The following is a 233,478-nucleotide window of genomic DNA, read 5'->3' on the forward strand; positions in this document are numbered from 1 at the left end:
ACGGAGATTACAGATCAGAGGTATTTGATGCCTAAATTGGCTCAAAGTCTTAAAGCTTATGATAAAGCCTCAAGAATGAATATGGGCTGCTTTAGAAATGAAGTTCTACTCTAATCAGGGGAGATTGAAAAGCAGAATTAGGTTAAAAGTATTTGTTGAGGGCTTGGGATATAGCTCAGTTGGTAGAGTACTTGCCTAGCACATGTGAAGCATTGGGTTCAATCTTCAGCACCACATAAAAATGAAATAAAGGAATTGTGTCCATCTACTATTAAAAAAATTTTAAAAAATTAGTGTTTGTTGAGGTTATAAATTAGTGATCAGTAATTATTTTTCAAAAAATGTTTTGGGATGATTCAATCTTTAGCATTTACATTTATCTGTTTCAATAAAACAATGTTTTTATTTTAAAAAATAAAAAAGGAAAGGATGTTTGGAAACATATGGCCTAGAAAACTTAAAGGTCATCTAGGCCAACCACCTCTCCCAGTGCTTGCCTTAGAGAAACCTTGAGGTTTAGATCATGAGGCATAAATAATTTCCTGTTGCCCCCTTTAATAACTATATGTAATAATAATACAGGCAGAATACCTAGGAGGAAATAATTGTTTTGTGGGTACTAAAGCTTCAAACCTTAAAGTCTTGCTAGAAAATCAACCCCTCTAGCCCTCAAGAGAAAAAAACAAACAAAAAACCATGCCAAAGCAAAATCCATGATCCTGAAAACCCAAACAACTCACTATACTTAAGTGTGGTATTTAAAATAGCAAAAGGGAGTAAAGCCCATCTCTGTGATGTCGAGTTCTATTTTGGTATATAATAATTTTAAGTCCCTCAAAGTTAAATATTAAACAGACCCTTAGCTAGATGTGTTGCCAGGCATCTGTATGGAATATTACCGTGTAATCAGGGTGCATTGTACTTCTCTATACAAAGAGAACCAAAGCTACTGCTTCTAAAGCTTAGGAAACTTTCATTAGACTGACAGAAGACAGTACAGAGGAAATGGCTTGGGGGTGGAGGAGAGAGGATGAAAGGAACAGTATTCATGCTATCCAAATTAGAGTCAGGATGTTTATGCTCAAATCTTGTCTTGGCTTTGTGTTGCGGGTACTGAATATTGGGGACATGGGAAAGTGTATCTCTGAAGTTCCTAAATTAGGCATTAAATATACTAAATTCCTCCTCCAAGTGCTTCATATTTTCAATAGTCTGTGTATATTTCTGCATATATATTGTGATTAAAGTCCACAGCTGGCTAATGCTAATTATCTCTCTTGCTTTTTTGTTGCTAGTATCTTCCCTATAGCTATTATTTTTTCATTCTGTTGTTTACAAGTTACATGCTTCTACAGGATTGTAACTTAAATGGAGAGTGTTTTTATTTATTTTTCTAACTACTTTTTTTTTTTTTTCCATTTTTGAGACAGATTCTTCCTATGTTGCCCAGGCTAGCCTGGAACTCCTAGGCTCAAGCAATTCTATTAGCCTCCTGAGAAACCATTCTCAGGAGAGAATGTGCCTCTGTACTTGGCTTATTTATCTTTCATTTTTTTTCAGACAAGGTATTTATTGTGCATTTATTTCATGCTGGGCATTGTGCTGGAAATATAGCATGTAATTATTAGCAAGATAGAACAGGATTGTGTCCTTAAAGAGTTTACAATCTTCCTTAGCATTGTATTCACACATAGTTGGCCTTGTTGATTAAATGATGTGAACATTAGGTTAATGCAAATTACTAAGTTAATGCCACTCAAAATGGCATTAAAATATTTTAGATGTCAGTGTCTCTAATACATATTTGGCTAGTATTAACATTAACTAATATTCATAAAGTGGGGTCTTAGAAACAAGACTATATTTACAAAAGATTATTAGATTATTATTTAGAAAATTAACATCAAGAGTAGATTTAATAAAGTTTTTTTTTAGCAATTAAAAAAGTCCCATGCATAATTTGCAAATAGAATTGGCAGATAAAACTAATTATTTGTATCTCATTATTGCCTTCTTACATTATTTCATCACACAGAAGAGGAAGTAGCAATAGCTTTCAGAGATGAAAATAATTACTCTTCTGGGTCTGAATAGTGAAAAATCTTGATGCCTTCTGTTGAATAGTCTTTCTTTACAGATGTCACAAGAAAAACAGGACTTTAACAGAAGTTTTAATGGTTTTAGAAATGGAAACTTAAGAAACTAGTTCAGTGTAGAGCTTGTGCTTAGCATGCTATGTATGCCTCCCTCCAGTCCCCATAAACAAAACAAAACAAAACAAAACAAAACAAAACAAAACAAAACAAAACAAAACAAAAGCTTTGTAAAGCGCTTTGTATGCTGCAGGTGGAATTTACCTGGAGCTCTGTTAAAATCTGTGGCTTGTTTTCACATCCATGAATTCTTTCCTTCTGTGTTGGGATTATAACCACCATAATTTGTGATTGTAGAAGGTTGGAGAGTTAAATCTATCTAAATATGACCCAGTTTTCCTAAGGGGTTCAAGAATATGGGTGAACTACAGTAGAAAGTGTTAAATTTTGAGTTAGAATAAAACCTGTTCTGACTCGCTTAGTTTCAAATTGTCTCCTGTGTTTTCCAGTGTGCTTCAACAATAGCTGGAATCATGGGCTTTCTTAATTTAGAACCAATTCAGTTTACCAGGAATCAGTTTATTTTCCACACTTAGATAACTGAGTCACACTGTATATAACAGGCCAAACATATCCTCTGACATCAATGTTAGGTAGCCAAAGAGTTAATACTAGTAATTCATGTATAATATCCTTTATTTTTTATTTTTTTGGCAAAGACTCAATAGACTTTATGAAATCAAATAGTGGTTCTTGCCATATTAGTGTTTGATCATGAACAGGTTAAGTTATTTGCAGGCTGAACCTTAAACTCCTTATTGTTTTTGATGCTTGTCTGCAGCTGAGTAAATAGCTCTTTAGGATATGTGACAATTGAATTGGTTTGGGTTTTGAAACAGCTTTTCTTTTCTTTTTTAAATTTTATTTTATTTAAAGACAGGATCTCCCTGAGTTGCTTAGAACTTCACAATATTGCTGAGGCTGACTTTGAACTTGTGATCCTCCTGTCTCAGCCAACCAAGCAGCTAGGACTACAGGCATGTGCCACAGCTTTGCTTTTGGTTCCTGGTCCATGTAAAATTGTAAATTTTGAAATTCTAAACTTCGAAAGTCAATTTTCATTATTGCTCTGCAGATTTGTACATTTCAGTACCAAGGTTTATTTATAGATATCACTATATAGGAGGAGAAACTGGGTTACATCTTACCAAGTATATAGGGGTTGGATTTTTCAGTGATTTATTGTTTTTCAAGCAGATTGTCATAATGGGTTAACATTTTCCTTCAGAATTCCACTAATAAAGCACATATTCTCATTGCTAGTATTTCATTGCTTTATTATTAAATGACACCGTTTTCAAGTTTTTGGTTTTATAAGCCCATGGAACATTTTAAATTCTGAAAATGCCCTTTGAGCTTTTGGCTCAGACCAGGAATCTAGGAACCTTAATGCTTTTTGAGTTCGCTACTGCTGCAGTACCCAAGGTAACTTCTTGCCATTTGGTTTTGTAGGGCTTCCCGAGGCCGAGATCTGAAAGAACGGAAAGAACTCATCAGTTTGTATGAAGACAGGCAGCATTTTCCCAGACTCTCCCAGCTCCGGCTTTTCTTGCATACCAGAAGAGCCGCTTTTTTCCTCCAGTGATTGAAACCATCTGGACTGCAGGGGGGTCACGTGTGTATGAGAAAATGACATAAAGTTTTAGACCCGCTTGTGCTTTGCTCCAGACCCAGACAATTCTTGGTCGGATGGTGCGGAGGTGAGGGCTGTTCAGTTTGAGGGCCAACTTCCCATCCTGGCCTCCCCCGCCCCCTCCCCACCCCTATCTCCCACCTTCCCTCGCGCAGTGTCTGCGCGGCTTCCTCGATCCCCCCAGTGCCTAGGAGCACACCCCTCCGCCAGGCTCCAGCAGCCCACCCTCTCTGTCTTGGGTGGAGGCACACATCTCCACGCCCCCTCCCCTCTCCGGCTGCAGCCGGGCCGCAGCCCAGGGCGCGGATGCTTGCCCGCCGCCCGCCCTCTCTGCGGGAGCGGCTCCTCCTCCCAGCCGCTCGCGGTTCTCCAGGAGCCCAGCGCTGTGCTGAGCGCGCGGCCTGGCTGGGGAGTGCAGAGGTGAGTGCCTCTGGCCCTCCACCCAGAGGTCGCCTTCTGGCCCTGGTGCCTTTGCTTGGGGGTGGGTAGCCCTCCGAGGGGGCGCAGGCTCTGGTTCGGCCGCGCCCTGCCCCACCCCTGCACTCCTAGCCCTTTTCCCGCTATTCCTGATTCCTTGTCCTGGTAGGTTCCAACTCCGTGAGTATTTGCATGGGGGCAGTGGAAGGCGCAGAGTGGAGCAGCCGTGGGTGGCTCCCAGGGGGTGGTGGGGACTGCCCTCCGGGTGGTCGTGGCCAGCCATCTTCCGCCAGGCTGGGGCCGCGCGGTGGGGGGTGGGGAACCTCGCGGCGAGGATCTGGGACAGTGGGAAGCTGCTGGGAGCCAAACACAGGATGAGCGGCGGGCAGTCTGGGAGTGGGCTCAGCCTTCAATCGTATACCCTCTACGCACCCAAGCTGCTCTTACCTGAAGTCGTTTTGTGCTCGTGTGCAGATTGTTAGAGAGAACACACACAGACTCTGCACTGAACTCAAACAAAGGAACATTAACTTTTCACTCTATCCCTTCAACCATTTAAACTGTTTATTTGAGGATGAGTACTTTTCATTTTTGCCCTTGTTCTAATGTGCACAAAGTATTAAAGTTGTTTTTTAAAACAGTGACCCAGGACTGAAGGAACACATTTTAGCCAGTGTTTAATGCTGCCTTGTCCAATAATACAGTAACTGAATAGAGTTCAAGAGACTGGATGTTTTCAAGTGTTTCGGAAGAGGAATTATTACATTTTCCTGAGATTTTTGTATGAATGTAGTTTATAATTACTTAAGTATGAATAAAATAACTTCTTCAATGAGTAAGCCTGTGATGCCTACTCAGCCTGACTCTTGAACACCCCCCCCCCATTCAGGTATTTCTGCTGTTGGACAGCAGGGTCTTAGTAATGAAGAGATCATCATCCCATCTCCAAGACAGTTTTGAGCTACCTGTTATGTGCACACACTTCAACAGACCATTTTAGGATAGGGCCACAATGATAAAATCCAACAAACTGCATTATTGCTTTGTTTTGTATTTTATAAGTGATAGTTTTCAAAGGGTAATCCCTTCATCAATCTTCCTGCCCTAAAATAGTGGTTTATAAAGGATCAGAAATAGTCTAGTTCTAGAAAGCTGATCAAAGACAGAGACTGAATTACCATAGTCTGTCTCCCATGCTGAATTAAGGAAAAACCAAGCAAGACTTCAAGAGCCTATTGGACACGTGAAGTGAAGCAAAGGCTTCCTGGATTCTGCTGGGCTGGCAGAGACTTACCAGGTGACTCACACAAGTTTAGCTTTCCTTTTTATTTACCCGGTAAATATTATCTTTGGAAAAACTCCCCCAAGATATTGAAAGAAATTCAGATGTGTATGGGAAGTGTTGTCCCCTAATTGGACCAGAAGGGTACCCATTTTTGGTAGACAACTCCAAGGCAGTTTTTATCTTCAAAATATTTTTCCCCCAACACTTAGATTGTGATGGACTTAAAAATTAGTAAAATCCTTGCTTTTGAGTTTGTGGACCTGTTAGGGAAAGAAGACTGACATATAAGAGAATTTCTGGTTGAATGGCTTAGAATATTAGAATGATAGAAATTTAAGGAGAAAATGATGATGAGGCAGGGTGGTTTCAAAGAAGAAAGGAGCTTTCAACTGGGCTTGGAAGTGTGGTGGTGAAACTAGTGAAGAGTTGCTGGGGAGAGTTTCAAAGAGCAGAGAGTTGGTTGTTTGGATGAGAACTAGGGATAAATAACAGGGTATTGATTCTGTGCAATATGCCATTCTCTTTCATCCTTTACTGCAGTGAAGCAGGTATTGTTCCTCATGTTTTAAAGATGAGGGAGTTTTTGTTTTTAAAGAAAGAATATCAGAAAGATAAGTAGCCTTCTTAAGATGACCTGTAGTAAGTGGCAGAGCTGGAATTCTTGTGCCTGGTTGCCTGACGCTTTGCTTCTACAGCTGCCTTTCTAGTGAGCAGTGGGAGGTCCAGCTGAAGCCTACTGTGGTCAGCTTGAATTCTGGCTCAGGGGTTGGAACTCTATCCCATGGACATTGGTTAGCTTTTAAAGATTTTTGAGAAAATGAGTGATGAGCAAAGCAGTGTTTTTAAAAGATTAATGTGACATCTGTGTACAGGAATGTGATATGCACTTCACAATCACATGCAAGTCCTAGTTCTTAATTGGGAAGTTATAAAAGGGAGTATAGCCAAGATGTTTGAGTGTTTTAGTTTCTGCCTCATTTACAGTACCCTGCAGTAAGTAGTGTGGTTCACTGGGTAAGAACTAGTTGCAGTGACCACAGCGCTGTATCTTAGCCGGCAAACATTGAAAAGGAATGTGTATGTGGAACAACATGACTGGTGGCTTGTCCTTTATGCTCTCCACATGTTTCACAATGCTTTGGTAAAAGTTATTTATTTATTTATTATTATTTTTTTTAACAACTACCCTGTGAGGTAGATCAATGCTATAATTTGTTTAAGAGCCTTTTTTTGCCTAAATATTTTATTTGAGATGCATTCCCACCAACACACATATAACATTCTCTTGTTTCTTAAAAATGCTGAATTTTAAAACTTGGCAAAATAAAAATGATTTGAGATTACCTTTTCTTTCTTACTGAGGCCAATTAAGAGAAAATGTGCATTTATTTTACTTTTTTTTAAGAGAGAGAAGACAGAGAAAGAGACAGAGAGAGAGAGAGAGAGAGAGAGAGAGAGAGATTCTTAATGTTTATTTTTCAGTTTTTTGGTGGATACAACATCTTTATTTTATTTTATGTGGTGCTGAGGATCGAACCCAGCGTCCCACACATGCCAGGCGACCGCATTACCGCTTGAGCCATATCCCCAGCCCACTTTTTTTTTTTTTTTTTTTTTAATGGGGGAACAGTAGAAGGCGTTTGGAGAATTACTGTGTGGGAATTTAGAAGGAATATGAATGCCAGGATTTAGAGATGTGCAAAGCTCTCTCTGCCTCTCCACATTTCTTACCAGTGACTTTTGTCCTTTATGTATATGGCTGGGGAGCTTACAGAACTGTTGAATACCCAAATTTATAGCTCAGACCTTTGATTCTCTGCAGATAATGGGCACAGGAAGGGCAGCTATGGGTGGAACCATTTTATTAGAATTGTCTGCCACTTTGAATACAATCTGGATTTCTTGCTGTTCCTTGTGCAACCTCTAGTCCTTTTCCTCTTGTTTGTGCTCTGAAGAGGAATGTCAGGTAACAGGAGCTTGCACAGAAAAGTGTAGCTGACAGGCAGAAAACTAAAATTTGTCAACCAGAAAAGTTTATTTTAACTAATGTCAAAGTTCTTTCTTTTTTTTTTTTTTCAAAAATGCAAAACCAAGGTGTGATTTTAGTTCTCCTTCAGGAGAACTGTTTTTACTATCAGGAATCCCTACCCCTGGAGGACTGCCTATTGAATGGGGTTTTGAAATGATCACCAGCAACTCTTAAGGACATGATTCAGTTTCAGTCCTGGACCTGTGAACAACCTGACCTCTCTTAGTGTAGGGATTTTTAAGTTTAAAAACCATTTATTTAGAGGGTTCTGGAATTTAATGTCTGAGGGATCTCCTACCTGAGTATTTCTTTTATACTTCTAGACCATGATAATCCCTTAGGACTGGACATTGGAATTCATGCCAGAATTAGCCCCTGGGTTTCTTCTGCCATTTTGTATCACATATCCCCTAAAAATCATTTTGTTTTATCTGTAGCCTCTGTTTGCTGATTGTAGATCAGAAAGGAAAATTTTCTAGGGTTTCCTCCAGAGAGTGGCAGCACTTGGTTGATGAGCTTTTGGTCAAAGTTCATGTGAGAATGCTCTCAAGCTTCGTTTTGAGATTGGAGGGGTGGGGGGTGTATCACAGAAAGAATCTTTGTCAATGCTGTTTTTTAAATGTCATAAATATTTGGTTGCATTTAAAAAAATATTTTTAGTTCTGATGAACATAATACCTTTATTTATTTTTATGTAGTGCTGAGGGTTGAACCCAGTGCCTCATACGTGCTACACAAGCATTCTACCACTGAGCCACAACTGCAGCCCTATTTGGTTGCATTTTTGATGCATTGCTTACACAGTTAATGTTTTTATGTGGTAAGCCTTTGTCATTTTTATAATTTATTACAGAAGTCATTTAGGTTTTTTAAAACAATTAAAATCTTAGAAAATAGGACTGGAATATCCCTTTGTTACTTAGATATAATCTCCTAGTGTAGAACTTTTTACTATTTTAACCTATTTCATATCGGTATATCCTTAAATCTTTCTCAAGAGATTTGAGCTCCTTCAAGCAATTTCACAACCTCCCTAGGCAATGCTAGCTAAGGTTTCTACATATATGATCACAATTCATCTCCTTGTAGGTGGCCTGTTTTCTTTTATTGTTTCTTACCTTTACTGCTTAAAAAAAATTGTAGTTGTAGATGGACAGAATGCCTTTATTTCATTTGTTTTTTATTTTTATGTGGTGCTGAGGATAGAATCCAGTGCCTCATGGATGGTAGGCCACTAAGCCACAGCCCCAGCCCACCTTTACTGCTTTCTTATTCCTCTTCTTGTGCATAGATGTTCACAGTGAACATGTCTTTCCTGGACCCCAGTGGCAGCTAGGAAATGTACAGATTGTCTCATCTGTACCCATCCCTTCTGGGCTAAACAAGCTGAGCCTTCTCTGTTTTTCTTTGTAAGCTTTGCTTTTTAGACCTATGATTACATCGTATACTTGTTGCTTTGTGTTTTGTTTTATACAGGAAGTCAATATCAGATATGTTGGCAATAAGAGCTTTCAGTTTGGAAGGAGCCTTTTGGAATAAAATGTTCTCCTCCCACCACCAGCATAAGTAATCGTGGGACATATATAAACTCTGGAGATGATTTTTTAAAAAAATTATCATCAAAAGAATTCTACCCAAGTCCTTTAAGGGCTAAACAAGTATCCAGCCTTTGCAAGATTGCACTGAAAGTAACAGACTATCCCAATTAAGGCCTTTCTAGAAGTGTGAGAATCATTTGTTTAAACTGGAATTTAGGATCCCCACTCAAATATGATAGAAACAATCTGCTTAACCCTTTGTTAATGGCATAAGAGGTAAACCTGCTTTTCTGGGCCTCTTGTGATAAAGGGCCATAGTGATTAGAATATGCTGGAGGTATGTATATCCCTGTTTGTTAGTGTTCTGGAAATTACTTTGAGTGGGCAAGGGTCAATTTTGGTGACTTTTTGTCTTTTTTGTCGGGCAGGGGGTTCGATACTGGTGCTTTACCACCAGCTTTTTTGGGGGGTTACTGAGGATTGAACTCAGAGGCACTCGACCACTGACCCACATCCCCAGCCCTATTTTGTATTTTATTTGGAGACAGGGTTTCACTGAGTTGCTTAGTGCCTTGCTTTTGCTGAGGCTGGCTTTGAACTTGTGCTCCTCCTGTGTCAGCCTCTGGAGCCACTGGGATTATAGGCATGTGCCACTGCATCTGACCCCAGCCCCTTTTTTTTAAAAATTTTTAATTTTTTAAAATTTTGAGACAAGGTCTCCCTGAGTTGCTTAGGGCCTCACTAATTTGCTGAGGCTGGTCTTGAACTTGTGATCCTCCTGTCTCAGCTTCCCAAGTTGCTGGAATTACAGGCATGTGCCATCGTGCCTGGCTAGCTTTTTGACTTTTTCTGATGTGAAATTAGGGTCTTGGATATTAATTCAGCTAGGGCAAGTTTGAGTGTAGATATTTGTGAATTTCCCCCCTTCTCCCTATTTTTCCTTTGGGGAGAGGCTAATTAGAGCTGCACAGAGACAGTTTCTAATGAGGGTTGGTGTCCTGAGAGGTTTTGTCAGAGAAGACTGACCTGCTGGGAAGCACTACACTGTTTCTTCCTTGTGCCTCTATGGAGAAAGCACTGAGCTAATGCTTATGAGCATCTGTTTATCCTCTTATTACTTTTCCTCAGTGAACATAATATTAGGGGTTTGATAAATCAGTGAGTAGGTGAGTTAAGAAATGAGGTGGGAAATTACTTTTTAATATGGGGGTTGGGTAACTCCCAATTCATATGCTGCTATTGGCAAGGGGCTGTTTTACATCACTTTGGTGTCTGCCCTGGTGCTGTGATAAAGGGGTTCAACTTAAATAGATGTATTTTCTAGTGAGTAAACAGGGCCTAGTCAGTTATTTTTCTATTAGTCACATTAGAGTATATATAATGTTTCTGGGAACTCTAGTTAGCATGATATCCCCTTGCATTAGGGGGTGCTCCTCAGTGGTTGGTAGGAAAGAGTGCCTGGAAAAGCTTTTCCTGAGTCTGTTCTTTTCTGTTGAGTCTGGAATGGATTCTCAGTGCTTAAATCCAAAGGCTTCTGTATACCGGGAGTCTAAGGGGAATGGAAGTTCTTTCAAAAATTGTGTACTTGGATGGCAAACACTATACATCCTAGGTATAGGTATAGGAGGCTCAGAAGGAGAATAGCAAGTTTGAGGACAGCCTCAGCAATTTAGCAAGACCCTATTTCAAAAGAAAAACAAAAAGGATTGGGGATGTAGCTCAGTGACCCCCTGGCTCCAGTCCCTCCAAAAAAGGAGGGGAAATGGGGGAGCTAGAGGTGTAGCTCAGTGGTAAAATACTTGCCTAGCATGTGTGAGGTGCTGGGTTTAATCCCTAATATGCAAAACAAATCAACAAAAAATTGTATACTTATATGGGAGGAAAATCAAAGTTTTTTGCTTCTTAGTGGACACCAGAGGGTTAGGGTTAGCATGGAAAAAGCATGGAAAAGCAGGACTTAAGATCAAAACATTCATTTAAATCCTCAGTGTGAAGATCAGTTGTAAGTGTTCTGTTTTGCAGTTTCCCCCCTATATCTGTGTGGTTTTTAAAAGATATTTTATTAGTTGTTGATGGACATTTATTTATTTATTTATTTATTTATTTTTATGTGGTGCTGAGAATCAAACCCAGTGCATCACACATGCTAGGCAAGTGCTCTACCACTGAGCCACAACTCCAGACCTACATTGGTGTTTTGAGTAGTATTTTAGGACCACAGTGTTTGTATAGAAATTGCTACAAGAGTCATGGGAGATGGGCAGAGGCCACCTTATATCTTGTTTCAGGTGAACCATTTTTAAAACTTGCATAATTGGCTCAGGATCAATTAGTTAAAAAGAGAATTAGTTGATAAAAATAACATCTTTGTCTATTCCAGGTTTAGATTTGTGCAAGAAATTCAGTTTGGGAGCAGTATTACATTCTCTGCTCTGTTTACATTTAAATCGCCTATGTAGTTCCCATTAAATTGTCACTGTTACCAGTTCCTGGAGGGTTAGGGGTGGATCTCAGGGTATGAAGCTCTGACTCGGTGAAAGTCTCATCAAGAACTGGTCCTGCGGGGGGTGGGGGGGGTGGGGTGGTGGGGGGTGGGGTGCTGGGTTTGTGGCTCAGTGGTAGACCTAACACATGTGAGGCACTGGGTTCGATCCTCAGCACCACATAAAAATAAATAAATAAAATAAAGGGATTGTGTTTATATATAACTGAAAATAATAATAATAAAAAAGAACTGCATATACTGATTCTTCCTTGTGCCTCTATGGAGAAAGCACTGAGCTAGAAAGAACTTTGAAGGAAACATTGGATTTTGTTGGGCATGTAAGAATCAGGAATATATATTTTTAAAAGACTTTTCAACCTTTCTGTTTATGGAAGGGGAAACTGAGCTCAGAGAGGCAAAAGACTTCTCTAAAGGCACACAATTAGTTTGTGCCATAGCCATACCTGGAATCCGGGTGTTTCAGTTCCCTTTTCTGTCCTAGTGGGTCAGCATTATTTTCTGTGGTTTATCACCAGGACTGGAGGTGTGGGAGGGTAAGACAGGGAAGAAAAATGGAAGGGTAGTCAGTTCTGTGGAAATTGATAAAAAATTTAAAAAGTGAAAACCTTTTTCCTCCTTACTAACTTAGACCTTTGTTCTCTGGGAAATTCTTATCACTTAAGGTTGCTTTATAAATACTCTTGGTAGCTAGCTTAAGGTACCATGACTCCTGTACATTGGTGGGGAAGAGCCCTGCTGGATGATTCTCTGGATGTGTATTTGGGTTATTCCCATTTTCTTTTCCTCTTTTCCTCCTAAGTTTTGGTGTTGTGGGTTTTTTTTGGAATAATTAATTAATTAATTAATTAATTTTTAATTATCGGCAGACACAACATCTTTGTTTGTATGTGGTGCTGAGGATTGAACCCGGGCCGCACGCATGCCAGGCAAGCACGCTACCGCTTGAGCCACATCCCCAGCCCTTTGGGGAATATTTTTGGCTTTCGCCTTAAGATTCTTGTAGGTCCATGAGGACCTGGGCTGGGAGCACGTGTGATGTGTTTCCAGGATGGGAAGTTTTTACACCTAGACAAATTGTCAGGAAACAAAGAGACAGAAGAGTTTATATAGAGAGCATGAGGATTGAGAAGTCAGTGGAAAAGTGGCATGGCACATGGTGTAACTGATTTGGTTACTGTGACTGTCTCTGCTAAGATGGAACTGATATTAGATGGTAGGATGGTGCTGAGATACAATGCCATCATTTCATGAAGAGGAAGATGATTTTTTTTCTTAAAAAGTTGTGTATTATCTTGATTTATTTGAAATTTACATGACATTATCCATTAATGAATGAATGCAAATACCCGAGTATGTGTCTTATTTAACTCTATGCCAGGCATAGTGGTAGATATACAAGTATCTACCACTGAATCTACCTGAATCTCAGAACATGGATTTGTTTCTAAGGAACCATATAAAGTATTATTACCAAGCTCTAAAATGGTGAGTTACAAAGAGGGGAGTAGGGACCCAGACAAGGGTTAGGACTTGAGGCTGATGGCCAGTCTTGGGCACAGTGGAGGTGTTTGAATGTATTAGAGTGCCCAAGGCTCAGTCTTCAGCCCCCTTTTCGTAGGTCGTCGCATGGCTTTAAAATGTTAAATTCATGGTCTACTTACTCTCCGTGGTAAAGGTTTTACATGCACTAATTTAACCTTCCAGACAGCATCATAATGTAGGCACTTTTGTCATTCTCACTTAAAGGTGTAGAAACTGGGCACAGAGAAGTAGTGAATTTTCTTCTTCTTCTTTTTTGGTACTGGGGATTGAACCCAGAGGTGCTCAATCACTGAACCGTATCCCCAGCCCACTTTTTTTTTTTTTTTTTTAAATTTTGATATAGAGTCTCACTAAGTTGCTTAGGGTCTTGCTAAGTTGCTGAGGCTGAGATCCTCCTGCCTCAGCTTCCCAAGTCTCTGGGATTACAGGTGTGTGCCACTGCGCCTACTGAGAGATCACCTATTCATGCTCTGGAGAGGCAGGATGTGAGGCTATGCTGTGGTATCCTGGATGTAGAGACCTGACTGATTCTGTATAGCCTTCTCACTAGTCCTAGCTCTTCCACTCCTCCTGTCCCTTTACATTCTGGAGCATTATTTAAGCCTCATTTGGGATTATCACACTTCAAATCCAGATTTCTATTAAGTCCTTTGTAAACTAAGCCCTAGCCCTCCACATATTTTCCACCTTCCTTCTGTTCTCCTGTCTCAGGTCCTTTGTCCCTCTCCTGGAATGCTCTTTTTTTTTTTTTTCCTGAATGCTGCTAGTTTGTACACCCAGTTCATTCACATGTGGGCTCAAATGCACAACCTCAGGGAGGCTTGCTCTGACCATCCTTTGTAAAATTGCCCTGAGTCATTCTTTGATCCTGCTTTGTTTTTGTTTTGAAAATTATATTACGTATTTGTGTTTTTTCCTGTTTGCTTTCTCAAATAAATTCCATGAGGTGGGTACTTGGTTCATTTGTTCACTGACATCTTTACTTTGTACAATAGTACATGGAAGATTTTCTCTAAACAGTTGTTAAATAAATAAAGGGCACATTTACACTTTAACATGAATTCACTTGGATAACAAAGTAGTGAAGAAAGGAATATGCAGTTGATAGATACAAGTATGAGTCTTAATTGGCTTTGTATTTATTTCCAAGGCTTTGCCATGATATCTAGCCAAGAAAACGCTCAGAAAATCTTGGTTGAATGAAGACACTGTGTCTCAGTACCATATATTGAGTCCTTAGGACAGAGAATAGTGTGGGCTGGAGTGCTCAGAGAAAATCCTTGGAAGACTTGTACACTTTGAAGGGAACATTGGATTTTGTTGGGCATGTAAGAATCAGGAATATATATTTTAAAAAGACTTTTCAACCTTTCTATTTATGGAAGGGGAAACTGAGCTCAGAGAGGCAAATGATTTGTCCAAAGGCACACAGCTAGTTTGCATCATAGCCATATCTGGAATCCAGGTGTTTCAGTTCCCTTTTCTCCATGCAGTGCTGCCTTCAGAGTTGAAGGGGACACTTTGTGGGTGGGGTGGGGTCTACTGGGAGCAGCATGAGCAAAGGCCCAGAGGCAGAAAAGATATTATTGGCTTTTGTGGGATGGAAATTTTAGGTCATCCTAATTGAATCCTCAGGTTTATGAAAGATCCCTGGGAGACAGAGTAGGCTGTATGAGGTGAATTTAATCCTAGAGGATCACAAATGTCATCTTGAAGACTTTAAATTTGGAAAGAGAGGAATAATGAAAACGCTTTAAACGTTTTATTTCCAATGAAGGTGACATACAATTAGTGGTGCACAAAGTGGATTGGAACTGGGGAAGAAGCTGCAGACTAACAGCAGTTAGGAGACCCTTGTAATAATCCAAATATTACTACTGAAATGTAGTAACATTTCAGTTTGTTTTGTTTTTGTTTGAAAATCTGTGGTGGTTTTGGAGAAGACGGCATATAATTCTCAGGTAAGATGTACCAATTCAACTTCTAAAGAGTTTGAAGATAAGAAGCAGGAAGTCCAGTATTTTGCCTTAATTCTGTGTATGCCTATAAATGATATTTTAGTATCCAAATGACACTAAAATGATCCCAAATGATACTAAAATGATCTATGTTAGGACAGGGAATAGAAGGTATCATTATACTAGTGTGGAAATAGTGATGGACGGGGAGAGAAGCAGTGGAAGGTGAATGTGAGCAGCTTCCAAAGGGGCCTGAACCTCTCTTGTTGGAGGAGCTGTATTGTGGCTGGGGAGTCAGGCATTAGTGGACCCTAGCCTCAACTGGTTTTTAGTATAACCTGCCTCCTGGGCCCACAAATGCTTTGGACAGATGTGCTAAAGTCTAGGCTGCAGAAGTTTTAACCAGAGCTGATGAGAATAGATTAATATTGTCCTTACCAGACCAGTGAATGGCACAGGGTATGACCCTGTGAAAGCTGTTTTCCCCATCCTCAGAAATCCTTTTCCATCTCTTAAGGGAAAACTTTGAAAGTCAACATGAAAGTGAGAACCCAGACCTTTAAATAACATAATGGATCTGAAAGTTTGGGTTGCAGAAAATATCCTGGAATAATCAACAAATATTTATTGAACAACACCTACTAACCACCAGATACTGTGCTGAGTACTGGACCATCACTCTTGATATATTCCATGAAATGTTACTAATAGAACACTAACATTTAATTCTATTTTATGGTAATATTTTTAGTCCCAAAGGATATATAGCTTGGTCCATAGGTTCATAGTTACTTCAGACTGCTTGTTTATGTTTGCATTCTCTTATTGAATGTTTACTGGCTAATAGGTAGTATGCTGGATGCTGAGGTATTTTTTAAGATGAATGAGAATTGATGAAGGTGCTTAACTGATTGACTAGAATTTACCTAGTAGATCTGTCAGATTTCCAGTTTTCTAGGATTTCTGGCGAAGAGGAGAGTACAGTCAGTAGTAATGGAATCCCTTACCTTTTTCTGTGTACACTGGACCTTCCTCTTCCCTGCTTATTCCTGCTCCTGAATCTGCATCTTTAAATTTAAGAGCTGTAATGGCTGAGGATATAGCTGAGGTCCTGAGTGTGATCCCCAGCACCTCCCTCTGCCCTGCCCCAAATGTAAGAGACATGAAAATTAGCTCCTTTGCATTATGTTTGGGAAGCTCCATTAGGGTAGTACTTTCCTTATGAAACTTTTTTTGGGTATCAGGAATTGAACTCAGGGGCATTCAACTACAGATCCACAAACCCAGCCCTATTTTATATTTTATTTAGAGACAGGGTCTCACTGAGTTACATAGTGCCTCGCTTTTGCTGAGGCTAGCTTTGAACTGTGATTATCCTGCCTCAGCCTTCTGAGCTGCTGGGATTACAAGCATGCACCACCGTGCCTAGAATTCTGATGAAATCTTGAAGTTAGAAATCTTTCCAGAAGAATCACTGCTGCCTGTGTAATTTGAAGAAAAGCCTTCTCTGTGTGACCTTTCCTTATGAAAGTTGCTTTTGCCTGGAGCATGGATGCAGGCATTGCATTGCTTAGTATTTCTTGGGCTCTTCTTCACTTCTGTCGGCTTGATTGGCTCCCTTTGGAGGTGCTGGTAGAAGAATGTATCTCGTTTTCTTAGATTGAATGATACAAACAAGAGGGAGGCAGTTATGCCAAATGTTCCCATCATTTGGAGGGACAGTTGCTGAGAACAAAGTGAGGAAAAATGAATATAGAAGAGGAGTGTTTCTTTGAACTTCTGGATTTCCAACTGGAGTGAGATTGTTTCCCCTCCCTTGCATGGCGTCTGGAGCCAGCTCATACAGTGTGTCTGAGGTTGCTTCTTCTACTTTGGGTCTGTGTGCTCCTTTCAGAGACAACCACAAAACAGAAAATTATCTTTACCTTCAACTTCAACTTTAAATTGGTTCTTTAAAAATTACATGTGGGAGCTGGGGATGTGGCTCAAGCAATAATGCGCTCGGCTGGCATGTGCGGGGCGCTGGGTTTGATCCTCAGCACCACATAAAAATAAAATAAAGATGTTGGGTCCACTGAAAACTGAAAAATAAATATTAAAAAAATTATATGTGCATTGTAATGCATCCTAAAAATAAGTAAAAAGTTTCACTTTCCGAATGTCTAGTTATCATTATTAATGACTTGGTGCACTCTTTTGTAGGTCTTTCTCTAGGCATACAAATGTACATATTTGTATTCAAAGTAAGATTAATACTACATAGATATTCAATCTTATTTTTAATTACCTCTGTTCTCTAATTCAATACATTTTAATTTTAATTAATATTCAGACTATATTTAGGTTTACTCATCTCTTATTCTGTTTGGGTTGCTATAACAAAATAACTTAAACTGGGTAGTAATTTATAAACAACAGAAATTTATTTTGCAAACTTCTGGAGGCTGGGAAGTTCAAGATCAAGGTGCCAGCAGATTTAGTGTCTTGCAAGGGCCTCTTTGTAGATGGTATCTCTCTATGTCTTCACATGTCAGAAGGAACAAACAGGTTCCCTCCTGCCTCTTATAAGGGTACTCCTCTCATCACCATGTTTTTGTTGGGGGAGGGGTATGGGGATTAAACTACTCAGGGACACTCGACCACTGAACCACATCCCCAGCACTATTTTGTATTTTTATTTAGAGACAGGGTCTGAGATCCTGTCTTGGCAATCAGTTGTTTTAGCACCTCACTTTTGCTGATGCTGGCTTTGAATTCGCAATCCTCCTGTCTCAGCCTCTTGAGCTGCTGGGATTATAGACATGTGCCACCTCTCCCAGCAAGTTCCCACTCCTTAATACCTCCACCTTTGAGGATAGGTTTGAACACTTGAATTTGGAGGGACATGTCACTGAGACAATAGGACCATTGACCCTTATTGTTTTTTCTGTACCAGTATTACACCTGTGATCATGTACTATATCTGGTTATGTCCACAGGCTTCTTTTTTTTTTTTTTTGATTTTTTTTAAAGAGAGAGTGAGAGAGGCAAAGAAAGAGAAGAGAGAGAGAGAGAGAGAGAGAGAGAGAGAGAGAGAGAGAGAGAGAATTTTTTAAAATATTTATTTTTTTTTTAGTTTTCGGTGGACACAACATCTTTGTTTGTATGTGGTGCTGAGGATTGAACCCGGCCGCACGTGTGCCAGGTGAGCGCGCTACCACTTGAGAGAGAGAGAGAACACGTCAGGGAGTGGACTTTTATCGGGGAACAAAAAATTCTGTGGAAAATCCCATCTAATGAAGATTGAGGGGGGCAGTGTCCCAAGGTCAGGTGCGATGATTGGGTCTTTGGGGTAGTGGCCAGACTCGCCTCCACACAGACAAGCCCTCGGACCTGAGAAGGGTAGGGAAAGCTCTGCACAGAAGGATGTGTCTAAGCGCCTCTTGCCCAGCCAGGGAGGTAACTCAAATCAAGGATGGCTTCCCACATGCGCCACTATGCCTGGCAAGTGTTTAGGGTTTTATAAATGTAATCTCATTAACCCTTGTAACAACTTGGAGAAGCATGTTTTCATCTTTTTTTTAAAAAATTTTTTATTAATTTATTTTTTATTTGGACACAATATATTTATTTATTTTTATGTGGTTATGTGGTGCTGAGGATCAAACCCAGGGGCCTCACATGTGCTAGGTGAGCGCTCTACCACTGAGCCACAACCCCTGCCCATGTTTTCATCTTTACTTTTATCTACTCTTTTCCTATGGGATCTCAGCCATACCCAGGGCTTTGGCTATTTCCTTTATAGCAGAGATATTACCACTTATATCTCAGTGGTCACCTTAAGAATAAATATGGACTCTTGAGACATCTGGAAAAATCCTTTTATTAACCACTTATTATATGTTAACCTAGAAAGTTTCTTAACCTCCCTGTGACTCAGTTTCCTCATCTGTAAAATGAGATAACAATAGTACCTGCCTCATAAAGTTGTGAAGCTAAATGAATTGATCTATATAAAGTGCTTAAAGGATGACCTTCATATAGCTAGTGTGATTAGACAACTGGATGACCCACAAGTACCTTAGACTTCCCACGGTTTTATCTCTCTAAAGTGGCTTTTCTTTCTCCTGTTTTCACTGACTCCTTTAATGATATCAGAGTCATCACTGATTTTTCTTGGTGTCTTGGCAATCAGTATTCAGTCTTACCACTTCTACTTCCCAAACAAGTCATGAATTCAATTTCTTCTTATTGTCTTGCTGCCTCCAGTCCAACTAAAGCCTTGGCCATTTTTTGCTGGAAGGCAGCTTTAATGTCCCAGAATGCCTGCCTCTGGATGTTCTGTTTCCCAGGCCGTTCTAAGAGTGAGCTTTCTAAGATACATCTTGATAGTAATACTGTCACAAGTGGTTATTTTTTTATTTTTTAAATGTTTATTTTTTTAGTTTTAGGTAGACACAATAACTTTATTTTGCATCTTTGTGGTGCTGAGGATAGAACCCAGTACTTCATGCATGAGTGGTTATTATTGACTCAGTCTGAGGTGCAGTTAGATTCAGTCAAACCTATTTTTTTTTAGCAAAAAGTGTGCAAGAGCATAAGTGTGTAGCCTAATGGATTTCAATATTTTTGTACTTTCCTGTAACTTTCACTCAGATCAAAATATAGAACATTTCTAGCACCCCAGAAGGTTGTATTGTGCCTACTCCCAGATAGTAGAATGGTACAATGCCGATTCTTACTCATCACAACTCTTCTGTTAACCATCTGTTTTACCTTTTCTTGATCTTCATATATATGAATCACAAAATCTCTGTATTGATTCTTCTTTTACGGTATAACTCTATCCTTTGATGTGACATTCAGAGGTTTTTTGCCTGGCTTTTACATCATGTCCTTCATGCCTGCCCTGCCTTTTCCACCAGGCCAAAATTCCAAAATTGTGTGTACTTTATCAATGTAACTGGCTCTTTTTCCCTCCATTTTTTCCATTTCATATTCTCTTGTCTGCCCTTTTTTTTTTTTTAGTAGTAGTTGGACACAATACATTCATTTTATTTATTTATTTTTATGTGGGGCTGAGGATCAAACCCAGGGCCTTGCATATACTATGTGAGCGCTCTACCGCTGAGTCACAAACCCATCCCTTGCCTGCCTATCTTTCTTCCTTTATTCCTTCCTTCTTTCTTTCTTTTTTGGTATTGGGGATTGAACCCTTGGGGTGCTTTACTATTGAGTTACATTCCTAGCTCTTTAAAAAAATTTTTTTTTTTTTTTTTTTTTAATTTTGAGTCAGTGTCTCACTAAGTTGCTGAGGCTGGCCTGGAACTTGTGATCCTCCTTCCCTCAGCCTCCTGAGTCACTGGGATTACAGGCGTGTGGCACCATGCCTGACTTCTCTTGCCCTTTCTGACTTCATTCCTTGGTAAATTCTTCCTTAAAACTCATCTCCAGGCAAAAGTAAGCCATCCTCTGCATTCTGGAGGCAAGATCATTATAGTTAGTTGCTTGTTTACATATCTTTTCTCCTTTACTCATTGCTTTCATGAGCCCATGAATGATGGAGTATATCCCCCTAATTGGTTAGCTGAATTTTATACAAGTAGTTCATGTGCTTTCTGGAAAAATTAGAAAATTAAGACCCCCCCCCAACAAAAATCACCACAATCCCAGTATGTAGAGATAATCATGGTTTACATATATGTCAAAATATATACCAACACTGTAAAACAAATATACATTCACAAAATGCTAAATATTTATCTCCTTCAATCTCTTGTTATTTTATACATAGGGTTCCCCCTGCTCCTTATTTAAACTGCTTATAGAAACTGTAATGGTAGGGGATAGCTCACTGTATGAGCTCTTGTCTAGAAACACTGTGATGAACGTCCTTATTCCTTTATTTTAATGTAATTCTTCAATTATTTTGGGGAGATAAATTTCTAAAAGTAAAATGGGATAGATGAAAGAGAAAGACATCTTTAGAGTTCTTGATGTGCTTATGCTAACTGCCCTTCAGAAAATCTTTTACCTGTGTGTACTTCCACCAGGGTGAGCATGCTCCTGACTTAATATCATCTATTCAACCATCATGATGTGTCTCAGCAGAGACTTTTATTTAAATTGCATACTTGAATTAGGATTCATATAATACCCACACTCTGCATTTGGTTGATATGTCTCTTCTATAAATGTTAATTACAATGTTTAAATAACTTGTTAATTTATTTTTATGTGCTGACAGCTTCTACCTTCTCTGTTGCTTCTTTTTTTTTTGTATTTTAAAATCTATTTTTGATGACTACTCTTTCCTGCTTAACATTTTGTTTATATTTTTAATGAGAATTTATTGATTTTGATTATTTGGACTTATTTTTAAAACAAACATTTAAGTCTCCTTTAAAGTTGTTATTTCACATATATTTTGGAGAGAGGTATGTGATGGGAAAGTCAAATTTCTAAAGATCAAAGCTCTAAGAGACAGTTCTTTTTCATTTGCCTGAGGAGTCTGTACACTTTGTTAAATAATTTGAAGTAAAAATACTTTCTCTGAGACTTTTATGTGCATATCTGGGCTTTAATAGTATCCTCTGCCAAACTGGAAGAAGTTGGATTTAGGACCTCTTTACGTGCAGGCTTTTTTCTTGTACTTAGTATATATGAGAATGTCATAGCGGTAGTCCCTGTTGTTGATTTTGTTCAGGATTCTTTAAATCTTTTATATTTAGACCAAACTCTTCCATCCTTCTAGAGTTTGCTTCTATTAAACTTTTAATTATAGATTTGAGACCATTTGTTCAAAGACTTCTATTATTTGCAGGGTGGTTCTCTGAACTGCATTCCTTTTCATGGCTGTCATCTTATGCAGTCTTTTAATCTATTTCTTTCATTAAAAATATATTTTTTACCAGACGTGGTGGCGCATGCCTATAATTCCAGCTACTTGGGGGGTTAAGGCAGGAGGATGGCAAGTTTGAGGCCAGACTGGGCAATTTTGCAAGACCCTATCTCAAAATAAAAAAAGGGATGGGATGTAGCCCAGTGGTGGAACTTCCTGCCTAGCATGCATGAGGTCCTGGGTTCAATCCCCAGTATTGCAAAACAAGGTAATAATAATCTTTATTCTGTGACTTTTTCTGTTTTTTTTTTTTTTTTTTTTTAGTATTGCTTCTACCTTTATTACAGTCATCTACTCATTGAGTATTTTTATGGACCTAATGTTTCTACTATTTCTTTTTATTAGGCTAGACTGTTTCATTTTCTTGAGAATCAGTATCAGCCATCCCGTAACAAATATTTAATGAGTGTTTATTGTGAGGAAGGCAGTCCATTACAGGGATTAGCTTTATTCTTCTACCATAAACTTTTTTCTTTAGCTGCTATATCTTTTTGCATTTATTTATTCATTCTTTTGAGTTTACTGATTGATCCTCCTTTCATAGTTTTAGTCTATTTTGTTCATACTGTATTTACTGAGATTTGGGTTGAGGTTCACTATAAAGAATTAAGTTACTGAGGCATTTCTTATTTTGTGATGGGGAGTTTCATTAATGATTACTCAATTATAAATCCTGCCTCCCTCCATTTGGGGAAATAATTTTGTATAAGGGAGATGAAACCTTGAATTCCCATTTTATTCTTATTAAGATTAGCCTGAGGAAAGGGCCTGTCCTGGTGGAGGAATGCTTTCTTCTAGAACATGGTTTGTACATGAGAGACTCCCTATCTGGGCTTTTTTCCAGACAGCTGGCTGAATGGTTCTGTAGAACCCAGGTAGAGCAGCACCTGAGTGATTTTGTGAAGTTTCAGAGTGCTTAGCAGGAGTGAAGCTTAAGCTAGAGACTATGAAGGACCCAAGAAGAGCTCAAACGTGTATGGTCAACTCTTGATTATGTAAAAAAGAGTCAGACACTTGGGAGAAGTGAGGTATCAGTGTGTCCACTAGAACTGTGGACTAATAGGTGTCCTGCACAGCAAGTTCATTGAGGCTGATTCTGTGGGATGGAAAGACCTGAAAGTCATAGACCCTGTCCTCAGAGAGGCATAAAATACCAACCGGAAAAAGATGAAGGTGAGTACCAAAAAAAAAAAAAAAAAAAAAAAAGTGGATTCACAAGGCACATCAGAAATCTTATGATGTGTGTGTGATAAAAACAGAATGATGAGGGTTTAGAGGTGGAAGAACTGACTGTGAGCCAAAGGAGGTTAGGTGGAGGACAAGGAGCACAACATATGGAGGGTTAGCTGGATTTGATTTGGTGAAGAGGAAGGGAAAGGTGACATTTAACTGGGAAGTATATCCTGAGGCCCAAGGCAGGAAATATTTCCTAAAACTAGGTTCATTTGTTCCTGTCTGTAGGCCCTGCCCCCCCTTCCAACAGTGACGACTGAGCCTTCTCAGGGAGCAGTGCTTTGCCCAGCATCTGGGTGCTGCTTTGGTTCAGATTGTACTTCCTTCTGCTATGACTTCTGGGCCAGCACTTTGTAGAGAGATCTCCCTCTCAGCCTCACCAACCTTACCAGCTTCTTCTCAAGCCCTGGATTCCCTCATACTATGTTCAGCCTGGGTCCTTGCCACTTGCCATCTTAGCTTAGAATCTGTCCATCTTCCTCTTCTCCAGATCTAGGCTTCCCAGTTGCAATTCCATGAAGTTTACAGCAAATCTCAGCAGTGTCCTTTGGGCCTTATTATTCTGTGTCCTCTGACACTTACTCGTTTGTGTTTCTCTGTGGACTACAGTCTCCTGGGCTGGTGTCTAGAAGCCATCCTGTACAGTGGGGAATGATGTATGGAGAATGATGTACCGTGTGGAAGGGACAGTAGGAGCCAACACTAGATATATAGGTGTAGACTGTGATTTTAGAGGGACTGGATTTAGTTCTTACGGGAAACCACAGAGTTTTTTTGTTGTTTTTGGATGCTTTATCACTTACTTAATCAGACCTTTATTGAAGCCCACTTAAGTTGTTTGCAATCTCTTTCTGTTAAAATGTAACAGTAATTATCTGTGAATAAACAATGGTATTAATTTTTAATTTTGATAATGCTGCCATTTTGATTAGAGAGGCAGAAATGCTAGTGGTCTTTAAACTGGAGAAAATTTCTAGATCCTTGACTTCCTGTGTTCTCTTTCTAAGAGTTGATCTGTCTGAGGATACAGTTGTAACCCAGCTAGTTCCTTCTCCCAATCACTTTTATTTATTTATTTATTTATTTATTTATTTTTTAGTTCTCGGCGTACACAACATCTTTGTATGTATGTGGTGCTGAGGATCGAACCCAGGCCGCACGCATGCCAGGCCTCAAACTTGCTATTCTCTTGCCTAAAAGCGTCCTGAAATTTTTTATTTTTTTAGAGAGAGAGTGAGAGAGGGGGGAGAGAGAGAGAGAGAGAGAGAGAGAGAGAGAGAGAGAGAGAGAGAGAGAGAGAATTTTTTTTTTAATATTTATTTTTTAGTTTTCGGCGGACACAACATCTTTGTTTGTATGTGGTGCTGAGGATCGAACCTGGGCCGCACGCATGCCAGGCGAGCGCGCTACCGCTTGAGCCACATCCCCAGCCCACGTCCTGAAATTTTTTTGGGAGGGTGTTGTTGCGGATCTAATCCAGGGCTTTGAGCATGCTGTGCAAGTTTTCTATCACTAAGCTATGTCCCCAGTCCTCCCAATCGCTCTTCTCCCACTTTACAAAAAGAAGGCTCAGCCTTACTCATCTTGAATCTTGCTGATTGTTTTCCTAGAGCATGAAAACCTCCAAGTTAGCAAGCAAAGGCACAATTAGGAATATTATTAGTAGCTGGGTGTGGTGGCATATGCTTGCAATCCCAGCAACTTGGGAGGCTGAGGCAGGAGGTTCGCAAGTTCAAAGCCATCTTTAGTAATTTAGCAAGCCCTGTCTTAAAATTAAAAAAAAAAAAAAAAAGGCTAGGCAATATAACTCAGTGGATAGATGCCCCTGGGTTCAATCCCTAATACCAAAAAAAAGAAAAATTATATATGATATACATTTATGCTATATGTATATACTAATAATTACATATATTATTAAGAAAGTGAATGACTGGGTAAAATCCTTTTCTAAGTCAGATGGTTTGCAATCCTTGATTTCAACAAAATTTCTGGAGTTGTCTGTTGGTAGATAATTAAAAAATAGTTTTTGATGATAGGGTCACTGTGATTTTGACATGTAATTCTGAATAAGTATGAAGATATTGACTGATATTACTATAACAAAATTTCTTTCATTACTATCTAGTTATTTATGTGAACAAATTTTTTTTGGTGCTTACAGCTATAAAAATGAAAAATTAATACATTCCTAATAGCATGTACATTTTTTGTTTAATAGTACCACTTATAATGTAAGAATATTTTAATTAATTGCATATTAATAATGAAGATGAAAAACAAATCCAGAAAAAAATATTTTTTAACATTTATAGTTATTGTTGTGGGAGGACTTAAACATTTAGGTGTGTGTGTGTGTGTGTGTGTGTGTGTGTGTGTATATATATTTATAATAGATATATGGCAGGGAAGTTTCATAGGCTAATCAATAATAGGTTTTGAAGCATAAAAGGATAAAATTCTGAAGAGGAAGTAAAAAGGAATTAAGAATTCAAGGAGGAAAAAGGAATGGTATAAAATTTATGTTTTATATTTTTATTCTATTATTTTGTGGTATTAGGGTTTGAACCCAGGGGTACTATACCACTGAACTGTATATCCCCAGCCCTATTTATTTATTTATTTATTTAAATGAAGGCTTTAAAAAATACTTTTATTTACTTATTTTTTTAAAATATATATTTTTTAGTTGTTGATAGATATTTCATTTATTTATTTATTTATTTTATGTGGTACTGAGTATGGAACCCAGTGCCTCACACATGCTAGGCATGTGCTCTCCCAGTGTACTACAACCCCAGCCCATCCTTTTTATTTTTTATTTTGAGACAGGGTACTTGTTAAATTGCTGAGGCTGGACTTGAACTTGTGATCCTACTGCCTCAAGTCTCCAGGATTTCAGGTCACTCAAATTTATGTTTTATAAATGGATGGAGATAGATTTTAAAACACTATGGATCTTTTAAGACAGTAATATAGGGACTGGGGTTGTGGCTCAGTAGCACTTGCCTAGCCTGGGTGAGAAACTGGGTTCAATCTTAAGCACCACATAAAAATAAATAAATAAAAATAAAGGTATTGTGTCCACCTACAACTAAAAAAAATTTTAAAAGATAGTAATGTAGTAGTTTTATTTTAAAATATCATCATTTATAAAATGGCAATCTTTTTTTTTTGGAGGGGGGCTGCTGGGGTTTGAATCCAGGGTCTTGTGCATGTTAAGCATGTGTTGTAGTAGTCAGCTACACCACCAGCCCCAAATGCCAATACTTGTAATATGCCAGGAAGTACATCTCTACTACTGTTTATAATGCAAAGATTTAAATGTTTTATATATATACATAAAACATTTTATATATATGTATATATATGGAACATAATGATGTTCATGGTGTTCTATAAAATTCTTTTAGGCAAATATGGTAAACATTTTCAATGGAGTATGATAAAGGTGCTTGACTAAAGCAAAGCAAAAAAAGTTAAAGAGATGAAGGAAGTCCCAAGATCAGACAAAGCCACAAGAAGAGGTGCTGTAAGAACTGAACTTGATCGACTGTTGAAGTTGAATAAGCAAAATTGAGGTGGGAAGAGGGAACAGTACCTGCCAAAGGCCTAGAGGTGTAAAGAAGAATACGAAAACTTTGGGGATATGGCAGGTGTGGCATGAGCAGAATGGTGATTTCTGGCCAGTCAGCTAGTATCTTTATGTGGCCCAGAAAGGGGAGGTAACTGTCTGGAGGTTTGTGGAGGCAGTGATCCATGAAGGATACTTCTTTCCCAGGGGTTGTTATTCTATATTAATAATCATCTGGACATTCTTACAAATGTAGAAACTCTTTTATATTCAACAAGGGGAGGTAAATGGGGTCCAGAGAGAGTATTTCTTTGCAAGTTTTGTACCTTATTAGTTATGTGTAGGCTGAGATTAGTGCTACAGGGCAGGGGTTCTTTCCACTGACTGTGTGGTTGATTGGGGCCCTCAGCTTGTCATCTGAAAGGGTGAGTACAATTTTGGAACCAAAATTTGGAATCCTTGGGCCAGTAAAGAATATGTCTCAATTTGTGAGTTCATTTACATGAGAAGCTTTTACAAAGAACTAAAAACTAAATCAAACTTAACATATGTCTTTTCTAATCACTTTTTAATTTGAAGGAATTCCACTTTACAAATTCTCTGTGGTCCCAGGAGAGGTAGCACGTACAGCCACTCTTCTGGGCTGTTTGGTATGCTGAATTCCTTTGCTTTCATGATGGAGGATGGTGCTGTGAAGTCAGACTGTGTGCAGAACACACAATCTGACTTCACAGCACCATCCTCCATTATGTTTTTTCCCATTTGGAGCATTTGTTCAGCATAGTGATAGAGACTTGATGCTGTGTTTGCATAGAGCAGATTGAACAAACTCCAGAAGGAAACCTTCAAAGGGTTGATTCGATACCACACAGAAACACGAGGCGGTCAGATGAGCTCTTTTCCACATTTTTATATTTTCCGGGATGACACTGAAAGCCTTGCCCTTAGAGAACCCTGAGCCACCTAATAATTCATTCTTCCAGGCTCTAGAGAGGAAGAAATGAGAAATTTGTACCCTTGAATGGATGCCCTTAGTTTTTCTTATAAGAGCCAAGAAAGGAATTGAGAGCAGCATGGTAACGTGACTGGGAGGCAAAGTAAGTAAGAAATTGCCCACACCACTTTGGTCTTTTGTGGGAGGGAAAATTCTGTCAAGAAATACTGAGTCAACATAGGGGACCTACTGTGTGCCATTCACAATTGGATACTTTACTTTCATGAGTCTCATTAATTGTCTAAGGAGGAAATCATACCCCAGAGAGATTAAAATGACTTGCCCAAGATCCAGAATTCAAAAACCCTGGTTCATTTTATTCCAAAGCTCTTCTCACTGCTTTGTGGTGCCTTTTCTTACTGAGATCATGGAGAAGGAAGGATATTCTGGGTTGAATTAGGGAATTTGTGGTATCCAGCTCACTCTTTTGAAGAACAGCACTCTTTCTCTTGTACCATTGGGGAGAGGAATAATGCTGTTCAAGGGTATGTGTCAAGGGGGAAGACATCAGGAATTCTTCAGACTATTTTTGTTTCTTGGGGAGGGAATTTTGTGCCATGGCATCTAGGCCTTGGTGGTAGTTTGGAAGAAATGGGTCCTGAATTCACCTACCACCAGTTATGCAAGTGAGGAAAAAGGCCGGAATGTGGAGCACAATAGGGATGTTGGATTTTACGAAACACTGTTTTTGTTTGTTTCTTAAATTGGGACCAGTATAAAATTTCCAACTCTTAAATTTTTCCCAAGAACTAAAAACAAACAATAACCCTAGAATCATCTTCATATCATATGAGAGGACATTTGCAAATCAAAAATAATAAATTAAAAACAAAACAAAATAAGATTATAAGACAGCCAAGAAAGGGACTTATACTCATCTATGACAATATTAGGTAAGATTTAAAATATTTTGAATTAAGTAAAATTCCAGCATAGATTTTTTGATTTGTCAGTTGAGTTTTTATTTGGTTTTGCACTTCAAGGGAAGCTTGACTGCCAGGAACGTTTTATGCTTTTTTTTTTTTTTTTATCAGTTTTTGTTAGGAGTCTATTTTGACAGATATGTTAATAAGTGCAGTCTTAACATTCTGTGGCATATTCTGGTAAATGTGGAAAAGGAGAGTAAGAACAGTTCTTAGGCTTTCAGACCTGTGGCCAGGCCAGGAAGAAAGCAAGAGTGAGCGGTGCAGGTTCCAGAAAGAGGCTGCAAGGACCTTTCTTGATTCATATGTGGGGTGGGGATTGGGGCTACTTAGGACCTTTGCTGCTTAATATGGAACAGGTAGGAATTTGAGGGGTATCCTGTGGATGGCAAGAATTTTCATCATGCCCTAGACCACATTTAGAACCATTGCTCTTGTCAAGGAATTATCCTGTTTGGTACTGCAAGGTAATCTACAGAAGGCACAGACAAAGGCCCATTGTTTTCTCCAGGCAGCTGTTTATTGCATTGGACTAAGAAAGGGTGTGGGGAGCCTGCAGGACTCTAGCCTAGGTGCTCAGATGTGGGAATGATCCTGCTGATCTGCCTGCTTATTTTCTTCTGAGTCTATTTTGTGTGGACATTTGGCCAACTGCATTTTCTTCCAGACAGCAAAATCTTAGCTCCACCTTCTATTTGGTCTCAGTGCCCTGGAGTTTGAGTGAAGGTTATGAGTGCTTGGGAATAGAAAAAGAGCCTAAAAACCTCTGGGGAATTCCCTAACTCTCCTAGCATACCTCTTTTGTCCAAGAGAACATCCACCTTCTGTATTTCCAAGGATTCTGTTGGGGGAAGTGTGTGTTTTGGCCTCTTTGGAGAAGGGCACATCAGCTTCCCTGGCCTGTTTACCTTTATTTGGTCCTTTTGCCCTTGATTACAAATGAGGCCTTGGGTGGGGGATTTCCCTGCTGTCATGGAGGGTCGGTTCTTCCTTTTGTCTGTTTTCTCAATTTTTCCAGCTGGGGAAGAGTCTTAAAAAAAAAAAAAAAAAAAAAAAAGGAACTCCTTGCCTCATAGACTTTGCCCAGTGAATGGATGAGTTCATAATCAGGAAGCAATTTATCTGCCTCTTAAGATTTCTTTCTACTGGGTTCTGGGACTGTTAGACCCTTTCTTATTTGCCTATCACTGCTGTAGTTGTCAGCACTCTCCCCTAAAGGAAGGAATAATCTTCTCAGTCTAGGGTCTGGACCATTTGTTGGTGCTTGTGGAGCTGGTGTTGATGTTGTTCTGTCTCCATTGGTGAAATATAGATATACCTTTAAGGTTAAGAACTCCAAGTTCTTTCTTCCTCATTCCCCCTGTCTGTACATAAAGCACATGAGAGGACAGGTAGAAGTGATTACCAGTGGCTTAATTTGCCAATGGGGTCACCTCAAATTGTTCCCAATGTCAGTCTGCTCACAGAGAGCATGGACACAGCCACTTCCTCTCTGAGGCCAACTTCATTAGGTGTGCCACCGGTAAGCCTGCCTCACAGGGTGAGGGGAAACTCTTGGTTCCTGTTGGCATTGGTAGAAGTCCCCCTCAGATCTCTTTGTTCTTTGGTGTATCCCTCTTTTCTTTTTTTTTTTTATTGGTATATATTAGTTATAAATAATGGTGGAATTTATTGAGGCATATTCATACATGCTGATCACATAATTTGGTCAGTTTCACTCCTAATACCTCCTCCCTCCCCCTAATGGTCTCCCTTCTACTTTGATTATGTCCATTTTTACCTTGAAAGTTCCTTTTCATGATCTTTTTTTTTTTTTTTTAAACTCAGAGGTGCTCAACCACTGAGTCACATCCCCAACCCTTTTTCTATTTTATTTTGAGACAGGGTTTCATTAAGTTGTTTGGTTTATGCTGAGGAGTGGGATAATTGGGTCAAATGATGGTTCCATTCCAAGTTTTCTGAGGAATCTCCAACTGCTTTACAGAGTGGTTGCATCAATTTGCAGTCCTACCAGAATGTATGAGTGTGTCTTTTTCTCCAAATTCTTACCAACATTTATTGTTGTTTGTATTCTTGATAATTGCCATTCTGACTGGAATAATATGAAATCTTAGTGTTGTTTTAATTTGCATTTCTCTAATTGCTAGTGATGTTGAAATTTTTTTCATATATTTGAGGACCTTTCATATTTCTTCCTCTATGAAGTGTTTGTTCACTTCCTTTGCCCATTTATTTTATTGGATTATTTGTTTTTTCAGTGATAAGTTTTTTGAGTTATTATATATCCTGGAGATTAATGCTCTACCTGAGGGGCAAGTGGCAAAGATTTTCTGACATTCTGTAGGCTCTCTTTTCATGTTCTTGATTGTTTCCTTTGCTATGACGAAGCTTTTTAGTTTGATAAAATCCCATTGATTGATTCTTGATTTTACTTATTGTGTTTTAGGTCAGACTCCTATTTTTAAATCTCATCCAGCATTTTTTAAAAACCCTGACTTCTTTGTCTAGCTTGTCCTCAGTTTAAGATTGCAATTTTCCTTTTTTGTCGCCCATCTACTAGCCTGTGCAGTGGTCTTCTCTTCCCTGTGTACTGTGCCTGCCCCTCTCCCACAGTCCTCCCCTCTGGTGAAGGTCACAGAGGAAATATTTAGTTAGTCTCTGCCAAACATTCTAACTGTGTTGTTTTGCTTAAAAAAGACATCTAGATAAACTGTTTTGCTTCTTGCTCTTGCTGCTCTAGGGCAGATGTTTCTCTGTAACTGAGGTGTTGTGGTCAGTTGGGAAGAGTGCTAGACTGGAGTTTGAAAAATTGGATTCTAATCCCTGCTGTGTTACTAATTTGTGGTGTGATCTTATGCAAGGCACATTTCTATGTTTAAATTTCCTTTTGTCAGAAGGGACCTTATTTCATTCAGAATGCATTCTGCTGTCATATATACCTAATCAAAATAAATAAATTAATTAATAAAAAAGGGACCTTATTTCGTGATAAAAAAGACAAGACTCCAAACTGGGTGCAAACTTTTATCTCAGCTGCATAGAAGACTGGACAGAAGGATCTCAAGTTTGAGGCCCGCCTGGGCAACTTAGTGAGACCTTGTCTCAAAATAAAAAGGGCTGAGAATGTAGATCAATGCTAGAGCACTTGCATAGTATGCACAAGTCCCTGGGTTCAAATCCCTGGTAAAACACACACACACACACACACACACACACACACACACACACACACACCCTTATGGGTGTGGGATGGAACAGAAAAAAGCAAGCCTGGGGAATAAGGGAAGCATTGTAGGCTGAAGACAAAAACTTACCATGAGTGTGGCTCAGAACCAGAAGAGAACTCAAATGACCCATGAAGATGAATTAATATATGTAGTTACTTTGAAAAATAGAAAATGTTTCTTCTCAGCAAAGGAAACAATCAATAATGTGAAGAAGGAGTCTATAGAATGGGAGAAAATCTGTATCACATGCACCTCAGAGGATTAATCTCCAAGATATATAAAGAACTCAAAAGACTTCAACTAAAAAAACAAATAACGCAGTTAATAAATGGGGTAAGGAACTGAACAGACACTACACAGAAGAAGAAATATGATTGGTCAACAAATATATGAAAGAATGTTTAACATCTTTAGCAATTAGAGAAATGCAAATCAAAACTACTGTAAGATTTCATCTCAGTCAGAATGGCAGTTATCAATAATACAAACAACAATAAATGTTGGTGAAGATGTTGGGGGAAAAGGTACACTCATACATTCTGGTGGGATTGCAAATTGGTGCAACCATTTTGGAAAGAGGTTGGAGATTCCTCAGAGAACTTGGATTGGAGCCACCATTTGACCCAGTTATCCCACTCCTTGGTTTATACCCAAAGGACTTAAAATCAGCATACTACAGTGAAGTAGCCACATCAATGTTTACAGCAGCTCAACTCACAATAGCTGAACTATGGAAATGACCTAGGTGCCCTTCAACAGATGGATTAAAAAATATGGTTTTATATAATGTGTGTGTGTATGTATATATGATGAAATATTACTTAGCCTTAAAGAAGAATGAAATTTTGGCATTTGCCAGTAAATGGTCAGAGCTGGAGAATATCATGCTAAGTGAAATAAGCCTTTCCCAAAAAACAAAAGACCAAATGTTTTCTCTGATATGCAGATACTAATTTGCAATAATAGAATGTGGCTAGGGAAGAATAGAGTTACTTTAGGTTAGATAGAGGGGAATGAAGGGAGGGCTAGGGTCTGGGAGTAGGAAGCATAGTAGAATGAATCAGGCATTATTACTATATGTACATATATGACTGCATGACAAACATAACTATACAACATGTCCATCAGAAAAAATGAGAAATTATACTCTATTTATGTATATGAAAGTGCATAAGTGTATTCTACTGTCATGTATAACTTATTAGAATAAATTTTAAAAAATTTACATAAAGAAAAATATAAAATGTGATAGAATGACGGAAATTCTTTGAAGAGGCTCACTTTAGATAACTGCTTTGCCCACCCCTGGATTTTCTCTGGGTCCAGCGTACTTGCTGTCACTTGGGATGTGGGAGGCTTGTCCTTCGTGGGTTCAATTCTAGAATTCTTCTTCCCACCTCCCACCGCCCACCTCCCACCTCCTTCACAAACCCAGGAATATTTGAAACCAAGCCCAGATCTTCACCTGGCTTTGATTTCCCCATCATGTGGAGATTGGGCCTTGGAAGTTGTAGCTTCCAGATACCTTAAATGTTTGCTAACATGTCCAGCTTCTACATTTCTTTTTTTTTTTTTTTTTTTTTTTTTTTTTTAAAGAGAGAATTTTAACATTTATTTATTTTTTCTAGGTTCTCGGCAAACACAACATCTTTGTTGGTATGTGGTACGACTGAGGATCGAACTCGGGCCGCACGCATGCTAGGCGAGCACGCTACCGCTTGAGCCACATCCCCAGCCCCGCTTCTACATTTCTTGATCATTCCTTCTGTGTGTGGCTTTGTTCCAATTCTTATGCCCTGGAGAAGGTATGATTTGGTTCCAGCAAGGAAAGAGAGACTATTTGGAGGATCCTATCTTCAAGAACTAGGAAATAAAAGTAGATCAAAAAACAAAACAAAAACCCTGAGAGATGCTTTTTAAAAACACCTAGGGGTCTTTGAAATAGAAACAAAATGGTTTAACTTCTGCCTATATAAACCATAACTTTTTTTTCCCCAACATATGCTACTCAGATAGGCAGAGCTACACTTTTTCATTATTCCTGTTCCCTTCTGAAATTAGTCTGGGGTTTAATCAGATCTTACCAAGTGTATACTTTCTTTCCACTTAAAGATTTGCTTTGGCTTCCTCCATTGCAAATGAGTTGGACAAGGAAGTCTCTTAAGTGTTTTTGCTACCCTGTGGTTCTTTTTAGGATAAAAATCAGCAGAAACTTTCCTAAATGGGTACACAGAGATACCTGTCTCTGAGAGGTTAATGTTGAGGATGTGTGCTTACTACTGCTGTGTCAGGCTGCTGAAACTTGCTAGAGAAAATTAGGGAACTTGGTAGAGTAGTTCTGGGGAGAGTTATTTAGTTGACTCTCCTTCCAAGTAGGCCTTCTCTGCTATCTGCTGTTTTACAGTCACTTAAAAAAAAAATCTAAGTCCCAGTGACATTCACCATAGGGCTCATCCTATATTTTTTGGTCCTCACTCTATCCTGACTCTGCATCACCAATGAGGGAGCTTTCTGCTTTATTGAGACTGTTAGGACTACCTGACATAGAATCTTGGAATACTTTGTTTTCTTCATAAAGATTGGCACTGCCATCCGACTAGCCCCAAGAGAACAGACAGTGAGTGTTGCCTGTAGGCTCTGTAGATGTGTTTTTTGTGAATGCCAACAACATCTGGTTGAAATGATGCTTTGATTTTGGGCTTGATTGATAAGAGTGTGAGCCTGTGTCTGGCATTTGGTGCTCATCCCCATCCCATTTGGTCTTAAACCAAGTTGTTTTAAGCTGATGACTCAAGTGATAACTGACTCTAATGCTGAATATGTCCTCCCTTCCACTTCTGTTCTGGGTCCTCATGTACCTGCTGGCCTCTGCATCTCTCACCAGGCATGGGTAATTCAGATGGTTGTTTTTTAGATACTATTCACATTCTCTTTAATTTTTTTTTAATATTTATTTTTTAGTTCTCGGCAGACACAACATCTTTGTTGGTATGTGGTGCTGAGGATCGAACCCGGGCCGCACGCATGCCAGGCGAGTGCGCTACCGCTTGAGCCACATCCCCAGCCCACATCCTCTTTAATTTTTTATCCTTCTTTTTCTTTACTACCTGTTTTGCTTAGTTATATCTAATAAACAATCTTCTTAACTCATTCCTCTTTGATTATGAGATAAAACCTCATAAGAATCAGTGCCCTCAGTGTTGCCCTTAGAATATCTTATCAAATCCCACCAAATATCCATCTTTTAATTAACCTGTCTTCCTTCCAGGGCTGCAATTTGAGGTATATAAGCATTATTTAATTTTATTTCTCTTTTATTTTATTGCTTACATTTGCAGAGATGTTATTTTGTATCTTTATTATATATAAACCACATTTCAGCCATGTTCTTAAGGGACGGGCTTATCTGGGCATTCACATATCATGTCTAATGTTTTTTTTTTTGAAAAAAAGTCTTCATTTTATAAAAGTGATTGATGGATCGAGGAATGTTCCATTACAGCAGTCTGCTTACCTTCTGGCCTATACTGGTGATGTTGCCATGGAAGGGCTAACTCTGTTCCTCTTATATAGAGGAAGAAAAGGCTGCCCCCAGAGCCAGTTCAGGAAAGCTTGGTCTTTTTGTCTGCACCTGCCACTAAGGTAGAGGTTCCAGTGTGTCATGCTTGACTTCCTAGAGCTCTTTTTCTTTTTTTTCTTTTATTCTCAACTATGTGTCATTTCAGTTAGTACTCTAGCTTAAAGATTGACAAGATTTCCTCTGCTCTGAAAACATAAGCTAATTAAGCTAATTATGGAAAGATCAATTCTTTAAACATGTTGTTTAGTGGAGTTAATAGAATTATCCCCTCTTATTTTTGACTAGGAAATATTAGATTCTTATTTTGCTGCAGCAGGTCTTAAGTGGAAATCTTCTGGTCTGGAGCTGTGTATAAATAGTGTGTGTCATATTGTTCCAGAGAAGTATAGCCATAGCTGATTTTATCTTTGTTCTTTCTGTGTTGCCCAGGGATGTTCCTTTTGAGATTATCTTTGGTCTTGTCCTTAAGATACATATGCTGCTAGTTTATGCAAATTAAAGATGACCCAGTGCCCCATATGCAATCTGAAGCATCTCCTTGCGGAATGAACAATTCAGGAAAATGGAATGGCTTTTTGAATGCAATTCCAAATTGTCCTAGGTTCCAGGTGACTGAACATTTACTGTGAGGGTGGGAAAGTTTATTCAGATGTTCATGCCTGGGGGTTAGTGTGTGTCATATTGTTCCAGAGAAGTATAGCCAGCCGATTTTATCTTTGTTCTTTCTGTGATGCCCAGGGATGTTCCTTTTGAGTTTATCTTTGGTCTTGTCTCTGGAAAAAGCAGCGCACATTTTGGGTTGGGTTTGGGAATAGAATCTGAGGCCACAGGGCAGGATGATACTCATGATTCTTATAAGTAGCAAACTTTCACTTTCAATGCATTGGCACTACAGGCCTGTAAAGAACTGAAGAAACCAGCTGCAGACCCCAATTGTGCAATTCGAGGTGAGAATAGGCAAAATCCCAGGGCCTGGGAGACAGACATGTGGCTACCAGAGACATGACATCAGCTGGTTTACTGGTGCAGTGGAGGAAGGGGAGATTTCAGGTGCTTAGCCTCCTTCCTGCATATGAGGGTGTCTGTCACCACTTCCAATCTTATCTGCAGCCAAGGCTTCTGCCTGGGAAAAGCCTTGTCTAACTTTCTGCCTCCTGCTGTTCCCACTGGGACCTGAACTTGGAAGGGGTCTTGCAACCTTGGCTGTGGGAACAAAGCTTTGAGGAATAGACAGACATGTTTGTGTCTGTGCACTCCCCCCCCCCTTTTGTACTGGGAATTGAACCCAGGGCCTTCACATGCTAGGCAAGCACTCTACCATTAAGCTACATCCCCAGCCCTTGTTAAAAATTTTATTTTGAGACAAAGTTTCGGTTCGTTGCTGGGTTGACCTTGAACTTGTGATTCTCCTGCCTCAGCCCCCTTGAATAGCATGTGTGTACATTTTGTGTTGGTGCTAACAAGCTGATTAAGGTTTGCAAACTCAATGTTGGATGAAGTGAGAAAGAGAAAGCGTTGTCTGGGTTTTATGGACTCTGTGGTGGGAGTTACTTTTTTTCTTGGAAAGAAAACAGTCTATGATTTAAATAATTTTTAAATTAAACTTATTTTAATATTATTTTCTTTTAATGCCTTAATGAAGACTCTCTGTATATAAGAGAAAAGCATTTCTAGTGACTTCCTTTCTGTGTTCTGCTCTGTCCCCTCTACCTGTCCTAGAACAGAGCCTCACAAGGCCATACTTTGGGTGACAAATTCTGGAGAAAGTGTGTCTGCAAGGAAGATCTCTGTGTTAGCCTTGCCTGCTTACAGGCTTTTGGGAACTGTGGTGGGGCTTGTTGGGAAGCCACAGCTGACAGAGGGCTGGAAAACACTTTATGACTTTGAAGCATGACAGAGAGACTAGAGCAGGGAGACCTGGAGCCAGCAAAGTCCATCTGTTCTCCAGCTTTGCTTTCCTGTCAGATGTTGGGCTTCCTCTCTGGTTCCACTCTCTTCCCTGATGATATGTTAAAAAATTAAGCTTGTTGCATGGAAAGCAGGTTATACTAGGAGGATCGGTCACCCCAATCCCCAAGTTGCTTAGGCTTCTCCATGACTGATAGCTTAGCATTTCTCTAAGATCCTTGCTTACATTCAGGTGTGGGCACTGCTCACTTGAAGCTGTGGAGTACCACCTCAGGCTTATTCTCCTGGTGACTTCCTACCACAGTATTTTCTTTTTTGGGGTTTTCACAGTTTCCCAGCTGCCAGAGTCCTTGTTCTGAAAGCCCAGTGCCTCCCCTTCTGGGCCCAGGAAACTGTGGGTAAGCACTTGGTTTCCTTCTTAGCCGGGCACTTCTGGGAAGCTGTCTGCATTCCTTTCTGCCCGACTGGCTGCCTCAGGGGCTGTGTAAGGTGCAGTTTCTTCATGCCTCTGTGATGCAGAATGCTAGAGCAGTTCAACGGAGACTGGCTTCTGAAGGTGACCAGGAGTTTGAAGGTGAAACTGCTTTTTTTTATAGTTCTGGAACTAGGAGCTAGCTTTTCATGGGGTGTGGTATGGTATTGTTTCTTTTAAAAACTTTTGCCATTTTTGCAATCTCTGTCTTCTTGCCACTGTAGGAGAAAGGAGGGTGAGGAGAAAAATTGGTGCCCAGTTCCCTGTGATCTTCCTTTGGCATTGGAGATGAGTATAGCAAATGCCTTTTATCAATGAAGAGCTCATGTGCAAGGCTCTGTCTCCTGGCTGCTGTATATCTGGGGTCTCCCTAGCCTGACTTCTTGGAGCTGTGAATAGTTTTCTGTAAGTTCAAACCTTCCTTTGAAGGCAGGTGCCATCTTTACCTGCCTTAAAATCTTTCAGACGGCAGCAGCATCAGCTCCCTTAAAATAAAAAGGGGCCCAAGAGAGCATTAAAACATGAATATGTTGGATAGAATATGAGCCTGAGGTTGGGTGCCCAACCCAAGGGTGTGTGAGGGTGGTTAGAAGTAGAGGTCAGGGCTGAGCCCTTCTATTGAACAGGAAAGAGTAGTAAATCTGGAGAGAGGATGGAGAAGGCTGGGTGTGGAGAGCAGGAAAGCTGGGGATTTTTACAGAGTTGTGTTCCAGAGTGGCTGGAAGCCAGAAATACCCAGGAGGTGGGTTTGGGCATTCTTGGTTGTGCCTGCAATGCTGAATACCTGGGGCACGATGGCCCAAAATGCCCTCCTGGGGAATAGGCCTGGCCCCACACCTGCCCTTCCCATCTATACCTACAGTATACCTGGCTTCTTGCCTATCAGGCAGGTCCTGGTTTAGGGCATTATGGGGTAGAGGCACTGGGTCTGAGTGGACTGGCCAGCCAGAGTCCCACCTCCAAATTTGTTGGCTGCCTCAATGTTGAGAAGTTTCTTTGCACCTGCTAGTCCTTGCTGGCTTGACCTGTGGAGGTGTCTGTTCCCTGGCAGGATATATAGCTCTTCTCACATGTGCCCTGCCTCTTTAGGGCTCAGGAACAGATGGGGCTTAATTTGAAGCAAACTACTTCAAGGGCGTAGATCTTAAAATTACTACTAGTCTTGGCTCTTCTTTCTCTCAGTCTTTCTCTTCCCATCACCATCAGGCATTGTAAGCAGCCATTGCCATCACACAGGCTGATTAGAACATTAAGGATGGAGCTAAAGTGCTGAGATGTAGCTCAGTTGTAGAGCACTTACCTAGCATGCATGAACAAGGCCTTGTGTTTGTTCTCTTGCATTGAAAAAAAAAAAGTGGCACTAAAGTCTGCTCGCTGCTGCAAGCGATCCCAAACTCATCTGCAGAGGTTGATATGAGCCTGCGAAGGGGTCCATTTCCACTCTAACTAGAGTGGGTGAAATCAGTGAGGAAAGGATGAGAAAGTACTTTGGGGTTGGGAGGGTATTGATTCCACCCCTTCCCTCTTCCCTCTTGCACTCCCAGAATTGTCAAAGGCTGGAGAGAAAATGAAGATCTTGCTTTCTCTAGCCATCAGGCAGTCAACAAGCACTTGAAACTGAAATTTTCAGCTTAACCAGCATTGTGATACAAATATGTTTTCTGATCTGAGGAAATTTATACTCTATTGGGAATATAAATTAGACAATTAGAGAATATCAAAGATCTTATGTTGGTTTCTAACCACAATTATAGTTCAGAAATGAGAAAACTATGTATTAAAATCCCAGGAATACTTCCTTGGAATAGGCAGGCTTTTTTTTCTGGTCTCTGTGAGTTTAATCAACTTTATAGGCAAAGGAGGGGTGGAATATGTTCAGCAAGTAAATAGAATTTGGCACTCCAGGTCACTTGTGATACACGGTCTTGAAGTTGTTGGTCTGGCAGAGCAAAGCCAGAAGTTTGAATTCTATAAGTTCTGCCTTGGTGCTTAGGAGATGAGAAGTGATGCAGTGGAAGTGGAATTTTGTGGAAATCTCTCTTGTAGAAGCAGGGTGATTTCAGAGAGGATTAAAACTGGTAGTAGGAGAACCTGCTTAAGGGGATGGGAGGTTGGCAATAGGAATACAGAGGAAGGATGTGAATCCTGGAGAATATTTCAAAGTGGAATAGGAGGACCTAAACACAGGATATTAATTTCTGACCTGTGAGAGTTCCAATAGTGATATGTGTTTGAGAAGTGGTTTACACTTTTCAAAGCTTTCATTCAGTATCTCACAGTTATCTGGACTCTTAGAGCTTATGCAATCTAGCTTCATTCTATAGGTGGAGAGATTGGAGCCAAGAAAGGGTAAGGGACTATTCTTAACTTTAGTAGTAGAGCAAAAACTCCACTGTAGACCTTCCCTCTACTAGGGAAGTTTTAAGACACGAATAGCCTGGAGGAAAGAGTGTGGGGTCAGAAGAAAATCCATCCAATTGACACTGACTCCTTGTCTCTCCAAGCCAAACAAAACTTACTCAGAAGTGTTCAGAGCCCATCAGTGATTCTGCTCCTAAGAACTCTTTTGAGAACCCAGATCAGGAAGATGGAATCCTTGGGTTCTTTTTGTTCGGAGATTTTTTTTTTTTCCTAATATGTATTTTTTTTAGTTGTAAGTGGACACAATACCTTGTTTTGTTTTTTTTTTTTAATTTTGTTTTTGAGGGAGGGAGGGAGGTAGGGAGGGAGGGAGGGAGAGAGAGAGAGAGAGAGAGAGAGAGAGAGAGAGAGAGAAGAGAATTTTTTAATATTTAGTTTTTAGTTTTCCTGTGGATACAACATCTTTATTTGTATGTGGTGCTGAGGATTGAACCCAGCACCGCACGCATGCCAGGCGAGCGCACTATCACTTGAGCCACATCCCCAGCCCTACCTTTGTTTTTAAAAATTATTTATTTATTTTAATTTATTATATATGATGGCAGAATATATTTCATTTCATATTACACATATAGAGCACAGTTTTTCAAATCACTGTACACAAAGTATTTTCACACCATTTGTGACAATACCTTTATTTTATTTTTATGTGGTGCTGAAGATTGAACCCAGTGCCTTACAGGTGCCAGGCGAGCACTCTACCACTGAGCCACAGCCCACAATTCTCGTTCTGAGATCTTAAGTGCACAAAATTTATGTATACGAAAAATATTGAGTTGAGTTTCCTGAGAAACAGTGGCTGGACCCATTGGTGCCATTCTAAGGAAATTTCAAGAGTAATTTGATTCCATATGGTTTTCACTATGTGCTGACCATAGAAACTAATTGCAGAGGTTGACACAGCTTACTGCTGTAGGTATGGCCAGTGATAATCAGCAGCCAAGGATCCAATATCTGCAGTTAAGGCTTGGCTTTTCTATCTGCTTCCTCTTCCCACCTCCCCTTAAAATATAAATGTGCATTCTCTCTTTCTCTTTCTCCTTCCCTCCCTCCCTCAGTCCCTCCCCCCACTTCACTTCCTCCCTCCCTCTTCTCCCTTCCCCTGTCTCCTTCCTTCATTTTTTTCTCCCACAATGTTTTTCCATCCTGATGTCCTCCACTCTTGTCTGTCTAAATAACTTCCTGTGATGCAGCAACTTCCCCTCTTGGTTAAATGCAGACACGACTATTGCAGAGTACTTTGGTATATTGTTTTGTCTGTGACTGGCACACAGTGGTCCAAGCAGAATCTCGGAGTTGTTTTGGAATCTTCCTCACCTCTATAGCCAGTTACCCTCCAAGTTCTTGTTGTCTATTAAAAGACCTCTTGAGCCTCCACCTTTATTTCTGTGCCATGGTGCCATACAGCAAGAGAGGAAGAAGGGTTGTGGGTGAAGAAGGAAAAATAGATACCTTCGGTGTTCTTGAAAGCATTTTGAGGAGGGTGCCTCTCTGTGTTCTGACCCTCAGCTACCTCACAGAGGCAGCCGCACTGGATCCCTTGAAGACAAACCAGAGAAGTGCCATGTCCTGGGGAATACGTCTGTGCTTTGCCTGGGATCTGGGCTCCTAGATGTCTAATGTACAGCTATAACTGCTGAATTGTGTTGTTGAAGGTATGTGGCTGTTTCTGTATACTTCTAGGTGAGGAGGTAAAAGCCATTGGGCTCAAGTGAGGTTCTGTGTGCTTCTCCTAGTTGTCAGTGTCTGGCCTTTTCCTTGCTTTAGTTTCTGGCCCAGCTATGATGGTAGGAGCAGTTCCCTTCTTAAAGCTTCTCAAGGGGATACATTCATAGTGCCCTTAGTTTAGTCTGAATGACCTTGTCCTTGATATCTATCCCAAGTACATAGCCATTGGGGACCCGTTTCTCACTTTCCCTCCTTCTCTCCTCCAGATAACATTGCTGTAACCCATCAAGTCTCCCCTTCTTCACTCTTAGTCTGGTGCATTTGAGACTTAAAGGGGGAAATGGATTACATGGGTGGTAGAGGAAATTTGTTGGCTTTTGAGTTGTTATCTTAAAGATCTATTCTCTCCTGCCTCTCAGAGCAGCAGGTGAGGTCAGGAGTAGTTGAGCTATCTCTCTTCTCAGCCATCCTGGGTAAAACAGAAATAGGTTTGAAAAATAGGTGGTTCACTATTTGGAAACATGATGAGATAGTCTTGTTTATTAAAATGACAACAAAACAGAACCCCCTTTGAACCTCCAAATCCCAACCACAAGTCTCCATCTTTGCTTCTGACAGTACTTACATTTCTCCCTTGGTCTCTGACCCTCTGTATTGCCAGTGGCTGTACTTCTGCTGTGTTTGGAGAACCCCAGAAATCTGAAAGGGAACAGATGATTTCATTCAAGCAGTAGTAACCTGGTAATTGATTCTTGTTAGTATACAGAGTTAAGCCTTACTTTGCTGAATTTTCCCTGAGAATGTTTGCCCTTCTCAGCTCCTGTGGCCTGTTCCTTAGAAGAGGTGTGTCATGCATTACTGATGGGGGGATGTTATCTTCATTGTTGATGAGTGGCTAGTCTTTCAACACTTTGGGTTGATTTCCTCCTCTGCTCTGGTTGAGGCAAGCCAGTGTCACTCTGTCTGCCTGTGGAGTCCCACAGCCTTGGGTGAGGGAAGTCTTTTGCCACTTTGCTGTGCTGGGGACAATAGTCCTTGACCCTGTGTTCTTTTCTAGGAACCCCATATGTTGAGGGAATAAAGGATTTTCTGAATTATTTCTTTTCTTCAAAACACTAAGTGGTTCTGAACTATGTTCTTTGATATCCCTGGGAGTAATGAATGCTCAGGAATCCTCCCAAATTTGCTATTCTCAGACTTCCAAACAAGCTTCCTTCTGTTTCTATCCTTCAGGATCTTAAATTACCCTCTCTTCTTCCTCTACACTCCTCTGGCTTTCCTCTCATCATCTTACCCATTTTCCCTTCCTTGCATCTTGGAGTCTCAGGTTTTTCCTCTATTGTTTAAGTTTCTCTGTGTTGATCTCTTAAGTGAACAAGCATTTATAAGCACCTCTTTTTACACAAAAGGCAAACTAGATCTATACCCAGTTCCTGCATTGTTAAAAAAGGAGCTAATCATTGCATAGATTAGAAACTTTTATGCTTCTAATCTTGGGGGAAAGTGGGATTTTTTTTTTTTAATGGCATCTTCCATAGGATTTTAAAATTCATTTAGTGTAACACTCAGGATGGGGAAATAACTCAGCAGTAGAATGCTTGCCTATCATGTGAGAGGCCTTGGGTTCGATTCTAGCACCACAAAAAAAGAAAGAAAAATTACATATATAATATTTATCTGTAAACCTGAGCCATCTTTCATGTCAAAGATAGAGCTGGCTTTTGAGGGACTACTGCTTTTTTCTCTTCCTAAATCAGTAGAAGAGCATCGGAGTTTCCTGTTATAGGCTGGTTTGTTCATATCCTAGCAGTGCCTGAAGAAGCTGGAGGGCTGCATTCCTACCATCTAATGTTTCAGACACAGCATTCAAATTCACATCCCTGCTCCTAAATGGATGTTGGGTGACAGCTTAGTATAGAAGGCTATCTAAAGATCCCTACAAACTCATTCAACTTTGACAGTTAAAAATAAAACTTGGTAATTCTGATCATAGTAAACTGTAGTTGGGGGAAATGGTGGGTACAAATTGTTTGGATTCCTGAGCTGCTTAGTGTTTGTGCTAAAACTTTAAAGGTCAGAGTCCCAGTTGGGAGGTTTTGATGTTAGCAGGAGGGATAGAGCTCAGCTGTCCCTTTTTTTTGTGAGCATTTTTTTTTTTTTCACATTGGAGATTGAACTCATGGCCTCACATATGCTAGGCAAATTGCTGTACCACTGAGCTACATCCCCAAGACTCTTTTTCCCATTTTTATTTTTTGAGATAGGATCTCACTTGGCTGGCCTTGAACCTGCAATTTACCTGCTGGGATTAACAGGTATGTGCCGTTGTGCCTGGCCTCTGTGGGTGTCCTTCATATTGCTTAGTCGCAAGTTTCCCCAGAGATGACTACGTAGGGACAAAAGTTGTGGTTTTTTATCTTTCTGTTCTGTAGGAAGACTTAACGGCCTTAAGAACTAGACATGCTATGTTATTGCTCAGTTTAAGGGACTCCACGCTCTTGGATTTCCACTTTTTTTCTTTTAGTCTACTTGCCTGAAATGTTATTCAAGACTCCATTTACCCCTGGATCTGTAAGTTTAGTGTGAGTCTCCTAGAAACATTTTGTTCTACCTAGAACAAGGACCTCATTTTATCTGGGCTCTGTATTTCAGCCATTTAAATTCAATATCACATTGACTCCCTAGTTGACTCATATTGAACATTTCCTCAGGTCTTTTTCACTTATACCATCTTTGTTCTGTTGTCATACAGTTTTTCCTCTAATCTTAAGCAAATAATTATTATTTGCCCATTAAAAAATTCACCTTGAGGGCCTGGGGATGTGGCTTAAGCAGTAGCGTGCTCACCTGTCATGTGTGAGGCGCTGGGTTTGATCCTCAGCACCACATAAAAATGAAATAAAGATGTTGTGTCCACCGAAAACTAAAAAATAAATATTAAAAAATTTCTCTTTGTCTCTCTCTTAAAAAAAAAAATTCACCTTGGGGGTCAGGGATGTGGCTCTGTGGTAGAGTGCTTGCCTAGCATGAATGTGGCTCTGGGTTTGATCCCTGGCACCACCAAAATAAAATAAAAGAAAAATTATATCATGTGGGCTAGGATTGCAACTCACTGGTAGAACAGTGCTTAGCATGCTGAGAACCCTGGGTTTGATCTGTAGCACCACAGTAAATACATAAATGATTTCTAAATTAATTAATTTGTTATAATTTGTTACACATGACAGCAGAATGCATTTCAGTTCATAGTACACAAATGGAGCACAACTTTTTATTTCTCTGGTTGTATACAAAGTAGAGTCACAGCATTCATGTCTTCATACATATACCTGGGGTAATGATGTCCATCTTATTCCACCATCTTTCCTACCTCCACGTCCCCTCCCTTTTCCTCCCTCCCCTTTGCTGTACCCAAAGTTCCTTCATTCCTCCCATGCTCCCCCCACCCTCATTATGGATCAGCATCCACTTATCAGAGAAAACATCTGGCATTTGTTTTTTGGGGATTGGCTTACTTTACTTAGCATGATATTCTCCAATTCCATCCAGTTACCTGCAAATGCTGTGATTTTATTTTCTTTTAAGGCTGAGTATTCTAATGTGTATATATATCACAGTTTCTTTATCCATTCATCTATTGAAGGATCTCTAGGTTGGTTCCACAATTTAGTATTGTGAATTGTGCTGCTATAAACATTGATGTGGCTTCGTCACTATAGTATGCTGTTTTTAAGTCCTTTGGGTATAAACTGAGGAGTGGGATAGCTGGGTCAAGGTGGTTCCATTCCAAGTTTTCTAAGGAATCTCCATATTACTTTCCAGATTGGCTCTCCAATTTGCAGTCCCACTGGCAGTGTAAGAGTGTGCCTTTTTTCCCACATCCTCGCTAACACGTGCTGTTGCTTATACTCCTAATAACTGCCATTCTGACTTGAGTGAGATGATATCTTAGAGAAGTTTTGATTTGCATTTCTCTAATTGCTAGAGATGTTGAACATTTTTCATATATTTGTTGATGGATTGTATATCTTCTTCGAGAAATGCTTATTCAATTCCTTAGCCCATTTATTGATTGGGTTATTTGTTTTCTTAGTATTAAGTTTTTTTTTTTGATTTCTTTATACTTCCTGGAGATTAGTGTTCTATCTGAAGTGCGTGTAGTAAAAATTTGCTCCCATTCTGTAGGCTCTCTATTCACCTCACTGATTGTTTCTTTTGCTGAGAAGAAGCTTTTCAGTTTGGAACTATCCTATTTATTGATTCTTGATTTTATTTCTTGTGCTTTAGGAGTCTTGTTAAGGAATTAGGGGCCTAATCTGACATGATGAAGATTTGGGCCTACTTTTTCTTCTATTAGACACAGGGTCTCTAGTCTAATTCCTAGGTCCTTGATCCACTTTGAGTTGAATTTTGTACATTGTGAGAGATAGGGGTTTAATTTCATTTTGTTACATATGGATTTCCAGTTTTCCCAGCACCAAAAACATATATTGTAGAAAAGAGGCTATCTTTTTTTGGCACCTTTGTTAGTATAAAATAACTGTGTGCCATTTTTGTTACTATTGCTCTGTAGTAAAGTTTAAGGTCTGGTATTGGAATGCTTTTCAGTGCAGTTGCTAAGGATTGCTTTGGCTATTCTGTGTCTCTTATTTTTCCGGATGAATTTCATGATTGCTTTTTCTATTTCTATGAGGAATGTCATTTGGATTTTGATTGGAATTACATTAAATCTGTATAGTGCTTTTGGGGAGTATGGTCATTTTGACAATATTAATTCTGCCTATCTAAGAACAAGGGAGATCTTTCCATCTTCTAAGGTCTTCTTTAATTTCTTTCTTTAGTGTTCTGTAGTTTTTATTATAGAGGTCTTTCACCTCTTTCGTTGATTCCCAAGTATTTTTTTTTTTTTTTTGAGGCTGTTGTAAATGAGATAGTTTTCTTAGTTTCTCTTTCAAAGGATTCATCTTGTTGTATTTAATTTATGTTTCCAGTTTGTGGAAGCCTTTTGCTTGATTATCCCTACTATATTAATTGTCCATCCTAATTAATTTGTCATATGCAGATTTGATAAAGCATGTCTTATCTAAATTATCAATGAAAAGTACTATCATAATAAGATCTACTGCCACCAAAAGAAAAAAAAAGTATGTATTATATAATTTCCAGTGATCAGTGCTTCTCCAAGTCCTTTTCACTTTTTGTAGACACTATTCTGCAACTGAATGACAATTTTAAATCTTCTCCCAAACCCCAATTGGAATGTTTTCCTCAGTTTGAGACCAAGGAGGCAGGTCTCTGGAAAGAGGATCCACTTTTTAAACTAGAACTTGGAGTTAAGACAAGTTTCTTGCTCTGTAGAATACTTCAGGCTGTCAGGAAGGCCTTGGTGTATTAAGTCACGAGGCAGCAAGGTGCAGTTGACACTGGAGTGGCAAACTGCTGGTTTCAGGAGCACTGAGGTGGGGATAAGAATCCAGTGCAGCCAGGAAATTCAGGGAAATTGCACAGAGGAGATGACACTTTACAACATTGCCCAGGTCTTATGCCTAATGGTACTTCTTTCTGGGCTCAAGGCATTTCTTGATTAGATCATGGGAAAGCAGTCTGAGTCCTCTTTTCCTCCTACCTCTTCCCTTGCCTTCACTTTATATCCTGCTTCTCCCTGAAGCTCAGTCACAACAGGTTAGGATTTTGGTTGAGCTCACAGTTCTAGACTAGGTCAGCTTGTAAAGCCCATTTTAAAAGAACAAAATGGTGCTGTCAGTGGGGGGTCTGGGATATTGCCTTTGTGGTCTAGTCTTGTTGGGCTTCAAAGACTGTTTATGTGTACAGTGTTAGAATGCTGGAATTGGCTGGGCATATGGTACATGCTTGTAAACCTTGCAACTTGGAAGGTTGAGTCAGGATGATCGCAAGTTTGAGGCTAGCCTCAGCAACTCAGTGAGGCTGAGACCAACTTAGTGAGATCCTGTATCAAAATAAAAAGGTTAAGGGTGTAGTGTAGTGGTAGGGTGTCCCTGGGTTCAATCCCCCAAATTGCTGTGACTTATTAAGGGACATTGGTAAGGAGCTTACGAACATCATCTGTAAGCCTTGTGATAGATAATCCAAGAGACTGGATCAAGCCTCGGAGCACCTGTGTCCTGGGGATCTGAACCATGAGCTTCATATTGAGGGTTGTGAACTTAGTAGAGTTGAACTGGGGCTGGCAGACTGGCAGACTGGCAGACTTGAGGAGAGTAGGCTCAGCCTTCCTAATTGCTTCACCATTGGCCATGGGGCAATCTAGGTTGAATTCTATACTTCTGTAGTTCTGGGCCTGAGCGTGGGGTGAAGTGGGGATAGGTGCCTGGCAGGAGGTTTAGGGCATGACTAAGGACCTGCGAAAATTTCCTATTATAAAATGCCAGGCATAATGGATATTTTTCTGTTTTCCTAGGAAGGCTATACAGCAAGTTCTATGTAGCATTGGTCAGCACACTGGTGTTCTACCAGATACAACTCCTTCTGGGCAAAGGAGACTGGAATTGCTACTTGGAGGGAGTCATTTATTTTGTTGATCTCAACGCTCTAGTAGAGATTGCTTGATTTGCAGTAGACAGATTGTCTTTTAAGAGAACTTATAGATACTGCCAATTCTCCTGCTCTGTACAGGTGACTTTGAGACTGATAACTGGAGAGAATCCCATAGAGCCTCAGTCCTCTTCCACACACATCCCAGGCCATTTCCTTGTTTCCCCATTCTGTGTTTGGTGCCTTTAATTTCTTTGCAGTCTTATGTAGGCAGGCAGCCTGACTCTCCTACCTTTTCCTTCAGGAAAGATTGCCTTTTATTGGTGATGGTCTTCTCTCTTATCCCAGGCAGATGACTCCAGAGCCCCACACCAGGGTCTTTGCTAAAAGGGTTAGATATAGACTCTATACTCCCTGAAAGTGAGAAGTCTTTCTGCTGCTTGAACTTATTCAGAAGGCAGTAGGACTGGTGACTGCAATAGAACATTGAAGCTAGAAGAACCCTTGAAAGAGAGTACAATCATCTGATTTGTGAAGGGAAAAGCAGAGGCCCTCAGGGAGATAGGAAATTGTTCAGAATCTCACTACATCAGAAGGCTGTAAGCTAGAACTGGGCTCTAGTCTGCTGACTAGATTTAAAATCTTGTTCTCCTTAGCACATTGCCACTCACAGGTAGAAAAATGGAAAATGTGAAGTCCTTAAGGGCTTTTCTGTAAGTGGTTACCAGAGTCTAAGGTAGAATTGGATTGGTGGTGGTGGTGGGGACACATGTCTGGTTCCCTGTGAAATTGGGTAGAACAATCTGGTCCTCAATGGAGATGCTGCTGGACCCCAATCTGGTAGGCCTTGGGTTCTGGGATCTCCAGAGCATCTGAAATTAGATAATTTAAGTTGGGTGTGTTGGCACATATCTGTAATCCCAGTGACTTCAGAGGCTGAGGCAAGAGGATCATAAGTTCAAGGCAACTTAGTGAGACCCTGTCTAAAAATAAAAAATAAAAAGAACTGGGGATGTGGCTCGGTGGTAAAACATCCGTGGGTTCAATTTCTCATAACAAACAAAACCAAAAGTTAGACCATTCAGATCTTTTAGGCTCCAACTAGCAATATTAAAACCACAGTTCTTTTTATCCTAAAGTAAGGAGTGACTTTAAAAGATTTACTCTGTTCCTGTGTTTTTAGGTTCAAAATTTTAGTTGTTTTTAAAGAGACAAGAAAATACTATAAATTCAAGTGATCTAACCTGGACTCTGATTATCATATAGAATAGATGTATTTTGTGTATGATAACATATATGTGTATATGTACATATTCTCTTTTTACAATGTAAGCCCATCCACTAAAATTCCCTTGTCCTATGGAGAGAACAGCTGTTTCTGTCTGGGAAGTCTTTTCAACGATTCATTCATTTCATGCGTGTTGACTGCCATAGTAAGTGAAATACTAACATCCACACACACATCTGGAGAGGCTCTGGTGTGTGTGGGACAGGTGTGCAAGTAGCAGTGATAAAGTGCTACACACACTATAATAGAGGCATCTGGGCTAGCAGAAGAGGCAAACAGATTCCTCCACGAGACCAAGAAATAGTTTACAGAGAAGGTGCTAACTGTGTTTCTCCTGGAAGTGAGTTCAATTTTGTTAGTGGGGGGAGGAGAGGCACCAGCTGAAGGTAACAGTATGAACAGTGGAGGGAGGGAGATACAGGCAGTTTTTGGAGCACCAGGCAATGTGCTGTGGTGTGCCATGGTTGTACCTATAATGGGGGATGGCAGCAGTTGAGGTGTGGGTAGGAAATGAAACCAAACAGGATTTTAGATTTTGGAGGTGATGTATGTAGTTCAAGAGAGGCTGTACTTAATCACACTATAGTTGCTGATGTTTAGACCTTTGTTACTTTCCCCCCATACAGTAATTTTCAGCATTTTGTTTTTTTAGTAATGGACCCCCCCTTTTTTTTAAAAGGGAGAGAGAGAGAGAGAGAGGGGGAGAGAGAGAGAAAAAGAGAGAGAGAGAGAGAGAGAGAGAGAGAGAGAGAGAGAGAGAGAGAGAGGAGAGAATTTTAATATTTATTTATTTTTTTTAGTTTTTGGTGGATACAACATCTTTGTATGTGGTGCTGAGGATCGAACCCGGTCCGCATGCATGCCAGGCGAGCGCGCTACCGCTTGAGCCACATCCCCAGCCCAGTAATGGAACCCTTTTTTTCAAACTCATTTTATATCCATCTCTAATTATAAAACATGAGTTATTTTTAGTAAAAATGTGATTTTTGCCAGCCTAGAACAATTTTTTTCTATGTACAGTAGAGGTAAGTGTCAGTGTTTTGTCTCCAAGTGGAACTGACCCCAGAGAACCCTGCTATCGTGGGAGCTGGGTCATTCCTGCAGCCCGCTTGGTTTGGCAATAACACAGTGGTGGTAGAAGGACTGTGAGTGGGCACTCTAGTAGTGGGAGAGGCTGTAAAACTCTGGATTGTGTCCCCAGGAGAGTGACCTTACAGGGAAAGTTCTGGGAAACAAACCACAGGGAGACTTTACAGGAATTTCTGGTTGAGCCCACAGGCAAGGCACATGAGGAAAAGAGATGTAATTATAGTTTGTAAGTCTATGAAAAGCTACAATGAGTGTCATAAAATAGCTGTTCTGAGTTTCTCCTTCTGGTAGAACAGGAAGAAATGATATTTTTGCATTCATTCAGCAGAATTTATTGAGTGTTTACTGTGAGCTGGACCCTATACTAATGGTAGAGACTGTGGTGATTAGCAAAATAATCCAGGTTCCTGCACCCAAGGAACTCATGGGGGAAGACTGACATTAAGCAAATAATTACACAAATGCGTGATTACAAATCCTGGTGAATCTCTAGCAGTCAGAGAAATGCAAATCAAAACCACCCTAAGATACCATCTCACTCCAGTAAGATTGGCAGCCATTATGAAGTCAAACAACAACAAGTGCTGGCGAGGATGTGGGGAAAAGGGTACTCTTGTACATTGCTGGTGGGACTTCCAATTGGTGTGGCCAATATGGAAAGCAGTATGGAGATTCCTGGGAAAGCTGGGAATGGAACCATCATTTGACCCAGCTATTGCCCTTCTCGGACTATTCCCTGAAGACCTTAAAAGAGCATACTACAGGGATACTGCCACATCGATATTCATAGCAGCACAATTCACAATAGCTAGACTGTGGAACCAACCCCCATGCCCCTCAATAGATGAATGGATAAAAAAAAGTGTGGCATTTATACACAATGGAGTACTACGCAGCACTAAAAAATGACAAAATCATGGAATTTGCAGGGAAATGGATGGCATTAGAGCAGATTATGCTAAGTGAAGCTAGCCAATCCCTAAAAAACAAATGCCAAATGTCTTCTTTGATATAATGAGAGCTACCAAAAACAGAGCAGGGAGGAAGAGCAGGAGGAAAAGATTAACATTAAATAGAGTCATGAGGTAGGAGGGAAAGAGAGAGAAAAGGGAAATTGCATGGAAATGAAGGGAGACCCTCATTGTTATACAAAATTACATATAAGAGGTTGTGAGGGGAATGGGAAAAAATAAGGAGAGAAATGAATTACAGTAGATGGGGTAGAGAGAGAAGATGGGAGGGGATGGGAGGGGGGATAGTAGAGGATAGGAAAGGTAGCAGAATACAACAGTTACTATTATGGCATTATGTAAAAATGTGGATGTGTAACCGATGTGATTCTGCAATCTTTGTAATGTTTTGAATAACCAATAAAATAAAATAAAAAAAAAATCTGAAATTAGGTCACAGAGCAAAAAAAAAAAAGAAGCCACCCAGAGAAATGGGAAGATTTGCTTGTTAACAAAGAAATTATAGCTGCCGAGTGCAAATGCCATTCAGAGCCCAGGGAACAGGCCGCTTGCCATTTGCTCTGAGTTCTCCATAATCTGTCTCAGTTTTGGTTTTATGAGTTTCTGTTTTTGGGGGATTCTAAAATAAACCGGTTTGGGATGCTTAAAAAAATCATGGTGAGTACTTTGAAGGATAAATACAAGGAACCTCATTTAGACTGGAGGATCATGGAAGTCAAGATGAGAGAGTCAAGTTGAGACAAAGAGAGTAAGAGTTATTCAGGCAAAAATTGTGGGACTGTTGAGTGTCTCAGGCAATGCAAAACCTGGAAAAAAAAATCTGTTTCCTTTAGAGAACTAAAAGACATTCTGTGTGGCTAGTGCATTGAGGGGGAAGGGCAGGAAGTTATCTGAGAGGTGGCAAAAGGAGAATCATGCTAGGCCTTGTAGGTCTTGGTAAGAACTTAGATTTATCCTTAGTGGGAAACCACTGAAGGGTGTTAAGCAGGAAGTAACATGATTTGTGTAAAAAGGTGATTCAGATAACTCTGTGGAGAAAGGATTTGTGAGAATGTGATATTGTGAAATATATATTTGATCTTCCTCCTGTTTCCTGGCATATACCTCCTAAAATCCTTGGACTCTAAAGTGGTAACTGTCTTTTTTTTGTATGCTATTGAGTTGACTGATAGCTGGGGGTTTCTGGATAGCCTCAGGATGGGTGCTGGTTGTCAGAGGAACCGACCATGTGATTAGAGGGCTGGTACTTTTTAGTCTCCCTCTCCAACCTCTGGGGAGGGAGAGGGGGTGAGGTTAATAAATTGGTCACCAGAAGTCAATGATATAATTAATTGTGCCTGTGTAATGAAGCTACCCAAAAGGACTAGATTGGAGAGCTTTGAAAGAGCCACACACCGGGAAGTTTCCGAAGGTTGGCAGCCTACAGAGTGTGGAAGCTCTGTGTCTCCCCATACATTGCCCTATTGATCTCTTCATCTGGTGTTCATATGTATCCTTTTAAATATCTTTTATAAGAAACCAGTAAACATATGTTTCCTGGATTTCTGTGAGCCACTTTAGCAAATTAATTAAATCCAAGGAGGGGATTGTCAAAACTTCAGATTTATAGGTGGTTGGTCAGAAGTACAAATAAAACAAGCTGGGTCTTTCATTTGGGTATATGAAATGGGGGAGGCAGTCTTGGAGACTGAGCCCTCAACCTGTGGGTTCCGATGCTGTCGGTTGATAGTGCCAGAATTGAACTAGAGGACATCTAGTGGGTATCCACTGCAAAACTGATAACTTGCTTGATGTATGGGGAGAAAACTCCTACATAGCTGTCATAAACTCTTTTGTGTTAATTGTGGAGTGAGAGTATGGGAGAAACTGAGTTTATTTTTTTCTATATTCTCAGAGAGGGTAGGAGTGGAAGCTGGGACCATTAGAAGGTTTTTTGTAGTAATAAGGAGAGAGACAGGTAGCAATATTCGTGGAGAAAAATGGACAGATAATAGATATATTTTGGAAGTAGAATTATTTGGAACTGGTAGAAAGGTTGGGTGTGGGGAGAAAGAGTTAGGGAGATTGGAGGACGTCTCCCATTTTCTGGCTCCAGTGTGTATACGGATCTCTTAACAAATGTCACTTTCCAGGACAAGGCCCTTAGGAACCTCTATAAATCCAGCATGCCACTAGGGGGGAGTATGGCCTGCGTTGTGTCTGGTTTTGAGGACTTTTTGAGTTTGGATTACTTTTATCATTTTTAGTACTCAGGATTTACTCCTGACCCCTACTTAATGCCTGACACATGGTAGGAGCTCAATAAATGATAGTTAGTCTAACTTTATAATGTGAATTTTAATCTTATTGTAGAAATGGGTAGGATCACCTTTTGGTTTTCAGTACGGAGACTGGGCTAGTGCAATGTGTGTTTTCTGGATCAGAAGAAGAGCAGAGGGATGCTTGTTGGGCATGGGAAGAGGGAACAATTTGAAGATTTAATGATGTTACACTTGTCCTTACATTTTGTCTTCCTTTGTAGATTTGGGACCTAAGGGCCCATGAGGGGTTTCTGAGCTGGACTTGGGTATTGGTTATTTTATTTTTTATTTTTGCAGTCCTGGGGATTGAACCCAAGGGTTTCTACCTCTGAGCTGTAGCCTCAGCCCTTTTTTTTTTTAAATTATTTTTTAGTTATAGGTGGACACACAATTTTTATTTCATTTTTTTATGTGGTGCTGAGGATCAAACTCAGTGCCTCATGTGAGCTAGGTGAGCATGCCAGCACTGAGCCACAACCCCAGCCCAGCCTCAGCTCTTTTTATTTTTCACTTTGAGACATGGTCTCGCCAAGTGCTGAGGCTGATCTTGAACCTGTAGTCCTCCTGTCCCAGTCTGCTGAGTTGTTACTGGGATCATAGGCATGAGCCAGTGTACCAGGCTAAGATGGTATTTATAGTGAGTTAATTGGGTACACCTCCTTTGAAACTCTGAATGTCTCACTAAAGCAATAGTACCCCCCATTTTGGATCTGTGCCAGCCTGTCATTTCCTGTTGGATTTTATGGCAATTCTCCTTCCTTAATTTCTTTACATTTTAAACTCAAGTCAATCCAGATATTGATTTGAGGATTTTGCAGTATACTGGAGATTAATCAAAATCACAAGGAGGGCTGAATATAGCTCAGGAGACGAGCACTTACCTAGCATATGTGAGGTCCTGGGTTCAATTCCCCAGAAGGATTCTGCAAGGGATTTTGATATTAACATTCCATCGTTAACATTGTTTTGGAAAGCGTAGCAAGCATAGGAAAATGTCCTCGTTGAGCCTCAGTGTCCTCGTCTAAGGGAATACTACCAGTGGTTTTTGCTTGTTTTTGATGAGGAGCTGCTGAGATCAGTGACTTAAGGAGGGTACTTTGAGGTACAGCATGTTTCTTGATGCCCATCCCTGCCCTGTTAGTTGCTTAGTTGATAGGACATATAGGTGGAAACCGGGAGGTCAGGTGTCTTGCCCAGTAGCAGGTGGCTGATTAGTGGTGGAGTCAGGCACTGCCAGTGTCTTCTGACCCCTGCTCTGCTTAACAAATGCTAGATAGCTGAAAGCTTTGGGCACTTTTTTTTGAAAGTATTTTTTTAATTGTAGTTGGACACAATACCTTTATTTATTTATTTATTTATTTTTATGTGGTGCTGCGGATTCAACCCAGTGCCTTGCATGTGCTAGGCGAGCTCTCTACCATTGAGCCACAATCCCAGCCCATGGGTACTGTTTTTAGATCTATTATTTCCTGGTTCTGTGACATGGGGCATGTAATTTTATTTTTGTTTTAGATATATTAAAAATTTGTTGAATCAGTATAATAGTATTAGTCCTAACTTTCAGGCCTATCATGTTGAGTAAATACAAATGAACTGAGATTTATGAGAGTATTTTGGAAAAGTGTAAAGTAATGTGTAGCCATAGGACAGGATATTTTCCCTCCAGTCTGTACATCAGAATGTTCTACATCTCATGGATCCTATCATAACTTCTTTAGGCTAAAAGGTTGGTAGTTAAGCCTACCTCACTAGGACTTGGAAAGATTCTCCTCCCTCTTCTGGGAACACATAACTGGTTATCAGAAAACTAACTAGTTTTCAAGATCTGGTGGCAGTGTACTTTGATGGAAAGTATACTGGACTAGGGCTGGGGCACTTGACTGTCTCTACTATTAGTTCTTTGCCTAACTAGCTGTGGACTGTGGATTGAACATCTGATTTCTCTGAACCTCAGTTTTCCCATCTATAAAATGGTCATACACTTATCTGTCCAGTGCATTTCAAAAGATTTTGAGGATCAAACAAAATAATAAATGTAAAAGGGTTTTACACCAGGAGTGTACACATGTGCCACTAAACTTAGAGGTTTTGCTGTGTCCCAGGCATTGAGCTAGCTTTTGGATAGCCGCCCACAGGTAGCCTAGACTTCAGCTGCAGGTACTGTGCAGGGCAGAGAGAGAAGGCTGTGTTTGTATCATGTTTGTTGTCCTGGTTATGACTCTGGACATGCCCAGGACTCCTTATCCTGACCTAGTGTGTTTCCTCTCCATTGCAGGAAGATGAGAGACTGCTTAGGCACCTGCACTAGTACCATGGGTCCCTGTACTGGTTAAAGCCATCTCCACGACCTGGACGGGCAGCAAGGTAAGCAGAGAGGCCAGTCCAGGCGAGCTCCTGAGAAGTGAGTGCATTTCCGCCCCAGACCGGGGAAAATCCCAAGTACACAAACAAGTCAAGGCAGTGCATCAGGGTCCCTCCTCCCCAAGCTCCACAACCCACAGGAAGGGCTTGCTTCCCCTCCAAGCGCTCCAGCTAACTCCCTCCCCGCTGGTGAGGATTCTTCCAAGTTACAAAAACTGTGACACTGGAGGAGAGGAAAACATGTCCACTGGCTGTGTTCTCCCTTCTCTCTGAGCTATTCAAACAAGTTCCCAGGAACAGTGAAGAGCCCCGCTTAACCGGAAGGGAGGTAGGAGGAGTGGAATGCGTGCAAAAGCTGAGCTGATCAGAAGGCAGCTCTGCTTCATGAAAGTCTCCCAGAACTGAGTGTGTGTGTGTGTGTGTGTGTGTGTGTGTGTGTGTGTGTGTGTGTGTGTGTGTGAGGGAGAGAGAGAGAGAGAGACAGAGAGAGAGACAGAAGAGAGAATGCGTGTGTGCGCGTGCTCGCTGGCGGCAGAGTGAGAGCGTGCCGTGCCGTGCGCGCCGCCGGACCAGAGGACAGGGTCTCCATGACAACCCGCCTGGCCGGCTAGCGCTCTGCTCACTTGGCTGGAAGGAGCGCCACTAAAGGTCAGAGGAAGAAGCTGTGGAAAGCTCACAGCAGGTATTGGAGTTTAAGGCAGTGGATTTGGGGCCCTGAGCTCCCTAACCCACAAGGGTGTGAGCCGGACTCTGCTGAGAATGGAGTGGGCAGGAAAGTACCAGGACTTTCAGGTAAGGGCAGCTCGGGCTCCGATTGCTCTCCTCTTTTCCTGGCTCTGGTCTTTGGCTGTTTTCTGGGAGGCAGGCGAGTGTCTGTACTCTCTGCTCAGGGTTTGGGGCTCTGGAATGATGTCATGCTCCAACAGTTGGATTCTATTAGCTTGAGCAGGAGGGAAACAGCCAATTTTCTTGACTTTGCAAATCTAGCTGATCTCATTTTTGCTGAATCTGAGGTGTTTAGGCTTCACTCTTTTATTTAGCACAAAGTTACAGGATATTTTTACAGGAAGATTCTTTTATATAGAAAAAATTAATTCTCACTACTCCAGCACTGTCTGCAGTTTTTACATGGAGATTCCAGTGTCTTTTGAGTGGCTTTGGTTCATTCTAGTGGACATAGTCTGTTTTGTCCCTTGGTACTAACTATGTCTGACCTGTAGCAACAACAGAAAAGACTGATTTAAACTCAGTGAGGAGGCTGCAGTGAGTTCCAGATCCCTCTGGAACAGTCATTGGGATGGAGATATTGTCATTCCTTATATCTGACCTTGCGCCTGCTCTCTCTCTACTTTGATTGTTAATAGATTGAGTCACAGGCTTTCCTGAGTTGTGAGGAGAGGGCTACCCTGGGGTTGGGGGACTTCCAAAGAGGTGTTTTATCCAGATGTTGCAGCATGAGCTCTCAGATTCCTTTAACTAATATTGTAATCAAATCTCAGGGCACACAGTGTCCGAGTTGTGTACTCCTTCTATTTTGATTGCCCTGCAAATTGGTAAAACTGTTCTGACCTGGAGGAGTGGTGTGTGGTGAGCTCAGAAAGATGATGAGGTAGTTAGGTGGTCAGTAATATTGTTAGGAGCATGAATACTGCGGTTACTCCGTGCTGGAGAGACCCATCAAGAGATGTCCTTCCAACCACAGCCATGTTCTATCTTAAACTTACTCCTTGGCCTCAGGAAACTTCATGGATACTTTTGGTTTCTCAGTGGGACAAGGGAACAGCTGCTGTCCTGGCTCTCCAGTTTTTCTTCTTGAACTTTCTGAACAGAATGTCTTTTGTATTCTGGAGAACAATGAGGGGGCCTTCTGATTAACTTCGGGTCAGCTTGCCAATGCAAGCACTGGCCATGCCTCTGATTCTCACTCCCCGAATGTGTACATGTATGCATCAGTGTTTTGGCCTGAGGGTCCACAAGGGTGAACTCAATGGCCCTGGACTTCAGATGGGCCACTTCTTTAGAAATTCCTTCTCTTACTGTACTTCTCTGCTTGATTGAAACTGTTTTGCTGGAGGATGTGGCTTAGCGCTATTAGATGAGATGCAAAATGGGTGATGTGGGGAGGAGGTCTCTGATTCCAGTGGTTTCTTCAGGCACAATGTAAGTCTAGAATCTCAGGTCTTCTCGACTCATGGAGGTATAGTTAGGGCTGCTCCAGTTTTACCATCCTTGCATTTGTGAAGAGGACTAGCAGCGGGTTTCAAGGAGCTGGTGCTCTTTCTTTTGATGTAACAGAGAGGAAAAGTGAATTTGGAGTTAGAGGAGCTGATTCCATGGCCAGGTTCTGTTGCTTGCTAGTTTGGTCACTGTGGGCAAGCATCTTAACTAATGCAAGCTTCACATTATTAACTGTGAGACAGAAATAATGATAATAACCACAGAACTTTTGGGAGGAGCAAATGGGATAGTTACCTTGAAAGTAACTTGTTTTAAACAAGTAAAGTCCTACATTGTGAATTAAAGCTTGAGGAATGGTCCCCATCTTCTGGAAATTCATTTTCCCTCTCTGTTCTGGTTCTACCATTTATAAAGTATCTTCTACTCTTCTGCATTTGTAAATCAAAATGAGAAAAGCCTTAAAAATCTTCCAGCTTTGTAAGAAAACAAATAGTGGTTTCTTTAGGTTGGGAAGTTTAATATACATGATATTCCTTCCTTATAGACTTTGGACTTCATAAATGACCCTTCCACAATGAAGCTTTCCGGAGACCACTCAGCTTGTGTGTTTTAGTACAGAGGAGAGGGATTCCAAGTGACCCTTTGCTTTTCCAATATGCCACAGCTCCCTGTAGTTATGGTGTCATGCACTTTGGTAGTTAGAGGAGAGGCCACTGTGTGCCAGGTCTTGCTTCTTTGTCCTGCTAGGTTCTGTTGGAAAAACTTATCTTGAGTGGGCAGGGGACCTTTCTCCTCTGTTCTGGGTTTGAAAGGTAGGCTTCTATCTGGTAGAAGTTTTATTACTCTGAAAGCCTTCTTAGGAGCTGGGCAGCTCGTTCAGGAACTTGTAAGGCTATATCTAGGGGGAAACCAAAAAGAAAAACAAGGAAGTGGGAACTCCAAGGGCAGATACTTGATATGTTATGGGACTGTGCCAAAGAATGGAATAGCAGAGGAGGGGAGACTCCAGGGAAGGGCACACCGGACCTGTCCTCCATGAACCTACAGGGCGTATAGCATAGAAGGCACCCCGCCTGTACCCTTAACCCTTTAATAAGGGACAGGGAAAACCCGCCAATCATGCCCTGGAATGGTGTCTGGGAAGAAGCCTGAGAAGAATCAAGAGTAGGCTTTTTTTTTTTTTTTTTTTTTTTTTAACCCACAGAGCTTTCTTTCCAGGTGAGTCACATTACAATAGCTTCTTAAGTTCTGAAGGAGAAATTGTCCACAGCTTGGATTGGCCTGCATTTGTTCCCCACTCCTCATCAGTCCAGCTTCCCAGAGCTGAGTCACAAATTGGATCCCTCTATGTTCCTTAAGGATTAAAAAGTAACATTCCTGTTCTCACTCCCTCTCTCCTCCACTGCTCCCTGCCTATATTCTTTCCCCTTGGGTTCCCTCTCTCTAAAATTAGAATAATCAGTCACCCAAGGAAGTTGAATCTTTGAAATATCTTGGAGCACAGAATAAGGGCATCCTCAGTTCTGCTGGCTCTACTTCTGTCCCTGGAATGAGCAATTTCAGGAAGGCACCCCCAAATCCAAGTATCATTTGCACTTTTGGCCTAGAACTAAGAGAGGCTGTGCCCCACTCCCCACTGCCTCTGATTCTAAGAATTACTTTGGGAGAGGTGGCCTGGTGCCTGGAGGAGTTGGGAGGGTCTGAGTCCCTGTGGGGCAGTGGGAATGAGAGACTGAAGAGTACATTTTCCTTCCTGTCGCTTCTCATATAGCTGTTAGCTGTCACTGCCCTGGTGACTCTTGATTTCCAACATTGGGCCCAAGAGAGTCTGCTGAGCCAGCCAAGCAGCGGCACCACATATCTGAGCCTGGAGGAGGGCAGGCAGCAGCCCTTCGGAGTCCTATCTGTTCCTTTCTGTGTGTCTGTGTTCCATTCTGGAGGATTGGGAAGGGGGAGGGGAATCTACAGGCAGATAATTGAGTTCTTTGAGTTAGAAAGACCATGGAAAGTGGAGAAGGGGCCAGGAGGGCATGGAAAGGGGTTGGGGGGAGGATACCATCTGGCATAGTCCGCAGAGATTTCTCTTTAAAGCCAGTGGGAAAACTTGCATTAGTGTGTGCCTTCTTCTAGGGGTGGGGGGTGGGAGAGATTCTGTGTGTCTCTTTTGTGCTAGAGGTTAGGGACCATGAGTCTCTGACTCGGTGGATGGGGAAAATACTGGGTGCTTCTATCTTAGGGGAACAGGCCACATGATATTGTGCTGATAGAAAAAAATCTGGGTCTCATTTTCTGGCCATAGGTCCTAGAAAACTCAGGTGTGTTTTGAGGGGAGAGAAGGGTGTTAAATGAGTCTAGACGACCTTATTAGAGAATTTCTCCAAAGATCCCTTTTCTTATTTTCTTAGGCTCTAATATAGTGAATATAGTGTTGTTGGGGGAGCTGTTGAAACTATCACAATGCTTTTCTCATCTGAAAACTACCTCAATATTTGATTTCACTGTCCCTATAAAAGGGTGAATTATATGCAATTAGGGTAAGAAGCTGCCTTAACCAAAGCAGGCTTGTTTCTAAGGATATGTCATGAAACCATTTCAGTTTCTTAGATTCAGATTCTTCTGTGTGACCTTGTTATTACTGAGGGGGTTTGTATGTGAACTGGAGATTGATTTATAGGAATCAGCACAAGTGGTTGGGGGACTGTTTGAACCAGAAGAAAATGAGATAAACTGAGGGTTGTGGGAGATAAAATCTGGAGCTAGAGGAAGACTACTAGAAAGAAATAGGAGAGAGGCGCTGGGTAGGAGAGAAGGTAGTTCTCAGGGGCAGCAGGTGGTGATAGATGGAAGGGCTGTCCTGGGAGGCCTTCATGGTATAGTAGATCACAGGCCTGCCCCCAGGGGACCCCAGGAGACTGGGTTGTGCAGGTCTTCACAAGTTCTGGGAAGGTGGAGTGGCTCACATTGAGGTTGACAGCTGTGTTCACTTGCTTTTGGGCCCAGAGTCTCATCTCTGGTGCCCACGTATGTCCTCTTGGACTCTTCACCCATTAAGTCAGTAAATACAGTAACTTGGTCAAGAGCTGGGAAGATATCAAGTGTGGGACTTCCTCCCACATAAATTACACCCAGATGTCTTGATTTCTTCCCTACGACCAACCCTTCAATGTGAGCCTCTGTCAGTGTGATTAAGCGAGGAGAAACATAGACCTGCTGAAGTCGGGTTGGATGGTAGGGTTAATGACCGTCTCATTCTCAAAGGCTGGGAAAAAGGAGGAGGGGCCCCACTCTTAGACTGTGATTTAAAGCTCTGTTTGAATAGTGGAAGAGAGCCAGTGAAAGGACTGGACATATGAGGGTGAGGGTTCTAGGGCTCTAGGCCTGCATTGGAGTTTTTCTGAGATTGTCAAAGGATAGGATGTGTGGGAGGGAGGATAGCAAAGGGAAAATTTCGGTGTGGAAAACCTCTAAAGTCAGCTAGTTTTTAGAACTCTAGCTGAGAAGGACTGGATTTTGGTGTGCTTACTATTTCAGAACACAGGCTACCTTATAAAGTTCTGACAGTTAAGTTTTATAGATAATTTTTAAGTGAATTAACCCATTCTGTTTGTTCAAAATAATCAGTGACTGCTCAATACTTAGTGTGTAGTGCTATCTTTTGGCAGCTCTGGTGGAACCATTCATACTTACCATGAGTGTTTGTATGTGCTATGTGCTGTGCAGTGATCAAGAGCTGGACTTCAGGGATCTGACCTATCTCTGTGACCTTGGCAATGTTTTTAATCTCTCTGTGCCTCAGTTTTCTCTAAGTCATCTGTAAAAGGGGTGTAATAATAGTATTTAGGTTGTGAGGATTAAATGAAATGGTACATGTAAATAGCTCATTGCCTGGAGCATGGTAAATTCTCAATGCTTTCATGATTTTCAACTTAGAATGGGCGGCCTTTTGAAAGCAAGAGGGCTGATGTCTTTCAGTCAGTGTGGGATTACTGTATAAGAACAAGCCAGATTGTTCTTTATAGAAGTCAGGTACACTTTGTATTTTGTCCCTCTTTCTATGAAGATTCGAGGAGGGTCTCTGCAGTAGTTCTTCTCAACCTTGCTTCACAGGTGCAACTTCATCTTCCTCTAGGATACTCCCCTCCACAGGCAGGGGAGACCCTTCTAGAACTGCTTCTTGCCTGCTGGCCAGCCCAGGCAGGGCCCCTGAGGTTCTCCTTAACCTTGTGTCGGAGGCCCTGTACACTGCTTTCAGTGGTCTGGACCCAGACTTTTCCCTAGTAGGCTTCCTTATCTCTGCTGTTGCTTCTTCTTCTTCTTCTTTTTTTTTTTTTTGGTACCTGGGATTGAACCCAGCGGTGCTTAATCACTGAGTTATATCCCCAGCCCTCTTTTGTATTTTTATTTAGAGACAGGGTCTTGCTAATTGCTTAGGGCCTAAGTTGCTGAAGCTGGCTTTGAACTTGCCATCCTCTTCCTGCAGCACCTGGATCACCTTTGCTTCTGTGAATACTATCCATGTATCCTTCAAGACCCAGTGTAGAGCACAGGCTCTCCAGCCAGCTCTGGCAGTTCATAGTCTCATAGTCTAGCTTTTCTTACTTTTGTAGACTTCTGGCAAGTTAAACTCTTAAGCCTCAATATCTTCATCTGTAAATTGGGAGTAATAATCTTACTTATCCTAAAGGGTTGTTGTAAGGGTAAAATGACTTTTAATTCATGTAAATCACTCAGCTTAGTTCTGGACCCAAATATGCTCTCAATAAATGTTAATAGCTGCTGCTGTTAGTGATTTCTACGTCTTAGAACTTTCTCCACTGATGTACAGCAGTTAGTCAGTAGGTCTGAATTTTAGTTCTGGCTCTATCTCTGACTTGCTGTTTGACATTGGGGTAAATAACTTAGCTTCTCTATCTATCTTTGTTTCTTCTTCTAGAAAGTTGAAGGTATTAACTGGCCATGGTGGTACATGCCTGTAATCCCAGTGATTTAGGAGGCTGAAGCAAGAGTCTCACGAGTTTAAGACTAGCCTCAGTTACTTAGGTCTAGGTATTGAAGAGTGGCAAGTAGTTGTGACTAAGATAGTAAGCAACATCTGGACAGGCTCCTGGCACTTTATCTCTCCAAGAAACATCTTATATTTTATATCAGCCCTAGGTGGTACTTGCCCAGTGGTGATTACTCTGACACTCCTGAGGAGCGGGGGATCAGGATACAGGGGTTCTAATCTATTTCTTTATTTTATTTTTTTTGTAGTAGTGGGGATTAAACTCATGGCACTCTACCACTGAACTACACCCCCAGTCCTTTTTATTTTATTTTGAGACAGGGTCTCATTAAATTGTCCAGGCTGACCTTGAACTTGCAATCCTCCTGCCTCAGCCTCCCAAGTAGCTGGGATTACAGGCATATAACACTGTGCCCAACTCTAATCTATTTCTAAAGAGAGTGAGTAGCTTCTTATCTACAAGTGTAATTATTATTAACAGATTTCCTTTTCCAACTGCAAGGAACAGGAACTTTTGCTGCCAAATTTAGCAGTGTTTTAAGTCCCTCAAATCTCCTTTGAGTACTACCAAAGCTCTCAGCTTTGTTGTTATCTCTTGTTGACATATAGCCTGGAAAGGTCATATCAACAGTGCCAATTTATGGGCCTGCTGAACCTTAGCAGGCCTAGGGCTGAATGGGAATTCCTGGGAGTAGGTACTTCACAGAGTTTCTCTTTGAGTGAGAGGGTGTTTAAAATTTAAGGCTCTTTTTGCTTTAGAAGACTCTGCAGATAGGTTAAGATTTTTTTGTTCTTTTGTAGTTTTACTTCTGTGGACTTCCATAGACCGGCTCAGATTCCATAGTAGCTTCTTATATAATCAGAAGAAGCTCAGCCTTCATGATACTCATAGCCACCAACATTATACCTCCTATTCCTTACTGGAAGTAAGTTTCCTTGGCATAGAGTTATACCAGAGTCTCTATCCTGTTTAGTTTATTGGTAATTTATGACCTACCATATATTCTGATGCAATAATTAAAAGATGACAAAGACTAGAAACTGCACATGGGACTCTATACTCATTTTCAAAGATGTGGGGACAAAGACACATGTGTCTATATACTTCGTCACTTAGCAAAAAGGAATGCAAATAGAGAAAGGAAATTAATGTGGCTGACCCTGTATCTATAAAAAAGTGGGATACATGAGTGTGACAATAAAATACTTAGGACAGTGGAGATGATCTTGGCAATGGCAGTGACCTTGGTTTGCATTCCTTGGCTTGATTAACTCAGCTTCTGTATTTAGAGAATAAAGGCTTTGGATTCTAGTAAGGAAACAAAGTACAGAAGTTCCTTATGTCCCTCCACACCCCACTCCCCCATTCTCTCACCCTTTGGTTTCTGGCAGAATGGACTGGGCATAATGGACCTCTCTGGGTATGAGTCATCACTGCTGCTCAGGGTTGGGTTACAGCCCAAGTGTTCTGGGAGAGCCAGCTGTGAGAATCCTGGTTGTAAGAGGGGCTGTGGGTTTTGTTAACTCACTTCTGAGTAAGTGCCCAAGGGGAAGTGGCAGGGATCACGTTAAAAAGAAAACAACTGGAAATTTTTGTTCTATGTAAATCTCATTAAATGGAATTAAAGAAGCCCCCTCACCTCCCAATCTCATAACTCACAACTGTTTGGTAAATCCAGGTGGGTTTCAAAAGCTATGCTATCCAGGCTTGTTTTCCACTGAAAATTCCAAAGTCAGATGTCTCCATGCCTTCACTTGAAGAAGTTTAATGCAAAAAACCCTTGAGACTGTAGCACCTGTGAGCCTCCCCTGATAGCAGTTGATGTTTTGTCGGGGGTGGGGGGTAGGGGTGGGGTTGTCTGGGATGACTTTATTTGTTGCTGTTCCCCAAGGGTTTACCTTCTGCCTTTTCTCTTTCTAATTTACAGTCTTTCCTTGGGATCCCATTTTCCACTGTTACCAGTAGTTAGAGAAGGAAGAGGGGGAGCCACCTCTGCCTCTCTTGTTTCAGAAAACTGAATTTACTTATTCATTCAATTAACATTTTAGTATCCATTCTGTTCTGACTTTATTTCTATATAATAGGGATATAGAGATAACCAAGATAGAAAAGCCCTTGTCATGGAGCTTATAGTGGGGAAACCTTTCAGTCTATAAATCAATAGTTGAGATAAAGATAGTGATGTGAGGGACTAATGGTGATGTAAGAGAGTAACAGGGACTTGAGAGGTTAGAGAAAGTCTTTCTGTAAATATGATGTTTGAGTGCATGCTCATGGGTAAGAATGCATGAATGTGTAGATTTGGAGAAGGTACCTTTCTAAGAAGGAAACAGCCAAGATAAAGCCCCTGAGGTAGGAAAGACTTGACATGTGAATAGGAAGTCCTCATTGGTAAACAAAGAGAGCAGGTGGATGTAGGATGTGAGATGTAAGCAGAGCCTGGTTCAGACAGAGCCTTTTGGCCATTGTCACAGAGAGAAGTAGATATTCTAGGTCTGTGGCACAACTAGGGGATAAAATGTGGAAATTTAAGAGGAACGGCTAGCTAAGAGGAATACTAAACTGATTGAGAAGAGTTAAGAGAAAGACTGGGGGATCCAAGCTAATTAGAGTAGGGATAGCCATGTGGCCGTCAGCTAACAATTTGATTGAACATATTCTGCTAATTTGTGGGATTGAGCAATGTATGTTATATAGTTTTCTGAAGATTTTAGGTTTCTGGTATATCATTAGGAGAATACTAATTCTAGGAATCATGTTATACTAGGTATTTTTTTTTTTGTGTTGTTTAGTAAACTCTCATGACAATCTATGGGTCAATTTGTTGATATCCTAATATCTATAGGAACTCTGAGCCACTAACTTACTTAAAAAACTAAATCTGTGTGATTCCAAAGCACGTGCTTTCTCTATGTCCAAACTCTGAGATAGCAAATGCAGCTCCTCTTAGTTATCTAAACATTTATTGATTTTTTTCCCCCTGAATTATTTGTTTATCTTCATATCTTCATTTCTGTTCACTGGAAGCTACAGTAGCTTTTGAATGTAGAATTGGATGAGTTATTTTACAGTTTCTCTGAAGGGAGTTTCTGGTTAAAATACTGAGAATGCCAGTCCATATCAAAAGCAGGAGAGTGTGTATGTGCGGGGCAAGACTTGGAAACCAGTACCTGAATTACCTCCCTTAATCTGGGCAGGAAGCAAGATGGTCCTTCACATTAATAATTCTACAAGTAGTTAGATTTCTCCTATTTTACATAGTAAGAGCATGGAATATTTTTATACTAAGAAGATAGAATTTGGGGCTGGAGTTGTAGCTCAGTGGTAGAGCGCTTGCCTAGCACATGTGAAGCACTGGGTTTGATCCTCAGCACTACGTTAAAAAAGAAGTAAAGGCATTGGGTTCATATACAACTAAAAAAAATATTTTAAAAAAAGAAGATAGAATTTGGTTTTGGAGGAAAGTAATTTGTCAATAAACTGGCATTTGTAAATAAATCCTGATTTTCTAGTTTATAGATCTCTTCTAGAGTCTCCCAACTTTGTTGGAGATATTTGAGGAAAAGAAATTTATCAGGCCACAACTTTGACTTCATGGAAATTGAACACTAACTAGTTTCTATAGTAGATACTTCTTTTTCTAAAGGGACTGATCCTGTAAATCAGGGTTCACGTTTCTGAAATGAAAATGTGCAAGGCATTTATTTATACATTCTTATTCCTTGGTGTTCAAGAGATCTGTGAGGCTGCTGAGATGGAATCATTTGTGAAGAGCAGAGCAGGGTGAGATTGAATTAGCATAGGTTTTTGACCCAGAGAGGAATTTATTTGGCAATTGAATTCTACTTTCCTGTCTCCCCATCTCTGTTTTTTTTTTTTTTTTTTTTTTTTAACTACTTTGCTTCTGAAAGAAAAGACCTGTGGCTAGAAGATTCTTTGAGAGGGTGTTTTTCAGATTATTATTATTATTATTTTTTAAAGTTTTAGTTGCTTGTAGACATTATTTTATTTATTTTTATATGGTACTAAGGATCAAAGTGCTTCACACATGCTAGGCAAGCGCTCTGCCACTGAGCTACAGCCCCAGGCCCCAGATTATTTTTTAACACTGACTTACTGAGCAGACTTACCATGAGCAGGGACATAAGATTTTAGTTAGGGGATGAGACTGAAAAGATGGACTGAGGTCAGAACTTAAAAGGGCCTGAATCATCCAGGACTTAAGGAAACAGGAAAGGAAGGAAAGGAACACATTAGGTTTTGGTTTGTAGAAAAGAAGCTATAAGACCATGTGGAGGACTGTAAGACCTCTGAAGTGGAAGGAATCTAGTTTATCTCTTTAGGTTTCACTACAGAGGTGATATTTATTCTCTCAAATTTCATTTGGAATAGAAGATAGGGAAATTGGGTGGGGGTCTGAACTCCAGATTGTAGAGTTCCCTGGAGGCTTAGAACAGTGGTTTTCAGACTTGAATATGCACCAAACCTGGAGAGCTAGTTTTTGATTTAATAAGTCTGAAGTGGAGCCTGAGAATTTACGTTTTTAACAAATTTGGAAAATGCAGTGGTCTGTGACACAGGGATTGAACCCCCGTAGAGCTTAACCACTGAGCCACATCCCCAGCCTAATTGCCTAATCCCAGCTATTTGGGAGGCTGAGGCAGGAAGATCGAGTGTTTGAGGCTAGCTTTGCCAATATAGAGAGGCTCTAATCTGCCCCTCTGTCCCCCAAAAAAGAGAAGGAAAATGAAAGTAAGAAAATTTGTAATTGATGCTGCTACTGTTGGTTGGGAACCTCACTTTGAGAACCAGTCTTTAAGAGACTTGGCAGCTAAGAGGCAAAAGGAGGTTGAGAGCCAGATGTTAATTGGTGTTCTTCTACTAACCTAGAATTTCATGTCTGTTGAGTCTACGCTTCAGCAGTTGTTGGGTGGCTTGCCCTATAACACAAAGCCTGGTGAAGGTCTGTGCCCTTACTCATAGTGACTCTTCCCATCACTTACAGGCGAGGTTACCAGATGTGTATTTCTGAACAGCTGCTTTTCACATTTTTGGAAAAATACCCATTGTGGGGCACTTTATACCATTAGGATAGGTGACATTTGTGCCATGAAAAGTGCCCCCCTCTTGTTCCCCGTCCTTGAGCATAGCCTCCTGGTTGGCAAGGCTGTTTGAGGAACTGAAAGCAAGCCCAACATTTCAGTTGTGTTCTTTTGATTAGCCAAGTTTACACAGGACATGCCAGGGAGATTATCTCTTTCGCTCAGGAGTTGAATTTCAAGGGCAAAGTCCACAGTTGGCTGTTGAAAGGCTGAGAACACCTGGAAGAGAGGAGTTCACTTACCCAGGCCTCAGTGCCTCTTCCCACAGAGGTCAAGTTTTCTACTTGTTGCTGCCCAAGCAGGGGACTTTGGGATGTTTCTCTCTGAGCAGCATGGCTCCAGGCACTGCACTTTGCCTTCTACTTCAGTGGCTGCAGCTTCAGGTGAGACCCTTGGGTTAGTAATATAAGCTGCCCTCGCTTCCTTGGCATTCTCAGCTATTTAATCTTTTCCTGGTCTTGCTTCTCCCTTTGCGGGGAGGATCATCATTCTTCTCTTCGGGGTGAGCGACTCAGGTTTTTCCCTTGGCTCTTCTTTTCTTTAGCTTCCCTCATTATCCAGTGTAACTATAGAATTCTGTCGCCATGTAGGAAGGAGTGTTAAAGGTTGCCTGACCCAGTGTTGCCTCGTCTAAACATTGTTAGACACACCGGGATAAAGGAGGCAGCTGCTGCTAGTCTGAGACAACCAGCACAACCAGCGTGGAGGGTTCCTATCCCCAATGCTCCCCCAGGATTGGAGGAGTCCATACATCCACACAGTTGTAACCAATTCTTGGCACACTAGTTGGGAACTTGGAACTAGTCCCAGGGGCCTCAGAAAACTAAGGGCTCATGATAGCAGAGTGAGGGCTAGGACTCAGGGCTTTCCACTTGTGCTGGTTAGGGCTCTGCTGTGTAGTAACACAAGCACTACAGTGTGTCTCAGCTCAGCAAGCTAAAACATGAAGTTGTCTCAGGCTAAGTTTTTTTCCTAACACATTTTTTTTTAAGTAATTAAAGCAACCCACAAGAAAATACAGAAGGTAGAAAATGTGCCTCTTCTAGAAAACCCATGCTCCAGAAATAGAATTACTGTTATATTTTTTAATGATAGATTTATATATATTATTTTTTACAGAAAAAATCATACTCTAATAAAAATGGAAAATAATAATAAACATTGGTGAGGATATAGAGAAGTTAGAACCCTCAGACACTTCAGGGGTAGAAATGTCAGAGGTACAGCTTTATGGAAAACAGTTTGGCCACTGCTTTAAAAATTGCCCTATGATCTAAAATTGCTCTATGATTCAGTGATTCTGCTCCTAGCTATGCACCCCAAAGAATTGAAAACAGACACTCAAATATCTGATGCCAGTCTTCACTGTAGCATTATTCATAGTAGCCAAAGAGTGAAAACAACCAAACTGTTCTACTTCTAGATGTGTAAAAAACCAAAATGTGGTGTATACATACAAATAATGGAATATTATTTGGCCATAAAAAGGATGAAATTTTGATATGCAACATGAATGAACCTTGAAAACATTGTGCCTAACTGAAATAAAATATCTAGAAATGGCAAATTTCTAGAGAAAGTTCTCTGTTACTTGGAGCTTGGAGAGGGGAGAATAGGGAATTATTGCTTAATGGTTGCAGTTTTGGGGGTGATGAAAAGGTTTTTGAAACACTGGTGAAGGCTGCATGACACTGTCAGTGTAATTAATGTCGCAGAAATGTACACTTAATGGTTGAAGTGGCAAGGTTTGTATTAATACAGTAAAGAAAGATCATACTCTGAAAATTTTACCAAGGGTGTTTTTCAATTTACTGAGGGTATTTTTCCATGTTAATTCATTACTTTGAACAGCACATTGTGTTTCTTCAGATGGATGTATCATAATTTATTTAACCAAACCCCTAATGATGGACATTTGAGTTGTTTCCAGTTTTTCCTATTATAAAAGAGCTGCAACGAACAGCAGCACACAGCTGTTTTTGCCTTGTGTTCTAGTACTTGCATTTCCTTAGGCAAAATTCCTAGAAGGGAAGATTTGATGAACAAAGGGTCTGCTCATTTAAAATGTTAATAAATATTGCCAAACTGTTTGCCAAAGAAGTTGCATCAACTTAATTCTCATCAGCAGTATATAAAGGTGTCTGTTTCTGCACACCCTTGCCAACATGAGTATTTAAAATTTTTCTTTTTGGTACCAGGGATTGAACCCTATAGAGTTTAAACAATGAGCCACATCCCCAGCCCTTTTGAAAAAAAATATTTGAGACAGGGTCTCACTACGTTGATCATGGCCTCATAATTTACTGAGGCTGGTTTTCTGCCTCCTGAGCTTCTAGGATTATAGGTGTGTGCCACTGTGCCCAGCTAAATATTTTTAAGCTTTGCCAATCTGATAGGTGAAAAAGCATTTCTTATTGTTACTTTATTTAGGATTTCTTGAATTATTAGTGAAATTTTGTCTGTTTTAATTCTTATTGGCACTTGTTTCTGTTCTTTTGCAAATTTTTTTTTCTCTCAAATATGTCATTCATTTTTCTGGGTTTTTTTGGCGGGGTTGGTGGTGGTGGTGCTGGGGATTGAACTCAGGGCCTCACACATGCTAAGCAAGTTTTATGCTACTGAGCTACATTCCAAGCCCCTGGTCGTTATTATTGTTATTATTATTTTGTAGATTTGTAAGAAATTTTACATACATATTACATTAGGACTCTGCCATATATGTTACTGATATTTTCCCCCCAGTTAAATTTTTTTCTGAGTTTGTTTATGCCAATTCTTTGCATTTCACATGTTTTAAATTTTTATATAGGCAAAAGAATGATATTTTCCTTTATGATGTTTTTTTTACCCCCTTCATGGCTTTTGAGTTGAATTTTTTGTTATACTTTTCTTAATGTTGGGGAATCATTGTATCAGTTCCCTAGGAAGAGCTTCACAGTGAAGTAAATCCTGTATTGAGTTGTGTTAACACTAGGCCTAGATATTGTGACACATAGGCCACTCTCTTAAATCATTCCTGGTTTGATGAACTCATCCTGGCTTAAGTGGGAACATAGGTGAACACCAGGGACATAGTGACAGAATTGTCAGTGGGTCAAAGTCCCAAGGAGTAGTAAGACCCTGAAAAGGTATGACTATGAGAGGGGAAGAACAGGAAGATGTGAAGAAATGTGGCTGCTTAGAGGATAGATCAAGGCAGATTTTAAATAAAGTGTTTTTATTAGTACATTATAGTTATACATAATAGTGGGATTCATTTTGACTTAATCATACATGCATGGATTATGATTTGCTCCATTTCAGTTCCTAGTACTTCTTCTTTTCCTCCCTCCTCCAGTTTGCCTTCTTCTAGTCTACAGTTCTCCTTATATTATTTATTATTATTTTTTAAATTGATGCTTTATAAAATACACATAAAGGTGAAATTCACTGTGGTATATTCATACATGTAATAGCATAATTTGGTCAGTTTCAGATTTTTGAAGTGAGAAAAGAAAGAAGAATACTGTTTATTGAAGACTTTATAACATTAAACTAATTGGGTTTCACTTAACTGTATTTTGTTTTATTATTATTTGGGGTGGGGAGTACTGGGGATTGAACCCAGAGTGCTTATCACTGTGCTATGTCCCTAACTTCTTAAATTTTTGAGACAGAGTCTCCCTAAGTTGCCCAGGTTGGCCTTGAACTTGCAGTCTTCCTTTCCTGCCTCAGCCTTTCGAGTCTCTGGTATTACAGAGACTGTAATATTATCACCACTGTGCCTGGCTGTGGCCTGACTGTATTTTAAAAGGCAACTTTTAGTGCTGGGTTAGCCTAGGGTTGCCCTTCCTGAGGGTTATGAACCCAGAAGAGAAATCCTTAGAATCAGAGTATAAATAGAATTCTGAAACTGACAGAATTTGAGAGACTTGAGGAGAGTAGAACTGAGCTGGCAGTATTTCTGCTCCTTTAGCCAGGAGTTTAGACAGAAATATTAAGGAAATGGGCTAAGTAAGGAAGCAGAAGGAGAAAGGATTCAGATCCACATTCATTAGGCCCCTTCAGGGACAGCTGCATGGTGACATTCAGTCCATCACCAGACATTATTGTTTGGTGGACGAGGCATATCAAAGACCAGTTTACTGCAGTGGGATCTGGGCCACTGCAGACACAGCCCTGGGAGGAAAGGGTTGATTCAGTCATGGTGGGCAGGGAACTTCTGAACAGTCAGGGCAGAGTGAGGAGAGCCAAGATGAGAGTCAAGGGGGGAGCTGTTGACAGGCTGGATCTACCAGTGTCCTGCCTACCAAACCCTACCCCCAAACATATTGGCAATTGTTTTACTATTATCTCTTGGTTCTGGGTGGCTTGCTTGGGGTCCTGTCATGTAGTTTTAGTTGGTTAGGTTGGGGCTGCAGTTATCTGAATGCTTGTAGACCTCCATGAGTGGCAAGTGAACTGGGAATGTTGGAGCCTCTGGGGGTCCTCAGTTCACTTGCTTGCTCTTTCTTTTCTCTCAGAATTTTCTTTCTCTCACCACCGCCCACCCCGGTAGTTATTGCTCCACATGGTCCCTTGCTTAGCAGCATCAGGGCTACTTGAGTTATTATGAGGTGGCTCACAACCTGAGAGCAAATGCCCCTAGAGACACCGGCAGAGGTTGCTTGGCTTTTATTTCCCCTAGTGTTGGAAGTTACACACATAGACCACATTGTGTTCCTTGAGGTAGTGACAAAGGCCTGCCTAGTTCAAGGAGAGAGGAATATCATTTTGATGACTTTTTTGAAATTACCATAACCATACAGAGAAATTTTAATTTTAAGCTATAGGACAGTGTTGTGTTTTTTTTAGATTTAATTCATGGTTCACCATCTTCAAAATATTACCAAAGGTTCTTAATAATACCTGAAGTATTGTTTACATAATAATTAAATCCCTTCACTTTTCCAGCTTAAATTTATTTTAAAAGGAAACATTATCTCACTTTCTTAAAGTGAAGAATTAGTATTACAGAAGGTAACCTTTATAGTAAATACAACGAAAACAAAAAATAGTTTAAAAATCTTAGCAAAAACTGCTGCCAGTGAAAGTCCCCTCTCATTAAGAGATTATCAAGTGTTCAGAAGATAAAGATGGCAGCAAGTAGAGACTTTCTCCTTAACCTAATGAAAAGGTTTGGAGAATTGGAAAGTGAATGACTTATTGTGTTGTGGTTCCTGCCACTTAATGCTGTGTGTGATGTACCATGTCATATGTTGAGTGCCAGGTAGTTCCTCACATTTTGGGAAACCTGCTGGGGCAGTGGAGCTGCTAAAAATTTTTTAACACCGATATGGTTAAATATGCATTTTTAGAAAGATGCAAAGAAAAAAGGGTAGGAGTAGAGTGAAGAAAGTAAAACTGGAGCAAAGAGATGATTTTTAGAAGATTGTTGCAGCAAGTCAAGTCTTATTGACGGTCAAGTCTGAGGTAAAGAGTGGCAGGGAATGAAGGCGAGACTAAGTCATCGAGAAGAGAATTTGCAGTACTTGGTGATAGATTGAACTAGAGCAGAAGGAGAACGAAAAGGCAGGGATGACTTGTAGAAACTTGGGTGACTTTGTGGAAAAACTGGAGGAGGGGGGAGTGATGAGCTTAGTTTTGGACATTCCTTTTTATTTTTTAACAAATTCACTTTTCACTTTATGGATTTGTCTGATCATTCTTTGGATGTTGTTCAGGTTGTTCCCCCGCCCCCCCAACTGCCCCTCATGTTTTCTATAAACTGTAAATTAGATAGAGAGGCTTGATTGGATTGAGGTTAAACATTTTCAGAAAAAACTCTTTATAGATGATGCAGTGGGTCAGAGGCACATAATTTCTGGTTCTCTATTTTTTTAATATGTTTTTAGTTCTAGATGGACACAATACCTCCAGTTTATTTATTTTTTTATGTGGTGCTGAGGATAAAACCCAGTGCCTCACATATATTCTGCAAGCACTCGACTGCTGAGCGACAACTCCAGCCCCTTCTCTCTATTCTTGATGCTAAATGTGGTTACTGGTTAAAGTAATCCAGCCAAATTTCTCATTGCAAAATTATAGTTTTCATTTTGTGACTAGCAGGCAACCTATGGGTGACTTTTGGCACTATTCCCATTAATTTTTCACTTAAGTGCTTTTATTTTTTAAGCTTTTTATTATGGAAAATGTCAAACATACTTAACAGCAGAAAAAGGAGATGATAAACACCCTTTTATTCACCATTTGGCTTCTACTATTATCAACATATGTATTAGTTTATTTTATTTCTGTTTTTGTCTACTACTCCACCTTCTTCACCGGCTTTTTTGAAGCAAAGTCCAGGCATTGTATAATTTCATCCGTAAATACTTTAGAATATCTCTAAGAGACCATTCAGATGTGTTTAGACATGTTGATTTCTGGTCAGCAATTTTTAGTTGCAATGACAAAGGAACAGAAAATCAGTGATTGGACTGATTCAGAGTCAGGGCTTTTTAGGTTCATAGAGTAGAAGGAAAGAGGGAGAGGCGATAGATTCTAGCCTGGATGGACAGAAAGGAAAGGCCAGGAGATGGCTGATATAAGCTGAGGAAAAAGGGGAAGGACTGAGGGCAGCAGAGATCTGGCTAAGATAAAAGAGCAACTGCTGGGTATTAAGAAGGCCCAGAGATAGGCAGGAAGGAAAATAATGGCCACATGGAAGGATTTTAGAGATCTATAGTCTGAAATGATATGGTCCAAGATTTGTACATGACTAAAGTGGAAGTAAAATTGAAGTCAGGGAGTCAGTCGTGAGACCAGGGTTTCTAAATGGTTATAGGTATTGAAGTTACCAGTATAAAGAACAAGCTGTCAGAGAGCCTGTATTTTAGGACAGATGGTGTGTGATTCTTTTGGGAGTTTGAAAGGATGATGTAGCTGCCTAAAAGCCAAGCTGGGGCACTGTCGAAGGTTAGAAACCTGTTCAGTGGCAAGAGAACACAAAGTGAGAAAATAACAAAATAGGATTTTGCATAGCTGTCAAATCTGTTGTGCTCTATGACATTGCTGTCTACTCATTGGGATGGGGCAAAACTAAAAGGGAAGAGGGTCAGTAGGGAGAAGGCGAAGAGTTGTGGTATGTGAGTGGGAGTTGAAGCAGGAGACCTTTAGAGGAAATACACTCAGTCACCTAAGTATTGCCAGCGTTAGGGAGGTTGGCCAGGCAGCCCCTGCTCACTGCTTTATCTCTGAGGAATTGCTTTGTGTAGTGGCCCTGATGTGTTTTTGATTGGGGTTTGTGTTACTAGCCAATCTTTGCCAGAATTTCTGTTATGTTCTTTACACTCTGCTTACAGGGTTTGGATGGGGGGGTGGTCTGTAAAGGGAGTGCTTGTCCCTCTGGATAAAGTAACTTTCAGCATTTTCTTGCTGCTGATGACCACTGTCTACTAAATTTCTGGAAAACCAGTGAAGTCCTGGACTGGAGGTGTAGCGACCCTTTTTCTGAACCCAGCTTTGTGTCTAAAGTACCAGGGAAGAAATGTATCTCCTAAATAGTAGTTTTCAAGCTTATAGGAAAGAAACATGTAGTAGGTTTCAGAGTTTTAGAGAACTTAGATTTAAAGTCTTAGATTTGTGGATGAAGTAGACATAAAAACCTGAAATGGAATTCCTCTTCTCAAAGTTAATATTTCTTAGAAGAATGCTTTGAGGATGGTCATCATTGAAGGAGAAGCAATGAAAAGGGAGCTGGGAAAAAGGAAGGCCCACCTGCCAGATACCAGATCTCCTTGATGGTAATGCGAAGGAACCTGAGTCCAGGCAGGATGATTCTCACTTGCCAAACACCTCTGTTTAGAGGAGCAACTGATCCATGTCGCTTTATGAATTTTGATATGAGAGAAAAGTTTTTCTATTTAGCTGTTTGGAGTTCATTGCCTGCTGGCTTTGCCCACATGCATGTGTGTGTAGTGGTAATGTCAGCTCTGCTTTATCCATCTTTTCCTGAAGGACAAGGTTGCGATTTATTTACGAATACTACCTTAAAACATATAGAATATTTTCACATACAGTATTTCTTCAGATTTATATTCTGTCTTTCCAGAAGAGGAATTGATGTGGCTAGCTACAGAAGACATAATAAAAACAACACCCCCTGTACATTCCATAGGATTGTAGAAGGAAGGAGAATTTTGAATTCTGGCTTCTCCTTTTACTAGCTATACAGCTTTGGGCTTTGGTTTCTTATTTTGGTAAAATAGAATAAGAAACATTGACCTCATAGGATTGTTTCAGAGTATTAAATGAATCAACATAATTAACACATGGGAACAATGCTTGGCACTCAGTAGATGACTGGTTAAGGGAGGCCCTAATCCTGTTAATAACAGAGTAATAGGTAACGGGCACCAAGGAAAAGAAGAGCATGCAAATGTCTGGGTTTTATTCATCATTGTGGATGCTGTGAAAGACTTTCCACCCTGACTTCCTTATAGTCTGTGGAATCAGTCTCTCAAGGCGGGTAAAGATTTTTTTTTTATTTATTTTTAATATTTTATTTACATTTTAGTTTTCGGCAGACACAACATCTTTGTTGGTATGTGGTGCTGAGGATCGAACCCGGGCCGCACCCATGCCGGGGGAGTGCGCTACCGCTTGAGCCACATCCCCAGCCCCAAGATTTTTTTTTTTTAAGTTTTATATTTTAGTGAAATTTATTTGGATATCTAAGGTGATGTTGAACGACAATATTAGATATTCTTTTTATTAACAAAAATGTACATTTTGTTTTCTTGTTTTTACAACCACAGCCATTTTCTTACCATTTTTACAACGAATGCTTCGAAGTGTTGATTCCCTATACAGTCTTATAGAGGTTGCTGATAAAATTCAAATGTATTACATAAAATTGCAGCTTGGTGAAAATTATTGTATAAGAAGCTGGGCTAATGGCATCTATGTGACTCTTTGGTGATCTGATAGAAAAATGAAGTTTAAAATACCCAGGGGACACAGATATATATTCCCCCCCTTTAGATGGTCATCTTTAAATATCTTCTCTTTCTGCTGGAATTTCTTAAAGAGTTTGGTGGTAATTCAAGGCCCTGAGTTCTACATGCTATGCTCTCTACTCTGTATTTCCAACTAAAGGCAGATTTGTAGACTTTGGGTAACAAAAGAATTGACTTTCTACCAGCAAGTTAGAGCCATATAACTTCTGTTGTTGCTTATATTAAAACATTATTTTATTTCACCCTTATTATAGCTCTGGGAGGGAAGGGGATTGACCTAATATTTGATTCCCTCTCAAGTACCAAGTATTGGGCTTTTCCTCCATTTACCAGCAGGAGGTTGACTCAGTGATGAGAGAACAGGTGAATAAGCCCTTTGCATGTCTCTCCTCTTTTCTGCCATCTCTTGGATCATAGAAGGTAGGCAGAGATTGCCCTTTTCTTTATCTTTGTAACTCTTTTGGATCTGGAAGTAATCCAGCCCAAGCCTGGGGCATTTGCTGAACAAAACCCTCATCACAAATAAATCATGAGATTATAGTGACCAGGGAGAGGCCCTAAATGGGAAAGGGTGATTATTCCAGAGGCTATAAAACAAGGCAGGCAGGTGACTACCTCTCAGCATACCAGGTACTACTTTGTCTATGTCATCCCTTTTAGATAGCATGAAGGGGGGATTTGAGCCACAGAAGAATTTGCATGTCTTTTTTGTTTTTTCTTGTGCTGTTTCCTCTTTGCAGCAGTGATTCCAGGAAACTGGAAAAACTGCCATGATCTATATCAGTTTTTAATGTAAGAAAAAGATGCTGTTGGTTTTTCATTGTCATAGGGCATATTCAGGTTTTGGGACTTGGGGATGAAGCTGAGTATAGGAAAAAATGTCTACGGCATTTTTCTTTTTCCTCTAATATTTTTCATGATTCCAGGTAAAACACATCGGCTATTGGCAGAACAGTTTGTCGTTATTTCCTTTTCTGGCTCCCTGGACAAGATGCACAGTCTTGAAAGTAGAAGGTTGGCTTTATTTCAGTGGACATCGGAGGCATCTGGGGTGATTGACCTTCCTGTGGTTTCTTAACAACTAGTCTACCCTCTGTGGGCTTGTATTAGGGGGTACCATACATAGAAGGAGGACATACATGCAGATACATTCTGTCCTAGTTCTCAGATGCCCCACAGCTAGTACTTCCTAAGTTTAGGTTTTACATATTTCACATTTGCCTAAATGCTAGCCTGGCTTGTGGTTACCATCTGGCTCATCAGCCTTCTTCACTGTGTTCCTTGAGCTTCTCTAGTCTTTATCATTAATTGTAGAGATATAGAGTTGCTCACTGTGCAGACTTGACCCAGGCCACTTTGAGGCTTTTGCTTTTGTTTTCTGGGTCAGCCTCCTTGTCACAGATGGCTCAGTCTTAGGCTTTATGGGGTATTTACAAACAGCTTTCTTTCCACTACTCCAGAAAGAGCTGAGCTCCATGTCAGGTTCAGAGTCTGTGAAGTGGAGCGTTAATTAATATAAAATTTTGGGGAACTGTGCCATTTTCTCTGTCTTGTACCTTGCTGTTCAGTCATGAGCAGCTCTTCCAGTCAACCTCCTACCTTCTTCATTCTTGTTACTGAAAATTCTTAACCTAGATGAAACCTTTAAGCCTTGCTCTTCCTCCCAACTCTCATTTTTGTAGAGGTTTTGTTACAGTTCTGTCTACAGCATTTTTCTTTTTCCTCTAATATTTTTCATGATTCCAGGTAAAACACATCGGCTATTGGCAGAACAGTTTGTCGTTATTTCCTTTTCTTTACTTTTTCTTTTTGAACTTTATTGATTTTTTTTAAATAATAAAAGCAGTACGTGTTCATCGAAGAATATAGGGACAATAAATAACACAAATATTAAGAAGAAGGTAAAAATCACATAATTTGTTAATTTTTTGGTATATGTTTTTCTTTTGGATTTCTTTCATATATGTTGTTTATATATAGTTTTTTCAAATATGGCATCATTCTGTACTTATGTGTTGTAGCCTACTTTTTTTATTTTTTATTTTTTTTGGTTCCAGGGGTGGAACCCACAGGCACTTAACTACTGAGCCATATTCCTAGCTCTCCCACCCCCTAGTTTTTTGACTAACACTTTTTCTTGAATATATTCCACAAAGAGAATATATAGAGCTACTTTATAATGTTGATTGCTGCATGTAATTCCATTATATGAATGAATGATTATTTATTTAACTGATCTCCTGATGATAGTCTTTTGGGTTATTTCTGTTATTTTGTTATTCAAGGCTGAGAAGTAAATGTCTTTATATAAATATAGCTGTGCCTACTTGTGTAACTTCAGGATAGTTATTTCTAAATGTTTCTGAAAATGGGATTAACTGGTTCAAATGGTACGTAACATTAATTTTTTTTTTTTTTTTTTTTTTGGTACTGGGGATTGAACCTAGGGATACTCAACAACAGAGCTATATCCCCAGCCCTTTTTATTTTTGGATAGGATCTTGATAAGTTGTCTTGGATGGCTTTGAATATGTGATACTCCTACTTCAGCCTACCAGTTAGCTGGGATTATAGGCATGAACCACTGTGCTGAGCTTAATGATTTTTTTTTTTTTTATCAAATGTAGATAACTAAGGGCAGGGGATGGAATTCAGAGGTAGAGGCCCCTGGGTTCAATTCACAGAACTAAAAAGAAAAAAAAGTTGTTCTAACTTTTGTGTATTATAGATTATTATAATGAGCATCCTTGTATTAGGACTGTGCAAGAGCTTATGTATGCTAGCTACCTAGAAATGGAATTGCTATAGTAGGATCTAAGATTCTTCTTTTTGTCTATGGTTTGTGTTTTAACTTGGTATAGGATGCCATTGTAAGCATGTATTTTTTTAGAGCTTTTGATATACACAGTCATGAGCTGCAAAACAATATTTTAGTTAATAAGGAACTATGTATATGATGGTGGTCCCATAAGATTATACTGGCTAGGGCTGGGATTGTGGCTCAGTTGTAGAGCACTCGCCTAGCACGGGCGGGACCTGGGTTCGATCCTCAGCACCACATAAAAATAAAGGCATTGTGTTGTGTCCATCTGCACCTAAAAAATAAAAAAAAAATTTAAAAAAGATTGTACTGGCTAGTGATAGATAGCCATCTTAGTTTGTGTCAGTATATTCTATGATGTTGACATGACAATGACAAAATCACCCAACAATGCATTTCTCAAAACGTATTCCTGTCATTAAGTGACACATGACTGTGTGTTTGTGTTTGTATTTCTGTATTGTCCTCCAGAAAAAATTGTACTGGTCTGCAGTAAATCTGACAGTATCTTTATCATCTTGTCCAGTGTAATAAACAAAAAGTGGTATTGCCAATTGTTTTTTACCTTTTCTCTTGAGCAGTCCTGCCTCTTTATTATAGTTGAGAGCTGGCTTTTCCCTGTGACTCACTTGTCTTGTGATTTTCTCCAACGAAGCCACTTCTTCTCCTCCCTTGACTCTCACTCTGTGCTCCCTGACATGGTTCCCAAGTCCTTCCTGACAACCTTTCCCATGAGAAGTTAGTCCTTCCCTTCACTTATATCACCTTTCCTCATTCTTGCTGCTTTTACCTACCTTTTCACTTCGCATTCATTGCTTTCAATCTTCTTTGTGTGTCCCCTTTTTGGCATAATTAGGACATGGGGATTCACACTAAAAATGGAATCCTTCAATGCTCTGGACTCACAATCCCCTAGATTTTTTTTTTTTTTTTTTTTAAGCTCTAAGGACTTTATTTTCATTACACTTAAGGTACCTGCAGCATGGTCATACCTTTGGCTTCATCGCTTGAAGCAGTTCCACTTTCAGTATCCACTGGAATTCCCTTCCCTCCCATCCCCTGTTCATGTATACCTCCCATTCCTTCTTTGACTCTCCCAACAGCTGGTTCTACAACTCCCTTCCTGCATGGATAGCTGCTTACCTGTTCTGCGAACTGTTGACTTATTTTTCGGTTTAGCTTGAACCTCAAAAGAGGAGAATTTCTGTCATGTACTTGTTGATTACCTCACTTTTTTCTCTCCCTTTTTCTTCCTAATCATGATCAGATTATTCTGTTGAAGCCTGTAGACTTGAATACTGCTTAAGTACAGTCCCTGGCCCATCATTCCTTTCTCAGAAAATTTCTGTGATTCCCTAGAGAGAAAAACTAAGATCCTGAATTTGATTTTGAAGGCCGCTAATATGACATTTCTGTCTTTCTTCTTGATCTATTTTCAGCTAAGCTTCTGTCTCATTTTGTTTGTCTACTGTTGTGCTGTAAGGCCAGGCTTATTTCCCTTTCCTACAGAAATTCTACCTTGAGCTGTTCTATCCCTGGCACCCCACTTGGGTTATAGGGTGCTTTTAGTCAGTATCCCCCACATGGATTGTTTGCTATTGTGTCTTGTTTCCCTGCCTTAACCTGTGAGCTTCTTGAATACAAGAGTCACTTCAGTTTTGACTCTCTGATGAAAGTAAAGTAGTGATTAAATAATTCCTGTTGGTGTTATTAAGAGCCAAATGTTGGAACATGGGATGATCTGCAGCAAATAAACTGAAGATGGGAAATTACATGAAAGTAAAATAGCCTTGGTTGGTTCTCCAGAATTTGTCTGGGGAGGCCGTGCTTGTTCATCTTTCAGTCTCCCAATGTCCAAAGGAGGAGAGTTGGTTTCCTGAATTCCAGCCACTTGAAGCTCTGCCTTCTACAGTAGCCAGGGTCCATGCAGGTGAGAGAATGAGGTGTCAGGGCATGAACTACATACAGGGAAGAAGAGTGGGGTGTGATCGTTGGGGTCCTGCTCAACAGTGACTTACTGGCACCATACCGCCTGGCCCCCTAGGACATAGGAGCTCTCGGCACACATGGTCGATTGAGGCTGGAAAGATCCTTCACCAGCCTCTTTCCTGAGCTGGAAGCAGGACCAGGAACAGCAAGCCAGTTGGCAGACTTGCCTTTTCTGCTTTAAAGTACTTTGTTTCTGTTGCTAACAACAGAGATGGTTAGTATAAATAAAACACAGACACACAGGCACATAGACACATATGTGCAGACTGAAAATTTGAGTTGTCAGAAGCAAGGGGAGGAACTGGAGTGGACAGGGACTGAAAATGAGTAGCTGGGTCTGAGAAGGTGCTTAGGGTGTCGTAGTTTGGTGACGGATTGACCAATAGTGCAAGCTATGTGGGAGGACCCTCTGAAGGCAGTTAAGTAGGAGAGGTCTAAATGCTTCAGGCTTCAAAGACTTGTTATAGTTGGATGCAGATCTTTATGCAGACTGACACTCCTTTGAGGTAGATGGCAACTTCTTTCTTCTGCCCTACTCTTTCTTTAAGGCTTTACTTACTGATCTCTGAAAGTGCTTGCATGTGGTGTATGTGGATCAGCAGCAGCTGTGGCCTTACCAACTGACCTGACTTATAAAAGCCACCTAAGGCCAGACATTGTGGCTTAGGCCTGTTGTCCCAGTGACTCAGGAGGCTGAGGCAGGAGGATTGCAAGGCCCTAAGCAACTTAGCAAGATCCTGTCTCAAAAAAAAAAAAAAGTAAGTAAATAAATAAATAAAAGGGGCTGAGGAAGTAGCTCAGTGGTAAAGCACCCCGGGTTTAATCTGCAGGACCCTCTGCCCCCCAACAAAGAAAAAAACCAACTAGGTCTTTACCCCTAACATGAGCTTGTTATTTTGGGTAAACTCTAGGAAGGTACGAGCTTCCTTAGTGTAGAGTGAGACTGATTCAGCCTCTCTCAAGGTGGGTTTTAGTAGCAGAAAGCTGAACACTTAGTGCTTATTTAGGGGCTTAAGTATAGACAGATTGCCATGAGGATGGGTGATGAGGAAGACTAGGAGTCTCTGTTGCTGGAATTTTAAGTAGAGGTACATTAGACGTTCCTCCTTCCTTCTTCTCTAGGCCAAACAGGAATCTGTGGTTATATGTAGAGAGGTTATTCTGGTTCTGTGATTCTGGGGAAAGACAGTACCTGAATCTTTATGAACTTTAGAATAAAATTCATGCATAGTTTTAAGTACTTGGTCCAGAGTTTCTGACACACGGGATGATTATCTGAGGGTGTAGGTATTGAAGTAGTTCTTGACTGTGCTCTCTTTGACATCTCACTGCTTTCTTGGACCATGTGTGACAGGCCTAAGGGATGTCTTGCCTATCAGCACAAGGCAATAATAGTTTCAGTCTTTCAAAAGCATAAGACTATTTCAGCGTGAGGTTAAGATATGGAAATGTGTGGGCCTTTTTTGTCCAGGCATTGATGTAGCAACATTTGTCTCCCATAGGTAGGGAAAATGGATTAGGTCTATCCTTTGGGGTTAGGCTGACAAACCTATCTTAAGGTGTCATTTTTATCTGGCAGCTCTCTTGGCTGTCAGTGGGCACAGTGTCAGATGACAGCAGCTACTCTGACTGGTGGCTTGGGACTATGTGAGGCACGTATCACATGTCATTACTAATGGAGTTAAAGGACCAGTGTACAAGTAATGTTTAGCTATTTTTATGTTTTAAGTACGCAAAATCATCACCAAATTGATAGCAGTCTGACTCATGTTCTGGGAAGCTTTCTTGCTAGGAGAGAGAAGGGTGGGGTTACTATTAGAATCCAAGAACTGCACATTATCCTGTAGAGGCCTTAGGGGGTTGTCTCCCATGTGATATGACCCCCATCATCTCTGTAGTCACAGTGGCACGAAGGCTGGGAACCCCCAGAGAGAACATTGGTCATTCTGTCTCTGTTCCCTGTCTTAGGACAAGGGTGTGAAGCCCTATGCCTGGTCCTAAGGAGGGATGGTTGCTTGGGCTATTACTGAATGATACTGGCCCCAGCCTAGCTCTGAAGCTGATAAGACTCCAAAGCAGGGCAGGGTGCATGCTTTATCAGAGAGAATGGTGGTTCTTCAAATACCATATATTCTAAACCACCAGGGCCTGGTGGCTTCTTGGAAAGGCAGAAGATGACACAAGATGACCTCATCCAACTGGATTTCATGCCCTGTCCTCAACCTTAGTCCCTACAAGTATCATAGTAAGCTGCCTGTAAGGTCTGATTATCGACTTTCCTGCCTGTATGATTCAGGTGAGCAGGCAAATTCATGTTGAAGCCCCTCCCACAAGTCAGCAGTGTATAGGACTTTGCTGTTTTCCTTATTGTGTCCTCTTGACTGGCTTAGCACCTGCCACAGAAGAGGTGCTTGATCATTGTGAATCAAATGGTTTCCTAGCCTGAGTGAAGAGAGACCTTGGATTGGGCCCTGGGGCATGAATGGAATTTGGGCAAGCAGAGAGGAAGTAGGAGACACTTCAGGCTGGCAGTGTTTTGGGCACAGTAACATAAGGCAGAAATGCACGTTTGGAGCAGGAGGTATCCTGTGGGGAAGTGCATTTGTGATGTATGTTTGTCTGTGTAAATCTATGGGGAAGGGAATGGGGTAAGGCGGTAGACCAGAAGATGGCCAGAAACAGAAAAGAGGGAAGGGAGTTTTGTTGAAACTGGAGAAATCTGGGTCTGGTGATGGGCAGTTAGAAGCCCAGAATGCCATGATGATATTGATATTCTAGGATGCTTACTTAGTTGTTTATGAGCAGGAGGACTGGAGATAGAAGAATAAAGTAGAAATAGTAATATAATGGTAATACTTAACATTTTATTTAAGTGCCTCCTGTGAGCTGGCACCCAACAAAATGCTTTCTATATAACCAGAGACTATTGCAGTAAACTAAGTATGAGGTGAGATGCTAGAGAAAAATTGCAAGACAGCATAATTAGTTTCTTCATATTTGGCTATATTTGGCTTTTATTTGGTTAAAGAAGAAATGGCTCCAAGGACATCTTCTTCCTAAAACTTGTCCTTGAATTTGCTGGGGCTGTTATCTGGCATGGTTGGGGCTGCTGAGGTTTTGCTTATTCCCCCACCAGAAACTAATGTCCTTGGGCCTCAGATGGGGTGTGTCCCCAATCCAGCCATCTGGAAGGTCAGAGAAATTAGCCACTAGAATGTGCTCATTAGTGCTTGGAGGGGTTACAATCTGTCAGTGGAATCCTAAGCCTGGGAACTGCTTCACTCACAAGCTTTTCACAGTTGGAACACGCTAACTGTTTTAGTACTGACTGCTCCCTTATTTGGACACTAAATTTTCTGGGTGAGATTGGCTTCTCCTTGTTTCGGGTGAGTTTTTAAAGTACTGACATCCCTGTGAATGATTTTTCATGGAGATAACATGACACCAGAGACTTACTTTTTAAATCTGATTCTTTCCTTGGCCTCTTGCCCATTGACTTATAAGACGAGGATGAGGTTCTTAGACGTCCATTCACCTTGGCCTGCCCAGGGAAAAAGAGAATACCACCATCATGGAGTGAAAATTAGGGTGGCTGAGATTCAAGACTCTGGCTCCACCAGGGCAACTTTACTGGGGACTTATTTGTTGGCTTTGGGGACCTTGCTATGCCCATTGACTTGGTAGATTTTTAATTTATTAGTCTGGCTTCATGTGGGTCCAGGGTAGGGGGAGCCGGATGTGGGCAGAGGTATGGAGTACTGCTGGGCTTAGTGGAGCTACCAGGGGGTGAAGAACCTTTTGTGGCAGCGTTGAGAGCTTACTTCCCCTTCTTACTCCTGCCCCCCCCCCCCCCCCCCCCCCGCTAATCCTACCAGAACTCCAGCTCTCTTAACTTTGGGATATCCTTCAGATTGACCTGTGCTGAACCTTTGGGAAATAATTCAGCTAGTGGTAGTAATGTTGGATGCTAACAGAGGAAAGGAAATCAGGAAGAACATGTTTCTGTCAACAAAGGTGTGCTTCCACCAGTTGGAACTTGCTGTGAGACTTCCTTTATTTAGCCTTTTGGTGATTGCTCTGCTTTGTGCTTCAAGGTCATGCTATATGTGAAAGAGACTATAAATTATAAAGGCAGGTAGCCGTGGGAAGCAAGGTGAGGCCTCCACCTGAAACTGTCAAGAACCCAAGGTAAAAGCTAACTGAACTGAAAATTGCTGCTGTCCAGAAAGAAAACACTTAGTAACAGGAAGTTCTTTCTATGCAGTATAGTATCTTATTTAATCTATACAAAAACACTTTGTTGTTGAACTGTCATCACCAGTTTACAGATGAGGAAACTAAAGCTTAGAAAGATTAGATAACTCATCCCAACCTTAATAGCTACTAGAGGCTGTTTTAAACTTCAAATTCCATACTCAAAGATCATTCTTTCCCCATTATTCTTAACAGAAGAAAAAAATTTAACAAGCAATTATTTTCAATAAACTTTGTTTTAGAATATTTTTAGATTTTCAGAAAAATTGCAAAGATACTACAGAGAGTTCCCATAAATCCTATAAGATGTTAATTTTTTCCCCCCTTTTCTGGTCCATTTTATGAGGATTCATTGGGGGTGGGGAACAGATTTGAAATGAGAACATTTTTTCCAGCTTGGCGAGTTTTCAGCTAGGGTTTTTTGAGAATCCATCAGAGTGTATTATTTCTTTCCCAGTTGCTCAGTTATTATTTCTTTCCCAGTTTCTCAGTCAGCTCTGCTGGACTGAGCTAGATCCGCTTTGCCATGGAGTTTCAAAGTCAAATACCCTACTTTCTGACTCTGAGCAGTAGGAATTTCAGAGAGTTAGGGAAGACAGGTAACTGTGAGAAGAGTCTTTTGCAACCTAACTTGGGCACACTCTGTTATCTGAGGTGACTCTTACACGGGAGCGTTCATGTTTTCAGTTGGTGTTTGATGGCCTAGAACTAGAGGGACATGAACATCTATGTCATGAGGCTTGTTTGCTGAATGCTGTCTTGAGTCTGTCCTTGAATGGTGCCATGGTGCTTCAAGGTGGTTGGTGCTGTTTTGAACCCAAGTCTCTGTCTTTAGGCAGGCTGTGGATAGGGTAATAACCACTGGCAGCCGCTTTGCTTTGCTTTGGGTCCCAGGCACATTCTCCATTTAAGGGAAAGGGGTCTGCAATCTTCTTGGCTCTGAGTGTGAATGGGCTGGCTCGAAATTTGCTCATGGCCTTTGCTGGATGTGCTTTTTCAATGAGATCATTCCAGAATTACATTCCTATGAAATTATATTTCACTCAAGATGTGAAGCTGGATTTGTGTAAAAGCATTGGCACTGAAACGTAGGGCTCAGAGTGGGGCAGAAATGAGAATAGGGATAAAATAGCTCTTCTTTAGAAGGAGGGGGAAGAGAGAGGAGAGAGAAAACAGTTGTTAAAGGATTTTTGCATTTAAAGTTGGTACCCTGTAAGCATACCTAGGGAATCAGATTGCCTCTTAGAATGAAAGGCAGACTTGATGTTTACTATCCCAGAAGCCAGTCACCCCCAAGGCAATATGGGCTCAAAAAGGTGGGAGATGCCGTTGAGTCTCCTGTCTATGGTTGCTAAAAAGCTGAGGAAGCCAGAAGTTTTCTTGTCTTGACATTCAAGGACTATCCCTGTTTTTCTAGCCTCATTTCTTCTGGTTCTTTCTTTCTCCCACTGTATTTCTCTTCCTGTGCTCACAACACTCCCGACTCCAAATGTATGGGCTTTTCCCCACAACAGCCAATTCTCCAACTCTCTGGATGCCAACTGGATATCCTATAATTTAATTCAATTTGACACTTAACTACTTGGAGTTAGCACAAATCCCACAGTTTAAGGACTTAGTCCCACAAGACTGCCTTCAATCACAAGTCCAGTCTACCCATATTTCTGACCTGTTAGCTATGAATATAGTTGGGGGTATTTCCTACAATCCCCTCTTTGGGTTTGCCAGAATAGCTCACAGAATTCAGGAAAAAGAGCTTAGGCGCAGTGGCACATGCCTGTAATCCCAGTGACTCAGGAGGCTGAAGTAAGAAGATGGAAAGTTCAGGGCCAACCTCACCAACTTAGTGAGATTTTAAGCAAATTAGAAAGACCCTGTCTCAGAATAAAAAAAGGACTGGGGATGTGGCTCAGTGGTCAAGCACTCTTGGGTTCAATCCCTGATACCAAAACAAAAAACTTCAGAAAAAGAGTTTACTTATGCTTACCACTTTATTATCTATAGCTTAATTAAAGGCATACATCGGGCAAGGTTTTGGGATGTACTTGTGTGCACCAAGAGCTTCCATGCTCTCTCCAAGTGTGCCATCTTCCCAGCACCTCACTGTGTTTGCCACCCTGAAGCTGAGCAGTAGGAAGCTCTCTAAAAACATTGGAGGAGTTTTTTTTTAGAAGGTTTCTTTAATATATGTCATTGGCCATCTGTGATCAATTCAATCTCCAGCCCTCTCCTCTTACCAAAGGTTGGAAGATGAGGCTAAAATTTTGGTCCTCTACTCATGTCTCAATCTTTCTAACCATCAGGGGCTCACCATCTTACACTGTCTAGGGGCCCACCAAGAGTCATCTCATTAGCATAAACTCATGTATGGTTGAAAAGAGCTTGTTATGAATAACAAAACAGGCACTGCCCTCACAGCTACCACTCAAGAATATTAATGAGAAAATTCCAAGGTGTTTTGAAGCTTTTTGGGAGAAGAAACCAGGAAAATGTATATTCCTTTTTGTGTCACAACAATGAACATATAGCTCCTACTTGGTGGCGATGTGTGATTGTCATACTCTATATGATGTCTTGCATCATTATGTATATACTTTTCTCTTGGATTGAAATGTTTGCTCTCCCCTTGTTTGTAGAAAGAACTTCAGTTACTATAAAACTCATTTCAGCATTACCTTCTTTGAGATTTTTTTTGTCCTACCATCAGTTATTTTCTGGTACCTTTGAACTTTCACTATGCCTTTAGTTCCTGCACTTCTTATTTGATACATAATAGAGGACAGAGATTGTTTTGCGCTGTACCTAGTATAAGGAGGCTTGGCAACGATAAAATACCTATGAAATGGTAATTGAAGGAAGAGTTGGCTATAAGCAGCAGGGCAAGCAACAGAATGGTGGCTAACATAGTGTAAGTGACATCAGAGGTCCTGAGACTAGAAAAAGACTTGCAGAAAAGATGGTAGGTGTATTTCTCTGTGTGTACGCAGGTATAGAGAAATTTGTGGAGTGGCAAGATAGAGAGCCTAGTGAGTTCTGTGTTCATAGATAAATTATAGGACATGGGCCAGACTTACTCAAGATTAGATGAAGCTGTTCTTGAACAATCTTTGTAAAGCTGCAGCAGGATAAAGGGAAAAAAGCTTTAGATTTGGAGAATTGGCTGTCCTAGGTGGTGGTGGTGATAATACTTAGAAATAATGATAACAACAACAACAACACTATGAAGCAGAAACCATTTCAGACATTTTATGTATATTAATTGATTTGTCCTTACAGTAATCCTGTGAGGTAGCTATTATTAATATTTGACATATGAAGAAATTGAGATTATAGCTACAGAGCAGTTCTTAGAGCTGGTTCTGCATTTATTAGTAAAGTGATCTTGGGGCAAATTACACAGCCTTCATGACCCTGAGTCGCAGCTACCTCCTTTTTGAAAAGGAGAAAATCCTTATTGCATTTAACTGCCTGAACTTGCTGGTAGACTCAAATGAGCTAACACGGGAGAGTGTGTTTGAAAAGTACTTAGAGCCAGCACTGGGGAAGAAGGAAAACTTACAAAGTAATTGAGGTTAGGTATTAGACTCAATATGTGTGCTTCTCTAAGGAATGAGTTACAACTGTACTTCAAACTCATTAGGCTAGTTAATGGCAATGTATTTGATTATATTTAGCTGGGTATTTGAGCTGCTATTAAAAAAAACAAGAAACCAGTTTTTATTGGAATCAAATGTGTATGTGAAATGTCTTTTGTGCTAAAACAGCCTTTCCCTCCCAGCCAGGAAATTCGTGGGGAAATACAGTAGTGGGCATTTGCATGGTGGGACAGTGACTCTCTGAGGCCCTTGAGAACAGTGGGGCCTCTGCAACTGGTGATAGAAAGGCTGTCTCAGAGGAGGGCCTCCTGCCTATGACTGGCTGCATGATTCTGTGGACTGTTTTATGTGCTCAGTTTTTCTTAGGTGGAAAATGTGTGTGGAGTTTAACTGCTTTACATTGCTGTTACCTTGAAAATAGAGATTGTATTCAACAAAGTGATCCACAGCGGGCACTGGACAACTAACTAATTGTGCCCATACTTGAACTTGGGGAGTGAGCTTTGCTGAGCCAGGCAGTGGAAGAGAGGAGAGCAGGATGAAGGGGACCAAGTGGGGAGTGCCTCTGTGGGCAGCCAAGGTGGGATAGTGCGGTCCTTCCTCAGCATTCAGCTAACAGTATTCTCTGGATCTTCCTAGAGCCAAGTAGCCTCCTCCATGAAGTTTGAACCATAGCACTTCCAGGCTTGATCGTTGTCTGGATTGACCATAATGCCTGTGTGAATAATTATAGGTCACTGAACAGAACCTCTAGTTAGCTACATCCCTCAAAAATGTCTAATTGTAGGCTACAAATATGAAAATACACAAGGGCTTAGATACATATCATACCTCATTACAGAAAGCAATGACATAAATCAGCTGTGACTTGGGTGGCTTTTAGTATGTTGGAAGCAGCTTGGTGAGCATGCTGTCTGGCTCAGAAAAGGGTAGGAGCCCCATTCTCCAGGATTCCCCAGGGAGATGGGGGACTTTGGGAAATATAAGCTGTGACCATATCCTATAGTATTTACCTCAGTTCCACAGCTGAGTGAGTCTGGTTTCCTGCAGGTAGATCTCACTTTTCTGTGGTAGTTGTCTCTAGAAGCAGTTGTAAAAGTCACTTTAGAAAATAACGCATTTGTGCATTCTTGGCATTTGCAAGTTTACTATTTTTGGATTTAACTATTTCAAACACTTCTTGTGAGCCATGACATATAGTAGTTTATAAATTGTTGACACCCAGGTTTGAAATATAGTGCCCAGGAACTCAGGAAAGCAGGATACCTACAGTGAGTGAATGTCTTTTAGTGTCTAGCAGTGGCATATCTGCTGAGCTATGAGCCTCCATTCACAATTACCTGTACATTTGTGGGAAAGGCAAAATGGGTTAGGACAGGAATTCTTTTCCTTCCTTCCTTCCTCCCTCCCTTCCTCCCTTCCTTCCTCTCTCCCTCCCTTCCTTCCTTCCACCAGGGTTTGAACCCAAGGGTGCTTAACCACAGGATCTTGCTAAGTTGCATAGTGACTTGCTAAGTTGCTGCGGCTGGCTTTGGGATTGCAGTTCTCTTGTCTTAGCCTTCTGAGTCACTGGGATTATAGGTGTATGCCACCAGGCCTGTCTGGGACAGGGATTCTTAAAATGAATCTTGGAGAGCTTATGAATTCTCTTAAAGGGTAGACAGGAACTTAGGGGAGTATAAATTTTCTGTGGCAGTGCTTGGGACTTATTAGATACTTAAATATCTCTTGGTTTCAAAGTGTAGAGATATGGGACTGTTTGATATGCATTCTTTTTGATATCAAGGCTCTACAATGTATGCTTGATGGTTCTGCATGTTCTGCCCCTAGATGTTATTCTCTAATATGCACCTGTTTTTGTTATTTGGCTCTGAAGGACTTAGCACTCATGAAGGATGCAAACTTTTCTTCAGGGTAAATTCAGATACAGTCTCCAAGTTGATGAGGGCAATTTCCAAACAAGAATTTCAGAAATGTTTTGAGAATGTATTTGAATAAATGTGTAGGCCTATAAGGACTACTTTGAAGAGGATAACCTCTGGCATTATTTGTTAAATAATGTCTTATTTCAGTTAGATAGTCTCATGCCCTCAGTAACTGGAACTGGGCCTTTAACCCCAGTATAATCTGGGCCAAAAATGGCTCCATAGTCCTTAAGTTGTCATTCTTATGATCTCTAGCAGGTTGGGGAAATTTTAAGTTCTTTGAGAGAAGTGAGGTAGACTAATAATATCTACTATCATCTAACCAGACAATACTTATTTATTGTTGGGTTGGAAGGGCCCAGGTTCATGTGGGAACTATTCTGTCTGGTGGTGAGGTGTGGCCCTTGATACACGCCCCATTAGTGCTGCCTCTGTGTGAGGCCTCTCTCAGCTGAGAAGGAAGCCATGCTTTATCCAGATCTCCAGGCTTATGAGTAGTGGTGGTGGTGGGTTTGTCTATGGCCCTTGGAGGTACTCTTTCTTCTTAGTTTTAATTTTTTTAGTCACATATAAGAATGAATAAATTGCAATATTGGAAGGAATGTTGGGTATCATTTGGGCCAGTCTACAAAGGATAGGAAGTTGGCTAACCTTATCTATTTTTCCACTGTTGTATTGCAAGCATTTAATCCAGTGGATAACATGCAGGAGGGTGTTGTGGCACCACTCACCCTTAGTCCTAGCACTCAAGAGGCTGAGACAGGAGGATACCTTGAGACTAGGAATTCCAGACCAGCCTGGGCTGGTAGTGAGATAGTGAAATCCTATCTCAAAAAAAACAAGAACAAAAACAAAAAACAAAAAAACAAAAACAACTGTATAGAGCCAGTGAGTCCTTGTAAATACCAACAGTTTTTATAGACCATTGTCATTGCTTCATTTGTTCATTTCTTTGACACACAGTAATAAGCTTTTATTATATGCCACTTTAAGTTCTGGAATAACAATGGACAAGGCAGTCCTTATTCTTAAGGGTTTACCCTTAAGAGTAGTGTGTAATTGAGAAATAAGAAATTGAAAAGAAGTATAGTCTGTGTTCTGAATTTAAGAATAAAAAGTTCATCCTTATTTTGTCCTTTGATTGTCTAAGGTGTCTTTGGGGGATCATAGGAAAACATATTTAATTCCTTTTTCATTTGAATGCCTTTCAGAATTCTCAAGGCAATTATCCCCCCGCCCCCAGCCTTCTCTTCTCAGGTTAAACATTCTCAGTTCTTTAGTCTTTCTCCTGTGGCAGGTCTCTTGAGTGTCTTCTCCATCCTGGACACTATCTGAAGGATGCAGTTCAAATTAGCAAGGTCTGTCCCTCTGCCAGTGTGGAGCCCAGAACACAATACAGTATCCCAAATACTCATTTCCAGGGGGTGTTCTAAGTTATTCTAGAACTTAAAGTGGCATATAATAAAAGCTTATTACTGTCAAAGAAATGTTGCCCCTGTTTTTCTGTTTTTCTCATCTTTCTCTGTGCCCAGGCAGTGGATGATGGAAAGCCAAGGCCCCAGGTTTGGCCAGGCCCAAAACATCTTTATTTTTGGCAGAATCTGGTATGGAAATTTTCTTTCTTTTGTCTCCTCTTGGCCCACCCCCCACCCTGACCCAACACCCACTAGTTTTAGACAGGTCTGCACACAGTCTTGCTGCCAGTGGCCTGCCTTTCCTTTTTTGAGTCATTGCCCTTTATTACCATGGAAATTAGCATGAAAAAAGAAAATTCCAGTTCTATAACTGTATTCTATTCTTGTCTTTTGTCACATTCTCCATTCCAGTGCCCCCTCTTAAATAACAAAAGTTGAGTTCTGTGACATCACAACAGTTGGTTGTTGTATCAAAAGCTGTGATGTCACCAGGGGAGGATTATGACTTCAAGGAAGAATGGAAGGGGAGTGTAGCTGGCAAGAAACCACATTGGAACAAAGAAGGTATTTTCATGCAAATCTTCACCCAGAAAGCTGAGTTGGCCTTTCCGTACATGAGTGCCAGTGGAAGCCCTCTGGGTTCCCATCACTCCGCCTCCCTGTGGATTAATGGTTTGGTGTGTGGACATTGCCCAAGTCTGAGTATGTGTGGAAGTCCCCTACTGGCCTCCTGGCTTCTGGGCTGGCTTTGGCTTTTATTCATGAGGTTGGTGCTGAATAGAGCTTTTCAGGGAGGGAGTTGAGAGGGGCCTGGCATGAATTTGACAGATGTGCATGACCCCTGCATGGAGGGATAGCTGCTGTGCCGCCACTTCTTTTTCAGGCTGCAGGGCTGTTCTTGGAGTATACTGCCTAAGGCCTGAGTGTTGCTGACTCCTGGGGCAGGTTTAGACCTGCCCTGGGAACTCCACGGAGACTTACAAACAACTGCACAGAGACTTCCAAACTTTCTCAATCTTAGTGGTATTTTCATATGTGTACCCTAACAAATGGAGTAACCACCTGAAAAAAAATACACACATAAATTGAAAGGAAAAATATTTTTATTTCATTCTTAAATAACCATAATTACTTGCCAGTGGGACATAATGGATGATGCACAGTGTCTCACATGGAGGACTGCCATCCTCATTTCCTGTTCCACATTGCTTTTCACGTGGTCCTTGTTTTTTTTCACAGCAACTGTTGAAAACCCAGGTTCACAAGAAATGACATCATCAAAAAGAACATAGTGTAATATGATGTTGAAACTGAACTTGTGGGTTGTCTGACCAATGTTCAATATTTGCTCTATTTCCCTCAAAAATTTGAAATGTCTTGCAGTGAGTTCACCACAGTGCTTTGGGGCACCTTATCACACAACCTGAGAACCACAGACTGCAATTGCCAAGAAGCACTTGAAGCACTTGTTCTATTTGAAGGGGGAATATGAGGCAAATTCTGTTACCATCACAACATTTAAAGGAGTTGGACATATGGTTGGACAGACTTCCCTCACCTCCTCTCTCAGCTCCAGAGGGACTGTACTATTAGGGGAAGGCCTTTGACCCAGGATTTTCTTTTGTGAGCTGCTCTGTATCTAGATGGGGAAGAATGATGATGAGCATCTTTTTATTTATTTCTTTTGTGTTATGTCAGAACCCTCTGAACTAGATGACTTAAAGAAAAATGAGGTTGAACACCAAGAATTTGGGGGCCAGGCATGATCTTCTGCCAGTGCCCTTTTATAACTCTTTATCCAGACAGAGTTGGACTATAGGGGGATACTTGGGATGGAGGTTGGCTTCCTGCCAAAGATAGGAGAGCCACCAAAGGACTAATGTGCTTGGTGTTAGTTATAGAGCCTAGTGCCAACCTCTGTAGACTCTGGGTTCTTCCACCTACTATGAAACACTAGGAAAATTACTTACTGTCTCTGAGCCTCAGTTTCTTCATCCATAAAACAGAGATAATGACAGCTGTCTCTTAGAGTTGTAAATGCACTTTCCTCTGCTGCCTTAATTGAATGACAAAGGGCTTTACCCCAGAGGGAAATTGAACCCTAGTACTCTAGCTTAGACTTGCAGTTTGAATTTATATTATTTCTTGATAATCTTGTTCTCTGGATCTAACCTTCCCAAATCTGCTGAGCTCTGCATCCTGTGTGCTATGTTAAAACTTTATTGAAGTATGTTATATAAACATGAAAGTATGTTTACATGCAGCTTAACACATTTTTACAAATAAACCTATGTAATCAACACCAACCTATGTAATCAACACCCGGGCAAGAAACAGAATATTAACAGTATCCCAGAATAACCCTCCTGTGTATTATTCCCTTTATGGGTACCCATTATCCTGACTTCTAATGGCATAGATATGTTATTTTACTGTTTTTGTATTTTCTATAAATAAAATCATGCAGTATATTTTCTTGGTGTCTTTTTATTCAACATAATATTCCAGAGATTTATTCATGTGTTACATGTATCTATAGATTGTTCATTCTCATTGCTCTGTAGTATTTCATTGTGAAAATATACATAATTTACTTTCCATTCTTCTGATGATGGACATTTGCATAGTGTTCAGTTTCATTGCAATTACAAATGGTGCTGCTATGTATATTATTGTACTTGCCTTTGTAGTACACATATTCTGTTAGGTATATACCTAAGAGAGGAATTGCTGGGTCATGGGGTATGCATATGTTTACTTTAGTATATAATAAGCAACATTCTTCCAAAGTGGTAGTATTAATTTATACTTCCACTGTAAATGTTTGAGAGTTCCAATTGTTTCACATCTGTACTACCAATAGGTATTTTCTATATTTTTCATTTTATCCATTGTGAGTATGTTAATTGTGTCATATTGTGGTTTTGATTTGCATTTTCTTGAAAACTAAAGAAGTTGGATATCCTTTTATATCTTTCTTAGACATTTGGATATCTTCTCTAGTGGAATATCTGTTTCAGTCTTTTGGGTATGTTTTTCTTATTGATTTGTAGGAGTTATTTGTATATCCTGGATAGATAGTGGGAATATCCTCTTTCACTCTGTAGATTTTTTAAAAATGTTTTTTTGTAGTTATAGATGGACAGAATGCATTTAATTTGTTTATTTTTATATGGTGCTAAAGATCGAACCCAGTGCCTTACACATGCTAGGCAAGCGCTCTGTCGCTGAGCTACAGCCTTTAGATTTCTTTTTCTCTCTAAATGGCATTAAAAAGAATGAACAGAGTTCTTATTTAATGTAGTTTACTTTATCTGTGTTTTTCATTATGGTTATCACTTTTTGTGTTCTATTTAAGAAATCTCTGCTTGCCCCAAGGTCTCTTTGGCTTTTGCTTGTGGTTTTTCTTCCACTTACAATGTTTTTATGCCTTCTTTATCTCCTACAAATCCTGAAAGACTTGAGAGACTCAGCCCAGTGTTACTTTGTCTTCTCCAGCAGCCCTCCCTATATACATTCTATCCACTTCATCAGGAGTCTTTTTCCTTGCTCCCAGAGCTCTTTGTAGCACTTCTATCACAACTCTTGATACATTGTACCAGAATTTTTACTTGTTTACCTCAGGCATGATGGGGACCTGCTAAGGGTAAGGATCAGAGTGTACAATAGTAGCATGGTGGCTCAGCTAGAAAGACACCCTCAAAAAAAGATTGAAGTAAGCAAATGAAAGCTTTTCGTGCCCATACCTGTTTATCTTTCTCTGCTTTTCCTACAGTATTTCCCAGTCTTTCTTAACTTATTCCCCTTTTTATTGAGTGTAAAGATCTTCCACACCAAGAGTATGGTCCAGACTGAGAGTGAACTACAATACTGTGATCCTGGGAGTGCTGATCAGTAGTGTCCAAAACAGTAGACATCAGGAAAGGAAGCCCAGAGAGATGACCTTTACATTCTATAATGAGAAAGTCATTGCAGCCATCTTTTCAGAGAGCAATTTTAGTTGAGTTCATAAGCTGAAACCATCCCTACTTACCTTTTGGGTGCTCAAAGGGTGTTGGCCCCCTTTTGAATTTTCTGAGTGGGTATGGTTGCTACAGGTAGATCAGACCCTTCTCTGGGAAGGATGGTAGGGACAGAAGATGGGCAGTAGAGCTCAAAGTGGCTCACCCTATGGAGGGCCACTATGAGGTGGTGGACAAGTGTTTGATCAGGGCCTGTTGTGTGGTAGGGACTGTTTTAGGCAGTGAGGATACATCACGAACAGACAAAAATTCTTAGTATCATGGAGCTTATGTATACATAAAAGTAGAAAAGAAAAGTAGTATGTTGAATGATGATAAATGCTGTGGATAAAAATAAAATGAAAAAGAGGGGAGAGTGGCTGAGTTGTATCTCTCCAGGGGCTTGAAGGAGGTGAGGAAGCAGGCGCTCTGGGGGAATGTGTTCCAGTTACAATAGGAATGAAGGCCCTGGTGTAGGAATGTGCCTGGTGTGTGTAATGATATAATAAGGAGATAGTATGGCCAGAGTAGAGAATGAAATCAAGTTTATGATGATTAAAGGCCTTGTAAGTCATTGTAAAGATTTTGACTTTCACTTTGAGTGAATGGAAACTATATTTTTGAGGGTTGTGAGCCGAGGAGTGACCATCTGCACTGATGCTGCTGGTGGGTAAGTGTGATGGGTGGTGGTCACTTATTGTAAATCTGTTCTGATCATTTCTATTTTCTCAATCTAGTAGGAACAAAGTTATCTAAGAATGAGGATGAGTGAGGAGGTATGAAAGTTGAGTGTGGGTAAAGGTAGAAAGTTAGACCTGAGGCTTCCATTGTGTTCTCTCTGGATCCCAAATAACTTCTATTTTTTAATAGATGACTTCTCATTGGTCTTTATGCTCTAACTGTAGAGGTGAGGCATTCTCCCTATGCCACAGATGGGGAAACAGAGGCATGGAGATTAGCCCAGTTCCTTTAGCTCTTATTATTTCCTAGTCCTCCTCTGAGAAAGTTCAGCTTGTAGGTGGTATGCTTTTCCAGAGCAGGGAAGTTTCTTGCCATCAGTTGGGTTGTGTTCAACTAGATCAGAGAGCATGGGAAGGGTGAGAATGAGGTCAGGACTTAGGGACAGGAAAGTCTTCAGAAAGAAATTGACATTTGAACTGGCTATTAAAGAAAGAATGGGCCTAGAGGACATTTAAGATAGGAGGGATTGACTGAACAAAAGCTTGAAGGCATAAACATTTCTGGCATATACAAGAAACAGCAGCTACTGTAGTCTGACAGGGCCGGCCAAGGATAGGCACTGATATGGTTTAGTACTGTGGCCTCTGCATGGTCTTCATAATAATGCACTCACCATGTTTTTTTTTTTTTTAATAAGTGAAAGAAGGGGGTGGTTAGGTCCCCCAGAAGCAGGTTGTTTGTGGGACAGTCTTCCATTCTGCTTATATTTTTTATATGATGACAAGGCATTGGTGAGCTCCACCGACCGTGCAGAGCCAGGTTAAACTGCTTGCTGGGAGGCAGTGTCCAGACTGGCAGAAACAGTTGTCTTGGTTTTTGAAACTATGTTGGAAGCTACCAGATTTTCTTTAGAGTTGCCTAACAAGCCTTCACTCCAATTCAGGCTTTCAGGAAGTGTTTAAACCCAACTACAAGCCTCTACAAAATCTGTGCTAAAATGGAGAAGGACCATCTGGCTGGAAGAGTGGTTTGAAAACTGGTTGAGGTTGAAAATCCAAATTTAAAGGAAAGGCTTTCTATGAGAGAGAGGATTGGGAAATAGTGTGTAGGAGGAAAGAAGCCTTGATTTTTTTCTGATTGTTATTTAACAACAGCAAAATAAACTTCTGTGGCTGATTGAGGGAGATTTCAGCATCCCAGGGATTTGTAAAAATACCCGGCAATCCTTCTGACCTCCCAGCAAAACAAGCCCTGGTTCCTTTCCACCTGACTAGGCTCATTATTCACTTCTTATTTCTGCTTGAAGGTCTTTCTGGATGTAGATTCTCAGACCCTAAGGCTGAAATGGAAGGGATCCAAGGTACCAGGTATATAGAAGTAGTGAAGGAAAAAAGTGGTCTGGCATTTTGGAAGGAATGGGATTGACTTGAGGAACCTTATCCCTGTGTCCCCTTCCCTCCAGCCCTCTACCATTATCCTTTCCTTTGTAATCTGTCATTTTTAGGCAGAGCAGAGCCAAATAATCATTCTAATGGTGACCTTTCCTGGGTTGTGTGTAGGTGTGTAGGGGAAGGGAATTATGGCAGAAGAATGCCCAGGAAGATAGAAAAGGGCCATACCTGTATCTAAAGTTCTTTTCTTGGTCTGTTTCTAGAAGCCCTTCTATCCTCACGGGAATCAGGCAGGTGGTTGGTGAGGGGAGAAGGCAGGGAAGGATTGTGTTTACCTCCCTCAGTAGCAACTTTAACCCCAGGAGAATGGGAAGCTTCTCTCCTCTTCACTCGTAGGATTCCTCAGGGGAGCAGGGTCAGGGGGGCTTTTCCATATGGAATTTAGCAGGGCTTTTCCTTTATCAGGAAGAATAGGGTCTGATGTGAGGATCCAGAAGATAGCCGAGTGTTGAGCGTGAGGATGGAGAGTCATGAAGAAAAAGGGTCATCCTCATTAGCTGCCTTTATTAGGCCTCTTAGGATATGAGCACTTATATTGGTTGCTTAGACTCCTGGAGGAAGAAATGAAAAAGCAAGCCCCTCTTTGGGTAGCTGCTGGTTGTTCCCTTATCTCCTTGGCCAGGACCTGTGGATGAGAAAGGTGCAGGAAGGAGTTGGTAAGAAAGTCTGAGTAGGTGTTTACTGGACAGGATGAGCACAGGTTAACCCTCAAGAGTAGTCAGACGCAGCTGCACGCTATGTGGTATTAAGTATTATGTACTATAAGGTGCTGGTTGCATTGCCTTGGCTGTATGTGTGTTCTCAGAGCACACACAAAAGATTAGTCCCCCTTGCCACTTTTTTCCCCAGCCCTTCCAGTTGCTTCTTAAGCTATAACTTCTATGTGAGCAGATTGCTTGGGAAGTTAAAGTCACATTGATGTCAGCAGAAATTTTCTCATGTAGTTTAGAGGCCTCCTTTTCAAGTCTCTAACTTCTCACCTGGACTAGTAAATAAGAGTGCTTAGTGGTGTTTGTTTGCTTTCAGTAGCAACTTTAACCCCAGGAGAATGGAAAGCTTCCCTCCACATGCTTGTGTCTCTTCCTCTTCACTCTTAGGGGGTTCCTCAAGGCATGTTGTCACATCCACAATTATGCTTGCTGAAAGGCACCAAATGGACTTTTCCTAAACAAGAGGAAACAGTTCTTTTGCTCTAGGATAGGAAGGTTTATTCTTAGATGGTGGGCAACCTTGAGAAACAGCTTTATTCAGAAACTGAACTCCAATACATTCCTTCCTGGACCTTTGGGAGTGCATCTGTAGATGGGATGGTAGGGTTGGATTGAGCTCAGAGCCCTCCCTGCCTTTCCACTTTCTAGCTGTATGACTTGGGCAAGCTAGGTCCTTGCTCTGTATGTTCATTTCCTTAGTAAAGTATAAGTAGTAATAGTTCCTACTACACAGGGCTGTCAAAAGAATTAGATGTTTCAATACTTGTGAAGGCTTATAATATTAACTATTATAATTATAAAAGGAATCTAGCAGCATGTCTCATAATAAATGTACCTTAGCTTTTCTTTAGATTTTCTTATTGTGAAAAACAAATAGGTTATGGCTTAGTTGACTTCCTCATGAGACCTTCTTTTTTTTTTTTTTTTTTTAAAAATTGTAGTTGTAGATGAACAGAATGCCTTCATTTTATTTGTTTATTTTTATGTGTTGCTAAGGATCGAATGCAGTGCCTCATACATTCTAGGCAAGTGCTCTGCCATTGAGCTACAGTCCTAGCTTTCCATGAGATCTTCTTAATGTCTACTTTTTTTTTAAATTTATTTTTTAGTTATAGGTAGACACAATATCTTTATTTTTATGTGGTGCTGAGGATCAAATCAGTGCCTCACGCATGGTAGATGAGTGCTCTATTCTGATACACAACCCCAGATCTTGATGTCTACTTTTTACTTGAGTTTTCTCCCTTCACAGTTAGATCCTGTAAGGCAGAGAATGTTCTAGCGCCTTGCCCAGTTCCTGGCATAGGGTAAATTGAATTGCAGTATCAGGAAGTATAAAAAATGACTCAGGCTTGGGAATGGAGTGGTTGTCTCCCAAATACCCAGAGAAGCGTGATCTGGAAGAAAAACCATTTATTAAGTTTCTGTGTGCCCAACATAGCAGTCAAGAGAAGTAGGTCATGCTATTACAGTTAAAGTGAAAAAGTGAGTCTTCAGGCCATACTTGTGCAGGGTCACATAGCTAGCAGTTGACAGAGGCATGGCTAGATGCAGTTATTTGACTCTGACAGGTATTATTTCCACTGCACCTCAAGTACCTGGGAAACACTTACTGTGTTCCTTTCTCTGGATTTTAGTTATTCAGATGGTTGTCTGTAATTTTTCAGAGCTGAGTTTTTGAGGGACTGGTGATTGGTTGTAGTTGCTAATTGGACAATTTCATTTTCCAAATATGCAGTTTCTGTCTGGACTTTGCCATTAATGGAGCTTTAGATTTGTGAAACAGTCTCATATCCCCCTTGCCTCTCTACTGTATTCCCAGTGGGCATTTCCTCTGCTTCAGAGAATCTTCTCTCCTTAGCCTGACTAACCAAGGAACCAAGATGAAGGCATGGATGAGAGCCTAGAGCTGCTGTTAGAGTACTGGGCGGAGCATTATGGCCTAGGAGACCAGCATGCCTTTCCAGGATACCTGAATTCCTAGGCTACTTCTAAGAATGGCACCATGCCCAGCTATGAGATTTTCTTGTATGTTTTCTTTTTATTTTAAATTGGTCTTAATAGAAACCATTTATTAATTGTGACATCGATTTAAAATTTTTTATTTGTTCTTTTTAGTTATACTTGACAGTAGAAGGTATTTTGACATACATGTATATATGGAGTATAACTTCCCATTTTTGTGTTGTACATGATGTGGAGTTACATTAGTTTGTATGAATTCTTATAAGCTTTGTTTTTGTACTTTTTGCTTCTATGTTTAGGTTTATGGTTCATTTTTACTTAATAATTATATATGGTATGATGCAGGGGTACTATTTTATTTTTTTGTAAGTAGATACCCAATTTTCCAAGCACCATTTATTGCAAAGACTCTTCTTTCTTCACTTAATTGTCTTGGAATCTTCATTGCATATCAGTTGACCATAAACCTGTTTTTTCATGCATTCTCAATCTCTATTCCTGTGTCAGTATCATACTGTCTTGATAATCACTGTAGCTTTGTAATATATTGTGAAATTGGCAAGTCTGAGCATTCCACCTTTATTTTATTTATTTATTTATTGATTGATTGATTGTATTGTATTGGGGATTGACCTCAGGGGCACTTGACCACTGAGCGACATCCCCAGCCCTGTTTTCTGTTTTATTTAGAGACAGGGTTTTACTGAATTGCTTAGTGCCTTGCTTTTGCTGAGGCTGTCTTTGAACTCGTAATCCTCCTATCTCAGCCTCCTGAGCTGCTGGGATTAGATGCAAGCTGCGCCCAGCCCACCTTTATTCTTTTTCGGGTGTTTTTATTCTTTTTTTTTTTTGGTTACTCTGGGTCCCTTGCGTTTCCATGAAATTTTAGGATCATGTGGTCAATTTCTTTAAAGAAGTCAGCTGGGATTTTGATGGATCTTCTGTTGAACCCACAGATCAGTCTGGGGAGTATTGCCATCTCAACAATATTAAGTTTTCTGATCCATGATATCTTTCTGTTTTTCTATGTCTTTATTTTCTTTCAATGATATTTTATAGCTTACATAGTACTTAAGTCTTATATTATTTTTTTTCCTAAGGGTTTTATTTTTTTTGCTTGTTGTTAATGGAATTCTTTTCTTTTTCTTTTTTGAATTATTTTCTTAATTTCATTTTCAAATTGTTGCTAGCATATAGAAATAACATTGATCTTTTAATACTTTTTTTTTATCCTACAAGCTATTTTGAACTTATTGTGTTGGTCAGCTTTGCATTACTATGGCAAAATGCCTGAGGTAAACAACTTATAAGGAGGAAAGGTTTATTTTGACTCACCATTTCAGAGGTTTCAGTCCAAGGTTGCTTGGCCCTGTTGTTTTGGGTCTGTAGCAGCACAGAACAGCATGCTGGGAACATGAAGTGGAGAAGGCCTGTTCACTTCATGGTGTCTGGGAAGCAAAGAGAAAGACAGGAAGGGCCTGGAGTTCCAATATCCACTTCATAGATTTATCCACTTCCCATTTATCTTTCTTCCACTAGGCCACCTCCTAAAGGTTTTACCACCTCCCAGTAGTGCCAGTCTGGGGACCAGACTTAGAACACATGGACCTTTGAGGGACATTTAAGATACAAACTATAGCACTTACTAGTTTAAAGTTTTTTTTTTTTTCATGGAATTTTTAGGATTTTCTACCTACAAAATCATGCCATCTGTAAATGGAGATAATTTTACTCCTTCTTCTCCAATCTGAATATATTATTAAATTTTTATCTTTTTTTCCTGTTCATTGTTTGTCATAAAATAGTGTTCTCTGCAGAATGGAGCTTTTACCATTGGTGATGGATTAGCAGACTATATGGTATGTGAATAAACATTTTTTATTTTGTAAATATTAATATCTTAATGCATATTAATTTCATTTAACAAGAATTAGAAAAAATATGATTAGCCCTTCTAGCTTACTGTTTTATGTCTGCTTAAATGTCCCTTCATCCAAATGGTCTTCTTCAAATATCCTATTTAAAATACCACATCCTCTTTATTCTCTTTGCCTCTCCCTTGCTTCATTTTTTAAATACCACTTATCAACTAACATATATACACAAACACACACTTAATCATCACACACAGGACACATACTCATTATCTGATTCTCTCCACTAGGATGTAACATCCAGGAGGATAGGGGCTTTGTTTTATTCTTTGCTGGATTGCATTTGCCTTTGACATAGTTGCTCAAGAAATATTTGTTGAATGAATGGTTTATTGTTTAGAACAAGGTTAAAATATTTTAAGAAAGCCAGTTTCAAGCTTATTCACACAAAAAATATTGAAAAAATAGTACGTCAGGAGGTGTACAGATATGGCAGAAATCATAAGTGATGTATGGAATGATAAAAAATTGAGAAACCTAACTTAAGTAATGAGGAGAGGTGGGAATTAGAGGAGATGGAAGGTTTTTTTCCCTCAAATCATTTTCTATGAGGTAATAGGTTATCTGTTAGCTCACAGATTCTTTCCAACCCCACGCGGGGTATTTCTTGAGGCTTTTAAGCTGTAACATGTGGAGTTAAACATATGTAGCAAAGTGGTTTCTACCTCCTGCCACAGAAACCCTTTTGGAGGTCATCTGGAAGAGGTTTGAGGTGCTTCTGGCTGCCGTGGAAACTTGGCTTACAGGACTTGTCTTCTTTGCAGGGCTCTGGGTTTGCAGAGAGCCGAAATGACCATGACTGCCAACAAGAATTCCAGCATCACCCATGGAGCCGGAGGCACTAAGGCTCCTCGGGAGACTCTGAGCAGGTGAGTGGGGGAGCATGGCTAGGAGATGGCATCAAAGGATAGCTGAATAGCCTGGGTCCTGGTGGGATCTTTGCCAAAATATTAATAATTATCATTATGAGTCTGACAGTCATCCAGGTGACTTGTCTGGACTCAGCTCATGCTGACCATTAGGCAGAATTCTTCTTTGATCAATGCATTATTTTTCTAGTTCTGTTCATCTTCATAAAAATAACAAACAATAACCCTAAAACAAGCTTTGTTTTGTTCTGTTGGAGGCCCCTAGTACTCCAGGGATGGGGCCAGCAAGAAGCAGCTTATATAATCTCTTCCCAAGGTAGAGACAGCTTGGGGTTACACTGCCATAGGGGAGACTGACCCCATTGGGGTAGAGGTTGGTAGGCAGTTAAGCATCTTAGCACAAGTTCCAAGTAGAAGTCTAGACTATAACAATTTAGGTTGGGCTGTAAAGAAGATAGTGTGGGAAATTCTACTGAAAGTAAGTTATAATATACTTCTGGTTTTGTCCTCTTTTTAAAAATGGGAATGTAGGACTATAGAAAAACCACAGATTTTGGAATCCTATAGAATTGAGCTCAAATTCAAGCTCTAACTACTTGCCAAATAGACCTCAGAACATTTCCCTGTGCCTCCTAAAATCCAAGTTATCTCATATATAAAATTATCTCACAGAGTTGCTATGAAGATTAAATGAGATAATGTATCTTGGTGCTTAGCATAATGGCTAAATCTCCCTGTGATGAGATAAAAGCTTCCAGACTGGAGATAGACATACAGTGCTCTCACTAGGGTTTCTCAGTTCATGGGCAAGGCTGAATGCTAATGTCTTAGACTAGCCTTCAGGCTTGTCTGCCTGCCCCCACCACCCCCCCCTCTCTCTCTCTTCATACTATTCCAGCCTCTTCTGATGAGTCTCAGTGGACAAGTTTGACTGTTGGGTCCTCAGCCACTAGGCTGGATATCTATAAGACTGTCTAGCTGTGGGTTGGGATACGATTAGATCCTTCCTGGATGTCTGAGCTGTACAGTGCTAGGCTGAGGCCCATTGGGGTGGGGCTCCCTCAGGTCTTGCCAGAGGTAGTGGTGGATATTTGATTCATTCAGAGTTGGCATCAAGATATTGTTGGTAGAAAGGATACAGGATGTACCTGCTGGGGAATGGCTGGCAGAAATGAGGCAGGGGTTCCCTGTACCATACACGTAGGACTTGGTACTAGTAGAAATAGTCTGGTAGACTGTGTCAAACACACAGGGATTGGCAGGACTGCCTTGCTAGTTGTGTAAGAACATGGAACTTGACCAAACAAGTTTTATATCCATAGCAAGATTAGTAAGAACTTGTGTCCGAACTGAACTTTTCCCAGAACATTTGGCCAAGGCAGAACTAGGTCTAGATCTCAAAGTCTGCCTCTTACTGCCTGTTGTGGGAACCACTTTGCTATGCTGTCACCAGCCTGGTGGCTTGTCTTGCTCTTTAGTCTTACCAAGATTGAGTTGGCAGATGGAGACTGGAATTAAAGTTCCCATTTTTTGGTGGGGGGTTGGGATACTAGGTATTCTATCACTGAACTATGTTCTCAACCCTTTCTTTAGATTTTGTTTTGAGACAAAGTCTCGCTAAGTTGCCCATGCTAGTCTTGAACTTATCAGCCTCCCAAGAGGCTGGAGTTACAGGCATGCACCACCATGTCTGGTTTTTCCCCATTTAAAAAAAATGTCAGACTATCATGGGAGTGAAATAAATATGAGATTCTATAGAATTATTCTTAATTTTAAAGAAATGGCATATTTAATAGTGCATTTAGAACTATACTTGGAGATGATCATACCCAGCAACACTCAACTCCTCTAATCCTTTTTTCATCTGATTTCTACCATGCATGGGTTGGTATGGGTGGGAGGTGATATGCAGTATTTATGTTAAGTTTCAAAGCAGAATGAAGACTCCTGACAGCATCCCCAGTTTCTATTTGGAATATACGCCTACATGTTTTTAAACGTTTTTAGAAATTGCTCTTCCTTTAGCTTCTCAGCCTGCTTGTTATCAAAACATGCTGGGTGGTGTTTGTAAATATCTGAGTTTCAGATGGGCCTTAAAAAAGCATCTTTCCAGCCTCCCTTCTAAGTCTTCATTTCCTTCCTGCCACATTTCCCATCTCTCCCTCTCTCCTTTTCTGGGAACCTGGCTTTTGCCATGGAGTCACAGGCCTCTGTGGCTAGCTTTGCCCTTCTCTCAGAGGCAACCCCTGGGCTGTAGAGGTTAGTTAGACATTGTGAGCTTGTGGTTTCTTTGGTTGTCTTAACCCCCAGTTGGATAAAGCAGGAAATCATTAGTTCACTTAAGAAGTCATTGTGAGTGAACTCTGAGGATTCTCCTAGGTGCCAGGCACTGTGCTGGACACAGGAACATAGAGGGCTGACCCATTCTCTCTCTAAGGCATTTACAACTTAGATCCATGATCATGGCACCTGAATTTCTTAGTCTGATCTTTCAATAGATGTTTAGCAGTGACCTGGGATCCTTTTATCATTGCCATCCCAGGAATCTAAGGAAGAATAAATACTTTGGTATGGACAGAAGTTTGTTTGGTGAAGGCAGGGGCTTGGAAGGCTTGGTCTTGGACACTCTGGCCACTTTGGAGGCCTTCACATCATCCACATGAAGGCAGTGGAACCCACTGATTCTAAGAAACATTTATTTCTAGCTTTGGGGAAAGGAGGAGTTCTGGGGCATGAGAAACTGGTGGAGATGGGCATATGGGACTCTGTGAACTATCCAGATACATATTTGCTGTGCTTTATCCTTAATTTGCATAAGAGTGCACCTTATATACTGTTGCACCAGTCTGTGTTAAAGATCATGGATTCCATTTCCTAGGTTTTTATAGGTGTTTTACTACTTTATCTCATTTTTTTTTTTCCTTTGCAGCTTAGTTTTGATTTGGCAGGGATCTATAGGAAGAGGAGATCTGAGGTTTTTCATTTGACCATCTAAGTTTTGTTCTGTGCTGTGTCTTCAGTTCCTGGAACAGGTTTCTTTTTTCTCATTGGCTGAATGGATGCACTGCTTTACCCTTTCCTGCCAGATACACCTCCCCATAGGCTCTTCTGACTCCAACTCACACAATTTGGCACCTAGTTCTTGTGGGTGAGGGTGGGATTCTCAAACCTCTGAATTTCAGAGGTCAGGCTTTACTGTGTTGGTGCTGCTGACCTGGAGTAGGACCAGAACCAGTTGGCCACTTGCAGACAAGGAAGTGTCATATTCAGAGGTAATTCAACTGTTTTTTTTATTATTTATGTATATATAGTTTTAATTATTGATGGACCTTTTTTTATTAATTTGTTTATATGTGGTGCTGAGAGTTGAACCTAGTGCCTCACACATGCCAGGCAAGCCCTCTACCACTGAGCCACAACCCCAGCCCAATTCAGTTGTTTTTATTGGGGAACTTGACTAAGGGATTTCACTTGTGTAGTAAGACCTGGCAGGCACAACTTTTTTACTGTGAAATTCTAGTACTGGGTCATTGTGACTTGGAAATATAGGATGTCAGTCTCATGTTTGAAAACTTGCTTCTGGTTTTAGGTGCACAAAACCTGGATATCTGTAAGAATGTGGAATTCTTAAGGGCAAGGATTTTGGCTTCTTTTTGTGTTTTCAGAGCCTGGAACAATGCTTAGCATATAGAAGGTGCTACCTGCTTATCAGTCAGTTGACTAAGTAGCTGGGAGGGCAACATTTTATAAAGCATAGACTGCTGTGCTATTGGGGTCCTTGAGTACTTACCTCGTGGATTTTCTTAGCTTTGCACTCTATTTCCATCCACTCTATAGATCTTAAAAGGGCAGAGTTGAGAAGAGTTCTCAGAGCTTGCATTATTAGTCATCTTTCTGTCACTGTGACAAAATACCTGAGAAAATCAACTTAGAGGGGAAAGATTTATTTTGGCTTATGGTTTTATAGGTTTCAGGCTGTGGTCATCTGGCTCCCTTTTTTTCTGTGCTTGTGGTAAGGCAGCATATCATGGCAGAAGGGCACATATGGTGGAGCAAGCTGCTCATCTCATGGCAGCAGGAAAGCAGAGTGAGTAAGGAAGGGTCTGTGGAGGAGATACACCCTTCCAGGTGACCTGCTTCCTCTAGCTAGGTCCTACCTCCTATACTTTCCCCCACTTTCCAACAGTTCATTCAATTATGAATCCATCAGTGGATTAATCCTTTGATGAGATTAGAGCCTCATAAACCAATCACTTCCCAAAAGTACCACTGCTGAACATTGGTGCATTGGGAGCAGCAACCTTCAACACTTGAGCCTTTTGGGGCTATTACGGATCCAAACTGTAAGAGAAGTCATTCAGTTTAACCCACCTGATTTATATATGGGGAAACTGAGGCACAGAGAAGAGAGAGGATACAATGTTAATGAGAGGAATAACCAAGCTTTCCTATCTTGATCCTTCTAATTTTTTATTGTACCACCACATTCACATTCCTATAAACATTACTGTCATCTCCCTGCTCAAAAATTATTGCCATCCATGATAAGGTCAACCTTGCCTGTTTGGCAAGGCTTCTTGGTTTGGTTTGGCCCTGATCTTTCTTTCTACCCTTAGTCATTCACCAAAGAAAACTTTATATTTCTGCATCTTTTTTCCAGGAGTTTTCTTAACCAGTCAGCTAGGATTGGTTAAGAAACAGTAACTCCTCTCTACATTTACTCTTAGAAACCTTGGTTTGAAGCCTCCAAATGGCACTAATCATAGTGTACCCCAAAGGGTGGATATCCATATGAGTCTTATTTTCTTTCCTCAATCAGAGCTCTTTGGGGCTCAGCACGTACTCTTTTGGAATGTTGGAGTTGGGAAGGAGCTTGGAATTCATCTGGCCTAGTTTCTTATGTTACATGAGAAGATGGTAAATCCCACACAGGTAAACAGTAGTAGAACTATAATTTCAATTCACATCTGCAGAAGTCTATGCAGTAAAAGAGAGGCCTCTTTTAGTGATATGGTGAAATTTGGACATGCCTTGAGGTTCCACTGTCAAAGTGGGCACAGATTTGGACCCTGTGCTTTAGATTTCAGGAAAAGTGTATGGGTCAGCTTTTGTTACTGTGACCAGAATCCCTGACATAAACGGCTTAAATTAAAAAGACATATTTTGGCTCATATTTCCAGATTTCAGTCCATGGTCACTGACTCCATTGATTTGGGGTTTAGGTAATCAGAACATCATAGCAGAAGGGTGTGGCAGATAAAAGCTGCTGCTCTCATGGCAGCCAGGAAGCAGAGAACAAGGAAGGGGCTCAGGATGTGCTATACCCTTCCAGGGCCCTGGTGACCTACTTCTTCCAATTAGGCCCTGCCTCTTAAAGTTTCTGTCCTCCCAAATAATGCCATCAGTTATGCACTAATGGGTTATTCCATCGATGAGGTCAGCACTCTAATAATCCAATCACTTCCCAAAGCCCACCTCTGAACATGGCTGTGTCTGGGATCAAGCCTTTGATACATGAACCTTTGAGGGACATTCCAGATCAAAACTATAATAGAGTAAGAGCTTGCAGTGAAGAAAAAAATTATGAAAATAGTAGGTGTGGGTAAAAGATAGCACTGGGCACAGTGGCGCACACCTGTAATCCCAGTGATCTGGCAGGCTGATGCAGGAGGATTGCCAGCCTCAGCAACTTAATGAGGCCTTGAGTATTTTATTGAGACCCTGTCTTTTATATATATATATATTTAGTGGTATTAGTGGTAGTTGGACACAATACCTTTATTTTATTTATTTATTTTTTATATGGTACTGTGGATCGAACCCAGGACCTCACACATGCAAAGTGAGTGCTCTACTGCTGAGCCACAACCCCAGGCCACCCCCCTCCCCGTCTTGAACAAACAAACAACAACAATAAACAGACAAAATGACTTGGTATGTGGCTTAATGGTAAAGCACCTCTGAGTTCAATCCCCAGTACTGCCCCACAAAACATTACAGACCCTCTCTCCTGTCCTAGTCATGGCAGACCACCCCTCAGGAGGATCTGTGATCTTAGCACCCCCACTTACCTGAGATGCTTTCTAGAATTCAATCATGAAGCCTTTAATACTGGTCTGCTTATCTGTTGCTTTGTAACACATGGCCCCAAATTTAATGATGATCTTTATTTTGCTCACAAATTACAATTTGCATAGGGATCATCCAGGAAAGTTTGTCTTCCTTGCAGCATCATTTAGGGTGTCTTAAAGATTGGTGGTGATTCAGTAGGGGCTAGGATCATCTGAATGCTTGTACAATGCTGGCTGTTGCCTGGGACCTCAATTTGGGAATACCTGCATGTGGCCATTACACTTGGTTCCATGCTTTTATGGAATGGGGTTTGGATTCTAAGCGTAAGCATCTAAAGAGAACATGTCATTTTATAATATGACATGCCATTTTATATATGTCATTTTATAAATTAGCCTCAGAAATCACATAGTCTCTCTTCTATTGTATGGCATAATAAAGAGGTAAGTTCAAAGGAAGGGAAGGTAGTTCTCACCACCTGATGAAAATAGTATTAAACATCTTATTGTAAGAAGGATATATGGGATGGGAGTACATTGTGATTGCTGTCTTAGGAAAATACAATCTACTATAGTTTTCCTCCAGTTACAATTCCAGATACAAAGCATATTCAGCCTTTTCCCTAAAATGTAGATCTCATCCTCTTAATGGCATTGAAGTCTAGGATCTTGCCATCAAAATCAGATCCAGGCATAGATGAGGCTTTTGGCGTGCAGTTCCTTTCATTGTATACAGCTCCTTGAGTATTGTTCTCTCACTGTGAAGATCTACAAAGAGTATATATACCTGGCCCTCAAAATACACTGATGGGACAGGCCTAGGATAACCACTGTAGATGTTTCTTTAAAAAAAGAAAAAGTCACCAGTCTGTTGAAATTTTTAGATTCATTGGGGCGCATGTTGCTAATTTCTTGGTTAGTCTTATTCTACTGCCTTAGAGTCATTTACCTTGTCCCTGCTTCTATCCTCTATATTTTTGGGTCTGCTCTCTGAGTTATCCTTCCTTTCCCATAAAAGAAGCTCATTCTTACAGGTGAATAGTTTTCTTCACTTTCTTCATGCCCATAATATGTCAAGAGTCCATAGTTTTCCTTTCTTTTTGTACTGTCTCTCTTTTTTTTTCAGGCCGAATTGATATACTTCTTTAAAAACTTCATAAGTTTTTTTTTTTTTAAACAATCCATTATAATTGACAAAAATAATCCTTACAAAGAATAAAGCTCTCTCCAATTTGGGTTCTTACGATTCTTCTTAGAAGTCTTATTGTTTACATAGAGGATCTGCCAAGACTGGCTCTTAAGATACCTTGAAGACCTTTTTTCTGTTCTAGGAGGCAGTATGTTAAAATAATTTTTGAGGTCTTTACAGGGATTTGTCAGCCTCATTTAAATTTTATTTTTAGGGGCTGGGGCTGTAGCTCAGTAGTAGAGCGCTTGCCCTGCACATGTAAGACACTGGGTTCAAACCTCAACACCACATAAAAATAAATAAATAAACATATTTTTTAAATAAATAAATAAATAAATAAATAAATTTTATTTTTACAGGTATATTGAAGGATAATGTATAAAAAAATAATGTAAAGTGTACGGTTTGAGCCCCCCCCCGTTTGTTTTACACACACACACACACATACACACACACACACACACACACACATAATAAAACTATCACCACAATCTGGAAGCCATTTCTTAATTTGAGAATTTTTTCCTGTCTAGAGAGACTGGAAACAGTTTTATTTTCTGACCCAGTGCAATTTCTTTCTTAGCTTATCTCTTTTCTCTTGTATTATTGGCAGCTAGAAGTCAGATGGCACCTTAGCATTTTGCCTGCAAATTTTCTTAGCTAGTTCATCAAATTTATTATTATATTTCCTGTATTCCATGAATAATAGGTGAGAGAATCACCAGACTTTTAAACACAATAAAGGTACTATTTTCTTCAGCTTTTAAATGACATTTTCTTACTTGGCCTTAAGCTCCTACTGACAGCCCCAGAGTCAAGGAGTCAATATTTTTAAAAATTTGCTTCAGTAGCATCCCACTTAAAAATACCAAATTCTGTTTCAGTTATTGCCAAAAATTACTTCCAGATTTAATGGTATGAAATAGCCATTTTATTTTGCTCCCAGACTCCAAGGATTAGGAATTCAGACAGAGGACTACTGAGATGGCTTGTCCTTGCTTCAAAACATCTGGGACCTTGCTAAAGAGACTGCAGGGTTTAGTGATTCCATGGCCAGGGACTGGTATCCCCTGGCAATGTTTTAACTCACACATCTGAAGGTTGATCCTGGATGTTAGCTGGGACTTCCACTGAGTTTTTCAGCCAGAATGCTAACACATACCTTCTGCACGTGCCCTGACCTTGCTTATAGCATGGGGATCAGGTATTACAAGTTGCTAGTTTCTTGAGGCCTGGTTCTGAAAAGTGGTACAATATCATTTCTGTATTCTATTGCACAAAGAGTTATAGAACCCAGATTCACGAGGAGAGGTCATTTTGACAGGAAACACACCAAAGAATTTGGTGACCATGTTTTTAAAACAACTACAAGTGCCTTTGGCATGGTTTCCTAGAACTGGATTTCTATCCCTCTTGGCTCTGCATAATGCCTGCTCTGCTTTGGATAGCAGCCCAGTTTGTACTGAATTAGAGCTTTTGGGATTTTGCTCTCAGGCACCTATAGCCTCCGAGGGGGCTTCTACATTATAAATGCTCTATGTTCATGGCTGCTACTACATAGAGTTTTTGTGATTCCTACCCCATAAAAGAGCTCACCACTTCTCTTTGGGTTTCCTTAGAAATCAGCTGGGAGACAGGTATAGGTGGCTTTGGAAGATCCTTAGATGTGCTTTCTGGAGATGAAAAGGCAACTTAATTTATGCTCCAACTGCCAGATACTTTTCTGCCTATCCTGACAAGCTGTGGATAAAGCTTGCAAGTCTCTGCGTCTGTTGGTCTGGATATAGCCCCACTTGAGGCTGAGGCTGCTCTGAATCCTCTTAGGGCTTTCTAGCCATTTGAGAAGAGATTGCTTTGGGAAGAGGAAGAACAAGTTGAAAGTGACACCCTGTCCTTTGGCTTTTTATCAGAACTGTTCTGAAGTGAGATGTTAGCACTAGAGTTACTGGGAGAATCCCTTCTGTAGCCAGGGAACAAAATCCAGGTCTTGTCGATAGGACTCAAGCTGCCTTCCTTCTTTTCCTCCTCCTCTGTGCTCAAAGTATGGCCTCAGGGTAGCACAGTGAGAATGTCATCCCCAGAGCTGTGATAATCACTAAGTGATGAGAGATTGCTGGTGCCTGCTGATCCAACAGGGTGCACCTTAGTTGAGCAGACCCTGAATGGTAAATGGTCAACTCTGAGGCAATTTTGTTTGAAGCAGGCTAGATACCTGTTTAGTAGGGACAAGCCAGACTCCTGCAGACAGGCTTACCACATCATGAGGCCTCTGAGGTTATTGCTTGGATTCCTAGAACTTTTCCCCAAGTGGCTCCAACTTGGTCCTTTCCTGGAACTAATACTGTAGTATCCCTAGGACCAAAAAGAAAAAAAGGAACTCTGAGCATGCCAAGTTCAAAACTGCCTTATCATCAAGGGCTACACACAGCCTTCTCTCCTCAAAACCCCTTGATGTCCCTGACAATCTGTAGGACATCCTTTAGCATAAATGCTTCCTGTTATGTTGCTTGAGAGGGCACACACTGACCCAAGAACTGGGTCATGTTCATGAGAAACAGTGTCAGTTTGAGTATTTTGCATGTTAACTCTCAATTTCTGTGGTAAGCCAATATGCACACACATTGTTTACTCTTTAAATATGTTCTCTTCCATACCTTACTTCATACCCGTTTTATCCTACTACTTGTCATAAATATGCTCTCTGTGTATGTTTATTGTTCTCTTTTAAATTTCCTGCACCCCCATCCCACTTTCTTGAATGTTTATCTTCTTCCCTATGCCCTGAAAATGTTAGTTTTGGACGGTTGTACATTGTGGTTGTTGGCATCCCTACCCATGCTGAACAGCAGAACTAGCTGCTGCTGACGGCTGTGGTGCACCAGGCACCCAGTTGTACAGTGGCTGCCTTCCCAAGGGGCAAACTGGGATTGTAAAACAGAGAGAGATGACAAGAGCCAAGTCTGGCTGTCTGTTGACTGCTTCGTATTTACTTTTCTTTTGTCATTATGGATTATTTATAGTCTTCACTTTTATAAATGGACATCATCTTAGTTACACAATTAGTATCTTAAGGATATTCAGAAGTAAGTGTTTTTTCTGTTTTATAAAGAATTTGAGGCTTAGAGGATGTAGGTGACTTGCCCAGGAACACATCTAGAAATTGAGGAACTATTAGGACCCAGATGTCTAGACTCTTGGTCTGATATACAGTTTTTGCCTTATAAGAGAGGACTGAGAGCTGTATTAGGCTTCACTAATGTGTACCTTTCTGTACACAAAAAAAAAAAAAAAAAAAAAAAGACAGGTAGGGAAGCCTATAGACAGTGCCATGGGAAGACATAAAGGAAATGTAAATTTTAACTTTTTAAAAATTTGTTAACTTAAAAAAAATTCATTAATTTGACACAAACATTAATGTCTACTCAATTTTAGGTTTAGTGCAAAGTACAGATTATATCAAGATTAACAAGATACCATCACTACCTTCATGTAGTTTTACTCGTAGTCTAGTTAGAAAAACAGGTGAAGGGCTGAGTATGTAGCTCAGTGGTAGAGCACTTGCCTAGCTTGCACAAGCCCTGGGTTCAAATTCCCAGTAGTGGGGGAAAAAACAGGAGTAAACAGTATGACATAGTAAAGTGTTATACATACCATAATAGATATTTTTCCAGGCATAGTGGAGATATCTAAAATTGGCCACCTCCACCTGGGTGAGGGGGTAGGATGGGAAAAAGCTAGGAGTTTGATGTGTCTGAGGGTGGGATACAGGATCCGTGTGGAGAGAAACAGTGTGAGATGATGAAGGTAGGGGACAGCTCATGCCTTGTCAGGCATGCCAATGAACTTTCACTTTATTCTGCAGATAGTGGGGAGTTTCAAACATAATCAGCTTTACATTTTAGAAAGATGTCAGAAGATGAGAGGATAGACCAGAACAGGTGCTGTACTGAAGGGAGAGAGGGAATTTAAGAGACTGTTTTAATAGTTCTGGTGAAAGATAAGCTCTGAACTAAGGAAGTAGTAATGGAAATGGAGTTGGTGAGGAGGGGACAGATCTGAAAGATGTTAAGAAGCAGAACTGATAGGATTTGGTCATCAAAAAGGTTAGTGTGTTGGGGGAGGTGTTTGGATCCAGATGCTTGGAAGAGGGAAGAAAAGCCCTGACCTTTTCTCTCCTCTAATGAATGAGTTGACAGTACATAACACCAGTAAAGCTAGGGGCCAAGGAAGCACAGAACAGCCCAGGGATGAGACCATGTGAGATGATATCTGGGTCAAGTGGATGGCAAAGAGAATGCTATACAGTCAAGACAAACCCTTTTAGGTGAGCATTGGGTTCCTACCTTCCCCCTGCCCGCCGACCATTATTCCTGTACTTGTATCCTCTGTGTGCTGCACTGACAGTGGTTCTGTCTTATTGCATATCATTCAAAAATGCTGTAATATCTCCTAACCCAAATGCTTCCACATTCCAACTACCATCTCATTTTCTTGTTCCCTTTCTTAGGAAAACTGAATTGTCTGAACTCTCCTCCACTTCTATTTCTGTTCCCTCTTCTACTTCTTGTCCTTCCATTTTCTTGAATTCCTTCCAGTTAGGCTTTCCTTCCTACATCTCCCATATCCTCTCTTATCAAGATCACAGTGACTGCCATGTTGCCAAATCAAATGACCATTTCTCATACTTTCTTTCACTTGACTGTTGGCAGATGTGACTCAGTTAATCCCTCCCTATTTCTTTTTTTTTTATTGTTGGTTGTTCAAAACATTACATAGTTCTTGATATATCATATTTCACACTTTGATTCAAGTGGGTTATGAACTCCCATTTTTACCCCATATACAGATTGCAGAATCACATCAGTTACACTTCCATTCCTCCCTATTTCTTGAAGTTCTCAGGATATCACTCTTCATGGTTTTTCTCTTTCCTCACCAAATGCCCTTCTTTGCTAGTTTCCTCCTCATCCTGACCTCAAACACTGGAAAGAAATCCCAGGATTCAGTCCTTGGACTTCTTTGGCGATGTTTATACTTTAGATGACCTTCTCTGGTCAGATAATCTAAAATAAATATCTGTATATTACTAATCACTCCCAAATTGAATTGAATAATATGAATTCCATTTTACCCAGTGCTCAGGCCCAAAATCATGTGTCATCCTTGACTTCATCCCTCACTCCCCTCATCTAGCTCATCAGAGAATCCTGTTGATCAAGCTCTCAAAATAGATCCCTCTCTACTGCTACCATTGTAATCTGAGCCATCATAATGACCTTGTCTGGATTGTTGCAGTAGCCTTCTAATTAGCCTCCATCCTCACACCTCTACATACCATTCTCTGATGTGAAGTCAGGTCACATCACTCCTTTCCACATCCCTTTAGGAGCTTCCTTCTACTTTTAAGTACAAGCCCAAGTCTTATCAGTGGCCCCTGGTGTCTTCCATGAGAGGCCTTGGTGCCTCTCTGACTAATCTCTAGCCCGCTGCTCTTCTCTTATTTCACACTGGCCTCCTTGTTGCCCTTGGAATACAGTAAGTATCCCATTGTCTCAACCTGTTTGCTCTTTCTGTCTTGAACATTATTTCCCTGGGTTAACACATTGCTTCCTTCCTTTCGGTTATGTTTACATGTTCCCCTGGCAAAGGGCCTTCCATGATCTTCCTATATAAAGCAGAAACTCATCCCCACTATGAATCTCATCTTATCCTTCTCTCTCTCTCTCTCTCTCTTCTCTCCCTTCCTTTTCTTTCTTTCCCTATCTCCCCTCCCTCTCTTTCTCTTTTATTTTTTCCTTCTTTCTTTTCCTTCTTTCATAAGGTCTCTCTGTATTGCCCCTACTGTCCTTAAGCTTGTAATTCTCCTGTCTTAGCCTCCAGAGTAGCTAGAATTATAGGCATACACCACCACACCCAGCTCTCCTTTATTCTTTATTGGCCTCATAACTGACAGAATTGCTTTGCTTACTGACTAATCACTCTAAAATGAAGCAATGCTGTGTTTGTCTACCAAAATGTAAACTATAGAAAAAGAGACTTTATATTTTTACCCTTTGCTGATCCTTAATGCCAAGAATGGTACCTAGATTGTGCTTGGTGCACAATGTAGATTGATCAGATGGGTGAGGAGCCAAGGTGCATCTCAGGGCTAGTGCAGCTGACACTGTGGTTTGGGTGATAGGTATCTTCCTTTGTTCCCATGTTCAGTGAAGGTTATCAAGGAGCTGTCCCTAGAGCTCTGAAGAAAGGAAGCTAGATTTTCTGTCAGTAGTGGAGTGGAGACCAGACATAAAAGTAGTGTTTGCTCAGATGGTTGGCTTCTTGACACTGCCTGGATCTAGGCACTGCCATTCTGCTGGCCACTATTTCCTCTTGCCCAGCAAGGGGAGAATTATCTTACATTCATTTCTAATATCAAGTTGAGGACTAAGAAACAATTAGAGAGAATGAAACTGAAGCCCAAGAATGAACAATCTCATTCATTCCAACATGTGCTATATGCCCTATAAACTCATTGTCACAAAGAACCAGCATCCTGACACCTGTCTCTTTTAAGCCTCTATGCTCTAGGTGACAGATTCTTCTGAACTCTTCCCTAACCTGGGAACAGAGACTGATGGACAAAATTTATCTCACCTCCAAATGAGAATAACTAAAGTCAAGTCCTTTTTTGGAATGTAACCACTCATTTCACTTACTCATTTGCTTAGGAGGATGGACTGAAGATTTTTTTTTTTTTTTTTTAACTAGGGATTGAATCCAGAGGCACTTAACCACTGAGCCACATCCACAGCCCTACCCTCATTAAAAAAATAAATAAATTTTGAGGCAGGGTCTCACTAAGTTGCTTAGGGCCTTGTTGAGTTGCTTAAGCTGGCTTTGAACTCATGATCCTCCTGCTTTAGCCTCCCAAGTCACTGGGATTATAGGCATGCACCACTGCACCTGGCTAGGACTGATGGATATACATGAACAAGTAGTGACAGCAGCTTGGCTCAGGGGCAGCTGGCTGCTGTCTTTTGGATGGCATGGCACTCTGGAGTCCAGCTTTGAAAGCCATGGTGTCATGATCAGGTAGGTCTTTGCAAGGTGCAGTGTTTGTCAAATCCTACATATTTTACATCTATGGTTCCATAAAATAAATGAGACCTAAAGTTTGTGTCAGATCTCCTAAGGCTGGAGCCTGGTATACTGTCCTGCTCCAGTTAACCCTAGTGGGAGCTGAGGCTTGCTGCATTTACACATCCTCACTGGACAGTCTCTTTGGCATTGGCTTGGCTGGGCTCTGAATTTCTCTCATCTGTGCCCATATACATGTAGGATAGCTCTTGTTTAACTTGCCCTTTTAAAAACAACTTAAGCATGTTGAGGTTTCCTGTTGATTGGGGGCAGCCAGAGGCTGTGACCCAAGAGGGAATTCTTGGCCAGTGCCTAACTCACCCGAGCTCCAGTTTTCTGTACATGAACAAGCGGTGACAGCAGCTTGGCTCAGGAGCAGCTGGCTGCCGTCTTGTGGATAGCATGGCATTCTGGAGTCCAGCTTTGAAAGCCATGGTGTTATGATCAGGTAGGTCTTTACAAGGTGCAGTGTTGGCCAAATCCTGCTATCTTTGAACAAAACCTATTCAGAAAGAGTTCCTTAATTTGACAATGATTTCTATAGTAGACAGAAAGATGCGTGTAGAAGTTTGCTCATGGTTCTCTTCAATAAGCTCATTTACCTTTATCTTTTCCTTTTTTTTGTTCATTCGCTAAGCACTTTCTACATATTGACTATGTGTCCCTTGACCTAGAAAAAATAATCTAGCAGGGAAGACAAAAGTGTTCCCTGATACTTAAAAATGCTGCATTCTAGCCTGGGGTGTGCCCAGTGCTAGGGGTTTCTGTTGAGCCATATTTGAAGGCCCAGTGGTTCACAAAGATGACAGAGGCTACTTGGTTCATATCTGTCATCCCAGAAGCTTGGGAGATTGAGGCAGGAAGATCACAAGTTGGGGGCCAGCTTCAGCAATTTAGCAAGACCCTGTCTCAAAATAAAAAATAAAATAAGCTGGGAATGTGGCTCAGTGGTTAAGTGTCTCTGGTTTTGTACTAAAAAAAAAAAAAAAAGATGTTAGAGGCTACTGCTTATTCATTATAGAGAGGTAGCATAATGTAGTGTAAGGTTATGTCCTGTCTTCCCTTACCAACTAAGTGACCTTGGATGAGATATTTAACATATCTTAGTGTCTTTGATTTGTACTATGAAGTTAATGTAGTAACACATAATAATAACCTTATAAAACTTACATGAAGATTAAATAAGTTAATATGTGTAAAACCATTGAGAACTGTTTTTAGTATTTGCTAAGGTCTATATATGGATTTGGAGCAGGAATATAGCTGAGGCTTATTGGATGTGATGCCACTTTTGTAGGATGGAGCTATCTAAGGAGTTGTGCCCCTTCTCCATTGGTCTCCTGATTGAGAGGGCAGAGAGGACTCTTTCTTGAGGATTTTTTTTTAACTTTGTTCTGGCCCTTGGGGAATCCTAGTTCCTGTTAGGACCCAAGTGAGGAAGTAGGATTTTGTGTTCAGTAGCATAGGTGAAGGAGAGAGAGGATTAATAGTTCAGGGAAAGATCAAAGTATGTATTTGGGTTACTTCAGGAAATAGTGTGTGCTGAAGCTGCCTTGTACCAGCTCACAGGAGTTGATCACTCTACATGCTGCCCTCTCACTCTATATTTAATGGTATCATATTAGTAGCTGAGGAATAGTAGGAATATTTATACTGTAGAAATTTGTTAGCCATTTAATAGTGTATCACTGATCTCACTGACCTCTTGTTGGCAGATACAGATTCTTGGGATTTCAAGTCTGTCATAGAACAGGCTTCTGCTCCTCACATTATGTGGGGTCTCTGGGGGCAAGTTGGGCAAAGAGGCCCATTGAGTTTGGCTTGATGTGGCTTAGGAGCTGTTTCTCGCCTTGAGGACATCCTTGAAGGTGCATTGCTTGAACAGAGTGCTTTTGACTTTGAGAGTTCTACAGGAAAGAGATGCTAAGAATAAAACATGATACCTCTGGTTTTTAACCTACTCACTAATTTTTTTTTTTTTTTACCTTTTTTTGCTCCTAGGTCTCAGTCAGTCTCTCCACCTCCAGTTCTGTCCCCACCAAGGAGTCCCATCTATCCGCTCAGTGATAGTGAAACCTCAGCCTGCAGGTACCCTACTCATTCCAGCTCCCGAGTGCTTCTCAAGGACTGGCACCGCTGTGATTCTTCACTCCGAGATCCTCAGGATCCTTCCCCAGATACTTCTCCACCCATCTGTCCTATCAAGGCCACTAGCTCCAATTATTTGGACAGAAGCCCTTCAGTGTGCAAAAGAGAGAACCAAAAGGAGAATGTCCAGTGTGCGGCCCAGGATGTAGGGGGAGTAGCTGCTTGCCTCCCCCTTGCCCAGAGCACCCCATTCCTAGGGCCAGCACTTGGCTCCCGGAGTGTCTTGCTGACCCGCACTGGCACCCGTGCCCACAGCCTGGGCATCCGGGAGAAGATTTCAGCATGGGAAGGTCGCCGAGAGACTTCGCCCAGGATGAGCCTCTGTGGAGAGAAGCGGGAGGCCTCTGGGGGTGAGTGGGTAGTCAGTGAGGGCTGCCCCAGCGTGGTGCCATCCCCCTGCAGCTCAGAAAAGACCTTTGATTTCAAGGGCCTCCGGAGGATGAGCAGGACCTTTTCTGAGTGTTCCTACCCTGAGACCGAGGAAGAGGCAGAGACACTCCCTGTCCGGGACTCTTTATACCGGCTGGAGAAGCGGCCAGGCCGGAGTGAGCCCAGTGCCTTCCTCAAGGGGCATGGAAGCAGGAAAGAAAGCTCAGCAGTGCTGAGCCGGATCCAGAAAATTGAACAGGCCCTGAAGGAGCAGCCAGGCCGGGGGCTCCCCCAGCTCCCCAGCAGCTGCTACAGTGTAGATCATGGGAGAAGGAAGACAGGAACCTTGGACACCTTGGAGGAACCAACAGGGAGTGCGAGTGTGAGCGCTGGCACCTGGGCAGCAGGAGTACCTGGAGTTGGGGGGGAGGCGGGCCTGCCCCTGGAGAGGGAAGGCAGTGGTTCCTTGAAGCCAGGGACCCCTGGAAATAATCCTAACTCCCAGCTGCTGCCATCAAAGAGCTCCCCTGATCCCGCTGTGAACCCTGTTCCCAAACCCAAGCGCACCTTTGAATATGAGGCTGACAAGAACCCCAAGAGTAAGCCAAGCAATGGTCTACCTCCTTCGCCCACACCTGCTGCTCCACCCCCTTTGCCCTCCACCCCAGCCCCACCAGTTACCCGGAGACTGAAGAAGGACATGCGTGGTCATCGCAAGTCCCAGAGCAGGTAACATACCCTTCCTTGTGTCTTATAGTGGGACATAGTGGCTTTCTTTTAAATGAAGGATGCAAAAGCAGATTGTAGTGTGGAGTGCTTCCTAGACTCTGAAGCACTGAATAACCATTAGTTTGGTGGTTGTTGTAGTGAAAAATGAGATTGTTTCTCTTTTCTCATAGGATATGTGCATGAGCATGGGAAGATGAAGATACTTCTTCCCATTTCTATGTATTGCAGATGTAGGCTGGGTTTGGCCTTTAGGGTAGAGCTGAGCTGTTTCCTGAGCCCAACTGAAACTCCTTAATCCATGGGAAGATCAGAGCCATCATATTCTTAGGTCAAGCAGGTGGTCCCTTGAGGAGACTGGTAGGGTCTCAGCCTCACTATTACCTGAAGTGCCAGCACTGGAAACTTTTCTAGTGAAGCATTATCTGAATATTGCATTCTCTCCTGAGGGCCTCCTAGCCATATGGAAACTCTGGGCCTGTTTCAAGCAAGGATTCTTAGATCTTGAAAGGGAAGACCGATGGAGGAGGGAAAGATGAGAAACTAATGGAAAAAGGAGTGAAAAAGAAAAAAAAAAAAACCAACAACATTTCACCTTCTTTTTGGCTAAGTCCAAGAACTACCTATTCTCAGTTTCTTATTGGCTTCCCAGTCAGCCTTTCTGACCCTTGACTACCAGGGCCCACAGTGACTTGGGAGCTGGAGCTGCTGGAGTTGGTTAAAATTGACAGGCATCTGTTCTCTGAAGGTTGGGAGCCAGCTTCCTTTGGAAGAGTTTTTCTCCACCCCCCCCACCCCCCACTGCCTTTCTCAATTAGCTCAAAGACAGATGGACATTCAGGTTTGTTTCATTTCTGGGGATTCTTCAGTGTGTTCCCATACCTTGGGCTTCATCCACCATATCCCATCTCCTGTTAAATTTTCCTGCCATGTGTATAGAGGATGAATCACAAAGGTTCAGATCCCTGAGCCAGAACACCCTATGGCTAAGGTTAATCCCATGTTTTGGCCCACCCCAGAATACTCAGTTGCTCTTTAATTCTTTACCAGTCTGCCAGGATTGTTTGCTTTGTCCTTATTCATCCATTTCTACAAATACCCATCCAGAGCTTTCTGTGCACCAAGCCTTGTGCTGGTCAAAGATACACAGAAGCAGATAACATGGTTCTTCCATTCACAGACTTCATGGACTAGTGCACAGATAAATTGTAGACACTGTGAGGTGTTCCATGACCCATGTCAGCACAGGACTCTGCAAATACTCAGAGGCAGGTAACTTAAACTGGGGAGTGAGGGAAGCCCCTCAAAAACAGAATTGCTAACCTAAAATTAGAAGCAGTTAACTAGGTAACAAGCGGGAATGGAGGAGAGTTCATTTATATGTAATATATACACAAATATCACATATACTTTATATAGTAGAGTTACTTCATATAAGAATTTAGCAAATGAAATCTTTGCTCTTGGAAAAAAGAGAAACAGTTTTAAAAGTGTAAGCTGTCTGTTTGTCTTACCACAAGGTGAACATATTCCTCTGAGGAGAATGAAATGGTAAGTTTGTACCTCTTAGCCAGGTGTGATTCTTATATACTTTTTAATAATTCTAAAATTTTTATTTATTTATTTATTTATTGGTGGTGCTAGAGATTGAACCCAGGGCCAAGGCAAGCACTTTACCAACTGAGCTATATATCCCCAGCCCCCCTACTTTTTCATTTTTTCAAAATGCAGGTTTGCTGGTATTTGACCAAAGAAAAAGAAATCTGTTTAAAAAAATCAGGAAGAACTGACTATATTTGTCTTAATGAGAGACAATATTTGAGGGTCTTTAATATAGTACCTTTCTGGGAGATTCTCAAGGATAACTTGACAGAACATGATTTGTGTCTCATTCACGGACTCGAAAGAACTGCTTGCCTAAGATTGATGCTTTTCTGCTGTATGTGCCAGCGGATACTTAGTCTTACATCAACATTTGGGAACCACTACACTCAGCTGTTGGATATTTAACTAGTCAAGAATTTCTGATCCAGACACAGAAATTTGGGAGTCATCAAGGTATGAATGTTAGATAGGGTGTTGGCCCATGGATATTTACCCCTAGTAAGGGCAGATGGGGGTGGGGAAAGAGTCCTGAAGACAGAATTCTGACAGATCCTGGCATTTAAAAGGCAAGTGAAAGAGTATCCTTCACAAGAGCCTGAAAAATAACTGCCAGAGAGGTAGCTGAAAACTGGGAGGCAGTGCGTCATAGGGGCAAAGGAAGAGAGTGCCAGTGTAGAAGGTTCTATTGTGTTGAGTGTGGAAGAGGGGCCAGGCCAGCCAACAACACAATGTGGTCTTTAGGACATTTTCAGTCATTGATTTGCTTCCTAGGATTCTTAGTAGTTGTTTGGTAAACAAGAGAGAAAAGGATGTCATTGGAAGAGGGAGGTGTTCATGGGAGGGATACCTCCTCAGGAGCCCTCTGGGACTTGCCTTGAAGAGGGACAGGATACATCTGGGGTCCCAACTTAGATGAGAGGAGAGGCGTAAGGAGTGCTGTGGGCTCAGGGCATCTTAGGGACTGATAAGCAGTGGTTAAAATTCCACAGTAGAGGGACAGTAACCTAGGGGTGGAAAGGAACAGGCAGCTACCTGGAGAGAAGTTTGTAGATTGTCCTCCTAGCTCTACCTCAGAGGAGTTTGATTTGTTTTGAGGGTTTAGTCCTTGCTATTTCAACAAACCAGCCCATGCCAACCAGTCACTCCAATCTCCTTATTTGTAAAATGGCACAGTACCTGTCAGAACAATTATGAAGGTTAATGAGATAATATGTATAAAGGTGCATTTGATGCAGTACTTGACACCAACAAATTTGAGTAGTGACTAGAGGCCTCCCTGCCAAAAATGAGCTGTTGTCTATTCTCCAGACTTCCCTGGTGCTCCGAGCTAATTCCTCTGACCTCATCCCAAATATCCTGTATCATCAGTGGTCCTCAGAGGGGCCTCTCCTACCTCTGTGTGATGCATAGCATGCTTTTAAGCTGTGGTGACCATTACCTGATATTGGTATTATTAGGGATGAGGCATATTGCAGGCACCCGCACTGGGACCCTTTACACCATACCTTCTCATTTGCATGGAAAGTTTGGATCCACCTTAATGCTTTTTTTCGGTAGCTGGTTTTCTGAGGAGAGCCTCTAGTTTTTGTTGTCTGTGGCCATTTCCCAATGAGGCAGCAGAGATCTGGCTCAGTGGGAATGACTTTTGCTCTTATTATTCACAGAAAATCCTTTGAGTTTGAGGATGCATCCAGTCTCCAGTCCCTATACCCCTCTTCTCCCACTGAGAATGGTACTGAGAGCCAACCCAAGTTTGGATCCAAAAGCACTTTAGAAGAGAATGCCTATGAAGATATTGTGGGTAAGCAGTGGAAGATGTGGTGGGCTGGGCCATCTCTGGGGTATGCAAAAGAATAGGAAACAGGAGATCCTCACAGGTTTGCCTGTGGGCAGATGTGTTCTTGTCTTGGAGAATGCCTCCTTGAAATGGGCATCAGATGAAGTACCCTAGCAAGATAAAGCAGCTGAGTGACTAAAGCCTAACCCTAGAGTGAACTGAAATCCAAAAGGCCTTTGAGATCACATGAAGGGAAAAATGAATCATTCCTTTCTTTTACTTTTGAGACATGAGAGCCCAACAGGCACTCTTCTTAGCTGTGTGTCCTTAAGTAAATCACTTAACTGTTGTGAGGGCTCTGTTTTTCTCTTATAAAGTGATCATGATGTGATATGAACCACCATAAAAATAGTAACAGTAATAATACTTTTTAAGGTTTTTGTTAGAATTAAATGAGCTAAGAATAAGACACTGGCAGATTCAGTGTCTGGTGAGGGCCTGCTTCCTGATTCAAAGACATCTGTCATCTCCCATGTGACTGAAGGGGTGGGGGAGTTCTCTGGTGTCCCTTTTATAAGGTCACAAATCCCATTCATGAAGTTTCTGTCCTCTTGACCTAATTACCTCCTAAAGACCCCACCTACCAGTGCTAATTAGGGATTAGGTTTCACCATATGCATTTTCAGGGGGCACAGACATTGTTTTTAGTATAAGCTAACAAATTTCATAGCCCTAGATTCATAGATGCTTTTAGAAGACATCAGACTTTTAGGTTATAGATAAAGTACTTTATTATTTATGACACAGCAGGCAGCATGAGCTTACTGTTCCCCTGGGCCCCCTTGCTCACAAGTCCTATGTGGCAGTATAGCGGAGGCCCACGTAGAAGCTCCATACTGTGTCCCAGCTGAAAAACCCGAGAGCCTAGTCTTGGTAAAGCCTAGTCTTCTCAGGGGCTACCAGCAAACCTGCCAATCTTTGCCTACAAGGAAACATTACCATTCCTGATCAGGAAATAAATTTCCCTCTCCTCAGAAGAAAGAAAAATATCTCCATTTTCCAAGGCTGTTTGCTGTATAAACATTCTGGAAAATATAGTCCAGAACTGTCCTTTGCTCAGAAGAAGGGCAGAAATGCAATACTCCATGGAAAATTGTTTCCAACAAGTGGAAGAACATGGTGTTGGCAAACTTGAGTGCAAAGGTCAAAAAATAGACGGTCTAAGCTGAATTGAGTTCATTTTTGGCATTCATTTTAATTCTGATCTCATCCTCTTCAGTGGGGGGCTTTGATTCTGCTTAAATAAAGTGTGTGTCTTAGTGTAGGTCAGTGGAGGGGAGGTAAGTGGTGTGCTGTGTGCTTGCTTGCTTCTGCCCTCAGAACCTTTTTTTCTTTTTCTTTTTGACTAGGGATGGAAGTCAGGGACACTTTTACCACTGAACTCCATCCCCAGTCCTTTTTTAAACTTTTTTTTTTTTTTCGAGATAAGATCTCACTAATTGTTGAGGGTCTTGCTAAGATGCTGAGACTGGCCTTGAACTTACAATCCTCTTGCCTCAGCCTTGGAGTCACTGGGATTACAGGCATGCACCATCATGTCTTTGGTTTGGAAACTGGAGAGCATAGTCTTAGAATTTACACATTAGAGAAAGAGTGAACCCTCCAAATTTTCAGAATATGGGAATCTTGTGAAGAGATGACCATTTAGTTGGTCATTTGATCAGAGCCATCACTTTCATAGTTTTCTCCTTACATCTTGCTAGATTAGCATTTCTGGGGAGATTAGCAGCCATGCTCTGACCCAGATTATCCAGGAATGATGCATATCGTATGTAGCCATGCAGTACTGGACCATAGTAGGAAGACTGTAGGAGTGAGAGCCCTAAAACAACCGAACAGTTCTGGGAGGGAGGACTTTTCCCTTTCTTTGGGGGAAATGACAGTTTTGTACCCATGATTACCCAGAGCTGAGGTAGGGCTATGGGGATCAGAGCCAAAGATTCAGAAATGAGATGAACTGTTAAGGAAGATGTTCCAATCCCAACTCTACTTCATACAGCCCTTTTCCCTAGCTCTAGTTCATCTTTGCCCTGGGGCTGAGGGAAAGCTTCTGAGGACTTCAGTGGAATGCAAGCTAGGGACAGGGACAGTCAGCCTGTACTGCAAAGCCTTTTGAGTTTACACTCAAATTGTAATATCACTGCTGCCCACGGCTCTTAAGAACATCTACTTTGGCTGTTGCTGCAGTGGTCAGAGAGGCTGGAGTTTTCTGTTATCCCCCCAGCATACCCTGCCCTAGAAAACTGTAGTCCTCACTGTTCTCTGACAAGAATTGGAACCCTTATATTGCTTCCCAAGAACATTATCCAGGTGGGGATATGTTCTTTAGCAACTGAATGGAAATAAGAGAAGAGGATAGATAGCTTCAACTGTTTTTCCCTGTCCAGAGTTCATGATCCAGGACTCTGCTGGTTATTTAGGGGGAGGGTTTTGGAGGCACCAGACAACAGAACTGTTTCCTGGGCTGCTTTAGGTCTAGTTAGAAAGAGCACAGAGAGGAGTCAAGTGTCTGGGCCTCTTCTCTTCACTCAGAGAGACTTCCTTCTGTGTTGGGATGTTCCATGTGGTGGCAAGAAAACATAGGAGCAGCTGGTTGCTTCTTGAATGAATGAGGTAGAGCGAGGGGTAAGGAATATACAGGGTAAAGTGGGGGTTAACTGCTCACCTAGCTTCTGGATCACTGGAGCATTGTGTAGAGAACAGGAGAAAACTGAAAGGGGGAGGCTGCAGGAAATAGGGCAGGAAAGTGATCCAGGCACCTGTTTTTGGTTTTTAGGTTTTGTGGGTTGGGGTGGAAGTGGTCTTGAGAGTCTGCAGTTAGAACATATTTTTCCCCCACAGCAGCCCAGTCTGAATTTTCTAGAACCTCACCAGGGAGGATAGAGGGAAATACAAGGGAGAATATTCTCTTCCTATTAGATACTGGTTGATTTATCCTTTTCTCCCTCCCTGGAGAGAGCTCAAAGAATTTGGGGCCCCCCTAAAGGATTCAGGGGGTCTCTTGTTGTTGAACTCTGAATGTCAGATTTCACTTTTTAACCCCAGTTTGACCAGTGGCTCTGACTTTCTGGGAGCCCTCTGGATTGTCCCACCAGACTATACTTTGTGGATTTAAGGTTATTTCTGACTCTGGCTGGATTATTCAGCTCTTGTGTGTCGCTTGTCCACAGGGACAAACCCACAGGAACAAGCGGAGCTTTGTTTCAGGCATGTGATGCTCATGCTGAAAGGAAGGCAGAAAGAACCCATGCTAAATCTCCATCTTGGGTACAGATGATTGGACTGTAGTTCCCTAGTCTGTTAGGAGGTTAGGGACTTGTTGGCCCAGAGTCTTCACTGTGTGCAGTGAACTTGAATGAAGGGCCTTGGGGAATCCACTGGCCTTGAACCCACACCAGGCATTATGCCTGGGGAAATGGGGTAGGATATCTGCACAGGCTAAGGTTTTGCCTGCTAACTTATAATAGAAAGATTCAAAAAGAAAGTTGCTGCCGTGCTGCTTTCTGGGGCTGTTTAATTCTTGCCCATCTAATTTGATATCTGCCCTTGTAAGATGCTGCTGTTCTGCAAAGCCTTAAAATCATTTGCATTCTGAGCCTGACACTGAAGAATTCACCCAAGGAAGCAGCTTGTTAGGGAGTTATGTGGAGTGGCCTCGGCGCCCGACCAAGGAGCCTGGGCTGCATTCCTGCAGAGATTCCCACTCCCATCAGCTAGCTAGGGCTGAGGGAGAGTTTCCAGGAACTTTAGTGGGATGCAAGCTGGGGACAGGGCCAGTCAGCCTGTACTGCAAAGCCTTTTGAGCCTACACTCTCTCTGCCTTCTTCTCTCATTCACCTCCAGGCTGGGCAACAGTAAGGAACAGAGGGCACCTACCAGGATGGAGGTTGCAGCAGGAAGCAAAGCAGCCAAGAGGTGCAGCCCAGGGAAAGGTGCTGGGGCTGTTGGGAATTGGTGTCAAGGCTTGGAGGGTGGGTAACAAGCTGGCCCCAGGGAGTTGGGCCCCTGGCCTCATCCTTTCTCTACTGTTAGAAGGACGGGGAGAGGTGGAGACCCAGGAGAAACAGCCACTTGGAAAAAGAGGAAGATTGGGGAAGGAAGCTGCAAACCAAGGCCCTAGCAATGGGTATGGTCCAGGAAGCTTGGACTTTGGAGAAATTCTCAGATTCTGTGCATATACACACACTCCCTAACTGGTTCTTCCAGTTGGGGGATAGGGGGAGGGGGTGGGTGTTGCACGTGTGTTTAACAACCCAAGGAGCTATGGGGAGGAGTGGGAGTAGGGACAGGGCCTGGTGGGGCTGGGTTCTTCCTTTAAGAGGATCAATGTGCTAAGATTGGGCTGTAACAAGTCCCTTTTAGAAGAGTGCAAAACAGAAATTGTGGTCATGCCCTTGTTGCCTATTTCATTAGCAAAGCTGGGAAAGTTTGAGACCTCTGGCCTCCCCAGCTGAGCTTGATAAGGGTCAGGCCTCCCAAGAAGACAGTCTACCTCTTTATCCCCCTCCAAGCTCAGTATGAACTGTCCTTTGCAGGCCATGTGGGTAAGAACCCAGGTAGAAGTCTTGCTGTCTGTCACGTTTCCTGTTTCCTGTCCATGCCTGCTAAATCATCCCATGCTTCTCCACTCAGCTCTGGCTTCTCCAGCCATCCTGTAGTTGTTTCCCTGTAGGACTTTCTGATTGCCATTTCCCACTCTTTGCTTTGATGTTTACTTGGTCTCAGCAAATTCAGTTTAGTGGCTCTGGGACTCAGGGTCACCCTCATCCCTGGGGCATCCTTCCTGTCTGGAGAGATGACAGAAAATCTGTTATGTAGTCAGGGATAATCTGTAAAGTTGGGGGTCACAGATGGACTAGGGCTGCTAAGGAACCTAACTTAGGCTGGATAGGAAGGGCTTGGTCTGGGGTCAGCATTCATTTCCTGGAGAAGTGATAAGGGCATAGGTTACATTAGAAAAGAAAGAGACTGGCATTAGGGCTGGGTAGGAGGAGTGGACATTTTAGACCTTCCTGTAATCAAGTTTCTAGAGACAGTAGTAGTGTGGAGAACCTGATATTTCCAACTATCTTCCCTAAAAATATCACAGATATGCATAAATAGTATATTACTTCAGGGCCTCAGCGTCCTACATCTTGTTCTTGGAACTTTAGATTTTTTATCACATTTCAGAGCTCTTACTCTGGAAGAAAAGGAAGGGGAAGGAGAAGGAAAGGAGGGGAAAGATGAAGGAAAAGAGGGTTGGTCTTGGGACTCATGGCATGGTGCTCAGAAGCTATTAGGAAGTTTAGAAATATCTTTCTGAAGCAATGGTTGTCAATGGGGGGCAATTTCATCCATCTCTCCCCTTCCTCTCTTCCTTCCATCTATCCATTCACCTGTCTGCCCACAGGTGTCATTTGGCAGTGTCAGTATTTTTGGTTGTTACATCTGAGGGATACTAATGTTCAGCTAATTGATAGAGGCCAGGGTTGTGACAACTAAACTTCCTACGAATGGACAGGTCAGCCTAGCAACCCAAAATGTCATTAGCTTAGAGAAAGAAACTCTGATCAAAACAGATTGAGACAGGTCTTCCGATGGGTTGAAATGATGATAAGGATTCTGACTGGTCATGTATCCAAAGCAATTTGGATTTGATAAACTTGGAACAAATCTGCCCTGATCTGGACACTGATGCTCTGGTTCTGAACGTTTTATGGAATTGGGAAGAATGTGTTCTGGAATTCTGTTCTTAATCCCCTTTACCACCTCAACTTTACAGGATATATGTTGGAGAGGGTCCAAGAAGTAGAAAGTCCACCCTGACTCCTCCTAAAGCATCCCCACAGTGGAGTGGGCTGAAGAAATCATGCAGGGGATGCCTGGTTTGATATTTGGCTTCTTGAAGCAGAGCTAATGGGCTGGCTTTGCTTAGTCAGGGCTCTGGAATGGAGACAAGTCATTTCAAAAGCATGAGTGTTACAGGAAAAGATTTGCTCCATTGCTGGGGACCCTGCTTGGTATTGGGAATCACTTAATCCAGTTCTGAATCTTTCCTTGACCCATCCTTGGCTCATAAATTTATAGAGATTTTGTGTTGTTCCCACTGTAGTCTTATTAGTTGTGACTGCAATTTTCACTTCACACCTCCACCTCTGTAAAGTACTTCCTGAATTCACTGTCATTTTTCATGATGCCACAATTTGAAGGAACCTCATCTGTTTGAGGACTTTCTAAGAATATAGGGGTTGGTTTTTCTCTTATGGTCTGTCTGGGAGTGCTTGCATTCCCAGCATTCTTTGTTTCCAGTCTTATAGTTTTTCTGCTTGCTGCCAGAGGAGTGTAGTCTGAGCTGCTCTGGGTTGTAAATCACAGGACAGCATGGGACTCATAGTCACCCAGGCTAAATCCTGCTGCTGATGTTGAAGTGAGCCCAGCTTCACTAGATGTACTAACCTCAGCAAAGCCTATTCTTGTCACTGGTGCCCAAACAATGCTAGGTCCCAAGCCCCAAACAGTGCTGTTGGGACTGGGGAGAAGATACAGAAAGACAAGGGCAAAGGGCTGTCCCTACTATGATTCTATTGCTGGAGTTAAGCCATGTCTAACCTGACTCATGGTATTATTGTATTCTAGAAAATTTTAGGCATGTGTTGGAAGGGGCAGGAGGTTTTAGCTATGACAAAGAATGTCTCAAAATCTTATGCTCTTCAAAAGCAGGGACTATGTTTTGGACTTTTTTGAAATTTTCTAGTAGTGTCAATATGGTGCTATTGCCAGGGTTTTAGAAACTGGTTCTGAGAAGCAGAAACTCTCCCACCCCCACTCTCTGGCCCAGAGTCCTTCCAAGCCTTCACACCTCCATGTGTCACAGCAGGAAATTTTGTGCCAAGAAGGGAGTGATGATAGTTCTTTTTGCTGAGATCTGCAGTAGAGGAAATAGACTGACCCGTGATCAGAGAGATCCATTGAACAAATAATTACTGAGCACTTACTACTTGATAATCATTGTTCTGGTTCTGGGGTTGCCTCAGACAATATCCTTCCCCTAAAAGAATTGTTGAACAGTGTAATAAGTAAGAGGGAGCCTGGCAAAGCCCTGTTCCCTAGACTAGGTTCTTTGAGTTCCTGCATGACCACCCCTAAAACTGGGTTCCATGGAGACCAACCAAGAGTTGCAGTTGTGTGATTTCTGAAAGCCTTTCCTACCAAGAGGTGCATATCCCTGGGTCAGGGGTGGGATGGGGGTTTACCAACAGAGAGAGACTGGAGCCAGGGACAGACTCCTGATGCTGGTTTTGTCCTCTTGCTGGGCACAGGCAGGAGAGCTGAGCCAGTCTTGTGCAATCCCTGAATTTATAAAGCAGAGGCCGGACAAGGCTGAGCTGAGCTGAACTGGAGGTGGGGGTGCGGGTGCTCAGCTTCTGGACTTGAAGCCAGGATCTGTTTGTAGCCTTCCTACTGCAGACAGACAGCTGTGTGACTCATGAGCCAAAGGGACCAGGCAGAAGCCATTCTCTTTGGTTCATAGGAATTCTACTTGTTTATTTGTGTGTGTGTGTAACTCTGTGTGTTTCCTTCTTCCCTTCTCCCCCTTCTTTAACTTTTTCTTCCTCTGCAGGAGAGCTGCCCAAGGAGAATCCTTATGAGGATGTGGACTTAAAGAGCCGAAGAGCCGGAAGAAAATCTCAGCAACTGTCTGAGAACTCCTTGGACTCTCTGCACAGGATGTGGAGTCCTCAGGACAGGAAGTACAACAGCCCACCCATGCAGGTAATGCAGCCCCAACATGGGCCTGTAGAGACAGTTGTGAGGGCACATTGAAGGCCTGTTCTCTCAAGGTGTAAGCCTAGCTCTCACTCAGACTTTCTCCCTCACTTGGCAGAGAAGACTACCTCAGGAAAGAGCTCAGCACTCAGGGACTTCTGCCATATTGAAATCCCTGTGGAAAATTGAATTATCCTCTTAAGGGAATCCTCTCCTACCTTCTTTCTCTTACTGCCTGACCTCTGAGCTGCAAAACTAAGCCAGGAACCCCTGAGATCTCCTGTCTTAGTATTTCTCCTCCCCTTCTGTGGGAAACAGAAAGAAGGGCCCTGATTGGAGTTCTGGTATTCTGCAACTCAGAAATTATCTCAGTGCTGGCATGTGGGGGCCAGGTATAGGCCCCAAACCAGATTTGGAGAACCTGATATTCACTAGAGTCATCTCTATTGGAGGAAGTAAGAATGAATCTTGAGGAATGGACTGAAGGAGGGCAGAATGAGAGGAAAGGTAAAAAAAAAAATCAAAGGAGGTCCTTAGACATAAACTCATTTTAGTCTTGTTGGACAGGAAACAGGAGATTCAGGAGAGGGAGAGGCTTTCTCTGACCTGTCTAGTAACTTATTCTGTGCAAATGGAGAGACCTGAATATTTTATAATATTGACCAGAGAATATATAAATGGTTTCTTCTGGCTTTGGAGTCATATGATTATTTTTAATAAAAGATATACCCTTCTAATGTGCTCTGTTCAAATAGGCTATTATTTAATGTGTAGTGCCAGACTGATTGGGTGGGGAGAGTTGATTGTGAGCTGTGGAGGAAGGAGGATTTACTGAAGAGTGAGGAGAGGCAACTCCAGATCGAGACAACTATGGGAGTCTTCAGGGGGTGCCTGCCTTCCTAGCAATATGTAAGATCCACTGCCAATAAGGTACCCCATACTGGAAGAGTATATTTGTGGTGAGGTAGTTTATTGAGTATAGAGCCCAGAGCCCTTCTGCTGTCCCTGGAAGAAGTGAGCATTGCCAGGCTGCCAGGATCATCCAGCAGAGCAAACTGGCATGTAGTTTATGGTCTCTGTTAGGATAAACTTTGGGGACTGGCTCCATTATTAAGACTCAGTAATCTTTGTCCCAATGCTCATAAGGTACCCAGAGAATTCCTGATGTGCCTTCTCCACTCAGGTGAAAGTGCAGTTTTCTTAGCCTCTGCTTTTTTTTTATTTCTGGCAAAAGAAGTGAGGCTTCCTTTGGTCAAGTTAAGTATCTAATCTATTCCTGAACTAGCCAGTTGGCAATGAAGTCTTAAAAGCGAAAGCTGTGGTAGATGGAAATTCCAGGATGGGTTTCAGGGAGCCGTAGATGCCAGCCCAGGGCCTCAGTGCCCAGTTTCAACAGATGATCTGGCCAAGGTATTTGTGACAAGCCTCTCTCCCACATCCTTTTCCCCATGTCAGCTCTCCCTGAAACCCAGTAGCCAGTCCCTGCGCAGTGGGAACTGGTCAGAAAGGAAGAGCCACCGGCTGCCACGATTACCCAAGAGGCATAGCCATGATGACATGCTGCTGCTGGCTCAGTTGAGCCTGCCATCTTCACCCTCCAGCCTCAACGAGGACAGCCTCAGCACCACAAGTGAGCTGCTCTCCAGCCGCAGGGCTCGCCGCATTCCCAAGGTATCCCCCAATGGGGAGAGAGGAGGCATGGATCTAGGCAGGGAGGCTGCCTTCCTTCCTTAATCTGGGCTGCTTTCTCATTTCCTTTTAAGTAAATTATGGGTCCTTGCACTGCCCTTTTTCACCTTATTAATTTCCTTTTCTTTTCAATAAGGATGCATTAACTGCTTCTTGGTGCTCAGATATCAGAAGAAAAAGCTAGCTCCCCATTAGTGAGTGTGATGTGTGAATTTGGGTGTCTCTGTGCACACCAAAACAGTTCTAGGCTTTCAGGGACCTAAGAATTCAAACACGGGCCTTCCTTTTTATAACACTAGAAATTGTAGAGTTTTCAGCAATGATTTGCACACATGGCAGTTAGTCCTAAGTCCCCAGCCCACAGCAGCAGGATTTAGCCAAATGGTATTTTTAGCCTGCAAACAATGCTTGGGTATATTGGGAATTTAACTTCTTCCTGTCAGGGCCCCAGGTTATGCTCCAGAGGGGAAAGGCTAGAATCCTTGTTCCTGTTTTTGCATCTGAGGAGCTCTTTGTCTCAGTTGGTTCAATGACTCTTGGGACCCAGGAGCTCCCATCCTGTCTAGTTTGATCACAGTTCCTTCCTCTGGGGAGCTAAGTTTAGTGTCCTTGTCTTGGGGAAAAAGACCACTCCTAGGGGACAGAGTAGATGGAGAGCTACCAGGCATGGCTGGTGAGTTCCCACTTGAGATCATTTCAGTAGGAAGACCATTGCTGGGCCAAGTGGGTTGGGTGTAGAAAGCTTGCACCAGTAAGGGAAAGGATGGGCTCCTAATCCATTCTTGGAAGTTAGGGCAGCTGCTGTCAGGGTTACCTTACCTTCTCTGATTTTCTCATCCAGCTTGTCCAAAGAATTAACTCCATCTACAATGCCAAGAGGGGAAAGAAGAGGTTAAAAAAGCTCTCTATGTCCAGCCTTGAGACAGCATCACTGAGAGGTAGGCCTTGGTGTCTGAGCTGGTTCAACTATCTGGGGCCCTTGGACATTATGAATGGAGAGAAATGTGGGCTTCCTTTAGTTTGCCTTTCTGCAGGCCAGTTGTGGGGTCCTTCGGCCTCCAGGGAGGGTAGTCCTGCCAGGAAATGTCTAGAGAAGGAGAGCAAGAGACGGAAGTCAGCCCTGGGATGGGTTCCTTCAGGCTTGAGGCTCTGTGTAGGGAGGTGGGTGTGGGAATCTGCTCATAGCAAAAAGAAAGGCCAAACTTACTGAACACTGTGGTCTGTTTTCCATTTCAAATCTTGGCCTGCTAGAAGCAGGGCCCTTATGTTCCAAGTCTGTAGGCCTCTCTGCTGGCTCATCCTCTAAGTTGGGCCTTTAGCTTCCCTGAGACCAGGCTTGTTAGGTGTTTGTATATAGAATAGCACCAATGAACTTAAGTCTGAGGGACCCTGGCCCTAGGTCACTGAACTCCTGCCCACAGATGCCTGCCCATGGGCCCACAGCAGCCTAGACTAGATACAGATTTATCCATCACAGAAAAATTGTGGGGTTGGGGGCACCAGAAACTTGCTGTGAGGCAGTGGCTCAGCAAACTTGCACTCCTGCTGTTACTTTTCCAGATGAGAATAGTGAGAGTGAGAGCGACTCTGACGACAGGTTCAAAGGTAAGGCATGACATCACTTCCCACCTCTGGCTGCAATAGCAGTTAGTCTTCCCTTCCTCTGCAAGGGTGGTTCCAATGTCCCTAAAGAAACTGGTGTGGAAAGGCAACAGGTAGGCAAGCTGCTAGGCCACCAGAGCAGGAAGTTGTAGGGATGTCCACTCTTATAGTTCAGCCCTGCGATGTTAATTCAAAAAGTTGATCTCCCTTTGCCAAATTTAGTACTTATGGCTCTAAGCATACTTTCCTAAGCCATTATCCATGGGAATTGGGCACTATATTTGCTTGGTAAATGTAAATCTAGTGTCAGAGATGGGTTCAGATTACAAGTACCTCTTCTGGTTGCAAGAATTGTACCAGAGACTGGGGAAACTGGTCCTCTGGAGGCCCCGAGACCACTCATCTTCCCAGTCTCTAGAGAGGAGACTGCTACAACTCTGTGCTTTCTCTACTGGAAAACCCTGCCTAGACCTCCCAGAATAATTAAAGTACATGGAAACTTGCTCCTTCTACCCTTCCTTCTTGGGTTTCCCAGGCATGTGGACTTTGGATTTAGGGGCAGCCCAAGCAACAAAGGATGAGACCCTTCTGGATGTTCATACATTCTGGTCCATGCCTTCTGTACTAAGAAGGACCAAAGAGTAGGTGCCAATGATATGTCTCAGGGCTTGCCTAACCTTGGTAGTCCTATTGACCCCAGATTAGTCTTCAGAGGTTCTAGGAAGATCCAGGCTGGTGGCTTCCTGTGGTAGGGCAGAGTCTTTGTGCAGATGTCGATGCCTTGTTCCTGCTACATCTCATTTAGCTAAGGGAGGATGTCAGACAAGGCTGATGCACTTAGAGGTGATCCACAGATGGAGCCAGAGTCAGGAGTAGAGGAGCTGATGGGAGGTCTGTGAGTGGCCAGCCTGCTTTTTCCCTGATGTGTGACCTGCTCCCAGCCCACACACAGCGTCTGGTCCACATCCAGTCGATGCTGAAGCGTGCACCCAGCTATCGGACCTTGGAGCTGGAGCTGCTTGAGTGGCAGGAGCGGGAGCTCTTTGAATACTTTGTGGTAGTATCCCTCAAGAAGAAGCCATCCCGAAACACCTACCTCCCTGAAGTCTCCTACCAGTTTCCCAAGGTGAGGCCTTGTCCCCTTATCTGCCCTACCTCCCTGCCTGCTGTCTCCTGTCCTGGCCCATCTGGGAAGAAGAGAGCCTGTTTCTGTTGTAGTGCTCCATCAGTCACCACAGCCCTGTGCCTGCCTCCTCATATCCAGGAGGGAAGACAGGGCTTTGGGGTGGGTTTGGGCCAGTGCTTATTCAGAGGATGAGGGCTGAGGAATGCCCCCAGCTACTCTTCCTACCTGCCTTTCTCCCCCAACCACTCTATAGTTTTCAATTCACTGTTTTTTCTTTGTTTTTGTTTTTTAATTTAGAGCATTATATTTATTCATAGTATCTGGGTTCCTTTTGACATACATACATGGAACTTGATTTCAATCCCTGTTCACCCTCCTAAGCCCTCCCCCTTTTCTCTCTCCTCCATTCTGCTGATCTTCCTTTCACAGTTTATTAATTTAACTTTGGTTGATACTTTTTACTTATAGGATATAGTCCCTTTGGTATGTTCATGTGTGTATATAACATGATTCTGTTAGATTTGTTCCATATTTCTTTCCCTGTCACTTCCTTCCTCCCTCTTACTTCTACTCCACTGATCCTTCTCCATATCTTTATGATATCAGACCCCTCCCCCCACTGTCTTCTTTCCTTTAATTATGCTTTAGTTTCCACATATTAGTTTAGTGTTCTTTAATATATTCATAGAACTTTACAATTTTAGAGTGTCTTATTGCCCCAAAAAGAAAATGGGCCCACTTCCAGTTACTCCCCACCTCTCTACCTACCTTATCTCTTACCACTTCTCCTCTACTCATCATCAGCTAGCCTGGTCTCATTTGTTCCTTTGAGAAGAGAAAGCCATTTTTCTCTGCCCTTGCCTCTGCCTGTCTTTCTCCAGCTGTTCATATGGCTATGGCCTCTGCTCAAGTGGCCCCTCTTCCAAGGTCTTTCCAGATGCACTGATATGGCCCTTCTTCTTGCCCATTTCTCTTTCACATATTACTCTGCTTGTTTCCTTTGTGGTGCATGCACCAAAATGCACAGGGTCAGGGACCTTGTCCACTTTGCCCAGCATATGGGCACGCTATCAGATGCAACATGCAAGGCACTCTGTTGGCATTTGTTGACTGACTGATTGAATGAATGAATGAATGATATTTCAGTTCACACTCAGACCTCTGTAAGAATTAGGATCAGGACAAGTGTTGCCAAAAAGCTTGTTAGTTGGTAGGGTGGCCTCTAGAGCTGTCCGAGAAGGAGATGCTTCTCAGCTGCCCTCTGCCCCTACCCCCAGATTCCTTGTCATCTCTTGGTGTCTTCTCCCCTTTTTCTTCTTTTCCTGCAGTTGGACCGACCCACTAAGCAGATGCGGGAGGCAGAGGAAAGGCTTAAAGCCATTCCCCAGTTTTGTTTCCCAGATGCCAAGGACTGGATTCCTGTGTCAGAATATAGCAGGTGAGTCCCATCCTAGAATGGTTGGAGATAGACTCTCCTTTCCCCACATAGCCCTGGACAGTTAAGCCCTGTCCTAGTCTCAGCCTACTCTCCTACATTAATTTCAACCTTCTTCTAATCCCTGAGATGACAGTTCTTATTCTTGGGGATTCTTTCCTAGGTGGTTTCATAATTTCTCTAATGCCAGATCTCTCCCTCTTTTCTGTTCCCAGTGAGACCTTTTCTTTTATGCTGACTGGGGAAGATGGCAGCAGACGCTTTGGCTACTGCAGGCGCTTACTGGTGAGTAGGGCTCACACCTCTGGGGCTGGCTCGCAGGGAATGGGCCAGGGTATGTGTATGTTTCTGGCTCGTCTACGTCTACATACTTTAGCTTGTATGAAATCCTTCAATCTGCCCCTGGGTGACCCTCTGACACACACACTTTCACAGATGAGGCACCTCTAGGATAGCAGGGCTCAGAGTAGCCTGTCCAGTTAGATCTTAGAATGTGAATATTGAAATCAGGGCAGAGAGTGGATCACCTTTTTTTGGTTCATCATCTTTTTAGCTTTTCTATACTTTTTCTTTTCATTTATTTTCTTTGGGATTATGGGCTCTGATTGCTACCTCTGGTTGAGATCATATCACTCCAGCAGTGTGTGTATACGTATCAAATTGGGTAGAGGACAACTTTCCTCACCCCCATAACTGGTCAGCATAATAAAGGGAGTAATCCTGTCTGGTAAAGCTACAATCTGAGCAGAGACAAAGCTCTAAGTTCCTTCTCTGGGATACCGGGAGAGATTCCTTGAATGTTAGGAAAAGATTCTGAGTTTTAAAAACAAAAGCCATTTTTCTAAGAGAAGAGTTTTCCCAGTTCCCTTCCTATCAGTCCTGGGAAATAGATTGTCGTAGAGTACCAGTGGGAGGGCTGGGTCCAGGACCTAGTTCCTATTGAACTCTCCCCAGAAGTCACTTGGTTGTTGATAATATTCTGGGGTATCCAGGTCTTAGTGGGAGAAGCCTGATAGGAGGATTCTGGCTATTCATTTAGAAGCACTTCTCATGTTCCCATTGGGGGTCAGGCCACATGCTGATGAGTTCCTAATCTCAAGGAACTTTAGTTGGTCTAGTAGGGGAAGCCAAACTTTAAACATTGAAGGAAAGAGCCAAGGGAATAAACCTGCTTAGGATCTATCATGTTCTAAGATAGACACTTTAAGTATGTCTTGGATTTTTTGTTTTGTTTGGTTGCGCTTTTCTAGCCCTCATAATAGTCCAAGGGATATTATTTTCCATGATCTATAAATTAGGAAGTTGAGACCCTGAGGTGAAATGACTTGCCCAAGGACATATAGCCAGTGAAGGACAGAGCCAGAATTGATCCAGGTCCTTTATTACCAATCTGGTACCCTCGGATCTCCTCCAAAAGATAGTTTGAGGAGAAGGGATATTTGGATATTGAATGTCCATTGAGTGGAGTTGAGGGGATATAGAATAGTCCAGATGCCAGGTAGTCAAGCCAGGAAGAGGCCAGCATGTCCCTGGATCCCCTGGGCTTGGAGAGGAGCATTTTGAAGACTGCCTTTGCTGGAGAATCGATGGAGCAGAACTGTTGCTCTGCAGTGGGCCTGCTGCCCCCAGGGAAGAGCATGTTTGTCCTGGCGTGCTCAGAGAGGGCCTGCACTGGGTCCCTGCCAAGGGGGCTGGCACTAACTCGGCATTCCTACAGATTGGACACAACGATTCTAACCCAAATCCCACATACTTGATTTAATCACTTGGGGCTTTAGGAGAGGCGGGGGAGAAGGAAAGAGAGAGGAGTGAGTTTCAGACCTAATATGGACAAAAACAGATTCTGCCTTCTCTTTAGATCTGTGACGTGTGGCCAGCAGGTTTGGAGACTGAAATAGCCCCATCTGCATTTGCTTAGCAGCCTGCATGAGGGGCCAGCACCTGCTGCTCTGCTCCCTCCCCACTGGTCCTTGCCAGGCACTCCAGGCCTCTGAGTCTGGAGGCAGCAACAGGGTCCTGCCAGTTCCAGTGGACTGAATGGACTCTAGTGAACTCACCCTCTCTATTTGAGGGGGCTCCAGGCCTAGGCCACTCAAAAGTGCTTGTCTCCTTCTCTAACCACCCACCTTTTAAATTCTGCCCTCTTTTTGTTCTTCACTTCATAGCATATATCCTGTGTCTTTGTGTCCCTTTCCCTTCCTTTGTGTCAGAAAGTAGCATGCTTTGAAGGTTAGACATTAAAAACAGAGGCCAAAACAGACTCCCAGCTCCACAGCTTCTAAAATGCATGATCTTAGGCAGCAGCTTAATATTTTTGAACTCAGTTGCTTTATCTGTAAGATGGGGATAAACATTTCTCCCTTTTTGAATAGTACAAAGCCCAGAACTTGGACATGGTAAACATTTAATAAATAATAATTCCATTCTCATCTGTTTTCAGTTTGCCTTCCTAGAACAGGGGTGGATCAAGAAAAAGAGGAAAGAGCAGTGACAGAAGGAATATTTTTCAGAAAGTCCCTTATTGGAGGGCATAAGGCTATGTGGCTTGCTCCAAAGAACATACACAAGTCCTTCCCACTGTCATCTAGGCTTAGGAGTATAAATCCACAAATTATCCTGCAGCCTTTGCTAAACTGCTTTGTCCTTTGCCAACCGCTGTCAGTGTCCTGGAAGGAAACATGGAGCCTTGTAGAGTTTGGCAGGAGCCTGGCTTCTTGGGCTAGAAGACCCAGCAGAGGCTAACATCTACCCCCAAAGAAAAGCATCCTTTCTTTTGGGGACCTGGTTGAGTGTACAAGAGGCATGCATTTTTCTTCCATTGAAGGGCAGAACTTAGTCTTCTGTTCGCAAGGAAAGCAGTGAGGTATGGTATTCATGCATTCTCTGTGTCTCTCTCTCTCTCCTCCTTGTCCTGGCCAGCCAAGTGGGAAAGGGCCTCGGTTGCCAGAGGTGTACTGTGTCATCAGCCGCCTTGGCTGCTTCGGCTTGTTTTCCAAGGTAAGAGGCTCTGGCTTGCTCCCCTTCCCCCAGCTGACAGCTCCCATAGGACCATCTGCAGCCAGCTTAGATGAGAAAACCACCTGTGTGGGACGGGGAGGGGAGACAGAATGCAAGACCAAGTACAAGTGAGCTCTCTGACTCCCTCCTTATTCTCAAACCTGGCTCTCTACCTGAGGTGGGAAGGGCAGATCTTGACATCCTTTCACTTTGTGCTGCTGGCGGTGGGCACAGGTCCTAGATGAGGTGGAACGCCGGCGTGGGATCTCGGCCGCATTGGTCTATCCCTTCATGAGAAGTCTCATGGAGTCGCCCTTCCCAGCTCCAGGGAAGACCATCAAAGTGAAGACATTTCTGCCAGGCGCTGGCAATGAGGTAAAGATTTCTGCTGCTCCTCTCTCTGGCTCTGGGCTGGCACTAAGTAGGTCCTGCAACTGAGGTTACAATCTCTGGAAGATGCAGACATGACGCCCTCCTCGCTCACCACATTCATGCACTTAATCAATAGGGACTGGAAAAGTGACTATAGATGTTGCCCAACTCTCTACTCCTTCTAGGGTCATTCTCTGACCTGTTTGTGCTCCACCTTCCCTTTTCTTGTCTATTTAGTAAATATTTACTGAATATGTGCTCTGTCACAATTAGGGATTATACCATACATTGGGCCATATAGTTAGAGAGACAGGGCTGTTTTCCAGGAGTTTCTAGTCTAATGGGAGATCCTAGTTAAATATATACTTCTACATATAAATAGATGATTTCTAAATATGTTAAGAGACAAATGAAAATATATGATCCTATGAGAGTATTTAACAAAGAGTTTGCTGTAGATTAGAGACCCAGAGAAATTACTCCCCTAGAAAGTGACATTTTATACGGGATCTAGCAGTGAATAGAAGGTGGCTGAATGAAGTGGAAAGAGGAAGACTGAAAGAGAAAGGGCACGGATGGGAGATTATTCTAGGTAGTGGAAATAGCATATACAAAGCCAGGAGCTAGGAAAGAACATGTGTTAGTTAAGGAACTGAAAAAAGGCTAAGGTTGAAAGGATGGGGTGGAGAGTGGATAGGCAGGCAAAGACCCAATTAGTGTTCCTGCTAGGGCGTAAAACAGCCAAGTTAAGGGTTTTGGATTTTATCTAAAACAGGATTTGATAAGATCTATAGGTTTTTGAAAGGCCATTCTGCTGTACAGATGACAATACAGGGAGACCAGTTAGGATACTGCTGTGGTAGTATAGGCAAGAGATGGTAGTAGCCTGGATCCAGAAGTGGAACTGGAAAAGTGACTATAAATGAAAGGTAGATGGATTTGAAATATATGTTAGAATTAGAAGCAATTATCCAGTGTTTGATTGGAAATAGGGAATAAATGTTAATGGAAATTTTTAAGCCTGCGTAGTAGATAGGGAAGAGAAAAGATCCTAGGACTAGGTCCTCCAGTGAGGAGTGATCAGATGAGTCTGATACCATCAGGGGTCAGGATGAGGCATGGCAAAATACCTGACAGGAGTGAATTTCAGAAGAGGGGTGGGGGTCCATAAGCCTGGGTAGAGTGAGTTGAGAAGGAAATGGGAGTGGGAATAGCTTGTATAGACAACCTTTCTTTTTCTTTTCTTTTTTTTTTTTTTTGTACTAGGGAATGAACCCAGGGGGTGTTTAACCACTAAGCCATATCCCCAATCCCATATATATTTTATTTAGAGACAGGGTCTTGCTAAGTTGCTTAGGGCTTTGCTGAGGCTGACTTTGAACTTGTGATCTTCCTGCCTCAAGTCTTTGAAGCCGTTGAGATTATAGGCATGTGCCACTGTGCCTGGCATATATAGACAACTTTTTGAGGTGCTTGGCTGTGAAGAGATAATAGGGAATGAGGGACAGGAGGTGACAGGAAATGAGGAGCCAGGGGAATCTGTTAAAGACAACTGTTTAGATGCTGGAGGGTTGTTTGGATGCTAGAGGAAGATATAGGAGAGAGCAGGGACAATGAGACTGACACTGAGAAGACACAAGTGGCTAACTCTTCTGGGGAAATGACTTTTATTAGGAGAGGAAGATAGGACTGTTATTTGTAATTTTAGATTCTCATCTGATGTTGCCTGTTTTCTCAAAATAGAAAGGACAGTCCTCCTCTTGAGAGTAAGAGGTAGGTGTTGGATTCTAGGAGTTGTTAGTTGTTGCGGAGAGTGGGAGAGGGACCAATTAAAAACATAGGTTTGTTGGGCAGTGATAAATACCCACTGACAGTCTTTCTCATGGCTTCTTTTTCTCTGCCCTCCCATTAGAGGGACTTTAGGCCTGATGAGTGGTCTGGGGGTAGGACAGCTGTCCCTTCCCTGACAGCCCAATGTTGTACCTTGCAGTTCTTCAGGATCTGGCCTCATGGGACTTGTTCTCATCTCCCTGACTTGGATTACTTAGTGTTCCCTGAGCACTGCTTGCTTTTGCTCAGAAGAAGCTCACTTTCTTTTCTCTGCAGAGTCTAAGTCAAACAGCCTTTGCTCTGAGATGCTTCACTATCTCTCCCCAGCCCAGGCCTTGGGCCTTTCCTATATGCCCTGCAACTTTTCCCCTATGCTAACACCAGCCTCGGGACTGTGATTGATTGTTCAGATTCACTCAGCTCCTCTGGATTGTAATCTCAAGATCTCCTTGAGGGCAGGGATGAATGAAAAGAGGGCATGTAAGCATCCTGGGTGAGTTCTGGGGGGCCTGGATACTCTGGGACAGTGAGAGAGTAGGGCTGGGTGCTGGAGAGCAGAGCTTGTTGAGCTACATACGAGGCTCTCAGAAGGGACTTCTGGGGTCAGGGACTGGAGAAGATATAGAGGGACAGGGACTGGAGAAGATATAGAGGCTTTTGGCAAAATCACTGTAGAGCATTCCTTCCGCCCATGTTGACTGAGCACTTAGGGTGTCCCTAGCATCATACTAGTCACTGGGCCTTCAGGGAATTCACCATCTGGCAGAAGAAACAATGTAAACCAATTATTGCAACCACTTGTGTCCATTTTGCTGCTTTTCTAGGGCTCAGAGGAATGAATACTGAGCTAGGAGTTAGAATTCTTTCATTTGCTTAGACCTCAAGGAACAAATGAGGTGGCGTGGGGTAAATGCCCCTTAAAAGAGTTATCTCTTGCTGGGGATATCTGGTGCAGTGGTAGCATGCCTGCCTAGCATACTTTTGGCCCTGGGTTTGATCCATAACCCAGAGAGGGTGGGGAGAAAGAAGAGTTAGCACTGATATCATAGGGCTATAAGAGGCTATTTGAATTTTTCACCCCAGTTCTCAGGAAGCCTGTTGCCCACAGACACTGAAGAACAAAGAATGAAACTAGGTAGACCCCAGCCACAGCTGCTTTGGCACAGACTCAGTATTAGTAGCTGCTCCCACTGTCATAGCTGGGATCATTTGCTACCCTTCACGCCCATGACTGCCCCCAGAGAAGTCCCCCCAGAGCTGTGGCACTGACCTTGGAACAAACAGACTTTGCAGGGAGGACGACTAGGCCTGGCCCACCCCTGATAAAGACAATCCTGCTTCCTGGCAAGGTTTTTAGACTAGCTAACCCTTGTGTTTTCCTTGTCCCTGGCATGAGTCTTAGGATAATAGAGATAAAGGCCAGAATGGCCTCTGGAAGGAAGCTGTAGCAGGAAAGGGAGGGGAAATGGCAACAAGGACAGCAGCATTGCCTTCCCACAGATAGCTGAGACCAGAATCCTGGGATCTGGAGATGTTGCTCATCTTATGGCCTGAAGAGCAGTAGATCGATAGTGGTGTCTGATTAGCATGTGGGCCAAGACCTTTGCTTGGGGAGAGGAGCAAAGGATGGGGAAGACTGTGCAGATGAGTCCTCATTCTTTTTATCTGTAAAAGCAGTCAACCCTCCCTTTCCTAAAATCCTGTACGTGTCCTTTATTTCCATCTCTGGAGCCTCCCCACTTTCACAGTTAACCCTCATGCCTGCAGGCTGGTGTTTGAATACTATGTGAGCAGAGCTATAGCCTTAGGGGAGGGGAGACCAGGCCTTATTGCTTAGTGGTGGGGGCTTTGGGACCCTGGGAAGGACAGGATGAGAAAGGCAAGAGCTGCCATGTGCCCTCCAACCAGCCTGCTTCCACCCACTTCTTCATTGTTCTCCCACAGGTGTTAGAGCTGCGGCGGCCCATGGACTCCCGGCTGGAGCATGTGGACTTTGAGTGCCTTTTTACCTGCCTCAGTGTGCGCCAGCTTATCCGAATATTTGCCTCATTGCTGCTGGAGCGCCGGGTCATTTTTGTAGCAGATAAGCTCAGGTAGGGCCCAGTAGGGCATGGAAGAAGAGGGAGGAGGCAACCCACTAATTAATTCAAGAGATTATCTGTCCTGGTTGTGTGCCATACTGTAGTATTGGTGTGTGGGGTGTGTGTGTGTTAAAGTCCAAATAGAGAAAAGTTCACAAACCTGGGAAGAGAGGATGGTTGAAGCAGCAGCGTTGGAGATCACAAAAGATGGCATGATTCAGAACCCAGTGGAGTACTTGGCCTGAGGAAGAAGAAAGACTCTTCTTTGCAGCAGCTACAAATGCACAGCTGCAGATATATTTATATGGAAAAGAGTAAGAAATGGAGATTTCTACTGATGGCCACATTCCCTCTGGTGGGAAACCAGAGGCACCTTTGTAGAAGATAGGCTGAGGAGGGTGGTGAACTCTAGAAAGAGCTGTTGTATGAAGAGTGTTGAGCCAGTCAGTGAAGAGCTGATTGAGGTGTACCTGGAACAGGCAGTGGAATGGAATGGCCCAGGGCTGGGTCTTGGGGGAGAAGGATGAGGTGAGTGCATTGAGGGTGATTGCAGAAGGTTGGCCAACCAGACTGGAGCAAAGATGTCCAGGGACTGGAGGTACCAGGGAGCTAGGGGGAGCTGGTTTAGGAGAAGTAAGGAAATAACTGGTGGATCATAAGTCTTGGTCCACAGTGTTGTCATTTGTGATTTTAGAGGTAGAGGTCTGATTGAGACCATGGGAGGGGTGGCGGAAGTGGATTGTCACTGAACATGAAGTATTCAAGGAAGGAGGAAGACAGAAACCTTCATAGTAGTTGAGCTTTAAAAAAAAGTGTGGAGGGGGCAGGTAGGAAGAGGATACAATGTTGGCGATGCTGTGTGTTCTTTTTGTCAGACTCTTATCATAAGCACTGGTTTCTCTAAAGTGGTAGAATTCATTCAGTCATTTAGACAGTAAGCTACTGGCAATGTGCCATATCATGTATCAGGTGCTGAGATGAAGGTAGTGAAGAAAAATTCTCTTCCTAGCTTGTCCCCCATTAAGTCCCAAATCCCTGAGATATTTCCTTCTGTATTTATGAGGGGGTAACTGAGAAGAGCAGGAGAAATGGTTTTCTAGTTGCTTTCAGAGGGAATGGGGGCAGGAACCCAGGTCCTCATCCCAGGAAAAGAAAGGAAGAAAGCTAGAGCTGCTGACTCAGAAATAGCCAGGGTCTAGGACAGTGCCCTTCACATGATCTGTCAGCCTCAGTGCTTCTGTGTTCTATGGTCTAGGTGTTTCATGGCCTGTCAGGTCTTTGTGGAGGGACCCATCCTAGCAGCTGGAATTAGCTGGGTATAGCAGCGCCTGGAGACCCCTGCCTCTTCTTTCTGGGGCATGTTCATTGTCAGTCACAAGGCCCCTGGCTGCCCAGCTATGGTGCTTGGGCCTGGCCAGACTGTAGTGGCCCTATTAGAGCCTGGACTTTGAGGTTTCCTTTCCTGAAGGTTTTGCCCCCACTTGGGGCTGAGCCTCCTCTCTGCCACCCCCAACATAGCTCAGCTCCCATAGGGCTGTTGAATACAGCTATTGTTTCCGGTAGTTGCAGCTGCCTCTGAGCCCATTCCAGAAGGAAAATACTCCAGGCTACTGTTCTTGGTCAAGTCAAAATTTCAAGTTCTGCCTGTCCTGGGTCTTAGAAAAGATGTTTGTTCTCCTCATTTTGATGTGCTTGATTAGACCGGGGAAGGGTGGGCAGCCCTGTGATATGATGGAATATGGAGGCTGAACTGTGGTAGGTCTAGCCAGCTAATGCAGCTCATGTCCACATTTTAGGTTTTCCACAAGTCCTTTATCAGTCTGGAATTGTTCTGATATATTTGTGGGAAGATGGTTTTGCATTAATTGGCCCTAGAGGTTTTATGAAACCTTTTGCCTCCAAGCTTTTGGCTCCTTGGAGGGGATTGTGGGGATCAGTGTGTCCTCTGAGCCTGATAGCCCCGCCCCCGCCTTTTATTTTCAGTTGTAGATGGACACAATATCTTTATTTATTTATTTATTTTTATGTGGTGCTGAGGAACCTCTTATGTGCTAGGTGAGTGCTCTACCACTGAGCTACAACCTCAGCCCCTGATTGCCCTTTTCCAGGTCTTTCCAGATGACTCTCATGCTTTCTCTAGGGTAGAGGCTATCAAGCCAGGACATGTGTCTCTGTCTATAGACCGAGTAGTATTTTAGGTGTCCATAGGGTGGCAGGACAGCCATGCAAGGCCCTGGTTGACAAGCATTTGTGAATATATAGAGGTCCTTCTAGAAAAAGGGGTTTATTTTTTTCATAAATGGGATCCAAGTTCCCTCTCTGGTGGTAGTTAAAAGTAAAGAGTGAGAGTCCTACCACAGCTGCTCAGGTAGCCAGGGCTTTTATGTCTGATAGGTGGGGTCAGTGATGCAGAGGTAGTATCATGTTTGAAAATGAGCCAGACTATAGGACCCTGTGTCCTCATCTGTCATATGGGCCCTAAGAGAGGTTTTTTTTTTTCCTTGTTATTGTTTTGGTTTTTTAATGAGATGGGGATCTTGCTTTTAAGAGATGATCTTTGACTTTCCTACTAAGTGATGGGGGGGCCCTTGAGGCTAGTGTTTTTCCTGTCTTTACTGGATCCCCACACCAGTCCTCAGCACTTGTGGGGACTGTGTACCTACTTGTGCACAGTCCCACTTCTGTGCACCCAGTCCCACTTCTGTCTCCCATTGGTTATTCAGCTTGACTAGTATCCCTGTGGGTGTGGAGCCTCCTCCAGGGCAGGAGAGGGATGACCTTATAGGGACCTGAGAGGAAAGAGGGGAATGGGTACCTTTAGCCTGCCAAGAATGGTACGAACCTTACCTTCTGATTTCTCTGCATGCCCTCCTCAGTCAGATGATTGTTATTGGGAGGAGTGGAAAGCAAGAGGGCAGAGCAGTAGTAGTGTTGGGCTTGGAAATAGCAAAACAGGTTGTGTCCCAGTTCTTCCACTTATGATCAAACTGACCCTGATATCTCTGGCCCCAGCTTTGAAATGTGGAACTGGTATGATGACCTCTGCAAGACCTTCTGGGTCTTACAGACTATTAATTTGTGATGAACTCTTGCCCATCTTACCCTTTGTACTCCCTGTCTTGAGCTGATAAATCCACCAGCTCAGGCCTACTTGTGCATCTAGGTGGCCCTTTGTGTGTGTGTATGTGTATGCAAGAGAGAGTCCTTTTATGTTTAAGTGTTGCTACATACCTTCATCATCATTTCTTGGTGGAGTCCCCAAAGAGAGTAGCACCAGTGTCCTTGAAGCCCTTAGCAATGGATAGGCACGGCTTCTCCACTTTTAGGGGCTGACTCAGACCCCTGAATCCCATTAGCATTTTTGTTACACTGGGAGGTTTAACATCAAAATGTGTCCTGAGCTCCCAGCAGGCTCTAATTACCCTTTTCCTAAAGTGCTGGGCCTGGGCTCAGATGTTCTGTCTGTCTGTCCATTAGTACCCTGTCCAGCTGTTCCCATGCGGTGGTGGCCTTGCTCTACCCCTTCTCCTGGCAGCACACCTTCATTCCTGTCCTCCCGGCCTCCATGATTGACATCGTCTGCTGTCCCACCCCCTTCCTGGTTGGCCTGCTCTCCAGCTCCCTCCCCAAACTGAAGGAGCTGCCTGTGGAGGAGGTGGGCTATCTAGGGAACCAGTTGGGGGGAAGGGTTGTGGGGGGAAGGAACAAAGCCCTAGGAGAACAGAGGGGGAAGGGAGAAAGACTACTAGGAACTTGTGGCCTCTAGGCTTCTCTATCCAAGTTCTTGTCCTCTCTTGCCTGGAGGTTTATCCCTGCTGGAACTATTCCTGACATCTGACCCTGGGAATATTTGGGGGTGTGGGGGGGTCTGGAGGCTTGGCAAAGGGCATTGCAGGACTTATTCCCTGAACCACTGCCACTAATGACTCTTTTCTCAGGCACTGATGGTGAATCTGGGATCTGACCGGTTCATCCGACAGGTAAGAGCAATGCAGTGCAGACAGTGCCTACCCTTGGCTGAGTGCTTGTCAGATTCAGGCTCCGAAGCATCCTGCATCATCATGCAACTCAACCTTCACAGTCTGTCTTTTGAGCTCCAGGCTCTATACTCACAGTAGACAGGGCCCGGAGAAGTTGATCTTGAACTCAGCAAGCCTTTCTGGTTGGCATCATTAGCTTCTGGAAGGCAGTGTGGAAGTGTGAACAACAGGGCCTGAGAGTCTGAAGACTTGACCTCTGGGCTCTGTCACCTTTGAGCCACATGGTCTTGGACAGGCCTCTGAACTTCTGAGCCAGTGCTCTCATCTGCAAAGCAGAGATGGTGATAATACCTGCCTTAAAATGTTGCTGGGGATTACACAGATCACTAGAGTGTGCTTTGTAATTTCAAGTTTGCAATCATTGTTGATAACTGTAGAAAGCCTTTATTATTCATGGTAATCCTACTGGCTTTCTATAAGGAACATACCTCAGTGTGTCTCCTGTGGGATTGGACAGTCTATTATTACATTCCACTGATAGAGCTGAGGATTCCCAGGTGCAAGATATCAATATATGGACACTGAACCAGAATGTAGACAGGAATGGCAGCCCAGCCTCAGATAAAGACGCAGTTGGGCCAGTCAGCCTTTCTTGAGCTCACTGTACTTTCCACCTGAAGAGATGGAGAAACATTGATTTTGGCCATGATGAGCTCTGTTATTTTTTTTCTTTTAGGGATTGAGCCCATGGGTGCTTAGGTGCTTAAGCACTGAGCCACATCCCCAGCCTTTTTTCTTTCTATCTTTCTTTTTGGAGACAGGGTCTCACTAAATTGCTTAGAGCCTAAGTTGCTAAGGCTAGTTTTGAACTTGTGATTCTCCTGCTTCAGGCTCCTGAGGCACTGGGATTATAGGTGTGCACCACTGCACCTGGCAATTAAATCACTTGTCTTTTTTTTTTTTTTAGTACTGGGGATTTAACCCAGGACCTTTCACATGCTAGGCAAGCACTTCACCACTGAGCCACATCCCTGGCCCTTTTTCTGATATTTTTTAATCTTTGTAACCTGGGCATGTTTCTAACATTTCTGTGCTTTAGTATCTCATCATAAAATGAGGCTGATAATATAGTACTGGAGTTATTGGGAGAATTAAATGGAATTTTATATTTAAGTTTTTGTACAAACTTAACATACAGTAAATATTCATCAATCTCAGCTGTGATTATTATCTCTGTGTCTTCCTTCTACTGCAGATGGATGATGAAGACACGTTGTTACCTAGGAAGTTACAAGCAGCTCTGGAGCAGGCTCTAGAGCGGAAGAATGAACTCATCTCCCAGGACTCAGACAGTGACTCCGATGATGGTGAGAAGGCTTCCCTGGCAGATCTGGCTCTGGTCTGTACCAGACCTTTCTGGATAATAAGGCTCCAAGTGTAGGACCTTGGTCTCACTCTAGTACCTTTTCTACTTCAGGAGGTTTTGGAAGGAAAATCCAAAGACATGACAACAACAGAGTCTCTTTTGGCTGATAGGAAACTAATTGGTCCTCCTCTTCAGCTTGCCATAAGCCACTGCAGGAGATGGAAGGATCTTCCTCTTCATGGGAAGCCAGGAAAATCACTTAAAGTGAGGGATGTGGGGAAAGTGATGCTGTAATCTCTGATTTCTACTTTCATTCATTTGCAAGCATTTGCTGAAGTACAATTTATGACCTCAAAGAGCTTAGAGGTAGTTCACAGCCTGTGAGCACTAGAGAGTTTCAAGAACAGATAATTGGGGGCTGGGGTTGTGGCTCAGTTGTAGAGTGCTTGCCTAGCATGTGTGAGGCACTAGGCTTGATCCTCAGAACCACATAAAATAAGTAAATAAATAGATAGAAAAATAAATAAATTTTAAAAAAAAAGAACAGATAAGTGGTGCTGGCTGGAAGTTTTGTTGGGGAGAGGGAGACTACACCAACCAGAGATTGGGAGGCCCTATAGCTCTCAGCCTGAACCTCAAGATTTGTTTTTTTCCTTCCAGAATGTAATACCCTCAATGGGCTTGTGTCAGAGGTGTTTATCCGGTTCTTTGTGGAAACTATTGGGCACTACTCCCTCTTTCTGACCCAGAGTGAGAAAGGGGAGAGGGCCTTTCAGCGTGAGGCCTTCCGCAAGTCTGTAGCCTCCAAAAGCATCCGCCGGTTTCTCGAAGTTTTTATGGAGTCTCAAATGTTTGCTGGCTTCATCCAAGACAGGGAGCTAAGGAAATGTCGGGCAAAGGGTAAGGCCAGAGGAGCTTGGGATGGGGGTTATGGGCCTTCTTCTCTAAACTGTTTTTGCCAGCAAAGCTGAATAACTAGCTACTGTGATGGAAGCTGTTGGATGTCAGCTAGGGACGGCCTTTTTTTCTTCTGATAGAAATTTTCAAGGGGTTCTCTTCTTTCCCTGTCCGAGTAAATGCTTTTCACAAGGCTGTGCACAGATGGGAGCCATGTGGCTAGATAGTGAGATTACAAATGCTCTACCTAGGAGCATCCTGACACTGATTGCTCAGATAGCTATCTTGTTCAGAGAAAAGAACCAGGTTAAGAAATTTGGGAACTTCTGAAGACCCAGGGGTTAGGAATTTCTTTAGAGATAATTAGACTAGCTGTCTTGGGTTGTTGGCAGTCCCCATTCAAGGCTAGATGGTTATCTGTCTCTAGTTATTTTAGCATCTCTCTCTCTAGCATTTTTTTTTAACCTCAAGACTTCATATCTTACCTCAAGGGATATTATTTCTTCTGTCCACTGATACTACCTATTTAGTTTAACAAAACTGTTGGGAACAACATAGTAGAGTTGTAAGAAGCTAGAGATTTCCACTCTGGGCTGCTCTGAAATGTAGAACAGGATCTTCACCATAATGTGCACCCCAGGCAAGCTATGGAGGGTTTTCTTGCTGTCAGTAGAGAACATCTATGAGATGCTACTTATAATACTTTAGATGAGCCAGTCTGAATTCTGATAAAATGTTCTTATGAATTATAATCCCAGATGCTTTACTTCTCTTTTGGCATGTCTGACCCATGGTTCATCATACAGACTTCCAGTGACTGTTCTTTTCCATGTTCCTATTTCTTCTCTTAACCAGGTCTCTTTGAGCAACGAGTAGAACAGTACTTAGAGGAGCTCCCTGATACTGAGCAAAGTGGAATGAATAAGTTTCTCCGAGGTTTGGGTAAGTAGATAAATGATATAGATATTCATCAAGGAGGGAGAGCATCTGCATCCCCAAACACTCTAAATTAGTGACAACAGGTATTTATGTAGTGCCATAGAGAGCAGGAAGAAATACCTTGGGGAATGAAGAGAAGGTTCCTAGCCATTACTCCAAGGGCATTTAGCCCAAGACTTACCAAACTTTAGAACAAAGAAACCAAGGATTATCACCTAAGTCTTTTAGGATGCTTGACTTCCTGTGTGAATATGAGGATTATTAGGACCAATGAGCTTTGTCCTTCCAGCAAACCTCCTCCACATCAAGAAGCTCAGCCAGCTAGATCATAGAATAATAGCATCTCTCAGTTTAAAGGGAAATTGAGGCCAGGCAGGTGAAGTGGCTTTCCCAAAGCCACACAGTGATTAATACTTGGTGCCCTTATTTTGGAATGTTTTCACTACACTGATGAGAGCTATCTTAGCTGTACTGTAGTTTTTCTAATTGTTTCCTACTGGTAAGGGTAGGGTTGCAAGGAGTGGGAATGAGGTTGGAAGAAATATCATTTAATATTCTTACTATTGCCCTCTCTGGCCCACAGGCAACAAAATGAAGTTTCTTCATAAAAAGAATTAAACCCCTTTTCCAGTAGCAGAGTCCAGTGCCTTGCAGAACCTGGAGCCTAGGGAGAGGGCCCAGCCTGGGACTTTCTGGGCTACTGCGTCAGCTCTGCTCCCACAGACCCACCTCCAAGCCAGCCCACCTGTGCCTTCACCATATCCCAGGATACTGTTTGTAAATAATCTGCTGTAAGCTTTATTTTAACTGTTTTTGTAACAAGCAAAGAGAATCTGATAAATATTTGTATATTCCCAAGTGGCCGGGTGCTTTCCTGCCCTGTCTGAGCATGGATGGAGTTTTGCTGGGTGCTGGTGACTGGCCAATTATGTGCAGCTGACTGTCTCAGCCAAACCACTGATCTTCCTTGGAGGCTTTTGGCCTGCCTGCCTGCCTGCCTGGGGCCCCTGCTGCCAGTCTTGGGCTCTGGAGAGTGAGTGCTATCTTGTTATGATGTACAGGAGGACTTTTTTTTTTTTTGTAATCTTAGAGTTTTATATTTTTTTCTAGTAGTCCCCCTCCCCTAAGCCTCTGTTTTTGAAAGGCAGAGACCATTCATTTTCCATTTGCAACATGGCATCAGGCTCTTGGGCCTGGTTCTCTCTTGTTCCTCCTCCCCTCAGAGATGGTCAGTGAGTCGTGGGAAGCCCAGCCCCCAGCTCTGCCTGTGCTCTCTGGGCCTGGCTCCCAGTCAATGGTGGCCATGATGCGGTACAGGGCATCCCTCCTTCCCACCATCTACAGGTGTTCTTAATAAACAATGTACAGTCATTTGGGCCCAAGAGCCCGTGTGTTCCTTGGCTTCATTATCTGGAGTTCTCTCTTCTGGGAATGGGCTGAGACAGGTCAATCAAGGATGAAATACCATCATGCAGGAAGCTGAGCACTTGATAAGGGGTTAGTTTTATTATGGGTCACTGACCACCCCTGATACAGAGTTCTTTTGGCCTGGTTGTATGACAGGTCTTATTGTTTTCCTTCTGCTTCCCTCTCCAGTAGCCTACTTTTCAGACTCAAATAGAGTATTTCTAGTGATGGAAATAATACTTCTTGCCCTCTGCCTCTATCATTAGGTGAATCTTAACATTTTGGTATTCATTCTGAAGCCCTTAAAGACACCATTGGGTATCCTGACAACCATTGCCAACCCTAGGGTGGCTCATACCCTTGACCCATTGCCTGTGATGCTTCCATGTCATTCTGTGAATAGTTTTTCCTTCAGGACCCTCTTTTGCATCCAGAAAGTCCTAGTATATTCCATGAAGAGGAAGGAAAGAAGCAGGGTGGGGGAAAATGGTGACTTAGGCTTTCTACCCACCAAGACCTTGAAAATAGAAAGTAGAGACCTTGAAAATGCCCAAGATGAGGCATTTATGGAACTCTCTTCACTGATTCTGGGTTTGGGTCTGGTAGGATTGAACTGTGAAGGTTTTGTAACCTTCCACCATAGCCTATTTAAACAGGAGTTTTCTTCCCTCATCTCCAGTGACACCTACACAGGTCCCATCCTGTCCCTGGAATGGGAATCATAAAGCCAAGTTAAGTGTTTGTCTTCTGAGGAGACAAAATCACCTTCTCTGGAAAAAGCTTCCTACAAAATTGGCCTTGACATTTGCCAAGAAGAGAAAGGGAGGGATTGAGGCCTCATAAATCTGGGTTTTCAGTTGAGGATGAGAAATAAGAGGGATTACCTAGGGGCTGGGGGAAGAGCTCAGTTGGCAGAGTGCTTGCCTCGAATACAAGGCCCTGGGTTCAATCCCCAGCACAAAGAAAAAAAAAAAAGAGGGACTAACTAGAAAATTCATAGTAGTGTGTAGCAAACCCCAGTACTCATCACTGTTAACTCAGCTTGGGCTTCATGACAGAGGATGATTCCTTAATAAAAATAAATATCTGGTTTCCCAAAGGTGTTCTTGTTCTTTCTCCCTAACCCTGCCTTTTTTTTTTTTTTTTTTTTTTTTTGGTACTGAGGAATGAACTCACAGGATTCAACCAGAGTGAGCCACATCCCCAGCCCTATTTTGTATTTATTTAGAGACAGGGTCTCACTGAGTGCTAAGTGCCATGCTTTTGCTGAGGCTGGCTTTGAATTCTTGATCTTCCTGCCTCAGCCTTCAGAACCACTGGGATTTCAGACTTGTGCCAGCATGCCCACCTCCAACCCCTTTTTATGTGACCCTAAAGTACCTTCAGACATGTGATCAGATGACAAGACAGAGGTGCAAATTATTATTGTTTTTTGTAAAGTTTGAAACATCTTAAAAATAGTCTATCAACCCTGGGTGAATGCCAGAAGGGCATGTCTCCTTCCTCCTGTGGCTGAAGCTCTTATCCTAACTTAGAAAACGGACATTGGCATACAGTGGCTTGCTGGGGTGATCACTGTGGCCAAGGCACAGCTTTACAGGGAGGGTTTGAATACAGTTGGTCTAGTTTGAAGTTCACAAAAAGTGTTCAAGTCCTCTTTCCAAGTTCTGTTTTCATACAATCTCTAGACCCCTAAACCAAGGACTCAACCCTATAGATCCAATTTTTTTCTTCCAAATAGCAAATACTGTAACTCACCTCTTCATTGTCCTGAAATGAAATCCATAGACAACACAACTTAAACATTTTTTAACTATAAGAAGAGAAATAAGAAGAAAGTAATTTGTTTTAAAAAAAATATGTAAATGCTTGGGCACACCTGTACTAGAAGATACAATGAAGTTACATATCTAAACCTATACATAGAATCACTGTGAATATGAGTTGCATATTATGTAGGCAAGTATGCTGTATTAGCAACTCATATCTGATTTTGCTCAAGGGAGTTTTCTGAAATCAATATTTTTTTGTATGTGGGTACTGAGGATTTAATCCAGGGGTGATTTTATTATTGAGCTACCCAGACTTTTTATTTCAAAAGACAGCGTCTTGTTAAATTGCTTAGGGCCTTGCTAAGTTGCTGAGGCTGGCCTCAAATTTATAATCCTCTTGCTTCAATCTCCATGCCTGCACTTTGTTTGTAATGTACAAGATTCCCCTGGAATCCTAGAAAACTGGAAAGTATATAAAATCTCTGGGTGGGGAGACCTTTTTTTTTTAATATTTATTTTTTAGCTTTTAGGTGGACACAATATCTTTATTTCTTTGTGGTGCTGAGGATCGAGCCCAGTGCCTCATGCATGCCAGGCGAGCAAGCTACTACTTGAGCCACATCCCTAGCCCTGGGGAGACCTTCCTAACCTGTAAATGGAATTTAAATTCTAAGTTGTATGTTTGTTGTGAAGGACCAACCCACATATTGCAGAACATCTAGCATCCCTGGTAGCTTCCCCCTATGATTGACAAAAACCAAAAAGTGTTCTGAAGGAGTGTTGCGATTCACACTGGATAGTCTGGAATTGGGCTTATTTTGGGGAATGCTCTCTAATTACATTCACAGCACCCCACCCCCACCCCTGCCGCCCTTTGGTGGTGCTGGGGATTGAACCTAGGACCTCATAGTACTAGGCACTCTACCACTAAGTTACACCCCCAGGTCCCTCAGTTAAATTTTTGTTTAAAAACCCTCTTTATATGACATGTGTATTACTTGTCTTGTACAACAAGTAACTTACAGGGGTATTTAAAACAATTTAAAGTGGGAGTGAAAATACAATAAAGATTGGTATATAAAATAAAGCCAGCAATGAAATATACAACTTAACCTGTATTTTTACCTTGGAGTGGTACACAAAATTAGTTACTACAACCAGATGTAGTGATATGCATTCTAAAAATTCTTAAATTCTTTTGCCTGTGGAGATCGTAAGACGCCCTGAAAACTAGAGAAAAACATTACTTTTCATTAATTTCTGTAAGCTTTCTAAATTATTTTTTGTTCATTTATGTCATTTTTAACATGGAATATGCATTTGGTTTAAAAGCGACTACCAAAACGCCATCTTCCTCCCTTGCTTTCTCCAAAGCTCAGTAAAGGAAACTCCCTTTATGTTCTTATAGAACATTTCCAGACGAGCATTTTCTTTTTAGCTTAAAAGATGTAACAATCATCTTTTAAGGCAACTGAAACACTCTTGGGGTTTGCAAAGTCCCTTTTTGAAAACTGCACAAAAAAGACCACACCTTCTGTTCGTAAGTGCCCTGAAGGGAACTCCAATAGGAGTTAAATCTTCCCGCCTCGCCCAGGAAAGTACCAGTGTTCCAGCAAAGCAGGCTGGCTCCACCCTCTATGGGAAGTGACTAGCTGTGTTTCCGGTCCGACACCGTCCCCAGAATTAGATTTTCACACAGGAAGTGGTTGGGGCGGGGGGCGAGGCCCGAGGGGAGCCGCTTGTGAGCTCTGGGGCAGTAGCGCGAGGGCATTACTGTCTGGCAGTGCGGGGTGGGAGAAAACAGCAGCAAAAGGCTCCAACCACTGGAGGCCTTTTAGTTCAGATGCCGCTCATTTTGCCTTCAATGTAACTGCTTTCAACTTGTTTCAGTCCCAGAGGCTGTCTGATCATAGGCTAATAACAGGAATATTTATTTGAACTGAAAGCATACATCTGGTGATCTTGATTAACTGCATTTGCAAATTGTGTGGCATTTCTATTAAGTACTAAATTACAACTGCAATTGGGATTTGGATGAAAATCTATTCCAAGAAATACGTATTGGGCTAGAAATTACATCCTTTGTAATCCAAGTTTATAAATGATTGTCAATTTACCATCCTAGTCATACCGTTTTCATATTTTAAGAGGGATGTGAACAAATTTCAAGCCAGAGATTATCACTGATAAAGCCGTGCTTCCCACATCTGGGAGGACCTTTCCAACCCCAGTACTAGTCAGCCCTGAATATACTGCTAGTGAACCTTTATGCCCATGGGATAGGCCAGTCAGTACTTGGGCAGTCTCATGAAAAAAATACCAGTGGTTGTAGGCTCAAGAAAGCACTACAATTTGGGTGTATTGGGGACTTCAAACTACTTCTTAGTCTGGTCTTAAGTAGAACACAGAACCAACTGTTCTCACAATTTTTTAAAAAAATTTTTTTAGTTAAACATGGGCACAATATATTTTATGTGCTGCTGAGGATGGAACCCAGGGTCTCACATGTGAGAGGTGAGTGCTCTACCGCTGAGCCACAACCCCAGCCCCACCCTTTTTTTAAAAAAAAAAATTTTAGTTGTAGGCAGACAATACCTTTACTTCATTTGTTTTTATGTGGTGCTGAGGATGGAACCCCCAGTACCTCACACATGCAAGGCAAAGGCTCTACCAACTGAGCTACAACCCCAGCCCCTGTTCTCACCAAATTTTATGTTCCTTTAAGTGACAGTTTCTAAGCAGTAGGACCTTTCCCTTTAAACTGAAATATCCATCAAAACATTTGTCTAGATCCATAAAGGCAACTCAAGTTGTCGTCACACTTAATAGGATGTTTGGCTTTTGTCACCTAGCCATCTAAGATTAATGCCAAAAGGGCTGGGGATGTAGCTCAGTTGGTAGAGCGCTTGTTCACATGCACAAGACCCTGGGTTCAATCTCCAGTAGCAGCACCACCACCACATAAAAAAAAAAAGGCATCTGCCCAAGATACTTCAGCAGCTGCCCTCTAAACCAGGAGATGGGATTGGCCTGGGGAGGAGTACTACTATGACTTAATTTAGTACATATGGTTCTTAGAAGACTGCAGTTCCAAGGGAAGCCTGGATGTCAGCAATGAATCCTGAGACGACCCACTAAGGGTCTAGTATTCCACCCTTTCATGCCTGATCAACATCCAATTTAGTAACCAAATCCTACTGTCCTCTGAAAATTTACCTATACACCCTCCTCCCCATTTTGTTGCTGCTTTTAAGTTTCCTCAGGCCCTGAACTACATCCTGGCCAGTCCTTTCTTCTCCTGGCTCATATAGCACATCTGCCCTTTCCAAATTAGTTTCATAACTCATCATCTTGCTATTCTCTCTGCTTGGACCATTTATTTTCCCATGTAACAAAGCAACATGCACAGAAACTAATTCCTTCATCTGCCCCCTTAATAGTTTACACTTAGGCTAACAAATACAAAAGGTAAATGTAGGCTTTCCATTTTATTTATACAAAGTGTACAGGAGGCAATTTTAACTGAAATTTAAAGAGGAGGAATTAGATTGAGCTTCAAAAGTCATGCAGTTCTTGGGTAGAAATCATTTTCCTAATTATAATGGTGCAGTTCCTTGGTCTCAGGTTCCATGTTAGAAGCCCTCAAGAAGACCATAATGCAGAGCCTGTATTTCCACCTTTTCCCATCAGAATATTAAGATGCAAAGCCAGACAATCCAGTTTTAAGAGGGTCCACTGAAAAACATTCCTGACCTCTTACAATTGTCTCCTATTCTTATCCAAGTCTATCCAATCAAGTTTCTCTCCTGTTTTTTGTATTTGATCTCCAATATTCTCTATAACACTGTCTCACAGAAAATCATGGTATTCCATATGGCTAAGAGAGTCACTTCCACTAACAAAAACATTATACAGTATTATAAATAACATCTTACACTTCTTTGCTCAGGATCCTAGATGCAAGCTTCATTCTGGGTCCAAAAAAGTTCAAAATTTCAGGAAAAGCCATAAAGCTGTTAACACATCATAATTTATCCTGACACCCATGAGGATGCAAATGAATATTGGTCATGGGTTTTACAACAGCAAAATACCAGCCCTAAAAAACACATATCTGGTTTCTGGCCCTCAAGATTTTTCAGTCTTCTCCATACTTCAGACTAAAAAAATTAACAATTTCATGATTATTTTTTTGAACATAAAGACCCTTTACAGTTGCTTTGCTGAATCCAATGCATTTTGATATATCCAGATTAAAGATTCCGATTCAGAATATTCTGGTTGTAACTAGAATGGTTTGGTCCAAGATGAGAGAGCCAGATTGGGGTAGGGGGGGAAATCTTACACTCAGGAAGTAGTCAAAGTGCTCCCTCATCTTAACACTGTCACTGTTTAGTGTGACTGATCAAAGTCTTGTTAAGATCATGCCCCATACAAAAGTGAAGGATACACTCACACTTGCTGTAAAATTCACTGTACAATACCAGTGGGCCTTTTAACATATTTCAATCATCAACAGTTCTCACTTTCACTTTAAAAAGCCTATTCTCCTCCATGTGTCTAAGACCTATAAAGGAGGAGACAACCTGTATGTCACAAGCAGGTGACATACAGGTTGTTGTATGTAGAGATTTGTTTTAAGTAGAGGTGCCAAAAAACCTACTTAGACCACAAAGGAAAAGTGTTTGATAGCATTTAATGAACCTCCAGAGCTCTTGGTGGCTTTAAGCCACCAGAACACAGGCACCCCCGACACCCTTAATCTTCTCCTCAGCTCTTCTGCTGAAGAATTTGGCCTTCACGATGACAGGCAGCTTTGGGAGCTTTCCCTTCCCCAAAACTTTGTAGTAACCCTAGAAGAGAAAAAGATTTATAACACATCATGCCATGTACCAATTTCTTGGGGCACAGAGAGAAGCCAACATTAACTTTTAAGTCCCAGGTAGACTATGTTTCTGATCTGGGCACTAATGGGGACATTAATTGTCCCCCCCAGTGAATCAAGACCAGCAAATTCTCTCCGAGAACTGTAGCACACCAGGACAAGTTCTGTGTCGGGATGTGACTCTAGTCTCGGCAAAGCACAGACCTCCACGTTATGTTTGATTATCCCTATTAAGTAAAAAGGAAAGATATTTTCCCAGCAATGCTCAAAGTCTTGACTACCAAAATTGCTCAAAAAGCATTAAATAGGCTGGAAACAAGAATTTAAAGTTACCTGAACATCTCCCTAGGGTTTGGGCCTCCTTAAAGATTACTTCCATGTTTATGGAAGTTAAAGACTAACAGAAGGTTCTGAAACCCCAAAGAAAAAAAAGCAGGGCAATGGCAGTACAAATTAGGAAGACATTCAAGCAAAAATTAATCGAACTTAATTTGAGAGGAACCATTACTCTCCAAAGGTTTTCCCAGAAATACAATCAAGACATGTGATAGATATGCATTCTCTGAATGTTTACTATTGAGAGCAAAAATGCACCCAAGACAGAAGAATGGGGAATAATTCCGTTCTGGTCATGACAAATTCTATCAAAAGGTTGTATTTTCTAGCAGGTAATCAGAGAGGTATAGGAGACATTTAAGTGTATCGTACCTCGAATTTTTTAAGGACAAAGGGACTTTAGTTAATATCCAATTTACTCACCGATCGGACTACATCAATTATGGGAGCAGCTCCCGTCTTATTTTTGGCAGCATTTACTCGTGTCTGTTCACTGACCAATGTCCACAATTTATCAAGGTTGACAGTTGGGCAGAAACTCTGGTTCCTCTTTAAGTGGTAATGCCTCATACCAACTTTCCCAAAGTAACCTGGGTGACTGGGAAAGAAATGGCCAAACCATCTTCATTAAAAAGCTCATTTGATAGTATTCTATAGAAAAATCTACACTTTTCTAATAGAGGTCCCCTAGAGATACAGTCAAATACATCATTCCCTAATCCATGGATACAAGTGAATCTAATGTCACTAACCTGGTGACTAGCTGTGCCATGAAGCCCACAGCCAGTGAATAAGGTCAGCAGTTATTTTTCGAGGACTCTAGCACACTAAGGCAACAGCCAATACCCAAGCGTGACTCTAGCCTCGATGATGGTTTCTCAGTTCACATCATCAAAAGTTAACTCGGCAAAGCCAGTAATAGACAAAGTTTTTAAGAGGCCAGCTTCCACCGATGTTCTAGGCTGGCTTTATATACTGTGTAAAAACAATGTCAAGAAACACTCACTATTTGTCGAAGTTAATCCTGTGGTGATGCATGCCACCAGCATTACCCCGGCCTCCGGGGTGCTTCCGGTGCTTGCCTGCAGGAATACAAAGCTACAGGATTCACATAACCTTTTCCAACCCCTCAATCCCGCTTAGCCAAGCGGAGAACTTCCCCACTTCTGCGCCGCTCACGCTGTTTCCTATCTACAAACATTCTCTAAAACTGGAATACCAGAAGATCCTTAAATAGGAGGAGAAAAAAGTGAACATCTGTTCAATTCAATCCCTACTCAACCGCAAAAGTCTTACTTCTACGCTACGTTAGTTTCTAAGCCGAGCAGGAGAAACTTACCGATGCGGCCGTGGCCATGGCTCACGTGTCCCCGAAGTTTCCGGGTCTTCCTCAGTCTGGATGGCTGCGTGGGAAAAGGAGCTTATTGATCAAGCCTAAATAAGAAGGGTTGGGAATAATGCTTGCCAGTTTGAGACAAGCCTGCAGAACTGGGAACAAGGGCCTGAGTGCTGGCGCATTCGGCAAGGATGAGGTTACTGGCTGGCCCGACGGTTTCATCAGGGCGGCGCCAGGGCGCTCCGGGCCTCGTGTCTCAAAGATCCGAACCCTGGGCCTAGCACGCTGCACCAGGATCCCCGCCCCAGGTCCGCGACAGCCATTCTGCCCTACGGCCTGCCACGCGCAATCTGGAAAACTGGATTATGTGGCTGGGAGGCAAAGTGAGTAGATCTCCGCGTGTCTGGCTGCAAGAAAGCGGAGGCCATAAAAGAAACACCTACCATGTCGGCGGCTAAGACGAAAAAGGAAGGCCTCAGCGAAGTCTCGCGAGGTATCGAAAGTAGGGGGCGGGACCAATTGCCTCACTTCCGGCAAGGAGGCGGGCCTCGGGCGGGACCTCATTGGTCTTGCGGGTTTCTGACTCCCGCCGGTAGCATCCTCATTCTGCGGCTAATTCTGTTCACAGTGAAGTGCTGGTGGTCTGAGCGGGGAACTCTTCTTGGTGCCGCCGGTTGCATCTGGCTCGGATGCTGAAAACTGTAGAGGAATCTAGGGCTTGGGGTGCTTTACCGCTGCGACCAAGGTGAGCCAGGCCATTTCCTGGCGCCCTGGCCCGGGTACCGCCTAGACTGACTGGGAGGACCTCTTTATCTCTCGATGCCTGGCCGAAAGCCCCAGCCTTGAGCCTCTCCCCGGCTCTTAACGTTCTGCTCAGGCCTGGTGGTTGGTGGCTTCCTCGGCCGCAGTGTGGAGCCCGAGGCGCCGTCTAGCCTTCAGTGTGCTCACCTGTTCGCAGCTCTTGGGAGTTGCTTCTGCAGAGCCTCTACCGCCTCAGGGACTTGCCGGCCATCCTTCCGAGTGGCCGCTTGCCCCACTTACTTTGCCCTTCTGCTGTCGTCACCGATGTCACCTCAAGTTTAAACAACCACTATGCTTTGGGGATCCAGACATTGTAAATGCTTTTTCTAAACGCCACATGTGAATTTTTTCTGGAACCTGGTTGGGATGCCCCCGACTCCTTCCTCTTCCGAACCAGATAACCCCGTTCAACCTGCATCCTATACAAGCGTTTCCTTTGTGAAACTTCTACCAGTTATCATAGCTGCTTACTTGCTCACGTGTACTGCCACACAATTTAGTACATAGCTCATATAATTATTAAATATATATATTTGTATATAATATATATTTTAATTTAACCTTCGTTTATTTTTTTATGTAGTGCTGAGGATCGAACCCAGCGCCTCACACAGTGCTGGTCAAGCGCTCTACCACTGACCTACAACTCCAGACCCTCTTTTTCTTTTTTTGAAACAGGGTTACACCAAGTTGCTTAGGGCCTTGGTAAATTGCTGAGGTAGCTTCAAATTTGCAATGCTTCTGCCTCAGCTTCCTGAATTACTGGTGTTACAGGCATGATGCACCACCATGCTGGGCTTAATTGTCCACCATTTAAATGCCGAGATTCCTCAGCCTTCTGTCCTTTTCCAACTTACCTTTTCACAGTACTTGGTCACCTCATGTGACTTCAATTCACATTTCTGTTGCTGTGCTCTACACCCATACATTCACTTAATTACTGGTTAGCATCCCTTGGATTCTACAGATAAATATATCCAAAGAACTCACTCTTCCTTGCTCACTAGTGCTTCTTTCTTTCTTTAATATTTTTTTAGTTGTAGTTAGACACAATGCCTTTATTTTATTTATTTTATATGGTTTAAATTTTTTATTTTTTATTTATATATGATAGTGGGATACATTACAATTCTTTTTTATTATTATTATTTTTTAGTTTTCAGTGGACACAACATCATTATTTTATTTGTATATGGTGCTGAGGATCGAACCCAGCACCCAGCGCATGCCAGGCGAGCGCACTACTGCTTGAGCCACATCCCCAGCCCTACAATTCTTATTACACATATACAGCACAATTTTTCATATCTCTGGTTGTATACATAGTACATTCACACCAATTTGTATCTTCCATACCTGTACTTTGAATAATAATAATCATCACATTCCACCATCATTAATAACCCCATGCCTCCTCCCTTCCCCTCCAATCCCTCTGCCCTATCTAGAGTTCATCTATTTCTCCTGTGCTCCCCCTCCCTATCCTACTATGAATCACCCTCCTTATAGCAAAGAAAACATTTGGCATTTGTTTTTTTGGGGATTGGCTAACTTCACTTAGCATTATCTTCTCTAACTCCACCCATTTACCTGCAAATGCCATAATTTTATTCTCTTTTACTGCTGAGTAATATTCCATTGCTGAGAATCGAACCCAGCACTTCGCAAGTGCTAGGTGAGCACTCTACTGCTGAGCCACAAACCCACCTCTGCTTCTTTATTTCTTTATCTTGGTGAGAGACATCATTGTCCATCGAGATCAGGCCTGAAAAATTGTTCCCAAGCCCTTATTTGCTCTTATACACTATTACCATCCTTTTAATTCTATATCTCTCAAATGTACTCCCTCCTTCAGCCCTAGAGTCACTGTCTTCATTCAGCTCCTCATCCTTTTTTATTTTTTTAGTTGTAGTTGGACACAATACCTTTATTTTATTTATTTTTATGTGGTGCTGAGGATCGAACCCAGTGCCTTGCACATGGTAGGCAAGTGCTTTATTGCTGAGCCACAATCCCAACCCAGCTCCTCATCTTCTTATTTGGAGTCTTCAAACCACTCTGTGATCACATTACCTGCATTCTAACCCTCAGCCAAACTCTATCCTTTACATCTTCTATCAGCTTAGTACTCCCAAAACATAACTGTCATTCTTTTATATGATCAAAAATTTCAGTGATTCCCTAATAGCAATAGAATACAGCCTACCTACCTTTCCAACCTTACCTCTGATTCTCACCTCAACAAGTTTTCTATTGCAGGCATACTTTACTTCTGTCGCCATTTTGCCTTTACTCATGCCTGGGATGTCCTTTCTCTTCCTGACTGCATAGCCTGAATCTTCCTCAATCTTTAAGCGCCATCCTACATTCTACTTCTTCCCCACTGTAGTCCACAATAATAGACCCAACATTTTCAAAGCACTTTGCAATTCACAAATGCATCTGCCTGAGAATTCAGCTCTACCAGCCTCATTTTATGCATGAAAAAAAATGCACAGAACTGAGTTACTTGCTGGAGAGTATACAGCTGGTAAGATATAGAGCCTGGGTCTGCTTTTACCTCAATGACCACTCCCTCTCTGACCTCACAGCATTATGGTATTCATCACTCCTTCAAACTTAATCATATACTGCCTGTGACCAGCAGAAAGAGGAGTCTTGGGAGTAGGAGGGTAAGATCTAAAAGGAGATCATCTTCTATTTGACATGGAAACTGGCCTATAAGTACTCAAGGATATGAATTGAGCTACTCAGAAACTACCTTTGAGAAGATGATCTGTCAATGAAGGTAAGCTGGGCAGAACAGTGGGAATGGAAATTAACCTTCAGGTATATTATAAGTGGGGCCTAGAGCAAGGATCAAGACTGTGCAAAGGGTAGAGGTAGAGTTCTGGATGCTAGGACACTGTTTCTAAGTAGTTTGCCAAGTTCCTTGGCTATAGAAGAGCTACATCCTGTTCTATAAGCCACCTGGCTGAACAGTGTGACTTAAAACATGGCTCATGTTCAGTATGGGTCAGTTTCCCTAAGTCTGATAGCTCTGAGAGAACAAAGTTCAGTTGTATATCTGCAAAAGTGAATAGCAGCTGGGATATTAGGCATTAGATGACCCATCCTCTTTACCAGACACATGGGACATGACCTTGGACATGAGCCCTGAGAGGTATCTTCTGTGACATCTTCTCTGAAGGAGAGCATGGCCTTGTGACATATCAGGTATTTGAGCTCCCTCAGCAAGTCAGGGCCTCAGAAAATACCTGTGAAATGAGTGGAAGAGAAATGATGCCAGGCTATAGCCTGGTAAGGCAGGTAAATGTGGTGCTGACCTTTTTCTATCTCTGAACTCTCTTAAGTGACCTTGGGAACACATTACATCCTAAGGAGGGCCTGATGATCCTTCTCCCTTTTCTTTTTCTCAGGGTTCTTGATTTCATCATCAGTCCTTCAGACTGCAACAATAGCTTGGATGCTTCCAGCCCCATCTTCTTAATCTCCATCTTTAGACTTGAACATTTATGTTCTTATGTTGTTTTCTTTTTTAAAGTAGAGTACTATTAATTCAAGATGGGGAAAGCCAGACTTTCTATTATTTTCTAAGTCAGAATTAGAGAAAAACTCAGAATTCTAAATTTATTTCAGAAAGAATTTAAAAATATATATGTAATAGAAAAAACAGTACAACATTAAAAATTTTCCTGAAAAAAGAAATCATAGTATGAATACTTCAAGTCATACCATCGCACAATGCTGTTTTCATTTCTGAATATCACCTTTCAGCTCTTGCTTACATGGAGACATAGAGATCTGCAAAGATGATGGTCATGTGTATTAATCCTTTTGTATTCTGCTTTTCATTTAATTCCATAATATTTTTCTGTAATACTACCCATTCTTCAGAATTATTTTTTTACAGCTGAATAGTAATTTACCTTCAGCATATACTGTAATTTATAAAGTCATTTTCTTGTTCTTGTTGTATTCTTTGCTGTTAGAGACAAGGATGCAACGAACACTTGTGTATATATAGTTTTTTATGTCAAATAACTTCTCTAGAATAAATTCCCAGGAGTGAGATTGCTGGATTATAGGGTATGGACCTTTTTTATTGTTCATTTTATGTTGCTATTTTTGTCCAAATGGATTGTATCAGTTTATGTTCCAGTAGTATTGTACAGTTACCAATCCCATTTCAACCTTTCTAGGCTTAGGAACTTTTATTTGCTTTTTTTTCAGTAGTTTCTCATGTATGGCATTTAGGGTGAAATTCATAAGATCACAGGTGAAGTTTTCTTCAGCACAAAGTAAAAATAATCCAATTTGGTGCTTAAGGGTTTCTAATAGTATTTCTTGTGGTGGATAGATTTTTTTTTAACTCATTGTACTAGATGACAATTATTTTCCTAAAAGCTTTGTTGGAAGCTGGGATGAAAAACCTTGCCTTTAAACATGTGATATCAAAACATGAAGAAAGAAATTCTATGATCTTTGAGAGCAGTTTATTCAATAGTACAAAAAAGACTAGCTTAAATAGTTAATTTAATTTCTGGGGATTAAATAAGTGGAAAGAACAAACAAGTTTGTGTTCATTTCCTAATTCTATTTTTTAATTATATTGAACAAACTTGCATAGTCTCCTTGAATCTCAGTTTTCTTGTCTTTTTAAAACATTTTTTTAGATGCTGATGAACCTTTATTTTGTTCATTTATTTATATGCAGTGCTGAGAATCGAACCCAGTGCCTCACACATGCTAGGCAAGTGCTCTACCACTGAGCCACAGCCCCAGCCCAGTTTTTTTTGTCTTAACAATGAAAAAAATTCACTCATTCATTTTACACATGTTTATTGAGTGCGTATTACATTCTAGCATAGGTGCCAGACAATAGGGGGCAAATATAATGATGAACAAGAAAGACAAAGTCCCACTCTAGGGTTAGGACCCTAGGACTGTGTCTAAAAAAAACAGTAAACAAGCAAACAAATAGTGTCTCATGTACAACACAGTCTAGCAAAGAGTGGATGCTCTTTCATTACCTAGTGTTTCTCCTTCACATTTTCTCCCTAAAATTAATACTAAATTTTGAAGATAATTTGTTCTTTACCACCCAAGCAAATATTCTTTGAAATTCTTACCTGCAATGTGATGTGGGATGATTTGTTCCTTCATTCATAGTTAAAGAAATTCAGTAGATATTTCCCTTTCCTCATATCCAGATGTTAATATTACCCCATGGAAGGAACAGAACCCATTCCTTCCATTCTATCAGTTCCATACTAAGGATTCCATTCTTTCCATACTAGCAGTTGATGTTTCATTTAGTCCAGGTTACTCCATGACTTAAAGCAGAGGTTATAAGGTGAATGCTGCTGGTATATGTTGTTTGACTTATGGTATGTTTTAAAATTTACTTAGTTGCTGCTATAGTTTGGATCTTAAATGACCCTACAAAGATTAATGTGGTATTGGCTTTTCCCATCACGGTACTATTAGGAGAGATTAGAGCCTTTAAGATGTGGGGCCTCCTGGGAGGTCTTTGGGCCTTTGTGGGTGTGCCTTTGGAGGGGATTGTGAGAGTCTAATCCCCTCTTCTCTTCTTCTTCCTCTTTCTCTTTCTCTCCTTGGCCACAAGGTAAGCTTGTTCTCCACCAGTGCCATCTGGCACCACCCCTACCACTGACCTAAAACCAGTGAGTCTATCTGATCATGAACTGGAATCTTTAAAACCGTGAGCCAAAATAAACCTTTTCTCTTTATAAGTTGGTTTTCTTAGGTATTTGATATAGTGATGAAAACCTGACAAACACAGTTGCCAAAATTTTAAAATTCAAATAAAAATTTAGATTTTTGGTATTTTGAAAAACAAAGATTTGGCAATACTGGACCCAATTTTTTTTAGGTGGGGACTTCACTATTTGATTGCCTGGCTCCTGTGGGCATTTGAGTTGCTCCCTGGTCTTAAGTATAGTCTTCCAAACTATATCCCATCCACTTGCCCATGATAGGGAAAAAGAGCTAAGTTATGGTAAAAAGCAGCCAGAAGAAGGGTATAGGTGAGAAAGGGATTATTTGACCTCTCCCTTTGTCCTCAGATCAGAGACTCATGTCTTGGATGTGCCTTTAATTCTTTACCCTCATAGAGTTACTTATTGCTATTCTAAAACAAAAATGAAATCCCTTTTTCTTTATATTCTTACCCCATATAGTGCTCACTGATGGTGGAAAGCCAAGCCACTTTTCTGAATTCCCAGGATTATCATGTGAGATCTAATGCAGCAGTTCTAATGTGGTCTGTAGAACCTGAGGGGGTCCCTGAGGTCAAAATTTTTTCATAATAAGATGTTTTTGATCTTTCCACTAAGTTAATATTGCATTGATGGTGGCAAAGCAATGATGTAAAAAACTTCTGGTGCTTTGGGCATTAAACTGGTATAAGTAATTTTATCTGTGTATTCTTTTTTTTTTTTAAAGGGAGAGAGAGAGAGAGAGAGAGAGAGAGATTTTTTAATATTTATTTAGTTTTTTAGTTTTCGGCGGACACAACATCTTTGTTTGTATGTGGCACTGAGGATGGAACCCAGGCTGCACACATGCCAGGCGAGCGCGCTACTGCCTGAGCCACATCCCCAGCCCAATCTGTGTATTCTTCACTAGGCATTTGTAGTTAAGAAGAAAAAAAAGAAGAAAAGCTAGTTTAAGCTAAGTGTGGTGGCATGTACGTATAGAACCAACTCTTCAAGAGAATCACTGGGGCCTGGGAGTTTGAAACACCAACCCTTAAAAATAAAAAAATAAAAATAAACTAGTTTAACTCAAGAATGTCCATGATGTAGAAGTAAAAATTTTATTAAATCTCAATTCTTGATTAAATGTTTTTTAATATTCTATTTGAAGAAATTAAAAGTATGAAAAAAGTAGTTCTGTTATATCTAAAAGTACTGTACTTTTGCTTTGACTTGTATTGTACTTTTACTAAACTAACTTCCCCCTCCTCAACCATGGAACTGAAATTTTACATGAAAGAACAACTAACAAACTGTGGTTATTCAGGCTTGGGAATTTGGCAGATATTTTTTCAAAAATAAACAGTTTATTTTGACAATGATAAAATTTAAGCTTCCAACAAAAATTAGAATACTGGTAAGTCTTAGCTGCCTCTATGAGCTTGACTCATTAATTCTGAAAGAATTTTCCAATGAAATTAGAAGTGATAAAAAAAGAAGTGATATTAAAGAATGTGATTTTTTTGCTATTGTGTTAAAAATGTGTTAGTATTTAGAATATTAGTGAAATAATTTTTCCAAGGGAGTACTTCTTGATGTTATAAAATTATGCTTGGGTAAAAGAGCAGTATAAGATATAAAATTATGCTTGGGTAAAAGTATAAGATAGTTCAGTGAATTTTAATTTAACAGTAAGTAAAGTTCACTGAGGTAGTTTCAGCTTCCATGTAATAATTAATATGTAAGAAACTATTACTTGCTAATTTTTTGCGTAGTACCAAAGAATATAAAAAAATATCTGAAAAGACTATTAAAATACTTCTATACATTTTTCTAAATGTTTTCTGTGTAAGACTGGGTTTTCTTCCTGTTCTGTAAACAAAACAATGTATAACAGATTGTAAAAGCAATCCATATAGGATTTCAGCTGTCTTGTATTACATCAGACTTTAAAAGTTTTGCAAAAATGAAAAAAACAATGTCACTCTTCTCATTAAATTTATTTTAAGAAATAGGACTGGAGATATAACTCAGTTGGTAGAGTGTTTACCTTGCATGCAAAAGGCTCTTGATTCAATCCCCAGCACCACGAAAGAAAAAAAAAAAAGAAATAGTTATTTTTCCTAAAAAGTATGTTTCATTAAATTTTTAAAGATTTTTTATTATTTTTTTTTGGTGGGTTGGGAGTACTGGGGATTGAACCCAGAGGTACTCTACCACTGAGCTACATCCCCAACCATTTTTATTGTTCTGTTCTGAGACTGGGTATTGGTTAAGTTACTGAGACTGACTTTGAATTTGTGATCTTCTTGTGTCAGCCTCCCCAGTCACTAGAATTATAGGCATGTGCCATTGCACCTGGATATTGTTAAAAGTTTTACTTATTTACTTATAAAAGTAACTAATTTACTCTTAATTTTTCTTTTGATGGTGGGGATTGAACCCAGGGCCTTGTACATACATGCTGATTATGAGCTATACTCCCAGCCCAGATTAATTGTTTCAAATGAATTAATATCTTATAAATTTCTCAGTTTTAATTTCTGATGTGGTAAACAGAAATAGATATAACCCACATAAACAAAATCTCTTTGGAGTCTTTAGTAATTAAAAACTGTAAGAGGGGTTCCAAGACCAAAATATTTGAGAACCAATGCTCTAATGAAATAAACTTTAGCCATGCTTAAACCTCCTAGTAAAGACCACCCTTACTTCTACTGGGGCTGCTTCTGTGGCTACTCTATGGAAAATAACTATTCCTGGAGCCTCAGAAGGAATTGTAGGTGATAATCTATTACTTTATGTAGTAGCATCTTTCTGACTCCAGACATCCTGGCCCCTCACAGTCCCAGCACCCTTCCTCTTTAATGGGTTTGGTTCCCAAAAACTTTGGGCTGAAATAAAATTTTTTTTAACTTGCATAATTACAGAATACCAGATTGAATTAAGTGGTTATGTTTTGTGTCTTAAATAAATACAAATGTAAAAGTAGACACACTTCCTTTTGGTTTCAGTTCTTATGCAATTATAATACCAAATACAATTTATAGTTACTAAAAATTTAAAAACCAAAGCAATCAAATTAACTATTAATTTCATATACAGATGATATTTTGCTAAAATTGCCACTACAATCCACTACAACTTAAATGTGGCACTTACTGTTGTGGATAAGTTCAGCAAACATATATTACAGTGATGGCTTAATTTCCCCACTTTCTCTATTCCAAACACTGTACAACATTCATCATTGTGTGTGATGATGTTGTTTAGACTTCATTGGCATATTGCATGCCTCTTTCTTTTCTCATCATCAATATTGCCTAGTGTGAACTAGATCATAAACTCAACACTGCTCTTAAAATCGTATCATGGTGGATACGTAGATGATCCAGAATGTTTACACTTTAAAAAAGCTCTATTATCTAATTTTAAAAAGTTGTTGGAGAGCACTGATGAACTGCTATGTGGATCTCAGCTTGAGAATGTTTCAGTAGGTCACAGTGTGACATTTGGAATCAGACTGGATTTGAAATTTGTCTCTGTGTATTACCTCACCTCTCTGGGCCCCAGTTTCCTCAACCTTTACCTAGTGGTTTTATTTAATTTGTGAAAAATAATAATCCCTATTTCCAAAGGTAGTTGTGAGGATTGAAATAGTCTAGAAAGCACCTGGTGTAAACTTGGCACTTAATAAATCTCATACCCTTTTCTAAAGTTAAAAATTGGATCAAACTTGTCCACCAATAAGAAATAGATCTGGGACACTTGAAGGCAAACATACCTTGTCAGAAAGATCTATTCTTGTAAACACCTCTAGGCTTTTTTTCCCCCTCACGGTAAAGATGATGTATTCTCTAAACCCAAGTACAGGGTTGAGGCTGAGGCACAAGCCTTCATCTCTGGGAAAGTGCATGACCTGGACTTCTGAGGTCTGAGGCTTTTCTGACCTGTTGAGGAACATCTCCTTCCCAAATATGGTAAATCAGTCTGCTTTTTGCTTTACTTACAGGGAGTGGAGCTTGCTCGTTGTACACGCTGCTTCACACCCGAGGATGTCAATGGAAAAGCCTCAGTCCCAGGCAGAGGCACCAGAAAGGGCATGGACATGTTCATGAACTTCAAGAGGCAGCCGCTAGCTGACCAGAAACTCTGCTCTAGGGATGGACACATGGAAGCTGTAGCACAGATGTGCTCATTGTGCCGACAGGACCTGCAAGATGAGGGCTCTTGGTTTCTACCATGCCAACATTTGTTCTGTAAGGACTGCTTCCAGGGCTTGATGCAGGAGTTAAACCATATTGCCAGGGCTTATGGGACTGTCCCAGATGGTAAGTACAAAAGCACCACAAGTTCACTTCCTTCTAGAGAACAGGTTTCTTCTTGTTTCTTAGGAACTGAGTTTCAAGCATAGACAAAATCAGAATTTAAATGCCCAAGGGACACTCATTGCTGAAAGCAACTCTTTGGGGAATCTGTGAGACAAAGCAAATCCTCTGATGCCTAATATATCTGTTTTGTAAACTGGGAACTTTTCATCTTTGGGATTTCCTTAAATTGGTGGTAGGCTAAGAAGCTTGTGAAGCTTTTAACCCAGGAGCAGTTACTTCCCATAGATAGCCAAGGTTTAACTGATTCTCTAGATGGAGAGGATGTGTTCTGGCTCACTAAACTGCCACCATAGAAGAAGAACAGCTGGACGTCTAGTGTTAGTCAGGAACAGATTTTGAACAGAATCACACTGACTAGTGAACCATTCAATATTTAAGTTGCTGCCCAGCCTGGTGAAGCCTGTGTCTTACTCCTGCATGTGTGGTTTCCTAGGAAACAATCTGAATTGAGAACTCTGAAGTCCTTGGAGACTGGAAGCAGGTCCTTTCATTTTAGTATTTTAGCACAGGGCACTTAGTACAGGAACAGTGTCTGTTGAATGAAATTGTACAAATAAATGGAAACATTTAGAAACATCATATTTGATGGTCTCCATTTGTTTAATTCTCTGCAGTATTTCCAAAGTGATTTGTAGCACAAATCTAGCTTTCTTTGAGGCATTGCTATTGACAGCTTTAAAGCTGAATCTTGAGCCCTCTGAACCTGTGGGCAAGCAACCTAACCTCTCTGAGCCTGCAGAAAGTTTGGAACACAGAAAAAATGTGGTCTATTTTGATTTTTAAATTTAACATGTAGCATGCCTATAATCCTAGAAACTCAAGAGGCTGAGGTGGGAGGATTGCAAGTTTGAGGCCAGTCTCAGCAATTTAGCAAGACCTGTCTCAAAGAAAAAATTGAAAAAAGGGCTATGGATGTAGCTCAGTTATAAAGTGCCCCTAGGTTCAATTCCCAATACCAAAAAACAAAAATAAATTAATATATGATTTTTTAAAAAATATTTTTTAGTTGTTGATGGACCTTTATTTTATTTATTTGAGGATCAAACCCAGTGCCTCAGGCATGTTAGGCAAGTGCTCTACCACTGAGCTGTTGAGAGCCACAGCCAAAGGGGCCCCAGCAAACTTCCAGCTGCCAGCAAGCTTCAGACTGCCCCAGCAACATCTAGCTGATTGGCTCCTCTGCGGTGATGTTCATTGGGCTGTTTCCCTGCCCTTCAGACTGCCAGCTGATGATTGGCTCACAGCTGCCCCAGCAACATCTAGCTGATTGGCTCCTCCACGGAGCTGCTCATTGGGTGACTTCTTTGGCTCTGCCCACGCAACCCAGCCAATCGGCCTCAAGAGGAGGAGGATTGTGGGAGGAAAAGGCTGGTGTGGGGGAGAGAGGCTTGTGGAAGCCGGTGGTGGCAGTTGGGCTCTGAGGGTTTTTCCCTGGAGCTGTTTTGTTTGGCGTTTGTAGTTCTAAAAATAAAGTTAGTTTCTTTTTGACAAGTGGCTCCTGATTTGTGCCAAGCCAGACTTCGGCACTGAGCCACAACCCCAGCCCCTAATATATGATTTTTAAACATAATTTAAACTTCATTCTTTGTCAAGTTTTTAATTTTAAGTTATAAACCATATTCTACTTAAAAGTGGAATAAATTTTAACAATTACTTTTAAAGGAACTATAATTAATATTTAAGCTTATTTATAAACTTTGTTATATTTACTTTGTAAATTAAATGTGTTTTCTTTCTTTTTAAGTACTTCAATTATCTGGAAAACAGGCATTCCTACTTACTTAACTCTTGGAAATACAGTAAATTTATAAATATAGTGAATCTTAAATATGCTTTAGCAGTGCTTACACTGTTGGGTGAATATCCAGCATATATATAAAGAACTCCTAAAGCTTAACAATAAAAAAATCTAATTAAAAAATAGGCAAAGACCTTAAATAGATACTTTTTCAAAGAAGATATATAAATGGCCAATAAGTAAATGAAAAAAAATGTTCAATATCACTAATCATTAGGGAAATCTGGCCTGGGGGTTGTGGCTCAGTGGTAGAGCACTTGCCTAGCATTTGTGAGGCACTAGGTTTGATTCTCAGCACTGCATATAAATAAATGAATAAAATAAAGGTTCATCAACACCTAAAAAAACCATTAGGGAAATCAAATAAAAAACTCAGTAAGGTACCACTACATGCTCATTAGGATGTCTATTAAACAAACAAACCAAAAAAGACCTAAATAATACCAAGTTTTGGCAAAGATACAGAGAAATTGGAATCCTGAACTGTTGGAATAGAAATTAGTACAGCTACTGTGAAAAATAATATGGTAGTTCCTCAGAAAATTAAAAATAGAATTACCGTATGATCCAGCAATTCCACTTCTGGTTATATAACCAAAAGGATTTAGAATAGGAACTTGAAGAGATATTTGTATACTCATGCTCATAGCAGCATTTGCAATATCCACAAGGTGGAAGCACCCTAGGTATCTACCAACAGAATGGATAAACACCAACAGAATGGATAAACAAAATGCTGTATAGCCATATAATGAAATAGTAATTAGTCTTAATAAGGAAGGAATTTCTGATGCATTCTGTTACACAGATGAACCTTGAAGGCACTATACTAAATGAAATAAACCGGTCACAAAAGAACAAGTACTATGTGATTTAGTTACATTAGGTCTTAGATTAGTCAAATTCATAGAAATAGAAAGTAGAATGGTGGTTTCTAGGGGATGGTGGAAATGGAGAGTGATTGTTTAATGGGTATAAGTTTCAGTTTTGCATTTATTTATTTATGGTACTGGGGATTGAACCCAGGGCACTCAGCCTCTGAGCTATATCCCCAGCCCTTTTTATTTGTTATTTTGAGACAGGGTCTTGCTAAGTTGCTGAAGCTGGCCCCAAACTTGTGATTTTCTTGCCTCAGTCTCCTGAAGTACCAGGATTATAGGTGGGCACCACTGCACCTGGCCTTGCCCATTTTATAATGGGGTCTTTGTTGTTGAATTGTATAAGTTTATTATGTATTCTGAGTATCAATCCCTTATTAGATATATGACTTACAAGTATTTTCTCACATTCAGTGAGTTGCTTTTTATTCTGTTGATGCACTAAAGTTTTTATTTATTTACTTTTTATTTTGTGGTGCTATGATCAAATCCAGGGCCTCACACATGCTAGGCAAGTACTACCATGAGCTACATTCTCAGCCCCAAGTGCTTAATTTTGATGAAGTCTTGATTTACCTATTTTTTTGTTTTGTTGCCTGTGCTTTTGATCTCATATCCAAGAAATAATTGCCAAATGCAAAGTCATGAAGTTTTCTTCTGAGAGTTTTATTATAGTTTTAGCTCTTAGAACTTTGATCTCACTTAAGATTTTTTTGTTTGTTTTATGGTGCTAAGGGTTGAACTCAGGGCCTTGTGCATGCTAGATAAGCAATTCAATTAATATTTTTAATGTGGACTAATAGTGTGTGTCTTGAAACTTCAACTCTAATGTTAGAAGATTAAATTCATATGAATGGTGATTATTAGAATCATAGTGTTTGTCACCAAGTTATTCTATGTGCAGTGGAGAATAAAAGTATAAGCTCCGCCAGGCATGATAGCACACTCCTGTTATCCTAGTGACTTGCAAGACTGAGGCAGGAGGATTGCAAGTTTGAGGCCAACCTCAGCAACTTATGAGGCCCTAAGCAAGCCCCTGTCTCAAAATGCAAAACAAAAAGTTCTAATTTCAATCCTTAGTAGTGAGAAAAAAATGGATTTAAAAGTATACACTTTGGTGTGAGTGTCAGTACTAATCTGCCTGCCACTTAATAGTTGTATAACTTGGGCAACATACTGCATTTGTTAGTGCTCTAGGTTTTTATTATCATTATTATTGTTATTTTCCTGTAAAATAAGGTTGATAATAATAGTAACTAGTTCAAAGAAATGTTATAAGATTAAATGAGAAGATACACATAAATGAAGCATTCTGAAATAATCTAGTATATAGTAAGAGTCTAAGAAATGTCAGAAATGTTGTTATTTAGAACTTGTAAAACTGTGATATGGACACAAACAAATACACAAAAATTGTGTTAGGTATAAACATGCTTGATTTGGAACCAGAGAAGCAGTTTATGGTGTATGTGACTGTTTTCATTATGTCTTATGGTCTAGTTAGGCCATTGTTACCTTCCATATTTGCCTTTATAGGTGAACAGTGGAATAAGATTCCTCTTTATTCTTGGAATTATTAGTAGTCTGTGCATTGTGGTATTTGTTGGTTTGTGTGTTTGTCTCCTGCACAGGTATTTATTGTCTGCTCTGGGTCAGGCTCTATGGCATTTAAAGTACAGAAATAAAAAGACAGGAGCTCATATTCTAATAAAGATAGATAAACATATTATTTAAAGTTTTATCAAAGGAACAATAACTCTGAGAGGTTCTCCATGCCTCAGGACTGGTGGATATAAGTTGCTCATTAAATATTTTCTGAAGGACTAAACACATGGAACCCCAATGAAAGTCAGGGTTGTCACCTTTCTATGGCAAGTCTAGTGAGATACCTAATAGTTGAACTCATATTTCTGGTTTGTAGTTTGAGAAACCATTCTTGGGTGTCTGATTATTTGGAAAGAGCTTTCAGTGGTGCTACTTTATCCATTAGAATAGGAGCACAGGCTTTCTCAAGAAGGTTTATCCTCTTTCTGCCATTGTGGAATTTTTAAAAGTAAAATGTGGAGTCAGGTAGAGGGATGGTAGGTAGATGGTTAGAGACTGAGGAATAAATAGGTTTCCTAGTATCTAGCCAGATGATGCTACATTGCATAGGGATGAATATATTTTCATAAATCTATTTCTCCTGGTTAAATGGAAGAGGGGCTTTGTCTGAATTCAGGGTCCATCCAGCTGGCTTTCAACTCTAACCTTTCAAAGTCTATACTCCTTATTGGGATTTAGAACTGAGGGGATGGCCTAAGGAGAGTATCTTCTCTTTCAACTGGACTGTGCCTTCCATTTCTATAACCCAACATAGAACATGATATAGAACAGAAATTGAAGTGAATATTTGCCTATATAGGAGACTATTTTTCACTTGTGACACTGTCCCTTTCCATTCTTTAATGTGGAGGTACAAAACACAATTATTGCTGGGCTCAAGGTAGCACATGCCTATAATCCCAGTGACTTGGAGGCTGAGGCAAGAGGATTGAAAATTTAAGGCCAGCCTCAGGAACTTAGTAAGGCCATGTCTCCAAATAAAAAAATAAAAAGACCTAGAGATGTAACTCAGTGGAAAAATGCCACTTGTTTGATCCCAGTACAGCCAAAACAAACAAAACCACATACAGTTAATTATCTAGCACTTACTATATTGAGCACTTGTTCCTGTATTATCTTTTCTAAACTTCACAGTAGCCTATAAGGTAGGACTAATCATTCTTATTTATAGATGAAAAACTTGGGGACCAGGGAATTTATGGCTTAAGTTCTAACAACTAGTAGGTGTCAGGTCAGGTGAAACTCAAATTGTCATCTACATTATAGCACTTTGTTTGAGGGGAGAGTCCACAGGCACCTTGAATCACTGAACTGATGGGGGTCCCAATGGAGGATTTATGAGGAAAGAACAAATCTTGCAGCCTGAATTATCACATGCAATTTTTTATTTGTTTATTTTTTAATTAGGAAACTTTTAACTTATAGATAAAATTGTATGTATTTACCATGTAAAGCATGATGTTTTGAAGTACAGATACCTTCTGGAATGACTAAATCCAGCTGATTAACCTATGAGTCATCTCACATTGTTATTTTGTGGTCAGAAGACTTTATATCCACTCTTTCTGCATTTTAAAGAATACAGTATATAAGTAACTACAATCACCATGCTGTATAATACATATCTTGAACTTATTTCTCCTACCTAGCTGAAATTTTGTATCCTTTGACCAACAATTACTAACCTGCTCTCTGTCTTAGCCCCTGGTAACCACCCTTCTACTTTCTACTTTATGAGATCAACTTTGTTAGATTCCACATAAGGGAGATTATGCAATATCTATCTTTCTGTGCCTGGCTTTTATTTCACTTAACATCATGTCCTTCAGGTTTATTCATGTTTCCCAAATGTTGGATTTCCCTTTTGTTCAAGGCTGAATAGTATTCCATCACAAAATACATATACCACATTTCCTTTATCCATTAATTCACTAAAGCACACTTAGGTTGACTTAGGTTGATTCCATATTGTGGCCATTGTGAATAATGCTGCAGGAGTGCCTATTATTTCTTCAACATACTGATTTCATTTCCTTTGGATGTATACCCAATAATGCAGCTGCTGAATCAAGTGTACATCTTTAAATTAATACAGCTATAACCAAGCTGAGATTCTCCCAAGCAACTCCAGAATACTAGGAAAATGGGTCTACATTACATCTGAGGTTCTGAGTAGACCAGCTGGGAAACATCTTTAAAAGCTGATGATGAGACCAGAGTAAAGGTTGGAGTATGCTGAGTACACAGTGGCTTAGCCCTGCAGTGGGATGACTAGAGCTGCAGGCTCTGTGCAGAAAGGCTGGATATTGGAAATGGAGCTACTCAGACAATCAGAGTATCTGCTCAGGGCTATAGATGATTCTCTACTTGAGATGGTTCAGCTTTTAATTTTTTGACTTTTATGATTGTGTGAAAGAATATACCCATACAATCATTCTGTTTTTCACTTTTAATACAATAGTCAATAAATTACAATGAAAACGTCAATACTTTATTATAAAATAGTATTTGTGTTAGATGATTTTGCCCAACTATAGGCTAATTTCAATGCTCTGAGTACTTTTAAGATAGGCTAGGATAAGCTATGATGTTTGGTAGGTTAGATGGATGAAATGGTTTTTCAATTTATGATATTTTCAATTTATGATGGGCTTATCAGGGCATAATTCTATCATAAGTTAAGAAGCATCTGTATTTCCTTTTAAGCCTAATTGAAAATGGTCCCCAGGTCAAATTCTACCCAGACAGTTAACAATTGAATACCAAAAGTGGTACTTTAAATAATTGTAGCAAGCTCTGAAGAGAGTCAGCATCCCTGAAATATTTACCTTATGCTGGCTCATCTTCAAGATTCTCAGGGTTCCTATGGTTGTATTTGTTGTTTGGGGGTAGATGGCAATTAATTGGGTATTTTCTTCCCTGTGTGAGTAAAAGGATCATCATTTTTTCCTCTTTAAAGCAACTAAATAATGCTGGTCACGTAATCCTAGTGACTCAGGAAGCTGAGGCAGGAGGATTACAAGTTCAAGGCCAGCCTCAGCAATTTAGTGAGGCCCTAGGCAACTTAATCAGACCCTATCTCAAAATACAAAATAATAATTAAAAAAAGGACTGGGGATAGCTCAGTGGTAGTGGGTCTCTGGGTTCAATTCCCTCCCCCCCCCCGACACACACACACACACACACAAACTAAATAACAAATTGTGTGGCTGAGAGACTTTGATTCTCAAATCTGAATTTCAGAATCTACCTATTTAAAATTTTGCTTTTCTCATTTTCAAAGTGGGGGATCTAATCAAGATGTGGGAAGAATAATGGTCTGAATGTCACAGTTCTAGAGCTCATCTGAACTCTAGCAAGAATTGACTGGACAATTCCAGACCATCTCTGCTTTTCAGGCTTGGATTTGATTAACTCTAAAAACATTAAATAACTACCACAGTTCCATGTTTCCTGAAGCTAGTTAAGGGTGACAGCATATTTCTCATACACTGCTAATACTAAAAGGGAGAACAATCACTGTCCCTTGGTGGGCAGGCCTTGGAGGTTTGGGGAAGATCCAAAGAAAGGGAAATGATGCAAGATGCTACAACCTCAAAGTCAGAGAGGGAAATGACTCTTATCTTAATGAGCAGCTCAGCTGGAGGGGTTCTAATGGTCTTTGGTGAGAATGGGAGGCAGGGGCTAAGATCTCAACCACAGGAGCCTGGGAGGCAGGTGACTGCTGTTTGTTTATTCAAGGTGCTGAATAGTATGTCCAACCTTCTGGGGGTCTGGTGCAGGCAGGGACCCAAGTCTCCTAGGAAGAGAGTAGGCTGCTGAGCTGTTCTGAATGGGTGTGTGGCAGGTGCAGAAGCTGGAGCTGCAAAGCCCTATCATTGGGGTGGCTTTTTAGTTCATGAACAGCTTCCTCACCTTAATTGGCTCTCTAGGGTCTTGGGAGTAGCACTGGCACCTCTGAACAGTACCTGTTACTGTGAGAACAATTCCCCTGGTACTGGGAAGGAGGCAGGCTGTGTTTGGGGGGATGTGCTTGCCCTGCTAGTACTGACTAGGAAGCTATGCTTGGAACAGATTTGCTGAGGGAAGGGAGTGCAAGGTTCTGTGATTGCTGGGCATGGTGGCACTTGCCTTAACTCTAGCAACTTGGGAGGCTATGACAGGAGAATCATAAGTTAAAGGCTAGCCTGAACAAATAAGTAAGACTCTTATTTGAGTGTAAAAATTAATTTTTTTTAAAAGACTGGGTATGTAGCTCAGTGGTAAAGTGACCCTGAGTTAAATCCTTAGTGTCACAAAAACAAGGTTCCTATGATGGAGGGGGGCCTGGAGGAACTTTTTGTCACTGGAACTCTCTCATTCAAGGAGGCTTGTCCTGAGTGAGTGCTGTAGAGGCCTGAGAATAGGAAAAGACCTTTCAGTTTGTCTCCAATGCTCACTTTACAGATGGGGCATTGGAACCCAGAAAAGGCCAAGATCCTGCTGAAGTTCACATAATTGTTCATGTGCAGAGCCAGGAAAAAAGTCTAACTCCCTTGCCTGGCAGTCCAGGGTTTGCTTGGGCTTGTAGGCTGTAAAAACTGCAGACCTAGATGGGGCTGGGGATGTGGCTCCAGCGGTGGCGTGCTTGCCTGGCATGTGTGTGGCCCGGGTTTGGTCCTCAGCACCACATACAAACAAAGATGTTGTGTCCGCAGAAAAAAACTAAAAAATAAATATTAAAAAAAAAAACTGCAGACCTAGAGTAATGTTGCTCTAGATTCTTCCCCCATTGTCTTTCTTCCCAGGCCCAGCTGGAAATGGGGTCATTCATTGGCTTTGCATGGAGTTTATCAGTATATCAAATTTTGGACTGACACTTTGAGATTTAGGGTCAAAAGAGGCAGAGGTACTATCAAATGAGATGAGCCCTCCTCTCACCTATATCTTCAACATTCCACTGAAGATATTTTCTTGGCATAAAAACCCTATCTCAGCTAAGTGGATCCTAGGACTATGGGTTCTGAAGGCTGTGAACCATATGTTCATCTCCACAGCCTCATCTAGTCACCTGACTTTCACGTTCAGCTTATGACTTCACTCAGATCTGTTGCTGCTCAGTCTCCTGGATATTCCTGGTTGACCTCAGCTTATTCTGTATTCCTTCCTATAGTGATATTTTTTTTTCTGATATCATTGTACCTATTGCCATTCTGAGTTATGTTCCCAAATTCTGTAGCTTCAACCCTGATCATTCCCTCTGACTCTGGGCCTACATTTTAGCTACCTAAAGCCTACCAGTTTCTTTCAGTTCAGAATAGAAACTTGGTGCCTTCAAGTCTCTTCCCAATAGGGACTCAAATTAATTTTATAGCCTCATTTCCTACCATTTCTCAACATGTCTTAGCCTTACTAATATTCTCCTAAAGAGGACCTACATTTTGGCATTTATAATCTGTTTATAATGTTCCCTCTTTCTGAATTCCCTTTCCTTTTTAGAAACATCCTACCCAAATTTAAAGGTCCAGCTCAAATGTGAATCAGTTATCAGAACTAGAGCTCACAGGAATGAGAGTGGCCTTGGGAACAAACAGGAACCCCCAAATCATAATTGAATCCCAAAGGGTGAGGTTAGAACAACTTAAGAAGCTGTTGCTGTAGGGTAGATGTGGGTAATTTTTTGTATAAAAGAGTAAATAGTAAATGTTTATGTCTTTGCTAGACATAAGTCTGTCACAACTACTTAATTCTGCCATTGTAGCACAAAAGCAGCCATTAACAACAGAAATGAAATAGGCATGATTATGTTCCAATAAATGGTTCCATAACCATGTTATTTATTTGCAAAAACAGGCAGGCTGTAGTTTTCTGACCTGTTTTAGGCACTGGGGAAATTGGGTGAGTTTGAACTTATGGGTGTCATCAAATAGGAATAACCAGGCAGGGATAGAAAAATATGGAAAGAGGGGCTGGAATTGTGGCTCAGTGGTAGAGCGTTTGCCTAGCACGGGTGGGACCTGGGTTCGATCTTCAGCACCACATAAAATAAAGGAATTGTGTTGTGTCCATCTACACCTAATTTTTTTTTTAAAGTCTATCCCAGGGCAATAAAAAAAAAAGAAAAATATGAAAGGATAAGATGGGATTTGGCAATTGCCCTCTTCCTCTTCCACCTGTCTCTGTTCATGACAGCCTATCCACTTAACTCAACATACCACTGCTACCCACAACATCCAATTTTGGTCATGTCCTACCAGTTCTGTCTCTCTCCCACCCCCACCCGATACCAGGGATTGAACCTAGGGGCACTTAACCACTGAACCACATCCTGAGTTCTTTTTATATTTTATTTGAGACAGGGTCTCACTGAGTTGCTTAGGGCTTCCTTAAATTGCTGAGACTGGCTTTGAACTCACAATCCTCCTGTCTTAGCCTCCCAGGCTGTTGGAATTATAGGCATGTGCCATCAAACCCAGCTCTTCTGTCCCTTTGTTCCACTTCTGCCCTCATCGAGGATTTCATTAATACTTAACTGGACAAGCCTCCTTTCTGACCTCCCTGCTTCCAGTTCACCATGATAATCAGTTGTAAAGCCCAGCTCAGTCATGGTTCAGAACCTTTTTGCATTTTCTTTTAGTATAAAGGACAGGCTCCTTAGCTTAGCATTCAGAGCCTTTCAGAGCTTACTCTCCTGCCAGTCTCTCCAAGTTCATTCCCTGCAGCTCCCCCTCATTCAGATTTTGTAATTATCCAGTACTTGAAGTCTTGCTACATCCTAATGTCTTTCCTCCAACTCGACCCTGTTTTTCCTTCCTGCTTATGTGTGACTTTATCTCTCTGGGGGGTAGATTTAGCTGCCAAGGGGCACACCTTCCAGGACCATTGTGCATCAAAAATATGTGTGTTCTCCATCTGAAGTCCTAATCCTCTGCTTGTGACGGACCTTTGGTCACTATAGCAACTGACTGTGACGTCACAGGATAAGGACTTCAGGTGAAGTGGCAGGAGCCAGGTGAGTGTGTAGGAGAGAGATTTTAATGTCTGACGTAGGCCCCCCCACACACCCTCCTTTAGTGCTGGGGGCATGGAGGGATCTCTCGGGCTCCTGCTGTTTTTTAAAATGATGCAGTGAGAGTGTGTGCCTGGCATCTGCGTGCTGCAGCAGTATGGGGCTGTCAGAGTGTGTCAACTTGAGCTCTGGCTGTGCAGGCACCGCTGCTGCGTGAGCCTGTTATTCCATTCTGGATTGCTATTTTGATACCCAGATTGCATCATTCTTCCTACGTATAAACAGGGGGTCCCCAGGGCCCCGCAGCTACTCACTTCTCCACCAACACTGTTGTTGTGATGAGCTCTATTTAAATGAGCTGCCGGATCGGGGCAGGTTCCAGCCACACATGAGCATTGTCATTTTGGGGAACATGGAGGGCTGAAGGATTTTTGGATCGAGTCCTAAAAGGCTGAGAGTGATGGCCTCCCGAGCTGTGCAGAGGGCGACAGAGCTAGTTCCTGAAAGTTGAAAATCTCGTTTTCTTCCTTCTGAGCTTCTATTCCAAGGCACCCAGAGGATTAGGAAGGAGATGCAGCTAGGAAGAGAGTCGCCTCTTTGAGGTCTCCCTCTTGCTGTTCAGTTTGGCAAAATTGCTGCAGAGGCTTCGAGATAAACAGGAACAGGAGGAGTCAACCAAGCTCTCTCTTGCAGGAGCATCTCAGGTGAGCTAGAGAAATGCAGCCCTGGCTGTGCATCAAAGCAAGGAGGAGAAGCTCCAGGCTGCTCCCCCTACCCCACCCACAACCCAGCTCCCTGAGGCTTAGGCCTTGTAGCCTTGCTGGCTGCAGCATGCGGGGGGGGGGGGTGCTCCTGGGCTCCTGGCAAGCACCATCCTCTGGGACCTGTGGTGGTCTTACCTGTCGCTCCTCTGACTTCTCTCCTCTGACTTCTCTCCAAGGTGTTGCTCTAATCACAGGGCAGCAGGGCGACAGGTAAGCCTGCAGGCTGCCAGGGGCAAAATTGGCAATCATCTTAGGGGTGTCTTGAATTGAAGTCTATCTTTCTAGCAGAGACTGAGCATCTGAAGAGTGGGTGCAGCATGTTTCTTGAAGGTGATACTCTCTGAATTATGGGTTAGAGGTCGACTTCAGGCGTTGTGGTAGGGCCCTTACCTGATGCTTTCTGGGGCTGTCTGGAGTGGAACGGCATGAGTAGTTAGTGAGAATGACCAACCTGTAAGAGCATGCAACCAGAGTGTTTTTCCACCTTGCTTAGTGCTTGGTAGAGGCACAGTGAGGTAGAGTGTCTTACCTGTGGCTATAGAGGGAATCAAGGACTGTTCAGTGGTTCAGGGTACCCCCTGTTTTACAAGGGCTATGTGAGTTTTAGCTAAGTCCCTGCCTGTCTCAGGCATCCATGTCACCCTTCATGTGGTAGGGAATAGGCTAGATGAACAGTGAAGGTCTGTCCAGCTTTGATTCTACATGTGGGTACTAGGAGAGGAGTGTAAGAATATCCCACTACTCTGTCAATGTCAGATTGTAGGCCCCAGCTACAAAGTTGCCTGGATCCATGGACAAGATCTGAGGAATGAAAGGCTTCTCAACCCTTAACATTGGACTCAGGCTTCTGCATCTGGCATGTTTGTGCTTACCTGGTAGCATAAGCTCACATAATACTAGCTTTCTGAGGCCTCTTTGGGATTTTTCTCTCACTCTAATCCTCTGGTACCCAGGTTGCTTTGGCCCTGCCTTTCATGTCTGTAGGCCTTCTTTCCTGGCTGCCTCACTAAATCTTAGGCTCAGCACATTCTCTAGGCCCCTGTCATATTGCCAAACCTCAGGCCACACCCTAAGCCTGGGCCTTTTAGTTAAGGTTTAAATCAAGGGAGACAAAATGTATCTTCCAATTCAGTACCAATCCCCAGGGTATCTGGGTATCAGGACATCCTTCTGTCTATTGGGAATCTGCCCTTTTCTCTGCCAAAGGGGAAATCCATCACAGCTACATTCATAGTTTTTCTGAACTTTCTGCCTTTTTCATCTTCATGATATGGGGGACAGAGCTACCAGGAAAAGAAAGAATTCTAAGGTGCTGGTCCCCAAACTTGGTAATAAATTATAATTACCTGGAGCATTAAAAAAATGCTGATGACTAGACCACCTCCTGAAATTCTTATTTAATTGGCATGGGATTTGTGGTGTGTGTGTGTGTGTGTGTGTGTGTGTGTGTGTGTGTGTGTGCGCGCGCGCGCGCGAGCACACCTGAGTTGCACTGGGGATCGGATCTGAGGCCTTTTACATATTAGGCAAGTGCTCTGAACTCTAACATTGAGTATATCCCTAGTCACCCCATCTGGATATTTAAAAATTCCACTTATGATTCAAATTTATAGCAAAGTTTGAGAACCACTACTCTATTAAATGAACCTGCCTTCAGATTTATTTTTTTCTAAGGCGTAAAACCTCCATTTCACTTGACTTTTCCCAAAGGTTTTATTTCTTAAAACTTTAAGCACAGCTCCCAACTCCTTCTGGATTCCCAGAGTCCAGAGCTGAGTCCAGGTCATTATTATAGTTGGATTATTATTATTTTAAATATCTTTTTTTGTTGGTGATAGACCTTTATTTTATATATTTACATGTGGTGCTGAGTGCCTCACACATGCCAGGCAAGTGTGCTACCACTGAGCCACAGCCACAGCTCCTATAATTGGAATATTATTATGGAATATTTTATTTAAATCATTTGCCTAGTTAATTAAATTATTTTGTTTATGTACAATTTAGTTGTAAAAGAGAAAACATAGTGGAAAGGGCATGGTTTTAGAGACAGATGGACTTGGGTTCCAATCAGTTCTGTCCTTGCCAGTAGGATCTTTTTTTTTTTTTTTTTTTTTGGAGTACCGTGGATTGAACTCAGAGGTAGCCACATCCCACGTCCTTTTTTGTATTTTATTTAGAGACAGGGTATCACTGAATTGCTTAGTGCCTTGCTTTTGCTGAGGCTGCTTTGAACTCGTAATCCTCCTGCCTCAACCTCCCAAGCTGCTAGGATTGTAGGCATGTGCCACCACGCCTGGCCTTGTATGATATTTGAAAGATGATAGCTTCTTGGAACCTCCAGTTGTAAAATGGAGACAATGCCTATTTCCCAAAGATGGTCTGATGGTTAAATGAGATAACATATGTAAAGTGCCTGGCACAGAAAGTAATGGAAAACAGATGAAAATTTGTCCCATACCTCCTTGGGACCAGAAGTTTTCATTTTAATGACTGATGGCCTGAACAACCTTGGCTTTCACAACTATTCTCCCATGTCCCTAGGTCCCTATAAAACTTCCTCATTTTGGAAGCAGAAGCCCCATTTCTCTGGGACAATCAGATGGCCTTGGGATCTGGCTCTCAGAATTGATGTTCCTGTGTGTAAAATAAAAGCTCAAGCCTGTTGATTGATAATTCAAATAGAAATAAGAACTATTACAAATAATATTTTATGTATGGTATGATTAAATATGTATCAATAACTGAATTAACAATGAATATTGTAAGTACATGTTTGGTACAATGATTCTCCATCTCTGCTCTCTGCAGCATACCCCTTCAGAAGGATGGTCTCTTAAATCCAGGCTTCCCCTCAGCCCCAAGCCTGTCCTGAGTATCGTACAAGGATGTTAGCCAGGTTACTAATTGGCTGGCTGTCCATTCTCATCTTGCCCAGATGAATGTTTCAGAAGCCTAGCTATAGTGGCAAAGGATTAGGTGAACTATACTTTAATCGTAATTGTGGATTAGTTTTGTATGTAGAATATGAACAGGTAGTTAAAATACAGTGTGATACTTGTTATGGGATGTCCAAGGTGCTATGAGAACCCAGAAGAGGAACTAATTAACTCATTCTGGGGGAAATAAATTCTGCTTCTTGAAAGTGGGATATTTGAACAGGTTTGAAAGGATGGATGAAGTTTATCTGTATAGAAGGGGAACAAGAAAGTATTTCAGGGAGAGGATACAACATTTTCACAGCCACACAAAGATTTGTTCTGTTCAGGAGATGGCAGAAATATTTGGTGTGGCAAAAACAGTATTCTTGGAAGATGAAGCTAGAGATGATACAGAGGGAGATAAGCCCAATTTGAAAAAGGTTCTTGAATGACAGACTGAGTATTTTGGCTTTAAGGCCATCACAAGAGGATGTGTGATAAGGCCTTGTTTGATTGATTCATTTCTTTCTCTGTTTTCATCCCCTCCCACCCCTGGTACTGGGTTTGGATGAATCCAGGGGCATTCTGTTGTTGAGCTACATCCTAGCTTTTTTATTTTTTAAAATAAAAAAGAGATAGGGTCTCACTAAATTGAAGAGGCTGGCCTGGAACTTGCTATCCTCCTGGTTCAGCCTTCCTAGTTCCTGGGAGTACAGGTGTGTGCCACTGTGCTTGGCTTCATTCTGTTAATGAAGCCATGTTACTGTGATGAATGCTTGGGCAGCGGGTACCAGGGAATTAGAAGTTTTGGGGAAATCATTTTTGACAATTAGAGCAGCATTTCTGACTGACAGGTAGATAAGGAGGCTTCCTCTAGAAGCCACCTGATTGCCTGGATGATGTCTCCTGTAAAGAACATCCTTCTCTACCTCTGGCCACAGTTCTTGACCAGTGGGAAAATGCCCAGGAGATTCCAGATGCAATTCTGTAATTAATATTCATGACTCTGCAAAGACTAGGGGAGTTTTTCTTTTGCAGGGGGAAAACAATGTTGAACTATAATTTAAATGATTTTGTGGATTTTGATTTTTCCAGATTATAGCAATTAGCTTTTGCTGTTCAATAAGGCACCCCAAAACTTAATGGTTAAAGCAACTGAACTTAATTCAGTTTATGATTCTACAGGTTGACAATCTGGGCTTAGATTCTCTGGGTGGTTGTTCTGGGATAGGCTGGACTTGGCTAATCTTGATTCTACTCATTCTTGTGTCAGAGTTTCAACCTGTAGGTTTCTTGGGGCTAGCTGGTATAGGATGGCCTCAGGGGTATGTATGAGACAACTAAGGCCTCTCTCTAACAAATAAGGCCATCTTCTAAAAATCTTGGGCCTCAATTTAAATTTTTCACATGGCAGTCTTAGAGTTAGTTCTAAGAGCAAGAGCAGAACCACATAAAGCCCCTAAACTCGGAACTTGGTCATTGTTGCTTTTGTTGCAATTCATTGGTCAAAACAAGTCACAGGACCAGCCTAGATTTAAAGGATGGAAAGAACTACTTTTTTTTTAAATTAAGGAAATAGATGCAAGGAGGGGAAGAATTGGTGGCAACTTTTTAAATCTGCTACTCAAGATTTTCTGGATTTCATCGCCAGGAAGAGAATTAAGCCCAGTTGGTAATTGAGGCTATTGCTCTGCTATAAATGGAATATGAGGAATCTTTTGAATTCAGAGGTAACATCCATGGAGGATTATGTGTTTTTTTTTCTTTGATTTTCTTTTTTGTTTTTGTGGTATTAGGGATTGTACCTAGGGGTACTCTACCACTGAGCTACACCCCCAGCCCTTATAATTTTAGTTTGAGACAGGGTCTTGCTAAGTTATTGAGTCTGGCTTTGAACTTCCTTCTGCCTCTCAGCCTCCTAGTCTGTGAAATAACAGGTGTGTGCTACTGTGCCCAGTTGGATTATGTGTTTTCTTAAGTATTATCTAATTTAATTCTCATAGCAATGCTTATTTTCCTTTCCATTTTATATATGATGAACAAGCACAGGGGAGTTAAGTGAGATTAGGTGATTTGCCCAAGGTCATTGGGTGGTGAATCTGGTATTTGGATTTACATTTGTCCAACTGCAAATCTGGAGCAACTGCTGTTGTACCATTCATTTCTATGTTAATGAGATAAGACAGAGAATATTGGTAGCACTGCTGCAATTACTTCCATAGCCAGCCCCTTTCTGGGTCCTTCTCATGCCTGGACACAGGTATCTTGCCCTAACTGAGTAGCTCATTTCTTTGTTTCTAGTTGACTGACTACTTTTGGGATGAGCCTGAGGAATCACAATAGCTTCTGGGGTGTCAGTCTTATGCCATTTATATAGTTCAGAAGTGCACTTTGTGGAAGAATATGTTAGAGACTATTGCATTTTTCTGAGGAGGAAAAAGTCAAGTTGGTCATTCAGGAATTAAAACACACACACACACACACACACACACACACACACACACACACACATACATATACATGCATACGGCTGGGATTTGGGATGTGGAATGAGGAAGAGAGCAGCAGGAAGGTACCTGATTATCAGAAGCAGAGTAGGGTTGGGTTTGTAGTAGCAGGTTCATTCTACTACATGAGGGGAGGAAGGTAGGAATAGGTAAAATTAGGAATATGAGGAGACCAGACGGTCTGAAGGGAAGGCCTCTGGTGGGATGATCATGTTCAAAATACCTACATGATAACAGCAGACTATGTCATCACATGCAGCTCATTTTGGCCTACGTGGTTATTTCCACATATTTTGATGCTGCATATCTGAAAGTCTCTGCCTAGGCCTTGTATATAATCTTTTATGTTGCCCTGACTCTGTTGTCATTCTTTTCCCCCTAGAGCTCATCTCCTGTCCTGGATGTAAGCGAGTGTATCTTACCAGGGATGTAACTGAACATTTTTTTCTACAGTGCTTTCCTACTGGGCACCCCAAAATGGCCAGGGTAAGTCAAAAGGTGGTCCTTTTCAGATTTGTAAGGTGTCTTTTCATAAGTCTTCACCCATTACTCTGATAGTTCCTCCTCCATTGATTTTCCTAATCATTCATCCATCCGTCCAATCATCCATCTATTATCTAAAATGAAATAAAAGATTTTGAGCCTGGAGAAGCAAAGCAGGAATTTTTTTATCAAGTGAAAATTATAGGCGTGTGTATGTGGCACACATAGGTGTGTGTGTGTGTGTGTGTGTGTGTGTGTGTGTGTGTGTGTGTGTGAATGCTTTTAGTGGAAGGTGAATGTATTTTAAAGTACATTAAGTATTGCTTAATTTATCTAGGTGTTTTCCTCTTTCTTATAGCTCTTACTGAAAAACATAAGTACAGGGCTTTTATTTCCATTTTTCCCCCAAGTTGAAAATTACACACTAGCCTGGATTTAATGGGCCCATTAATTTTGCCTATATTTAACAACTATCACTTTTCTCCTTATTTCTAAATTTCACATCACTTACTGACTAGTACTCCTTCTGTTCCTCTTTCCACTGGGGTATCTTTACTATTACATTTATTCATTCAATATTTTTTTTACCTGTTCCTGTATCTGATTCTTATTGAACATCTATTATATGTCAGGCCCTATGCTATGCTATGTGCTAAGTATATAGACCCATAGACTCATGCATTCAATTTCTAAGGAATTTATAGTATAATTATAAAACTTTGAGACTTCATTTCAGTTTGATGGCCTGTATGATTCAGTATAGACAGGTCAAGTTTCCCCAAATCTTCTCTTTTTCTGATGTTTTACATCAGCCCTAGCAAGGTATTTGCTACCAAATGAATGAATATTTGAACCCTATAGGAAAAGACTAGGTACTCTCAGGCCAGACAGACCCCAGGTGTGGAAACACAGCTTTGAAAGTTTTTCTATACTTGGTTTATCTTGGGTGTATATGTCATCTTTTTGTGTACTACCAAATCTGGGGCTTTCTCCCCTCAGAAGGCAGGTTAAATGTTCTACTTTTTCTTGCCTTTTTTTTTTTGTACTGGGGACTGAATCCTGGGGCACTTTACCACTGAGCTACAGGGTCAGACTGAGACAGGGTCAGTCTTGCTGAGTTACTGAGGGCTTTGCTAAATTGCCAAGGATGGCCTCAATCTTGTGATCCTCCTACAGCCTCCCAAGTCATTGGGCTCACAAGCATGTGCTGAAGCGCAAGTCTTATTTTTAGTTTTTTTTTTTTTTTTTTGAGACATGATCTTGCTGTGTTGCCCAGGCTGGTCACAAATAGTTGGACTAAAGAGATCCCTCCTCCTCAGCCTCCTGAGTGCTGGGATTACAGGCATGTACTACCACACCCCACTGTGCTTTCCCTCTATTATAATTTTTTCCTCCCTGTCTGCCTGGTGAACCTGCTTGTCATTCATTATCCAACTCAAACATTACCTCTTGATGAAACTTTCCTGACCATTTCTAGGTCAAGTTCCTGGAAACCCCCCTTTTGCTTCCTTAGCACCTGTCACATCTTTTTTTCACAGTATTACCCATTTAATGGGCACCACCCTGCCTAGGTTGTATATGTCTTCAGGGTAGATCCTTGGCTTATTCATGTGAGTATCTTCAGCCTTGGCACAGAACTTGTGTGAACAGCACCTAGAGCATCCACTTTTTTGTTACAAAGGGTACTTTCCCTCACTAGCACTGCCAGGTGACTCTACAGTAGACTGTACCCCAAATAGTAGAAGAACAACCCTGCAAAACCCCAGTCTCTGGAACATTTGATACTTGTAGAGCAATGCAGATATGGCTAGTAATTCTACATTCTCTACTTTCAGAACTGCTCTGAGTGCAAGGAGAAGAGGGCAGCACACATCCTCTGTACCTACTGCAATCGCTGGCTGTGCAGCTCCTGCACAGAGGAACACCGCCATGGCCCTGCCCCTGGGGGCTCTATCTTTCCCAGGGCCCAGAAGGGATCTTCAGGTACCACTCCTGCCTCTCCCACCTGGCTCTCATGCCCTGAGACAGTAGTAAACCTGAGAATCCCTGGAGAATTGTTTTCTGATATTATTTCCCAGCTAAGGGAGAAAGTAAGTGTGCTTCCAGAGCCTTCTCAAAGGGAGGAAGTCTCTTTTACAGTCTAAGGGGGTGACTCATTCCAGCTTCTCCCTGTTGGGGTCGGGTGGGTAGGTGTGGGTGAGATGGTGCAGAGAGCATAATCTTTTTTTTAATTTTAATTTTTTAGTTGTAGATGGACACAATACCTTTATGTTTTTTTACGTGGTGCTGAGATTGAACCCAGTGCCTCACATGTGCCATGCAAGCACTCTACTACTGAGCTACAACCCAGACCCAAAGAGAGCATAATCTTGAATTATCATGGGAGCTAGCTGAGTTTTACCTTCTACCTCTGTTTAGAGCAATTATGCCTCACTTCTATTTAGTGACTTATTAACTTAGTATGGATCATGGCTTGTCTTTGTCCATCCAACACTATCTGTTATAAAAGACAGTCTTGAAAGGCTTTTATTAAGGCCCTTGAATTATGGGGAAAGGGGTTCTACAGTTGTCAAACTCATAGGAAAGGGAGCTGTTGGCCAGGCTAAGAAGCTGGTTTCAATCCCATGATAACAATTCTAATTAATGAAGAAGTTTAGGTTAATTTTAGAGGGTTTATTATTCTGCAGGAGACCCACATACAGCTTTAGTAAGCACCTTCCTCAGCTTCTGGCAGGTGGCAGGATGCTAGGGCTTGGTGGTGTGTTATTTCTGGACAGCTGAACCTAGATCCTCCTAGGCTAAGCCTAAATTCCTCCTTGTCTTCTTGCCCATCCTGGAAAGAAGCATATCCTGTTTGTACCACCTTTCCCAAGCTCTGTGTCTCTGTGGTGTTTGTTGAGGCCTGAGGGCTGAAGGCTGCTCAGTGAACTTAACTGAGAAGTCTACCAGAGCAGGAGAAGCCCACTTTCTCTATCTTCTGTGGCAGGAGTGAATGGTGATTCTGGGGACTTTGCTTTGTACTGTCCTCTACACACACATGAAGTGCTCAAGCTATTCTGCGAGACCTGTGATGTGCTCACATGCCATAGCTGCCTGATGGTGGAACACAAAGAACATAGGTGAGGCTTGTGGGTTGCCAGAAATGGGCTTGGGAGGACTCTGAATTTCTTACTTGTGAGGACTGTGGCTCCCAGAGCATCAAAATCCTCTTGCTGCCCAAGCCAACCTGCAGTCCTTGAGCTGAAGTGTTTCTCTGCTCCTGTTATGGCTTCTCTTGAGAAAGTTTAATGGGCCAAGAGCCTGCAGTGCATCTGTCTCAAGATATAATCATGGCCTCACTGGGCCTGGCTGAAACTATATACTATAGGGACTCCTGCTTGATTAGCATGGTCAGAATAGCAGCCAATCCTCCTCAGGTTTTTTCTTGTCTCCTCCCCTAGATGCAGACATGTTGAAGAAGTTCTACAAAACCAGAGGATGCTTCTGGAAAGTGTGACTGCACAGGTGGCACATAAGAAATCCAGTCTACAGACATCTGCAAAGCAAATTGAGGACAGGTAGCACAGGCTAGTCCCTTGCCAGTGCTAGAAATGCTCTGCTCCCTCACATTCTAGGTCCTGGCACTAGGCAATCAGATGTGGTGTCCATGGAAAAGACATGTGGTTAAAGAGATGTGGGCATGTCCTAGAAGGCAGGCATCCTGGCCTTAGAGGCCTCAAGGCTGGTGAGGATCTTTGGGTCATCACTTGGTTAACTGAGGCTCATAATGATCAGAGTGAATCTGGGCCAAATATTTGCCTCATGAAACTAGCTAGAAGTGCCTGCTTGAGAATAGTTACACAGTAGATACTGGAGAAGAGTTCTGCTATTTATTTTTGAGGTTATAACAAGTCAGTGGCAGTTTGTTTTCCATAAAAAATCTACAAAAGAGGGCTGTGGCTCAGCAGTAGCACATTTGCCTGGCATGTGTGAGGCACTGGGTTCAGTTCTCAGCACTGCATATAAATAAATAAAATAAAGGTCTATCAACAATTAAAAACAAATATATTTTAAAAATCTACAATGACATAAAATCATTGTTATTTTTTATTTTTATTTATTTTTTTAGTCATACATGACAGTAGAATGCATTTTGATATATAATACATACATGGAATGTACATACATCAATCATATTTTCTATGTTCTATTCTGCTGCCCTTCCTATCCTCCCTATTCCTCCCCTCCTCTCCCATCCTTTCTCTCTATCCAATCTAATGTGACACACTTTTTTTAACATAAAATCACTGGAAATGATTTTATAGGAAAATTAGTAAGAACTGAAAGCTAATCACATGGGAGACTGGGTTGGGCATCATACATTAATTATTTTTTTTATTCTAGAAATTCTTTCAGTCAGGAATTATCTCCATTTTATTGATGAAGAGACTGAGGTTCAGAGAGGTTAGGTGATTTACCTGAGATCATACAACTAATTAGTGACTAAACTGGATTTGGAAGCTAGGTCTGTGGTGACTTCAAAGCCTCTGTCCTTACTTTTTAAAATATCTTTACTGAAATATAATTTATATACCATAAAATTAACATTTAAAAAGGCATAATTAATTAGTTTTTGCTATTTCACTGAATTGTGCAAATGTATGTAATTATTATCTACTTTTAGAACATTTTTGTAGCCTTAGAAAGAAACCCCATATACCTTATTAATCTTGTTCTTCTCCTTTTCTCACCCCTGCCAGTCCTCAGAAATGACTGGTCTACTTTCCATCTCTACCCAAGTTCTTTTTCTAAATAAATTTTTTGATTTTAGTTATACATGATAGTAGAAAGCATTTATGCACTTTGATATATCATACATAGATGGGATATAATTTTTCATTTTTTCCGAGTGCACATGTTGTAGAATCATATTGGTCGTGCAGTCACATATATACATAAAGTAATAATGTCTGTTTCATTCTACTATCTTTCCTATCCCCACATTCCATCCTATCCCCATCCCTTCACTTCCCTCTACCTAATCTAAGGTAATACTGTTCTTCTCTAGTGTCCCCTGCCTTATTGTGAATTAATATCCACATATTAGAGAAAACATTTGGCCTTTGGTTTTGGGGATTGGATTATTTCACTTAGCATGATATTCTCCAACTCCATCCATTTAATGACTAATGCCATGATTTCTCTCTTCTTTAAAGCTGAGTAATATTCCATTTAGTATATATACCACATTTTCTTTATCCATTCATCTATTGAAGAACACCTAAGTTCTTTTTACCTCATGACATTGTTTCTTGGAGTTTCATCCTTTTTTAGACACCAAATTGTATGACATGCCCATATTCACTCTCTCCATCCTGTGTCTAGTGCTATGCCAAATGTTGAGCTTCTGGATATATGTGTATGTAGACTTAGACTTGAGGTTTTGCCTAGAAAAACACAAATTAACTTTTGGTGATGTGACATATGGGGTGTGTGTGTGTGTGAGGGTGCTGGGATTTGAATCCAAGGCCTCATACATGCCTGAAAAGCACTTTATCACTGAGCTCTATCTTCAACCCCAAAAGTTAACTTTTGGGCCACTGGCTCACTGAGATCAAGTGGACTGGGCTTTTACAAAGGGTTGGGGGGTGTGTAGGAAGTTTTTTTTTTTTCTTTTTTTGGTGCCTGCTGGGCCCTGATCTCTGTAGACAGTTTCTAAATTGCTGACTTTTAGCTTCCTTGTCTCTTGACCCTTACGGGCCATGAGGGAAGGGCTCATCTGTTTCATCCCATTGTGCTTACAGGATTTTTGAAGTGAAGCATCAGCACAGGAAGGTGGAAAACCAGATCAAAATGGCCAAGATGGTCCTGATGAATGAGCTGAACAAACAGGCCAATGGACTCATAGAGGAGTTGGAGGTATATGTAGATGGATCAGATGGATGAGTTCTATGCTCTCCTGGATCAGAGACCAGGCATATATGAAACTAGTCCCAGGGCCCAAAACATCTGGGGCTAGAATTCAGATATGCAGTTTCCATAGGTCTCTATTACTTGTGTATTAAAATTTCCAGCCTAATTTGGGGAAGATGGCTCATTAAGGGCTATGAGATCAGTTCAGACTTTCAGTTCAAACTCTCTTAGGCAGCTGCCATCCTTGACTGTTAAAGGTTATAGATTTAGAAGTGTCACAAAACAGCCCATCTTCTTCAGTGGGTTATTCCCAAGAGATGTAGACATTCATTTATTTCCTCATTCTTTATCCATTGCATATTTGCCACCATCTCTCCCTTTCTCTACCTGTCAGTAGCCCATGGCAGCACTTTGTCCTGCTGTTCTTCTCTCAGGGGTACAATCTTATCTGACTCCATCAGTGCTTACACTAATACACACAGACCACTAGAGTTTCCAAGCAGGTCTAAGAACAAGATCAGAGACTGTCTTCTCTCTCTGTACCAAGGGCATTACTAATGAGAGAAAGCGGAAGTTGGAACAGCAATTACAGAGCATTGTGGTTCTCAACCGTCAGTTTGAGCATGTGCAGAATTTCATCAATTGGGCTGTCTGCAGCAAAACCAGCGTTCCTTTCCTTTTCAGCAAAGAGCTGGTAAGAGGAACCTCCCATCCCTTAGCATGTCCTTGAGGCTGATCATATCATCCTCTCTGTCATAGGGTAATAAGGCTGCCCTGGGAAGTGCCTTTTCTTTTAACAGAATGGAAAAAGCAGCTCTATCCATCCTTCAAATTCAGTCACTGCTTTTGTGCTGAAATATTTCCACCTTCCTCTAGTTAACTTAGCTAGGAAAGTCTGTAGTTCTTTGTCTTAGGTCATGGATTTAGAAATTGTCCTGGACATGAGCAGTGGTGCAAATATGTCACAGAAAGTTATTGAGGTCCGAATGGGAGGCTAAGAGGAAAGGAGGAGTTGAAGTTTTAGCCTTGGGAGGATGGTGATACCCAGGAGAAAGAGGAAAAAGTTTGAGAGAAGTTTATATTTGGATATGTTGTCTAAGGGGGCCTGTAGAGCTTCTAAAAGGCAACATCAAAAAGGTGTTTTGGTAGATGAGTGTGGAAATCAGAGAAAAGTCAGGGTTGGAGATTGAGATGAGGAAGTAACTGGGATATTGGTGGTATCACCATTAGGAGAGTGTGTGGAGAAAGAAGAGAAAGGCAAGTCTGGAATCCAGGGAATACCATCATTTTCTGTGTAGTAAGAGAAAGAGGGTGACTGAAAAGTAATGAGAAGAAATTATCAGAAATTGGAGGAGAAATAGGAGAGTGTGGTACACAGAAATTGACAATTTCAATTTTAAATGGTCAGTGTTGTCCATGAAATAGAACAACACTGAAACAGCATAAATAGTGAAGAGACACATGAGATCTGTCAATCAGAAAGTTCCTGGTGATCTTTTGAAAGAAGTTCTAGCAATATTGAAGAGTAGGAAGCCAGTATGAGGAGACTAATGATGGAACATGGGAAAGTAGAGATAGAAGGGAAATAAGTAGCTTGAGAAAGAGGCAGAGTTGGGAGAAAAATTTCCTTTCCAAACAATATGCATACATTTATAGGGGAGAATAGGTTGACAAAGAGGAGAGATGTGTAATGGAGTAAGCATACAGACAAGGCAGGACAAGGTAGGATCCTAGAGTGAACCAGTTGAACTCAAACTCAAGGACACTCCCTCTGAGATGGGAGAACAGAAAGGGAACAGTATAATATAGCTCAGTGTGGAAATACACAATTGGGGAGTTTTTTTCAGAGGGAGAGTTAAAATGTTTTATTGGTACATAATAATTACACAAAATAGTGGATTTCACTGTGGCATCTTCATACATGCATATAACATAATTTGATCCATTTCAGGGGAGTTTTTTTTTAATGGTCTCTTCCTCTGCGAAGTTGAAAATGATAATAAGAGGGTTAGGCATTGGGTGAGTGGCACTGAAGATTTAGTCACTGAGAAAAGTGGGAGAGAAAGGAGACAAGAAGTGATAAGAAAAAGGGTTGAGGGTGAAATTAATGCTCTCATATGTAGCCCTGCATAACATGGCTTTGGGATGTCTAGATTGACCTAAGTTTAGAAATTGGTGATGGGGAGAGAATTAGGGCACTGATGATACTGTAAAATGATGGGAAGCCGGGAAGACCCTCTGGACTGGTGGAGCCTGCTTAGATAGTCCAGTAAAGTTGAAGCAAATGCTCTGAAAGAGTAAGAACTAGTTATAATCTGGGAGTAGATTTTTGGAGTATAAGGTCTTGTAGGTAGAATGGTTCTAAATGCCAAAGAGGGTTTAGATATGGTGACTGAGCTGAAAAATGGGGTAAAGGTGACTGACATTAAAATATTTTTCAAATAAATAAGAGGTAGTTAACTAGATGATATCAGAGTAAGTTGGATACTTGCCAGAGTTCTGGAGATAAGAGTTAGTGATGGAAAATAGATGAGAGTAATTACAGAGGAGGAGGGCAACTGACTAGGATGGAAGGATGTTGGTAGAAGGACAGCAATGGGGAGCTCAGAGAATGTCTGCCCTGTATAGTCTTTTATATTGAGGCAGTAGAATGAATGGAGCTTTCTAGGGCAACTGTTGTCCTGAGGGGGAATTACAAATCACTTGGGCCTTGGAGGAGATAAAAATGTTGGGATCCCAGAAACCTTGACTTAGATGGGAGAATGAGAAGGTACTAAGGTGAAAGGGAATGAGAATATGGGGAATGACCTGAGGCTGAAGAGGCATGACTTTTGAGCTCTTCAGCCTATCAAAAGAACAAGGGAGGGGGGTTTCATTCAAGCACAAGTTGCCCATATAAATGACCTTTCGTGCTGTTGTCAGATTGTGTTTCAGATGCAGCGATTGCTTGAGACAAATTGTAATACAGATCCTGGTTCCCCTTGGAGTATCAGATTCACCTGGGAGCCTAACTTCTGGACCAAGCAGCTGGCTTCCCTTGGTAAGCCAGGAACTACTCTGTAGGCTTTCAACAAATTGCTAAGAATAAATATAGGAAATCTTAACTTACTGATAGGTCAGGATATACCCAGGAAAAATCCTGAGATTGCCAGTGGTCATGAAGTCACTTTGCAAACTTTTTCTTTGTGTGTGTGTGTGTGTGTGTGTGTGTGTGTGTGTGTGTGTATGGCGGGGGAGGATGGGGCAGCTAAATGACAGAGGCAGTATAGGACTTTGTAATAACATTATAGAAGTCATGCCTGTGTTGACAGCCTAATGAGCTTGTTAAAATAATGACCAACTGCTGCCTTCATTTGATGCCATTAATCTCACTGAAAGTTTTTTGAACTTGGCACAATGATAAGTGGTATTTAGATTTATTTTTGCCTTCCCTCTTCCCTTTGATTTAACTCAGCATACCTTTGGTGGGCACCTGTTCTGGTTTAGGCACTAAAGGACCAAAGATGGATCAAACACACCCCTTGCCCTTTAGAAGCTGTCTTCCCCTAAGTAAATTTCATCTATACAAGATCAATAATATAATCCATTCATACACTAGGGGCCCAGAGATTCCAGAGGGCAGTGCTGGTGTCTGGCACTGACCTGGTATGGGAGCTTCCCTATGCTCTTCCATCTTACTTGCTCAACATACAGTTCCTCAGACTTGTATCTGGAGACTTATCCGAGAGATGCCTGTCTTACCTTTGCTACTTTTTAGCATAAGCCCTTCTTGCACCCAATGTTGATTCTTTTAGTCAGACTTTCCATAGGGCTGATGTGTTAGAAAACGAGTGGGTGCTATTTGAAGGAGCCCATGGTTTCTTTAGTAAGATAGGAACAGAGTCAGAACTGATGATCTGGTAAAAACAGCTAATTCTTAAATTTAACTGCCTGCTAAAGCAGGTTCTTGCAGGTGCTATTACTGGCAGCATTCTAGACTGAGTTTTGGAAATCAGAAGTTGAATTTATTAATCTTTATACTTGGTACAGGTTTGTTGAATAATGTCCTTTAGTTCTAGGGGTAGGAAGTAGCAAGTGGTGGGGAACAACTGCATATTACATTTGGAAAAACTCTCTGTTCTGAATTTCCAGGCTGCATAACTACTGAAGGTGGACAGCTCTCCCGGACAGATACTCCTGCTTATGGAGGTTTGCAGGGGCCATCTTCCTTTTATCAAAGCCACCAACCCCCAGTGGCTCAGCAAGAGTCTCTCAGCCACTCTTCACACAAGTTCCAGCCTCCGGCTTTGTGTTCTTCATCTGTGTGCTGCTCCCACTGCTCCCCCATCTCACCCTCCCTCAAAGGCCAGATCCCTCCACCCAGCATACACACAACCCAGAGTTTTAGACAGCCCTCTGAGATGGTACCCCAACAGTTGGGGTCACTGCAGTGCTCTACCCTGCTGACCAGGGAGAAGGAGCTGGCCTGTAGCAGTCATCCCCCAAAACTGCTACAGCCATGGCTGGAAACCCAGCCCCCTGTAGAACAGGAAAACACATCCCAGCGGCCTGGGCAGCAGCAGCTGACTTCCCAGCCCGTGTGCATAGTCCCACCACAGGACATTCAGCAAGGAACCCATGCTCAATCCACCTTACAGACTCCCTCCATTCAAGTCCAGTTTGGCCACCACCAGAAGCTGAAGCTTAGCCACTTTCAGCAGCAGCCACAGCAGCAGCTGCCACCTCCTCCACCTCCACCACCTCCACCCCTGCAGCAGCCACCCTTACCTCTACCTCCATCGCAGCATCTGGCTTCGGGTCAACATGAGAATCCTCCTGGGCCTGCCTGTTCCCAGAATGTGGACATAATGCACCATAAATTTGAGCTGGAGGAGATGCAGAAGGACTTGGAGCTGCTCCTCCAGGCTCAGCAGCCCAGCCTGCAGCTGAGTCAGACCAAATCTCCTCAGCATCTACAACAAACCATTGTGGGGCAGATAAACTACATTGTGAGGCAGCCAGCACCTGTCCAGTCCCAGAGCCAGGAGGACACCCTGCAGGTGAGCTGCCTCATCCAAGAACTCTTCGGAAAACTCAGCCTCTCCATTCACAGGGTGGCACAGGAAATAGTTTCATCATCTTAGGGTGGCCTTAAGCTCAGACCTCACATTTCACAACTACCTTAGATTCAAGCTCCTACCTTAGAGAAGCTCCAGAGAACATAGTACTTAATCCCAACATAGATCTGGGCTTGAGGGATGGAGTAAGGTATTCATTAGATCCTAGTGGTTGGCACTTTCTAACACTATACAGACATTACTTAAACTTTATATCACATCTACTGAGCTATGCATATGGTTTTCTATAACCATATCATTTATCCATTAACACCATTGTTCAGTAGGCATCACCATGCAGAAGTAGGGGTTAGACAGGGCAAGCAGTTTGCCTAGAGATTATATAATTTTTAGAAGTAGAGATAAAGACTTGGAGCCAGGTCTTCTGACTTTTCTATAATGTCACATAAGAGGCCTTGTTCCTTCCTTAAGGGGAAATTGAATGCTGCTCCTCTAATTTCTCAGCTAAAATATAAGTAATCAAAGAGGCATAGTTTGTAACTTCTGGAATCTTTGCTGCATTCCACATCTTCATTCTTAGCTCCTGTTTTGTTTTATCTCGTGCTATAGCCCCTTGTCACTACGCCTTCTCACTTTTACTGTGGTAGTGTCTCTTTTAAACCTATAATTACACTTACATCATCAAAGAAGCTCCATAGATTTTTACTTTATTTCAAAATGTGAGGTCTCACAATTATGCGCCAACATTGACAACTTCAGATAATGCTTCAAATGACATCTCCAGTGACTTCAATCCTTTGAGAGGGGATGTGGAATAATTATTGTGATGCCAGAAAAGGGGCCAGGGTTTATTGAGGACTGTAGCTAAATGTAAGTCAAAACTGTGTTATGGGGCTAGGGACGTAGCTAAGTGGTAGAGCACTCGCCTTGCATGCACTAGGTCTTGGGTTAGATCCCTAGCACCATAAAACAAACAACGAAAACCTGTATTGTAACTGTTAAGGTTAAATTGCTGACAGAGTTAGCTCAGAATTCTTGTTTTTGATTCTATTATAAGACTATCACATTAGGATGTAGTTTTAGGAAAAATTTAGATGACAGTATTTTTTTTTTTAATTTTAAGTAGTTCACCATGTGTAGGTAGTAGCAGGAAGGGTACTAGATCTTGCTGTTGCTGCTACTCTCTGCAGTAAAACCCACTGAAGTTGTTATTCCCTCTTCTAGGTTACAGATGAGCCTCCAGCATCTGAGGGCCCAAAGCCAGCTCTCCCTCTTGAGAAGAATGTTGCTGCTTCCTTGCCCCAGACATCTGGGGAGGAAACTTCTCATAGTGTCCCCTCTATGGACAACACCAACCAGCACTCCTCTCCAAATGTGGTGAGAAAGGTACTAATGGAGACTGCTTCCCCTGACCTGAGACCTACTGCCAGCCAAGACCCCAGGCACCTGGATGAGGATGATGGGTTGGGGGGAGGAGTGTCCCTATTCCATCCCTGGATGCTACACAGTCCTGATTCATGCCTTCTGTCCTAATGAATCAGCAACATAAGTCCTTCTCCACCTCCATTTCCACTCCCACATACATGCTTAAAATGGGGCCTACTGGGCTTCATTTAGGGGAAAGGGAAAGAGAGCCAATTTATTGAATGCTACTCTGTGCTTAGAACTATATATATGGTCTCTCTCAAGCATTATTCACTTAACCTTCCCAACAATTTTATCAGTTGGGCATCACCATTGTGTAGCTAAGGAAACTGAAGTCCAGAGCTCTATAGCCATAGAGGAAAGCGCTGAGGTTTAGTTAAAATAAGATCTGTTGGAATCCAGAGCCTGAACTTTTTCCATCCTATAATGAAAATGGGGAAAGTATTTTATGTAGCCTCCACAACCCAAAGTTTATTGCCTTAGAATTTGAATCAGTTGAATTTGTTGGGTAAGTTGTCTGCAGAGATGTCCTGCAGAGGTAGCTGAGCACCTAGGGATACTGAGATCTCTTGAAGATGAATAATCAGAGGACTTCCTGTTTACTTGCCTACTAACTTGCTAGCAGTGTTCATTTACCCTTGCAATAATCCAGATCCCCAGAGCTCCTCATCTGTCTACTCCTACCTATGCCCTTCACCCCTACCCTTTACCTTCTTCTAGCTTAGACCTCAGTACTGAGACATATACTCCACTCACCCCTTCTTGTGTCCCTTGTCCTGTTCCACTTATCCTATTGCTTTCTCAGATCTAGTGTCCTCAGTCTTCCTGGTGCATCCATCTAGACCTGGACTTGAAACTCTGTCAGCTATCTATACCCTCCTAGCTTGTTTCTTCAGCCTTACAACATCCCTCTGTCTGTAGTCCAATTTCTGCGAGTTGCTTATTATACTGCTTCTCACTAAGTTTCTCCAGCTGCACCACCATCATATATGTCTTGGATCAGTAAATCTCCATAATTCTTGAGAAAAGAGTTTAGAAAAGGAAGGAATGGTAAAAATGAAATGTTAACTTGGAAATTTCTGGTGACTCTTGAAGTCTGGGACAGCCTCTGATATTAGTGGTCTTTTGACTGTATCTTGCCTTTAAAAATTACTTGGCCTAGAATCTCAAGGGGTGCTGTAAATAGGCTCTTTGTGGTTCTTAAATATTTAATCTTATAAATTTGGGCCACCCATCCATCCATTTATTTATAATTTTAATGTTAAAAATAACACACACACATACACACACACACACACACAAAAAAAAAAAACCTCCACAAATCTCCTACTGTGTTTCAAATATTTTTCCAGCACACGTTGGTGGATAAGGTAGTTCTGTACTGCAGTTTACAGTCTGGTGGGAGAGATAAATAAGAAAAAACAATAAATTATAATGAAGTACTGTGGTAGTCATTAAGGTGTACCCCATGGAGCAACAAACTCTGGGAGAGGGGGTGTTCACAGAACACTTCTCAGAAGACATATTTTTAAGCTGACATTTGAAGAAGAAGTAGTTTGGCTAGTGAAGAGTGTAAAGACAGACTGCATCAGTTAAAGGGAATGGCACCTTGAAAGGCCCAAAAGGGAGAAAAAACCTAGGACACTTAGGGCTTCAGATAATCTTGATAGGGTCAGGAGACGCACTGAGAACCAGAGAGGTTGGAGGGCTTGTCAATTATGCCTGGAGTTATGATTCAGCCTTGGGGCTAGGGTAGTAGTGACTGAAGGATTTCTAGTAAGGAGGGGCATGGCTTGAATTCAATTTGAAAGTCCACTTTAGGTAGTGATAAGGAAGACCAGAATAGCACATAATAGAAATAGGAAGTTGGATGAAATCAGTAGCTGTGGGAATGAAGAACAAGCAAGGATTTCGAGAGCTATCTGATCATGAGTTTTGGATTCGGTGCCTGATTGACAATAGGAAAGCAGACAGAGATAGGCCTTTGGCTCAACACTTGGGTTTGTCTTGGCCCATTGAGATGGGAGCAAGGGAAAAAAATATATTTGAGAGGACAAATAAATTTTGAATTATCAATATTGTCCTTTGAAAGATGCAGTAGAAAATGACCTGAGGGGAGTTGCTCTAGGTGCCAGTCGTTCATCAGAAAGCCTAGGGCTTGCTATTGCTGAAAGCCATGCAGAAAATGCTGCTGCTTCTTTGACAAGGGTCAGTTCTGTTCCTTTACACAGCATGGAAACTGTGTTGCCTCTGTGATTGGCCTACAGGATTCTGTGAGCACCAAGAGGAAGCTGCTTTCCTATGTGACTAAAAGGTGGCAGTGGGGTTTGTGAAGATCCTAGGAACTCTTTCTCATTTTGGATTGCTCCTGGCTTTATGAATGAAGGCTTATGCAGAAGTTTGGAGGGGCAGATGACTTGGCATTTTTCAGATGTTTTATAAGCCTCTTCATGGCTTGGACTCCCAGAAAAAGGACCCTCAAGGTTGTCATTTTGTCTCATGAGTTGAGAGAGAGGGGTACTGGTTACAATAAAGCTACTGCAATAAGAAAAAGGGCTTTCTTTTTGAGGAAATTCATTGTCTTGTAGTTGGGGTTGGATGAGTTAGAGGGTTTGAGGCTTGAGGATACCAAACATTTTGAGTACCCTTATCATTGAATGATTTATACATTGTATAGTATTTTTCTACCTTTTCCATAGGTTTTTGCATGGATCATTCCATTTTATTTTGTTTATCCTAGCAATACTATGAGGAAGCCCTTTCTTACTCTCTTTGAAAGATGTGGAAACTAAGATATAGAAAGGTTAAGTGACCCACCTGAGTTTTACAGCTGACTATGGGTAATGTTAGGACCAGAGCACAGTTCCTGACTCAACCCTATGCTTAATGATTAGGTTAAATTGCCTCTCTTTGTATGCTACAGTGGGAAATATAAAACTCCATTTGGCCTCTCACCTTTGGATTTTCCCATCTTTATAATCTTTGAAATGGTGTGGGGCCTTGCTGGAGAAGTCTTAGGACCCAGTCTCATTTGATAGTGCTTAATTTATCTGGTAAAGATATTTTGGCCTTTAGCCACTTCTTAGCCTATACTGGCCGATTAGTGCCAGGGAAGTCAGAAGTCTATCTAAAGATAAAAGACTCAAGAAACCTGTGGCACCAAGCATCTTTCTGTGTTCCATGCTGACCATAAGGGTGACAGAACAGAGCGTCTGTGCACAAGGATGTTGGAGTTGGTGCTAAAAGAGTTCATGGTGAAGACAGATTGTGGTTGAAGACTGTGAAAGTTCTTGAATGGGTTTTCTAGAGGCCTAAGCTCTGCCCTCTCAGAAGTCATTTATCCTACCAACTTCTTTGCATCCAACAGGATATTTTAAAGTGAATTTGGACATTTATCTGGCACTAGCTGTTGTCTAAAAGTTCCAATCTTTGTTTAGCTACTCTGAAGAAATATCATGGTCACAACTCTGCAACAGAAAACCCCTTACATTCCAAGAAAAACTGGAAGACATTTTGGTGGCTTCTTTTTGTACTTCTGGACTAGTCAACTGCTGAAGAATACACACAATCCTTTCCTTAATGCTGTCTGAGGGAGTCAAAACATTAAGCATCACAGAAAGCTCTGAGTTCCAGTTCATCTGCAAGAAAGACTTCTTTGCTGCTGTTCATAATATAGTGCAGATCTACCACAAAGGACTTTAAGGCCAGCAGGATGCTGCCTATGGCTTAAAAAGAGTCTGGGATATAATATACACTTCCAGTAAATGATAGAGAAGCAGTAAGCATTCCTATGACCCAGATTAAGAGTGATGCAGAAGAACAAAGGATGATGACTCAGGTTGATAGCATTTATGCCATTATCAAAGTACTTTGATGCCTGAACTCTTAATTTATCTCTTTATAATAGCTGAGATTTATATCAACCTTTGGAGGAGGAGATTAATGCCTGGAGATGGGAAATGACTCATTTAAACTCATATTCAAAACCCTGGCATATATGAGGAAATACGAAGCATCTTTAGTCTCCAAATACACAGCAATAGATCAGATCATGGGTACTCAACCTCAGCAATGATCTTTTCTTCATAGCCTGACCCTCACAGTAGCCAGAATATTCCCAAGGCCTCGTGAAGCACTCTTAGGGCATTTCCTATATCCTGATCAGTTCTACTCTGTCCTACTTAGGAGAAAAGGCAAACACTCCCCAAGTCTGTATTTCTGAATTTAACACCCTTTAAGAAGCTTGTGTTCTTAATTTTGTCTTGATTTCGGTCACAAACCAAATCCAAGATCTTTGCCTAGGTCTCCTGGCCCATGAGAAAACAAGCCTTTGCTGGTAGGCTGTAAATTTCTTCCAGTGACCTGAGTAAACCTCTGACCAATTCTTCTGAGCCTCCAAGTCTTTCACTCATCTCTTTCACTTCAGACTTATTGGACCCTCCTTATTCTTTTTGCCTTACTTCTCCCCTCAGAATCTGTGATAATGTTTTTTTTTTCTTTTCTTTTCTTTTTTTTTTTTTTTTTGACACTAAGGATTGAATCCAGGAGGAGATCTACCACTGAGCTACATCCTCAGCCTTTTTAAAATTTTATTTTGAGACAAGGTCTTGCTAAGTTGCCCAGGCTGTCTTCAAATGTACAATCCCCTGCCTCCTGAGTTGCTGGGATTACAAACGCAATGCACCACTGCACCCGGCTCCTCTTTACTTTTGTGATATCCCCAGGTCATCAGGGCACAGGGCACGTTTTTATTGCCCATGAACCTTTTTCCAATTGATTTTGGTCAGTTTGCATATATCAGCATATTTACTTCCATAGGAATAGCCTTCAGTAGTACAAGAGCTTTTCATTTGAGATGGAAAATCATTTACTGTCAACAAGAGCAACAACTTTACTATAAAAATAAACATGTAAAACCAATTACTGGAAAAGTTAATCTATTCTTCACTTATCTTATTCAGCTACTTCAAAATATACTGTTATTAAACCAATCTGCCTAATATTGAAGATGTTGAAGCCCTCAAATATTTCAAGAGTTTAATTCACAAATCTGTTTACCTTTGTCCTTGTTTTCTTTTCTGTTTCCTCAGGCAGAGTGAAAGCTTTTAGTGTATTTCCAAGACAAAATTACCAAGTAGTCTTTGGTGATTTTAACCACTGAAGGGAAAATCCTTATAAAGGATATAAGCAGGCAAACAAAAGCAGCAACAAAAGCAGATGTTACAAACCCCACACATTATTTTCTGTATGAAATCATAACCACACTCAGTTATCCATCAGCATTTTTTATCTAGCAAGCTTAGATATGTTTTTTTTTCTGAAATTTATACTTTTCCTATATTAAAATAGTAAGCAGATTAGAAGCAGGAATAAGGACTTCTATAATGGCAGCTCACAAGAGGGAGAAGGCAAGATGCATGGCCTGGAAAAGTGCCACTGTGTGAGGTCATTCATTGAAAGGGCAAACTAAACTCTCCATTCTTAGTAGTTCCTGAGAACATCTCTGGACTAATTAGTGGCTCACCAAAAATTCTTGATTTACTAGGCTCCATTTACTCTGTTTAATAAGACAGGGTAGTGTGTAAAGTGTTTTAAACGTACTCCCATTCAAAATAAAGTCTCAGCCAATTGCATTTTGTTATTGAAAAAAAGTGTGTTTCAGATATCTGGAAAATTAATTTATGTAGAATGCTACTCTAACTGCATTATTCATCTCTATAGTAATTATCTAACTGTAAGAACCTAAAACTAATATTAAACTCAGGGCATGTGAACTAAGTGTCCGTTTATTGACTTCGTAATCACTTCTTACTAGGGTACTGGCATTCTAGCTACTGGCACAAAATTAAGACCAGCCAGTGGATTTTCAGACTGGGGCTGGATTTGTAGTCTTGGGCCTGTATGAGGCTTGGGAAATCTGAGAAATCACTCTTGTGTCTCAGTTTCCCTTCCAACTGTTTAAATGAGAAAACAATGCTTTCTGTTAATTTTGACAATACCATGTGGCAAGCATTAGAACAATAATGTCAACACATTGAGCTCCAGAAAGAGATCCAGTTGGTGAGGGTGGAGAGAGAGATGGCTGCAGATAACAGATCAAGCAGAAGATGGGTTAGATAGATGAAGGGCTCCAGGCGACTGACAGAAAGCCAGACAGCTCAGGGAGGTCTCAGGTCAGGAGGGGAGCCAAGTCAGATGGTAAAGAAAGGTTAAATTTACTCCAGGCATGGCATTTCAGACAAGTCAGACAGGCAGCAGATGGAGACAAGGAGGCAGAGAATGACAAGAGACAAGAAGAGGAAGAAGACAGGGATAGGAACATACAGTTTGGGAGAGTGAGAGAAAATTAGAAACAAGTGAGGATATGCTAGTTGAGGGAGATAAGGGGAAGTTCTTTAGGCCCAGGATCATCTCCCTTCATCTGGGAAAGATGACCTGAGCTGATACATGTTTTTGGCATTTTGCCTTTTTATTTCTGAACTAGGAAATAGTTTATTTTCACTTCCTCACTATGCATATTTTCATCCATGAAATCTGTTTTATATATGATTAATTCAAGGTGTCAGTTATGTAGTTGACAGCCTAGAAGAGTAAGTGATGGACCTTATAAGACTTTATGGTGGGAAATGCACTTTTGCCTTCTCTCATTTGTCCTCTGTACAATTCTGGGTGCTGGAGATAGTTGACACTATCATCTCCACCGGCAGATGGGTGGTTTCTGTATGTGAGGCAATACAGCCACCTTCCCAATCCCTTTTCTAGCCCAGTATGCTCTCGAGAAGCCCTTTCTTTCCTTCCTGGCCCTAGAAACTCAGGCTCATTCCTTGCCTTGAAAATTGGCCCTCCCCTTGCCTGCACTCATCTTGTAGCACCAACAGCAGAGTAGCATGGAGGCTTTCAACTCTACTCTTTTCTTCCTGTACATGAAATAAGTAATTTTTGATTTAATATTTTGTAGCTCTTCCTTCCAGAGAGTCAGATGAAGTATCAAAATAACTAGTACACAGCATATATAGGTTCCAGAAGTGCTATTGTGTTTGTGTAGCCTATAGAAATGGGGTTGGGACTGGTTTCCTCAAAGCACTTTCCCTGGGTTTCTTCTTTGATGGAAATTCCTCCAGGTTCTTGTTACCAGAGCTTTAGCTTATTTCCTTATAGCATTGGCCTCCTTGAATTTGGCTAAAGACATGAAGATGAAAGAGACCACTCTAGTCTGTGGTATCTTAGGACATATAACCTACTGCATACTGTCTTCTGGGTATTATGGGAGCAGATCCAGCAAGTTCACTTTAGAATTCTTTCATGGCTCAGTCTACATGTCTTCCTCTGCCCTATCCTTTGATTAACTCACATCTTATAAGCAATTAGCATAGGAGGTTGATATCCAACAAATGTGATCTCTTTCTTTTCTCTGGCAAATTTTGCCCTTGGGGATTTTATCTTGTGTGCATATCTGTGACATACAGCATCATACCATTATTAGTTGGATGGTCTCAATGGATTTTGATATTCTTAATGCTTAGCAACAAGGATCTCATTGAGAGCTATCAATTTAATTCTCTCTCTCTTTATTTATTTATTTATTTATTGATTGGTTGTTAACAACATTACAAAGCTCTTGACATATCATATTTCATACATTAGAATCAAGTGGGTTACGAACTCCCATTTTTACCCCAAATACAGATTGCAGAATCACATCGGTTACACATCCACATTTTTACATACTGCCATATTAGTGACTGTTGTATTCTGCTACCTTTCCTATCCTCTACTATCCCCCCTCCCCTCCCCTCCCATCTTCTCTCTCTACCCCATCTACTGTAATTCATTTCCCTCCATGTTTATTATCCCCTTCCCCTCACAACCTCTTATATGTAATTTTGTATAACAATGAGGGTCTCCCTCCATTTCCATGCAATTTCCCTTTTTTCTCCCTTTCCCTCCCACCTCATGTCTCTGTTTAACGTTAATCTTTTCTTCCTGCTCTTCCTCCCTGCTCTGTTCTTAGTTGCTCTCATTATATCAAAGAAGACATTTGGTATTTGTTTTTTAGGGATTGGCTAGCTTCACTAAGCATAATCTGCTCTAATGCCATCCATTTCCCTGCAAATTCCATGATTTTGTCATTTTTTAGTGCTGCGTAATACTCCATGGTGTATAAATGCCACATTTTTTTTTTTTATCCATTCATCTATTGAAGGGCATCTGGGTTGATTCCACAGTCTAGCAATTGTGAATTGTGCTGCTATGAACATCAATGTGGCAGTATCCCTGTAGTGCGCTCTTTTAAGGTCTTCAGGGAATAGTCCGAGAAGGGCAATAGCTGGGTCAAATGGTGGTTCCATTCCCAGATTTCCCAGGAATCTCCATACTGCTTTCCAAATTGGCCGCACCCGTTTGCAGTCCCACCAGCAATGTACAAGTGTACCCTTTTCCCCACATCCTCACCAGCACTCGTTGTTGTTTGACTTCATAATGGCTGCCAATCTTACCGGGGTGAGATGGTATCTTAGGGTGGTTTTGATTTGCATTTCCTTGACTGCTAGAGATGGTGAGCATTTTTTCATGTACTTGTTGATTGATTGTATGTCCTCCTCTGTGAAGTATTTGTTCATGTCCTTGGCCCATTTGTTGATTGGGTTATTTGTTTTCTTATTGTCTAATTTTTTGAGTTCTTTGTATACTCTGGATATTAGGGCTCTATCTGAAGTGTGAGGAGTAAAAATTTGTTCCCATGATGTAGGCTCCCTAGTCTGATAGAAGAAAAAGTTGGCTCCGATCTACATATTGTGGGGTTGGGCTCCAAATTCCTTAATAGGACACCCATAGCACAAGAGTTAATAACAAGAATCAACAAATGGGACTTTCTTAAACTGAAAAGTTTTTTCTCAATTTAATTCTCAATGTCCAGCATGGTAGATGAAATGAATGCCAGAACTGCATTATAAATACATGTCAAGAGGGGAAAAGGTAAAAAAAAATCCAGTTCAAAGGATTGGACTGTTGTATATTACAAAAGGGAATGCAATAACACTGGGTATTTGTGTCTACAGATGAGGATATGTAAGTTGTTAGAAAGCTATCATAGTGTGTAGCCAGGACAACTAGAGGACACCAAGGGATGCAGTCCTGGGTATATTGAGGAAGCCATTGGTTTCTAGCTTTAGCCCCTTAAGCTAAAGCTGGGCTTTGTGCCTAGTTTCCCAATTTTTTGGTTTGTGCATTCCTCTTACCTCTCTAATCATTTTTTTCCCTTGGGACTTACACTGTAGAACAAATTGAAGCCCTTTTATATAAGATTATTGAATTATCAAGGAACACATAAAAAGCAAAATTTTCTTTGGAGAGAGAAAAGATATTTAACTCATCTGCTTTTGAAATTGAGAATCAAGAATCAGAAGTATAAATTTTACTAATGCTGTTAAATAAAGGACAGGGGCAGGGAGAAAACAGAAAGAGATGATAATAAGAAAGAAAAACAGAAAATTAAAGGAAAGGCCATGAGAGAGGGCAAGGAGGATAGGGAAGGATAAAGAAATTGAAGAATAGAAAAATGAGAGAGAGAGAGAGAGAGAGAGAGAGAGAGAGAGAGAGAGAGAGAGAGAGAGAGAGAGAGAGAGAGAGAAGGGAATTCAGCCCAGGGATGGGTAGAAAGAGCAATGCCAAAATTAAGAGTGTGGCTTTGGAACCAGAGGTCTGGATTTTAAAGCTATGAAAACTTAGTATACTTGGTGAAATATTGAAAGGATCCTCTGCAATCAGGAATGCAAGTAGGATGACATCACTACTTGTATTCATCCTTATATGTGGAGTAAAGTAAGAAAGAAAATTAAAATTCACTCTTCATAGATTACTTTATTTATGCACACAGAAAATCCAAAATAAAATTACAGAGTGACTTTAGCAAGATCTCTGGATGAGATTAATATAAAAATCAACTTTATTTTATTTTATGTTTTTGGTACTGGGGATTGAACCCAGACACACTTAAACATTGAGTCACATCCCCAAACCTTTTGTTATATTTTATTTTGAGACAGCATCTTGCTAAGTTTCTTAGGGCCTCACTAATTTGCTGAGACTGGCTTTGAACTTGTGATCCTCCTGCCTCACCTCCCAAGCCATTTGGATTACAGGCATGTGCCACCATGCCCAAGCTCAATTTTATTTTAATATACCCTATTTCACAAATAAATGAAAATTATAAAATTATGTTTTATAAAAACATAAAAAACCCTAAGTTGCCTTTCTGACTCTAATTTTCTCATGTAAAATTAAGGCTACAACAAAAATCATAACAATAACAGGAGAAATGGTAGAAACAGCTGGTGTTTATTGAGTATCTACAGTGTGCTAGAATGCATAAACCAAATTGGGAAACTAGGCACAATCCCAGCTTAAGGAGCTGAAGCTAGAAACTAATGGCTTTCTCATTTGTTCTAAATGTTTAAATGGGTTATTTCTTTAACCTTCACAACAACTCTTAAATGATTTTTGTGAGGATAAAATGAGATAATATATGTAAAACACTTAGCAAATTGCCTTGCATATAATATTTGCAATAAATTTTAGCAATACAAAAAAGTAATTATTTAAGGGAAACTCATAGACTCAATTGATAGTAGAATAAAGCTGCTGTTCATTTGGTTAAGATTTAGAATAAACAGTCATGTAGTGCTATGAAATTTTAGGTGTAGCACATTAATTCATTTTTTTCATTCAGGCACTGCTCTTGGCTTTAGAAATACAAAATAGACAAAATTCATGCCCTAATAGAGTTCACTGTTTGGCAATGGGAATCAAATTAATTAAATGCTATCACAAATTGGGCTAAAAGACTAAAAGTACAAGGACAAGGCATTATGAGAACATAAAAGGTGTGTAGGGTGGCCTTATCTGGACTTGAGAATGAAAGAAGGCTTTGTTGCAATACTGGCAGCTGAGCTGAGTTCTACATGATTGTGGAACAGGGTACAGGGGTGGGAGAATATTCACAAAGGAAGCAGTCTTTCTAGAGTGGGTGAGGGCTGGGGGTGCTTGAATGATACAGGAATTGAAGATAATGTCTGAAGATAACATTCGGAGCTCAGAGAATGGGGAGTGGGTTGTAGTATGGGCTGTGACTGTAAGGGAGAATGTCAGAATATAGACCCTTGGGGGACTGTTAAGCATTTTTTTATTCATCCTAAGAAGAGTAGAATGCACTGCAGGATTTTATGAAAAGGAATGATGATCATATGCATGTTTTAAAGTATTTCTTTACTGACAAGGCCACGCCTGTTGTCTAGGGAGCTATGAAAGTAGGTGAGGCTAGTGAACCATCAGTAGAGAGAGGAATTAGTAAGTATATCTGAGAGATATTTAAGGCAGAACTGATGGGCCTGCTTTTAGCTTGGGTGAGAGAGGAGGGGTACACGGTTGATACCTCCCACCTGGGATCTGACTTGCAGAGCTGGGTGACTAGGAGTGACATTCACTGAGATGAGGACAGTCTTTCTTCACTATGAAGTGGTTTTATTGAATTTATATTGAAACTTGAGAATGTATTCAAAGTGTTTATTTTCCTAAGGAAATTTGAATTTTTCATATATGGGGAAAAGAATGACAGATGTGGAAAACTGATTTTAGAAGCTTAGAGATTCTTATTCCTTGTTTTCCCTTTAATATTTTAAATAGTTAAATTGCTATTTATTTAGCATTAAAAAACAGAACTTATAAATTCATGAAGGTTAGATTTAGACTAGTCTGTCCTACATCAAATGTTTAGCCTTCTCTCCTGCATCAAATGTTTCTTTAATCGGAAAAGCTAAATAGATTCAAATGCAGCAGTCTATATATTTTTTATTTCTTTTCATCAACCCTTTAGTTCTCTTCTCCTTGGGTCATTCTGTAGTTTTATATAAGAAAAGAACTTTTGGAGCTGGAACATCATTGCTTCATTCAGTGATTTACATTCCCTCAACTTGGGGGAATGTCAGTCAACTTCCTCTGCTTTTCACTGGGCAAAAGATTGGCTACTGAAAGCCTTAGCTTAATGGCTGTGGGACTGCTGATGGCAAAAATGTCTGAGATCATCTTAAGATAGTTGCTCACAAGTTCCCTTTCTTTGACTTGGAATGTCTTTGGCAGGTATATTAGGGCTAGAAAAGACCTTCAGATATCTTAGTTAAAGCTTTTATCAAATGCTGGTGGTACTTGGAGTTGATTTGAAAAAGCATAGAAGAGGCCCTGGAGTTTACCCATGTTCCCCAGGCTGATTGGGACTCTCTCAGTGTTGGCATCCTCTCAAAAAAGAAGTTCTGAGGCAGATCAGAATTTGAGCCGTTTTAACCTCCTGCCACTTTTATGTTGGAAACTAAACTTTAGAACACCTTGAAAGGAAAAGAAATCACCAGTGGTATAGTAAGAGGGGAATGTGAAATTAGAGGGCAGTCTTGCTGACTGACTTTTTGCTTAAGCACAGGAGTGAAGGTGGGAGAGGTGGTTGATTGATTGATTGATTGATTGATTGTGTGTGTGTGTGTGTGTGTGTGTGTCTACCTTAGGTCAAATAGTAGACTTTCTCTTTCTCACTGTCTGTTCCCTACCTCCACCCAATACCAGTGTCCTCAGCCTGTGCCTCCCTCTCTGTGTCATAGCCTAAGAACTTCCTTGGTGTCAAGGATTTGAATAGAAATTCATGTGCTGCCCAAGTTCCCCATCTCTCTTAGGCTTAGAGGCCAGAGAGGAATCTGAGCATGGGAACTCTTGTGGGATGGATCTCCCCTCTCCCTCCTGCCATTCTCAGCTAACAGCCTGACTACCCTTTGTCTCTGCTCCTATAGAACTCCACCTCGGTGAGCATCATGGGCTTTTCCAACACTTTGGAGATGGAGTTGTCATCTACCAAGCTGGCAAGGACCCTAGAACCACAGGTTCAGAGTTTGAGAAGCCTGACACCTGGCCCTCCTCAGGCAGTACCCAGTCTGCTGAGTGGCCCCCCACAAGCTGTGTCCAGCCTGACGAGTGTTCAAAACCATACCATGCCCAGCCCGACAACCAGTCATCTACAGGTCATACCAAGCCTTGTGCATGGCACATTCCAGTCCATGCCCAACATGATGAATGAGACCTCCCCAGCCATCACAAGCCTAGCAAGTGACCATTCTCAGGCCAGGCCCAGCCTACTGTCTGCTCACACCCAAGCTGTGCCAAGTCTAGCTACTTGTCCTTTGAAGAGCATGCCCCTAGTTTCTGACATGCAGCTGGAAACTGGATCCACTTCCAGTCCTGACCCTGGCCGAGCTGTAGAGAGCCTATGCCCCAAGGATGGAGTTGATCCCTCCCTGAGAAATGCCCTATGTAAGGTAAGTCATAGGGAAATGTCAGTTAACCTCTTCTGCTTGTCACTGGGTAAAAACTTGGCCACTGAAGGTCTTATCCTGGCTTTAGCTTAATAGCTCTGGGACCACTAATGGCAAAAATTATTTGATTCTTGTTGTCTTTTCTTTTTTGGAAGATGGAAAGTGAGGATTCTTCTCACTTTACTGACTCAGTGGGACAAGGCCCCATGGCCCCTGGCCTGGATGTGCCCAAAGACTTGGCTATTACCTCAGAATTAGAGGAGCCAATTAATCTCTCTGTGAAAAGACCTCCCCTGGCACCGGTGATCAACACATCTAAAGCTCTACAGCAGTACCGGAACCCACAAGGTGAGACTCAAGTAAGAAGCCTGCCTTCATGTTGACCATAGACTTGTGCAGATGGACTAAGCACGTTTAGGGCAGCAGATAGGCTCTAAGCTTGAAGAGTGCTGCTTCTCTCTGAGGCTAAATATACCTCTCTAGAAGCGAGTTCCTCTGTTCTGCTTTCCTCACTATGGCCAGGGCTGATCCATGTGGCCAGCTTTCTTGTAACATTCCCCATGCAAAAAGTCCTGGGGTCTGGGTTGCATGTAGTGGGAGACTGGAAGAACTCACTTCAAAGTGGCTAGGCTGGGAAAAATATTATAGGTAAAAAAGCACATCTGACTTTAGAGTTGGACATACCTAAGTTAGAATACCAGCACTGTGTTTTTTGTTTGATTTTGAGTGATATACCTTATATCCCAGAACTGATTTCTTTCTCTGTAAATGGGACTAATCATACTGACTTCATAGGCTACTGGGACAAATAACTGCAGAGAACTAACTTAACAACTTACTCTGTAGTAGCAAGAATTTTCCTTGTATCCAGACATACTGTGAATTTGTGTTGTTCCACATAGAAAAGAGATTCTGGAACATAGGAGATTGGCTCTTAATTTCTTTTTAGTTATCCACACTCCTTCTCAAACTGGGCTAAGCTAAGATTTGTTTCTTCTGTGGAAGGTGATTTGTTTATTTCTGCTGGTAAGAAAGTCTGGAATTGAGTACCATTGATCACCTGGGAATTTCTTAGTTCAAAGTACAATGTATGCTTAATTTGTAATGATCAGTCTATTTTGTATAGATTTAATCACAGAAAATGAAAGAAATATTTTCCCCTTTTTTCTCACATTGAAAGGCCAACCAAAAATTATTGGCTCTTATTATAACCAATAATGTAACCCTGCATTTTATGTAGTTGGATTTATTCTTCTGGATCCTGCTTGCCTATGTAAAGTGCCTAGGACAGTGCCCAGTGCTTACTGGGTGCTTTCAACAAGTGCTAGTTCCCTCTATTTTCCTCCACTGCTCCCTGTTCATCCATGAAGACTGTGCTATACAGGAGAGGGCTCCCTGAAGCCTCTAGCTCACAGAGTGTGAGCTGGATTCTCAGGCAGTTCTGGAATTCCAGCCCTTGACTGAAAAGGAAGAACAGAATGACTTCTCAGAGCAAGTGTTACCAGAGTACTGGAAACAAGTGATTTGTGAGCTCATTTCAAAGGTGAGAAGCTGGCCCCTCAGTGCCTGACCCAACATTCACCTGTGGGCAGCCTCTGAGCATTATCTGTGCTCATCCTTGAAAGAAGGTGGCCTCCAGGAAGGATATCCATGGTGAGATTGCCACCATTATGAATCATTACAGTGTAGGGAACAATTATGTGATGTGTGTGGCCAGACGTGTGAATAACAGATATGAGTGGAAGGTGCAGGTGACAGAGTATATCATCACAGGTATTTATTTGTCTTTTGCTTTAGAATATCAGAATTTTGAACAAAGACCCTTAGAGCTGGATAAAAAAGAAAATCAGAGCATCAGGTAACAGACTCTTGGTCAACCCCCGCCTCCAACTCCAAACAACTTTATGTCCTGTATAAGAAGTAAGCATCCTTCTTGACTTAACTAGAAGCAGAAATTTTCCTGCTTCTGTCTTCTTTGACCCCCAGGCCCTCAAGTGGGGTGTGTATGGTTGGATGTCTTGGATGATTGTGGGAGGGTGTCCTGGCTCCTGCCCCAGGAAGCATGCACTCTGTGTGTAGTCCTTGCTCTTCGTGGAGCTTCCTTTTTTGACAGGGACTACACAAAGGGCTTCCCAGTGTCTGACAGGGTCTGGCCAGGCAGAGCTGGCAAGATGTGTACCTCAGGGGGTTGGACTGAGGAGATCTTGAGTAGTTACTCAGTTGTGGGATCACAGATGAGCTTGACTTAGAGGTTGGGATCAGAGGAGGCTCTTGCTGATACCCAGGATATCTCTTTTGCCACAGAGCTTTCAACAGTGAGCCCAAGATTCCCTATGTGCGACTGGAGCGACTCAAGATCTGTGCTGCTTCCTCGGGAGAGATGCCTGTGTTCAAGCTGAAGCCTCAGAAAAATGATCAGGATGGGAGCTTCTTGCTGGTTATTGAATGTGGCACCGAGTCCTCCAGCATGTCCATTAAGGTACCATTTTACTATGTTTTGACCTTAAACCTTGGCCCAGTCCAGGAGTCTCTCCTTTCTCTCTGCTGCAGCTAGAATTCTGGCTCGGGGGCCTCTCCTGAGTCTCTGAGTGAGGGTGTGGCTTGGCTAGACTTTGTGCTCTGCTGTAAGGGGTCTCTGAGGTTCATAGCAGGAGCAAGCTGTCCCAGCACTTGTGGGACTTGGCTAGCTTGCAGTTCTGGAAGAAATGATTCTTATATTAAGTGCTCAGGGCTTGTCAGTCCCTCCCACTGTGTCCCTCTACATCTTGTTAGTACTGTTCTCTGACTACTCAGACTCACTTCTTTCCCAAGGTTAGCCAGGACAGCCTGCCTGATGCCATCCAGGCTCCAGGTCTGGGGGGAAGAAAGGTCACTGTCACTTCCCTGGCTGGGCAGCAGCCACCAGAGGTGGAAAGTACAAATCCTGAAGAACACAGACTCATTTCTCGAATTCCTGGAGCCAAGAAGGGTCCCCAAGTCCCAATAGAGAATGAGGACTTCTGTGCTGTGTGTCTCAATGGTGGAGAGTTGCTGTGCTGTGACCGCTGCCCCAAAGTGTTTCACCTTTCCTGCCATGTGCCAGCCTTGCTCAGCTTCCCAGGGTGAGTCATACCAATCCAGTGCCATCGCCTGGCTACCAGGGTTATCTTCTATTATTATATTATTATTCTAGGTCAGTCCCACAGAACTTCCCAGGGTGGGCCTACTCCCCTCTTCTGGGCCTACATGAAATGCAGGTCTGTGAGTTAGTGGGCCCTATATGTGCCTTCTGCACTCAGATAGGTAGATGTTAGAAATTTGGTTGACTTTCCTTCTGCCTCTGTTCTCAACTTCTTCCTATGCAAAGACTTGTCTCTGTACTTCTTCCCTGCCTTCTTCCTAAATATTTTTTCTGGATTCACTAAATCCTGAGTTACTAAATTTCTTTCGAGCTCATTACTAGGAAGCCTTTGCCTCAGGTGAAGAGCTACAGACTCAGTTTCCCACACTGTTGCCTCGATGCTTGTCTTGAAGGAGAGGGAGAGGGAAGGGTGCTCTGGGCAATTTGCTGAAGCTTAACATGGCCTCACCTATCTCTGCAGGGGAGAGTGGGTGTGTACCTTGTGTTGCAGCTTGACGCAGCCCGAGATGGAATATGACTGTGAGAATACTCGCTATAGCCAGCCTGGAGTGCGGGTACTTCCTGGCCTGAGCACATGCGACCAGAAGGTAGGGAAGGGTCTCTAGAAACAAGGTTTTCTGCTTGGAAAAGAACTCTGTGCCTAAAAGGGGCTGAGGTCTTTCAGAAGGGTGAGACCTGCTTTTGGGTGCCTTTCTTTTGGACTGTGGCTGATAACTTGGCCAATGGGAATTTGTGTGGTTTTCATTCTCCTAAAAGCTTTCCTCTGGCTTGGGAGTCTGAACTGTGCCTTAGTATTATGATTGGAAACCTGTGGGACAAAGCCAGAGAGTTATTAGGTTTCTCATGTTTGATTTGATTTTGAAATGGGCCAGAACAAAGTGACACTGTTGCCAATTATGATTTCTGCAGAAATGTGAGAAGCTGGTATTGTCCTTGTGCTGCAATAGCCTCAGTCTGCCCTTCCATGAACCTGTCAGCCCCTTGGTAAGGAAAACCTTACTGTTTCTGCTTGCTACTATCATTTCTGCTCAGAGGGCCTAGGCCATAGGGCAGGATCATGATGGTGTACCCAGGGGGCTCAGGATTCAACCATGGGGCAGGATCATGGTGGTGTACCCAGGGGGCTCAGGATTCAACCATTGAAATAGTGACAGTATTAATTTGTGGATGGTCCAGGGGACCCTGGGGGCCATGGCCAGTCCAGTCTTTACTCTCCAGATTGCCACAACTGCTGCTGCATCAGACTTGGCAAGTGATACATTCCTCCTATTTCCTTTTTTTTGTCTTCTCCATAATTTTATTCCTGCTGTTTCTCATCTTTCTTCTATTCTTTCACTTATATTCCAACTCATTCTCTGCCTCTTTTATCTATACCTATTCTTTTCTCTTCTTTCTTTCTTTCTTTTCCTCTTCTCTCCTTCCCAAGGCGCGACATTATTATCAGATTATCAAGAGGCCCATGGACCTGTCAATCATCCGGAGGAAGCTTCAAAAGAAGGACCCAGCTCATTATACCACCCCAGAGGAGGTGGTATCAGACGTGCGCCTCATGTTCTGGAACTGTGCTAAATTTAATTATGTATGTCTTTTCCATTTTTCATCTTTTCTATTACCCAGTGACCCAAAGTTTATAATGGCTGAAGTGAGGGTTGGGGTATGGGGATCAGGTTTGTTCGGAGCTGCCAGGAAGACCTAGGAGGAGTCCTGAGGTCTACTGTGGTGAGTTTTAAAGCTCTATCCCATACTCAACCCTCAGCATGAACTCAGGAGGAAGATAGAGAGGTGTTAGTAACTGACCACTTGTGGGTACCTGTTAATGTCACTTCTACTTTAAGAGTTGTACCAAATTGGTTATCCTGAGTCTTAGGAGAAAATGCCAAGTTCCAGACAACCCAGGATGCGATCCCAGAATAGGCCAGATAGGCTTTGTGCTCTCTGTATTGCTCTTGAGGGAGGGGCCTGGAAGAGTTGGGCTGGTAGAAACAGGCCAACCACCGCTGCTCTTTTCCCCATCAGCCTGACTCAGAGGTTGCAGAGGCTGGCCGCTGCCTGGAAGTATTCTTTGAGGGATGGTTGAAGGAGATCTACCCAGAGAAACAGTTTGCCCAGCCAAGGCAGCAAGACTCAGACTCTGAGGAGGTGTCTAGTGAGAGTGGATGTTCCACCCCTCAGGGCTTCCCATGGCCCCCCTGTGTTCAGGAAGGCATCCAACCCAAGAGGCGGCGAAGACATATGGTAAAGCTTTACTGCCAGCTGGCAGGCTTGTACGTGGGTGGGTGATTGGGCAGGCAAGGGGTAGCTGAACAACTGGTATAAAGCAAGCTAAAGTGAAGCTGCTTGGGTAGCACAAGAGATAGTGGTGAAAATGAACCCTCACTTCAAACCCCTTATAATATAAGGGAGGCAGGGCAGTGTGGGGCTACTAGTGAGGCTTGATGTTTAGAGAGATGCATGTACCTACCCAGTGTTACCCAGAAAATTAGCAGCAGAACTAGGGGAGCAACTAGTTGTCTTGACTCCAAGCTCAGTGCTGGTTATACTACACTGTGATGCCAATAAGAAGAGAAGAATCTAGTCTCAGTGCCTGATCTTTACTTTGGGTTTGAGGGAGAAAAGCAGGGATCTTTTTCAGCCTCTTAGAGTGTAGAAGGAAGGAGAGGTTTTGCTTACAGCAGAGAGAACGTCTCTGGTCCCACCTGTGTGGGCCTGAAATTTCAAGTCATTGCTATTAAATTCCTCAGAAATGTAATATTTACCCAGTATGCCAGGAGCTGACTAACCATCCCTGGTTATTTATGATACTTAGCATATTAGGTATAGCGGCTTCAATAAGTTTTGCTGTTGCATTCCTAGGATAGACACTGACTCTAGAGAATCTGAGTCTTTACATGTGTCCTTTTCATGTTAATAAACCCTACATATGGCTTTCTAATTCCAAATATATTTATTTTTTCTCTCAGGAGAATGAAAAAGCAAAGAGAATGTCGTTCCGCCTGGCCAACAGCATCTCACAGGTGTGAGAGCTGGAAGGAGACCGAGCACTCTGGTGGCTGGTGTCCCGTCCTTTTGACTGTTCCTCCCCATCCTTCAGCTTACTCTTCAGAATGTGGATGTGAGATAAGATGAGTCTTGTTGAGCTGTGTAGTGCTCTTCCTTGTCATTTGCATCTACAGCATTTATTTGGGAGCCATAGCGCATCCACTACAGAGAAGATTCAGTAATAAAGAGGAAAGAGGGAGAGATGTTCCTTGTTTCTGGAGTAATCAGATGTACGGGTCACCTTGACAAGACCATGCCTGGTCAGGATCAGAAGGACCTAAATTCCTTGTTGATTCTCTCCACTTAGGAAAGCAGACCTTGCTCACCTTTCAGTGTCCAGGGCTCAGGAGCAGAGTATATTATCTCCTCCTGGCTCAGTAGGTAAAAGAAGGGAAGAAGTTTGGACACATGGCAAGTCTATGATCCCTGGCCCAGCATAGCCAAAGATTGTCACTGTTTACCATTGCTTATCCTGTCAGGACAGAGGTGCCTGTCATAGGCAGAACAAGGAGGCATCTAGAGGCCATAGATCTCAATTGGTGCCTATGTAGGTTCTAACGGTTTTCAGGGTATTTGTTTTTCATACGCCCTTTCCTGAAGTTGACTTAAGTGGCTGCTGTGAAGATGCTCTGGATGGTATGGCATTCTTGCCTGAGCTGGGTGGCTGTGCAAAGATATCTTAGATCTGGCTCAGATTTCACTTGCATCAAGATGCCAACTTTGGAGTCTGCCCTTTGTGCTGCTTATTTTGTGCTAATAGCACTTCCTTGGTGTCAGAATCTGACTTCCTAGAAGTGATCATCGTGCTTGTCAGTAGCTACTCCTTTATCATCTCCATTCAGACATCTGAGTTCTGCATCAGAAAGCTGTGAGGCAGCTGCTGTTTGCTTCAGATACAGAGTTCCCTGGGCAAGGAGAATGACCACACTCAGCTTACTCTGCCAGGGCTCTCTTCCTGTTCTCTTCTCCTGGCCTCTCCTAGTTCTCCACCTCTCCATATTCACAGAGCCAAAGATCAGAAGTGAGTCTCCTAACTAGCTTGCCTCCAGACTGTCCACAGCCCAGAAAAACACTCCACCATATCCTTTTATGTTGAAAGTTGGAAAAGGCCATGGGACCATCAGGAGATAGACCCAGGAATTTCTGGAGGAAGTTCTGTCAAGGGTGGAGGAGAAGAAATTTGATAGGTGAGAAGCTAGAGTCCTTTGGTGACCCTAAAGCAACTTCAGGACCTTAGTTCTCCTAGAATGCTGAAGGAAGCATTCTGGACACCATGTGTGAACAGGAGCTACAGGCTGTGTCTCAAATGGATCTTCATGGTTCATATAGGGTGTTCATGAGGAAGTTGCATAAAACTGTGGGTCAGGCTTCCTCTCAAGTAGGAACTTGGTTGATATTGTTGGCCTGGCCCTGAGGCAGCTCTCCCTGGCCCTATAATTGTATGGCTGCTTTCAGGGGAGGTTCAAGTTGTAGCTCTGTTTTTACTAACAGATGCTGTTTAAGAAAATTCTTGTTTGTAGGACTTTGATAATAAGCATTTAAAAAAATCAGAAACATTTCTTCTCTCTTTGTGAATTGATGGTACATACTACTCATTTACTTCTCCACCCAGGCTGAGATATTGTTTTCACTTCACGGCACCTTTGCCCATTGACTTGCCATTCTTTCAGCAGAGTATGCCATTCCCTCCTAAGTAGGTGGGCTTCCATAATCCTGTTTCCTAGTTTGTGTCAACCAAGTCTTTAGTACACTAGTAGGCAGGTGATCTTTGAATTTAGGTCTTGATTTTGGGGGCGACATGGCTTTCTGCTTTGGGCTCTGGCAATTTCCCTCTCAATTTTTGAATATTTTTCTCTATTTAGCTGGCTTGGCAAGGTCCCTTCTATATTTGCCTTATTAATTCCTGTCCTTGTCACCTTACCTTCACCTTACCCCACTGCTCCTGAGTGAACTTCATGATATTTGGGCATTGGAAAGCCAGTGAGAGATGTGACAGGCTTAAACCTGATTGAGATCACTCCCCAGGATCAGTTGGAGACCACAAACTTGAAGCATAAATGTTTGGTTAAAAACTCACTTTCCCTTCTATCAATAAAGCTCCCAGCTTGGATGTGGCCTATCAAGGATCAGTTGCTAGGTCAGGAGATCTTAGTAATGTAGTGGAGAGTCTCATATTTCCTTCCATGAGACTCTGCATGCTAAGAGGTTCACATTAGGTCCTGAGCAGGAATGGGTGTGAAGTAGGGTGTTCTTTTCCGAAAAGGTGTGAGGCCCTGGTCCATCATACCTTCCCTACAGTGGTTACCCCTGGCATTATCCTATCCCTGGATTTTCCTTGCAGTACCAACTTTCTGAGTTATAGTTTTGTCTTATTTTGTTTCTGCATGCAGAAAATAGAACATGTCTTTTTTGTTTGTTTGTTTTTTGTACCAGGGATTGAACCCAGGGGCGCTTAACCATGAAGCCTCATCCCCAGCAATTTTAAAAAATATGTTTTATTTAGAGACAGGGTCTCACTAAGTTGCTTTAGGGCCTTGTTAAGTTGCTGAGGCTGGCTTTGAATTTGTGGTCCTCCTGCCTCAGTCTCCCGAGCTACTGGAATTACAGATGTGTGCCACTGCACCTGGCAGAACATGACTTTAAAAAATTTTTTTTTTGTATATGGACTCAATGTCTTTGTTTTTATGTGGTGCTAGGATCAAACCTAGTACTTCACAATTGTGAAGCAAGTGCTCTACTACTGAGATACAACTCCAGCCCCAGAACATGACTTTTTATAAATTAAAAAAAAAATCCTACTCACCAAGAAACTTCCTTCAGAGGCTTTTTGCTAACATTTATGCTGATCCTACATTGACTTATTCCCATAATGGCCCCATTTTGAATTCAGTTGATCTCTTTGACCCTTGACAAAGCTGGGCATTGCAAATATAGTTAGTTCTGGGTTCTCATGGTACACCTTGGAATCCTAGAAGAGAAATTGAAGTGGAATAGTAGACTGGTTTTAGTGTATACAAAGGAGATTTTAGTGCAAAAATTGGTGCAGAATGAATTTGTAAAGCATTCTTCTGTAGAACATGGATAGATTGACCCATTTTGAATTCTTTAAAAAAATTTTTTTTAGTTGTCGATAGACCTTTTTTTTATTCATTTATTTATATGTGGTGATGGTAATCGAACCCAGTGCCTCACACATGCAAGGCATGCATTCTACCACTGAGCCACAACCCTAGCCTCCCCTTTCTGAATTCTAAATTGTTGCCTACACACCCTGCCTGCCTCAGGTACCCCCTTGTGGAGGGCAGCCACCAGACCCTTCTTAGGCTCTGTTCCATGTCAGCCCTGTCATCAATTAGGTGGATTCTGGTTTCCTGTCTTTGCCTGGCTCCTAAGATCTAGGCTCCTTTTGGGCTTTGCTCTACTCCCTCTCACTCCATGAGTTTACCTATTGAACTCCTATATAAGCCTTTGCTCCTTCTAGATTGTGCTTCCTCTTCTCTTACTCCCCTGATCTTGCTGCTGAAATTTCCTGCTTCTTTAGTCGATTTCGTGACCTTAGCTTTCTCTCTTCTCCCAGACTTTTAGCCTTCTCTGGGATTTCTTCCTCTCTTCAGCCTGAATCCAGGGCTCCTCATACGCTGATATTTTTATCAGCATCCTAAATTTTCCCATCCGCTCCAACTTTTGCTGGACCTATCAACCCTCCTTCATTTTCTGCATCAGCCTATTTTCTTCTCCTTTTTCCTGGCTGCTAAATGTGACACACTCATAATTGACAGGCCCAGTATTTATTGGAAATTCATTAACATGTCATTACTCTTCTTTCCTATCCATGCCCTTTGTGTTAGCTCTCAGCAAAATGACTGACCTCAGTGTCTGCTTCACAGAAGTGAGATCAAAGCAAGAAACTTCCTTGCCCTCTTTTCTCTCTCCCTCCTATTGACATCTGTTGGTACCTCTCCTCATTTCCTTCCCTCTTCCTCCTAGTTTTCTATTTAATAAATCCTGTTATATGCCTTCAAGGCTTTGCTCCCTCACTGCTGCTCCCACTTCCTGGGGTCTTCTGTCTCCCTCTCCTTTGGTTACCTCCAAGTACTCTGCAAGCAACCAAAGTTCTCACATGATTAATAAAAATGTTTAGGGTTTGTTGTCCTTTGCACTCTTCCCTTATTAGCTAAGCTTGTTTAAAAAATACACACACACATACACACACAATTTTTTTTTATTTGGTACTCCTATAATCTCAGCAACTTAGAAAGATAATTTTGTTTAAAAAAATATATATATGTATGTATGTGTATGTGTGTGTGTGTATATATTTTACTCCTTTAATCCTAGCAATTCAAGATGATTCAAGTATAAGGCCAGACTTAGAAACTTAATAAAACCCTGTCTCAAAATAAAAAATAAAAGAGGCTGGGGATGTATCTCAGTGGTAAAGTACCCCTGGGTTCAATCCCCAGTATAAAAAAAAAAAAAAGCCAAGTCTTTTGTTGATCCTTTTGTTACTCTTTAGCCCAGTTTTTCATAAATGTCCCAGTGACCATCTAGTTGCCAAATCAAATGAACACATTTTAGTCCTCAACTGCCTTGAACTCTCCACAGCATTTCACCCCATCCACCACTCCTCTGTGAAACACCTCCTTCACTTGGCTTTTATGATACCCCTAGTCTATAGATTATCCTTATTCTTCCCAGCCACACAGGCTGAGTCTTCCTTGAAATCTAGGCAGGGAGATATATCTGTGGCTGTCTGCAGTTTCTCCTCTTCAGGAGATAGTTAGGCAGGAAGAATCACAGCTGTCTGTTTTCTTTGAGTCTCTACCTTCTCCTGGACTCTGTTCTCATCATGCTAAGCATGCTTATGAGCTCCTGCCAGGAGGGCAGCATCTGTGAGTCTTTCCCTCTGTCTCTCCAATTACAGCTCAGAAATAGATTTTAGCTGTGTTTGCTAAGAGTCCCCTTCTCAATCAGCCTAAGAGTATGGATTGGATTTTGCAACATCCAAACTGGCTAAATTGTATCACCAGGTGGTGGGTAGTTGATACCAATGAGAAACTGCCATAGTCAACACCAAGATCAGTGAAATAGGTTTCCATGTGAGGTTCAGTTCTGTAACTAGGAGCAAAATTCTGGCAAGTGTGGGTGTCTGCTGCTGGTAATATTCTGATGGAGAGAAATGGGGAAGTACTGGAGTCCATCACTTGCCTGAGCTTAGCTGGAGTCAGTGTGATGCCCTCTAGCTATATCTTTCTTCCCTGTTGCTGACCATCACCACCTGTTGCTCCAGATATCCCTGGAGCTAGAAGCAGATTTTGATTGCTTTCTTAGAGGTAAGGAAGTGAAGCAGAAATCTGATCTGAGCATTGGAACATCTCAATTTTGGCTTTGCCAATTATAGACAGTGTGATCTTATCTATAAAGTTGGGGTGGAAGTGACTCAGAACAGTGATCTCAGTGACTATTCAGGCCACACAGGGACAGAGGGACTCTGGGGTTGGGACATAGCTAGGGGAGTCCTGACTAGGGCAGGGAAAAGGATTCACAGGCCAAATTGAGCTGCTTTGAGGAAAGACCTCATTAGTTGGTGATGCTTCTTGAGCCATATGCCCATTCCTTAAGCGGTACTCTTCTTGGGTACCTAGAATGAGTTCCTTCTAGGCCTTTGGTAGAAGTGGCCATTGGAGCCAGAATGGCTAGGGGAATGAGGGAGAAATATTGTAAGGGGAAGTGTAACATTTTAAAAGGACCTACACATTCAATAACAAATAAAAATAGCACTTTTCTTTACCAGCAATTGTGTCCCAGAGTGTTTTTCAGTAAAGCTTGTGGAACCTGCTGCATGGCCTTTTTGATCCTGACTCCCAACATCATTAAGAAACGGGGGGAAGCCTTTCTCTGAGGGAAGAATGAAGCTCTCTGCTTCTTATTGAATGAACACAGCCTGTTCCTCAAAATGCAGGCAACAAGTCTGGAGTGGAGTTAGGGAAATGATGTCTTAGGAATGCCTACCATGCCCAGGTGCTGAATACTTCAAGAAGGTCCTTTGTGTGGTGATGTTTTGTATCCCTTGCTATCCTGTCTGCTCACCCTGCATTAGAGATTTCTAATGATTTTCAGAGAGTGGAGTGTCAATTTGTAATGAATATAAGGAATATTTGTAGGACTGTATGAAATCTGAACCCCTTTTCTATATTTAATGAATTCCCTACCTCAAGAGTCTTGGATGCATAGTTTACTCCTTACTACAGAAGTTAAATATACTAGAACCTTGATTTCCCAGTATGCCTTGAAGCCAGGGTACAGGTCTAGTGGTAGTGATTTAAAACAACTCAACAAAAAGCACAGAGACTTCTCTCTGGTGGCAGTCATGGTTGTGGGGAGGTGGGGTTTCCATGTCAGCAGGTGTGGCAGCACAAGTTGAAGCACCTGGTGTCTGATGGCAGTGATATTTCTTTCAGCAGACTGATTCTGCACATGATTTCAAGAATTGTTCCTGGCTGCGTAGTGCTGATCTTAATCCTCCAGTCTTCCTAGTGATTCAATGAACTACCTTTTAATAAATTCACTATATAAGTTGGAGTTGGTTTCTATTACTTACAACTAAACATGACAATGTTTAGTTGTCTTGAAGAACCTGATGAATGTCATGGACTCACTCTTCTGCACTCCAGATCCACACATGGTACTATAGTTCATTGGGTACGCCCACTTAGATGTCTCAGTGTCCCCCAATACACTAGCCATCTTCAGGTCCCCTTAACATATTCCTCTCATGCTCCTATCTCAGCAGCCAGATGTGGTATCAGACAAGCCAAGGAAGTTTGTATTTAAAGGATGAACATCAGTTTTAAATCTTGAGATAAGACCCTCCCCACCTATTCCCAGGTTGGCTCCAGTTCTCAACTTTCTGCTATGTTTTATCCTTATTAAATTTATTAGTACTAGTCATTCTCTGCATCCCCAGGACCCCAGAATTTGTCTACTCCTCAGTCCCCAGATTCCATAGCAAGCTGCTAGCTGAATCCATTCCCCAGAGAGTTCTACCTGCAGGTTGGTCTGCAGCATGATCCTTCATACCTGGCCTGTGGATTATCCTATCCACTATACATTTTTTAGGCATAGAATCCAGGGAATGGGAGCTTTCAAGGGCCTACAAAAATAAGTACTGAAAAACATTACAATTAAAAATGGTAAAACAGCTGGGCACAGTGGTATACGCCTGTAATCCCAGTGGCTCAGGAAGTTGAAGCAGGAGGATCTAGAGCAAAAGCCTCAGTAAAATTGAGGTGCTAAGCAACTGAGACCCTGTCTCTAAATAAAATACAAAGTAGTTACTGGGGATGTGGCTCAGTGGTCGAGTGGCCCTAAGCTCAATCCCTAATATCTGCCCCCCCCAAAAAAAGATAAAACATGCATAAAAATGTTAATTAAATGTCTATAACTTGCAACATTATTTTAAATCCATTCATTTTTAAGAAACCTTAGCCCCAAAATAAATTAAATGAATCACTCCTTACCAAATAATTTAAAAAGCAAAATTATAAACATTTCAAAAATTTGCAATAAGAACTACACTCATACAGGCTATGGATGCATTCTTATCTTTGATGTGTGTTGTAGGGCCTCCTAGAGGAAGAAGGCCTAGTTTCTGGGAAGAACCTCCTTATGGGCCCTGGAGCTATGCAGTAGGGAGGACTCTATCCTACAGACAGGACTCCTGAAGGCCTTGCACGGAAAAAAGAGCTTGTAAAAAAAAAAAAGGCCTTGTGGCAAAAAAGAGCTTGTAACTAGTCCCTGGAGACAGTTTTCCTGTTGTAGCAGAGACTGCTAATTGTTGCCAGTGTCTATTATTTTCTTTATTTTAGCAATAACCCCTACCCTCACCTTTCCCAGCCTCCTCTACAACTAGATATTGTCTTTTGCATAAGTTCTAGCTAATTGATTGTGAGAAGCAATGATGTATTTTATTGTAGGACATTTTATGTGAAATGGCTTATCTTCCAGGTCCTTTTCCTCTGCCCATTCCTCTAGACAGGAAGTTGGTTATGCTACTGGTCACATAGCTTCAATCATGCTGAACCTGAGATTGCTGCATGAAGTCACAACCCTGAAGGCAAATAATCATCTCAGAATTGATGTTCTTGGTAGAGATGAATGCAAGTCCTTTCAGGCAGAAAGTATTACAACTCTTAGGTTTCACACATACTAATTTCAATAAAATATGAATTCTCAACAAAAATGACACATACAAATAAACCAATATAAGTGAGAGTCATAAGGAATAACAAACTGCATGTGAGAGTCTTGATAAGGAACGGAAAATATAAAGAGAGGTTAAGAGATATGGAGGGTGAACAGATTACCTTTTAACATTGATTTAGACAGAATGGCGAATCAAGGAGAGGAACATTTGAAGAGGTAATGGTTGAGAATTGTCTATAAGTGATGAATGATATGAGTTTATAGATATAAGATAAAGAAAAAAATATACTAACTTAGGTAAAAATAAAAAAAGAAAAAGAAACAGGCATAGTGTATTGA

The 233,478-nt window shown here is 41.6% G+C and overlaps 3 protein-coding genes, 1 long non-coding RNA gene and 2 other non-coding genes across 25 annotated transcripts; 2 read left to right on the forward strand and 4 right to left on the reverse strand.

Annotated features, from left to right (window-relative positions):
- The first annotated feature begins 3,829 nt into the window (after positions 1-3,829).
- Positions 3,830-155,833, forward strand: Dennd2b (DENN domain containing 2B). Of its 16 annotated transcripts, none has more exons than XM_040284790.2 (23): positions 4,058-4,206; positions 56,375-56,463; positions 104,338-104,391; positions 105,231-105,335; positions 121,716-122,960; positions 126,227-126,363; positions 130,243-130,314; positions 134,003-134,154; positions 135,604-135,819; positions 136,679-136,775; positions 137,398-137,442; positions 138,381-138,565; positions 139,894-140,003; positions 140,216-140,285; positions 142,920-142,997; positions 143,232-143,372; positions 147,144-147,292; positions 150,758-150,935; positions 151,219-151,260; positions 152,516-152,627; positions 153,287-153,526; positions 154,379-154,465; positions 155,046-155,833. In XM_040284790.2, the coding sequence occupies exons 4-23, from the start codon at positions 105,256-105,258 to the stop codon at positions 155,078-155,080; spliced, it is 3,471 nt and encodes a 1,156-aa protein (XP_040140724.2). In that variant the 5' UTR covers positions 4,058-4,206; positions 56,375-56,463; positions 104,338-104,391; positions 105,231-105,255; the 3' UTR covers positions 155,081-155,833. The 16 variants fall into 16 exon arrangements, with proteins under 16 accessions (XP_040140721.2, XP_040140724.2, XP_021583053.2 ...); XM_040284792.2 differs by lacking the exon at positions 4,058-4,206 and adding an exon at positions 37,931-37,951; XM_040284786.2 differs by lacking the exon at positions 4,058-4,206 and adding an exon at positions 41,790-41,925.
- Positions 99,483-118,585, reverse strand: LOC144377102 (uncharacterized). The gene is made up of 4 exons (XR_013437771.1): positions 117,931-118,585; positions 114,850-114,947; positions 103,868-103,980; positions 99,483-100,482 (listed from the first exon to the last, which is right to left on the reverse strand). It is a non-coding gene; the product is annotated as an uncharacterized LOC144377102 (long non-coding RNA).
- Positions 155,834-162,320: 6,487 nt separating the features above from the next.
- Positions 162,321-164,732, reverse strand: Rpl27a (ribosomal protein L27a). Its single transcript, XM_005326862.5, has 5 exons — positions 164,642-164,732; positions 164,202-164,265; positions 163,869-163,944; positions 163,286-163,460; positions 162,321-162,494 (listed from the first exon to the last, which is right to left on the reverse strand). Exons 1-5 carry the CDS (start codon positions 164,642-164,644, stop codon positions 162,366-162,368), a joined length of 447 nt encoding a protein of 148 aa, XP_005326919.2. The 5' UTR covers positions 164,645-164,732; the 3' UTR covers positions 162,321-162,365.
- On the reverse strand, positions 162,589-162,719 carry LOC120890159 (small nucleolar RNA SNORA3/SNORA45 family). The gene has a single exon (XR_005734407.1). It is a non-coding gene; the product is annotated as a small nucleolar RNA SNORA3/SNORA45 family (small nucleolar RNA).
- On the reverse strand, positions 163,602-163,731 carry LOC120890160 (small nucleolar RNA SNORA3/SNORA45 family). The gene has a single exon (XR_005734408.1). It is a non-coding gene; the product is annotated as a small nucleolar RNA SNORA3/SNORA45 family (small nucleolar RNA).
- Positions 164,729-230,731, forward strand: Trim66 (tripartite motif containing 66). Of its 5 annotated transcripts, XM_040284798.2 has the most exons (22): positions 164,729-164,943; positions 167,591-167,787; positions 174,732-175,050; positions 192,954-193,057; positions 194,890-195,037; positions 196,041-196,173; positions 196,495-196,611; positions 198,838-198,952; positions 199,494-199,640; positions 201,869-201,986; positions 203,078-203,985; positions 205,228-205,389; positions 218,256-218,777; positions 218,930-219,122; positions 220,572-220,632; positions 221,079-221,253; positions 221,586-221,875; positions 222,356-222,482; positions 222,805-222,879; positions 223,322-223,474; positions 223,912-224,130; positions 224,856-230,731. In XM_040284798.2, exons 2-22 carry the CDS (start codon positions 167,782-167,784, stop codon positions 224,913-224,915), a joined length of 4,152 nt encoding a protein of 1,383 aa, XP_040140732.2. In that variant the 5' UTR covers positions 164,729-164,943; positions 167,591-167,781; the 3' UTR covers positions 224,916-230,731. The 5 variants fall into 5 exon arrangements, with proteins under 5 accessions (XP_040140732.2, XP_021583057.2, XP_077902640.1 ...); XM_021727382.3 differs by lacking the exon at positions 167,591-167,787; XM_078046514.1 differs by lacking the exons at positions 164,729-164,943; positions 167,591-167,787; positions 174,732-175,050 and adding exons at positions 186,337-186,382; positions 186,915-187,083.
- Positions 230,732-233,478: the final 2,747 nt, after the last annotated feature.

Source organism: Ictidomys tridecemlineatus, chromosome 4, assembly GCF_052094955.1.
Source record: "Ictidomys tridecemlineatus isolate mIctTri1 chromosome 4, mIctTri1.hap1, whole genome shotgun sequence".
Lineage (NCBI taxonomy): Eukaryota > Metazoa > Chordata > Mammalia > Rodentia > Sciuridae > Ictidomys > Ictidomys tridecemlineatus.

What these genes read in the sequence shown, in the direction of transcription:
- Dennd2b (XM_040284787.2), top strand. Translation starts at nt 105,256, where the DNA reads ATGACCATGACTGCCAACAAGAATTCCAGCATCACCCATGGAGCCGGA. An exon ending in TGCCTATGAAGATATTGTGG is followed by an intron (nt 126,364 to 130,242) that starts GTAAGCAGTGGA and finishes ATTCACCTCCAG; the next exon opens with GCTGGGCAACAGTAAGGAAC. An exon ending in TGCCAGGCGCTGGCAATGAG is followed by an intron (nt 143,373 to 147,143) that starts GTAAAGATTTCT and finishes GTTCTCCCACAG; the next exon opens with GTGTTAGAGCTGCGGCGGCC.
- Rpl27a (XM_005326862.5), bottom strand. An exon ending in CCATGGCCACGGCCGCATCG is followed by an intron (nt 163,945 to 164,201) that starts GTAAGTTTCTCC and finishes GTATTCCTGCAG; the next exon opens with GCAAGCACCGGAAGCACCCC. An exon ending in TAATTGATGTAGTCCGATCG is followed by an intron (nt 162,495 to 163,285) that starts GTGAGTAAATTG and finishes TTTCTCTTCTAG; the next exon opens with GGTTACTACAAAGTTTTGGG.
- Trim66 (XM_040284798.2), top strand. An exon ending in AAAGAAAATCAGAGCATCAG is followed by an intron (nt 220,633 to 221,078) that starts GTAACAGACTCT and finishes CTTTTGCCACAG; the next exon opens with AGCTTTCAACAGTGAGCCCA. An exon ending in ATGAACCTGTCAGCCCCTTG is followed by an intron (nt 222,880 to 223,321) that starts GTAAGGAAAACC and finishes CTCCTTCCCAAG; the next exon opens with GCGCGACATTATTATCAGAT.